The following is a 288358-nucleotide window of genomic DNA, read 5'->3' on the forward strand; positions in this document are numbered from 1 at the left end:
AGTTCTGTCATAATATGATTATTCCGCATGGAATTCGATCTGACTTCGATCCGAATATCTTTAGAAACAAATTTTCAACTTATTTTTGTAGGTGATATATGGCATCATGCGGGTTGCTTGTAAGCGACGAGCATACTCTCTTACACAATTGCGTTTAGAAACTATCTAATGTGATATAGAGTTTATGGTTTACTCTCTAATATAGGATGTCATATCAAAAGATATTTTCTGTCATCTCTAGTCCAAAATCATCGATATTTCATGGAATGTTTGTAAGTTTGATCGGTAAGTAATATAAACAATGATATTCACTGTTTTCAATTTCAGAAAATGAGGTGACATTTAATTTATAAAGTCCAACTTAACCTCGACTATTCGAAGAATGGTGTGGGTTGTTCTACACACCTGGATGTTGGTGGCAGTATAGTCAATGGCGTCACAGCTTGGTATAAGTTCTGCGTGCAAGTTTTTATCTCAGTAACCTTTGTATATTTTAAATTGAAACTTTTCACAAGACTTCCTAGTCACCAAACATGATGAAATAATGCAGTTAGACAACCCTTGGTCGAATTTATTCAAATTATGGCTATTTTTTTTTGTTATAAAACATGATTAAGTTTTGTGTGCAACTACCTATCAAGCTGTAACAGCTTAAGTACTGGACTGAAATTTCACAAAATGCTTCCCAATTATAATACCTTGTGCAATATCCAAGTTAGATAACTTTTGGTTGAATTTATTTCAACCTATGGTTCTTTGTCGACTTTAAAATTTAGTTGACTTTTGTACGCAATTTGTCTGCGTTCCTGAGAGGGTGATATGAAAAATAACCTCAGATTAGAGTTTGTTTAGTTCTGCCCATTGTTTTCTCGTTTAGGGCAAACCTATTATTTTAACTGGGGACCATACGCCGCTTTTTTTAAAATTACACGGTAGTGTCTCATTGAAGGTTCAATGAGCACCACCGTGTTGCTTTTTTTCTTCATATTTTGAATTCGTGCATGTTTAATGACAATTAAGATGGCTTCAGGAAGGTCTACTTTTCTGCGCAGGATATCTTTCTGTAATTGATACTACAGGTCTTCCACTAATAATAAAAAGGCATACTGACAGGATTGTTTCTTTATGCTCGAAATGCATGTAATGTACTTATTCAAGGAGGCTTGGATATATAAGAATAATAATAGATTTTCATGAACCATAAATTGAAGTTTTGTCATGGCCCCGTAATGACACATATGACTCATGAAATAACATTTGAAAGTACCAAATAATGAAATAAATATATGAGCCGCCTCTTTTATACTAACATCAATTGGTGATAAATGATATTTTTTTACTCATAGCAAATATTAAATACCGTATATATATGCATATTCTTACTAGAGATATCAATGATTTTATTAAATTTAATTATTTTTAATGGAGGTACGCAGGTGAGATTTCTGATCAAATTTCACTCCGTTTTCATTTTATAACATAAAAACATATTCGAACATTGCACACATGAAGCCGGAAATAAATGCAGGAGGATGCAGTTTAGCGTAAAGTAAGGGAAATGGTGAAGGCAACTTCAGCTGGTTGAATTCATCAGTTCATTATGGTCTGTTTCATTTGCTTGACTTTTATCTAGTTCTGTCGTCTCCACATTGATCTATTTCTCTAAAGAATTTGCATCAGCTTTATTGGTTAAGGAAGGATAGACAAAAATGCTATCACTTGTAATAGCTATATCTGGCCGCAGCATGCATGCTGAAATTTACTCTCTGATTCATTAGATTTCGCGGTGGGGGGGGGTGTTATGCAACCATGTAAAGATGTTTTTTCTGTCTAATTTCCAGTCCTATTGCGATCTGAATATAAGGCAATTTTTCCTATCTAAACGACGCATGTAACCGGAGTGCTAATTGACTGGTTTAGCATTAAAAGGCCAAGTAAAAGATCTGGCTAGAAGTTGCATACATTTTCAATATTTACCTCTACTTTAGTCTTTTTCCGTACACTTTGGTTAGCATTATACATCTCTTGCAAGAAGACGAAAGTATGTTTTCAAATCGAAACACATTCCTATGTGAGGCTATACGGTGTACTTTTCTGGATTAAGGCTTGAAGCTGACTAAAATAATCAACAAGCCTACGGGTATTGCGCAGTTTGCCCAACGGAGAAGGATTTTATTAATAATGAATCTTTTGACACGTAACTAAGTGGTGGCACTTTCTGACTATGGGACCAGCGGTTGTGAGTTCGATACCACTCATCTAGCTTAAAAATTACTAACATTTGCATGAGAGTCCCATGTACAGATGATTTCTACCTGGCAGGCTAAGGCACCGGAGTGATAGGGGTGGGGTTGGGGGAGTGGGGCGGGCTTATTGCGTTTGTGCGTCGTAACTTTGTATTTTGCACTATTCTTCCACTCACATAACTAGCAGTCTTTTGGGTGAGTCGCCCAAATTGGTTACCGATGGCGGCGTCTGCAATTTTCACTGTTTGCCTTGTTTTCGGTGCTTCCGAGGGATCTACTTTTCAGATTTTATTTACTTCACAACAGCGGGTGTTAAGTGCTGTGTGGCGGCCGTAAAAAGTCGCCCCGACTTCATCTCAGTGTTGTTTTATTTTCTGGTCCTTCGGGATCATTGATTTCAACTCATTTAGATTTGAAGATTGAATACTGCTTAAGCCGGTGCTAGGGGGCGTGGGCAGTGTTGCATTTTCCATTACTGCTCATGAACAGACTCAATCAAACCGAGTCTGCAATTTTCACTGTTTGCCTTGTTTTCGGTGCTTCCGAGGGATCTACCTTTTCGATTTTATTCAGATAAGCTTACGAACAAACGGAACTAACTAAACTTCTTTAAAAAAGTCAATCTGCACAGTTCATTTAAATGTTACAATATAGCTAACTATTTTTCTAAACAATTACTTTTTCTACAGCTTTGCATCACAATGACGGAAACTCGGGAGATGGTTGTGTATTTGTATGTGTGTGTTGGGAGCGGGCGGGGTTGAGATTGCAACATCTTTCATTGCTTCAACTAGCGCCGACCTTACTTTAAAAATGATATTCCTGTTAAAACTATGAGTTTTTTCCTGTTTGAAACAAGTTTAAAATCATGTATCTTTTTACAGGTTCTCACAGGTGGAAAAGGAACTAGCTGCATTTTAAAGATTTCATGTTAGACCATTAGTTTCAGTTACAACTATCCCTTTCTAAAATATTGATACAAAATAAGGTACGTTATTTTTATCAAAATGAGTCATAAGACTAAAAAAGCATCCTGAAAGTTTAATATGCAAAACACACTGTTACATTTGTGATAATGACAGTTCTGTTATGACTGAAGTAATTGATACACCATTTAACGTCTGTCCTATGACAGATTAAAACACATCGAACGTTTTTGAAATACTAAAAAATATGTTTCCCCCTCTTTAATAACCTTAAAATACGTATCATAAATTATTTCTAATGCATTTTGCAAAAATATCCCGATACAGTAAAGGTGGACCAAACAGGTAGTTTCTCTTCAGATATCAAAATGTATCAAAGTTTATTATTGGCTGTAAGTGTCAGGATACTGGTTATATGACCCAGGGAAGTGCCTACGCCTTTAGTATCTTGAACAATGAAATGGGTCCTATCCCTAAGGTGACTATGTCTTAGACTAGCTGACAAACGAAATAGAATGTCCTTTGTTAAAACGTACAGCTGGTGAGACCAAATATCTCAAATATAGAATTTTCCTCTGGCTACCTTGCCTAAATGATTCGTGTACCAATGATTCGTAAATGATTTCTTATTATGTGCTAGACAATTTCAGGGATCAGGCAAATCACTAATGTTTCAAACTAACAATTTTCAATCAGCTCAAACTCCTATAGGCTGGAGACTCTATACTTGACTGGTCTTTTTGTTGAAGTTCCCGTCAGACAATGTCCTTGAATCAACAACATACGAGTCCTATCGCATAGATGCTCGGCCTCTGTCTTCTCAACTCTGTATGACTGCCCTGACTCCTGGATATTCAGCGCCTATATGCTATCACATATAGCATTCAACTTCCATATAGGTATATCCCCGATGCCTTGGCTGTACTTCGCCAATAATGCTGAACCGTCTATAAGCTGGAACTCTCCTACTATCTCAGTAGATTACCAAACTCTGGGTCTCTGTCTCAGCTTCCCGATGCTCAGCCTATATATGCTATCGTATATAGCATTCAACTACCCTTAAGGTAAAACTTCTATGCGCTGGCCCTATAGCTCGAAACTTTGTTGAAATTCTGCAATTCTTCTTTAGTCTACAAGCTTCTAATATTTTTCTTTTTAATAACTTATCCGCCCTGACAGTGTAGTTGCAATAACTTCCTTATCAAGATACTGGGATAAATTATTAGTTGAATCCTCGATGTGTCTTCTTCAACCGCTGGATACCGAATGAGCTCTCTGTCATCCATCTACCTATTTATACCCCAGCAGACGTGCTATTTTTAGAACTTGTTTCTGATTGGTCCAAATTTAAACATAACGTTTTACAACCAGTACTTGCTCTATCAAATATATGGTTCCCTTTCACTTTTGTATATGACATAAAGTGCGTAGCTGGGACCCAGCCATCCACACAATGAACCCAAATCAGCCATAAATGACCCAAATTCTATTATTAACAGCAATTCAACAATAATTATAGCAATGACAACATGAAAAGGGGGTCAAGCACTATCTGTGCTTAATGTGTTACGTTATCAATATATCAAACATACAAATTATTCTAATAGTTAGGACTGACGTATAATCGACAGTTATGTCTTTGTAAATGTTCAAGTTGTTTTCGGTCATACAACCATTATGATGAAGTCAAATACTCATGAATACTAGGCGCTTGTTTGACCGAATGGATAAGTCGCTGACTAAGACATTTGTCTGTCATCGCCGTGGTTTTAAATCACAGCTTAGGATGTAGAATTTTAGCATTGCATTTCGTATCTAGTTCGCTTCTGGAAAAACTATGGTTCTTAATAAATGATTTTGTTAATTAAAAAGATAGCAGAGTAGTTTCGTAGGAAGGTATACATCTGTGATTTATAACAATGTTCAATTGCAGCATATTAGAGTAGTTTTCTTCATGGACAATTAAACCACCGTACTAGTTTCACTTAATTAAGCATTGTCTGCTTTTCTCTAAACTGGTATGTCCAATTCAAGGGATTCGAAGCCGCCTAATCCAAGCTGATTAATAATAGAAAACATGGAGAGAACATAATACAGCACAGCAAAACTTAGATTACCATCAGAATATAATCTGTTATAATATCTCTTTTCAACTGTAACTGTAAATGCATCTTTTATAGGAATACAAATTTAACTTCACCCTCAGTTGTATTCGAAGTGTTACACAATAACATAGTAATGGACTTTCACTATGATCAATAAATCCTTTATGGGTGCTGTGATTTGTTATCGGTGTTCAGAATTTATGAAAGCAAATGTCAGCGGTTGAGCAAATAGACCGTTGAAGAATAATCGAGTTTGTCTGGAGCAGTGTTGTTGTCGATAAAAAATAATAAGGAAGGACAATATGATTTGTTATTTTTCTGCAATGTATAATTCAAAGGGATACACAAGTGGAATAGGTGATGAAAAAATAAAGTCCTTTAATGATCGTGAAATCGATGTTTCTTTTATTTCACTGACGCGTTTAATTAAAACAGATATAATTTCTTAGTCTGATGACATCGGTGCAATATTTCATTATTTTACGTACTCGTGGTCATATTTTACTGTCTTTATTTCCTGAATTTCATTTTTAGTATAGATAAGGTTAGAAAATTTAGGGATTTCACATATAGTTTTAGACTGAGGAATTTAGTATAGGTAAATCATGGATCTATGTCCTGAAAAACATCCTGAGAATCCCTTTAAGTACCACTTGTGTTTTACACTATATTGTAGGTTTGAGGGTTGAAATTATGTTTACAAAATCTTGAATATGTTAATTATAACATTTTAAATACTATATCAAAAGCTATACTGCCTAGAAGAAATGTATATCAGAAAAAGCTCCAAGAAAGACGTTTTCAATAATTTTAATACTTCTGTATAATCTTGAATTAACTAAGGACTGTTTACAAGTTGGACTGAGAATGCAGTAACCAACTTAATAAAGCAAACTGAAGACGTATAAAAAGAATATTTGTTTAATTTACATGTTTAGCAATAATTGCATAATTATTATCTCATTCAAAAGAAACAGAACAATATACTAAACTCTAATTTAGCATTTCAGATACTAGTTTTATCCTATTATAATGTAACCATAAGAGGAATGAATTGTGATATCGGTGTACCATGCATTCTTCATCTTGCATGTTATACATATACATGTCATGTCTGTGCAGTCGTTAATAAAGCCTTTGCATGTTGAAGTCACATTCATTGTAAGTAATTTGCGATTACTGATAGCTTAAAGACAGACATTAGCAGAGGATGCAATTTATCATACTAGTTCAGTCATGATCATTTTCTGCATTTAACACTCAAAGTGAATTGCCTAGACAGATAGTTGGGCACGACTTCTTACAAACAGAAACAACAAAGTGATATTCAAAGGGCAACCGGCTTTGATTTCTGTAAGTGCTACATTGAAAACAAATCAGCTTTGTCTACTTATTCCCTGTCACTGCCTCAGCAAAGTAGCTCCTTTGACTGCAACTAAAGTATTACGCATCATGTTTTTCGCCGCTGTAAACAGGCAACATGAGCTACACAGCTTTTGTTCGACAAACTAGGTATCCAGTAACAGATACTTACCTAGGCTTATTTTACCTCCTGGTACAACCCTTTAAAATGCCAGGAAAAGTTAGCGACAAGTGCCATTTTTTCAGGTCTTTGGCATGTCGCGCCTAAGGATCGATCCCCCGGCCTACCGCTTTCAACGTGGACATCCTTCCATTGAGCCATTGAGGAGGATGCAGCTTAACGTGTTCCTTTTTTAGTATTTTGTTTTCCTGAATACTGTGTATTGAGGATTACACATACTACCCTTTTTACGTACTACATGTCTATGAAAATATACAAAACTTCAGACAAAATATTCTGTAATTGGATTCCAAATGTTTAAAGAAATAAAGTAATCATAACATTTTTATCTACTGGTTCAACTTTGACACATCCAGCCATAAATGTGTCTTTACACGGCAAATATTTGATATGTTTGGATCATTGTGTTCTATAGGGCGTTGTTGCACCTCAAAATTGTGGCAACGCATTTTGGTAGTCACTACCAAAATGCGTTATACTCAACGCAATTTCGTAGTTTACAAAAGTGTAGTACCAAAATGCGTTGGATATGTACACATCAGACGTAAACCGGTTTTCATATTATTAATAATCTCATGATTTACAAAAAGAATATTTTGTGACGAATAGACAATGTTATTTCAAAGAGTCATGATGGAAGGAATAAACAATGTTATTTCAAAGAGAGTCATGATGGAACTTAGTTGCTCATACGACCTTGATCTTTTGACCTTGAAAATATAGCGGCCCTAGATTCAGCCAAGCAGGACCATTCGAACACACGTGAGAGAAGTCAATGCAACTCTAACTTTGACATACATGAGAGATATTGAAGGAAATTTGCTCAACTGTTTACAACCATTATTTGATGCGTCGATCGCATGACCCTGGGACAGGTTTGTCGAGTAAATATCAGGCATTCGTATTTTTGTATAACGGACATAACTTTCTCGTACATTCACCTGGTGCTGGAAAACAATTTCTTACACCCTGGGAAGTAGGATTGCCGTTGGGCTGAATGCACAAATGTGTGCTCCTAAATTGTTACATCTGTTTTAAAGTTGAGGTTCAGTGGCATATTTTATTAAGTGTATGTCCATTACTCGACTTAATGTTGGTATCTTGGAAACATGAGCCTTATTATTATAACTGAATATTCAGGATAAATACTTTATGCGACTTGGATCGAGAACCATATATCACATTAGGACCTCCAAAGAGTTTTTAGCTCAACTATTTCATTTTTTCCAAAGAGAAGAGCCTTTCGGTGGCGTCGGTGCCAGTGTCCAAGTTGTGTACCAATATACGTTACATTCCATGATCATTAACACATCATAATTATGTACCCTTGCAACGCATTTTGTCGCTACCAAAGCTCGGCCGAATTTGCCAAAATGCGTTGCTACCATTTTGAGGTGTAACAGGGAGTAACGGGCGTTTTACGCATTTCATTTAACTCAGTTAAACCGAGTACGCCACAAGAAATTTTTGTCGCTTAAAATTGTTCACTCTAGGCAAAATTACCGGCAAGAGCCATCATATTAATGATCAGTCACAGAAAGTTATTTTTATTGGTACGTATTTGCTTTGTGGACATCATCAAAAATAATATAGAAGAAAGCAATGGTGAAGAAACCATTACAGTATCTATTATAGATTGCAATTCAAGTTCATGTTTTAATCAAATTAATGTAACATAACGTCAAAATTCGTAATTGAAAGAATATTAAGATTTATTTTCAAATACATTTGTCGCGTGGTTTGTAAATCTTTTTATTGTAGTGGTTAAGTTTTTTACGCAAACCTTTATTCATCGAAGTAATTATTTATATTATAAAACCCGTGTTAACAAAAGCACAGTAGGTGTTATCTTGATGTATTTCTTAATCCTTTTCTCTGATCATGACATTTTCATTGCCCTATTATTGTTCGCGAACTTTAGTAATGAATTAAATTAAAGTGCAGGGACATACCATTTTTAACTATCAATATATAATTCGGATTTTTCAGTTCAGTTATCCCCAGCAAATGAGCCGCACCATGAGAAAACCAACATAGTGCATTTGCGACCAGCATGGATCCAGACCCGCCTGCGCATCAGTATCCATGTTGTTCGCTAACGGTTTCTCTAACTGCAATATGCTTTGAAAGTGAGCAGTATGGATCCTGACCAGATGCGCAGGCTGGTCTGGATCCATGCTTGTCGCAAATGCACTATGTTGGTTTTCCCGTGGTGCGGCTCATTAATCTGTTTTATTGTTTGAATCTTATCAATGTTTAGCTTGACAGAATGATATATGGAGGTGAATTATGCCATTAAACTAATGGTATTTTCCTTTATCAAGGGAAGTTGTTCTCTTCATGTTTGGAAAATGCTATATTTTTGTAGGTATTCGAAAAACGTATGTGTCATTTGGATCAGCCCGGAAAATGGTTTTATGTCAACAGGATGGCTGACACATTTGTCATTCCTCCCTCCAAACAATAGAATTAGGTTTGAAAATTGCCTGTAACTTGGTTCGGCCTGAAGTTACAAAACCACTCAATTACTTTCCAGAAGGTCGGTCGTGTTTAGTGAATGACTTTCCGTGCAAGACAGTTTTGATGTTTCTTTTCAATGCATCTAACATATGATTTGCGGAATTCTTTTATTTGATTTTTGCTCGTATACGTAGCATTAAGCTCGACACTTTTCAGAGTAACCCGTTACGACACATGTATAAATCAATTCATATTGATAATAAACTGTGTTTTGAAATAATGTTGATCACTGAATCAATCTGCTAAATGACTTTGTACAGATTTTCCGAGGACATGCACATCGATAGTTCCTAAGAAGAAATAAATAGTGCAACACCCAGCTGACTTAAGCGGAATTCTATTATCATATATAAGATGCATTAAATTGTCTCAAGGATCCCGAATAAATCGAAGTTAGAACCACTTGTCCCTCACCGATGTCGGTTCGAGCCTCACACAGGCGTTGAATTCTTCTGAGAGAAAGCCATCCAGTTGGCTTTCGGAAGGTCGATGGTTCTACCTAGGTTCCTGTGCGTGATGAAATCATGCACGGTGAGGCACCTGGGGACTTCTTCTACCATGAAACTTTGGAAGTCACCTTTGTTGGTGTGACGTTACAAACTAAAAGGAAAAATAATAAACTATAAGTTGACAAACCAGAGGGAAGAAATACGGCTATGTCAGTGCAGTTCATGTCAATACCATGTTAGATACTTTATATATATTAAGACGTGATTATCAAATATATAAAAAGTTTCATTTTTCTTGGGTTTAGATAAGTTTATACTAACAAAATATTAGCTCGATTACGAAGATATATTTAAGCTCACTTTTCAAGCTTATTTGAACCACTCTCGAATCCACTTCTTGGAATAACCAGTACTGGTGAAATATGAAAAATTTGTTAGAACTCCAGCAAGTAGTTGCTGAGAAAAATTGAGAGTGAAGCTTCCTATTAAGATTCGTTGAATATCAGAAGAAGTGTCTAAGGAACACTTCCCAATGCCCCAAGTAAGGCTCGAAATCACATAAGTTTGAGGTCAGCAACTTTGACCACTCAGCCACGGAGGCCCCCTTTTAAGAGTATAATGCTTGATTAAGTAGACCATATATTGCATTTTGTAGGAGAAAACCCACCAGGACACCAGGATAACAAATTAATGAATTCTGTTACACTCGCGTCGTAAATAGCATCTTCAGCTTCCATCACTCCCCCTGTAGCTGTAATTATGGATAAATTACAAATTTGATAAGTCGATATATTAACATGGTGAGCTGCCGCCAGTTTGAGATAATTCAACGTGTTTCAGTCAAACTGAAATGGGTTTTTACAATGATCGATGGACCTTTTCTTGGTTCTCAAATTAATCATCAATGTTCACAATTTATGAAAGCTAATGTCAGCGAAGGAACAAATATTCCGTATCATCTGAATTGAGTTGATCATTTGGCTGCCTATAATGAAATACAGTTAAAACGAATATGGGTTTGAATTTCGCGATTATTGAATACAAATTTTTAAATATGGGATTAAATATGGGATTGGGATTTAATATGGGATTAATATTAATTCCATAATTATTAGCTTCTAAGATGTTTTTTTTTATATTTCTTAGACTTAGAGAATGTTTTAAATTTTTAGGGACAATAAAGTAATTCCATCGCATCTGAACTCCAAACAATGATTTTATTCAACGACAAATCACTGGATGAGATATTTTATTTCGATTCTAACACGTTACCAAGGATTTTAAGTATATCCTTGACGACATCCATCAAATATTTGCCTGTTTTTTTTTGTGGGGGGGGGGGAGTTGTTGGTTTCTTTCCCAACGCGCCGCAATGCCGTTTGACGCTATGGCGTAATAATTGTGACGTTAGGACAGTGAATTGTTGTAAAATAACTTCTTTGTTTATAGGAAAATGAATCAAAACAAAGAAAAATATCAAACAGGGAGTGCCTCGCACCAAAAGCGCAGCCTCCTCAAAACGAACCCCCCTTCAAGTCGTATTAGAACATGCAACGCTCTTGTATGTTGTTTGTTGTCACGACGGTGACACGCGGTGAACACCAATGATTTATATTACACAGAACTTTAAATCAGTTTGGTACAATATAATTAAAACAATGTTGTTATCGCATTGATTTTATGAGTTAAGTGATAACTAGAGTACTAACTAACCAAAGTTACAACGCTCATCAAGTATTGCCCTTTCAGTCTTAATAATATAGATCTACATACTTAAGGCTTTTCTATGTTACTCTGTTTATCTCGATTCAATTTAAACAGAAAAAACACGACAGGATAGGATAAATCCTTAATATAGTATGAATGTTACTAAGCAAGTTAATAGGGTCTAAAATGACTGGAGTAAATTGTAAAGGTTGTAATTGTACGACTTGTACGACAAACAGATCGGTGTAGAACACACATTTGCAAGGGCTTCAGTGATTGACATGTTATGCATACTGCTTTTTGCGTGACATCAATTTCTCCGAAATGAAAACGTGCGAGTTTAAGATCTGAAATAAGGTTTGAACTAAATATTATTTAATAATAATAATAATAATCACTAAAAACACCACATTTATACGTTTAAGTATGACTTTTAAAAAACCCATACACTCCTGAACCATGAATTAACTGTATGAAATACCTAAAATGAAATGGATGCAAGTAGCAGCTATTTTGTACAAATATTAATTACTGATAAAGAAGATGACACTTCAACTTCTCAAAGATCTAAAAAATTTGCTTGCTCTCAATAATCGTGTCTAGACTTCTATTACCGTGACGAGTAACTGTTTTGTTGAATTTATTCGTCTGCTAGTGTTAATTGTACTTCTTTATGATTGTTTCCCTTATTTTGCATTTCATTACCAGTTCTTTTAGCACGAATTAGACATAATGCAATAGGATGCCTTTTGGACTCACAAACGCACCAGCAACGTTCCAGAGATTGATGGAGAGGTGTATGGGGGATCTTAACCTCAGAGATTGCCTCATATACTTGGATGACATAATCATCTTTTCATCCACGTTCGAACAACATCTAGATAGACTAGATGCGGTCTTTTCACGCCTCGCTGAACATAACCTGAAACTAAAAGGTAGTAAATGTGAATTCCTGAAAACTCAAGTTACTTACCTTGGACATGTTGTCTCAGAGGAAGGAATCCAAGCAGATCCGGATAAAATAGCAGCAGTGAAGTCTTGGCCAGTTCCTAAATCAACAAAAGAAGTCAGACAATTCCTTGGCTTTACAGGCTATTATAGGAGATTCATCAAAGGATATGCCTCCATTGTAAGACCTCTAAATGACCTACTTATAGGTTTCACAACAAACAAGAAACAGAAGATTTCAAAGAAAAAGGTACCATTCACTTGGAAAGAAGAACAACAACAAGCATTTACCACGATTATTGAAAAGTTGACTCATCCTCCCATACTTGCGTATGCAAACTACCAACTTCCGTTCATTGTGCATACAGATGCTTCATCAACAGGTCTTGGGGCGGTGTTATACCAACGACAAGGTGGTTCTGAAAGAGTCGTAGCTTACGCAAGCAGAAGCCTTAAACAATCAGAGAGACATTATCCAGCACACAAACTAGAATTTCTGGCACTAAAATGGGCCATCACAGAGAAATTCAATGATTACCTCTACGGAAACAAGTTTGTTGTTCTGACAGACAATAATCCTCTGACATACGTGCAAACAACCGCAAAGCTTGATGCAACAGGACATCGTTGGTTGGCTGCTCTGTCCGGTTACGATTACACAATCAGCTACAGGAGTGGTAAACAGAACGCCGACGCAGATGGCTTATCAAGACAGTTTGAACAAAACAAACACGAATACAACACAACTATAGACAAAGAAGTAATAAAAGCACTTACCTTTTCTGCAACTGTTGACATCCAGAAGGCACCATTAAGCTATAGTTTAGTAAATCCAGAAAAATTACCTGATGTCGAATCGTCTCCGTCGGATGATATCCCCAATCATGTGATAGAGTCAGAATCTCTTTGCTCGAAGAACTGGAGAAAAGCACAACATGACGATGCTACAATATCCCAAATTCTTACTCACCTAAAGGAAGGAACAAGACCATCCGCTAAGCGGACTTGCTCAACAGATTCTGCAGTGACTAAATACCTCAAGGAATGGGACAAGCTAGAGATTAGAGACAACGTCTTGTATCGTCGTGGTGTCTTGAAAAACCAAGAGTACCTCCAACTAGTTCTACCGAAGGACCTACGGGAAGAAATTTTCCTTACTCTTCACGACGACTTGGGTCATCAAGGGCGTGACAGAACTACTTACCTATTCAGACAACGTTTCTTTTGGCCCGGTATGGATGCTTGGATCCAGGAAAAAGTACAACAGTGCGCTAGATGCATCAGACGAAAGACTTTCCCAAACGTTGCTTCACTTGTGAACATCAGATCATCGGCACCCATGGAAATATTGTGCGTCGACTTTCTCAGTCTAGAAAGGTCAAAGGGTGGGTTTGAAAATATCTTGGTAGTTACCGACCACTTCACCAGGTATGCTCAAGCCTATCCCACCAAGAACCAGACTGCAAAGACCACCGCCAGAGTGTTATTTGAGCAATTCATTGTACATTATGGATTTCCGGCTCGTATTCATAGCGACCAAGGAGCAAACTTTGAGTCGGTACTTATTAAAGATCTCTGCAACCTAGCTGGCATCTCCAAGAGTCATACTACTCCTTACCACCCGATCGGTAACGGAAAAGTTGAAAGGTTCAACTCTACACTTCTAAAGATGCTAGGGACATTGGAAAACAATGAAAAATCTGACTGGAAGTCCTACGTAGCTCCTCTAGTTCATGCATACAATGTGACCATCCACGACAGTACTGGATATTCTCCATATTACCTAATGTTTGGTCGTCATCCAAAACTAGCAGTCGATGCATTTCTAGGACTTCCTAGCAATGAATCTGATAGCAAAGACCAACATGAATACGTCCGAAAACTCAGGGAACGCCTCTCCAATGCATATAAGAGAGCAGAAGAAACAGCACGACATACAGCAGAGACCAACAAAAGGCGATACGATACTCGTGCTAAAGCCTCAACTATTGTACCAGGTGATCTAGTTTTGGTGCGAAACGTTTCTCTCCGAGGAAAATGCAAATTAGCGGACAAGTGGGAAGATACTCCATACGTGGTTATTGAGCAACCGAATCCGGATATACCAGTCTTTGTAGTACGAAAAGATTCACCTAAGGCAAAAAAGACAAGGACGCTACACAGAAACCTGCTTCTACCACTAAGCAAGAAAGTTCAAAATACTAACCTGGAAAATGAAAATCAAAGTACTCAGATTGGAAACAATAATACTTACCTGGAAGATACTTCCACAGATCTTCAAGTAGAGGTCAGTGCAGATACTTACCAGATAAATCATCGCCAGCAAAAGACATTCCTACTCCACCGGAAGACAAATCAAATAAATCAGTACCGAAATACATTATCCCAGCTAGAAGAGGTACATGCAGTGATCAATATCCAAACAGAAGAAATTCATATAGTGAGAGCGTACTGGATAGACAACGTAGTGATGACAGTTTTGCAATAGATACGTCTTCTGAACAGACATACGGACGACCGATTCGCACGCGAATTACTCCACGATGGCAACAATCTAAGGATTGGATTTTTTACTAGTGACAGACAGTGTACATAGAGAAATATTTTAATAAAAGTGATCATAAACATTGAAATAACAGTAAACAGAGTGTATGTGGATTGAGCTGAAAGTTTTATTTGAATGAATATGTTCATGTTGACAGTATAGTGATATATTGTGATCTCGAGGTCTGATGGAGATATGAATTATGGATTACGTCCGCATATCAAATAAAATACACACATAAACCTCACACATATCAAAATATTCTAAATGATATACACATTTTCATTTATTTATTCACCACATAATATCATGTATTCTTATTTATGTATCATGTGTAATGTATTTTGATACTTCACGTGATGTTACTTTAGAAAACATTGTTTCATAGTCGTTTTATTTTACATTTATACAAAATGGTTTGCTTCATTTTGCATGTTAAATGTCGGGACGCCATTTTCGAAGCAGGGGAGTATGTCGTAGGGTAAATAGTGGTACCTATAAATCCTTAATGTTTTAGTTGTTTTATTTCATTTTCCCCGTTAATGTCCTGTCTGGTGTTCCGTACTTTTACCAAATCCTCCAATATTTATATATAGTATAAGGGAAGTAAATCATCGCCTCCTTTACTAATCTTACTAATATTTATGCATGTGTACTTATTCCAACCAATCACGATCTGGTCACTCATAAATGGTCAATGTTTTGAAAACGTTTATTTGTTGATACTGTGCAAATAAAACCAAATATCTTCGGATATATTCTACATATATTCAGGTAATTAGCATTTATGTACTTTGTAATCATATTTCTTGATATAACTGAAATTCTGTATTGATATTTCATGTATTTAATGAATTATTACGAGTTATAAATTACTGTGTTTAGAGCGGTCAGTTACGCGCCACCACACCTATTGTAATGCTCGTTTGTTTACCTTTTTGACAGCTGTCATCTGTCAAATGATGTTTGTTATTTCTTGTTTATATTTACTATCTGTTGTTTTATATTTTCAGAGTACATCTATGATAGTAATGAAATCATATTGAACATTATTATTAAACCCATGATTGAACATTAAAAATTCTTTGTCATCCGACCCACCCCCTCATACAGCCATGTAGCCAAGTCATCTACAACTATAACATACTTGAGCTAGTTGGGAGCAAAAAGAAGGGTGACATATGTATTAAGATCAATTTTTTTGCAACATTTAATTTGTAATGTTGAATTTGAAAGATATTCACGCAAAACAGTTTAAATGATTAATTGCTTATACGCATGAGGCTACCCCAAATTACTGTAAGTACTTGCACGCAGAAGACTACCCAGTTTATAGAAAGATTTATCAAAGTGGGATTTAAGATGATGAATGTTGCCTAATTATAGCAAGTAATGAGATCACTAGAAGAATACTTTTTGACATCAAATAGGTTATTAAAAAAAAAAAAAACATTTCGGGGAGTTCATATAGTTATACCGTGTTCACACTAGCAGAACGGTTTTATTTTTATTAGGCACTAATTGGCTATAATTGGTATTTGACATTCAAAACCCATCAAAATATAATCTAGTTTGCGTCCACACTATGCAAAGAAATGTGGTTTAAATATATACATGCAATGTTGGAAGTTAACGAATATCTTGCAATAAGCAAAAAAGGTTACAAAGAATTGAGGCTAACAGAAACAAGAACGGGTCATCAATATTTAAACTTCTGTGTTCATCTAAGAATTTCTGTTCATTTCATCTATTGTCCATTTTGAGCGTCAGCATGACTCTATATCGCAATTTAATGTTTTTGTTTCAACAACAGTCCAATTACTTTTGCCAGCCACAGCATCAATTGTTTGATACAAAAGAGAAACACATGGTATTCTTCCTCCAAAAGGTAAGATCTGTGGATTTGGGATTGTAAAACCAGTCATAACCCACATTTGCGTTCACATTTGTAAAATAATGTAGCATTACTTTTTAATGTAGTATTAAAACCACCTCCCGAGGTAGTTTTAATGCTACATTACAGAAACGACTTGACCTTTACAACATTCACGTTTAACACCACATTTAGTGTGGACGCAAACGAGTTTAAAAAAAACCCCAAGTTAATGTAGGATTAAAAACGTAGTCTGAACACGGTATTAGAGTGATATTACAAAAATCGTCAGATAATTCTACAAGCAAATCACTTTGCATGTTTATTGCGTGACACCATACGTTATTTTTTTTATCGAGACCCAAGCTTCAAAATCAACATATATTACGGTACTTAATATAATGTAGTGTTTACAAAGTTCTCAGTGTTGTTTAATTTTCTGGTCCTTTTGGGAAATGGAGTCCATTTAATATGGATGTATACTACTATTCCGCTTAAACCGGTGCTAGGGGTGAGAGTGTTACACATTTCATTACCACCCTTAACAAGACTCTATCAAACCAAGTTCTTTTGCTTGGTTGCATTCTACGCTTCTTCTTTTAGATTTTATTTACTATCGAAACAGCTGTCTTAAAATGCCATACGACGGATGCAAAAAGTCCCCCCCCCCCCCATACTTTGACTCGGTGTTCTTATTACTTCCGGTCCTTTGGGATCAAGACGCCTATTCAATTTATATGTATAATAGATTTTCGCTAAAGCTGGTGGTAGGGTCTTAAGAGTCTGTCACGTTTTGAAAGCTTCGGTGACATTTTGATTTAACAACATATTCACTAGTAAGCTTAGAAGCAAAGTGCTATTGCCTGTGTATTAGGATTATGCTTTATGGCTAGGGTGCTCACCTATGACATTTATCTTGAAGGACAGTGCTGTATCATTATGCTTAATGTTTGTTTAAGATTTCTTGGAATCCCTTGAAATTACCAATAGTTATAACTGATTGTTCTGGACGGATATACTAAGCAGTTAACATATAGACGGGCTTTGTTATTTCTCTGTGCATCCAATTTGGATCATGACATATATGATTCTTTACATAATATTCTTTATTAACTGCATGAAAGACTACATACTATATTTATGATATCATGACTTGACTAATGATACTGATGTGTGTTCGACTGATATTTTGACAAAATGAGGGTTGATCCAGAAATACGTAGATTTTCATCATAATTCCCAAACGAGAAAAGATACTAGAATAAAAACCTCACTTCTAAAATATGCAAACTTTATTTCATTTATTTACAAATTCTAAAGCGTGTACACCAGATATTGACAACGCTATTAAAACCATAAATTGGTAAGGTTTTGAAATACACTGAAAGTGTTGTAATGACGTTGTAATTTCTGTCATGTTATGTTATGTTTTAAACGAATTTTGATATCTTATTTTCTAAAGTTTTGATAAGCAATGTACAAACTTATGTGTTGTTTTATAATTTCTGTAGAGACGAGCTGCGTATAATGTGGAAATTCCGTATGTATTACATATTGACATAACCATTCAGTGAACTAACTTGCACAAACGTTCCCTAGCAGATATATATATCTATATATGTCAATTTGAATTCCAGTGTATGTACACGTGTTTTTGGTTGCCCCACCTCAGCGTTTGCTTGTTACAAGAAAATGTAATTTGACAGAACTGCTAAATTCTATTCGCAGGCAGAGAATACATAATATGTGAAAGTAGACACTGCTCAATTTTCAGTGTGGTATATTTCTATATAGAATTTTATGGAAAAAAAGGCCATGTAAATCTGGATCACCCCTTGAACATACTTATATGACGATTAGAAACGTTTGCGTTGGCTGGCAGCTTTTAAGTTTAGCCTTACTGTTTAGTCATTCCTCAATATATATTGATATCTGTAATTCAATATTTTCCTATAGACATTTTGTTCAAAATTAAACCTAATATAAAGGTAATGTATTTAAAAGTGTTGTTAGATAAAAGAAGTACTCGACAAGTACGTGTGTATATCTTAGTAATCGGGTTTAATGAAACGGTAAAGTAACTTGAGTAAAGTATGCCACATATTGTTTTTTTTTTTCTTTAATAGTGTGTTTACGTAACATTTTCATGTAATGCAGTTCACATAATCATAAATTAATTCGTATTATGTTTAAAATAATAAGCAAATACTGTTCATGTTGCGTGACTTTACAGAGGGTCAATTTACCCCACCCATCTAGCCTTGCCTTTATTCAATAATAATGTAAACAATATTTGTATTACATGTAAAACCAATACAACATGAATCAGATTGGACTCTAAACAGTTTTGGTAATACTTGGTTGCTAAATTGTCTAGAAAAAGAAGATTAAATGTGTTGATAAGAGAAAACAATGACATTTTTCTGCCCATTTAACCACTAAAAAGTCACATTTTTTATATAAAAATGATATTTCCGGCAAAAACCTTATTTGGGTATGAAGTCGAATGCATTAGTAATATTAATAAATGCTAAAACAAGAAATAACCTCACTTTACATATTCTAGCACACTCTATAAAAATTGTGCAATTGTAGCCATGTGGCGGCCATCTTAAATTTTGGCCGCCATATTGGTTTTGAGGTTTGGGTCTCGATCAAAAATTAAAGATAAGGTGTCAAACTATAATCATGCAAAGCTTTATGCTTGAAGAATTATCTGAACGATTTGGAGCTCTAAGCATTCTAACTAATATTCTTATATATGGCTGTACCTTCGAATGACAGTCTAACACTTAATAAAATTAACTTCTATTGTCAAAAAAGAAAGAAAATCTATTTTTATACGTGCACGCATGTTTTGAAATATGCGCGCACGCAAAGCAGATTTTCGACCTAGGTGGCACACTAGCCCACAGATACAATATATATATATTAATCTTATTGGGTTAGTGGACTTGCTGTGGCATGTGCGTATTCGTTTGTACTGCTAGGCACTTTGCCATAATTGGTCTGGTACATTGTGGCAGTGATTTAGTTCGTATAAAGTCTCTCTACTATGTAATAATTTATAATGCGAACTTGTCCTAGCGGATATCACGTATGGTCAAGTCGACTTATATCCCTTAATGCAAACTATCTCTATATATTCAATGTATTCTCGAGATCCAGTTAACTTTCAGAGACAGAAAATATAGCTTCTCTGGTCCTAATCAGTTAAAAAGACTAAAATGTCACTACTGATTTGTGAGACATGAAAACAGAGATTTGAGTATATATATGTAAATGTTGAACCAGTACGAATATGTAGTACAATTCGGGCTCGTATATAAAGCAGCATCGAAACTAGTCTTATTAGGTTAGTGGACTTGCTGTGGCATAAGCGTATTCGTGTGTACTGCTAGGCGCTTTGCCGTAATTGGTCTGGTACATTGTGGCGGTGATTTAGTTCGTATAAATTCTCTCTACTATATTATATTTTTTGTCGTCACCCACCCTCAGTTTAATTTTCAGTGTAACTCATGAAAGTAGTAATGGGTTTTTACCATGGGCTATTAAATCTTTTATGGGTCCTGTTATTAATTATCGGTGTTCACAACTTATTAAAGCAAGTGTCAGCCGCTGAGCAATTAGTGAAGATTTATTGAATTTGTCTGAAGCAGTGTAATTGTCGATAAAAGCTTTTAAAAGAAATGATTAAAATATGTCACACTCCTGAAAAGTTTCTCAATTTATTTCAAAATGCTCGGTAATTGAACTTCGATGAATGTATGTGTGTTACACTATTGCGAACGTCTGGGATTAGAAATCAGCTATTATGACAAACTGAAAAATACAACAAAACACTTCAAGAAAAATGTATTGACATTTTACCCCTTCAGTATCAATGTATACTTTTTATTAGATAAAAACAGTGTATGTGCACTTGAATAAAAATGCTCAGGTCCAATTGATGTTAAAAAGGACGTATGGAGATGATCGGCACGTCTGACATTTAGTTTTATGCTAATCAATCGAAACTTATTGTGCTGTTGTAACGAAATATTGCATATGCCATTTCACAGGTGCAGCGAAGCCGAAACGATACAAAACCTAAGAAAATAGAAAGAATTACGACCAATGAGCCAATTTTGGAGTTCCGTCGAAACGGAAACCGAAAAGTAACAGAAACCGAATCAATAACATGTGCGAAGTGAACTCTTGTTTCGGTCCGGAATAAAAGAAAATAGGCCACGTTATTCTACAAAGTCGATTGTGTCTTTGCTAATGCATTAAATCGTCCACGATTGTCATATGCAATTCCATAACAAACTTGTGAATCCTCGGCATTCGTTTCGTGTACTCGTTTCATGCATTCACAAATTTTACCTAGAAATTTGAACCAATTTTCAGCTTAAATGTACATAAGAGAATTTTGCTTAAGCCAGTTCTAGGGGACGTGAAGTTGTTTTGCCCATCTTAGTAAGTACCTCTCATACACAGACTCGATCAAATTTTGTATGCTATTACTTTGCCTGATTGCATTACAGACTCCTAAAGGAGCTTTGTATAGATATTATTAACAATCACAAGAACAATCTTTAAGTGCCAGATGCCGGCTGTAAAAAGGCTGTCCGTACTTGGAGTTACTATAAAAGAATTGCGCGTAGGCCGGTAATATGAATAGTGGGAGGTGTCGCACCTTTCAGCAATTCTAATGTACAGTTTATTACTTCGAAATGATCTATTTATAGAATTTATTGTTATGCATATACAGCACACTTGTTTGTATTTGACTCATTCACTGTAATGTAATCTTCCTTTCCAGAGGCATTAGCAGATCAGAGGATGCAGTTAAAGTTCTATTTCAATCATTATTATGTTCTGCTTTTAGCGAAACACTTTAAGTCGGTTTATGACCTAGACAGACACCATGATACAAAATGAATAGCATCTGCATCAATTTGTCAGATTAATTCAGTCTAGTTTGCAATCGCTGTAATTTTAAATTGTGTACTAGAATGTTTATAGAGTATCCATTTGTCTCAGTATAATATCAAAGTACTGGTATCTTTCACATATTGTATTTGCTGGAGATCAGAACATACAAGTGGAAACTCCACATGTTGCCCAAAACAACAAAAAGGAAAATGGCGCAGCCCGGGGTTTGATTGAAACTTTTAATTTACCATGTTATAACTTTATCGTTGTTTTGTCACCTTAAATGCCTGACTGAAAGGTCATATACTGCATTTGTTTCGGTAGATCGAACCAGGAGGTCAATACTTTCATCCGTTGAAAACAACTTAAAATGTTCCTGTTTAGTAATTTATGATAACTTATAATGTTACATTGTCGTCAAAATAGCATAGCAACTGCAGCTAAGCTGACTCCATCTGTTGCTATAATCATTATTAAATCACATTCGAATTTGATCCGCCAGGATATGACGTGGTGAGCTGTCTGTTGTTTAAAGGAAACGCGAATAATTCAATGTCATTCGGTGTAACAATGGGTTCTTGCAAAGAATTATGGATCTTGTCGCGGCTCTGTGATTAATCATCAGTTTTCACAATTTATGATTCAGATGTCAGTGAGTGGAGGAATAAATATCCCGTTACAGCAGAACGATCAGAAGCTTGCTGAATCCAGAAATACATTTGAGAGAATCTGGGTTGGAATTCTTCATATAGTAAGGAAAAACAATAATTGCTCAGTCACTGCTAAAAGAAAGCACCCTAATATTTGCAAATCACTGACACAAAACAATAATTATAAAATAGAAAAAGTGGAAACTCCACGACAAAAACGAAAATGGTGCAGGCTCGGTTTGATTGAGCCTGTTCATGGACGGTAGTGGAAATGGATGCTAATTATAAAGTCCTTTGGTGTGTTCGTTGTGCTTTTTTTCTTAAATGACCAGAATAGACTAGAGGTATATATGCATTATATAAAAACGGTCACTATGTTAAAGTTCATACCATAATACTGTTTAAACAATTATAATAATGCACTGTACCTATACACTATATCGGTGCCTTCATGATCGTGTAGGTATTTATATGCATATGAATCTTTATGAAAGTGTACTTTGCAAAACAATCTCTGTTATTTACAATTAACATGTTTCAATTTCCCTGCTTTGAAACAATTAAGATATCAATTTTAGTTCACTGATATAATTCAGTATTCACTGAAAAGCATAGAATAAAGTCCGCCTGCTTAGCTCAATAGGGAGAAAGCAGATTCACACAGCGCGGGGTTGTGAGTTCGATCCCGGCGTATGCTCACCGTGACAACTGACTACGGACATTGTGTCTGAAAACATTCGTTCTCCACATCTGACATTCGTTCTCCACATCTGATTCATGTGAGGAAGTTGGCAGTTACTTGCGGAGAATAGGTTTGTACTGGTACAGAATCCAGGAACACAGGTTAAGTTAACAGCCCGCCGGTTTATAACTGAAATACATTTGAAAAAACGGCGCTAAAACCAGAACAAACAAAAAAAACCCATACAATCAAAGTATTTTTAATTCTGATAGATAATTTGCAACATCGCGTTTTGATCTTTACCATGTTCTGACTAAATCCATTTATCATGAACGTACTTTTTATGATTTAGTTTTCAAGCAAATTGCACTTTAAGTGCCTGTCCTGATTAAATTACTGTATGTTTAAATCAAAATGTTTTATTAGGTTTACTTGTCATTTTTTAAGTTTGTTGTCGCAAGTGTCATGTAACTATTTATTTTGTTGCGTTAAAGTCATAAATCCAAACTTAAACGCATCGTAGTAGTTATTTATATTTTGTTTACAAAAGCACATCGGGTGTTATCTCAGTGTATTTGTTAAACTTCTACTCTGATCTAACATTTTCATTGCATACTTTAATTACCATGTTGTCGTTTGCAAATAGTGTTTTTTTTTCGTTATGCTAGGACTTATCTTTTTACCTACCAATAAAATTGTCTGGATTCATAGTTTTCTTTTTTTTAAGTTAATTTATCTCCGGCAAATGTATGTTATTGTCAGAATCATATCAGTTTATTAAGTTCACAATTTATGCGGATGAATTCTATAATTCTACAAATGGAATTTCATTCATTATGGAATGTGTTCCCTTCTTCAGAAGGAAATGCTCTAATTTCGTTGGCGTATTCGGGCGTCAGGTAAATCATTTTTACCCGTTCTTGAAAATAGGTTACATCTTTATGATGTATTAAAAAGGTAGCTCATGTGTCCCTACTTCTTTCAAACACATTGTTGCTGCTTTAAAAGAGCAGGGAATAGTAAATTAGCAAATTCCACAAAATTGCGTTGACACCAGTGCGAATAAAAACAAAACAAAAATCATATAATAAAAGAAGTTTGATAAATGTCATGCAAGAGTAGGTCAAATATATTACATATATATAGCTCTACTTCGTATGGAATTTTCAGCCTGTCAATTGAGTTGTTTGTATGATTAACACGAGTACAATTGTCGTTTCAGAACACTAAAATTTCCGTTTCCGTCGTATTCCGTGTCCGAAGCATAACTCAATAACTGTTCAATATATGGCATATAGGTAGGTGGCGGTAAGACGATGTACAGTGCGTATCAAATCGGTAGGTGAAAGGTCAAGGTCACAAATGAAGCTCAGAATAATGTTTTGCTCTTCGTTTTTTTTTTGCGTGTCCAGCATAACGCAATAACCAATCAATGTATTTACCTCAATCTTGGCATATAGATAAGTGCCGATAAGTGGATGTCCAGGTCGATAGGTCAAAGATCAAGGTTTTGGAAATGTCAAATCTGTCAGCATTTCTTGTGTCAAGGGCATAACTAATTAACTATATTTGTTATTGACTTCATACTTTGCATATACATGTAGGTAGATAACAATGAGACAATGTGCAAAGCAGATTAACTTGGTTGGTAGGTAAACGGCCAATCTGTCCAAAACTGTTCAAGATATTAACTTTAAACTTTGAATATAGGTGGGTGGTGATAACACGATTTGAGAAGTGCTATGAATATTACCTAACCCTGTTCCCCACTCTCAACCCCACATGCATTAATCCGCCCACTCCCCCTTAAACCCCCTCCCCCCCTCATACGTTTATTTATTTTTTTTTTTTTTATTTCTCGACAATGAGAGTGTTTTCCTTTTTAAATAAATTAATAAAATAATTAAGAGAATTGTGCAAACGTTTGTTTGCCTGAGTGACATTCATTTTATTTAATATTCGTTTTCTGATAGTTTAATGAAAGTCTTTAGCAGTAAAGGTATGTCAATTGGCTAGGTATTACTTACTGACAAGAACGACGTGTTTTAATAGGGTATTAAATTGACGTGAGAACCGGACTCCAATAATTTGCGCATTAAGAAAAGCCTATCTGTAAGCACCAGATTTTCAGGCTTTTGGATTTTGCTTAGCCTTATTACTGCCCGTTGCTGTCAAATGTCTCAAGAATAATGTGCAACCCATCTATTGCACGTCATGCTGTGACCACTGTATAGTTTACAAATCCTTTTAACATGGAGGATGCAGTTTCAATATATTTCATTACCTGTCGTGAATATATTCAGTCAAACCTATCATACCAACTGAGTTTTTGTTTCTTCAATACATCTTTGATATTTTAGTAAATAAGATGTAGATTGTGGGTTCTAAATTGACACACTCCACAACAAATTAATGTGTTAATCCAAAATGTTTTTCTAGGTAAATTTAGTTGCATATTGGTATAAACGCTTAAAACATATGGTAAGCGCTATGTGTCGCGTGAATTGTAGCTGTTTGTCTCTCAACATTTAAATTGTAAAGTCTAGTTTTAACACAAACCTTTTTTTTTATTCATGGTATATTCTGATATAAAAGCAGATCCAGTGTCATGTCTTTCATAATCCATTATTTTCCTGATTTTGACATTTTCATTGCAATGTAATTTGTAATGTTATACTTTCCTTTATTCTTCTCCCCTTTAATGACGCATCTACTTAAAGAACAAGTGCATATACATGGTTAGCTACCAATCCATTTTCTGGAGTCGTAAAGTCCTTTATAGTTATTTATATCTTTTATCATCAGAATCATATACGTTGTTAAGCTTAGCAGAGAGTCATAACAGGGTGAATTACGCAATTCAACTAATGGGATTTCCTTTGTTATGGGAAGTTGTCATTTCATTTGAGAAATTATCTGACCCTCTTGTGTACTTAACAAGGCGTCAGGGCAACAATGTGGTTTCAACGCATTTATGTTGTGTCTACAAGGCAGTTGGCTCGTTGCCACTCTTCACTACCCACACGGTATTGTTGGTTTGAAACTTAAAGTATCTAGCTGGCATATTTCCAACCGCGCCCGCCACATGTGTGATATATATCTTCCTTACATCCAGTCGTGGCCAGTACTGCAAGAGTACCGATTTAAGTAAATCACCTAGCACTGAACACTGGTCATGATGAACTACGATTGGCAATCAAGCCCGGATCGATTGCGTTTTGTTCCAACCTCCTTGTCAATCCACGGTCTTTTCAGAGGTGTATCTACACATCGAGGGCTTAGAGCGAAACTGGTCTATCTGCTTCTATTTCTATATACAGATAGACCAGTTTCGCTCTAAGCCCTCGACATATGTTTTTCCTTCGTTGTAAATATTATTGTAAAACTTGAAAATGTTTCTACTTTTCTGTGGTAATTTTTCATATGTTTGAAAAGTTTTAAGTACTGTTGCTTTTATTATCTAAAGTAGTAACTGAATTAAGAATAGCATCAGTATTCAAAGTTCTATAACAGCCAGGTAAATAAAAGCACTTAAAAAGCCTCGTGTTTTACACACAGTCATTTACCAATTTATATTTTCCATTTTCAGTATCTCTTTTCATCAAATATATGTATTGATGTGGTTGGATAAATATTCATTTTCGGGTTCCCTACTTTCCAGATCTATTAATCAAATATTGAGTTTTCTCTTGAGAAATCAAAGTTGTTATCAAAATGTTGAGTTATGAAGAAAGATGCAGTTTTAGCGCAAACAAAACATAAAGAAAACTGAAAGATATTTATAATGCGACAAAATTATCTAACGTTTGCAAAAGAAATGATTAATAAACTTACCCTTCAATCCCTCGAACAATAGAAACAATGAAATCAAAATTCTATTCTAAAACGTCTGAACATACTTTTAGCTCGACTTTTCGAAGAAAAAGTAGAGCTATTGCACACGCCCCGGCGACGGCGTCGGCGTCACCGTTGGTTAAAGTTTTTGATAAAGTCAAATATCTCTGTTACTATCAAAGCTATTGACTTGAAACTTAAAATATTTATTTACTATTACAGTCTGCACCAGGAGAAACAATCCCCATAACTCTGATTTGAATTTTGACATAGTTATGTCCCTTTTTAACTTAGATTTCTTTTGGTTAAAGATTTTGATAAGTTCAAAATCTCTGTTACTATCAAACCTTTTGACTTAAAACTTACAATATTATTTACTATCAAAGGCTACACCAGAAGAACAATCCCCATAACTCTGATTTGAATTTTGACAAAGGTTTTGCCCACTTTTAACTTAGAATATTTTTCGGTTAAAGTTTTATATAACGTCCAATATCTCTGTTACTTTCAAAGCTATCGACTTGAAAAACTTAGAATATTTATTTACTATCAAAGGCTACACCAGAAGAAACAATCCCGATAACTCTGATTATGTTAAGCCCCTTTTACTGGCAAAGCTCTAGCACTTAGAAAAGTCGAGCGTGCTGTCTTACGGACAGCTCTTGTTCGTCTTTTTATTAATACGTTTGTTACTATTGAATCATTTTGACAGTTAGAAATAGGTGACAGTATAATGACAAGTTGGTGTTCAACCTATTTCGTCAAGCATGCCAAGCAGAGAATATCAAGATCACCAGTTCATTTTTCTTAATAAACGGCTCGTTATCACACCTAGTATAGTAATACGAACAGATATGAAATCCATGTAATATATATTTTCTAAAAGATGTGAAAGATTAGCAGTGTTTATTAACATATAGTACACAGGATGATATAGGAAAAATAAAACTAAGAGCAATAACAAACTAGGATAAAATCGCAATACATTCTGTTACACGGGAGTCGTAAATAGCATCTGCAACATCCACTCAATTTTCTCTACCTACAGATATTGATAAATCACATACAAAGTTGGTAAGTCGACATATTACATGGTTAGCTGTCACAAGGAAACTTAATTAAGTGTGTTTCAATAAAACTTAATGGCCTTTTACACAAATCGATAGATAATTTCTGTCTTGGTTCTGAAATAAACCATCAGTGTTTACATTTTATGAAAGCATATGTCATTGGTGGAACAAATCTTACGTTTCAGCAGTAATGTGAAATGATCTGAAGTTTAATGCATCTAGGCTTGCATTTAAAAAGGCAAACGATGTCTTGAAATTCTTAAGAAAATACTTCTAAAAAGTTCCTCTTAAAACGTTAAAAAACAAAGAAAAATATCAAACAGGAGTAGTTATATATATGGGGTAGCGAGCTCAATTTTGACCCCCCTGACCCCTTGACCCTATTCTAAAAAATCCAATGCCGGACAATTTAAAACCAAAAAATAAACAACTTTTCATAGTACTTTATGAAAACCTATAGTAAAATATGATTAAAGATAATTTTAAACACTTCCACCAAATATTTGCCAAAATCCTGCCAAGTGGCAGCAATGTGGCAGTCGCTGCCAACTTGACAAACTTTTGGCAGAACGTTGGCAAACACAAATTCAACCAATCAAAAGTCTGCCATTTTTCTGCCAAGTGGCAGCAATGTGACAATGTCTGCCAACTTGGCAAACTTTTGGCAAAACTTTGGCAGATTATATTTATTAATAAAATGTAAGGTGGGTCTACGACCCCCGGAGGCAAAGCCTCTGGTCTTTGATTTTATTTTGAATTAATAACTACATTATTAGTCTTTAAATAATTTTAAATACATTTGATATAGATGAGTTTACAAAATAAAATATATTGTTTGAAAGAAAGAAGATTTACTGATAATATAAATCCTCATTATGTTACAACAAAAAACGGGAGAAAAATGATAAGGGCTACTTGTTCATCTTGTGGAAAAATGAAATCAAAGTTTGTTAAAAGTACAGGGGGTAATTTAGATATTCACAAAGCAATGTTACCTTTATTACCTAAGAAAGGTTTAACACTTCCAGGATATAATTATTGTGGGCCAGGAAATCCCCTAGATAATGGACCCCCTGTCAATGAACTGGATGCAGTATGTATGGACCATGATTTTTGCTATGACTCAAGACTAAGTAAAAGTGAATGTGATAAAAAAATGCTTTCCAATTTAAATAAAACTAAATCAAAAACATTTGGAGAAAAGATTGCAAAACATTTAGTTGTGAAACCTATAATTAAAACAAAATACAAACTTGGGTTGGGACAAAAATCAAAAAACGGGAAAAGGGGGTAGAGTATACCCCCGAAATCACTGCAGAGCCGGTAACTCTGAGCTACCGCTGGAGCGATGAATTAGCAGAAGAATTACACAAACCAATAAAAGAAAATTTAGGAAACGAAGAGTGATAGTTAATGATATTGATGATACTTGGTCAGCTGATTTAGTTGACATGCAAGCTTTTTAAAAATATAATAAGGAGAAAAAGTACTTGTTAACCGTATTGATATATTTAGTAAATATGCTTGGGTTATTCCATTAAAGAATAAAACTGGAGAATCTGTTACTGAAGCATTTGAAAAAATTAATTCTGAAGATAGAATTCAGGGACAAAAGTCCCCGAAGACTGCAAGGATTCCACAAAATTATGGGTAGATGAAGGAAAAGAATTTTATAATAAAAAGTTTGAATCATTTTTGAATAAAAATAAGATTAATATGTAACCTACATTTAATGAAGGAAAGGCTGTAGTAATAGAAAGATTTAAATAGAAGTTTAAAAAGAATATGTGGAAATATTTTACAGCAAATAATACTTATACTTATTTAAATAATTTGTAGGTATGGTTGATAAATATAACAAAACAAAACATTCTAGTATAAAAATGAGACCAACCGAAGCTAGTAAAAACTTAAATAAATGGTACTGTTTACTTTAATTTATATGGTGATTTAAGATACCAAAGAGCAAAGCAAAATTTAAAATTGGTGATCGAGTTCGTTTAAGCAAACTAAAAAGACATTTTGAAAAAGGATATACACCAAACTGGACAGAGGAAAATATTTATAATTTATAAAATTAATAATACAAATCCCAGAACATACACTATTAAAGATTTAAATGATGAAATAATTCAAGGTTCATTTTATGAACAAGAACTTTTACCTACTACACAAGAAGTTTTTAGAATAGAAAAAGTTATTAGACGAGACTATAAGAAAAACAAGCTTTAGTAAAATGGAAAGGTTACAATGAAAAATTTAATAGTTGGGTACCATTTAGCGATCTTGAACAAATTTAATTTAGAAAATATATTATATAAATGAGCAATAAAAATCTAATTTCTAATAATAATGGAATAGAAACAATAGATCAATTAATTATTCACTTAACTAAACTAGCTGCTGCTTACAGAAAAAGTTATAAATTTTGTGGGAGAGTAAGTACTGGATTATATATTACAGCAGGTGTTTTTGGTTGTTCAGCTGCATTAGTACTTGTTCCAGCTATTCCTATATTTGTAGCAGTTGCTGGCGCTGTTCCATCAGTAATTACCTATTTACTAACAGACTAAAACTTGACCCGACAAGAAATTTTTTTAAAATCACATCATCATAAAATAAAACAACTTATAACAAAAGCACGGATTGGAAAAGTAATAAAGAAGATCCAAATAAAGTTATTCAGGATATTTTTACAATACTATTAGAAATGCAGAAAGAAAAAAATTATTCAACACCTCTTGAAATGCATATGAAGGAATTTAAACTTAACGGATATAAAAGTAAAAAAGAAGAAGAGTTGTATTAAAGATTATTAAAGATTTTTTCTATAAGTATTTTATATAAATGAGAAAAAATATATCAGTTGAAGGTAATATTGCATCGGGAAAAAAAGTACGTTTTTAGATATTATTAAAGAATATAATCCTAATTTTAATATAATTCCAGAACCAATTCACGAATGGCAAAATGTTATGGATCCAAGCGGAAATTCATATAATCTTTTTGAACTTGCTGCTCAAGAACCTTCTAAATATTTATTTCCTTTTCAGCTAACAACTTTAAATAGTCATATAAAAATGTTATCTTCTGCTAAACAGTTTGATGGTGTTTCTGTCCTTGAACGTTGTTATTTAACTAACAGTAACGTTTTTACAAAACAACATAAAAAAAACGGTGATATAAATCACCCCGCTTTGGCAGTATACAATCTTTTCTAACTGATCATATTATAAAACCATATGGAAAAAACCCAATTGATGGATTTGTTTATGTTAAAACCGACCCAGAAATATGTTTTAAAAGACTTCAAAAAAGAAACAGAACGGAAGAAAACAAAGTTGGTTTAGATTATTTAGAAAAACTACACAAATTACACGAAGAATGGTTAAACAGAATGTTTCAAGAAGGTATTAAAATTTAACAGTTGATAACAATTTAGAAAAAATGACTTTAAAATCTTATTCAAAAGATATAGATAATATAAACAAATTTCTCAAATTAATTTTAATTTCATTAGGTGCGTTTTTAAAGATTTTTTTCTATAAGTATATTATATATAGATGGTTAATAGAAAGGTAGATAGAATGATTATACCAAAATTATCTAGCACTTTAGGAGAAATAATGAATCCAGACAAAAATTCATATAAGAAAGTTCTTAAAAGAAGAAATGTTATTAAATCGGTTAAATCAAATAGTTAGCGATGATATAAAAATCATATCATGATAAATTACAAAATGTTATAGATCCTTATCTTTTAAAAATAATTTATTTGAATGGAACTGCGGTTGTCTATTAACTGAAGAAGAAAATGCTGAAAGATTATGTGATTGTCCCAGACCAAATAATATTCGAAACAATCCTAAAAAAGTTATTGCAACCGATTGTGACACTAATGAAGGAAAAACATATAAAAGCACTTATGCAACATCCAAAGACCTTAATATTAATTCAGGGTTTAAACAATGTGCTGCAAAGGAAAAACCAAGTTAAAAGTGGAATATCAAAAACCAGCGGAAAAAGATATAAATTTAAATATTTTAATTCTTCTTAAAGATAATTTAAAACTTTATTTATTTTATTATTTTTTAATCCTTTTTTCCTTAGTGATTTTTTTTTCTAAATATAATATATAGATGGAAATCGAGAGATCTTCAAAACAATATTATAAGAAATTTGAAATTAAATTACATATAGACAAGATCCAAAGAATCAATTATATTTAACTATAAACGACTCTTATGAAATACTTAAATCTGAACTTTAAAAACTTTAAAAGGTATAAAAATAAATGTTGTTTTAAAAATAACTTTTGCAAAAATGGATAAAACTGATACAATATATAAATCAGCTTATTTTCAATCAAAAGGCTTTAGAAATTATTATCACAAACAAAATAAAAAAAACTTTACATCAAGCTTTTGATGAAATAATAAATAGAATTGGTAATTGGATTTCTGAAGGAAGTGGCTGGAGAATAGAGTCAGTTGATGCTCATTATATAAATAGATATAAGTATAATCCATTGGCTGCTTCAAGTTATTTAGAATTACCAAAACCATTAACAAAATTCAATGAAAGGATTAATAAATATAAAGAATGATGATAATGAATGTTTTAGATGGTGTCATTTAGCTTATAAATTTCCTGTAACAAAAAATTCTGAAAGAGTTTCAAATTATAAAAAAACATATAAACGATCTTGATTATACTGGAATTAAATTTCCTGTTACATTAAATAAAAATACCTAAAATAGAAGTTTTAAATGAAATATCATTTAATATATTTGGTTATGAAGAACCTACGGGAATTTATCCATTGTACATATCAAAATATCAATATGAAGAACACTGTGACATGTTGCTAATTACTAATGATAAAATAAATGATAAAATAAATGATAAAATAACTGATGATGACTGTAAACCCTCAAGAACTGTAGTCCAACATTATGTTTGGATAAAAGACTTTAATAGATTAATGTTTCAAAAAACCAACATAAAGAAAAAAACATTTTTGTAAATCATTTTCTACAGAATTTTCACAAGAAAGAATATTAAATGAACATATTCCAAATTGTTTAGCTATTAATGGTATCCAAGGCGTAAAAATGCCAAAAGAGGGAAGTAAAGTACAATTTAAAAATTATCATAAAGGTTTAGCAGTACCTTTTGTAATTTATGCTGATTTTGAATCAATAACTAAAAAAGTTTTAACTGCTTTACCATCAACTGAATCTTCATTTACTGAACCAATCAAAATCATATAGATTGTGGTTACGGTTATAAAGTTGTTTGTTGTTATGACGATAAATATACTAAACCAACCCAGATTTATAGAGGTCCTAATGCAGTTTATAAGTTTATTGAAAAAATGCTTGAGGAAGAGGAATATTGTAAAGAAATATTTAAAGAACATTTTAACAAAGAACTAAGAATGTCTAAAAATGATTCAACCGAATTTAAAAAACAAAAGTTTTGTCATATCTGTGAAAAAGAATATATAGAAGATTCAACCAAAGTAAGAGATCACTGTCATATAACAGGAAAATTCAGAGGAAGTGCTCACTCAGAATGTAATATTAATTTTAAACTAACACATAAAATTCCTGTTATTTTTCATAATTTAAGAGGTTATGACGGTCATTTTATTATGCAACAAATAGGGAAATTTAAAAAAGAAATTAATGTTATTCCTAACAATATGGAAAGATATATGGCATTTATGATTTCTGACTTGGTCTTTATTGATTCATTCCAATTTATGTCTCAATCATTGGATAACTTAGTAAAAAATATTCCAGAATTTAAATACTTATCTCAAGAATTTGATTGTGAAAACATTAATTTATTAAAGACAAAAGGTGTTTATCCATATGATTACATGGATTCATTTAAAAAATTTAAAGAAACAAAATTACCTTCTAAAGAAGAGTTTTATTCAATTTTAAATGAAACTAATATTTCTGATAATGAATACGAACATGCTAAAAATATTTGGAAAAAATTTAAAATAAAAACACTGGGAGAATATCATGATCTATATTTAAAAACTGACGTATTACTTTTAGCTGATGTATTCGAAAATTTTAGAAAATTATGTTTGGAGTACTACAAAATAGATCCTTGTCATTATTTTAGTAGGTCCTGGGTTAGCTTGGGATGCAATGTTAAAATGACTGGAATAAGTTAGATTTAATAACTGATATTGATATGTATCTTTTTTATTGAAAGGGACTGAGAGGAGGAATAAGTTATATTTCAAACAGATACAGTAAAGCAAACAATAAATATATGAAGGATTATAATTCAAAAGAAAAGCAGATACATTATGTACCTCGACGCCAATAACCTTTACGGTTGGGCTATGTGTCAACCTTTACCCTCTGGAAACTTTAAATTTATATCCGAAAAACAATTTAAGAAATTAATTGCAAAAGGTAAAACTAACTTTATAGTTGAATGTGATCTTGAATATCCAAAAGAATTACATAAAACCCACAACGATTATCCTTTAGCTCCTGAAAAAATTAAAATACCAGATCAATGGCTTTCTGATTATAGTAAAAATATTAAAACAAAATTTGAAATAGGAAAAAGTAATGTAAAGAAGTTGGTTCCAACTTTAATGAAAAAACAAAATTATGTAGTTCATTATAAAAATCTTGAACTATATACACAATTAGGGTTAAAAGTAACAAAAATACATAAAATATTAATTTGACGAAAGTCCTTGGTTAAAAAAGTATATTGATTTTAATACTCAAAAAAGATCTAAAGCAAAAAATTCATTTGAAAAGGACTTTTTTAAGTTAATGAACAATTCTGTATTCGGTAAGACGATGGAGAATTTACGCAAGAGGGTTAATATTAAATTAACTCATGATGAAAATATTTTATTAAAATACATAGCCAAACCTTCATTTGTTAGTTCAACGATGTTTAACTCTAACCTTTTTGGTATTCATAGAATAAAAGAAAGTTTGTTATTAAACAGACCTTGTTATGTTGGAATGTGCATTCTAGATTTATCAAAATATTTAATGTATGATTTTCATTATAATTATATAAGGAAAAGTACGAGGATAATTGTAAATTATTGTTTACTGACACTGATTCATTATGTTATGAAATAAAAACCAAAGATGCATATAAAGACTTTTATAAGGACAAAGATTTATTTGATAATAGTGATTACGATAGTAATTCAAAGTTTTATTTTGATTACAACAAAAAAGTAATTGGAAAGTTTAAAGACGAAGCCGCAGGTATTCCAATCGTTGAATTTGTTGGATTAAGAAGTAACATGTATTCATATTTATTAGAAAATGAAGTTAACATTAAAAAATGTAAAGGAATTAAAAAACTTGTTGTTAAGAAAACAATAGTTCATAAAAATTATAAAGCTACTTTGTTTAATTCAACCCAAAGTAATCACACCTTTAAAGTTATTCGTTCTAATAAACACAATCTTTCCAGTTATGTTATAAATAAAACATCTTTAAATCATTTTATGATGATAAAAGATATATTCTTGATAAGGGTATTGATACATTAGCTTATTCTTAAATTAATTAAAGTTTTTATTAAAGTTTTATTAAAGTTTTTATTAAATTATAGAACCATAAATTGTTAACTGAATATTTTTAACGTTTAAAGAATTAATATAAATAACATCATTTATTTTAAATTTATTAGCATAATTAATAGAAATAGATTCATTTTTCTGTTATTTTTACATCGTAACTTTGAAGAATTACATTTTCTTTATTTTTAATTGTAATTTAGCTTCTCCTTTATCTAATTTAATTGCATCAACAAAAATAATTAAGATGCAATTAAATTAATTGTTACATTATTACCTTTTGAACTAACCAGGACTAGCATTTACAGTTTTTTCCATTGAAATAAACCACCATCAGTATCTTGAGTATAACATGTTAAAAACAATGGAGGTTTTTTTATTAAATTTCCTTTCTATTTGTTTTTCTATTTTATTTACTTTTTCATTTATATTATTGAATATTCCCATTATATTAATTATTCCAGTTAAATTTCAGTGAAATAAAATGTCCTTTTTTATTAAAATAATTTATAATAGTTTGTTCATTTACTCTTTGATTATTAATTTTTAGTATTTTATACAATAAATCATACAACGGTACTTTATCTTGTAACATTTTAATGAAAAATAAACAATAATATCCGCAAAGCATACTTGTTTTGTCTTGATATTGAACATTGTTGTATTTTACATTTGGTATATACTTAATTACTTCTTTTGGTGGAGGAAGTCCAAATGGATCGAAATACATGTTATTTACATAACAAACCCAATGTGTTCCAGGACCAATAGAGTCGTCCAAATTTATAATTCCACATTCAACCTTTTCTTTTAATTTTAATAAATTATTTCTACTAAATACACCCCTAAAGTTTTTAATTTTTAATTGTTTTACCCATTGTTCTATTTCAAAGTTAAAATATTGGTTTGTTTATAAATTTTAATATTTTTTTAATATAGGAATTCGTCTGTAAGGTCTCCGTTGAGAAACATCTGTAATCCTTTCCCACTTAACAAAGATGTAATCAAAGGTTTTTCCTAGACTAGCAGCCAACATACCCAAAAACCCACCGTCTTGTTTTTGTTTTTGTGTTAATTTAATCACTCCAGATCCTACTAGTTGCTTTCTTTGATTAGGTGTAAGATATGGCGATATCATATTTCTCTTATCATTAGCTACTGAAAATAATACCATTTCCAAGTATTTACTAACACCAGTACTGGCTAGCCCAGACAAAGCGCCAATGCCTGAGGGGCTAATATTTTTTGGAGCTATTTTTGCTGCCATTGGAAGAATTGTTTTTCCTAACAAACCAGCCAAAGCTCCTAAAAATCCACCATTTTGACCTTGACTGGACATTTGTTTCTTTGAAATTGTAATTTCTAATCCCTTCTTATTTGCAACAGCTTTTTTAATTTGATTAATTTGTGTTTTTGTTAAAAGTAAAGGGAAGTTTCCACGTAATTGTTCATGTTTTAATCTAAAAGTATGTGGAATTTTGTTGTTGTAGGCTCGGGCTAAATTTTTCTTTTGTCCATCTGTAAGGTTAATTTTATATTCAATATAATCCGATGACATTATATATTTAAAATTTATTTTATTTAAACAATAACAAGTTCATTTCCAATAGTATTTATTTCAACTGTTTCCTCATACAATACAATTGCATAAACACGGATATGTGCTGCCGGCCGAACATTTAATTTAGCTGTTAATGTAATGTGTTTAGGATCTTCTGTTATTGCTTCCTTTTTATATTCCAAGTTAAAATGAACAAATCCAAACAAACTTTGAAAATTAAATCTATTTAAGAGACTTCCAGTAGTTTTGTTATTTTGTTTATAATAATAATTAATTACATCGTCATATATTCTTGATATACTTGTGTATTCTGTTTCTGGATAAAAAACACCATTACCAACTTCAAGACGACAAGAGCTCAAAATACAAGTATTATCATCTGCTGCATCAACTTTAAATGTATCTAATAAATGTGGATTCTGTCTTTGTGCATTACTTTTTTCAGGTCGTTGTAAATAAACAAATACATGTTGTGGTTTTGTTATACCAGCTGTTATTCTAAAAGTTATGTCCGTCTGTCGTGTATCAGTTGATTGTGTTATCATTTCCCTAATGTATGACATCTTGCTTTTTTAAATCTTTCAGTAGCAATTAGTTCAAACCCAAATTCATTAAAAATCAAACGTGGAACCCATAGAATTAATTTTGTTACAATTACTCTACCAGGATCAGCAGCATTAGCTCTAAAAATTAATTCATCATCATCTGTCAGCTGCAGTGTTATTTGAATTTGACTTGGAGGTAAAATATTAGTTTCTAAACCCTGAAAAAATGAATAATTATTTAATGGAATTTTAGCATTTACCTCAGCACCACCTTCGATTAATTCCTTTCTAAATTTAAAACCTGAATTATCAGCAACAGCAGCAGTATCAGTAGTATCTAAATAAATAAACTCATTTGTTCCAGTTGATTTTGCATAATCCTCAGATAGTTCAACTAAATTTTTTACATTTATTATTTTGTATAAATTATTACAATCATAAACAATTTTTCCATTTTGTTTAACCACTAACTGATCAATTAATGAAGCTGCATTATTAATTAGAGCAATTTGATCTCCATCAGCATAATTATTACCATTAGCAAGCTTATTTACTTTAAAACTTACTTCAAAATAACCATTAAACCAATCAAAATATGAACTTCTATCATTAATTGTAAAGTGATATCCGTTTTTTTGTTGCTTAACATTATTTCCCAGGACATATATTAAAGCTGTATCTAATTGAATAGGAGTTAATTCATATCTTTCACAATATTGTTTTGTTCTAAACATGTATATATTATATATTATTTTATTTTTTATTTTAGTTTTTATTTTATTTTTTATAAATTAATCTGTTAATACGTTTTTGTTGAGCTGAAGTTCCAGCACGAGCTAAAGTCCCAGATCCTGACAATAATCTATTTAATCTTATATTAATATTTTCCTCCTTATTATTTTTACTGTTATTCTTTTCTTGTAATTCCTTAGCAATTAAATTACCAACTGCCGGAGCAGGTTTCTTTTTAAGTTTTTCAACAATTTTAGCTGCAGCTAAATTTCCAACTTCTGTTCCAACCTTTTTTGTTCCACTTTCAAGTGCTGCTTTTCCTGCTGTTTCCAAAGCTTTTTTTCCAGCTGTGCCAATTGAGGATTGAATTAATTTCGTTAAAGTGCCAAAGATACCTGTTCCGTGTATGATTTCTTCTCCTGTATGAGCATCAACATAAATAAATATTCCTTTATTTTTGTCATAAACTTTCTTGTACATTATATAAAACTAAAAGTTTTTAATTAAATTTCTTTTAAAATTAGTGTAAAACTTGTTTCAACCTCATTAAAATTAATTATTCTACCAAATACATCTGTAATATATATTCTAATTGAATTTATAATATATTTATTAATTTCAGAATATCCAACTCTTTGTGGTTCTTTTGTAAATGGATAAGCTCTTGTTAAATCTGCAGTACTTAAAGCATAAATAATATCACTGAAATTACCATCAACAAGTGAATTATCAATAAGATCACAATGAATATAAATTGTATCCACAGAGTTAGTTATATTTGGTGTTTTAGTTCCCCATTCAGTTTTGTCTAATTTTTTTTTCTCAAATCCAAGCAATGTATGAAAATTTGATATTTCCAAATCCAACTTAAAATTATCTGTAATTGAAATCAAAATCTTAAAACTACTTAAATCAAATTCCAAACTTATTGGAGCAATTTCTGATTTATCAAATTCATAATCATCATTACTTATTAATGTTTCCCTAATATAATTATTAATATCTGTGTAACTGTAAGAACCATTTGTAAATATAATATTTTTCCAATCCTTACCATTATGATAACGAATTCTTTTATTGTCATATTCATCACTAATATTATGCCAAGAGTAGGTCATAGTGTTAATACTATCCAAACCGACAACATAAGTTTTATTTTTATCTAAAATTAAAGAACGACTAAATCTGATTGTAAAATCACTCGGAGTATTTTTATTATCTTTAACTGTTTCAGAACTTAATACTATTTTTTGTTCCATTTATATAACTAAAAACTTTAATTAAAAAATAAAGTTTTAAAACTTTAATTAAAATCTAAATTCAAGAAAAATAATTTTTATATAACTTTTCATGTTGTTCTGGTAAAAGAGAATTCATTTTTAATAGTTCATCAATTATTCTAATACCTTCATTTTTTAGTTCTTCATTATTATTTCCAGCATCAATTGAACCACAAATTAAATCCAAGTCATTAACCAATTCTTTTGGATTACATGGACAAACGTCATAACCTTGTCCCCTAATTACTTTTTTAAATTTCATAGATCTTTTATTGATAGGTAATCCTGACTTTTCTGTTAATTCTTTAAATATTTTTATTGAATGAATTGAATGCTTTTTCTTATTGTTATATCTTTTATTAATTAAATCAATTAAATCATCATCTACTTTAGTGTTAATGACTTCTTTTCCAGTTATTCTATCCTTAGCAATTAACTTATTTTGGCCATAAAGTTTATTTAAGTTAATAATTAAATTACCGTATTGTCCATTTGGTAAAACTTTATATGGGTTATGATATCTTATTCCTTTTCCTGTATATTTTTTTGTTTCTAGAATATATTTGATTACGTTTCTGTATTTGTTATAATTATCCGACTTAACTATAATTGCTTCCTTTCGCTTCAGATCTAAACTTGTTTTGTTTTTCTTTCTAGTTATTGCACCAGATTCATAACCCAATTTTTTTATATCCTCTGATACATTTTCTATGATATCCTCTACTTCTTTTCTAGTCATTTTTTCATCAGGATTTTCAGATTTGCTGTGAAAATATTTAAACACTTCTTGCGGTGTATAATATTGTTTTTCATCTAAAAGATCTAAATCAATATTTTTATTAAAATTAACTGTAAATTCTTTTGGTCTTGCTCCCAATTCTTCTGATTCTTCAATTGTATCTTTAGTTGTATCATCAGTTGTTTCAGTTATTCCCATCTTTTTTCTTCCATAATCTTCTAATCTTTTAAATTCATCTTGAGAAACCCGTCCAACAGATTCATCTCCCCAATCTATTGGTGAAGCCGATTTTAAAGCTTGTTCTCTTTCATAATCTTCCAGTACTTTTTTAATTTCTTTTTCAGTAGGTTCTTTGTTTATTTCCCTGTATTTTTTATATTCCCCCGCCGCATCTTCAGGAGACCATGTAATTGACGGTTCTCGGAATAGTTGTGGTACACCCTGGTATGTTTGTATGTCTTTCATTTCATCACCTAGTAACGCTAATTGTTGTTTTATTCCAGGTAATGCTTTTAACTGACCTGATAATTGTTCTTTTTGACTTTCTATTTTTTCAGTAATTGGTTTATAAATTTCAGTATACATTTCCCGATTTGTAGCTTTTCTTATTTTTTCTCTCATTATTTCTTCTCTAAGATTTCTCATCTTTTGTCCGACTATTTTTTTTCTTATTATCATTTCATTAAGTTTTGATTGCATTTATATAATAATGTAAGATAATGTAAAATAATGTAAAATAATGTAAGATAATGTAAGATATTGTAAAATAATGTAATATTATATAAATGGAAATTCCAAATTATGATACAAAAAATGATAAATTCAATAACTTTAAACAATTTTATCCTTTTATGCCAGATTCATGTTTTAGAATGTTAATATGTGGATCTTCTGGATCTGGAAAAACAAATACATTAATGCATATACTTCGAAAACCTCTTATATATTATGATAAATTATACTTATATGCTAAAAACCTAGAACAATCTAAATATCAAGATTTAATTAACAACTTAAATGAAATTGCAAAAAAGATTAAATTAGATCCAAATGAAATACTTGAATATTCAGCTGATCCCGACCAAATTGAACCTTGTGAAAATCTTGAATCAGAAAAACAAAAAGTAGTAATATTTGATGATTTTGTATGTGAAGATAAAAAAGTTCAAAATGAAATAACAAAATACTTTATTCAAGGACGTCACAAAAACTGTTGTGTTATTTATTTAAGTCAGTCTTACTATAAAACACCAAAGGATATTCGGATTAACTGTTCACATTATATTTTATTTGAAAGTCCCGGTAAATGGAAAATAATAGGATTGTGATGAACAAAATATAGATCGTGATACTTTTGCTAATGCAACAAATCAAAATATGATTTCTTATATATTGACAACCAAGGAAGTTTTTAAGAAAAAACTTTACTGGTAATATATAATAATTATATAATGGGAGTTTTTAATGATGTAAAACAAATTAATCAACCTGACAGTATAAGTAAAGTTAAATTTGATATTGATTTAAGTGATTATGCTACTAAAAACAATTCAAAAAGCTTAAAAAGGAAACGGAATCGTATCTTCACAGAAATAAGGAACTTGATAACACAATGAACAGAGCATTAGATATTGGAGGTAATGAAATAATCAACCTAGGAAATCCAGATAAACCCAACGATGCAGTTTCAAGACGATTTATGTTTAAAAAAGTTCAAAGTGTAATAGATGACTATAATCTTGAAGATATCAAATCTATAAAACAAACACTAGAAGTAGAAGTAAAGAATATTGAAGAATTAACAAAAGATTTTAAAAAGAATTCATTATTAATTAATCAATTACAAGGTAAAATTGAAGAAGAAATGAAAGCTATGGTTGATTCTATTAAAGAACTTGAAGAGAAATCTGATTTGACAGATGACAACATAAAAGAAGTATTTCGAGTTAATTTAAACATTTTATTCACCCAAATTCAAGAATTAAAAGATAGTAGCATTAAACATGAAGAACTAAAAGACAAGATTATTGAAGCTGAGAAAAAGTTACAAAATATGTATCAGTTAGAAATCAGAACAGAAATAAATAAACTAAATACTGAAATGGCAAAAGGGAATCAAAATTTACTCGATACATTTTCAAATAAATTTGCAGAATATAAGCTGAATTGGAAAAAGGCCAGCTTCACAAAGAGGTGATGATCATGATACAGCATTAGATAACCTTAAAAAGAAATTAATTCTAAAATAGATGACTTTAAAAAACAAATTTGAAATTGATTAGTATTGTTGACAACCGTCACAATTTAAAATATGCAGAATTAAGTAAATATTACAAAAAAATTACAAGAAGATATTAATGAATTTAATGATCAAATTAAAAAAATAAACAAATGATTTGGACTCTGTAGTTGAAATATCAGCTAAACAAGAAGAAGCAATTAAGATAATTAATGATAAAATTAATGATAAAATTAAAAAATAATAAATGATTTGGACTCTGTAGTTAAAATATCGGATAAACAAGGAGAATCAATCACTGCTAATACCCAAGTAATTACTGCTAATACTAAAGCAATAACCGCTAATGTTGAAGAAATTACCACTAATACCCAAGAAATTATAAAAGTAAAAAATGTTTTCTTAAAACAAGAAACACAATTAGCTAGAACAAAGGTGTTGTTGACAATTTATCTGCTTCTGAAGTTGCCACAACAAACGAGTTGATGATTTAGCTGAAATAATTCTTAAACTTAAAAAGAAAGACAGGAAAATAGAAGAAAAACTAGAAAAAGTAAAACATGAAGTGTTTCTCTTTGAATACTATAATAAAAGTTTTTATGATTACGTAAAAATGAAAAAGTATTTTAACCGTCATGGTGCTTGGATATATTCAACATATGAAGATCTGGGCGGTCTGGGCTATTTAAATATATTTTAGTTAAGACCTGGAATTATCGTAGATTATAAAGATTTTATAAACACAAACCAAGAATATAAAATAGATGTACTAGATGTGACTTTGAAGGGTGTGTTTATAGCCAGAAAAACCGGAACTTATATAATAGATATTAAGATTTTATTAACGGGGCCCGGCCCATAGGTGGACCAGATAAACCGATTAAAAGCCAATATCACATTTTATATTAGGTGGTGGAATGATAGGTTTCGGGATGGTATTGATGATCTATTTTTTGGTAAATTTAGCAGTAAATAATAAATATTGCAGTGAGGCAGTGAGGACTTTGAACTGATCAGTTAATATCTATGTATATAAAAAAATTAAAATTTATTTAACACAAGGGACAATGTTTGACATCATCCTTATGACGATTCAACATCTACAGAAATAACATTTTCACTTATGAAGGATAGTTACATTAGATTCTACATATCGGATGAATCTATACCGGATGGACGTGCCGATATAAGCAAACTTTTGAATTAAAAGCTTAATTAAAAATTATTTAAAACTTCATTTAATTACTATGTGTACCCTAATAATATACTTACTAATTGAAAATAAGATCAAATAAGTTACATTTTATCAATAAAAATAATCTGCCAAAAGTTTTGCCAAAGTTTTGCCAAAAGTTTGCCAAGTTGGCAGACATTGTCACATTGCTGCCACTTGGCAGAAAAATGGCAGACTTTTGATTGGTTGAATTTGTGTTTGCCAACGTTCTGCCAAAAGTTTGTCAAGTTGGCAGCGACTGCCACATTGCTGCCACTTGGCAGGATTTTGGCAAATATTTGGTGGAAGTGTTTAAAATTATCTTTAATCATATTTTACTATAGGTTTTCATAAAGTATTATGAAAAGTTGTTTATTTTTTGGTTTTAAATTGTCCGGCATTGGATTTTTTAGAATAGGGTCAAGGGGTCAGGGGGGTCAAAATTGAGCTCGCTACCCCATATATATAACTACTAACAGGGAATGCCACGCACCAAAAACGTAGTCTCCTCAAAACGAAACCCCCAGCACGCAGACGCGTGCACCACACACACATACACACACACACACCCAAAGCCAACACACAAGGACAAAACGAACAACACACACGCACACAAAGCCAACACATAAGACGAAACGAACAAACAAAGGAACACAGTGGGGCACCGCCTTGGAACGGTCAGTGGCAAAAACACCACTGGGGAGCTTAAACCGGTTTATGGTGCACCTAACCTCACTCTTACCCCCACCATGTTCCGAGGACATGGGACAGTGTAAATAAAAGTAATCCCCTCCAGGTGAATCTCTTACACACGTAATGGAAACAAAAAGGCATGGCATGTAAAACACAAAAATGCTCGTGTATAAATATATAAAAAACAAACCTTAAGAACCAAAAACGTATGTACTCAATGCCTTTTCAGAAGACAGAGCAACAAGAGAAACACCCTTAAGGTCCCGACGAAACAGGCCAGAAGACAAATATCAAAAGAGTTCAGTCCTGGTAGGATTTAAAAACTGCTTATCATAGAGTCCTCCCCCTCTTCCGTCAGAAGCAATCAAAGAGGGAAGCGTAGTGTCCAACTGTAAACGGGCTGAACACTAAACATGGTATGTCTCAAACGTTGGGTCGTAAACCTCTTTTAATAAAACGTTTGATAATCTTTCCAAATACATTTGGAAAATTACCTTGACCCAAGATCTTACGAAGTTTGTAAACCACATCCCCCTAAAAACGGGTTTAGAAATACCTTCTCGCGAAGTGTCTTTAAATTACTATTGAATTTTAAAACTAAATCAGAATTACGACAATAAAATTTATCAAAATATTTACGCAATTTGTAATAGCGGTAGCCTTGCTGAAGAAGTTTACCTGTAATATATTGATTACGTTCATTGAAATGATTGACATGACTACACGCTCTGGCAAACCGAATTAATTGAGAAATATATACCCCATAAGATGTAGCCTGAGGTACATCCCCATCCAAGTGGGGAAAATTTACAATACTAAAATTAAAATCATCCCTCTTGTCATAAATTTTGGTATGTATAAAATTGTCATAAATAGAGAGATGTAAATCTAAAAATGAAACATCAGTATCCGAATTGTTAATTTTAATTAACTGAAGCTCCCTAGGATAAATGTATGTATTATATATGTATAATATAATGTATAAATAAAGCGGTGTCAGGCTTAATTCTGCACACACTTAAATGTATGAGTACTCACAGTTTAATTTCTAATCACTTAAATGTATGAGTATTCACAGTTTAATTTCTTCGTTTAAATATTGAGCCAAATCAAATACACATGATGACGAGTTTCTAGACATAAATCAATATCTAATGATAAAATATTTGGTCGAAGCCGAGCATGGACTTCTTTTTATCGATGCTAGGGTAGGCTAAGTTTTCCACTTTTCTCTATTCAATTGAACTGGGCATGTTATTACTTGGCTTAATTGTGCTCAGTATTTCCAAGGTATCTTCTTATTATTCTAACATATTTTTTAAAAATTTGTTCCCGTTTCCATTTGCTTAAGCGAAGCATTGATATCGAGCAAAACTGGTTTGGAAAGAAAATGCTTATTTCGTAGAGAGAAAGACCCAAAAAATGTATTTAAACAAACGTCGCATAAGCAAAAGCAAATTGAGGTGTGCATCTTTTCTCCTTATCGTTGGAATGTGAAGTGTATTTTTGTAATGAGTTCTATAATCTAAATGCATACCTTAGCCATATGACGGTGTTTATATTTGCGTTTATCAATGGATTGTAACACTGGCTTATAGCTCTTGGAATCAAACATTTGATGCATAATTGCTTATTTACAGGAGGCTTCATTAGCATGCCAATGATACATTTGATTCATTCATGACTTATTTCTAAATTCGATATATTAACATTTCGGTTTATTAAGAAGTTTTTCACGTCACCTGTACATAAAAAAACACTAATGAAAGGCGTGGGACATTGCTTCAGTTCTTCTACAGGTAACTGTAAAAGTACTCACGCTTTTCCGCATTTGCTTTTGGTTTGCGGAAAGCAAATATGCCGCCTATATAACCATCTCTCATAGAAATGCCAACGTTAGCGTTAATACAATCCACTTAATTTAATGAAATTAAGATAAACCAATGTATTTGTCAAAAACGATACTTGTTGGTACTATGCACATTTAAACAAACAACTAGAATTAGTTCAGAAACGACATTTGCTTCGGTTTCCACCATGGGAAAAAATGGACTAATGAAATATACACTTGTTACAAGCAGGCAAATTAAGCTCTACGGTATAAGTAAGATATACAAATGTTTTGATATTAATTGGTGGGCATTCTTCCAAGAACTCTATTATATGTAATACAGAAAGATTATATAAAAACAATCAAAGCATATTGTGCATTTCAACGGCACACGATGATGAGTTTTGTCTTCGAAGTAGACAAACATGACTCTGGCTTTAAGAATTTTATGTTTTTGCATATTAAGATACACACTGTATTACCGGCGCCAGTGATGACAGATCACTGCCTGGATGATAGATGCATAGACTAAAGCTTAGAAGTTCCTGTTTTAAATGCCCAAGTCGTTGTATATTCTAAACCAAATATTGAAAGCTCTATAATATATGAACATGCATTTTCGTATTACAGATTACTATAAAGAATAACAAATAAATGCTATTATTGCGTATCTGCCTTCGATCTGCATGAATGTGATGTAGACCACCTTATAGATTGCAATAATACATTCCAACTTAAATATAAGGATCTTTTTGGAACTGAATGAGGAATCATGACGACAGGGAGGTCTATATCTCCCATTAATTTACCCTCTTTATCTAGTTATTTTCTTTCCATCAACTCCAATATTAATGAACTTTGACTTCATAGACTCTGATATAGTTTCAACTGATTGACCCTTACACCTGGCATTACTGGATCTAACTCATCTTTTCACAAAGTTTTCAATATCGGAACAAAAGTTTTTAAGCATCTGATGAACATTCTTCTTTCCTTTGCAACAACCTGACCTGCATTGCGAGGTCCAAACATAAAACAAGAAACTTGCCATTGAACAAACGATAATCAACCTCACACAATCGTTTCGTCAGGTTTCTGAAATTGTTGATTTTGAACTGTATCGAGATAAAGAAAAAATGATATATATGCAACCTTATAAATATATTATTAAGCATGTGAAGTTTGAACCAGGTATTATGTCCTTTTTGTTTTATTTTATTTTTATTTTTTATTTATTTATTCATTTGGAAGGGGGATTCAATTAGCCATCAAAGGGAAATGACCCTTGACATTTAAAGGGCCTAAAATTTGTCCCGCTTGTTTCTGAAAAAACTACTTGAAACAGAGCCGTGAACCTTAAGAGTTGTATGGTAACTACATCGGTAGCCGTATGTTTGGATCTGTCCAATATGGCCTCTCCCGAGGAAACAAATGTCAAAAACATCAAGTAAGTTTTGATATTTTCTACGATTGAACACATATTTTTACATAAAGATTGATTACGTTTTCAGTTTTCATTCTAAAGTTCAAGTTATTCGATATAAAAACGACCAGATCATTCCAGTTTTAATTATACATGTATTAAGTGGTAAAAACTTGCAGATTATGGGAATCAAGCTTTTAAATGATGTTATCAAAACTCTTGTAATTGTATCATCAGAAAAATCAGTTAAGAAGAAAAAAAGAAAACATTTATTTTTTTTATTATATTGTATTTTTGCGAAAGAATACCATCGTAAGTCAATCACATGTATCAAGTGTGTAACGGTTTACAAGTAATTGAAAAGAAGTTAACGGTTTGGATTTAGTATATGCACCGGTTTGGACAGCAACTTCAATCACATTCCTGCTCGAAAAATCGGTATCAATGTTGACAAAACCAGATACAATCACATCTGTCTTCTTTATTTATTTCTGGCATATCACAGGTAACATGTTGTATAGATTGCATAAAATCTATGGAAAGAAATAAACTGAAGGTCATAAAAGTTAATATCTAAGCTAAAAGGAAGAACTGTGTATAAACGATTCAAAGTTAACACTGTACTTACTGTAATCATTTTTTTGTTACAGGTGCATAAAAATGTGTTATGTTTAATAACGAATTTATTTCCGGGAACACTTTCAAAATGAATCACTAGATGTCCTGATAGATAGGTAAAAACCAGTTTAAATAAAGCAGCCAAAATACGTTCGAGTATCAGGTTGGTTAGATATCCTAGTCGTTCGATTTTGAAAACCTGTGTTCCATCTACCATCTCGAGGGTGATTTTATTTAAATTAGGGTCACTGAACGCATCCTTTCGTCGACTTCGGCGTACTCTTTGTTGATTATTTGTAAGATGTTATATCAGTAATAACATGTGGGAATGTATTGAAACTAAGTTGTTCAATGTGATGATCACATGTTCCATAATTCTAGTTTGCTTTTTAACAAAGGTATAACCCTTTTCCCGATTTACTAAATTGATTTTGTACCATTTTTGTATGTACGCAACTATCTACCAATAGTTAGAATGAACTAACTGTGATATCTTACATGCATATTAAGGATCTGCAAGTCTGACTTTAACTTCATTCAAGAGTTGTACCGCTTCCTTGAGCTAACAAATACTTCTGTAGCTTTGGTATGTAAGCAGGTACCTCACATATCACTTTTAAGAATGAAATGAAACTTCAAACACTTGTTCACTCTGATTATCCGACATGCAGTGTACAGGCGCTATTTTGATATGACTTAGCAAGTTATAGTCAAGTTCATGTATGTAAGCAGGTATCTTATTTAGCATCAGAGGAGGAGGAAATTTCGACGACTGTTTTGCCAACATGCTTGGTCCTTATGTACTTGTTTATGTCACTGATTCATTCAGTTTGCTTTCTTAAGTGACATGGCATTTGAACAGTCGATCTTTATTGCCCCCTATTAAACTTGATATTTGCTGTTTTTCATCGAGATGTATATAAACAGTCGTGAAAGAGAATCATTTCCCTTTAAAAGCTCTGTTTTGAAAGACAGGAAACTAAGCTTTTAAGGGGGCCCTACTAATTAACAAACTATCATGCATAATTGACAATTTTATGTATTCTTGCACTCGCAGCCTATCTTACGTTGTACTGGGCCTGTGCGCTTGCATTTCCTACAAAGATGAATAGTACTGACTATTGCTTTTTGTGGCCATTCCTCTCCATATGGTGTTTTCATTGCTACGCTTGAGAAAAGAAATTATAACAAGAGGGCCCCGATGGCCCTAAGTCGCTCACCTGAGAACGCACACCATAACAGTATACACATGTCTGACCTAGTGATTTCGTGGAAACAAATATTCTGACCAATTTTCATTAAGATTGGACCAAAAATGTGGTCTCTTAAGTGTAAACAAGTATTTTTTTCAATTTGACCTAGTGACCTAGTTTTTGAGCCAAGATGACCTACATTCGAACTTGACCTAGATTTGATCAAGGCAATCATTCTGACTAAATTTCATCAACCTCAATTGAAAAATACAGCCTCTATCGCATACAAAACATTTTTCTCTGATTTGTCCTAGCGACCTAGTTTTTTATCCCAGATTACCCATATTCACATCTGACCTTAATTTCATCAAGGCTATCATTGTGACCAAATTTCATGAAGATCAATTGAAAAATACAGCTTCTATCGCATACACAAGGTTTTTCTTTGATTTGACCTTGTGACCTAGATTTTGACCCCAGATAAACCATTTTTGAACTTGGCCTAGATTTCATCAAGGCAATTAGTCTAACAAAATTTCATGAAGATCAATTGAAAAATACAGCCTCTATCGCATACACAAGGTTTTTCTTTGATTTAGCCTAGTGACCTAGTTTTTGACATCAGATGATCCATTTTCGAACTTGGCCTAGATTTCATCGAGGCCATCATTCTCATCATTCCCTGTAGATCAGTTGAAAAATACAGCCTCTATCGCATACATAAGTTAAATGTTGACAGACGACAGACTGACAGACAGACGACGGACGCCGGACATCTAGCGATCACAAAAACTCACTTGAGCATTGCTCAGGTGAGCTAAAAAGGGAAATATATCCAATAGGAGAAAAACACGAACGCCTACAGCAGTGTATATATAGATGTGTACATTAGTAAACTATACTCAGAATATATAGACATACTATAACGTATATTTAACGGAGAACAAAGAAAGAAACAAACGTCTGGGCGTCGCCTTTGAACTGTCATTAAATCCACCACTGGGGTATAAACCTGTTAGAACACTCTGAAAGGTGATAAGGTGTTAGCCCTGTATAGCAAACACTATATATTAAACCTGACGCTTAACGTATTTGCCTTCCACGAGGATGTTCATTTGGGCAAGTGCTTAAGCAAATATTATTTGTGAAGTGTGCGTCAGTGTGTAGCGAATTGAAACAATCTTCAGCATGCATTGACCATTTGCTCAGTTTTAACATTTTTCTGGTCATCAGCAAGGTTATGTGTATACTCATTAAAAAAAAATCTTGAAAAGAATGTTTTCAAAATTATTAGCAGTAACATCAGTTTGATTAAATACACTAGAAAAATAGCATTCATATTGATCAGCATATGAGTAAATTTCTTTAAATTAAACATCCCTATCTTATAACCATATACATTTAAAATAATATAAAATAAATGCTTGAAGGCCATGCTTGGATTGCCGGAAGACCTATTTGAACATGTACCATGGTAAAATATGAAAACGTTACTTAGAAACAAACATTATTATGCCCCCCTTCGAAGAAAGAGGGGTATATTGTTTTGCAGATGTCGGTTGGTCGGTCTGTCAGTCGGTCGGTCGGTCGGAATGTAGACCAATCCGTTTCCGGATGATAACTCAAGAACGCTTGGGCCTAGGATCATGACAGTTGATAGGGAGGTTGGTCATTGCCAGCAGATGACCCCTATTGATTTTGAGGTCTGTATGTCAAAGGTCAAGGTCACAGTGACCCTGAATAGTAAAACGGTTTCCGGATGATAACTCAAAAACACTTGGGCCTAGGATCATGAAAGTTGATAGAGAGGTTGTTCATCACCAGCAGATGACCTCTATTGATTTTTAGATCAGTATGTTTAAGGTCAAGGTCACAGTGACCCTGAACAGTTAAACTGTTTCCGCATGATAACTCAAGAACGCTTAGGCCTAGGGTTATGAAAGTCGATAGAGAGGTTGGTCATGACCAGCAGATGATTCCTATTGATGTTGAGGTCATTAGGTCAAAGGTCAAGGTCACATTGGCAACGAACAGTTAAACGGTTTCTGATCTTCTTGTCCAAAACCATAGGGCGTAGGGCTTTGATATTTGGTATGTAGCAAAATCTAGTAGTCCCCTACCAAGGTTGTTCAGATTATTTCCCTGGTGTCAAATATGGCCCCACCCCAGGGGTCACATGGTTTATATAGACTTATATAGGAAAAAACTTTGAAAAACCTCTTGTCCAAAACCACAGGGCCTACGGCTTTGATATTTTGTATATGACATCATCTAGTGGTCCTCTACTAAGATTGTTCAAATTATTCCCCGAGGGTCAAATATGGCTCCGCCCTGGGGGTCACATGGTTTACATAGACTTATATAGGGAAAGACTTTGAAAATCTTCTTGTCCAAACCACAAAGACTATGGCTTTGATATTTTGTAATGTAGCACCATCTAGTGGTTCTCTACCAAGTTTGTTCAAATTATCTCTCTAGGGTCAAATATGACCTCGCCCCAGGGGTCACATGGTTGATATAGACTTATATAGGGAAAAACTTAGAATCATCATGTCCATAACTTACATCATTCAAATTTGAACCAAATGTATAGTTTTGAGTGGCAAGATGAACCTTGACATGAGTTGACCTTGATCTTGACCTAGTGACCTACTTTCGCATTTTTGAAGGTACAGGCTTCAAATTTGGACCACATGCATAGTTTTTTGTTTCAAAATAAAATTTGACTTTGATTTTGCCCTAGTGACCTACTTTGACATTTCTGAAGGTACAGGCTTCAAATTTGGACCACTTGCATAGTTTTGTGTTCCGATATAGAATTTGACCTTGATTTTGTCCTAGTGACCTACTTTACATTTCTAAGCTACAGCCCTTTAAATTTGGACCACTGCATAGTTTTATGTACCGAAAGAATTTGACTCTTGGATTGACCTAGTGACCTACTTTCACATTTCTGAAGCTACAGGCTTCAAATTTGGACCGCATGCACATTTTTGTGTTCTGAATTGAAATTTGACATTGATTTTTACCTATTATCTACTTTCACATTTCTCAAGCTACAGCCTCCAAATTTGAAGCTCTACATAGTTCTGTCTACCGAAATGAACGTTGACCTTGAAATTGATCTAGTACCTACTTTCACATTTCTCAAGCCACAGCTTTCAAATTTGGACCACATACACATTGTTTTGTACCGAAATGAAATTTGACCTTGATTTTTACCTTGAGCTAGTGTTGGAATTTGGAACATTCAAAAATGGCTCAGTGGATGGCGCCAAGATCACTATGTAATCTCTTGTTAATAAGTTAAATAAGTTAACAAGTTAAAGGTAAAGGTTAGATTAAACCAGAATGGTAGAACTTTTGCTTACAGTGAGCATATAATTTCTGTTCCTTGTGCAATTACTGAATGCATCAAGGTGGGGTATTTCGTGTTCGACGAGCTCTTGTTTTAAAATTAGCAGTTAAACCGCAAACATCCAAAGAGATTAAGTCATCCAAACCGGTGTACACTTGATATCCAAACTGTTACATTCATGTTTTCACGACATTATACGTTTCGTGTCCTTTTGAATTTTAGGTGCTTTGTACATATCACAGTTTATGCATACTTACACTAGAAAGTACCATATAATATATTTACATCCAGTTAGTCAAACTAGTTTGATTTTATAGATAATAAAAATGAATTGTTGAAACGTCTGACGCGAAATTGAACAATTGCTATGAGTTTATAAGATGTATTTATGATAAATACGATTCCGACCTCCATGTCAGTCCGGCGATTACTTATTTGGACATTACCAGTGTTACTGAACAGAGTTTGTTAACAAAACGTAGCAAGACGTATTAAATATCTTTAAGAACTTACATAATGTTCCATTGCTTTTTGCTTTGAGTAGCCATATTGGACAAATCAAAACACGGGTACCATTGTAGTTACCATGCAGTGTTTACAGTCGACAGGAAATTGCCCTGTTTATTGACTGTACGGTGTTGAGCTGATGAACCTTGAATTGTATTAGTGTTAGTCGTTTCATTCAGTCTTTATCCGCTAGCTAACTGTTTCTAATGATTCCGTGTACAAACAAGACTATAGTATTCAAGCATTATACAAATGCATAACACAATTCATTTCTCATTTAGAATGACCTCTATAGAAGACTCTTCTGCATGAAACTTCCTAAGATATCTAAATATCGACAATAATTGGTCCACGGAAAGGCAGACATTTCCCATGTTAACATTATATATTTATTAAGAGCCCCAGGAAACGGAACAAATTAATTTAAAGTAGTTACAAAGACTATGGCTAACTTAAACAGGTCTACATGTATTACATTCATTATTTCGTAGATGTTCTTGTATACTTAAAGTCGGTGTAGATGGGTTAATGAACTGAACCTAAACGAATTGTGCTTACATTTTACACGTACTATAAGGGTACGGATTTTGGATAAGGTTTAAAGTTCTGAGATTGATGACATTTAATACAAAAACTATCATGGATTGGTATTCATTGATGTAAGGATCGTCATTTTGACACTATTGTAACTGAATGATATAAACTTTGTCCTTTATTTACTAACCGCACAGCATTCTTCAACATCCTGTTTACTATACCTAAATATGTGTTGACCATACTGTTGATTCTAAGTTCACCACGATTCCACGTTTTACAATATGTTTGAGCTCCAGAAAACAATGGTTTCAAAAGCAAAACAGATATTGTTATAGGTAATGTACATAATTTAAAGTAATGTGTATAAGTTAGATAATACATAAAAGTGTGTTACCGGCTGGTATCATCATGCGCGGGGGAATCTCAGGGAACGTAATTTGGGTAGCAAACGAGCCTCGTAGAGGTGGGGGAGGCGCTAACGAGGTCATGAACCCTGGAGAAATACGGAATGTAAACAAACCCCACGTGGCTAATTTTATCAACAAACGTTTCATGTATCGATGAAATTAACACCTATAGCCTATTGTAAAGCTTTGCCAGAAACGTAATTTGAATTTTTAAACTGAATAGAATATCATAATCATTTTTGCAGTTATATTTTTATGTTATTTAAAAAATCAAGTTTTAAATCAAGATGTAGAGAACTAAAGTACAGAAATATAGTAATAAATTATTTCAAATAGCTTATCATTTTCAATACCTTATCACAGCAACACTTGCTAATTTGTGTGTATTGTTCTACATCCCAGACAGAGAAAACTGTGAGCGATACCTGTGTGCAACGGAATTCAAAGCACGGCTAACCGTGGCGATACCAGAATTTAGAAAGCTCAAAACTTCAAAGGAAAATGCCGCAGTCATGCAATAAAGAATTGAAAATGATAAGCTATTTGCAGTAATTTACTACTGTATGTCTGTAGTTTAGTTCTCTACATCTTGATTTAAAACTTTATTTTTTAAATAACATAACAAATATAACTGCAAAATTGATTATGATATTCTATTCAGTTTAAAAATTTAAAATTACGTTTCTGGCAAAGCTTTACAATATGCTCTAGGTGTTAATTCCATTGATACATGAAACCTTCTGCTTATCAGGTTTGTTGATAAAATTAGCCATGTGGGAATTGTTTACATTCTCTATTTCTCCAGGGTTCATATGACCTCGTTAGCGCCTCCCGGCAAATTCAAATTCAAATTTTTGACAGTTTAAATTATTTTTTGAAACTCTACTTCACAATTTTTTGTTTTAAAAAATGATTACACATATTGAAAGAAAATGTTTTAATGTGTATTTATGCAATTTTTTATTACTTTTTATTCAGCAGTTTATTTGAATTTTGAAAAAGGGCTCTCTGATGTAAAGCATGCATAATTTACCCAGCGCCATCTTCTGGCTGGGAATTTATTCAAACTCCTACGCTCAATGAGCGAAGCGGCAAAGGAGATCACTGCGTAGGAGTTTTGGATTTATTATGAAATGTTTCTAAGGGAGTCTCAAGAGGGGAAATATTTTTTAATAATTTAAATTTAAGATATTTAAAAATGTCTTAATTTTACTGTTTTTAATCATGCAATAAATAAGTTAGACAATACACACGCGTGTGTTACCGGCAAGTATCATCATGCTTGGGAGAATCTCAGGGAACGCAATTTGATAGCAAACTCGCCTCTACGAAGCTCGTTTGCTACCCAAATTACGTTCCCTGAGATGCGCATGATGATACCAGCAGGTAACACACTTGTATGTATTATCTAACTTATACATGTTTGTTCTATTTATCATATACTGTTGACAGTCACTGTGGCTGACAGTGATCTATCTGCATTCGAATGAGGTATTTTTTTTCAAACAAAGTAGATGACAGAAAGACTCTAGAGAATTACTATAGACACCAGACAACAGCAGCAGGTGTTTGTTAGATATTAAGCTAGATACAGTTACTTTAATTGTAAAACACATTCAAAATATCATTGACAATAGAATAAAAGTGATCTTTGAACATAAATTTAGCCGCATTTTGAACGCGGGTATGAACCAGAACTTGTGTATATAAATCAAGTTGGATTTTATATTTACATTTGTTATTACAAGGTTAGACATTTTATTTGTAAATATTTACAAGAGTAAATAAATATTTCAACACACAAAATTAAATTAGATACAAAGTTAAAATCACACTAAGCGTACAGATGCTAAACATCTAGTACAGAAAACAACGGTCTACTATGGAGGTTAAATATACAGATAAAGCCAAATACTGAGAAATTTCTACTTAATCATATTTTGTTTTCATTATAGAAGAGGCACAAAGTTTGTTTTTTTTGTTGGGTTTAAGGTCGCACTGACTCAATTGTAGGTCATATGGTGACATTCCAGCTTTGATAGAGGAACATGAAAAATAATTAGTTGTCTATTAAGCCTAGCTTTAAAACAAAACTTTTCTAAAGAAAACTAAAATGTTTTTGCGGACAGAGGTTGTCGTTCTAGAGGAGTTTAATTACTAAAACATTATCTGAAATGAATTGTACGTAGTTGTTTATTGGTAATGTACCATTCATGTATTTAAGATGGAATGCATAAATAATCAAACATATCTTGATTTCTTTGTTTAGCCTGTTTGTTCATGGAAGAAATTTATAACGTGTTAACAAAATAAATTTTGTAATGATGTAACTACGCAAGTATAAATTTAATCTGCCAGTCCGCTTGGGAGAGTTACATGGATCTCCTGGTCGGGAGTTTGAACCCTGGGCGGGGTGTACGCTCTTCACGGGACCACCGGTTTGTACTGCTACAGAATCCAGGAACACTGTTTAGATTAACTGCCCTCCATTACCTAAATGAAATACTGTTGAAAACGGCGTTAAACCCAAAAGAAACAAATATAAATTTAACCTTAATGGACAGTGCAAAATTTTATATCTGTCTGACGTACAATAGAAAATGTGGAAACTCCACAGGTCGCTCAAAACGACAAAAAACGAAAATGTTGCAGGCTCGGTTTGATTGAGCTGTTCACAAGACATGACTGAAATTATGATAAATTACGTGTAGCTTTTCATTTTATTTGCTACAAAAGCACATATGTGCTACCTAAATAAGTTTTCTTTGATGCAATACGTGGTTAATTAATACGTAGGTGTATTTTGAGGACGTATTTCAATTTGTTTGTTATAACCTGTTCTTTGATACATAGTTATAAGCGGTTTAATGTTTGTTGCATCCTATATATTAATTACTTGACTTTATCTTAAGCGATTAATTATATCCAGTAGTACTTTTCTACCGTCACCCATTCAATATGTGGTGACTCATTTTCTAGGAATAACAGAAAATATATCATTCTTTCATATCATTATAATATGATGCAGACGCTTGTCTCTTTCAAAAAAAGCTCGTAACTCATAAATTTGAGATCCACTGAAACGGCCGTGACGAAAATATCAATAGATCAACCAGATAGTATTCATTCTGCCAGCCGAAATGAGTTGTACCACATAATGAGATGTAGTTTGCTGAGATAATAATTATATGTCGTCATCCATTGCTGGCATAGAAACACGCGTTCATCTTGCATGCATAGAAAGATGAGAAATATCATCATGAATTGAACATCTTTATTCTTCTCAACAGTAACTGTTATTAAAGTTCCATAAGGCTTTAAATTTTACGTAAAAACAGATGAAACAGCTGTCCAAATAGATGTTATGCATAATTACATAGTTAGGAAAGCGCTACTTTTAACACTGCACATGAACCTTTACAGCAAGAGTCATAAAGGGAGGTAATAAGAACAATATTCAATAGTATTTTCTACGCTGTTCATCAATATTCAAATCTGTGACAAATATTGGAGAAAACATTTATCGGCAATAGAATTTAACAAGAAATAGATATATTTTATGTTCATAACAGAACGTGTGGCAGACTTACTTTAAACAAAGGCATCATGAGCCTTTAAATATTCTAATATGCTTGTCTCTGTTAAACACTCTTACGCTAGAATGACGTCACGTTAACGTGCGGTGACGTCAAAGTTTTTGTTGCGACCTAGAAAGAGCGCTTCTATATTATATCTAGTGTTTGATATTAAGGACATAGTAGAATCGAAATAAGTTATAGCACAAGCATGCTTTAACACTATTCATACACTCGGGTGGTAATACGTCGTTCAAATAATGAAAAGAGCTGCTATCAGCACGTATGTAAACTAACTCGATTAAAAAGGAAAATTACACTGCTTCCATTTCCCTAAATGATCGGAAATACATGTAATAATCACACCGAAAGTACAGAGCTATACATACGGCTGTCATAGCATCGAAAAACGTTTTCTTTTAAATATATATTCTTATATTTCATCGTTGTTTATGTCACTACAACAACTATTTTTCAAAGCGGTAGATCATGACTAGAAAAGGTTTAATTTTTTTATACTGGACAAGAAACTTATTTTTGTAAAGATTTTAAGAAAAAGTATTGAATTACACAGACACAGAAAATTACTTGTTATAAGCACAAACACCTCATCTAAGTTAACGATTTTGACTATATCATTCCGCAAGACAGTGGCTTGCCGTGTGCCTAAAGCGAATGTAACCGGATGATTTTTTATAACTGAACTTCGCACGGACAACTTCATTTTATTATAAAATGTGTACACATTTAACCGCATTAATCTCCGCCACTACCCAATCATTGGTAATGTTTCAATGTATTCCGTTATTTATTTTGATATCATTGCTTCTGTATAATCTGCATACACTTTTCAATGTAGCTTTTTGTTTGTACATTCGGTCTTGTCTGTATATGAACAACTTACATCTAACAAAGCAGAAGTTTGAGACAACTGTAATATTTTGAATAATGTATTCTTGAATCATCTTAATACATTGGTTAATACATATTTGAACCAAGACATTACAAAAACTGTGTTTGTGTGAGTTTTAGAGGACAGACTACAATCAACTGCTTGCACCAAGACATTGTTTACAAATGCCTCAATAAAAAGGCGCCATATCTCTGAAAAATTGAGAACCGAAACACTTGTTTATCTCAGGCGCTGGAAAATGTTTAATATATCAGTAATTCAATCGTTTGAGAACCTGTACTCAGACTAGTTCTATACAGAAATACTACCATAGGTTATTACCAAATGTACTAAATACCTAAATATGTTGTGTTTAATAACGTGACCTGTGGAGTTTCCATTTTTTTTCTATTTTGATAGCTGTTAAGAAAAAAACAAAATTTGTGGTAATTGCTCTTCAGACCTGTGAAAAATATTAAAGAAAGGAAAGGTAGAGACTATGAAATGGTCTTAAACACAATTAATTTGCAGCTATTGATATACAAATTGAATGTTTTATTGTTTTTGTGTGATTAGTAATCAGACATGACTAATTAAAAAGATTGAAAATCACAACTTATTAAGTCTAAATATTATTATTACAGAACACATACCAATGCTCCTACGTTATGCAGAATCGCCTGCGAGATGTTTTCAAAACGCTGAACACGCTGAAATCAGATTACCTAACGAATTTTATAAAGCAATGGCCTTTAACAAATAAGGATAGCATTGCAATGAATATATTACCTCACTGGCGGCGAGAATATCACATGCAGTTCCTATACTTCTGCTGTTGCTGTAATTATCAATAAATCTTTTACTGGAATACAAATTTGATAAGTCAATACATCCTAAGCCGTGTCGCAACCACTTTGCAGCAAAATGAGATAATTAAATGTTTCCCTATAAATCTTGGCCTGGGCTTTACAACCATCGATATATCTTTCTTGGTTATGCAATCTGCTGTTAATGTTTAGAATGTATGAAAGCAAGTGTTTGAAACTCAAGAAATATATTGAATTAATTTTGAACCAGGTATAATTAAAGACAGAACGTTTTAAAATAAGAAGTTTTAACGAACTACGGCTTTATTTCTCTTTATATATATGACAAACCATGAACCTTTTTCTTTCATTTTGGTTTGAAAAACTGTATGAACAAACTAGCCAGTCCTCCTCTAATAGCGGTTACTAGGACAATGACGACTGAGCTTTCGCAGCGTCACAAAGACGGTTCTCTGTTGTGTAGGAAGCAGATATCTCGGCAAAATCAACAGGCTTTTGCATTTCTTAACATATCAAAAATATAAGGAGGCCAGTCACAAAATGTGCCGCTGAATCTAAATCACATTGCTGATTGTTTCTTTATTAAAATAAGACATCTCATCGGGGTTTTTTTTACACTTTTCGTTTGTTGTACTTTAAGTTTGAACTCTTTTTGCTGAAATTGTCCGACAAATTTATGTAATGACACTTGCATGCTTAGAAGTGCTTTCAACGAACTCATCAATTTAAGTAAAATCACACCGTTCCTAATGTTGCAACACATGCACTGACTGAAGTACAGAACTGGAGTTGTTTCAGATTTTAATTTCTCTCTAAATACCCTAAAACATTATGTATGTATTTACACTACATATTGATAGTTTGAAATGAGGTGTACTTAGGTCCGCTGTAAACCGGGTTTAAAAGCTGCATTACTCTATAACGGAGTATCCTACATTTATTGGAATTACCGAATGTCATACCCGGTGGTTTATAAATATATGTTAAGGCAAGTGTCAGTCAAAGACGTTCCACTATTAAACTCTGCAGTGACAAAATCCACTGTTGTTTAAATGCTATCAATAATTTAGAACATACGTGGTAGGATGTTAGTTAAGATGACGAATTTAAATATAGCATCAATTATTTACAATCTCTAAAGTGTCCTCACACTTTGAAATTTGTGAGCTGTCAAAATCCGACCATGTTACACAAAGCGTATCGATAACATTCAAGAAATATCATAGGTATTTTACAACTTTGTAATAATGAGTCTGTAACCAAAACGCAAAGTGATTATTAGACATTAGTTAGTTTTGCTTAAGGACAAAAGTACGACCATAAAGTGGCCTATGAGGCCTCAATTTTCTACATAGTAACGCTGTAGTACAAAGGGCTTACATTGTTGTTGTACTTCCAAAGTTAGTCTATGTTCAGACCCTATGTTTTGTTCACAGGAGATAACTCCTGAGGCTATTCAAATTTTGTATAATTATGTCCCTTTTCTTCTCAAAACAAAGGTAATCAGAGCCAAGACTGATGAAGTCAGAATAAATAACAGAATTATTTTTTTCTAAAAAAAATGATTATCTAGTCGGTAGTCAGACTATTCCAAAGACAGTAAATGATAAACAGGTACCACGTTTACGCATTATCATAACTACATTAAGTTATATTTTTACCGCATTTGAAATTGATAAGAGTTACCGAGAGATGTTTTGTTTTTCTAATGTTTGATTTCAATACGAGGGATTTTGGCCTACGTGTAAAAAAACGTAATAGCATCTTTCTGTGTCATCAAAATCAGTAGGAGTTTTTTTATGCGTAAGCGTTTTTCGCTCCTTTACGCCACCGATTCGCTTCGTTCGTGTTTTTCTTTTTTTGTAACCATTCAGTTTGCTTTTAGAAGATTGGCCGGTTTTAATGAATGACTTTCTTTGCACGAAAAGTGTGTAAAAGAAGGTGTAACTATATATATGTTTTCCTTCGTTGAAACAAATTCTTGTAAAACTTGAAAATGTCTCTACTTTTGTGTGGTAATTGTTTAATAAACTTTAAGAGCTATTACATTTTAAGTACTGCGTATTTTATTATTTGAAGTAGTAAACGAAGTAAGAATAGCACCGCATTCAAACTACTAGAGGATCCAGGTAAGCACTTAAAAAGCCACATGTTTTACGCAAGAGTCATTTACTGATTTATATTTTGATTTATTCCATTTTACATCAAATATATGTATTTTATGTATCTATTATCCAAGAAAATATCTATTCAAAAACCTTTCAAACATAAAAACAAATATTCTATCTGATGGTGTGGTGTGGATAAAAGTTCATTATCGGTTCCCTGCTTTCCGGATATATTAATCAAATATTAAGTTTTCTCTTGAGAAATCAAAGTTGTTCAAAATGTTGCGTTATAAAGAAAGATGCAGTTTTTGTGCAAATATAAAGAAAGTTAAGAATTTATTTTCAGTGATAAAGTATAATATAATGAATAGATGATGGATAAATTTACTCTCTAACACGTGGTTGTTTCAAACCCTCGAAAGATGGAAGACATTGAATCATAATTGTAAATTTAAATACTTAAACGGTTGACACACAATTTCTTTCTTTGATAATACGACTGTTACTTTTGAATCATTTTCATAATTAGACGTATATCCAAATTTATGAAATAATATAATGACCACAATGAAAAGTCAAGCACGTCAAGCGGAGAATATCAAAATGACCAGTTATACTCCGGTCACAAGAACGCTATGAGCTTCGTACGAGTAGGTTTTCAGTCGAATTTTGGCAAACTCATACGGCATCCGTACGGACAGCGTTCACTTTTGTGAACCCGTAGAGGACTCGGAGACTCAGTGAAAATATTACACTGAGCTCCCGAGTCCTCTGTGAACTCGTAGATATTTTCGAAGTCGGGAGCAGCTCACAAGAGCCCCGTCCGGGAACCGCACGGGCCCCGGAAGAGCTCGTACGGGCATCGCACGATGTCCGTGCGGATTTGGAAAACTGCGATGCTTGCCGATGCTCGCACGGTCAACGTACACTTCATTGCAACAAATGTTAAGACTTGAAATCCGTTGCAATATTTAACCTGTCCATAGTTCTACAATGTTCGCATCAAGATAGAAATTTCTATTTACAATTCATTAGTCCAGTTTCTTTTATTTGGCCTTAAGGATAAACGTGCGTTTCTTTCAGTATATCCGCCATTTTGAAAAATGTTTCTTCGAATATTTCTTTCTAACAAAATTGGGTAAAAAGGGGTCGGTAACTTTAAATATCTATGACAGTACATCAGGTTTGGTTCTGATATTTTTATGACTGACATATATACTGATAAACTACAACCGAAATAAAAGTTTTCAATGTAACACTTAATTTTTTTTCTGGAAATATAAATTTAAACAAAAAGAACTAAAAATATAAAAATTCACCAGTGTTTAAACATTTTTACGAAATAAATCTCTTTAGATGGACGGTGATCCTAACTGTTTTCCATTTTAAAGCATTTGTGCGTGTCATTAAAGCTGCAAAATATTTTTAAAATCTTAACGTCAGATTTTTTTTTGTAGATTTAAATACGTTTATTCCATTGAAAATAAAGTGGGTGGGGTTATTATGTCAGCCTGTAAAAATAATGAGATTTGTAAGGGACATTTATGCTTAAAAACTGATATCACCTTGTATTCTTAGTAACTGGTAAGACCTGAAATCCCTATAATATTTAGTGGGATCTGTTTTATAAAGTACCCCCATTTTTTCAAGTATACAAAAATTCAGAAATGATTAAACAGTGGGTGAAGAAAATGCCCTATAAAATTAAAGCGAGCTCAGTGACCTGTGCTTTTTCTTTTCGTATTTGTCTTAGGAACTAAATTAAATGTTCTTAAAGCTCACAGAGTATGAAAAAAATTCTTAATGTTAAAAAGACGATTCTACATCCTTAAGATCAATTTTAAGTCTTTTTATGTCTTTAGGGGGATATGGTGCCACTCTGGAGTCTTTTTTCCGGGATTTCCTATATACCATAGGGCTGCACACAAAAGTCTGTTTAGATGTAAATCTAGTTATGGTATAGTGACGAAACATCACATATCAAGTGAAATTATTGTATTTACTTTCACTATTGATTTTGTTTTGAAAGAAAAAAAGCGTTTATTTTCGTATAAACAGCATTGGCGAAACGTCATCAAGAACGGTTCTTTCCGCGAGATTGTACGTGCAATTTGATGTCATTTACGAAACACATGAACAAAATGACGTCGCGAAATTGTTAAAAAGAACATAAAATTATAGCTTAAACTAATCTTTCTGATGGTAAAAATCAAAATTGGATCGACACAACTGTAAGATTTTTCAATTGATTTATGGATATTTTTAATTCAGGAACTGCAGTTTCACTGGAAGGCTAATTATAATTGAACGAGGGCGGTTGATTTTGCCTGTTCTATTAAGATGTTGGAAAGATCAATATCCTCGCATGTGAAGTTTGCGCCGAGACTTAGTTATCTTGTGGAGGGATTAGCCAGTAAAGAGTTATGACCCTAGATTTTGTGCTTAAAGGGCCTATAATTTGCCTCGCTCGTATCTGACTTAAAAGGGTTCTTACATAGCATATTAAAAGGCTTGAGATTCCATTTTGCCAGACAGGATTTATGGTTCTCGACATGATAAAAAAAACATGCATAATGGCTTTAAAAGTGTGTGCATTTGAATTTGTGCAATTTGGGTTTTGTTTTGGATATATCCCTCCTACTCCTCCAACTCAACTCAGAAAAAAAATACTTTTGCAGTTTCTTTTATCGTGTTTTTTTTTTTTTGTTTTTGTTTTTTCTTTTTTTTTTTTTTTTTTTTTTGATTATGTTTTGCACATTTTCATATACAGTATCCTGGAAATTGCTCTGTGTTTATTGATTGTACTGTGTTGAGCTGATGAACCCTGAATTCTTCAGCAGCTTTGCTCCGTAATGTTAGGACGAAACGCGTTTACATATTTCGGTCTTTAGGTCGGGAGGCTGACTTTTGGGATCATACAAGAGATGAACTCAATAACAAATGCATAGCACAATTCATTTATCATCTTGAATGAAAACAAGAGCAGACTCGTCTGCATAAAACTTCCTGAAATATCTAAATATCGACCATTATTCGTCCGTGGAAAGACACACGTTCCCAATGTTAACATTATATATTTGTTAAGCGCCTTAGGAAACACAGCAAATTAATTTGGAATAGTTGGAGAGACTATGCCAAACTAAAACAGGTCTGCATGTATTACAGTCCTTATTTCGTAGATGCTCTTTTATTATACTTAAAAGTCAGTGTAGACGGTCTAATGAAATGGACCTACATGATGCTTTTCGATAAATAGTTATATGCTAAAATTTTACAAGTACTGTAAGGGTAAGGTTTAAAGTTTTAAGGTTACTTGATAGTTTCTGATATATGTGTATTTATTAATGTGAAGAACGATTTAAATACTCTCGTAACAAAGATAATTATACTGAAAGATAAGAAAAATATAAACTTTGACGTGTATTTACTAACCGCACCGCATCTTGACCATACTGTTTATTATACGTTCATCCCGATTCCACGTTGTTCTGCATAGATTTTGCAATATGCTTAAAGCTCCAGAAAGCGATATTTTCAAAAGCAAAATATATATTGTTATATTTGATTTACAGAATTTAAAGCAATGTCTTTTCGGTTTATTCGGGATGTTCTTGTACTCAGAATGAATGTTTGTTCTATTTTTTTATATATTGTAGATTATCACGTCAGAGATTTGTCCAGTGGAACGCAACTGCATTCGATTTCAAACTAAATAGATGGTAGACAAACTCTAAAGATTTACTATAGACATCAGACACAGCCGCGAGTGTTTGTTTGATAAACTAAGGAAATAATCCTAAGACATTTACATCAGCTGTTTACTGTGGTTACAACAAAGTGCAAGATATCAATGGAATTAAAATAATTTCTGAACTTTGTAACTGAAAAATGTGCTTGAGGAGATATGGACCAGAACTTATATAAATAAAATTGGATTTTATATTAACATTAGCCTGAACAAGGTACGACCTTTTTTTTTTGAAATATTAACAAGAATGTTTATAAAATTATAAATAAATATTTCAACAGACAAATTTAAATAAGATATAAAGTTAAAATCACACTAAACGTACTCACGATAACAATTTTAGTAAATATAGCGATGGTCCAATATGGAGGTTAAATATACAAGTAAAACCAAATACTGAGAAAGTTTGTGCTAAGTTTTATTTTGTGTTCGTTATAGTAGAGACGTACCAAATCATTCTATTAATGTTGAAGTTAAAAGCGATGAAGCGTTTACATAAATTGCTTACATACAGATAAAAAACTTTCATTGATGACGTTTACAGTTAATGACTGTATTTTAATATTTTGAAAGGACTACAGTATACTCTAAAATTGTCAAAAATGTTATCACATTTTATTAATTGGCATGTTATTAAGGTTAGCCTTAGGATTTATATAAAACTTAAATATTCCAAAACATATTACAAATACTTAGTTGTCATTTTAGCCTTTAAGCCTCGCATTAAAACAAAACTTTTCTAAAGTGAAAAGACTGAAAAGACTAAAATGTTTTGGTAGTCAGAGGTTGTAGGTCTGGAGATGGTTATTTACTAAAAGCCTTATTTGAAACGGAAATAAAATACTTCCTTCTGTAAGAAGATGTTTATTGGTAATGTACCTCGTATTTGATGACACTCATTTTTGGCTCACCTGTCACGTAGTGACGGGGTGAGCTTTTGTGATCGCATTTTGTCCGTCGTCCGTCCGTTCACAATTTCTTGTGAACACGATAGAGACCACATTTTGCAATCAATTTTAATCAAACTTGCACACAACTTGAATTGGCATAATATCTCGGTTCCTTTCGAAAACTAGCCAGATCCCATCCTGGGTTCCAGAGTTATGGCCCCTTAAATGTCCAAATTTTGCTATTTTGGCTTGGGAACACGATAGAGACCACATTTTGCAATTGATTTTAATTAAACTTGCAGACAACTTGTACTGGCATAATATCTCGGTTCCGTTCGAAAACTGACCAGATCCCATGATGGGTTCTAGAGTTTTGGCCCCCTTAAAGGGCCAAAATGTGCTATTTTTGGCCTGTGAACATGATAGAGACCACATTTTGCAACCAACTTTATTCAAAATTGCACACAACTTGTATTGGTATAATATCTCAGTTCCTTTCGAAAACTAGCCAGATCCCATCATCGGTGCTAGAGTTATGGCCCCTTGATGGACAAAATTTGCTATTTTGGCTTTTGCAGCCATATAGAGACTTCATTTATGGTTTGATTTGATACAAAATAGATTTAGCAACAATAAATCTTGGATTCCATGATGAATCTGTCAGATCCAATAGGTTCCGGAGTTACGGCCCCTGTTGATCCCTGAAAGAGCCAAAATTTATTAATTTTTACATTATGAGCGCGATAGAAGTGACATTTTAAATTTAATTTTAACCACACTTACATACAACTTAAGACACAATAAGATTTCGGTTCCTTCCGAAACCCGGTTAAATTCCATTATGGATTCATGGGTTATAGAGTAACTGCCCTTAAAAGGGGCAAAATATTCTACTTTGGCCCTTTTAACCATTTAGAGGTTTCATTTATGCTTTGATTTGATACAAATTTGCACAGAATGATTATCTGGATGATCTCTAGGCCTGGATCATGTCGGGTCAAAAACTAGGCCATCAGGACAAATCAAAGGAAAAGCTTGTTTACATTCTTTAGGCCACATTTATGACCTTATCTTGATAATTCCTAGGTTAACCCTGACCTACTTTCTTATTTTTAAAGCTACAGCAAAGATATTTGGACCACCTGTATACTTTTTTAACAGATTTCAGTAGTTATCTTGAATAATCTTTACCATGACCTACTCACCTAGTTTTTTTGTTTCTTAAGCATTAGCAAAGAAATTTGTTGGAGCAAGCAACTAAGCTCAGGTGAGCGATAAAGGACCATCATGGCTCTCTTGATTTAGTTTTGATATACTTTTTAGATGGAATAAATGCAAACATATTTCGATTTCTTTGTTGAGATTGTTCGTTCATGCAGGAAATTTATAACGTGTTTAAAAACTCAAACTCAAATGAAAAATCTGTATTGATGTAACTATGTAACTATAAATTTAACCTGCCCGCTCGCTTGACTCAATAGGGAGAGTGAAGAACACTACTTAGGTTAACTGCCCGCCGTTACGTAACTGAAATACTGTCAGAAACGGCTCTTAACCTTACAAACAAACGTAAATTTAACCTTAATGGACAGTGCATATTTTACATCTGTCTGACGTACAAAATATGACTGAAATTTTGATAAATTACGTGTACATATTATGTGTTATCTAAATATGTTTTGCTTGCTTTACAGAAAAAATAATAATGAAGGATTCTTTGATGCAGTGTGTGGTCAATACGTAGGTGTATTTCGAGAACGTATATAAATTTGTTTTCACTACCTGTTTTTTATACATAATAATAAGCGGCTTGGTGTTTGCTGCAACCTGTATGATAATTACTTGACTTTTTCCTATGTGTTCAATGCTGTCCAGTATAATATTATTTTATCATCGCCCATTCAGCATATGGTGACATTTTGATGATTCATGTTCTAGGAATAACAGAGAATATATCATTTGTCATGTTCGTATTGTATGATACAGCCGCCTGTCTCCTTCCAAAGGGCTCATAACTCATAAGTTTGAGATCCGCTGAAACGACCGTGATGAAAATGTCAGCATATTTAAACGAAGATAATATGCATTCTACTAGCCGGAATGAAGGAAAATTATATTTTAATCTATATCACATGATGAATTGTAGTATGCTGAGATAATAATTCTACGCTGTCATGCATTGCTGACACATAAACAGTTGTTTATCTTGCATGAATAAAAAAATTAGAAATGCCATCATAAGTCGAATATCTTTATTCTTGAGACTCATTGAAAGTAATTGTTGTTAAATGATGATGACGTGACAATATAATTTGCAATTGCTACGCTAGAAGGCAATTTAGAACAGCAGCTATTAGCACACCTGTAAACAGGAACATTGCATTACCTCCATTTCCCTAAATAATCAGAAATACATATAATAATCACACTGAAAGTACAGAGCGGTCATTACGATTGCTTTTTGATTCCATGTGAAATATGTATTGATTATTCTTATACGGGGAGTGTTGTTCTATGCAAATGTAATATGTCACTAAACCAGGAAGTTTTTTTACAGCACAATAAATTGTGACAAGCTTAAGTTTAAGTTATTGATGCTGGACAAGAAACTCATTTTTGTAAAGTTTTAATGGGAAGGGATTTAATAATATATATATTTATTTGCTGTATGCATGATTTTTGTTGCAAATGCTCAAACGCTTAAATTAGTTATCATTTACGTATGTTTTCGATGGACATGTTGGAGAAATAAACGCTTAATTAGGTTTGCTCATTTTTTTACACAAATGTTTTATTTAAATTAACAAACTGAACTATATTCACACTCCGTAAGACAGTGGCCTTATAACGAAACTTCACGCGGGTATCTTCCTTTCACTATAAATTGTGTCCACATTAAACGACATTAAAGACCGTTGTGGATTATCTGCCACTACCCAATCATAGGTAATGTCCACATGTGGCCGATTCTTTGTATGCTACTTTAAGGCAGTAACTGTGTTTGTGTGTGTTTTAGAGGACGACTACAATCAACTGCTTGCAACAAGACGGTGTTTACAAATACCTCTATGAAAAGGCTCCATATCTCTGAAAAACTTAGAACCGTTACACTTGTTTATCGCTGGCGCTAGAAAAACTTTAATATATCAGTAAATATATCGTACGAAAACCTGTGCTTTGACTAGTATACTGATTTTATAACCAGTGTATTCGGCTACTCTTTTAAATACCTGAATGTGTTGTGTTTAATAAAGCGACTGGATGGCTGATCAGGAAAACACAAAGTTTCCGGTTATAGTTCTTCAGATCTGTGAACAACATTAAAGCAAGAAACAACTACTGACATGTTGATGATTTATCTGAATAGAATAATTGTCAACTCTCAATTTCAACACCTATTAATTAAGTCTGAATATCAGTAAAACAGAACACAAACGAACACGCGGAAATGATCATATGCTAGAAGCGGAATCGTTCGTTTAATGCATCCTGCGAGATGTTTCAAAACACTGCAAAAGTTATACAAAGCAATTGCCTTTAACAAATTAAGATAGCATTGCAATGAATATATTACCTCACTGGCGGCCAGATTATCCCATGCAGTTCCTACTCTCCTGTTGTTGCTGTAATTATCAATAAATCTTTTACAGGGATACAAATTTGATAAGTCAATACATCCTAAGCTGTGTTACAACCACTTTGCGGCAAAATGAGATAATTAAATGTTTCCCTATAAATCATGGTCTGGGCTTTACAACAATCGATACATCTTTCGTGGTTATGCAATCTGCTGTTAGTATTCAGAAAGTATGAAAGCAAGTGTTGTAAGCTCAATAGACAGTAGATAAAAGCTTTATTGAATTCATAGCTGTAAAAAAGAAGTTTTAACGATGTTTGGTTGTCTTGATGTTCTATATTTCGTTATATTTCGTTTCTCCTTCATTTATAAATATTTTATTTTGATTTGATTTATGCGGCTTTGAAAACTATTGAAACAAAACTCTAATTCCGATAGCTAGAAAAACGACGGCTGTGTTTTCGTTGCGTCACAACGCTGGTTCTCTTTTTCGTTTGAAGCACGTGCCTCACCGAAACCAACAGGTTTTTGCATTTCTTTACCATTTATACTAAAGCTTCACACTGCAACAGAATAATCAGCTGGCAAGGAAGCAAGTCACAAAATGTATCGCTGAATCTTAATCACATTGCCGATTGTTTCTTATAGAAATTCATAAAATTAAACATGACATTGGTTTTTACACTATGAGTTTTTTTCTACTTTTATGTTGGGACTGCGTTGCTCAGATTGTCCGACAAAATTATGTAATGGCACATAAATGCTTACAACGAACTCACCAAGTTAGTTAACATAACACTGCTCCTAATTTTGCAACACATGCACTGACTGAAGTACAGCGCTGGGGTTGTTTCAGAATTAATTTCTCTCTACAAACACTAAAACATTATGTATGCACCTTTCACACTACCTTTTGATGGCTTGAAAATGCATTTGCAATAGGGTTGTACTAAGGCCGCTGTAAACCTGGTTTAAATGCTACATGCTTCTATAACGAAGTATGCTACATGTATTGGAATGACCGAATGTCAAATCCGGTGGTCTAGTGATTACATGTCATGGCAAGTGTCAGTCAAAGACGTTCCACTAGTGGACTCTGCAGTTACAAAATTCACTGTTGTTTTAATGTTATCAGTAAATCAGAAAATGCGTGGTAGACTGTTAGGGTGTTAGTTCGGATGATCAGTTTGAATATAGCATCAATTATTTGCAATCCCTAAAGGACTCTCACACTTCGAAGATGGTCTGACTATCAAAAATGACCATTATACACAAAGCGTATTTATAACATTCAAGAAATAGTCTAGGTATTTTACAACTTTGTAATAATGAGTCTGTAAGGCAAAATGCAAAGTGGATATCAGACATTGAACTTAAAATGCAAAGGACAAAGTATTGCCAGCCGCTTAATGTCCGCCTTTTTATTAAAAAAGGATGGACAGACATATTGTGCCATTTGGCCATTTTTATCAGGCCTCAATTCGCTGCATGATAACGCTCTAACACATAAGGTTTCAGATCGTTCAGCACGACATTTATGTTGTGTTATTGGTACTGTTTAATTTTTCAGCTTGAACATTTCGGCCTGGGTGATTCCCATACTCCCGCTTTAAAAGCTTTAGGTATTGTTTAATCACCCCCTTGGATATGGTACCTGCTTCTTAATTTTGTCTTTTGGCAGTTTCTGTGATATGCAGGCTCCGTAACCACAGATCCCCTCTCTAAATTCCAGTTGTTTAGTTCTGCCCATGGTTTTTTCCTTTAGGGCGCAGCCATTATTTTATCTTGGGACCATACGCCGCTTTTCATGGTATTGAACTCTGTACATCATTGAAGGTTGCATGTGAACCGCCGTATGAATACATCTGCGGATCCCGGATGTCTCTAAATTACCTTTTGGTACTTACAACATGTGTAAATGTTGAGTTCTGCTCAACCTGGGGCTAGAGGGCGTGGACGGTAGCTTGCACTTCCACTACCGTCCATGAACAGGCTCAATCAAACCGAGCCTGCAACCTGTGGTTTTCCACTTTTTTTTTATTTTACATTGCTGTTGCACTTCTAAAGGCCGTAAAGCAGGAATAGATACCACATTTTCCATATTCCCATACTTTTATATAATTATCTTAACTTACATTTTTACCGCATTTGACCTTGATGAGCTTTAGCGAGAGATGTTTTTTTTTTCAAATGATCAATTTCAATAAGAGGGATTTTGTCCCACCTGTTAATTACAGAAGATACATCTTTCTGCTTCATCAAAATGAGGAAGCATTTTTCCTTTTAAATGGCACAAAGGCATGCAGAACAAACCTTATTTGGGAATTTGTCTTTGAGCGAACTGAATATTTCAGAGCGTCGGTCTAATAAGTTAAAGAAGCATAATATGTATGTCATTATAACATTTATCTGTAGAAAATGATGAGATCTGATTCCAATTACTTACAAAGTCCCTTATAATAATAATCCAATTCACAGGCTTTGCTGTTTTGAAGTGTCTTCTCTTTCTGATATAGTACGGTCCTAAAGTGTAATTAAAGTCTGCATTTGAACAAGAGGCGTTGGAAAGTCTGACATTTTGTATTTTTACGCACCGTAATGGGACAGTATTAGCTCTTTAGCAACGTTTCCTTATCCAGCCTCGTATTTTTAAATGTTGTTTTACCAAAGGTAAAACAAATATATTTGTTGTTTTTTTTTGTAACAAACGAGTGATATATTTTAGAATGGCTTGTTCGCGGGTGGTGGAGGTTATTCCGATTTCTCGGAGTTAATCTGTGAAAGGTCTCATTTCAATAGGAACATCAACAAACTGCTTGTAAATGCAATTAATAATGGATTTGAATGTTTATTTAGATACTCTAAAGGATTTTGAAGCATTAATTTAAGTTATATTGTTAACAATCTCTAATTTAGATATTGACACAAAGAGCAATATACAACGCAAAGCAGAAACAAAAAATTGTAATTAATTATCTTAGTTTTGGATTTTTGTTTCGACCTCGTGTACCGTTTATGTAAAGACGCAAATGAAATATCAATGCTAAAATTGTTTGTAGACCGCTTTGTTGACGTATGGATAAATTGAATGAATTATGAATGATAAATAAAATATTGTTGTGACTAAGTAGTCACGGGTTTTATAAGCTGACGACAGAAACGTGTAAAGTCGTCAAAGTGTTCATTAAATTCAAAGAGTAAAATTGCAGTGTCTAGCGCGGTATAAACGGGAGTAGCATGTCGAATATGTTCGAGAGAGTATGAAGTGAATGTCTCTTCGTTTTTTTTATTTCAAACTTCTAGAGAAAGTACGCATTTGTACCTAAATGCAGGCACCAAAATGGTTTTCATTAGCAAAGAGCGTGATATTAAAAAATTAAACATGCAAAATTCAGGCAAGATCCACTCTGTGTGAAATGTAATTAAAGTGAAGAGAGAAAAATGTTTTAATCCAGTTTAGGGGCACGCGATCATGTTTTTTTTTTTCTTTCAACTACCATGCAATAAATATTTCTTTGTGACATAAATCTTAATAATGACACTTTTGATGATTGTACTGTAAATCCATCACTTCATCTCATCAAGTTAATACTTTATTCCAGTTGAATACTAACGTGACAATTTTCTCATATTGTTTAAAGCTAATATATGATGCATATGGCTTTAACAGTTTTGCGCATATTTCCAAAGTGTCTTTGGAAGGTTAATACCAATTATTTTAAGACATGCGTGATGCTGTGCTCTTTTACAGTGGGAAGCAAAGCTCTGCTGATTGTGTCTGACTGTTCAGGAAGTTCTTCAAGGTAACTCTTTTGAAACATGTTTTGAGTAAAGAGTGACGATTTGCGCTTAATGACCCGGTTTAAGCTTCCCGTTAGTGTTTCGGATCTGGCCGTTCCAAGGTGTTCCTTAATGTGCTTGTTTTATTCTTGTCGGCTGGTTCTATTTTGTTTTCGTTTTTATATAAAGGTCAGTCGTATACAAATTTATTCATACGCCGCAGTGGGATTTAGTTTGGGTTAGAATTGCAAGGTGGCTATGCACAAAGTTGTCATTTTCGATTGGATTGATTACTATATTTTTGCTGTGATGTTCAGACAATTGCCTATGTCAAACGCCAGTCGTGGTTAAAGTGTTTGTATTCATGTTTATAAATGTGTTTCAATTACTAAGTAAGACAAGTATAATAAATATTTGACCATTCTGGGTACATATGTTACATATTGTCGAGAATTTGTTTTATCTATTCTGAATGATCTCTAATTCTACTTCCGCTTCTTAAGACTTTTTAAACATCACACAAATACATAAGACACACGCATACAGTTATCATTTTGAATGACAGCTAACCTCCTGAACTATAGTAAACATTAACAAGATTTATTCTGCGGAAAACAAACATTCCCATGCTAACATTTTGTGTTAATTCAGCCCTCTAGGAAACGCAGATTAGTGGCTGAGAACAAGTTTACGTATTTTGTGTTGTTAGATTTTCATAATTCAATTATTAAACGCCCCAGGAAGCCCAGCTGTATTAATTCAGATTATTTAGTCTAAGACTAACAAGCCTTCCTAATCTTTAGATCAAAATTGAGATGTTTTCCTTTACCACGTTCTTTAATATGTCTTACTCTTTTACATTTTGTGCTCCTAAGGTTAATACTGTATCATTTTTAGTGTTTTTATATTGCAATACATGTAATATATTAACAATATTGTTGTAAGCGATTAAAGTAACAAAGTAACACTGCACGTTTGTAACACCGGAAGCGGTGTCTGATTAACACAGAACTTGGACTCTACGTACAGAAAACGCATGCAAGTATTGTGTTAAATGAAAAGGTAGCAGTAATGCTATAATTTGAAAGTTAAAATATGATAATAAAAGCTTCGTCAGAAATGACTTCAAATAATATCATAAAATTAGAATCGAACTTGTGATGTACAGCATTTTTCTGATTTGTAAAAGACTAAACGTCACGCCGACACAATTTTATGTTACATATTGACTTTGATGTTCTCGGAAGTGACAGACAGACATCACTAAATAATGCACAGGAACCTATGCATTTTATTTGACCATATAATAAAGAATTTACAGCTTACAAACGTTTCATTAAAATCTACATAGTAGGAGTTATCCTGTCCGAAAACGTGTCAATTGTCCCATAGCCTCACACAATGAAAACCTTCTCAATATCCATTTTTTAACTATCAAGCACACAATCCTGTCATAGATTCTCGGGTCAAATCAGCTTCTGCACTGACTTCAATGTTACGGAAACGCGTCCTACAGAATTGTGTGAAAAGAAGCCATGGATGGACTTAGCACTGTAATACCTTTGATTTGATTAATTCTAATTTTATGACTTATAACTTCTTACTTTATGACTTCAAACCTACTTCCTTACATATAATAAAGCTGGACGTTAAGAGAAAGAAAGTTGGAAGTTAGAAGGCAAAAGTAATGAGCATTGAACTTAGAAGCAATGATGTTGGAATTGTATTTTCAGTAGCCTAAGGAACTTTACCGCACGCGTGTTGTGTATCTGTATTAAAACTTAGTAAATTTGATCAATGGATCGCAGATAAACCCCATACGTTTGCTTTAGACAACGGATTTAAAAGCAAGTGGTTGATAAAATAGATATATCTATGAAACAAACAAAACAATTGTTGGTCAGTCATTGTGTTATTGGGGCAAATATACTGTCTGATAGCAAAGGAATAATAGTGAGTTCTAGCTTATACTATCTACCATTGTTGTTTTAATTGAATATGTGCTTAAAGAGACAGGAAGCGGATAAATGAAACTTGTGTATATGTATAAAATTGGATTATATGTCAAGGTAAGACCCTTTATCAATAATATTTACAACGGTTATTTGGCAATGATAAAATAAATTATCGCATAGTGCGGCAATTTTCCTTTGATCTTTGCAGCATGTTATACATAGTAACACACATTATTACTACAAAACTGTGCTGATATCTTACAAAACTGTTGCGATATATATCAACACGGAAATCTCTATGGAGTTTCATAAGAAAAAAAGTGTTCCGATATATATCAGCACAGTAAAACTGTTCCGATATATATCGGAACACTTTTACTCTATTGAGGTCCTATCAAGGGAGTATAATTTTTTCCTTTCTAAGAAAAGATGATTTTAGCTCCAATTTACAGTTCACAGAGAAAGAATTGTCACAAACACCTACATTTATAAAGTAAAAGAATAAATAAACTAGAATATTTCAAAAACTTGATAGTTATTGCCGAATTCAGAAATACATGAAATATATGAAATTCTGAGATTTCTCAAATGTTTCTTTTTCTTTGATTTTTTTTACAAACAAAACAACAAGTTTTACAATATGTCTGGCCAATGAAATGCAAAGATTTAAAACCAATGCAGAAATTTGTTGGGTACTTTTATCTGGGGAACACATTTTCTAAAACAGAAGTTTTAGTGTTTCAGTCAGCGAGGCGCAGAAAGGGAATCAAAATAGTAAAAATAATAAACAAATTTAAATGAAAATAATATATAATTTTTAATGATAAACTATGCGATAAAACAGTTATAATATGTAATGCTCGTGTGTTACGAGGATATATCAGAGCTAGGGGTACATCTCGTTATTTTTCTCTTCACATATCTGTCTCGGCCTACCGGCCTCGACGATATGTGCAGAGAAAAATACCCTCGATGTACCCCTAGCTCTGATATATCCTCGTAACACACTCTCACACATACTATAACTATTACATAGTAAACAAGAGTATGTGGAGAACGTTCCATTATTGTCCAAATTCAAAACGATTAAGCAATAAAAAATTCCGTACTTGCTACTTAACTGTTCCTGCATGATGTTTAAAGATATTGATTGTAAAGACGTATTTAGGACATCTTCACAACACGAAACGTTCTTACGGTAGACAGAATTTCTCCAGACCATAAGGCGTTTGATGAAAACGAAAGTTTCATAGACTTTAAACCTTACATATTTGGTTGTGTTTTTTTTTCTTAAACATATCATTAAGATGTGATTAGAACATAATCGTCCTTTTAAAATAAAATGAGTATGCTTCAACATCTTCAGAACGAAATCTATTGAATATAGATTCAACAGCAATTATAGAAACAATTTCCCTATCCCCAAATACAGATTGTAATAATTATTAGACCGTTGGATAAATACAAAAGTTCATGTTTGATTGTTACCTCAAGTTGAACTAGGTTCAAGTAGACAATTATTCGACAGCAAGGCAACAATGAGTTTAGGCGACATGTAAAAGTTTTGCTTAATTAATGTTTTTTGTTCTCTTATGGCAAACTACAATTGTTGTAAGATAATGTAACAGTGACGTTAAACACTTGTTTCGTGTTGATAGACATGAAAACAACAGTAATATGATATCAAATATTGTATAATAATTCATCTAGACTGCAAAAGTAATAGTTTTTTACATATTTCTTGCTATCAGAATTAAAAGAGTGACATTTCGATAAGAAACGGAATACACCGCCTGTGTTATTACAATTGCTTGCAGAACGTGCGATTCCTTTCAGAATTCTAGGTGCCTATCAACTTTCCAGTTTCAGTACAAAAGAGGTGGTTTCTAGTTCTGAATTGTATTAGAGTTACAAATGCCGGTTTATTATATTCAGTTGAATAGCTTCTAGGTTAATGTTTTCTTTAAGAAATGCATAATTGCTACATTTACCAGAATTATTAAGAGATATGAGCCAGTTTTACAATTTTTGAACTAAAAGAATTTGTTTCATATTGAGTTTTATAGTTTTAATTTGTGTATAGTTTTGACATAACCATATACCATTCCTTCTTGCTCCATCAAGTAGACACTTTATTTTATTTTACGAATTTTGATCGATATGATAGTTTAGTTTAAACATATTTTATTGCTTATAATACATGTATATATATAGTTACAGCACATATCGATATTAAAAATCAGTTGAATTATAGCAATAGGGTTGGTCCACAAGTTCTGCCAACATTAGTAAACGGCCCTTCCCTTGAAAATTAACTATTACATAAAATTAATTACTTTTACGAAATAAACAATTATAGCATGTATTACAAAAAGATGAAAGAAAAGACCAAAGTATGACTGAAACTGAAGAAAAAAAGAATGATAAATGTAGCTAGTTGAATGTTAGATATGATGTTATATTGCTATTATTTCCTAATGGATCTGTTTCCCGGAAGCTAAGAAATCGAAATGATATATCTTATCATCTTGTAAAAGTGCATGCCCATCTGCATATTTTATTTTTTTATCGAGTTCATTTACGTTAAAGCCATTCAATATAGTATCAATCTAACGAAGTTCTTGCATAATCAATCATAGAAGCCATTTTTCTTATTCTTTATTTTTCTTTAACCTTCTGTTAAATATCAATGATTTGCCGTTGTTTCAATTTTAATTGATTCATAATTTTGATTACTCTTTATCCTGTGATTTCTGGTTCATATTAATGCTGAAATGTTCCGGACTAAAGGGTTGATTACATCATCATCAAGTTCAGTAACAACATAAGTAAAATCTCCATAACACAGAGTAAAATCTAAAATGTAAAATTTCAGCAGTTTTAGCATTGAGATCTCCAAACATGTAGAGGAAGGAATGCTTATTACAAATAAAAATATCTGAAATTTCATTTTGAGACATTTCGTGTAAGTCATTGTTATCAAACCATGACTGCATAGTGTCACATAGATTTCGCCAAACAGTAAATATCCACCAAGATCGATGAACTTCTTACTTCATAGTTTTAGCCTAGTTAAAGAACATTCAAATCTATGTTTCACGGGAATTACACTCATTGACATTTCCCCTAACAATCAACGTAAAATGTGCATTTTGTAATGTGTCACTCAAGGCACCGTCAGTGTAATTTTTAATGAATAAACACAGTTTTCGTCCTTCCAATTTTATATTCATGCATAGTTTGGCTATATTGGTCAATTTGTTGATCTTTAGGCGATTGAGCTTTGGGTTCGCTACTCGACGGGCCAGGATATTTTTTATTAAGAAAAAAGAATGTTTCTAATCAGGAAATTCATTACACAACATATATTCTTCTTTACTATCAGTTTGGCCGAGTTCCCAATATCCATATTGCGCGGCGGGTTTTTTATACTTTATTTCTTTGTATTTGGCCAAATGCTACATCTGGCCATGGTAATGTGTGTTTATTGTTAGGTCAGCTCTACCCTTCAGTTAAAATGCAGACGGTAGGATGTTTTCAACGTCATTGTTATCCTTAAAAAAGACTATATAAACTGGTCGAGATTTATCACGCCTCGGACCTCCTAATCAATGCGCAAGTTGAATTTAAATACCTCTAGGTTAAACTTTTAGGTTATCACGCGAAAACTTCAATGGTCATACAGTTTTCCGATACATATACTTCTTTGATAAATTGCTTCTTCAACTTTGGGTCTCGGCATCATTATTACGATGCGTTTTTATCCGCTGTTTATTTGTTTTGCGTGTTCATGTAGAATAGACTGTACATGCATTTCACACATGTGTATTCAAGCTTTTTCTGTGAGTTTGCATTTCAAACAAAGTGACGAATTTATGTTGATAGGTGCTTGAATTCATATTTGATAAAATTGTTACTTTTGTCAGTTTTAACATGGTCAAAAGTATCAAAGGACCTACCTGTTTAGCCTCTACACCTTTTCCCACCTTCTTTTCAGCCAATAAGCAGCCATATTCACTATCAGTGCTTCGTTATCACAACCGCTGCACTTTTTACCTCATGATCTTGATAGACCTCAGTCAAAATATCCGATTTACGCCAAATTTATTGTTTCTTTGTCCATTTCAATGAGTATAATACCAACTGTCTCTTATATAAAACTGATTTTACGTTTGAACGTTATTCAAAAAAGTCTCTTGAGTTGGAAAAAAATAACGAAAAAGCTGCAGAGCGAGGAAAAGCAGCTCTACACAATGTCAAGTGTCAAAACTGAGTTCTCTTGAATGTTTGTATATGTTATAAAACCTATGTTTTGAGCAAATTTGTTTACACATAAACTTTGTGAAAATACTTGATTTCCTGAACAAGATATTATGTTCATGAAGTTCCTTAAAATCTGTATTTAAACAACACGCATGAGCACTATCTATATGCGTTTATGGTATAATTTAAAGTAGATGACTCGTAAAGACATTCTTCAGTTTCCGAGTGATAACACATTCTCGTTAGACAAAACATAAGTAAAACTCAAAGCGCAAATAGCTTTCCGAAAAAAGAAGAATGTCGACATCTCATACGAAGAAGAAATAAGACGTAACTGGCTTCTTGTTATTACAGGTCGGCACCCTTCAATTTATCGTATGTTAGCCTTATCAGTCTTCACATTAAAGAGTGGTCTAAAAAGAGATTCAACGAACATGTTGGATACACCAAATTGATAGAGGAGATTTTCATGGATTTCTTTTGAGAAAGCCAGATAGAAGTCAAAGAACATTTTTATATGTATCAGTGCTTATAAAACAATATTTTTGATTTAAGGTTTAGGAGTATATCCCCAAATACAGAAATATTTTATAAACGAACAACATCGTTACCAATATTTTACCTGACCATTACATGTTCTGTCGTATTGTCCTGTACTTAAAATATTCTGAAAAAGTTGTCCACCTTTGAAAATGAATGGCATTTGTAAAGAAATAGAAATAAACAATTGCTGAAAACTGTGTTCCACCTAGTTATGTGAAATTTCAACACTCGCACGCAATTGCAAATGCATCAAAACGAACATGTGTAACAGTTCTTTGAAAATGTGTAACAGTTCTTTGAAAATGGTGAGTTTTTATAGGCGTTTGATTGTCCAGAAGTGGGGCCCCTTTAGGCAGTCCTTTTCCGGAATTCAGTGTTTATATCAGTATACTGACACTTTGTTTTGTAGAGTAATATACACGCTATCATTACAAAAACTACAAAACAAGTGTCAGTATACTGATATAAACATTGAATTCCGGAAAAGGACTACCTAAAGGGGTCCCACCTTTGGACAGTCAAACGCCTTTAAAAACTTACCATTTTCAAAAGAACTGTTACACATGTTTGTTTTGATGCAATTGCAATAGCGTGCGAGTGTTGAAATTTGGCATAACTAGGTGGAACACAGTTTTCAGCAATTGTTTATTTTTATTTCTTTACAAATTGCATTCATTTTCAAAGGAGGACAACTTTTTCAGAATATTTTAAGTACGGGATAGTACGGCAGAACATGTACTGGTCAAGTAAAATATTGGTAACGACGTTGTTCGTTTATCAAAAATTTCTGTTTGGTGATAGTTTTCCTGCCAGATTGAAAGAAAATTTGATTTTTTTCTATGGAGTCCCAGATACGGGATGGAGATAACCAAACACCTTACATGAATCGTAACCGTCTTTTAGGATCTATGACATACCTATATATAGATTCATATTTAGAGGGCGTATATCATACAACCATTGGCTCCAACTAGCGGAGTACAAAAGATATTAAACTATAAAACATACCGACAAATAAAATTCGTCTCAAAAGCGGACAAAACATCGCTGGAAAATTGATTTGCTTTATACGCTATAGCTTAAAGTAAACAGTAGCACCAATTTCTACATAAATTGTTAGTTATCTAAAGCTGATCTCTTACTGAAAATTTATGTTTTGGCAGAGATATTAACTTCAACATGAAAATCCATTAACTAGTTTATAGGCAACATGTTTATAACATTATTAATTTGTTTACGTAATCATACTTCTACAAAATGGCAATATAACAGGTTGCCTCTTGCAAGTGTTCTAGTCAATACAACACATCAACATGTTCGAGTTGAACTGCAATTTGTTAATATGATATGCCGCCATTACCCTATGTATAACTATGAAAATGATGCTTATGTTGTTTACATGATGTAAACCTAAGTTGGAAAATAAAGTTTGAGTGTTTTGAATAAATAGTAGGCATCTTCAGAAACAAAACAAGTTACGAGATCAAGATCCAGACTTGAGAACCAAATAAATTTCACAGGTAGAGGTTTGCCTTCTATGGGGGCAAGGGACAGTAGATTTGAAAATTCCAAAAATCTGCGTTGATACCAGTGCGAAAAAAAAAATCATACAAAATCCAAATTTTGAGAATTGAACATACTTAGCACTGCATTATGAGATATTTTTAGCCTTCCGATTCCGTTGTTTCTGTTATAAAAACGAGTAAAACGCCGGTTACAGGACACTAAATTTTCAGGCAAAAATGGCCCAAAATGCACATCTTGTGCGACCTGTACCGTTTTATCTGCAAATGACTGACCTAAAACACATGTATATTTTTAAAGCACGTGACCAGACGAAAATAATGGTGGGAAGAAAAGTGTCTAATGACCGTCTACTTTTCCGCAAATTTGAGTTGAATCTGGATGGATGGATGAATGACCGTTTCCATTTCATCTGAATTCCGTTACCTCAGGTAAGATTTTAGACCCGGCCGTCTACACGGAGTTAGGAAAATAGATTCAAGCACATATTCATTTTACACAATAACTACTCGTACGCAGGAATCGTCAGTTCTATAAACATCATAAATAACCAGTTGAATTTAATGCCTTTAAAGTGCATCTGTCTATTTTATTTAAAAACGTACCCTGGCCAAATACGTAACTGGCCCTTGCCACTTTAATTCTCCATTGTAATCATATAAGACAATATTTTCGAAATGAAGGAAATAGTAATTTGTATGAAATTATTTAGATCACACCATTGTCAGATCGTAGTGTTTTAAAACATGCAAACTGTACATTTTGCACTCAAACATTGAGAAAAGTGAACAGAAATAAATTATTCGACTCTCTGCGGAGATGACCTAAAGTACCATTATGAAAAAACAATAATCATTATTCGATCCGATTCGTAAATGAATTAGCAGAACGCGTGTTAGTTTATCTTTAATTCATTTATTGATACTTTCAAGAACGCCCTGTCAGTGATAAGATCTTGCAAGAATTAATCTTATGAATTGTGTGTATCCCTAAGGACAAACGTGTGTATTGTTCTATTCAGACACGGTAGTAACAATTATTTTAGGTTATACCTGTCATATAAGTCATCACAAATTCGCCGCTTATTGAATACTGGATGACTGAAAATCATAACTAGGTGATATTGAGCGTATTACGCGGGGAATTTAGACAATATTTAGACTGGCCATGTAACATACAAAACAGAAACGCACTTTTCCATCCGGGCTATCCATGACATGAAAGCAGCAGAGTAGTCTGCCCTTGGTATACTATGCAAACACTGATGCACTGCTCTAGTAAGGGCCCTTCTGGAATTTTAGTGAGAGAAGAGCGGAAATACGTATTTTTGTAGGTTATTTAATTTCCTCTGCAAATGTTTTTTTTATTCCCATTGCTTTATGTTTTTTTCATTCTATTACTTCATTACTTCCGAAGTTGTTCTTTGCTTGGAATATGCTTGAATAAGAAACATTTTTTTTTTTTTTTTCTTTTTGAGTGACGAGATTATTTTTTCTAACAATGGCATCATTTGTATTGTTACGACCATTACTCGTTTAATTCGATGATTTAGGTTTTAATCTTACTATTAAAAGATTGAACTCATTATGTGAGGAAAACATTCAATTTGGTTCTGAAAGCCCAGTTGCCATTACCACTTGGCAGTTTATGCAATTATGCTTGAATACATTTCTAGCTTTTACCAAAGGTTGCTTGCGTTGAGTTAGGTAATTTCATTTATTTATTTAATTAAAGATATTATGCATTTCATTTCTGTCTTATTCATTGCCCAATAGGGTAGAATTGGTTTTACCTCCCTTCAAAGAAATCAACAACATTAAACCACATTTGTGACAACAACATTCCAAGAGAAGTAACTAATTGTTCAGGTATGTTTTAAAATATAATTGTGTTAATGAAACATTATATTGTAATATATATATACTAAAATATAATGTTCCATTTACACAATTATATTTGGGCAATTAGTTATATTTCTACTAAAATATAATGTTCCATTTACACAATCATATTTTAAAAACTGTCTGAACAATTAGTTACTTTTCTTGGAATGTTGTCACAAATGTTATTTAATGTTTACTTGTTGACGGATATTTGAAGCAACCCATTGTCTGTATATTTCTATTCGTAGCTGGCCTACTTTGCGGTACGTGACTCTGGCTGTGTTAGCTGTACTCGATGCTTTCATGGAGTCTACTCTTAGCTTCAATATTTTGATTGTTTTGTTGTGTGTTAAATATCTTTATGATTTGCCAAGTAGTCTTAATGTGGTTTCGAATAATCTGATATAGCGTTGACACATATCCTTTCTTGGAATATACACATGATCAGACAAACATAAATTTAAAATGAAATTGTAGGATAACACTCGGAGTAACTGAATGCCAACAAGAACATTTTTTTATTGTTTATAACCGCAACCTGGAATATATTTGCATTCATAAAATTAGTTTAATGAACATGTTGCCATACTGCTGAAATCAGATGTCGTAAAGAAATACATAAAGCAATTGCCTCCATCAAAATGTTTTAACTAACTAGGATTATAGAGAAACGAATACATTAACACACTGGCGGCCAGAATATTATCTGCAGATTCTACGCTACCACAATAGCTGTAATTATTAATAAATCTTTTTAAGGAATACTAGTTTGATTAGTCAATACTTTACATGCTGTGATGTAACCACTCTGCAGCAGAAGGAAATAAATCATGTCGGGGTAGGGCGCTAAAACAATTGATGAATATTTTCTAGCCTCTGCAATCAATTCTCAATTTTTGCACTATATTATCATGTAATAAATGTCTTTTAGTGATATGAAACTTAATAATGGCATTTTTGATGATTTAACTGTAAATTCACCACCTCATCTCATTAATTACTTTAATCAAGTTGAAAATTAACAAGACAATTTTCTCACAGAGTTAAAATCTACAGAGGTTTTCATTGTCCCACTTCATTTACCTTATTTTTGTAACTTGTCTTGGAGTAAAAAAGGCAGAAGGGCGTATAATGTGTCAAGCTATTTTTATATGTCAAAATCTGTGTTACAAAAGGCTTTGATCTTCCGAAGTATGAGCAAAGTCTAATTTCTATATATCTATATATATACATAGCAGTTAGCGGGTACATGTATATATACTGTTTTCAGTATATGTGAATTGGAAGAATTTATTGTGCGTATGGCTTTTACAGTTTTGCGCATATTTTAAGGTGTTTTGGGAAGATTTTTAAAAGTTGCATATCTGAACTACTTAAAGCGACATCGCATTATCATAAAATCAGAATCAAACTCGTGATTTCCATCGTAAGACTAAGCGTCACAACGACACACTTTTAGGTCACATCTTGTCTGTTTCATGGTTCTCTTAAGTGACGTTGTAAAATCTGCATTTGAGGAAATTTCCTATTTGAAAAACAAATGACTTTCCCATGGCCTCACATAATGAAAACTTACTCGATAGTCAGTTCAGGAACTTACCAAGCGGATTATCCTATCATAGATATGAACTGAAATTTCTAAGATCAAATCAAATGCTGCATCAATTCCAACGTTACAGCACTGTATCATTCAGAATGTTATGAAGAAACGACTGGATGGACTTCTTACTGCACTACTTCTGACTTGATTAATTCTAACTTCATTACTTCTTACTTCTGACTGCATGACTTCCAACTTCCAAATTACTTCCTTATATATGATAAAGCTTGAAACTAAGAGTAAAGATGTTGGAAGATAGAAGTGAAGTAATGAAGTTGAAGGGTAGAAGTAATGAAAGTTTAAGCTAGAAGAAATGACGTTAGAAGTAAAGAAGTGGAAAGTCAGAGACGCCGTATAGTAAAGAATAAGAAAGTTAGAAGTCAGAGGTTATTAAAGTTAGAAGTCCCCTCCACGATGAAAATGTATCTCTGTTCAAAGATTTTGTATTTTCACTAGCTTATGGAACTATACCGCACGCGTGTTGTATATCTGTATTCAAACTGAGTATATTTAATGCACGGATCGCAGATAAACCCCATAGATTTGCTATAGACAACGAACATACAAGCGAGAGGTTGATAAGAAAATTAAACTAAATTATCATTGTACAGCCTTTGTGTTATTGTGGCTGATTAATTGTCTGATATCAAAGGAATAATAGTGATTTCTAAATTATACTTCCTATTATTGCTGTTAAAATTAAACAGCTTGAGGAGATAGAGACCGGATAAATGAAACTTGTGTATATATATTATAATAGTGGATTTTATAACAGCATAAATTAAACAAGGTAAGACCCTTTATCAGTAATATTTACAACAATCTCTTTTCAAAGGTAAAATAAATATTTCAACAGTATAGAGTAAAATAATCAAAAGAATCAACTTGCGATAAAAATCAAGTAACTAGAGAGAAGGTTAAATAAACAGAAATAAACCAGTCAGTCAGACTGTTATTCCTAAATCGCGGTTTTGTATTATTTGGTGCCGTGATGACATATAGTATACAAGCGTTTGTGGATAACGTTCCACTGTGTCGAAATTTAAAACGATTAAACTTGTAAAAATGTCGTACCTACCACTTAACTGTTCATGTGTGATTTTGAACGTTATTAATAGTAAAGCGGTATTTCAAAAGGACAAAAGTACTTGCTACAATTACTATTTCTCAACACGACACGGCAGACGGTATAATATGTACGGACTATCTTATTACGGTAGACAGAATTTCTTTAGACCAATAGGATTTTTTTTGAAAACGAAAGTTTCATAGAAATACAGTCTTACACGTTTTGTTGTGTATTTCATAAAAACATATAATCTTGAAATATATCACTGGGATGTGATACGAACATAGTCTTCTTTTCAAAATAATACATGTATGCTGCAACATCTCCAGAACGAATACCACTGGGAACAGATTCAACAGCAATAGAAACAATTCCTCTCTCCCAACATACAGACTTTAAAATATATAAAACCGTTTGGTAGGACTAGTTTCAAGTAGACAATTATTTGACAGCAAGGCAGAAGGAGTTTAAACGACATGTAAAATCTTGCTTAATAATTTTCTGTTCAGTGACGTTAAAAATTTGTTTCGTGTTATTCGACATGCAAACAACAGCTTTAAGATACTCAAAACAAATATTGTATCATAATTCATCTTCCCGAATTGATATTGGTCTGCGGAATATAATACTCTTTTACATATTTATTTCTATGGACATTTCGTTAAGAAATGGCATACACCGCCTGTGTTATTACAATTGCTTGCAGATTATAAGTACCTGTCCACTTTCCAGTTTCAGTACAATAGTGGTGATTTCCAGTAAAGTTATAAATTCCTGTTTATTAAATTCAATCAGATAGCTTCTATGTTAATACGTCTTTAAGAAATGCATAACTGCTAACAGATGTGTGCAAGTTTTACAAATTTTGAATTAAAATAATTTGTTTTATAGTTAGTTTTGAAGTTTTAATCTGTGTATAGTTTTTATATAACCAAAATCATTCCTCCCTGCCTTAGCAAGTAAAGACTTTCTTTTATTTTAACTAATCCGTTTGAATCGAAATGATATATATTTTTTATATTCAAGAAGTGCACGTCTATCTGCGTATATTATTTTATCTAGTTCAAATAACGTTAAAGTCATTCAGTATAGTAACTATCTAACGACGTTATTGCATAACCAATCATAGAAGACATTTTTCTTATTCTTAATATTTTCTAAATCATCTGTTGAATGTCAATAATTTGTTGCTTATTTAAACATTAATCGATTCATAACATTGATTCCTCCTTTTCTTATCCTGTGATGTCAGGTTGATGATTTTATGTTTATATCATAATGTTTCATTAATGCTTTTTGGTCTGAATATTGTATTGCGTCATCATAAAGGTCAGCATTTCCGCTAAAATTTCTTCGCAGACAGTAGAATGTAACATTTCAGCGATATGAGGCATTAAGATCTCCAGACATGTATAGAAAGGAATATTTATTACATATCTGACATTTCATTTTCAATCATTTCTTATCCATAATTATTACAAAAACATGACTGCATTGTTGCACACATATTTTGCCAAACAGTAAATATTCGTCCTATTCGGTGAGCTGTTTGTTTCACTACCGTATGAAATATGCAGTTTTTGACGAACGCACCAATGTCAACGAATTTTCTTTGCATTTGTTTTTTGTGCTTGATTTACATATGCCATCCATGAAAATAACATCATTCCAGTCAAGTTTAGACACCAGTTAAAAGGAATAATTATACTGTAGTAATTTTAAGTGTAAAAAAAATATGTAAAATACGAACTCATTTTAAACCACATTCATTAATGTTACCTACTTAAAGAATTACCATATTGATTTTTACGGAAATTACTCTTACTTCTTATTTTCGAGGCATCTCCCCTCTGACATCCAAGATAATATGTATATACGATGATTAGTCACTACATGACGTCTTCTGTGTGTTTCTTTTTAAAGAGGAAACATCTTTTTGTCTTTCCGTTTTTCACATTCATGCATGCATACTTTGGCTGTACTGGTCAATGTGTTCCTCACATTGCTCTTCAGACGATTGAGCCTTGGATTCGAACCTGTTATACTCCTTTCTGAGAGTTTATGACAGTTTATGAGTTTTCGTGCCTTGATGTAAAAAAAACAACAGTTTCATATAAGGAAATTCATCACACCCACATGTTCTTCTCTGCTATCAGTGTGGCCAAGTTACCAATATCCAAATTGCGCGGGGGACTTTTATACTTCATGTCTTTCTATTTTGGCAAGATGCGATATCTGGCTTGGGTAATCTCTTTTTGTTGCTACGACACTTGAGTCGTTTAGTTTAAATGCAGACGGTAGGATGTTTTCAACGTCCTTTTGATCCCGCAAAAAGACTGTAACTGGTCTAGATTGATCACGTCTCGGGGCTCCTAATTCATTCGCACCTTGAATGAAAATCCCTCTTGTGTAAACTTTTAGGTTATCATGCAAAAACTACAATGGTCGTGCAGTTTTCCGATAAATATACATCTGGGTTCAATTGTTCCTTCAGCTGTGGGTCTTGGCATCAATATACATACTCTTTGAGTTTTCATCCGCTGTTTTGTGTGTGTGTGTTTTTCATGTAGAATAGACTGCACATTTTTGTGAGTTTACAATTCAAACAAAGTGAGGAGTGTAACTTTCATTGCTTGGATTTCTGTTTTATTAAAATGTTAGTTTTGTCAGTTTTAACATGGTGAAAAGTATAAAATGTTTAAACTGTTATGCGGTCTTTGCCTTATCTACCTTGTTTATCAGCCAAAAACTACCAACATTCACCATCAGTGTCCGCGTCATCAAAACCGCCGCAGTTTTACCGCATTATCTCGATAGACCTCATTTGAAATGTTTCGTTTCTTTCCCCATTTCAGTGAGCCGGCACTTATAAAACTGGTTCTATGTTGAAAGTTATTCAGTAAGTTTCTTGAACGAAACATCTACAGAGCGAATATATACAAAGCAGCTTTACTCTGTATCACGTGTCAAAATTGAGTTCACTTGAATGTTTGTTTATGTTATAAAACATACCATTTGTTTACATATACACCGTGTGAACAAATTTGATTCCCAAGTAAGCTCTTGGAAGTGATATTATGGTCTTGAAGCTGCTTAAAGTATGTATTTGAACAGTGCGTGTGAGCACAATCTGCATGCATTACTATCATGTACTTTTAAGCAGACTACCCATAAAAGACACTCCTCAGTTTCCGAGTGATTACGTATTTTCATTCAGGCATTTTTGCTTTCTTTGGACATAAATATAACTCAACGCATACATGGCTTTCCGATAAAGAAACGAGAATGTCACAATCTCATAAGGAGAAAATGTAATTTACCGCTTGTCACTGCAGGTAAACTACTTTTATTTTATCATTCGTTTACGTTATTGATCCTTACATTACAGTGTGGTCTAATAGGGTGTCAACGAACATGTTGGATTCACCAAATCCTTAAGGTTGATTTCGTTTAAGAGATCCAGATAGAGTAGAACAAGCTTTATGTATCAATGTTTTTACCTTTACAGACATCTGTAGATTTTTATCCCAATTTGAAAGAAAAATTGATTTTTTGTTCATAATTAAAACAAAAACCAATTTGGAGATTAGTGATGGAGATGACTTAACACCGTTCATGAGCCGTAATCATCTTTTGGGATCTATAACAGGCTTTAGTACGGATTCACATTTAGAGGTAGTATATTACTCAGCCATGGGGTGCAGCTTAAACAGTACGAAGGTCATCAAACTATAAAGTATACCGGCAAAGAAGTGGTCTCTAAAGTGAGTGGACAAAACCATCGGAAAATATTGATTTGCTATATACGCTATAGCTATTTGGTCATAGCACACAAAATGTATGTGTTAAAGAACTCTTGTAGTAAGTAGTAAAAGATAAAATGTAAGGGCAGATTTCCCGGAAGCACAGATCACTGTCACACCCTATATAGCTCCCTTTGCATATAGCTCCTCGGGGCACCTTTTCGTATATAGCTAATGCGGAGCTATATTCTCCGTATATAGCTCCCTTGTTAAAACTGGAGCTATAAACGGAACACCTGTAGCTTTGTTCCGTATATGGCTCCTCGGTTTTTCTATGCAACATGAACCACGTGGCTTATTTAGGACATTTCGTTATGTCGCGTTTTTAAAGACCAGATAGTGTCAAAATAGTTCACACATGATGCCTTAATTCTTATGCAAGGGTCATAACTAGTACTAAGCCAATATTTGCCAGTCAACATTTCTGGACAGTTTTGGGCAACTACCTTATTCCGTCAAGTTCGAATAAAAAATTAAAAATCTTCAGGTACACCTACTCAATGTTTGTTCCAAATTTGATTATTCTGACACATAGTACAGAAGGTGCGTGCCTGTCACAGTATGGTCGAGTATGTATTTGGACTACAGGTTCATAACTGCTACACCAGATACAAAAACCCATGTTTCTAACTGGTCTAATTATATCCGTTTTCGGGACTATGTACCTAGGAAAGGCTCGACAAAATCAAATTCATAAATCCCCACCTGTCTCCCAAGTGGTGTGGGAAATCGCATATCCAAAAACACTCTGCTAAAGAAAATCATGTTTTGTATTACCCGAACACTACTGTTATAGTATTTTAATTTTTCCATGTAAAGGGAGTCGGGTTTGTACATGCTTTGCGTTCGTATACAGCTCCTCTGTCCCAAGGAGCTATATACGAAAACGTGTTCCGAATACAGCTCCCCGGGGAGTTAAATCCGAAGGGAGCTATATAGGTTGTGACAGAGCACCCAAAACACAGACATAGAGTCATGCATCTCAAAGTAGGCCCACAATATGAAAAAGCTGTAACGGAAAAATATTGTAGACGGGTTGCTTCAAAAATCCAGCAATAAGTACATTATAAATATATTCCAATTTTTACATAAATAATTGGGTTTATAAAGCTGAATTGTTATTGACAGTAACATACTAAATTCAGCAATCAAATCCCCTAAATAGTTTATAGACAGCATGTTTATAACATTATTAATTTGTTTAGTACTTAATCGTAGTTCTACAAGATGTCAGTATAACAGTCTGCCTCTCGCAAAGTCTACGTGTAAGAGTATTTTAAATATATAGTAGACATCTTCGAAAACAAAACAAATTACGAGATTGAATGATCCAGATTTGAGAATAAGAGAGATTCGACTACAGTTATCCGTCCCATTCATATAAGACAGTATTTTGCGAAAACAAACAAAAAGTAACTACTATGAAAATATATAGATTACGCCAGTTTTAGATCGTAGTGTTTTCAAACATGCAAACTGCACATTTTGCGCTCAAACATTGAGAAAAATGAACAGAAAATGAATGGTTCGACTCCCTGTGGAGATGACCCTGACTCAGGAGATCTGATATTCAAGCAGGACAGTACCATGATTAATAATAATAATAATAATCTTTCTTCGATCCGATTCGTAAATGAATTAGCAGAACGCGTGTTAGTTTATCTTTAATTCATTTATTGATATTTCCAAGAACGCCTTGTCAGTGATAAGATCTTGCAAGAATTAATCTTATAAATTTGTGTGTATCACGAAGGAGAAACATGTTTATTGTTCTATTCAGACACGGTAGTAACAATTATTTTAGGTTATACCTGTCATGAGTCATCATAAATTCGTATTTGATGACTGAAAATCATAACCAGGTGATATTGAGCGTATTACGCGGGGAGTTTAGACAATTTTTAGACTGGCCATATAACATACAAAACAGAAACGCACTTTTCCATCCGGGCTATCCATGACATGAAAGCAGCAGAGTAGTCTGTCCTTGGTACACTATGCAGACACTGATGCACTGCTCTAGTTAGGGGAGTGAAGGGCGGAAATACGTATTTTCGTAGCTTATTTAATTTCCTCTGTAAATGTTTTTATTCCCTTTCCTTTATGTTTTGTTCATTCTATTACTTCATTACTTCCGAAGTTGTTCTTTGCTTGGAATGTGCTTGAATAAAAAACATTTCTTTTTTTTTTCTTTTTGAGTGTTGAGATTATTTATTTTTCTAACAATGACATCATTTGTATTGTTACGACCATTACTCATTTAATTCGATGATTTAAGTTTTAATCTTACTATTAAAAGATTGCTTCCGAGGGATCTACTTTTCCGATTTTATTTACTATTAAAAGATTGAACTCATTATTTGAGGAAAACATTCAGTTTGGTTCTGGAAGCCCAGTTGCCATTACCACTTGGCAGTTTATGCCTGCAATTATGCTTGAATACATTTCTAGCTATTTACCACAGGTTGCATGAGTGAAGTAATTTCGCACTTAAAGATATTGTGCATATCATTTCTGTCTTATTCATTGCCCAATAAAATAGAATTGGTTTTACCTCCCTTCAAAAAAAAAAATCAACAACATTAAACCACATTTGTGACAACAACTTTCAAAGAGAAGTAATTAATTGTTCAGGTATGTTTTAAAATATAATTGTGTAAGTGGAACATTATATTTTAGTATAGTTCAGGTCTGTTTTAAAACATAATTGTGTTAATAGACGATTATATTTTAGTATATATATATATATATGACGGATATTTGAAGCAACCCATCGTCTGAATATTTTTATTTGTGGTCGGCCTACTTTGCGATACGTGACTCTGACTGTGTTAGCTGTACTCGATGCTTTGGTGGAGTCTACTCTTAGCTTCAATATTTTGATTGTTTCGTTGTGTGTTAAATACCTTTATGATTTGCCAAGTAGTCTTAATGTGATTTCGAATAATCTGATATAGCGCTGACACATATCCTTTCTTGGAATATACACATAATCATAAAAATGGAATTGTAGGATAACACACGGAAATAACTGAATGCCAACAAGAACATTTTTTTATCGTTTATAACCGCAACCTGGAATATATTTGCATTCATAAAATTAGTTTAATAACATGTTGCCATACTGCTGAAATCAGATGGCGTAACGGAATACATAAAGCAATTGCCTCCATCATAAAATCTTTAACTAACTATGATTATAGAGAAACGAATACATTAACATACTGGCGGCCAGAGTATTATCTGCAGATTCTACGCTACCGCAATAGCTGTAATTATTAATAAATATTTCAGAGGAATACAAATTTGATAAGTCAATACTTTACATGCTGTGATGTAACCACTCTGTAGCAGAAGGAAATAAATCATGTCGGGGTAGGGCGTTTAAAACAATTGATGAATATTTTCTAGCCTCTTCAATCAGTTCTCAATTTATATTATCATACAATAAATGTCTTTTAGTGATATGAATCTTAATAATGGCATTTTTGATGATTTAACTGTAAATTCACCACCTCATCTCATTATATACTTTAATCATGTTGAAAATTAACAAAATAATTTTCTCACAGAGTTAAAATCTACCGAGGTTAACATTGTCCCACTTCTTTTGCTGTATTTTATGTAACTTGTCTTGAATTAAAAAAGACAGAAGGGCGTATAATTTGTCAAGCTATGTTTATATGTCAAAATCTGGCTTTTTTATCTTTCGAAGTTTGAGCAAAGTATAATTTCTATATATATACGTAGCAATCAGCAGGTTTATAGACTGTTTTCAGTATATGTAAACTGGAAGAATATATTGTGCCTATGGCTTTTACAGTTGCGCATATTTTCAGTGTTTTTTGGGAAGATTTTTAAAAGTTGCATTAAAAAGTTATAACCCAACTACTTGAGAACACATCGCATGTTTAATGGTCAGTCCTTTTACAGTTGGACGCAACGCTATCCGCATTGATTGTGTCCAACTATATAGGGAGAGAACTGCATGATAGGAAGCTCTTCAAGTTAGCTTTAATACTTGTTTTCGGGCCTGTTATAGTTTCTCTACTTGCGAGTTTGGTTCTCTTTGTTTTCTCTTATTTAACTGTATACGTGCATTGTTCAGGTTTTCATATTATGTTCTTAGTTAACATTAGCTCGAAATTCACCACGCTGGGATATTTTTCATTCACACTGGTACACCTGTGAAACATGGTTGAAATAAAGCCGGTTTTAATCACCGGTGTTGCCCCTTGTGCTTGTTCTGTTCTTATCGACTTGTTTTACTTTGGAGTTTTTATGTGTTTGTCAATCGTATATAAATTTATTCAATAGCCGCAATGGGATATATTTTTCGTTTTAAAATTGGATTAGCCTTTCAATGTGTCTATTCACAAAGCGGCCGTTTTCGATAGGATTGTTTACTACATTTTTGCTCTGATGTTCAGATAATGCCTCCTTCAAAAGCATGTTTTTAAAGTGTTTGTATTCATGTTTCTAAATGTGTAAATGTTTTTGGTACATGTGTTACAAATTGTTAAGAAGTTCATATCCATTCTGAAAGATCTCTACTTCTACTTTCGCTACCTACCTAAAGCCTTAAGACTTATTAAACATCACAAAAATACATAAGGCACACGCACACAGACATAATTTTAAATGACAGCTATCCTCGAGAAGTGTAGTAAATATTGACAAGATTTATTCTGCGGAAAACAAACATTCCCAAGCTAACAGGCGTCCCAGGAAGCGCAGCAAAATTGCTGAGAACAGGGTTACCTGTGTAACAAAAAACCTGTTTATATGTCAGCTCAATCACTAGTCTGACAAGTTTTAATCGAACGGATTTTTCATGGGCAAATTTAGTGTAGTGACAGGTACATTCGTAGAGGATAGATCGTTTACAAAAATTCTCTCCCACCCTCTCCAGATTCACATTACCTTAACTTTGTTGTTTTAACACATTTCTGCCGTCAAGTTTAATATATTTCAGGGTCACAATGGTTTACCATGCCGTAGGACCCTGCTACTGGCAAATTTACTGCTGCACCAAACATGTCACGCCGCTTTCGTAATCTACGGTATACAATACTTTTCCATTGGAGAACAAACTCTTTGCATTGTGTGTGTATAAACTCAAGTTTGCTTGTATGCTGCTATTGGAACATTTAATCATCATTGAACAATACGGTTGAATAGAACCAGCTTGATTTTTTAAACTATTCATTTATAAACATTTCGAATGGTACGACGTTTGCATAATAGGTGTATGTGTATATAAACTTAATTTTATTAGTGTCGTGACTTAAATGGCGCTTAAAAATTGGCAAACTTTATTCGAGGTACAGTAAAGAAAGTCTTTTATATCAAATGGTTTGGCTTAAGTCAATTCTAATTTCATTTTAATTTCGTCCCTGTTGTGATTGTGAGCAATATTTCATGATTCACAAAATATTTGATTGTTGTATACTACGGCAGTATCAAAAATAAAAGTTCACTTGTCTAGGTTGACCTTCTCGTATCTGCAACCTCGCGCTCGGTAGGTCATCTCTTATTATTAGTGTTATTGGGCGGGCGCCCTTTAACCATTAGAGGGGGCCTTGACCATGTGGTCGGCCATCCACCGGGTCCACGGATCGACTGTGTCTTATATAAATAGGGTTGTTCAACTTACCGGCCATACGATTATTAGTGATCAGTCGAAAGTTGCATTTAGTATATGTAGGTCCGTACATATTGTATAATTTGTGGATCACTTTGCTACAAACCTCTTACACTTGGGTTATGTTGAAACAGACATGTAAATGCCCCCTGTTTTTAGCTCACCTGAGCAGGTGAGTTTTTGTGATCGCTCGATGTCCGGTCTCTTTGTCGTCTGTCAACATTTAGCATGTGTATACGATAGAGGCTGTATTTTTCAACTGATCCTCATGAAATTTTGTCAGAATGATTGCCTTGATGAATTCTAGGATAAATTCGAAAATGGGCCATCTGAGATCAAAAACTAGGTCACTGAGTCAAATAAAAAACACCTTGTGTATGCGATAGAAGCTGTATTTTTGTTAATTGATCTTCATGAATTTTAGTCAGAATGATTGCTTTGATGAAATCTAGGTCAAATTTGAATAAAGGTCATCTTGGGTCAAAAACTAGGTCACTAGGTCATATCAAAGAAAAAGCTTGTGTATGCAATAGGGACTGCATTTTACACCGAATATTCATGAAATTTGATCAAAATGTTTGTCTGGATGAAATCTAGGTCAATTTCGAATGTAGGTCATCTGGTATCAAAAACTAGGTTACCCAGTCAAATTAAAGAAAAAACCTTGTGTACGCAAATAGGGGCTGCATTTTACACTGGATAATCATAAAATATGGTCAGAATAATTACCTTGATGAAATCTAGGTCGAGGTCAAATACGGGTTATCTGGGTTCAAAAACTAGGTCACTACTTCAAATCAAAGTAAAACCTTGTGTATGCGATAGAGGCTGTATTTTTCAACTGATCTTCATGAAACTTTGTCAGAATGATTGCCCTGATAAAATCTATGTCAAGTTTGAAAATGGGTCATCTGAGGTTAAAACCTAGGTCACTAGGTCAAATCAAGGAAAAACCTTGTGTATGCAATAGGGACTGATTTTTACACTGGATTTTCATAAAGTTTAGTCAGAATAATAGCCTTGATAAAATCTAGGTCAGTTTCGAAAATGGGTCACCTGGGGTCAAAAAATGGGTCACTAGGTCAAATCAAAGATAATACTTGTTTACACTCAAGATTTTTGCTCCAATTTTAATGAAAATTGGTCAGAATATTTGTTTCCATGAAATCACTAGGTCAAACATGTTTACACTGTTATGGTGTGTTTCTCAGGTGAGCGACCTAGGGACCTTGGTCCTCTTGTCTTATGTTTCCAGTCTTTTGGTTAGCTCAGTCAATCGCTTGGATGGATTATATTATTTATTGTAGCATAGTTTGCTATTACCCTTCCCTCGCACTTGGTGCGAGCTTGATGCACGTTTTATTGTGTTCCTATATTACAGTAAAACATATCAATATTTCATTTTGTTTTGTGCGTTGGTTTTCCAAAAACTTTCTAAACTTACACCGGATCCTATTTTGATCTAAGTGTTATGTTTCATTTCGTATTAACTTAACTTAGTAAGAATATTGTTTGTTGAAATATCATCTCCTATCATAGAGATCTCTGAGAGCATGTTCGCCTCGTTTCTCATTAGTGAGATTTACTAGAACCTACAATATCTTATTAGGTCTAGTATAGTCTGCGCTTATTTTCATAGTTTTCTACACTTTCGTGCTGCTATGTTGCTTCCATTCATCTTTAATATTTTCTCATCATTTTTCTATATACCATGTTATATATTTACAATATGCCATAATTTTCATTTAGAATTTATAATAAATAAAATCTGGAAAGTAGATCCCTCGGAAGCACCGAGGTCACGGCCTTATCCCACATAATCTTGTTTAGTTGTTGGTTATATTACTTGGTAATTTACCCTTGTCTTCAAAAGTGATGAGCTCCCTTAACCAACTTCACTACTAAAACATGCTTGAGATATCGAATATCATAGGAACATATTTTCGCTCCTTCCCATTAACAAATGCAGCCAGACCCACACTGTATACAACCTCTTAATACCGGCTTACAAAAGTCACACTTTACCTATCTTTAAAGACCAGCTTTTCACAAAGACCAGCATTTTCAGTCACCAAGGGAGGTTTTTACACTCGGGTTTGACTGTATATATATAAATATTCTAGCACCCACCATTAATTAATTTATCTGATTTAGACTATTTACAATGTATGTCTACATACTGTGGATATGGTATGATCTGCACAACATTATTTCATACCAGCCTTCCTGAATTGGTATGTTTTCACTTACCACGTTCTTTAATATTTGTTACTCATATATAGTTTCTGTAAAAAGGTAAAAAGTAAATACTGCATCATTTTATTGTTTTGATAATGCAGTCCAAATAAAACATTCTGGATAACACAGAATCACACACGGAACCTATATACGGAAAACTGTACCACAATTAAATTAAAAGTCTTGTGCGAAATGATAAAACAGAAGTGATACTATATTTCTAGAGTTGAAATATAATACCAAAAGCTGTGTGCGTCAGAAATTTTTTCAAGTAATATGATAATAAAATCAGCATCAAATTCGTGATTTCCATCACTTGTTCTGCTTTGTAAGGCTAAACGTCACAACGACACACCTTTAGGCCACATGTTGTCTTTTATGATTTTCATGGTTAACAAATGTCACAAAATAATGCACAGGGGCCTTTGCATTATATTTGACTATATGATGAAAAATTGACAACTTACAAACGTTTGTAAAATCTGCATTTTAGGGAATTTCCTATTTGAAAAATATGTCTTCAAATATGGTTACTTTCCCATGGCCTCACATAATGAAAACTTGCTCGAAAGTCAGTCCAGAAACTTACCAAGCAGATTACGCTATCATTGATATGAACTGAATTTTCTATAAGATCAAATCAAATAAACATTACAGCTCTGTGTCATTCAGAATTTTATGAAGAAACCACTGGAGGGACTTCTTACTGCACTACTCCAGACTTGATTAGTTCTAACTTCGTGACTTCTTACATCTGACTGTATGACTTCCAACTTCCAACTTACTTCCATATATATGGTCAAGCATGAAGTTAAGAGTAAGGATATTGGAAGTTAGAAGGGCAGTAATTGGTAGATGGTAAAAGGGTAGAAGAAATGGAAGTTGCGTAGAAGAAATGAAAGTTTAAGTTAGAAGAAATTACGTACATGTGCTAAATAAAGAAGTGGAAAATCAGACGTCGTGAATTAAAGAATAAGAATGTTGGAAGTCAGAGGTTATTGAAGTTAGAATTCCCCTCAGGGGGCTTCCCTAACTTTGCATCCAAGGTAAGAACGTATCTCTGTTCAAAGATTTTGTATTTTCAGTAGCCTATGGAACTTTACCGCACGCGAGTGTTGTATCTGTATTCAAACTGAGTATATTTAATGCACGGATCACAGATACATCCAAGAGATTTGCTATAGACAACGAACATACAAGCGAGTGGTTGATAATATAAATATATCTGTGAATTAAACTAAACAATCCTTAGACAACCCTTTAGTTATTGTGGCTAATATATTGTCTGATATCAAAGGAATAATAGTAATTGTGATTTCTAGATTATACTATTTATTATTGCTGTTTGAATTGAACGTGTGCTTGAGGAGATAGAGACCGGATAAATGAAACTTGTGTATATATATATATTATAATAGTGGATTTTATAATAACATAAATTAAACAAGGTTAGACCCTTTATCAATAATATTTACAACAATCTCTTTTCAAGGATAAAATAAATATTTCAACAGTCTAGATTGAAATAATCAAAAGAATCAACTTGCGATAAAAGCAAGTAAATACAGAGAAAGTCAAAATACAGAGTTTAAATAAACGGAAATAAACCAGTCAGTCAGACGGTTAGTTCTAAATCACGGTTTTGTATTAAAGGGATAGGTGTCGTGATAACATATAGTATATAAGCGTTTGTGGATAACGTTCCATTATGTCAAAATTTAAAACGATCAAGCTTGTAAAAATGTCGTACCTGATACTTAACTGTTCATGTGTGATTTTGAACGTTATTGATAGTAAAGCGGTATTTCAAAAGGACAAAAGTCCTTGCTACAATTACTGTTTCTCAACACGACACGGTAGACGGTATAATATGTACGGACTATCTTATTACGGTAGACAGAATTTCTTCAGACCAATAGTATTTTTATGAGAACGAAAGTTTCATAGAAATACAATCGTACACGTTTTGTTGTGAATTTCATAAAAACATATAATCTTGAAATATACTTCTGGGATGTGATACGAACGTAGTCTTCTTTTCAAAATAATACAAGTATGCTACAACATCTCCAGAACGAATACCATTGGAAACAGATTAAGCAGCAATAGAAACAATTCCCCTATCCAGAAATAAAGAATCTAAAATATATAAAACCGTTTGATAGGTACAAAAGTTTATGGTAGGTTGTTACCTCAGCTCGGACTAGTTTCAGGTAGACAATTATTCGACAGCAGCAAGAAAGAGTTTAAACGACATGTAAAATATTGCTTAATAAATGTTGCTTTTTCTCTTAAGTGAAAATATTTTTGATTTATTAGACATGCAAACAACAGCTTTAAGATACTCAAAACAAATATTGTATCATAATTCATCTTCCCGAATAAATTGGTCTGCGGGATGTAATACCCTTTTACATATATCTTGCTATGGACATTTCGGTAAGAAACGGCATACAGCGCCTGTGTTATTACAATTGCTTGCAGAACGTGCGCTTCCTTTCAGAGTATAAGTACCTGTCCACTTTCAAGTTTCAGTACAATAATGGCGATGTCCAGTTCTGAATTTTATTAAAGTTATAAATTTCTGTTTATTAGATTCAATCAAATAGCTTCTAGGTTAATATGTCTTTAAGAAATGCATAACTGCTAACAGATTGTGCCAGTTATACAAATTTTGAATGGAAAGAAATTGTTTTATTGTTAGTTTTGAAGTTTAATTTGTGTATAGCTTTTATATAACCAAAATTATTCCTTCCTGCCTCAGCAGGTAGAGACTTTCTTTTATCTTCTCCGTTTGAATCGAAATGATATATCTTTATCATATTCAAGAAGTGCATGTCCATCTGCGTATATTATTTTTATCCAGTTCAAATAACGTTAAAGTCATTCATTATAGTAACCATCTAACGAAGTTAACCAATGATAAAAGTCATTTTTCTTATTCTTTATCTTTTCTAAATCATCTGTTAAATATCAATAAATATCAAGAATATTTATTACGCATACCTGAGATTTCATTTTCAATCTTTTCGTATCCATAATTATTACAAAAACATGACTGCATTGGGGCATACGTATTTTGCCAAACAGTAAATATTCGTTCTATTCGGTGAGCTGTTTGTTTTACTACCGTTAAATGAAATATGCAGTTTTAGACAAACGCACCAATGCCAACGAATTTTCTTTGCATTTGTTTTGCTTGAGTTACATATGCCATCAATGAAAATAACATCATTCCAGTCATGTTTAGGTACCAATTAAAAGAAATATAATGTAGTCATTTTTTAGTGTAACAAATTCCGTTGTAAAATATTAACTAATTTTAAAGCCACATTCATTAAGGTTACCTACTTAAAGAACTATCATGTTGATTTTATGGAAATTACTCCTACTTCTAATTTTCGATGCATCTCCCCTCTAACATCCAAAATGATATGTATATACGGTGATTTGTAACTACATGACGTCTTCTGTGTGTTTCTTTTTTTCCGTTTTTCGTATTCATGCATGCATACTTTGGCTACACTGATCAATGTGTTCATCACATTGCTCTTCAGACAATTGAGCCTTGGATTCGAACGTGGTGTGCTCCTTTCTGTGATTTTTTGACAGCGTATGAATTTTCGTGCCTGGAGTTTTTTTGGTTTTTTTTAAGTGTTTCGTATCAAGAAATTCATCACACAGCATGTTCGTCTTTGCTGTCAGTGTGGCTGAGTTACCATTATACAAATTGCGCGGAGGACTTTTATACTTCATGTCTTTGTATTTTGGCCAAATGCGATATCTGGCTTGGGTAATCTCATTTTATTGCTAGGTCACTTGTGTCGTTCAGTTAAATGCAGACGGTTTTCAACGTCATTTTTATCCCCCAAAAAGACTGTAACTGGTCTAGATCGATCACGTCTCGCAGCTCCTAATTCATGCGCATCTTGAATGAAAATACCTCTTGGGTAAACATTTAGGTTACCATGCAAAAACTACAATGATCATGCAGTTTTCCGATAAATTACTGCGGGTTAAATTGTTCCTTCAACTGTGGGTCTTGGCATCAATATACATACTCTTTGAGTTTTTATCCGATGTTTTTCTTTCTTTTCTTTTTTTTTTTGGGGGGGGGGGGGGGGGCGGGGAGTTCATGTAGAATAGACTGCACATTTTTTTTGAGTTTACAATTCAAACAAAGTGACGAGTGTAACTTTCATTGCTTGAATTTATATTTTATTAAAATGTTAGTTTTGTCAGTTTTAACATGGCCAAAAGTATCAAATGTCTCAACTGTTATGTCATATATGCCTTATTTATCTTGTTTATCAGCCAAAAACTACCCACATTCACCATCGGTGTCCACGTCATCACAACCGCTGCATTTTTACCTCATGATCTCGATAGTCCTCAGTTGAAAGTTCTATTTTCTACGCCACATTTTTCGTTTCTTTTCTCATTTCAATGAGCCGGCACTTATAAAATAAAACTGATTCTGCGTTAAAAGTTATTCTCTTAGTTTGTCTCTTGAACAAAATATCTACAGAGTGAGGCTATATACCAAGCAGCTCTACTCCATGTCGTGTCAAAATTGAGTTCACTTGAATATTTCTTTATGTTATAAAACATATGTATGGAGAGCAAATTTGTTTACATATAAACCGTGTGAAAATATTTGATTCCTTAGTTATCTATTGGAAGTAATATTATGATCTTGAAGCTTCTTAAAGTATGTATTTGAACAGTGCGTGTGAGCACAATCTGCGTGCATTACTATCATGTACTTTCAAAATACATTATCCATAAAGACACTCCTCAGTTTCCGAGTGATTACGTATTTTCATTAGGCATGTCTGCTTTCTTCGGACATAAATAGAACTCAACGCACATATGGCTTTCCGTTAAAAAAAAAACAACGAGAATGTCGAAATCCCATACGGAGAATACTTCGATATTTGTCGCTTGTCACTGCAGGTCAACTACCTTTATGTTATTTTATCATTCGTTTACGATATTGATCCCTATATTACAGTGTGGTCTAATAGAGTGTCAATTTACCAAATCATTATGGTGTAAGTGTGTGCGTGTGTGTTCGGGTTTAACGTCTTTTTCAACAATTTTTCAGGCATATAAACGACGGTGTCTACTTGTAGCAGTGAGCACAATGCCCAACTTTATAGTGCTGCCTCACTGGAATATCACGCCGTAGACACGTGGCATGATACCCCACCCAGTCGCATTATACTGACACCGGGCTGACCAGTCCTAGCACTATCACCTTAATGCTGAGCGCCAAGCGAGGAAGCTGCTAGTACCATTTTTTACGTCTTTGGTATGACGAGATCCAGATAGAAGTAGAACAAGCTTTATGTATCAATGTTTCGACCTTTACAGACATCTGTAGCTTTTAATCCCATTTTGAAAAAAAAAACAATTTGGAGATTGGGGATTGAGATAATTAACACCGTGCATGAATCGCAACCATCTTTTGGGATCTATAACAGACTTTAGTACACATTCAGATTTAGAGGGAGTATATTACTCAGCCGTGGGATTCAACTTGAACAGTACATAGGCCATCGAACTATTAAGTATACCGACAACCATCGCCAAAATATTGATTTGCTATATGCGCTATAGCTATTTGGTCATAACACACAAAATGTATGTGTTAAAGAACTCTTGTAGTAAACGGTAACACCGGTTTCTACATACATTATTGGTTTTAAAAACCTGAACTCTTTTTGACAGTTTCACTTTTTGCAAACGTATTAAATTCAGCACGCAAATCCATTAAATAGGTTATAGACAACATGGTTATAACATTATTAATTTCTTTACGTGATCACATTCTACAAAATGTCAGTATAACAATCTGACTCTTGCAAAGTCTACATGTAAAAGTATTTAAGTTAATAGTAGACGTCTTCGAAGACAAAACAAATTACGAGATTAGATGATCCAAACTTGAAAATTAGGGAGATTCGCCTATAAGTTATCCGTTGTATTTATAGTATAAGACAGAACAAACAAATAGTAACTACTAAGAAAATATATATATTACACCATTTTTAGATTGTAGTGTTTCAAAACATGCAATCTGCGCATTTTGCGCTCAAACACTGAGAAAAGTGAAAAGAAAATAAATGCTTCGATTCTCTGCTTCACGAGAAATGATATTCAAGCAGGATAGTACCATGATGAAAATAATAATAATATTTTTTCTTCGATCCGACTCGTAAATGTATTAGCAGAACGCGTGTTAGTTTATCTTTAATTCATTTATTGATATTTTCAAGAACGCCTTGTCAGTGATAAGATCTTGCAAGAATAAATCTTATGAATTGTGTGTGTCACTAATGGGAGAAACATGTGTATTGTTCTATTCAGACACGGTAGTAACAATTATTTTAGGTAACCTGTCATATGAGTCATCACAAAATCGCCGCATATTGAATACTGGATGACTGAAAATCATAACCAGGTGATAATTATGCAGGGAATTCAGACAGTTCTAACTGTCCATATAACATACGAAACATAAACGCACTTTTCCGTCCGGGCTTTCCATGAACTAAAAGCAGCAAAATAGTCTGTCCTTGGTATATTATGCAAACACTGAAAGGGCCCTTCTGGAATTTTAGTGAGTGAAGAACGGAAATATGTATTTTCTTGTAGATTATTTGATTTCCTCTGCACATGTTTTTTTTTTATTCCCTTTGCTTTTTGTTTTGTTCATTCTGTTGCTTTTGAAGTAAAAACAAACTGTTGTTCTTGGAATGTGCTAGAATAAGACATTTTTATTTGTGTGCCGGGATTGTTTATTTTTAACATATCCAAGAACTAGAATACAAAGTTAGAGCATCGTTTCGAAATTTTCAAAAGATTGAACGCATTTCTCGGAGTAGTCTGGCTACCGACTAGGTAATCTTTTTGTTTAGAAAAAATAATTCTATTATATATTCTGACTTCATCAGTCTTGGCTCTGAGTATGTTTTGAGAAGAAAAGGGAACAAAACATAGGGTCTGAACACAGGCTATTCTCGGAGATATATGTATGCCTTGGCTTATAGTGCGCACTGGGTTGTAGTTTATTGTCTTAACTGCAAAATGAATTAGATTTTAAGTTTCTTTAATGCCATTGGTGATATTTTGATTGGTGAAAACATTATGTGTAAGACATGTAAAACAAGAGCTGCTGATGACATGCGGGTAACATGTTCATATCTATTACAAAGTCGCATGGGGATCCGTGTTTAGAGTATAGTAACGCTAGAAAATACCGTTCCTTTATAATTTATTGAGTACCATTTAAGATAGAAATTCCGTTAATAGTACTTCCTAGGCAGGAGTGAAAAACACAATGAGAGTTCAATATTTAGATTTTAACAATGACATTTTAATAATGTACGCATTTAGCTAATACCTACAGACAGAAAGTTTGTGGATTTCAAGAAACATATCCTTTATGGTAGGTATACATATTCGGAATAACATTACATCATAATATTAATAGGTTAACACATGAAAATGAATGAATGCCAAAAAAAAGCAGTTTTTCTTATGATGCATAGCCACAACCTGGAGTATATTTACAACCATAAAATTAGTTTAATGAAAATGCTGTCATCCCGCTGAAATCAAATGTCTTAAAGAAATACATAAAGCAATTACCTCCATCATAAAATCTTTAACTAACTAGGATAACAGCGTAATAAATACATTAACGCACTGGCGGCCAGAAAATTATCTGCAGATTCTACGCTACCACAAAAGCCTTAATTATTAAAAAATCTTTTAGAGAAATACAAATTTGACAAGTCAATACTTTACTTGCTGTGATGTAACCACTCTACGGCAGAAGGAAATAAATCATGTCGGGGTAGGGCGCTAAAACAATTGATGGATATTTCTGTGGATCTGCAATCAGTTCTTAGTTCTTGCAATCTGACTAAAGTACATCTTCTATTACGCTACGCATAGGATCTGCCTCGTTCTGACAACCCTTCCGCTAGCCAATCAAAAGTTAAGTTACAACATTCTTAAAAAGCCTTGGTATTTATTATCAACAATTTTTATGTCGAAAGACGTCAGATAGCCGGTTAGCTCAGTCGGTAGCGTACTTGCTCTGAAAGCGAGAGGTCCCGGGTTGAGCCCTGGATTAACTGCAATTTTTTCTTACTCTTTGACATTCGAACAAGTTGCCTGATTGGTTCAAACAAAAATAGATTTGCGAAAATAAAAATAGCAATCTTGGAAATCAAAAATATACAGAAGACGAATGTGAATGGGTCGTTCTCAGATCTTCGTTTAGAAGATCAAGTACTTTAGTCAGATTGTAGTTCTTGCACTTTATGTAAAGGTTGCCATCAGCTGCAAGTGTTCAAACGAGGTTGAATGTAGAGTTAAATTTGAAATTTATGAAAAGAAAGTAGTACGAAAACGTGTCTTTCGTCCACAAATTACGATTGCCAGAACAGCGAATGTTGTTAGCTCGTCGCAGCGCTACACTATCGTGTACCAAGGATTAAGCACTCGTCAAAGAAAACATGCACATACATTCTTAGCATAGTAGCAATGCTACTACACTAAAGCTGTGCATTGCAATCATCGAAAATACCTCTGAATCTACTTAACATTACTGATAGTTTTTATGAATAAGAGTGAGCGATGATATGATCATTTCTTTTCATTTTTCCTAAACTTGTCTGTTATGCAGTAATAAGGAGTGTGGAATAATTGCAAAACGACACTCTTAGCTGATCTTTACACGTGACAGAAAGTGTTTGCAAAAACACATCCGAAAACATAATCGAGTGTCTTGTAAATTTACGTGATTTAGATCGATCATATTAATTCAGGCAAATATTTTGATCGTACTCAATTGCTGTGTTCATAGTGAAAACATAACACAAGAGCATAGAAATAGGTTTGAATTTAGGTCAGAGTGAAGCAGGTCATAGGGCCTCTGATTGGTTGAAAAACGGAATTCTGCCGTGTATATTTCGATGTAAAATGGTCTCCCATTGGTCTAATAGGTGTTGAACGTGTTTGAAAATTATCTTATTTCATAAGTCAAAATTCTAATCCATGATTTCTGGGAAACATTATTTGGAATGATGCATTTTGGGTGATAGTTATGCATGTTTTACCGTGGAGCAATTTCATGAAAAATAATAAAAAAGAACGTCACTGCCAAATTCAAAGAGAAATATGTGTCTGAAAGTGATGGTCTTGCTGTTTTATGATAGGCCTTGGATAGTTCTTCCATCTTGGGTAGGTGGTATTAAAAGTTTAAATGTTAGGACAGGCCCATAACAAGAAACATTACAATGTTGGTCTATGGGAAATGAGTTGATTAACTTTGACCTGAAATACCAACCTCTCTGTTATTGCAATTTTTTTTGTGATCAAGTTATAGTTATATTCATAGTATTTATTATAAGCAGATCCTATTGAAGCATAGAAAGCATCTTAAGCAGAATATCATCAAAGTTGTTTTTTTTTTCTTGAGAGGCAATGAAATGTATTAAAAACGCCTCACACCCCTAGCACAATTTACAACGGAACTCTTTCATTCATATACATTGAAGTAACCGCAGGATTCCAGAGGTCTAGAACATGTCAAAACCTTTTTGTTTAACCTTTAGTCTGCTGTCGACAGGTGATTTTGCCTTTGCGACCAGTGCAGACCAAGATCAGCCTGCACATCCGTAAATTTTCAGTCAAGACACCTAAAATTGAATGACGCGCCAATCCATTTTATAAATTTAGCAGGATAAATGCTAAATCTTTATTGCGATTTCCTTTGGGCGAAATATTTTACTACAATATTTTACGACATTGGTCAAACATCTTATTTTGGTTGTTTATATGTCATGAAACATCTGTTATCTAATTTCATTGTTTATACGAGCCGTGTGTTAAAGAAGGTATGTGTCACTATGTGGTATGCTATGGTCTTTAAGCTGCATTTATAATTTAAATGAGCCTGTTGGGTAATACACTAGTAGTTACATTACGCAGTCTTTGCATAATTGATTGCTAGTGTCTTGTTTAATCGGGAAGCAGCAAACACATTCCACATGCAAAGCATTAATTTTTTAGAAGCAGAAAAAAAAATGTTTTTATCAAGTTTTATTTACTGTATGTTTCCTGATTTGGGTTGCTCTCTCATTAAATGGTACGAAGTAAATAAGGGTAAAATAAAATACGGAATCTGTGCAACCAAATGAAAGAAATTTGTCAGAACGACCAGTTTTGCATGGTGTTTGTTTGCACAAGGTGTAAGCTTGTCTTATTTCGACAGTTAACATAAAAAGACATGTAGATATCTTTAAGGGTATGAAATGTCTCTGTGACTTTCCTAACGGCGAAACGTATTCCATTGCCTGTCAAGACGTCTTAATTAACTAAAACTAGCCTAAAACATATTCATTGTTGTCGTACTGGGTTCAACATTTTCTGTTTTAAATATTTGTTAAAAGGGAGAGACTATCACTCTTACACAAACGGGAGAGTTATATCCTTCCGGTGACAAATTTCAATGTTTTTTCTCCTAAATGATAACACGTAAACGTTCCTGAAATATTTACGATGCTCACATAAGAGCAGGCGATAAAATGTTCTAAATGGCCAAGAGCCATGATTAAAACCAATGAATTAAACGTAAAATTCGGGCGAGTTCCTTGTTGTGTGAAATATAATTACAGCGAAGAGAGGAAAAAGTTATGATGCATTTTAGGAACACGCAGTCTAAAGTTTTTTTCTCATCAATCTGACATGAAAATATTTCTAAAATCGTTTTAACAATAGAAAGTTCAATAATTGTAGTTATGAGGAATTTTCTGTAAATCCAACAACTCTTCAGTAGAAGTTCTATTTTATTTACGGGATATTTTATGGAACTATTCTCAGGTTTTTATGATCTTTCGGTATAAATAAAAAGAAGAGGTAAAATTTCTCTTGTATTAAGAAAGGTTTAACGTTGTTTTATCTCGACAGAAAGTCATAGTTCTACGTAGGCCTAAATATATACTTACCCCGGTCTTCAGGTCTGTTAATATTTATCGAATGTTCAGCAAAAAAAAAATGAGGACACGGCAAATGAGCAATTTAAGTATGAATGATAGTATATGATTGCATAAATTTGCCATTGTCTACAGGTTTTCTGGCTACATATTTGTTATGAGGTTAATAGTATGCACATGTGCTTAAACTGTACATTTGTATCGCTTTTAAGACACTCTCGTCCACATTTGCGGTTTATAATATCTTTCTTTACGATAGAAACATCGACATACTTTTTAATTTTTTTACAATCTGATTTGGATGTTTCATTTAGTTTAACTGATATCTGCAGTTGCTTACTGAGTTTCAGCTACATTTCTAATCATTTCTTACCATAAATCTTATAATGAATTGATAAATACACGACCAAAGTATAATAATTATCTACAGTCATCTTTACACAGGAAACGAGGATCACACTATTAACATATTCGAAGTTGCTGAGACTAAGAATACCTGTGTTAGAAAGAGGTATACATGTTACAATTTCTAACGTTGCTATTTTGATTTAAAACTAGTGTCGATTTAATTAAATGAATTACCTTCAAAATCGCTGAGACAAAACAACCCTACTTTTGAAATAGGTATTGATTGTTCAATTGAGTGGTTAAGGATTTAAGATGGATTGCCCCACACTGGCAGAAGGTTTGAACCCTCGTTTTGAGCGTAGAATTTTTCATCTGAGAAGACAACCAGCTGGCTTTCAGATGGTAGTTGTTTCTACTCGGGTACCCGTCCATGTCAGAAACAATTCCAGGAGATACACCTAGTGTCTTCCTCCATCTTCAATAGCAGGATGGCGACATATGGCCTAAATTGTTTCGAAGGGAATCTGAACCTGACAAAAAAAAATAATGCAAAACGGAGATTTTAGACGAAGTTTCATGTATTTCGTTTCATCAGTACATCATGGATATTTTCTACATGTATTCAAACTTAATGTATGTAATCCATTAACTGCGTAAACCTCTACCTCGTCTTCAAGAGATTTCTTATAAACTTTAATATATATATATTCGAACGAGGTATATTAACCCTTAATCTGCTAACTTTCTATAATGAACTTGTCCATCTTTCAGTTTGGATAGTACCATTAACTTTTAAAGAGGGTGCTTACCAAAAAGATATTAACTGAATGGCGAACAGTGCAGATCTTGAACGGATGTGTGTGCAGGCTGATCATGATCTACACCGCTCGCAAAGGCAGAATCAATTGTGTCCAGCATGATAAGGGTTAAGTAAATATATAATTCTAGTAATTGGGTATAATAATGGTTTCAGAAATACATACCTATAGTTCGGTTGTTTTTTTTTTCTTTTTGAATTTCAATAGGAACCGAATTCGTGAAATTAAATGTATAGACAAAAAATGATTGAGACCTTTTATCTGTGTTATTGACTAGAACGGCTATAAAAATTAAAAGTAAATACTTCAACAAATTACCTGTGATAAAGTCCACAGCGGAAGAATATTAACAAATAAAACCAAATACTCAGAGAGTTTGTCTTTAATATTGGTTTTGTATTCAAAGATTAAATTTCATGATAACATGGGAATATAGTGTGCAAACGTTTTATACTGATATCAGAAAATTAACTTTATATTGCAGAGGCGCGGATACTCGTAAAATTTATATGAAAATATTAAACACTTCTTGAAATAAAACAATAGTTAATTACCGGGACGTATTAATCTTTTTATCGAACGATCTTTTGATTGCTTTTATTATAAACAGCTGATATATGTTGCAATTCATATGATAACTGGTTTTAAAATGATGCGTTCAGTAATTATTTTAGTCAGCATTCAGCGATTACCCACGCAAACTACTCTCGTATCAGTATAGAATAATACGCAACATGCGTTCTCCTTCTAAACACTTCGATACAAAAACTTTACAAGGTCTTGTGGCTAAGTGACTGCTGAAATTGTCAAAAGATAGAGTGGAAATAACATGGAATGCGTTACGCCAAAATGTTTAAAATCCGAATCAGTGGCAGATTATATGCCACACAAAATCTTTGCGTTACATAATTAATTGCGTTTTTGTTAGCATACAACTTACAAGCGGCTAGACCTGTATCAAAGACATTGTCTCGTGAGACTTTCTTTTCCTTTTTGTCTCAGAAACAGAAGCCAGTCGTTTAAAACATTTATGTTTTAAAAGCATGAACTTATTGTAACACATGAAATGGTATGTATGAAATGATGATTAGTATGGTAAAGTCATTTCTTTAAAATTTCATTTTTTATGCATATTTTCTTATTGAATAGTTAAGAATTTGGTCCAGTGATATTGGATGACTGAAGTGCTCATAACTTTTATTTAAACATATGTCTACATATACTAAATTGCAAGTGGAATATAAAAACTCGTTGTATGATATATCAAAATGGTGTAGTATTTGTATAAAGTCTCTTGTAACTCTTACTAGAGTGGCCATTTACATTATATTTTATGTGCAATATTTTATATGTTTATGTAAATTGATACATGTAAATGGATGAAACTCAAATAAAATAAAATAAAATGTATATATATACATATATCAACCATGTTACAATATTGTATGAACTGTTGTTGCTATTTTGTATACGGGTTTGAATAAATGAACATGAAGTGCCGATAATGCTAGACACAACATTGAAAAGACATACTGTTAACTTTGCCAGTTGTTTTAGAAAAGATTTTTAAAAAGGTTAAACGAAAATGATTGAATTGCATTTTGATTCACAAAACTCTGTACCAGGTGTTACATTTCATCTCTAATTACCGAGATCCAGGTATAACTTATGAATTATTCTAATCGAAATGTATCCAGTGTATTTTGTTACACCTAGAACAAGTGTAATCGAAAATGTGTCGCATGCTGAATAATATCTAAATAATTATTACATTTATTTGAAACACGAATGAACATCTGGGTATTTACACAATAAATGTAATTTTTGAAAACAATGAAATCATTTGCAGAAGCCAAGATTTACATCTTGATTCTAACAAGCATTTTATAACGTTTATAGTTACTATGTATGCTAAGTACTTAATTTCTTTATGACGCAAAAAGTAATTAAAATAATTAGAGTATACGCAGACATTGTAGGAGTATTATATAGCATAGCAATAGGCAGCACACGAACATGAATGAATGCCAAAAAGGAGCTTTCCTAGTCATTCATAACTGTATCTTGGGATATATTTACTAACATAATATTATTTTATTGAAAGTGTTGTCATTCCGCTTAAGTCATATGTCGTAAAGAAATACATAAAACAATTTGCCTTCATCATAAATGCTTAAACTAACTAGGGTAACAACGCAATGAATACAGTATCACACTGGCGGCCAAACTCTTCGCCACTCCTCCAATAGTTGCAAATATTGATATATCTTTTAGAGGAATACAGATTTAATAAATCGATTCTATCTTTACTGTGTTGAAACCACTTTACGGCAAATGAGTTAAATCAATGTGCCCCTGTAAATCTGAGGCGGAGTTTTATAAGAATTGATGGATCTTTCCTTGGTCCTGAAAGTAAATCTCAGAATTTGCAATTTATAAAAACAAATTAAGTAGCCGAACAAATATTGCATTCAAGTTATTAGATGAAAGCAGGTGATGAAAAAGAAAAAAAAAAGTCTTAACACTTTTGCAATAATTTTATCTTTCTTTTTTCTTTGCTTGTCAAGCCCACTTTACTGGACAATGAAAGCCTGTACGATCAGAATTTGTTTGAGGATCTTTTTCAATATGGACAAATTTAAATAAAATACAAACGTAAGAGGATAGCACCGGCTTGAGCAAAATTTTATTATGAGCGCACCCAGGGTCTGGACAAATGTCGCCATACGACATACACCGTGTCGGTGTGACATTAAGCCGACAAAAATGTCTTTTGCACGAGATATGTTTCCTGAATTTCTTCAACATATGCAGAGATATTCCCTGTAGAACTATGTCGAGATATATCTGCATTCCAATTATTTTTTAAAGTATGCATAGCATTAATTTCCAGACATTTACCGAGGACAATACAACGAACACAGCCGAAAGTTGGTGATGCTTAATTATTTATACTTGAGCCGTGCCATGAGAAAACCAACATAGTGGGTTTGCGACCAGCATGGATCCAGACCAGCCTGCGCATCCGCGCAGTCTGGTCAGGGTCCATGCTGTTCGCTTTCAAAGCCTATAGCAATTAGAGAAACCGCAGGCTGGTCTGGATTTATGCTGGTCGCAAACCTACTATGTCGGTTTTCCCATGGCGCGGCTCACTTGTATTCGAACGATTGTGCATATGTGATCAAATAGAGAAACATTCCTGAGACACCAGTTTTCTTATTGTCACCGTGGTAAAGATTATCAAAGGAAACATAATGATTTCTACATGTTATTGGCTACAGGTTTCATTCAAGTGAGATTTTTTGAGAAGACGTATACTGAATTGGTATAGATAAAACTGGACTTCATATTTACATTAATTATAACGAGGTCAGCCCTATTATTTGTAATGTTTACGAAACGCCGATAAAAATGAAAAGCAAGTACTTCAACAGATTAAATTAAATTAAATAAAAATTGAATTTGTGATGAAAATCAATATAATACAACTGAAATGTTTACAGAGGTTAGATAAACAAAATAAAACCGTATAAGAGATACTTTATCCTTAATCTTGGTTTTGTATTAAAGGATTAGATTCCGTGATAACATGAGAACATATTAAACAAACGTATATGTACGTTCTATTTAGTCCACGTAAACAGTGATTATTCGCAAACATAATTTCTTATTTGTTACTGTAACTCTTCCTGTAAAATGAATAAACAGACTGATAGGAATACCATAAAGTTTGTCCTACAGTTACCATTCATACTATCACAACTCGTAAAATAAACGTTATATTAAGGTAGCGCGAAAATTTTGTAACGTCCATATCAATTTATTTCCAATCATCCGACATTTATGATGACTCATATTCAATGAATAACAGAAAATATAATCATCTTACAATCATATCAAAATACTTGCAAGGTCCTGTCGCTGAAACGACCGTGTCGAAAATGTCAATAGATCAACTGAAGATAACGGACCGAAGGCAGTCTGAATCATTCTGTAACATAATAAATAATGGTATGTTTGCATCCTGACACACTCCAATGGGTGGATGATAAAGAACTGAATGCATACTGATAAATGTGTTTATCATGTTTATAGGCAAAAGCCAGTAAGTATATTTTCAATAATTTCCAGAAAACAGTTCTAAGAAAATTAATGTAGTGATTGCATATATTCGCGTTCTTGCAATTCAAGAAAGGTGTTTTGGTTTGATGAAATATTGTGAGAGCATTTATCTTTTTTTATTTCCGCTTTTGTTGAAGTTTTCTTATTGAAACATTCAGGGGTTTTGTTCAATCACATTGGGGTAGATGAAATTCTTATAGATTCCATTGAAACATGTATCCGGTAAGTGCTGATTTATGAGTTCTGCTAAACCTGGTGCTAAAGGTATTGAAGAGTAGCCTACATTTCCAATTTCGTCCGCAATCAGGCTTAATCAAACCGAGACTGCAACGTTTTCATTTTTTACAAGTGGAGTTTCCACTTTTACTATTTTATTATCACTGCAGCCTTGTTTGTGGCGTGTGGCGGTAGTAAAAAATTCGCTGAATATTAAATCAGAGCTGTTATATTTCGAATCCTTTAGGCTCGCACAGAACGACATTTTTGTTATGTTAGTGGTACTTCTTTGTGGATCTGAAGTTTCCAATAGCCTGCTTTCATAGTTTCACCATTTGATAACTATGGTGTTTGCATTTTAATTTTGTCCTTTGACAGTTTCTATTATATGTAGGCTCCATTAGATTGGATCCCAACTCTAAATTCTAGTTTGTTTAGTTCTGCCCATATTTTTCCCGTTCAGATCTATCCCATTCTTTTATCTGGAGACCATTTGCCGCTTTTTATGAAAGCATTCTTGTGTATCATTTAACGTTCCACCTACACGTCGTATAAACACATCTGCGGATGTTTCTAAATTGTATTTTCTTACTTGTAACATATGCAACTGTTGAGTTCTGGTAAACCAACGGATTCATGAAAGTAAGGATGTGTGCCCAGTTTGTACGGTTCAAAAACCCAGTGTTGTTTCTGCTACGTAAAAGTCAAAGCTTCTTTCTCACTGTGTGTTCTTAATGTGCTTTGTTTGTTCGTTTTGTCGTCATGTGTTGGCTTTGTGTGTGCGTGCGTCTGCGTGCTGTGGGTTTCGTTTCGGGTAGGCTGCGTTTTTGGTACATGGCATTCCCTGTTTGATATTTGTCTTTGATTTTTTTTACCCCGTTGCCTATTATATATACTTTCTCTATGTACATTGTTGTGCATATGTAAGTCGTGGTACACACCCATACAAGGCTTTTATATTTATGGGCTTAGTTTCTATAACAGGGTTCCCTTTTCAGATTTGTATTCATGTTTGAATATGACTGACCTACTTCGACATAGAAGTTCTCTTGATTTATTGTCTTGTTCATCTCGTAGTGCCCTAAAAGTTCATGCTCTTGTTATTTTTGCAAGTTATGGAGCTCATTGAAAATTATCTAATTTGCATTATCTTGCCTGTCTAGTTGAAAATAGAATGATTTGCGCCATCTAATTATTCTTTAAAACATTGGAAGTTAAGATTTAGATTTAGACTCTAAAGACCCATTTGCAACATGTGCAACTATTTAATTATCGAATGAATTTTATGACAAACATACTTATCCCTTTAATCATATGCACTTACTGAATAAGAATATTAATAAGCAAAAGTATGGAAGCTTAAAATAGGCACTAGGGTATTACCTTTTTATCATCTACATCTAGACGGTGCAAGTCGTGATGCAGTCAGAAGACGCAGTAATTCGTACGGTATCAATCTGGTATCGAATCCTAGCTTCCGTACAAAACAACAGGTAACACGGGAAGATAGGTGGAATCGTTCATTAATGCTAAGTACATGTAAGGATACAGTTACTGACGTAAAAAAGAGTTGTCATACCGTTCAGCTTTTGTAACGATTGCCTTTATAGTATAGAACCGTTACTATTAAAACAGCGCAAGGAATAAACAAACTCGCAAGAGGCTGAAATATTTTTTCCTCCTTCTTCTCTCCCTGATAGCTGTAATTATCAATAAAATCTTTTAGAGGAAAACAGATTCAATTATTCATTCGATAAGTTACAAGTTGAGTGAAAACCACTTTTCGAGAAAAGGAGATAATTTAATGTCTCCCTAAAAAATTGGTGTCGGTTTTTAAGTTTTATACATCAATTAATGTATCTTTTCCTGGTAAAACAATTAATTTTGAGGTTTTATAATTGATGAAGGTAAATGGCATTATCTGAACAAATATTACATTCAAGTTATCTGAAACTGAAAGTTCTTATAAAGAGAAAACAGTATGAATTAAGCATGCCTTTTATTCCTTAAAACCATCTTTACTGCCTTATGGATAAGATAACTCGTAAGGACAATATTTACATTCGCCCTATTCTTTTTCATTAAAAATTATGACGTTCATTTTGTATGAACTGCATAAAGGAAAGGCGCCAAAGTTACAATAACACTGCTTAGTGATAACGGGCCGCTGTTTTAACGACTTCCCCTTATAGGCACTGATAACGTTCCTTGGATGACGTTGAAGTTGTTCCGTCTGGTGAGCAGAATGACATGGAAGCTAATTTTAATTTCAAATGCAACAAAAGTGTGCAATTTAAAATATTACCTTGTTTACAAATGGAAAGAACATATAATAATTTTAATATAAAAATGATTTTTTGGAGTACATGCGAAATGAACGAATAATACGACACGAAAGGAACTTTTCTTTAAAATCATTTTAAAAGCAGCCGACAAATTTACAGTAAAAGGAGATAATGCCTCCAAGAGACCTTTGTGGAGTCAGTCAAGGACATTTGTGTTACATACTGGACAAGAGACCTTTGTGGAGTCAGTCAAGGACATTTGTGTTACATACTGGACAAGAGACCTTTGTGGAGTCAGTCAAGGACATTTGTGTTACATACTTGGACAAGAGACCTTTGGGAGTCAGTCAAGACATTTGTGTTACTATCTTGGAAAGAGACTTTGTGAGTCAGTCAGACATTGTGTTACATAGGACAAGAGACCTTTGTGGAGTCAGTCAAGGACATTTGTGTTACATACTGGACAAGAGACCTTTGTGGAGTCAGTCAAGGACATTTGTGTTACATACTGGACAAGAGACCTTTGTGGAGTCAGTCAAGGACATTTGTGTTACATATTGGACAAGAGACTAAGAAGGACGTATTGTTTTACTGTTTATAGCTGTGGTAGCCCCATGTGTACAGTCGAGTGGAACCACTTGAGTGATTTCGCGAAGAATTCTTACAAAGAGTATCCGTACCAAGTTTTCTTCAATTTTTATTGGACGGTTTTAAAGCAGATGTCATTTGATGAAACATTTACTATGATTTTAACTGCTATGAAGGCACAATGATCCTTAATTTGTACTGTAAACAATTAAATAAAGACTTAAGCAGACAATCGATGGATAAAACAAATACAATAACTCTCTATCTTTTAAACACACATTGTAAAAGAGGCAGTTGATGGCATGGACTGCTTACTGAAGGGCACAGAGGTCTACATTATAAGTCATTGGAACGAATTGTTAGCGGGAGAGATTTTCATAAACTGTCCCACCTGTTGAAATAGCGGGAGGAATGTGTCCACTTCGTCATAATCTGTGGAAGGGTTATTTTTCTGGCATGAGATTGTCCGGATCCAACTTTAAATAACATACACTACAGACATTGTAAAATCTTAATCTGTCTTGTTGTTAAAACTTTCCTTCGAAACATATTGAAACAAAAAGTTTAGGCAAAACAATTTGAGAAGTCTGGAATGCTTATGTACGTCATTATGAAATATTGCTGGTGAAAAATTTGTTATCAGATTTCAAATGTTTATATAAATCGTTTGATAAATTTACATATTGGAATCATTTTCTTTATCTGATATGTTAAGGTCTTGAAGCGACCTAAAGGCTGCTTTGAAAACGTGAAAAGAAGGTGTGGAGAAACCTGACGTTATTTACTTACTGGCATCGTAATAACACACTATTATCTCTTTAATTACCACAAACGTTTACTTTGTCGACCTTATATATTTACTGAAGTTGTCTAACCAAAGGTTAAAGGAACATGGGAACATGTTTGATGCTATTGGCATCAGACGGTCGATACATAATTGCTTGTTTATGAATGATTCGGATTTCTGAGATTTTCTTTGAATGGATCTTAAGAAGTTAGTATTTCTATAAGAATATCAACAAAAGTATCCCTAATGCAGATAGTTAAACGGATGCTCAAAAGGCCTTTGATTAAAAATGTTATTGTTGTCCGATCTCGATCTCTTTTACTGGCACAGATGCAGTGGAAAAGCAGAAACTGTGTAATCAAATTAAAGATTTTTTATTTCAGAAACTGCTTTGCAAGAAAACGGTACATGTGTTTTGCCATGAGCATGATTTAAGACAAATTAAACATGCAAAATTTAGGCGAAAACGTCGCTGTGTGAAGTGCATTTTAAGAGCACGCGATTTAGTGTTTTTCTGTTTCCCTCTTAACTTATGTTAATTGAAAATCTCTTATCCGTTCTGTTTTAATTAGTAGTTCAGTGATTTAAACGATAGAAAACTTAATACTGAAATTTGAAATGAAACTACAGTAAATGGTTTCACCTCTTTAAATGACTGATGGAATTGATTTATATTATAATATATATATATATATCTCTTTCCACTCTCTCTCCCTCTCTCTCTCTCTCTCTCTCTCGTTCTCTCTCTCTATCCTATGGTATTTTAGGATTGGATAAATGACTTTATCCACTTCCCTTTGTTGTATTCAAATGATGTTTGGTATAAAAATAAACATAGTGATGTATATTTGCTTGAAGTATTTTTGGTATTATTATTCATATTTCGAAAGGTTCGTTACTCTCAAGTAATCAAAATACCACACAAGTTGTTCTCCTAGTTTGATATTCTATGTAGGAAATACATTTATATTTGAACATTTTATTGTAAAATACGTATTTCACAGTTCTGCTGTACACAGTTCTGCTGTACTAAGTGCAATATATTGACATGTTTAGTTAAAACACATATTTACAATTATTCTTACCTACCTTTGCAGTGTTATGATAAAAGTTAATAAGTGCCACAAAAGGTGGTATTCTACTTTTCTTGTATGATGTTACTAATCTTTGCCACGGTCTAAGTAAAGATAATTAGAGATTCATGGTCCGATTTAACGATTTGACATATGTTTTTGCGACTGCCCGTACAGTCATATTGCGACTACCAGAACGCGATTCATTTCAACGAAAAGCTCCTTCTGTTCCATTTCTTTAATTTAGTAAAATAGAATAAAGAAAATGACCCTATTTCTTGAACAGGTATCCGAGTCTTTAAAGTTTGGTAAATCTTTACAGATGTTAGTGTACAATATTGTTTTGGTCAATAGTCTGTTTGGAGATAACATCATCATTGTACAAGCACGAAAGTTGTTGCAAGATGCAGCAAAAGGAAGCTCCGCGCCAAACAAAGCAGTGCACGTAGTACTGATAGAACAGGAGAGGATATGAGCCGTGCCATGACAAAACCAACATAGTGGGTGTGCGACCAGCATGGATCCAGACCAGCCTGCGCATCCGCGCAGTCTGGTCAGGCTCCATGCTGTTCGCTTTTAAAGCGTATTGGAATTGGAGAAACTGTTAGCGAACAGCATGGATCCTGACCAGACTGCGCGGATGCGCAGGCTGGTCTGGATCCATGCTGGTCGCATACCCACTATGTTGGTTTTCTCATGGCATGGCTCATATAGCGATACTGGTGGCTTTGTTGTAGACTACGTAGCTGTTCATCCGAAATGACTGAGTTTCAAACTTAGCTCAGATGTTATCAAGACCAATATTCTGATAAATTTCTACTCTATATGATGCTTACAAGTTAAATGATGAGGAAGAACTAAGATGTACAATGAATAAAACACAAGAAACATCTTTGCCACGTAGGTGAGCAGAATGACCGGGAGTAGTTTAAAAGGAACAAGAAAATTATAACCCCCAGTGTTATATGTTGACGATTACGTTGGTGTAGTGTGTTATGAGGGTATTGTTGTTATTGTTGTTTTCTTCACCTCCTACTTAGGAAAACAGCTTATGAATACACAGCAATGAACATTGACTAAACAGTTCACTACTATAAACACCTTTACCACTATATACAGTCATATACTGATCAAATGGTATTTTGGAAGGACAAACAGTCAATGTCGTGCAATCAGCCACCTCTCAAGAAAGACCATTGTTCTGATATTGCTAAAGGTCAGCCTGCAAAAACCCTACATTGAGATAATACCTTCACGCATACCAGAGGTCTACCATGGTTCCCCGGAGAAACGTTTGAGTGTAAGTATGCATATCAAACATTAAACACATAAATAACTTAAAAACGAATAAAATAATCAAAGTTTAAAACTAAAAATATAAGACACTGTTTATGGATGTTTGTTCCAGACGTACGTACTGTGTTTGGTGTTGATTACCGAAAGAAGAATGGGCATAGCCGTGCTTGCAGTAAGATGACGGAGCCTTAAGGAGTTGCAGAGTAAGTTACAAATTTAATACATAGTAACAACGACATTTTAACAACACGATACATAACATATAACAATCCTTACCAAATGCATAACAACTCTGCACAAGAAATTTGGTTGTTCTGGAGGGATTATCATATAATTGAAACGGTCTAATTGGAACAATTATCTGCCTTTATATTGAAGTTTCTGTTATGCAGAAGTGTTGCGTAACAGAGGTTAGAGTATTAGACTCATTTAGCCTTCTGAGTGACTAGATATTGTGGGGTTTTTTTTCGTGGATTTTTCCCTTAATTAAATAAGTATAGACATTAAAACAAACAGACACACTTCATCTTGATCATTATATATTAATTAATCGCCTCCGGCATCGTCAGATAAATTGATTTAGTCTAGTTTCCCGAAATATGCATGGAGCACTTCCGTTAAACATGTAAACAGGCTACACAGTAATAAATGAACTGAATGAGTGTAGTCGGAGTTTTTATATATTTAATCTGATGATATAACGGTTGTGTTTTTATACTTTTTATTTTATCAACTGGTAAATTGTATGCGTTTAGCCTACTTGTTTCTCGAATTTAACGCCTTTTCTTAAAAGAAGTAGCTTGATTCTTTAACCTGTGTATGCATTTACCATAAAACCCATCCCGACAGACTTTTGTGAATTTAGGTTTAGAGGATAATTAAAGCTTCTTAATACGCAGGTTTTAGAACGTCCGTTACAAAGCTTTACGGCGGCTTAGTCGTTTTAATAGTTAATTGGTCAATATTATTGTGCCCCTAAGATTAAATTTAAGTCATTAGGGTCTAGATAGTGCACTTCTGCTGCTCGTATATACCAATTTGAAAGGTCATAGTGCATGCGCACAGAAAGTTTGAAATTCAGTCATCAGGAGTAACGAATTATTTTTGTAATTTTAAGAATGAACATGTATTGCCAGACGCGGTCCCTGGATGAAACATTAAATATTAAGTGACACTTCTAGAAAAAAAGACGTGGCACATCTTTGCCAACAAGTCGTCCAAAAATATTTTCTGGTCCTTCGGGATCATTGATTTCAACTCATTTAGATTTGAAGATTGAATACTGCTTAAGCCGGTGCTAGTGGGCGTGGGCAGTGTTGCTTTTTCCATTACTGCCCATGAACAGACTCAATCAAACCGAGTCTGCAATTTTCACTAATTGCCTTGTTCTCGGTGCTTCCGAGGGATCTACTTTCCAGATTTTATTTTAAACTTTTCTATATAGCATTTAGATTTCGGAAGAATCAAACATTACTATCTTTAGATTCCTCTTCAGTGATATAGCGCAGCCGCCTGTTACATTTAAAGAACAAAGACTCATCAGAAATAACATGGTTTTCCCATATCTGATTGCATGTTTTTTCATACAGCTTCCATGAGCTTGCCCTTTGTTTGTTGATTTGGTCTCTGTTGAGCTGATGAACCTTACATTTTTATAATTTTGCGCCCTAGTTGTAGAAAAAAATACAGTTTGCCTGAATAACGTAGTAGGTTGTTTTCGAAACGTTTTCGGAATTCCGCCAATACTATTTGCAACGTAACCCATTTTTTTTTGACAAATGTATGGGGATTCATTTAAACAAATATTATATCTGAGCAGCTAATTTACTACCCTTTGCATACTTTTATAAATTGTTTGTTTCCAAAATTTTAAGCAGTATACGCTCCAATTTGTCGGCTATTTCAGTTGGTACAGTGAAGATTTTTTCAAGCCTAAGTGCATGCCTTTGTTAGTTATTGTAACGCTAAAACAGCACACTACAAACATAAGAGTTCAGTTATAAGTTGAACATTTTGCATTTACATTTAGATCAATTATGTGGATTCAAATCATGTTACATCTTCACAAGATACAAACTGTAGTTATGTATGGGTTAGAGAAAAAGAAAGACTTTATTAGCATAAAAAATGTTTCGGCAGACGGTGAGGGAGGCGTTCAATTCGGATGACTGATGGATGTAGATGGACATAGCTGAAACAAGGCTTAATCATTTTCCAGATCAGTGACAGTACTTGCACGTAAACCATTATTGTGCTGTTGTTTTTTTACTTCAGCCTAGTTCATGGTTTTGTAGACTTGCCAGATATACATTTCGAAGATTGTGCAATAATCTTGCGGTATTAAAACATCTGTATTTCTTGGGTGTTTAATGCATATCACCGGCGAAATAAGTCAAGGATTACACATACCTGATTAATTGTTACCCTGACTGTCAATTATTTGTAGAGTGTTTGTGCCAAAATCTACAGTGGCTTAGAACAATAGTACAAATATGTCTCAGAAAAAAAGAAGATATATTTTATTTATTTCCTTTTCACATAACATACTAACTTAACTTCAGAAAATTTCATTTCTCTATGACATCATTACTGTCGAAATGTTACAAAGGAATGCTTTCCTTATAAACAAGCGAATAGTTAGACATGCTAAAGGGAGCGTAGTTTTTATGTATGTTAGAGAATTTAACAACTGACACATTCTGAAAAAGATATTCATAAAAAGGTAGGTGAAATCTTGCTTAATAAATAATCCCTACATGCTGAATGAAATTTTGCTTGAATTTATTTTCTCTACAGGTTTGTTTCCCGTCAGCTATTGCTTTGGTTTCTTTTATGTTTACAATTTACTGTTATTGTTTGTTCTGCTTCCATTGCGTCATTCTGTTAGTGTATAATTTTTTATCCTGTCACTTGCAGTATTTTCGACCCGATATCAGGGTGCCGTATATCTTTCTTGATATACCGTCAGTTGATCATGTGACCAGTGATATACGGTCAGTTGATCATGTGACCTTATGATCGATATTGTTGTCATAAGAAATTTTGCAACGAAACCATCATCATTGTGTTGGAAATGTCCGGACTAAGAAAATGAGTGGTCAAATAATGAGTTTTTATTCAAAAACGAAGAAGTTATTGCGATTTTGCCGGTAATCACGTCATTATATTAGTGACGTCATTACGAATATGACGTCATTAAAGCGGTTGTCGCACACTTATTTTTGTAAAATAAATTGCCAAATATCGGAAAATGAAGTAATGACAAGATAAATAGAATAATAGGTTAGTGCCTAAGATGGAAAAAGTTTATCTGGCTCGGCTCCGGACGTTATCAGGTTCGCCTCCGGCTCACCCGATAACCTCCTCCACCTCGCCAGATAAACTTTCTCATCTACGGCACTAACCTATTATTCTCTATATAAAAAGATATCATAACCTTAAAATAAATATGCCGAAGTATGAAGACCTAAAGCTTATCCAAACGCTTGTTTTCCAACAATTCAATCAGAAGTACAACTACGGCAGCTGTTTTTATAGTATGACTTTTGTAATTTAAGGCATGACACGTTTGATTTTATCATAAATGTGCATGTACATTATGCCAAACAGTAAAAGCATAATTAAACATAGAAATAAAGTCTACGAGCCTGCATCTACAAAACACATAGAAAGTAGAAACACATTTCTCAAACAACTGAAAGTAGGTAGATGATTTCACTGTTCCGGATTATGACATACAATTAATTAAGGCAAAGACAAAGTTGTTTACTTTTTTGCCTGAAACACATTCCTTTGTATAACTGCTGCTAGCAAATATCGCACGTATCATACGCCTATCATGTATACACGTTCAGTGCTCGTATGATAAGTTCGCGGATAATGTGTACCATATTTTGTGGTCCCTTACCAAAAATATTTCGTTCACCCTGACCTAAAACATTGAGTGGTCTCTTGCCTAAAACATTTAGTTCTCCCTGTCCTAAAACATTAGGTGGTCTCTTACCTAAAACATTTAGTTCCCCCTGACCTAAACATTGAGCGGTCTCTTGCCTAAAATTATTTAGTTCTCCCTGACCTAAACATTAAGTGGCCTCTTACCAAAAAAGATTTAGTTCCCCCTGACCTAAAACATTTAGGTTACAGTGAGGAGGTTTGAGCTTGTATCTTACCTTTCGTTACTCTTTTTTTTTTCTTGTAATTTTTATATTAAGTTTTATGCAAGTATTTATGTTCGTGGCAATTAATTTAAGAAGTTTCAGTTTCCCTGTTTGTACCTGATTTTTTTTATACTGACAGTGAAGTAATCCATTTTCTTCAAGTTCATCATCAGGTCTGAAATTATTGTTTTCAATACATAATGCAATTAAGACATGAAAGCAAAATTACCACCATGCACCATTATCTTTGTTTAAGTAGCAGTTGGTAATTTCCTGGTAATTCATAAAATAAAAGAATGTTAATACATTTATGAATAGCTTTCCTTTGTTTCATGTTTTGCAATAATTTCCGGAATCGAGAATTCTGATACGTATCAACCGTATTATGTAATTATGAATTCGGATATCTTCTACAATAGATGTAATCATTCAAACTTAGCTCAGAAAATATGGGTTATAAATGCTGTTAAATGCCGAGAAACATCCTGAAAATCCCAGCACGCCGTGCAATAATTATCTTAATGGCCATAAAGTTATAATGGTATAACCACGGTAGATTGACATAGAATCATTACATCGTGAATGTTAAATGTCACGTTGCTTTTCTGTCATAAGATCGCTCGCGCTTATTTTTAACCGCCCGTATATACCGGAAAGAAAAGCACGAATTCGCGTGTTCGGTCCTGGAGACGAGTGATCAGACATCTGAATAGATTCTTTAAAAGAATAATTTGTGTGAGAATAAGTTTATATTAGGAGGGAAGCTCTTATATATGAAGTTACAGTTTCGGTGATATTGAAAATATATTGTGTTAAATCCAGCCAAGCAAAAAGACAAAACGTGAAGTATCATTGTTAATAATATAAGATATTTTCATTACATGTATTTAAAAAAAACGTTCACCTATCTTGAATTCTGTATAATTTATGTAGTCTACTTGGTAAGATAAAAATATCGAAAATACCTCGGGGAGATATTGGACAATTTATATTATAACCTAATGTTTTTATAATCATGTACATGTAATTATAACAAGTATGAAAGGATACCACACTATTTACTGGGCTATCGAAGATTTAAGACCTTAATTTATTACAAAACGTCGTTGAAATATGTGACTTCAATGCAAGTTGAAAACAAAACTAACAAGTTATAATAGCAATCCAAAAACTCATTTTTAGGTTAATACAAGTTGACTTAATTGCCTCGTAATGGTAGAATAAGGTATATATATATTGGGCGCTGCTTGTCCGAAACATGGGGGTCCTCGGATATGCTCGTTATTATTGTTTTCTCTTCTACGAAAACGTATGTATTTGCAGATAGGCGAACAGTGACCATTGATAAATTTTCGTCCAAAGTTACATTTTACATGTTCTTGAAACCCTGACTTTAACAATAAACGAACTGAAACTTTCCGTGGACCTCAAGAAAGATGTGTGAACTAGTAGAAACCCTGTCACTTAGAAGCATTCAGATAACACACTCATGTATATAAATGCAGATGAATGTTCTAAAACAGTTGCAATTTAATAACATTCTTCGTCAAAGTACTGTCTGGTATGCGAAAATGATTCAATAGCAGCGGCCGATATCGCATAATTATCATAAAACCTGTTACAATAACTCAGCTTATAGAAAACCTAGCTATGCATAATCCAGGTTTAAAGGTTAAACTTAGGGGCCTCCGTGTCCAAGAAGTTAAGGTCGCTGACTTCGAATCACTTGCCCCTTACCGATGTAGGTTCGAGCATCACTTGTAGCGTTGAATTCTTCGTGTTAAGAAGCTATCCAGTTGGTGGTTCGCCCGTGATAAAATAATGCACGGAGGGGCACCTTGGGTCTTCAGTCACCATGAACGCTGGAAAGTCGCCATATGACCTATAATTGTGTCGGTTCAACGTTAGCTCAACCAAACCAAAACAAACATGGTTTACCTAAATGTAAACAGTGTTTTCTTTTGGTTGGCTGGCAACATTGGTCAGATGACAATTCATCGTATGATTTATCAAAAATATGCATGGAGCTCGTTGCCATAATGGAAAATAATAAGTATTTTTATTTTTAAACAGTTTGAGTTTAAGGTCTTTCATTGATTTGTTAGATCATTTATCATGAATGTAGATATCTCAGTTTGTTCTGAACATTGTAACGGAACTAAAGCATATCTTAATGTTGTGTTCTGATAAAAGTAGATTTTGTTGTTGGATATATCTGATTATATGTCTGATGTACTGTTTTAAAATATATTTTTGTAAACAGATGATTTTTCATTAGTTGGGCTTGTAGGTTAGGTCTATCTTTGATAAGAAGTGTGTTTATTTAAGATTATGTATACTCATAACCTTCTCTTCCAAAAGCATGTCTGTCAGTTTAAGTTTTTAAGATAAATAAGTTGCAATGTAAGAAGCTTCCTTGTTTCGTTTACATGCCACAAGACACCGGAACAATACTGTTAACTCGAGGTAAAAGGGTAATCTTGATCTTTCATATTGATTAGAGATGCATTTCTTGTGATTCTGTGCTTCCGGGAAATATACCCTTACCTTTTATCTTTTAACTTAGTTATTTGATTTGTTGATTTTTTCTAAATCCGCATATTTAATTCAGGCTGTTGATTATAAATATCAGTGTAGTGTAAAGGATGTGTAAATAGAATTATTTATTGCAATTTTATGTACATTGTACAGACATGCGTATCTTCATACACATTTTGATAACAAATTTCTTCTCAACATGAAAACGTTTTTTTTTGTCAATCTTTATATCATACATAGTCTTAACTGATTTCCTTCCATATGAATCACTTCACACAACATACAGGTCTAGTTTGCATGTTATATGTAAAGAAGAAAGGTATTGGGTAGAATTTGGGCAGAGAGGTGCTGAGTCTTACTTCGGTTATCGAATACAAAGAGAATTCATAATACTAGATCTGTTTCAGTTATTACGATTATGGCATAATCGTTTATTGTGTGTGCGCATTATACAAGCTAGATCTGAATGTTTTGTTTTGTAGACAAGCCAGTTATACATTTAGCAGAGACCACCTCGGTAGCCTAGTGGTAGAGCGTCCGCTTCGAGTGCGGGAGGTCGTGGGTTCGATCCCCGGCCACGTCATATCAAAGACGTAAAAAATGGTACTAGTAGCTTCCTCGCTTGGCGCTCAGCATTAAGAGGATAGTGCTAGGACTGGTCAGCCCGGTGTCAGTATAATGTGACTGGGTGGGGTATCATGCCACGTGTCTACGGCGTGATATTCCTGTGAGGCAGCACTATAAAGTTGGGCATTGTGCTCACTGCTACAAGTAGACACGTCGTTTATATGACTGAAAAAAATGTTGAAAAAGATTAAACCCGAACACACACACACACATTTAGAAGATTATGCGATGATCTTGCGGTATTGAAACATCAATATTTCTTGATCTTTTAATGCACAACACCGGCAAAGTAAGTTATAGATTACACATAACCTGGTGAATTGTTATCGCTACTGTCAGTTACTGGTCGAGTCATAACAATGGTTGTAGATAAAATTTACTCATGTATTTTGGAAGCATTCATCAAATCTTTAGCACAAAATATTGACATGCTGTTAGTACATCAGTAATACGCTAAGTGTTAAACCGCGTTTCTCCCTCATTTTATGTTGGATAAAATAAATACATATTTGGTCTTTATTTTGTTTAATCCCTAACGTATCTTAAGATCGATGAATTTGAAATTCAAATCACCTCTAATCATGTCCATGTTATACTGGCTTATGATTTCTAAATTGATTTCCATATTCAAACAAAAGATTCAAATATGAGCCGTGCCATGGGAAAACCAACATAGTGGGTGTGCGACCAGCATGGATCCAGACCTGCCTGCGCATCCGCGCAGTCTGGTCAGGCTCCATGCTGTTCGCTAACAGTTTCTCCAATTCCAATAGGCTTTAAAAGCGAACAGCATGGAGCCTGACCAGACTGCGCGGATGCGCAGGCTGGTCTGGATCCATGCTGGTCGCATACCCACTATGTTGGTTTTCTCATGGCACGGCTCAATTATAATCATCGGATGTAATAACAGTCGTCGAATAAGGCATCATTACCATGTTAGAAGTATACAAATGTCAAAAAGGAACGGTAGTTAAATACGAAAGGGGATAATATTATCCCATGAGGGAAAAATCAGTTTTCGTATTGATTAAGCAGGGAATTTCATTATCTAACAAGAGTTTGAACTTGTTAGATCTGCGGAACTTTAAGTGCTCTATAAGTTTACTTCATATAAATCAAAGCCTTGAGATGTCTGGTGGTTGCGGGTTTTGCTAGAGTTATTTTCATTTTAAATGCCAATCTATAAATATACATGTATAAGAAACAAATACTAATATGCCTCGATCTAAGATAAACTCTGCCTGACCTTACATGAACATCTTGAAGTCAGTGATGTAACCATGGGCTGGAATACCTAATCATTGACAGATCTTATATAATCTAAATGGCCAGTGTGAATGGATAGAGGATGAATAAGAAGTGCTTTATTATTGATAATTCATCCGCATTGTTCATGAATGGGACTACTTTGTGTAGCACATGAACAAATTCCTTTGGATGTGATTTGAAATCAAATAAAGATGCTACATGATTGTCAAAAATACACTTAACGTTGGTAGCGGGATAAACCCGCAACCAAAAAAAAAAAAACATGATAATTATAAAAAAAAAGCATTCCGGTCGTATATCACAACCATCTTGTTTTCGTATTTTTATAGAATTTTACCCTCGTCGTGTCTAATATTAAGATAACTGTTTGCATGAGTTATATAATGATACATTGGAGTACGAAAGAAAAATGCTCTTCTTAATGATACATTCAAATAGTTAATAAGTTATGTTCTCATTGCGATCAACTGTAAACTGTTTCGGCGGTATTTATTAAGACAAAATTGCATATCATATACGATACCTGAGAATAACTGCAAGAGTATTCTCCAAACTGTGGAAAATATTTTATTATAAGACCAAATGTCTGTCAAGTGGCATATATGTTTTTGACAAATTTAGGATAATATTCCATTATTTATGAAAAAGGTCAGTAATGAGATCGCAAAATGTTTCAGTACAACAGGAAGAGATACCAAGTGAATAGATCCTATTTTCTGACTCTCATGTGCATTTTTGTGCTTTAATCACACATCATTACTGGAAAGATGTACTGGTATTGTGCGGGGGAATGAAACTTTTTATGAACGTTTATATTTAAATTTAACAGCGGAAAGCTGCGTAAATCTAAACGAAAAAAAACTTCTTTCAGCTCTTTAAATAGCATCAATCTAGGACTATTGTTACATTTGTAACACTAATCCGCCATGTCACATTCACGCACATGACTTGATTTTAACAGATTTTAATAAAAAACGCATTGAAGTTGAGAGCACTTTTTGCGACTACGGTTCTGTTGGAAAGTATACGGACATGGTTTCTTTCAGTGCAGGTACTAGAAGAGAATAAGAAATATTTCTAGCGATTTTGATGCTAATGTCGTTGAATAATTTCTTTACATATTTTCTGTATATTCAGAGATGCATTCCTTCTTGTAATGAAAATAAAAGGCGTAATATCACATTTTCAGAACATCTGAATTAGAAAAACACGTTTTGTGCAATTATGACTTGTGCCAGTTTGCAGTAAACATATTGACGCGTCTAACATGAGATCGTTCTTTTATTTTCAAAACAATCATTTCATTAGCTACTTAAAGCATTAAGACACAATACACATCAGCATACAAAATGCATAAACATGAATGCATGCAAAATGTTCAAGTAACTCATTAGTGCACCAGGATAGAATTCCGATCCCGCTCAATGCAATACTACACATAGAAGATAATTATACGACTACAAATTATTGCTGTTAGTATTAACGTTACATTTTCATGCTATAACAATAATTATCATTATTATTGACGTTATGCAAATTACACTGCTGATGGTTTTATGTGACATGTGTAATTGTCTCGATGTTTTTAGCTTTCTAAGAATAATTTCTGATGGTTTGAAACACTTTTATTATTCTAAAAGAAAGATTCTGACATGCCTCCATTTGACTGCTAGTTAAACAAAGAAGAAAGTTTAAGCCTGTATATTCTGCAACAAACAACGTTGGACGCACGGACCGGTATGAGAGCATTGTGACATCAATTATGACGTCAACTTGCCGCTTGACGTCCAGTTCATTACTACTAAGATCAATGAAGCCCATCATAATTTTCATTGAAATATTTAAATGAACATGTAAGAATGAAAACAATCAATGCCTCCTTGTGGTTTAACGTCTAATTTACCTCGGTTCATATTTCAGATGTTTGGATGTTTAACCATTTGGGCTAACGCCCTCGTGGTTCAATCATCTGAACTCTGAACCATTCCACTCGAAGGCCTTGATTATTCATTAAATTAACGAAAACCATATAACCATAATTCTCAATAACATTTTCAGACATTTTTGTAGCCGGGAGACAAATCAAATCAGATTACCAAACGAAATGAATCTTAGTATTTCCTTGTGATACCACACCTAGGCCGTTGCTAATCATCAAGCAAATATTACGTTTTGTCACCTCCGTAACTGCAATAATGCGTTAAATATAACAACACGTACACATCAAACGGACGATAATCTTTAAGGAATGCTTAAATTAGAGCAATGTTAAAATATTCAAATATGAAAGGGAAAAAGTGTTAACAGTTGACACATATTAAACAGACCGATACACCGGATGGGATTATAAACCCGTCAGATGCATAAAATAGCATCGTATACATGCTAAAAGCAAATTGTCTTTTTTCAATTAACTGTCTGATCTAAGACGAATAAAGTAATTTTTTTATGTTTTCCGGTGAATTATAGAGTTTTCTCAGTGAAATAAAAGTGATAATCCACAGTTTTGAAACAGTAGATTATCATTTTTATTTTTCACTGTTTTTGCCGAACTAGTTCCGGTCCTCCGCCGCGATTGAAGTCAAATTGTTTACCGAGCGTTATGTATACCGGGGACCATAATGACGATGATGTCGTTAAAATGACGTCATTTGTGTTGTGCTTTCTGCTGACCTTTCCCGCAATTTTCGACGTTTTATAAATTACGCAACATAAGTAGAGTTTTACACATGAAATAAAAAGAAAATTTGTTTGTGTCAGTGAAATATCAATTTTATTTCACTCGTGAGCACCAAAAAAAGTCATTTTCACTCCTGCCTTCGCCACTCGTGAAAATATCAGTTTTTGATGCTCACTTGTGAAATAAATTTGGTATTTCACTGAAACAAACAAATATCCTCTATGAAATAAGCTTTTGTTGTTTGTTGTTTTTTTTTACATAAAACACCCAAAACATATGTGCTCAGTTTATATCTTTTCTGTCTTTTTGTGTGTGTGTGTGTGTGTGTGTGTGTGTGTGTGTGTGTGTGTGTTTTATTTATTTAATCCTGCATTTTGAGAGTGCATGATTTTATTGTTAAACTTTTATGTGACGACAAATTGAATAATATGACTGTTTAAGAGACGATAATTTGCAAGATCATTCAAAGCGTTTGCTTTCTTACTTCTCGTTCAGTAAAAGATGACTTGTTGACTCTTTTTCCATTGAAGCACCTATTAATATACCGATTTACGTGTAAATAATTCTGTCGGAAGGGCGTTATCCAGAATAGATTGTTCTGAGATTAATTAATGGTTACGTTTAGGTAATCAGCATTAATAAAATGAATAGCACACTTGATAGGGTACCGCGATATATGACATTTTTGTGTCGATTCGCCGTAAAATCGAGATCACTAAGAAAACAGAGGTGAAGGCTGAAACTTTAATTTCCGACGGGTGGGAGTGCTTTCCTTTCAGAACATAGATCACAAATACAGTATTTTATTGCTTTATTATATAAAATGTACGCGATTATTATGCAACAGCAAAGTCGCAATTAAATATAGAGACATAGTCTGCAAGCTTGTAAAAGTAGAAACACATTTCTCAAACAACTGACAGTAGGTGGATCATTATGCTGTTCCGGATTATGACATACAATTAATTAAGGCAGAGAAAAAGTAATTTATTTTGTTACCTGAAACACATTCCTTTGCATATATCTGATGCTTAAACAATTTTGGTAGGGCAAATTGGTATAATCACATGGGCCACTCCATAACAACCTGTATTACTAAACAATCAAAATGAAATAAGAAATTATTCATTAGAAAGATTATTTCGTTTTTCAAAGAAGTTATATTCAATATTTGAAAAGTTACAATGCTTACCAAACGCGTTTAGAGACGTGGCGTCAGGAATGTCGTGAAAGCATTTTGACGTCGGTGTTCATGTGTATTTTATGTCATTTATGGATAAATGTAAATCTGACAATCATTTGGCATAATAGATTTGAACATTTAGACACTGTTGCAAAACATTAACTAAAGAACTTAGCTTTTTAGTTTTGGTTTCATCAATAACATTCTGTTTTCACAGGGTGCAAGCTTTAATTGGCCGTCAGGACGATGGAAATAATGTATTGTTGTAAAATGACTTAAAATATGCCTTTTCTACGATGACTGCAAAGTGCCAGAAAAACAGTGAATTTCCAGACTTTAGAAACAAATCATTTATAATTCACTTATGTCACTAAAACAGGCTTTCTCGTGGAACAACTCGTATATGTAAACGAAGAAGGTCACGGACATTGTCTGTATTATTTCTAAGTATACATTTGTGTTTGCAGCGGCGGATGCAAACCCTGCCGTCTAACATCAGTCAGGCATGTTGCCCGAGAGGTCGTGCTTTGTCTGAGTTGACAGCATTTGATGCGTACGGAAGTTTTCTTTTACAACTTTCTCTGCTGTTTGTTTTCTGGTATAACAAAATGTTTAATGCAAGTATTTGCGATCATACTATGGAGACAGTTCGATTCCCTGTTATTGTTGTCAAGGATGATAAAGTACTCCATTTTCTTCGGCGCATCCTCGCCCAATACTTTTATATTATGTACAACAAACAAATTAATTTTAATTTTTTACAATGTAAGTTTTGATGTTGCTGTTTACAGTAAATATTTTAACCAAGTCCTAAGAGCAAAATTAACGCTATGCGCCGTAATCTTTTGTTTTAATAGCAATAGGTAATTTCCTGTAATCAGTACAATAAAATATTGAAGAAAAAAACCGGACAATCTTGGCACGGCGTGCAATAACTAATCCAATAGCCGTAAAGTTTTAATTGTTTATATTATGTGCAACAAAAGCGATAATTTTAATGCCACAAAACCGTGGTGGTTACTCGTTATGTCATGAAATCAGTTTAGCTTCTTCTACAACAGTAAGAAGTAGACGGGTACATGTTCTCCTTGGTGATTTTACAGATGTTTGAGCGTCTGCGTGGGTTCTGCTAAGGAATTCGTTCATCTGGGTAAAACTTTATACTGGTACGAAACTCTGAAACATTGATGTGTTTAACTGAACTGTAGAAATTAGGATGGAAAAAAAGATGTTTCAGCTCAACCTAGCATTAAAAATAACATTAATTTTGCGGTATTCTTAAACATACCGAGATAAAACTTTAGTTTAGATTAAAACTAATCCGATCAATATATAATTTGATTAATGCAATCAATGTAAAGTAAAACTTAGGTCACGTTAACATTAAGAAAACAATGATATAATACGATCGAAAGTATTTAGAGATATTGGGTTAACGGTGTTGAAGTACGTTACAAAAATAAATCAAAGAAATTTGAAATAAAGAAATGCTTTTTCAACAAATTGTATAGATCCTAATAAGATCTGCAGAGCATCACATTAGGCAGGGCGATTGTTGCTTAATCAACTGGTCAACTAAGAAACAAAGTATTTTTCATTCTATGAAATATTATGTAGATATAACATTTGATTCTGTGCATTAAATATCCACATTCCAGTAGCCGTTTTGATAGATAGTATATTTGCTTTCATGTGTAAATATCTGATGATACGTCTTTTTATATGTTTGTACCTTAATGAAACAGCTGATTTCATCATGCGTGCGCTTTTTAAAACCCACATGTAAATGTACGGTTTAGCAGACATACCAGTTATAATTTTTTAAGAATAATGCAGTACATTGGTACATTGGTGGTCTTAAAGCATTAGTATTTGTTGAGCGTTTAATGTATCTCACTTGTAAAACAGGTGAACAATTACATATATCTGATTAATCGCTATCCGACTGTCAATTATTTGTCGAGTTTTGTGCCAAATCTTAAGTGCTTGAAATGAATAATGAAAAAAAAATGTCTCGGATAAATTTATTCTAAGATCAAACATATTTTAGTGTCTTTCGACATAACTTCCTGCTCTTCCTATGATTTAAAAGTATAAAGTTGTTGTCCCAAATATAGTCATACAAACCTTGGCATAGCCATATGTTTAAAACGAGTATAAGAAAAACGAAACTTAGTAAAACTAGATAATAATTATGTTTGCATAATAACGAACTAGAATTCAAGATAATTGATACATCTATTTCGAAACAATTCATTTCCAGTAACGGGCTTTTTATAAAATCGCGTCGGGAATTTCAAACATGATTGAAAGTACCAAAGAATATCAAAGTCGATTTTCAATTCTGATAGATACTGCGTTAAATTTGGTTTAGATCCAAGTTTCTGCTGTACACCAAATTCAATTATTATTTGACCTCTTTCATTCTTCAACTCGCAACATATCTATGAATTTAAAATTCAAATCACCTCTAATCATATTATACCGGTTAACGATATCTTGATTTTTATAATCCTAGTCTGAAAATAAACTTAATGATTCAAACACAATCGAGTATAATAACAAAAGCTGAATTAAGGTATTTCCATATTAGAAATTTATGAATGACAAAAGAAAAACAAGATACATGAGGAATACCATTGAAATTTTATCAAATACTTAGATTTGCGGCTGCAAGTATTGCTAATAATATTAATAATAATAATAAGGAGGAGAAGAAGAAAATTACAATACAATTTTTAATTATTATTATTATTATTACTATTATTATTGTTGTTATTATTATTATTATCATGCAAAATGAACTGCGGAAATGTGGTACTGATAATTGCCCTTTTAATCTTTCTGATGGATCAAAGAATATCAATTATCTTACTTTAATAAAATAGACAAATAACGAAAGATATCTTAACAAAAACGATAACAGTTCCGCTCACTTTTAACGCCGATAGACAATGCAAATGAAGATATCAAATAAATGTTACTCTGCTTTGTAATGCCACACCTAAATCGCCGCCAATCAGCAAATAAACATTGGTTTGTCACCTCCATAACGACAAGAAGCATTATCTGTAACAATATACAGTCAGACATTACACGAACGTTAATCCTTTATGAATACTTAAAAACTAATAAGTAAAGTATTTCTTTAAAAGCGATGGAAATGAATTTACTAAATATTTACGCATTGCAAAAAACTTATCAAAACATCGGAAAGGATTGCGAACTTGCTAAATAAATACGGTAATATCGCCTTTATGCAGAAAGGAAACAAATTGGCATGAAAATATTTGTCTCTATACAATTGTCGTCTTTAAGGGTTGTTTTTTTTTCGGACGGATAAATCAAAAGATCGATTTTTTTTTCACTTAACATACAAGCATGAAAGCAGGAAAAGGTAATGTTTAACTGGAAAGCGATGCGATGATGGATAAAACGGTTTAATGTGCATTCACATAGTTTTTACACTTTTATTACATAGCATATCAAAACCGAAATTTAATCACACATTTACAGTGTGTGTTATCTTACATCTTCAAAACACACAAACTAGGAACATGTTTCGGATTAAGACACAAATAATTAATGTTAAAGACAAAAACGATTACTTTTTTTGGTCTGGGAAGTTGTTGATAGTCCATGCTTTGTGCATGAAATATATCGAGCGTCTCTGCATTACACACACCTCTAAATTTTCGAGCTTATAGTAGTTTGTAGTTTATTTTCAGAGAATGCCAGAATGTTCCTACGTTTAAAGAGTAGTAAGAAAATCTTTCTTTAAGTTTACAGACCCTATTCGGAAATAATTAGTTATTTTCATTAGGGAAAACTTGAATATAGCTCAACACGTACATGCGTTTTCATCGAAATCGCACACGGAGAATATAGATTTTTTGTCATTTGTCATTAGGGGTCCACTACAGTAAATATGGAAGAAAACATTTGATAAAAAGGTAAATATTGTGAAAAAATATATATATAAAACACCGAAAGATATTAAAAACTTTCTAACTAATTGAAGTATTTTCATCAACATGCTGTAAGCAAATTGCCCCGGAAAAATTATCTCTATAGCCACGTTTTCTTTAAGGAGTTATGGAGGATTAAGAAATAAGGAACCTGAAATTAATATAGTTGACGCGTGATTTTATCCTACTGTAAAAACTGCAGAATTCGCCGGGATACGCAACAATCCTTGGAATTCTACAGATATTATATTACACGAAAAAAAACACTGTCCTGCAAAATACACCAATGACAAGTATATAGAATTTATTGGAAAGTGATATAACCGGAAACGTATGTACTTTTTATTGTTTTATAGAAATAAGTTATAGTTATTGTCGGTTCTGTTTTCTTTCTATTTGTGTATTTTGTGAGAGTATGATTTTATTTATATGTTCATCATAACATTTATGTCAAGAGAAAAGATAATATAATTTAAGAGAGAATTACTTGCAGTAACATACCAAAAGGCTTGCATTGCCAACAATTCCAACAAAAACTCGAAAATCATATTACTGTTGAAGGCTGCTATTTTTATAATAGTTTTGAAAGCACAACCTTTCTATTATTTCACATACAACACCTGCTTTTATCAAACGAATGCTAATCTTTGATGAATGCTTAAATGTTTCCACGTTTAAAGAGCATTGTCAAAATCTTCCCAGGTAGTTGTGACATGACTGTAAATCTTCCATGAATGTTAATAGCAATAATTAAATCTTGCTTTACATGTGGTAGAGTATAAATTTAATAACAATTCATACTTTATTAGAAAACGCATTACAACACCGGATAAGATTATAAACTTGCTGTGTAATAAAGTCACATCGTCTACATGCTGAAAGCAAATTAATATAGAAATATCTTCTTTGAAAAGACATGTTTTATCGGAAAAATAAATTAGGAAACTAAAACTGATATATTTGTTGAAACACATGAAACAAGTATAACAAACAGAAACGTAACTATATGATTTTAAATGTCTGCTCTGTTTTTCTGGGGGGGGGGGGGTTATTGCTGTATTTTGGAGTGTATGAGTTTATTATTCAATATCCAATATCATAACTTTTATGTGAAGAAATATTAGATAATATGTCTAAAGGAGAATAACATATAAAAACATTTTAAAAGATTGCTTTTGGTAATTGGGTTACAAAATTGCTGAATGTTGCATTTTATATGCCCGTCTTGGAAATGCGGGACGTATTATATGATGGCACATGCCTCTGTCCGTCCGTCATGTTTCGTGTCCGGAGCATAATTTTCTATGGTATTTACTCCAAATATTTACGCATTGCAAAAAACTTATCAAAACATCGGAAAGGATTGCGAACTTGCTAAATAAATACGGTAATATCGCCTTTATGCAGAAAGGAAACAAATTGGCATGAAAATATTTGTCTCTATACAATTGTCGTCTTTAAGGGTTGTTTTTTTTTCGGACGGATAAATCAAAAGATCGATTTTTTTTTCACTTAACATACAAGCATGAAAGCAGGAAAAGGTAATGTTTAACTGGAAAGCGATGCGATGATGGATAAAACGGTTTAATGTGCATTCACATAGTTTTTACACTTTTATTACATAGCATATCAAAACCGAAATTTAATCACACATTTACAGTGTGTGTTATCTTACATCTTCAAAACACACAAACTAGGAACATGTTTCGGATTAAGACACAAATAATTAATGTTAAAGACAAAAACGATTACTTTTTTTGGTCTGGGAAGTTGTTGATAGTCCATGCTTTGTGCATGAAATATATCGAGCGTCTCTGCATTACACACACCTCTAAATTTTCGAGCGAAAAGAGTTGAAAATTGTAAGACCGGATGCATAGACTATTTTACTGTCTAGTAAACATTCTTTTGTATAACTGATGCTAGCAAATATCGCTGTTATTGATGTAATGATGTTCAGAGACAATGCATTCGATGTTTTCCAAAATTACGGTGCGGATCTCGACGTATGAGTTTTTCTCTAACCTTTCATTACTGTTATTGTCTTGTACGATGAGTTTTGGCAAGTATTGGGGTAAAAAAAAGCAGAAAATTATTGAAAGTGTTTAATTACCCCTCTTTATCTGATTCCCTTTCGCTAACAGTTAAGTAATCTGTTTCAATTTACAGGATTTCTTTATATTATGTGCAACAAAAAAATCAATTATGATTATTACAAAAGTTCTGAAATTATTGTTTTTAGTAAATAATTCACTTAAGACATCAAAGGAAAATTACCGCTATGCACCGTACTCTTTTGTTTATATCGGTTAGTAATTTCCTGGTGATTCGTAAAATAGAAATAATGTTAATACATTTATGAACAGCTTTCCCATGTTTCATGTTTTATAATAAGAATGTAATTATATGAAACACATACCTAGCGTTAATATGAAATAACAGCACAAAAATACTGAGACTTTCTGTGTTTCACTTGCACTCGTGTTGAGTTAAAATATACGCGATACGTTTTGCACGTGTGCGTTAATGTCGTTCACCTTTCTCACTTATCCCTAAAATTTTGTCCCAAAGTTTCAAAGTTTATTTCTTAAATCCAGAAGGTCATTAGACCCATGTGGCACAGATTAGCAACGCCATACAACTGGTTATGAATTTTTGAAATAAGATACATAATGATACCTACAAAAACTAACATGTCTATCGCAGAATATATTAATACTTTGCAGTAATATAACGTAAACATCTTAAATGATAATGTAGGTAGATGTATACATGTAATTAGGATAAACAACTGTTTAGGCTACAAGCTAAAACGTTTTAAGATTTTCACATGTATACAAGATAAAGTTTTTGCCTTTCAAATACGTTCAAATAATATATAGTAAGACTGTGAGTTGTGCAAAACTTTCAACACCGCCATGTTTTGGCGTCATGTTCTGGCTCACTCAAGTCAGATTTATGTTTTTTTTTTTGCTATCCTCGTGTTATGCGCAAATTATTATTTTCGCTAACCAGCTCAAGTGTTTGCAAAACAAATTTAACTTGATATATAATATATCATTCTGAAGTACTGAGCTATATCCATGCAAAGCATCGATGAAATATGTTATATTTCAACAGCAGTAAAATGAAGCAGTATAAACGAAAATTCTCTTTTAAAACTAAAGACAAAATCTAGATCTAAATATATTATTTAGAGCATTACCGCAAGTATTTCATTGTACAATTCAATCTGCTACGAAGAAATGTCGTTTATCAGTCTCCTTTAGCGAATTTTCTACATGCAACTTCCCGCTGATAGAACTAGTATTTAACAGAAATAGGCATTCTTCATTATGTATTTACTTTCGTTCCAAACAAAAATTATGTAGACCTACGATATCCAAAATATGCACGGAATTACGCTGCCATTATGGAACTGCATATAAATATATTTTTACTGTTTTAGAATTACTCTATGTTCAGGTCTTTCATTTTATTTATTTTGCAGATAAAACAATTTGTTCTGTGTATTCCGTTTACATTGATGTTTGGATAAAAGAAGAATTTCTTTTATCTGAATCATGAAGTTTCGTATTTGTGATGAAACGTTTTTGTTCCTTTTATATTATTTGGTAAAATAGCTAGTATTCGATCAGCTAGCTGGTGTGTTTGTATGTTAGGTTTAACGCCGTTTTACAACAGTACAAAAGGTTGTATATGCTTAAGGTTATTCATAGTCGCCACCCCCTCGTCCTTAAAAGCATCCGTTTAGGATTTGACCGTAATGTCCGTTACTGAATATGAAGCTTTCTAGATTCAATTGCATGCCACAAGACTCACTATGAATGCCATTAGATTTAATGGGCTGAATGTTTGACCTTTGTTTGAATTGAATAGCATCTTGTTTCGAGCCACAGACCACATCCTTGCAGTTCCGTAATGCCTATTTTATCATGATGCAAAGGAATAATGCTGTTGTCCATAAGGAATGAATGTGTTATAGCACGGAAAGGTACTTTAAGAATACGAAATTAACAAGAAATTTCCGAAACATTCCTTCATTATTATATGATTATTATCATTATCATCATTTTATCATCATCATCATCATCATCATCATTATAGATATTATGCAAATTACACTGCTGGTATTCAGTATCGACTTCTTTTCTGAGTTTTAAATAATTAAAGTAGATGTAGTTTTTTTCTATTATCTTGAAATAAAAAGATATTGCGAAGCATCTAACTAGAAACGTTATGATACCGTTTCTAACATCTTTATACACGGGGGACAAATCAAATCAGATTATCAAACTAAATAAATCTTGATTAAAATGCAAAATTTATAAGCGAAACCTTTAAACTTCGAGAACAAACTCTTAAAATCTGACTACTTATTAGTTTAATTGCTGAATGCACTTCCGTAGAAACAATATAAACATTTTGAAAATACAGCTGAATTGTGCAAGTCGGCAGCTCTCATTTACACACGGAAACATCTGAGACCTGAGGCATACGCTGATACTTTGAGACAACATCAGAAAGGACGTTAAGAACGATTTAATGAGGTTCGAAAAATCTTCATATACGTATGGTTATCTACGGACCCCTATGGGAGTTGTGTTATTTCCGCGTGAGAATGATTTCTTTATTGATAAAAAGCAAACTTGTCATCCTCAACCTCAGGTATGTTTAATAATTTAAGAAGAAGCACAGCACATACTCCCCTGCGCGTGAACTATGGACAATGTGACTTCATTTTCAAGTTTACTCTGTTGTGAATTTTCATTTGCATTACTTCAGGGAAAAGGAAAGGCTGAAGTTATGTACATACATATACCTTGAGAGGAGGTATGAAAGAACTAATGATATTTTATTGAAATATGATATTGCTTGTATGTATCGCATATGATACGTACCATAAAGATTGCCAATAAACGAAACTAACCACACCTGGACTGCCGTTTTGTCACTGTAACAACACGTAGTTTATTTTCAGAGAATGCCAGAATGTTCCTACGTTTAAAGAGTAGTAAGAAAATCTTTCTTTAAGTTTACAGACCCTATTCGGAAATAATTAGTTATTTTCATTAGGGAAAACTTGAATATAGCTCAACACGTACATGCGTTTTCATCGAAATCGCACACGGAGAATATAGATTTTTTGTCATTTGTCATTAGGGGTCCACTACAGTAAATATGGAAGAAAACATTTGATAAAAAGGTAAATATTGTGAAAAAATATATATATAAAACACCGAAAGATATTAAAAACTTTCTAACTAATTGAAGTATTTTCATCAACATGCTGTAAGCAAATTGCCCCGGAAAAATTATCTCTATAGCCACGTTTTCTTTAAGGAGTTATGGAGGATTAAGAAATAAGGAACCTGAAATTAATATAGTTGACGCGTGATTTTATCCTACTGTAAAAACTGCAGAATTCGCCGGGATACGCAACAATCCTTGGAATTCTACAGATATTATATTACACGAAAAAAAAACACTGTCCTGCAAAATACACCAATGACAAGTATATAGAATTTATTGGAAAGTGATATAACCGGAAACGTATGTACTTTTTATTGTTTTATAGAAATAAGTTATAGTTATTGTCGGTTCTGTTTTCTTTCTATTTGTGTATTTTGTGAGAGTATGATTTTATTTATATGTTCATCATAACATTTATGTCAAGAGAAAAGATAATATAATTTAAGAGAGAATTACTTGCAGTAACATACCAAAAGGCTTGCATTGCCAACAATTCCAACAAAAACTCGAAAATCATATTACTGTTGAAGGCTGCTATTTTTATAATAGTTTTGAAAGCACAACCTTTCTATTATTTCACATACAACACCTGCTTTTATCAAACGAATGCTAATCTTTGATGAATGCTTAAATGTTTCCACGTTTAAAGAGCATTGTCAAAATCTTCCCAGGTAGTTGTGACATGACTGTAAATCTTCCATGAATGTTAATAGCAATAATTAAATCTTGCTTTACATGTGGTAGAGATAAATTTAATAACAATTCATACTTTATTAGAAAACGCATTACAACACCGGATAAGATTATAAACTTGCTGTGTAATAAAGTCACATCGTCTACATGCTGAAAGCAAATTAATATAGAAATATCTTCTTTGAAAAGACATGTTTTATCGGAAAAATAAATTAGGAAACTAAAACTGATATATTTGTTGAAACACATGAAACAAGTATAACAAACAGAAACGTAACTATATGATTTTAAATGTCTGCTCTGTTTTTCTGGGGGGGGGGGGGGGGGGGGTTATTGCTGTATTTTGGAGTGTATGAGTTTATTATTCAATATCCAATATCATAACTTTTATGTGAAGAAATATTAGATAATATGTCTAAAGGAGAATAACATATAAAAACATTTTAAAAGATTGCTTTTGGTAATTGGGTTACAAAATTGCTGAATGTTGCATTTTATATGCCCGTCTTGGAAATGCGGGACGTATTATATGATGGCACATGCCTCTGTCCGTCCGTCATGTTTCGTGTCCGGAGCATAATTTTCTATGGTATTTACTCCAAACTTTACATATAGAATGGAGGCGACGAGACAGTGTTCAGAGCGCTTAAACGGGTTTGTAGGTCACAGTTCAGTGTCACAAAATAAGCTCAAAGGTCATTGCTGCATCTTATATGCCAAGTTTTGAACGCATTATGTGAAAGCACGTGAGTATATTCGTCTGTTTGTCTATCTGTCCGTCATATTTTGTGCGCGAAGCATAACTTAATAACCATTCAAGGTATTGGTCTAATGTCAAATTTTCCCCGTAGCTTAAGAATTGTTCACGGTATTGACTTGAAACTTGGAATATAGGTAGGTAGTGATGAGGAGATGTGCAGATTACTCCACCACTCCCACTCCCTAACATTATCCCCAACCACCACACCCACCCGCCCATCCTAAAAGAAATTCCTCCTCCTTTTCTGGTTTACAGCTTCTGCCATTGCTTAGCGGAGCTCCAGTTTTTTGGGGTCACAGGTTTTCTCTTTGAAAGAAGTTTCTATTTTTTTCCCATGAAGAACATGCGTTTGTACCAACTTGTCTGTATATTACGCTGCCGGGGGGGGGGGGGGGGTCATCCACAATAGACAGAGTCTTTTGTATACTTTTGGGATAAATTAATCGTTACGTGTAGGTAATCAGCTGAAATGTTTTCATATAAATAGCGACATGGGGAAGACGGTTGAAATTTGAATTTCCTGCGGACATGAGTGCAATCGATTCTGAATATAGAAGATGAATATTATATATATTTTTTTGGTGGTGGGGTTGTGGTGGTTAACGCCGTTTTTCAACAGTATTTTAGTTATTTAACGGCGGACAGTAACCTAACCAGTGTTCCTGGAATTGTACCAGTACAAACCTGTTCTCCACAAGTAACTACCAACTTCTCCACATGAATCAGAGGTGGAATACGAATGATTTTAGACACAATGTCTTTTATCAAGTTGTCACAAAGAACATACGCCTACCTCGGGGATCGAATTCGCGATCCGCAGGCCTGCGTTCTCCCTATTGACATATAAAATGTACATACATGTAGTCACAAAAAAAGAACATAAAACATGGCTAACATTGAGACATACTTTGTGAACTTGTTTCTGCAAAAAAGACTCACAAAATAGGACCACATTTCTCGAGCAACTGCAAGTAGGTAAATAATTATGTTGCTATGGATTATGACATACAATTAATACGGAAAAGACAAAATTGTTTACTTTGTTGCCTGAAACACATTCCTTTGTATAAGTGATGCTAGCACATATCCCACGTATTATACGTCTGTCTTGTACACACGTTCTTTGTTAGTACGATCAATTAATACAATTAAAGCAAAGAAGGCCGCGGACACTGCCAATATCATTTCCAAGTGTATATGTATGTAGGCTTTCTCTGAGTTGTTATTGTAGAAGATGTCCCGATTTCTTTCAGACAGTCTGTTTGTTTTTTTTGTTTTTTTTTTTTTGTTGGGGGCGAGGGGTGGTAGGGGGAGTGTGTGGAGGTATTTGTATACCGAAGGGTTTGAATAAGAAAAAGCAAATGTTTAATTGCAAGTAGTTCCATTGCACTCTTTATCTGTTTTTTTTCTCTACCCATTTTTCCAAGAGTCATCTTCATTCCAGTTTCCAACAAAAACTCTATTATAATTAGTACAACATCATTTCTAAAATGATTGTTTTCAGTAAATAATGCACTTTAGACATCAAAGGAGAAATACCCCGATGCACCGTAATTGTTTTCGTAATTTACTGGTAATTCATAAAATAAAAGAATGTTAATACATTTATGAATAGCTTTCCCTTGTTTCATGTTTTGTAATAATTTCCGAAATTGCCAGTTATGATATGCATCAACTGTATTATGTAATCATGAATTCAGATAGCTTCTACAAACAGATATAATCATTCCAAATTAGCTCAAAAATATGGGAATAAATGCTTTTAAATGCTGTGAAACATCCGGAAAATCTCAGCACGGCGTGCAATAATTAACTAAATGGCCGTATAGTTATGATGGTGGATTGACATTGAATAATAGCGTCGTTAATTGCTTATGCCATGTTGTTTCCCAATATATCATTTCATTTCAACATCTTCTTATAATTTTCTTTACGCCATGTTAGTAAGACGAGCGTGGCGGTCGTGTGTACCATCTCAGAATGGAACGACTGTTCTTCGAGATAATTTTACAGATCTAGGAATTAACATCTGAGACCATTGTTCCTTAACGTCTTATACACGTGTAGAAATTGCTTTCAGGCATACAAGTTATTATTACTAGTAGTAGGAAATCCAGAAACATTGTTTACTTTAACTAGACGTCTGCAGGTAATATAATGTTGGAAGTGGGACTTTACAAAACTAAACCAAAAGTAATATCTCTGCTGTCTGGGATGTTTTCATTATACAAAGTCATGCCTAGATTAGATTCAAATTGGGAATAACCTTTAGCCTGCTGGTGGCAAGTGATTTAGCCTTTGCGACCAATGAAGACCAAGATCAGTCTGCACTTCTGTTCAGGCTGATCATGGACTGCACTGTTCGCTATTCAGTTAGTAAGTTTTCAATGAACACCCCTTTGAATAATTAGTAGTACTGTCCAAATTAGATGATGGACCATTCCATTTTAGAAATTTAGCAGGGTAAAGGTTAAAGAATAATCCGTGTTAATCAAAACTGTTCTAAAATGCCGCGTCATATTTGCATATTTGATTGATATATCAGTGATGACCAATATTCTATTCTTTTCTTTTCTTTTTTCTTTTCTTTTCTGTTTGCATTTCGGTTCAAGTCATTTTGCAGTATTGTTTTATTTTTATTTTTTCAGACACTCTCAGTTAATGTTTAAACATTCATAACATTCTTTTTCTCATTTCGATTCTGCGTATTCTTTTTAAATGTCTTCAAACACATCAAATCGATCTTAAATCTGGACCTGTTTTTATAGAGGCACGTCTGTATATTTATTTGACCCGGACCTATACACGCCTTCTTCCCGCCCATATAACCACTAAAAAGTTTATTACAGAAAACTACTTTAAAAATGACCAAACACATCGGCAATGAAATTTACTATTCCGCATTCAAGATAAGTAAAGTAGCCCTCAGGAAAGCTTCATCCAAAAGGCTCATCCCGTAGTTTTTCTATTGTCATTAGTGTGTTGTTGAAACGATAAATGTCTACAAAGGTGTTTACAATACCCACTCGAGGCTACAGTTACACTGGATTTGTCTACTGTTATGGACCAGACCGCCTTTTGTCCGTTTAAAAAGGGTGTTATAAATTAATTTTATCGCTAAAAGCTAATTTACAACTAAATCAGCTACCGTTTTTTTCTACTGATGACAACAGTAGAGTAAAATGACCCCAATAGAACGACTTTGAAGTCATTTATGTTTTGTCTGTATGTATGGATAAAAACCGTGTTACTAACCCGGATATTACAAGTTTGATTCCCACTCCGAAAGGTAAATAGATTTTGTACGCGCACATTCTGTATTGTGTGAGGTTGCTTCAGACAGGGTATGTTTATAGACTAACAAACTATGGACTGTTCTTAGACTTAACCCGTTTTCAAATCCGTTCGAAGCCAACGCCAGTGCGCAAACGCGTAGCAGTACTTAATAAGATAGATGCAGAAAACAAATAATGTAGAATTTTTTTCTTTAAGATTCATTTTCATCGAGTTATTTGGCTATCGTAAAGCGCAACAGATAAAAACTTGTAGAATATCGATCTTCGTCATTTCTATTTGTATTTAATTTTCTTTCGTAGTGCGGCATCTGACAGTCCTTTATCTATTTCACGCAACTGTTATGTCTCCTCTTTGTTTGACGTAATTTTGCGATGAAATAACAAAAATGTTTCATGTCTTCTATGGGCCACCGTAGTTTAGAAGTAATAGGAAAGCGGCTGTGAATACAGTTATAATCTGCTTGTAATTATTTTTTAATCTCGGAAAATCAGCGTAAATTTATTACTAGGCATGTCTTCTTTTTTTTCTGCCTTTTGTAACGAAAGAATCTTGGAATTGCATATATTCTACATCTATAGGTATTTGATCCAATTCTTGCCAATCTTGTATTGTTGTGCATTTTTTACGATATCTATAGACACAGTTAATCAGAGGAAATGCCAGTGCGAGAGTCTGAGAGTAGTATTCGTGGATCTTATAATCTTATCACTAAGACGCCATCAGATATCCCGGAATTGAATATAAGCCTGTTCCCGTGCAATTCCAAATGTCTTCAATCCGCTGCAACCTTTGAATATCCAGTATTCTGGAATAACGATTTTGCTACAGTTTCACCAATTCACAGACTTCCGAGATCGAATACGCTGAATTAATATGGTCCGCGGTTGCCCGCTTGATCAACATATCTTATTCCCAGTGTTACGAGTGTTTATTGTTTATGTTACTGACAGTGTGTTAATTTTTTATGTTTGTTGGGTATCTGAGTTTCAACGTAGCATCAACTGCTGCTTTTTTTTACTGTTAAAGCTTCACTATTTCTAGTATTGGCGGACTGAGCCTATTTCAATTTATAAAAAAGCAATATTCATTATGGTGGTGTATTGACCTTTCTGGCTTTGTCAATACTGATACGGCTTGATAATAAAGTTAATCAATTATATTAAGTGGACACCAAGATATTTCCTTTCTGTTTATCTTTCTCATACTTTATCAGGTTAATGACGTGTTTTCCTCATTTTTCGGTACATTAAGAAAATCCATCATGACTACACAGTACGATTAAAACCTTACTGGTAGACAACGATCCTTCTAGCTTGTTGTTTTGATATAATAACAGCGTAAAACCTCTATTAATCCTATTAAGAATATTACTCAATGTCAAATTGATAAAGAATAAGTAAGAGATAATAGTGTTTATCGAGAGCCCGCTACTTTTGTCAAAAAATCTGCTAAAAGTACCTCTACGACCACTTGTACGGTATTATGCGGTGACATATTGATTACAGAGTACAAATTCTCGTCCAAGTATTTTCCTTAATGACACTTGAGTGCTATTGAAGACAGGTTTTTTATGATATTTTATGACAACAAATATTTATTTTTGTCAACTTAATGTAATAATGTTTCATTATGCTATGAGAAAATTAAGCTTTAAAGTAGTGACGAAGATAAAAGTGGAGTATCTCTTATAATTTTATTATGGCAAAATTAGATCTTTTTAGATTTAATGTAGTCAAATACATAATGTTTATTTTTTCTTTTAATGCCTTTTCTCTTATTCTACTAAGTGCCATATATTATTAAAAAGTGGGTAATATAATAAACGTGCCCTGTTTTTTGTGTTGTTTTTTTCTTAATAAGATTCGGTAAAAAGTATAGCTACAGTTTTTTGTACATAAGTGACTTCACCTCACTAATCCATTTCACGATACATCTTATTTTGACCTGAAGTCGTAAATAATTTATTAAATTATTGAAACGTACATACGCTATGTATTATAATTATAAATCTCGAGGTATTTTGCATTAGTGTGAACAACCATGAAAATTTCATCTGCAATGTATAGTGTGTTTTTGCGATGCATTTTTTTTTATTGAAACTTCTTTCACCTCAGCTCAGATTTTTTTGCCTAAGAAGCTTTCATTTATTTGTTGAAAAACTGAATTTTTAAGTTAACAACTGGCATTTTGATTAATTAGTTGAGCCCTTGTCTCGCCCGCATTGATAATTTCAGTTTAACTAACTTCAGTTCTAAATGAAATGTTCTGCTTACATATCAAATAAGAAATTGATTCTGAAAATAAGCTCATTTTAAACTGAACTAGAAATTTAGAAGTTAAACTTTAAAAAAAAAGATATAGCTTAAGACTTCTGATGTATTGAATCGACAGAGAAAATGATTATTTTTTAGCCCGTAATTGAATTTTTCTTCTTAACGTTAATTAAACGTAACTTAAATGCTTTGTTCAATTATAAAAGTTATAAATCCAAATGTTTTCAATTTGTAGTGTTTTAAACGGTAATCATATTTGTGTCAGTAAGTGATGAAGTTATTACATGATTATTACATTATGGCCCGTATAGCCTCTTTTCTTTTTAATAAGAATTAAATGAAAATAACTTAATGAAAAAGCCAGAACAAAAAAGTATTAATTCAGGCTATAACAGTTATCTGCTTGGTTAACAGAATGAACGCGCGGTAATATTATCGATGTTATTTCTACTCCGATACTCTTGTATGCCTATTCAACGCTAATATATTTAACTCCCCGTCGCTGTATACAAAGCATTCGGTTAGCTTTGATACAGGGGAAAAGATGTATTTGGATTTTTTTCTCATTATATGATACGGGGCTATATTACTGCAATTCCCAACATTGTGTGACGGAACTACCATTGATATGTTTATAATAATTTAAAGTGGAAAAAGAATACCTAACTGATTTATTTTGAATTAACGGCTACAATAGCTTGAATACAAATTAACCGCAAATAGCTCTGGATTAAAACGAATTAAAGTCGGTAAAAAATTAAGATTGTGTTAAAGGCTGAATTTCTCCGGGGCGACGCTGAATTACTTAAAATTTCGTGACATGTGCAAAAGGGATATCTTATTAATTCAAACGAAGAGCTAATTTATTGTGAATTCCATGCGGCGTTTGAAGTGATTTTGGATTAACTTTTAAAAGCATACGGAATTCCTGGCGGGTAACAATTTTATCTTAAATATTTGTTTTTGCTCTCTTATTAAGTAATATACACAATATGATGGAAGCCACTGGGTGCCTATATAAAATCTCCCACCCTTGTTATCAATGATAGATTGCTTTGAAATTTATTTTTGAATTACAAACTGCCTATCCCTGTTTACTCGTGGTTAAAAACGCTAATAATGCATTAAGAACGGAAGAAAAATGCGGAAGCAATGCAAAGGAATGAGAAAGTAAATACAACTTTAGTTTTTAGTTTTGATCAGTGCTTTTTTTCTTACGGGTAAGAATTTTCACTCTATTTCAAACTCGCCGATCTTGAACTACATTTTTTCTTTTGTGTTTCCGTTTGTAAAGATATTGTATTTTGTATAATTTGGCAATCAGTTGAAAATATTTCGCAATAAAAGTAGTAATGGTACATTTAAGCACCAGAAGAAATTCGAACACTTTAAAGTTTAATGGTTTCAAACTATTAATGCCTAAGTGTATAAAGATGAAAAACACGGAGCGGTTCGCTTTCATTACCCATTTTCGCATTTTAGAAGAAAGAAAGGTAAAGAAAATCCACCTGATTTATTATTTGAAAAGATACAAATAGGTTTTTCAAAATCATGAATGTATTTAAGTAGTTCCAGTAATAGACTGTTCGAATAAAATATAATAGTTTTTTTATATATATTTTAATTGCCATCCTTTCATCTGCAGGTAATTATTTTCGGTGCTGATCTGCTTCGCAGGACTATAAAATTATATTACCCAGAACACTTGCCAGAGTTAAATTGAGAAACAATAGACCTGGTATTTATACGACTTTTCTCATAATTCTGAAATTGAGTGTTTTCTTCTTCTTTTTTTTTCAAGTACCTATACCTGAGCAGCGCTTCCCTGTATTGCGGGGGATCCTCGTATTTTGGCTTAAGCAGATTGTTTTATAGTTATACATATTGTCAATTTTATGCCCATTGGGCAACTGATTTGGCATATCTAGATAATCTATCTCAAATAAACAGTGGCACCCTGACAGTTTTCCCAGGTTTTTTTCTCATTTTCAGCAATTTTCATTAGATCATTTTTTCTAGCAATTGCTACTCTGTTGTGCTGGCACGTTGATACCTGGGGTTTGAACTAATATATAGCCATTCCTTGCTGTAAAATTTAATACAGAATAAATATTATGGTGCTTGAAGATATTTTAATATATAAGAAAAGACTTTGAAATACATACATTTAATAATAAGTTGAAGAAAATCGAAATAAATAAGGTTTTCTTAAAATAGCTTTTTATTGTTTTTAAATGGCTGTCTGAAATATATAAAATGATGAAAAGTTGTCAAATAATGAATGAATGAATGAACGAACAACGAACGACCGAAGAATGAATGCATGTATGAATGAAAGAACGAATGAACGAAACAAAAAGAAATGAACGAACGAACAAACAAACGAAACAAAAAGAATAGATGACTTTATAAAGATCAAACTATTATAACGAAATTATTCATTCAATTAATCAATCTATCTATCATTCTATCAGTCTGTCATTCAGTCATTCAAATGATAATAATATAAATGATAATAAAAATAATAATTATCAAAATAAATAATGATGATTATGAATTAGAATTAAGATGATGATAATAACGACAGCTGTTAAATAAATAGTATGGTTATGAAAAAAAATAACAGTGTAGTCAAGCTCAAGTTTTGATATGCTGTAACATAATCAGCACACGCAACATTGTAAAACATTTGTGATTTATAAATGCAGCCATTTAATATTTTCTGCTTGTATTTTAATGGAACTCTTCATAATCCCTTGAAATGAAGAAAGTAAGTATAAAATGGTAATCGTTAGAACGTATATTTAAGTTACCGACGTTTTTATTTGAGAATATTTTAAAACAATTTGTAAATTTATTTTCCCCGTTTTTTTGTTTGTTTTTTTTTTGTACTGGAATACATTTCAAGAATAACAGGTAAACATAGGAAAAATTGGGCGATGCACCATTTTTCGGCCGATGCATCATTTTCGGAAGGAGAAATAATTTGCAGGCATTACAATTCTTTCGCTTTATTCATAACTTTCCATTTATAATCGAAACAGTGTATGATATAATTTCATAAAATATGTCTTAACAAATATTTTTTGAAAATTACGAGCTATTGTACGTTTTTTCCATGTCGAGGTTCAATTATCTTGAATCCTGATCTTCAGACACAAAGGAGCGTTGGCGAAACTAAAAACAGTAAATTAGCCCTTATCATGCTGGACACGAGTGATTCTGCCTTTGTGGCCAGTGTAGATCATGATCCGCCTGCACATCCGTGCAGTCTGATCATGATCTGCATTGTTCGCCATTCAGTCAGTATCGTTTTTGGTAAGCACTCCTATTAGTCGCTAATGGTACTGTCCAAATTGAAAGATGAACAAGTTCATTATAGAAATTTAGCAGAGTAAGGGTTAGTGTAACAGAATGATTACAGCAGCGCAAGGTTCAAGACCGGTTATATCAATTACGGTTATACACGAAATACATTATCCATAATTACAGAGCTAATATAACTAATTCCGACATGTACGAAAGACAATATTTTACAGCAGGCAAGATTAACAAGTCAAGCAGCAAATTTAAACACGCACGTGCGCGCGCGACGCGTACGGTTACTGAAAAAAAGGGCTAAACATACTGTCTCCAGTGCCAGTCATTGGTCAATTTCAAAATTGCGCCTGGAACCAGCCAATCAGATGCAGTGGTTTAGAAACTAATCGTAGGTCCTTGTACTAAGACTGTATCCTCGCATTTTGAACATTTGTTATCATTATGAAAACTATATACTTGTTTAAACTTGGATGAAGTGTCTTGTCTGTAAAATTGCGCGGATGAACACACCACAAAAATGCAAATCTATTCATTTCTGCTCTGTTATTAATACTTAATTGTGAATATAACTCATGCTTGTAATTTCCATTGTTATGACGTAATTTCTTCTTTGAATTATTAAATGTATGCGTTTGTCACGGTTATGATGATACAAGTCAGGATTCATTGACTCATAGTACATAATGTCACAAGTGTAATCAAATGCCTTCGAAGTTATTTTGTCTTCATTTTATCTGTACTTACAGATATATTCCCTTTACTTTATCCAGAAAAAAGTATTGCAAAGTGAAATGATCTGCAAGTTTTAATGGTTACGCTGAGTTATTCATTGGTTGTTGAAAGTAGGTCTTATTTGTTGGAAATGTAGGAACTATTTCTGAATTTTCAAAAGATGTAATACCCTAGGGTGAGATTTAGAAACATCGCAATGATTGCGTTATTGATATCGTTTAAATGTTTATAGACAGTTTAACGCAACGGAGACGGTGAATTGATCGATTCGCACTCGTCTAAAAGCTTAAAATATTCTTCCTTTTGTTTACAAAATGACATGCGCAATAAATCACTTTCATTGATTGTCTGCGATTAAATCTTCGATTTTATGGTTGTTGTCAATTCACCACAGTAAGTGGATGCTTCCGTAGACCTTTTTTTCCATTTATAGCAGCAAGTCACTTAATGAACCTCTAGTTTAAAAAAAAAATGATACAGTTGTTTCAGACTTAACGCACTTCAGCCTTGTCACTTTGGCCCAAACTAATGCTGAAAGTTTCAAGAAATCGGAATTTTCCAGAAAAGAAAAATCGTTTATATCGGTGATTGTAAAGGGTTTCTTCTTTAAATCCCTTCATATGTCTTAACATTTACTTAGTTTTAATATATCTTTTATATCCTAATTTTTTAGTCGACTAAAAAAACTGTTTTACTCAAGCCGCCAGTGAAGTAAATCTTATTTACTTTCAACTTTAGATTTTCGCACATGGTGGAGAGGGATTTGGAACTATCGACCGCCTAACCACGTTAATTTAAAGTAATATACAATGTTTTAATCTCCGTTTGGATCGAATTCAACACATAAGATTTCGGAAATTAAAAGTACAATGTTTGTAAACAGTTTTTATAGATAATAAAATCTAAACACAGTTGATAAAATTAAATAAATATCAAAATGTATACATGTATTCAGCACGTGTAGCGCTGAAGTGTCTAAAGACAAACTTAATCGCGTTCGGGTTTCTAACTCACTTTTTGAACAGTTCAGCCAGTAACAGCGATCTGAAAATAGTGTATGATCTCAGTTTATAGCAATACTTATCTGGTGAACAATAATGTAAAGTCCGTCCATGAAGAATTTTAGTCATCCCAAAACGGTTCTGTATCAGTTAAATCGTTTATGTTTCTCACGAAAAAAATTAACATTAGAATACCAAATTAGTATATTCATATGATACCGGTATTCTGACAATGAATAACCATAAAAATTGTATTTCCTCCGTTGAAATATTCCAGACTTTACCAAATTATTGCATTAGCAATATGAAGTCATGTCGTAATTTCATATATTGAATAGAATGTACAGATCTTACATTAATGCTTCTGACATGCTGGTAAAGTTTCCGAGTAAGACAGACTGTCATTTGAAATTAAAATTAAGTTTAGCCGATTGGATATCGTGACTGTCCCTGCAGCAAACACAGATCATTCTTTTTTTACAGTTAACTGACGTAAACATTGACCAGAATTTCATTTTAATTTTCATTTCTGCTTATCATTTTGTCTGGTTCATGGTGATCTATGCAAACGATGCCGCCAAAGTTGCTCCGACTTTTACAATAAATTGTGTCATTTCGGAGAGACATTGTCTGGCTAGTTGTCTGAGAAACAAATGTAAATATTTGGTTAATACAATACACGAGAGAATCTTGGGACAATGATTTAATTGCATGTCTACTCAGATAACGTTTGTGTTTTATTTCGGCCAGACCCGTATCGTTTGCATGGGTCAATACAAAGCTAAAGTAGATTCACTAACTTATAGCATCAAACAAGCATTTAAATGATTTTTTTATTCTATGTTTTAGATTGCTTATTGGGTTGACAGGTTCTTCATCAGCTGACTCAGTGTTTATCTTGACAAAAAGAGTCAGTTGGTATACACTTGCTTTAATCAACCAGGTTTTGAATTCACCATTACAATTTGGCAAACGCGTGCTTTATGACAGACTGTTGGTGCAAACATGTGCAGTGCTGCTCCTGCCAATTCATAAGTTACCAATTTCTTGGTGCTTCAATTCTCCAGGTACTGCTAATCAACAGTTTTCACTTACTAGGCATGACGAAGATTTGTTGCCCTGTCCTCCGAAGACCCTACGTGCGATGCGTTATCTAACAGTACTAAACATTACGTTGCATACTTCATCATTAGCTATTCTACAATGTAAAACATGTACCGATGAGTTACAAACTGGTTAAAAAAGCAAAATTGACGATGAGATTTTACAGATGTAAAAGTACGATGAAAACAAGTTCCCGTATCTTATGTTCCATATGTAGTCGTCACCCTAAAGTCATTGCACCGAATTAACGACCTAAAAGTTGAGTGACTAGCATATTAACAAATTGTAAAGTTTGTAGTATAGGCCGAAGCAGTGATGTACATTTGCATTATGCAAAACAAGAACACATTTTTGCAAGAGGTTAACATTCCAGTTGCATGTTTAATTTTCGAATTAGTTTGTAGATGAATACAATTAATACGTTGCCTTAAGCGTGAGGTTTGGAAAACCATTTGCATTCTTCACATACTTTAATAGATGGAAGCTCTTGCCCAATATTTTGTTGTTCCAAGGAAAGATACAGAGCGCTTTGCTAAAACGATATAGCTCATTTTTGTTATAATACGAAAAAGCGGGTATAGTTACGAACAAAAAGACAGCATTCAGTCTGGACTTTGACATTAATTCCAAGATACTGCGAATCAACTCGCCTACAATAAATGTAAGAACGTATAAGTGACAGAAACTCGATACACTGCACAATATCACAAACCGCAATATGTGGTCTGTTTAATTTTCTACAATGTGACATATCCGTTTTGGATGATTGACTAGAGAGTTGATATTGTGGAATCTTTTCAAGAATATCAAAATTACTTTAATTTCAAGAAAGATGTTCATGTTAGAATTTGAGACAGGCTGGGGAAATCTTCGCAGATTACTTTGCGAAGGTTATATTAAGATCATAGACGTACGTCACAAAATAATTTCAATTAGAATTGAACACCCTGAGATCAGATTTGTATCATTATTTAGACATATTTTTCAGCAAATCATTAAACAAGACCTAATAAAGTTTTTGTAATGTAGTTCTGTTGATTAACCGGAAGGGACCGCTTAACGTCATTGATCCGGAAAACTTAGAATAATGCCTGGTAACCGTTATAAGGGTAGCATAAGTTTTACCAGGAATCAATTATGTTATGCGTGTTAAATGTTTCAGAGTCAGAAATGTCAGGACTTTATATAAAATCTGGCGAATTGTGTGAAAAATTAAGCATATGGACCTTTATATTTTATTTAGCCGTAAGTTTCATTGAAATCTAATTTTTTTAAACTTTTTCTTAACGCGAAATTATTATCAAACGGCAGCTTCCCCATAGAAGACCATTGTACAAATTAACCAAATGACCAATATTCCACAACAAGAAAAAAGCAGAAAAAAAACAAGCACACGACCATACGAAATTCCTTTGGATAAAAAGTATGCTAGCGTAGGGAAGACCGGCCGGCTGTTCTTAGGAGGCCGTCCTTGTCTGAACGTATTACCACAAGTTATTGTTAACTGACGAAAATAGACGGAGGGTTGTTACATAATTAAAACAAACATTTTCGTAGGTATAAAAATGCACCATACAGTTGCGAGGCACACATATCAAGAGAAAGCGGTTATGACAACCTACAATTTATATCAGCTATTAGAATTGGCCCTTTCCTAAGAGTAATAACACTGACTGAAAACATATGCAGTCAGTCTTTAAGTGACCTCCAACTTGGTAGAATAAAGGTGCCAGCAATGCATAGTAGATGGACATTTATTTTGTTTACAGGGACGCATTTACATTGAGAATTATTGCTTGCGGGTGAGCTACATTTCGATCATGTCGGCTGAAGGTGCTTCCTTGTCATTCATTATTCATAACAGAGCCAAATATTCCTTCTGTTTAACTGTATTACCGTCAGATTCTCTGAGATTAACCCTTAGCCTGCTAGCGGCAAGTGATTTTGCCTTTGCGACCAGTGCAGACCAAGATCAGCCTGCACATCCGTGCAGTCTGATCATGGTCTGCACTGTTCGCTATTCAGTCAGTAAATTTTCAGTGAAAACCCCTTTGAGTAATAAGTGGTACTGTCCAAATTGAAAGATGGACCAGTCCATTATAGAAATATAGCAGGTTAAGGGTTAAGTAAGAATATACAACTTTATCATTAATTGGTAAATTTTGGTATAATGCTTGATTTTTACTATTGGTATTACAAAGAAATCTGCTGTGCTGGGCACGACTTATTCTTCCTTTGTGACCAGTGTAGATCATGATCAGCCTGCACATCCGTGCAGTCGGATCAAGATCTGCACTGTTCACCAATCAGTCAGTAGCTTTTTTGTAAACACCCCTTTTAACAGTTAATGGTACTGTCCAAATTGAAAGATGGACAAGTTCATTATAGAAATACAGCAGGTTAAGGGTTTAGGCGCTCCTTTCCTTATTGCATGGCATTCGCATCTAGCACATTCTTGCTAGGTGTGCCATTTTATTACATATTTATTCCTAGGTAAATGTATATAGCAAGGAAAATGGTACCGCTTTATTTCTTGTTTGCATGTCACAGGTCAGCTTATAATGTTCCATTGCCATTCATTATTCATACGTGTATACCTTCTTTGTCATTATTCCATAGATCAGTTTTTAGATTAGACGGAAGTATCATTTATATCTAACCGTTGACGATTGGTTGTGGTTGGTACGCCATAATGGCATGATATGCTTGTTCTGAACAAAAATACTTTTTTATTATTATTGATTTATTTTATTATTGTTTCTTCTGTTCAAAGGGAGTGGCACTCACACCGAGAAGAGGATTATCTTTGAATATTGTTTTGTTGTTTTAGGAGCTTTTAAAATCAGAAGTTCAAACAGTTCAATTTACAGTTTTCTCTTTAACATGGTAGCTCACAGAACTGACAAACGGGCTGGGTTTTTGGCATTATTTGTAAAACCTTTTACTAAACCAGAACAAATATTGTAGCAGAACAGTTTCCGATACTCTTAAAAGTAGTACAACCCATGTCCGGAGAGACAAATGTCAACGAAGAAAAATAATTATACCTGGAAATATTTTATGAAAAGCACCAATGGCTCCGTGTTAATTAGAGTTTATTAGATTCTCCAACCTTCGTAAACTTTATGACATTAGAATACGAAACAATGGGTATTCAAAATGTAATGTTTTACGACTTGCTCATGTTGACAATGATAACTTCTCTTTTTCATATACCGTTTCGGTTTGATTTAACCAACTAAGCCGCTGATGTTATTCCATATCTTACAATTAATATAGACATTGTCTCAATACTATAGAAATGGTTAATACAATCACTGAGAAAAGTTAATTGCATGTCTACTCAGATAAAACTTCGTGTTTTATTTCGGACAGGCACGGGTCGATACATAGACATGAATTCGGCTAGTGTTGATTTAATTAGCCATCAGCCTCCTGTCTAATGTTTTCAACCAAATGAAGACGTGTAATATACGCTTTATACGCGACATAACGTAATGTCCTTAATCAGCCATCACAGCGCGATTAATGAAAGACTTGTATATATTCTTATATTCTGTAAATTACGTTAGGTCTATAAACCATAGTATTCTGCATCAAAATTTAAAAGTAATACATTATTGGGCTGAACATTATAAAAGTACACAATGACATAATTACAATGGAAAGAGATTTGATTTTCAAGCACTTGATGTCTCATTTATATTAAGAATGTGCGTCCGGGTTAAGCGTCTTTTCCAACAATTTCTTGTTCAGTCAGATAATGTGCATAACAAAAGCTTCCTTCGTAAAAGGACGCATTTGTACATGTACCGTCTTTATTTATTAAGTAAAACTGATAATTTATGTCATTTATATATTTTTATCTTAATTACAACAACTGAACAATGCTGTTATCGCAATAATAACGTTCTTTCACAAAAGCAATATAAAGTAAGATTATTTTGCAACTGAGATTATAAAAGACCACCAGTTATAACACACGATGTAGTGAGTGGTAGGTTTTAACAGTCCGTTAAATATGTTAGGTAACCTTAGCTTTTCGAACCATATCTTAGTCCGATTTGGAGAAACCAGAAGAACCCGTCTTTAGAAGGGAACGTGTAGCGAGGACTGGAGCTTCTTCGGATCCGCTATGTGTACATTTAAGATGAATGGCCGCCAGGTTAACCATTGCGGTCTGCTATCCTTTCCATTTCATATAGAGCCCAAACAAAATCAGTTTTGTATGATACAAAGCCGGAAGAAAATTTATCAAAAGGCAAAATATGTTAAGCACAAAAAGATATATAAGTGAAGTGCGTAAATGACAAGTACAATATCAAATAGCAAGAATTGGTTTGATGTGGCTTATCAGTTTTGGGATGATTGACTAGAAAGCTGATGTTTTGGAGCTTTTTAGGAATATCTGAAGTATGTTAATTGCAAGAAAGATGCTCAATGTAGAATTTGAGTAAACATGGAAATTTTTTTGCAAATTACTTTTCAGAGGTTATTCTAAGATCATGCACATTCGTCTCGAGAACTACAAGAATTTCTGGCGTTTTTCTGTACACTTGTATCGCAAAAATGCATTTGAATGTTGCAGAAAGTATTTATCCTATGTTAAGTGACCAGATATCTGCACTTAAATCAGTTGCACCTCGCCCCCTTGACCTGTAAGGAATGAAGAATTATCTCTTGGACGGAAGTAAAGCTAACTCGAAGGAAGTCGGCGGTCTACCGTGCCAGTAAACATGTCCGTAGGTTCCTTCTAATCAAAAATTGGAATCACATAAGTCAAAGTATTTTACTCGATCGCGGGATGAGACCCTTTTTTCTTTCAGCCATATCGGTTACCGGGTTATAAGGTATTAGAATTGGCTATTCCTTACAGAATTGATAAAGTTTCAAAGTGGCACCTTTCGTAGTAAATCATCTGAGCCGTGCCATGAGAAAACCAACATAGTGGGTTTGCGACCGGATGCGCAGGCTGGTCTGGATCCATGCTGGTCGCAAACCCACTATGTTGGTTTTCTCATGGTGCGGCTCATCTAACAGCAATTGCATAATCGACATTTGTTTTGTTAATTATTTAAAGACCGTAATAACGTCTCATTTAAACAATTGAAAAAATACCCAGGATAATTTTCCTGATGTACCATGCATAATGAAATATGCAGAATACGTAACGGTGTTAAGGTGATGAAATGTCTGTACTATGCGAAGCGTGACTAACGCTGATGGAGCTCGTATTTCAGACAACACTAGAGAAGAATATATGGAATATCGTTTTATTACCCCCCATAAAAGTTAAACAATTTGACAATTGTTTCCAATAATAAAATGTTCATGTTATTTTTACGTTACAAAACGTTAAGGCAGGTGCCGACGACAATATTTAAAACGTTAAGGTGATACGAAGTGCCGAACGATAAATCGCAGCCTGTCCAGTGTAATCGGTGTCTCTCTCTCTATGATGTTCGATTTTGTCGCTTTATAGACTTGCTGTAAACAGCTTGAAAGAATGAAATAATTGCCATGTATGTGTGGCATTTTTAAGAATTTAGAGCATACACGATACTATATAGTTTGTGGGTGTGCTACGTTTGTCTTTAATTGTGTGGAACATGCTGGCTGAAGGTGACTTGTAAGTCATTATTCATAACGGTGCCAAGCGTTCCAAGTAATCCTTCTCTTTTACTATCTTACCTTTAGTGAGATTCTTAGGTTAGATAACAATATATCACATATTATTTGATGCGGTATTATTTATTGGTAATTGCGGTAAAAATAATTGGATTCATACTGTTGATATTGAAAATAAATCTTTTATGATTAATGACATGAGTTCATAAATATCTGTTTCATTGAAGGGAATGAAAATGAAAAACGTACGCTTTTTTCCGTTCTTAACTTTTTAGTTCATTGGGTACACATTATCAGTATCATTCTTAGCTTAGAGACGTGCTATTTTATTCTATAGTTATTCTAGGGCTAGATTTTTACTTACTTGCGTGGACCCAGTCAGCTTCTGGTGTCCAGATGTCATTAGTTTATTTATCACAGTATATTCAATACGCTACTGTACTCACCTTTGGTAGTGCAATATCAGTTATAGCCAACCGTTGAGAAACCTGTGTATACATTCCAAATCCATTTTTTTTCAATTGAAAATCGCCCTACATTTTATGCAGTACCGGGACAAGTCCGGATAAAAAAGTCAAAATCACAGACGATATGAATAATTCAATGTTTAGAAGAGCATCGGCGGGGTCTGGACAGACACGATTGCTGCTGAGTTTGTACCTCGTTGATCAAAATTCACGGATTTCTGTAATAGAATTAGGACACTCAATTTTTTAATTAACGTTAGTTATCAATAAAACGTTTCACAACAATTTTTGCATGATCTGCACATATAACGGTTGACAGATGTAAGATGCGAACAAACAGTGAGCAAGTATTTGTCTGTACAAAATATCTACAACCAGTAGCATTAACTGTTAAACTGGAGTACTAGAGAATTGTGTCATTTCTCGTAACATCGTCTGTCTATTCTGTCTTGGAAATGAATATTAACCCTTAGCCTGCTAAATTTCTAAAATGGACTGGTCCATCATTCAATTTGGGCAATACCATTTATTATTCAAAGGGGTGTTCACTGAAAATTTACTGACTGAATAGCGAACAGTGCAGACCATGATCAGACTGCACGGATCTTGGTCTGCACTGGTCGCAAAGGCAGATACAATTGCCGCCAGCAGGCTAACGGTGAATGTAACGACTGTCAATGATTTATTTGGGTATCTTCTGTGATTAGGTTTTATGTTCTATTGCATACAGCTTCGATTGTGTCTCATTAATTTTCATGGATTTATATATCGATGTTTGGCAATTAATGCTATTAGTCATACTTTTATGAAAATGACACTCATCTACGTACAATCAATATCTTTATAGATCAAAGATTACTCGTAACACCTACATTGTAACACGCACAGACGCACGCACACAAGCACGCACGGACTTGTTTTCTACTCTTTTTGCAATTAAAGACCGTTCAACTGATTTGCAACCAAAATGCACCTGGTTTTAATGGTGATCAATGTTAAACACATGATTAGGTAACGCCAGGACCTTATTAGCTAATTAATAAGATACCCGCCAGTCCCATTTGGGTAAAAGCTTTAGAAAAAAACTATAGAACGGGAGCATAGCATGACCGCAACCAACAGTAAACATACTTAGTGTAATTACGTATAACTTAAGTATCACAAATGTGCTGCAAATTGGCCTTGTCAAAATAATGCTTCACACTTCTTAGTGCAGCAGTTCCCCAGACATTGTGTTCTGCTGATTATTATCAATGTCCACTAATAAGATATAACGAAGATTTGTCACAGGGCCTCACCGTAAAAATTCTGGTATCTCTCTTATCTCAATTAACGATTTGAGAGAAATAGCTAAATCTTACCAAATGATCAATTATAAAATTGCGAAATGTCCTAGCATCCTACATATTAAATCATTTAAAGTTAACTCTGATATAATATTCGTCCCAACTTTTAATGTTTTTTTTTTTTGGCATATAAATGAATCAAGTTAATACTTTGATGGAAAATCATAAGCTTAAATCTAAAATCTGATGAAAATATTGTGCTTTCTTAAAATCGAAGAGAGCAGAATTGTACACCAGTCTCGACGTTTCCATGCTTTGACGTTTTGGAAAGGGTGAGTGTTGATAATGTGTATAAGCTAAATTATGTAATTGATATACAGTACAACCTCTTCAGAGCGGCCCTCTCATAAGCAAAAACCTCTTTATAACAACATCCTCAAAATTTCCCTAAGCTGAAATATACTATCAAATTTACCTCTTCAGAACAACAACCTCTACATAACAGTCAACATTTGTATCTCCCGAAGGGTGTTGCTCTACAGAGGTTGCACTGTAATTTAAAAATAAATATGCTTAAACTAAGTGAAATGACAAGCAATGACACAAAGTTTGAACCATTTCAGCAATCAAGTACATTTATTATTAGCCTGCTTTCACAAAAAAAGTTTTCTTTAATATTTTTCAGACATCAGTGATAAAAAACAAAACTATGACGAAAAGAGAAATTCCAGCATTTTATGTCCCAACGAGAGCAAGTGTGTACTCGTATATCATTTTGCACGAGAGTACAGTCACGTGTTGTTCTTTCTTTAGTCGTAGCATTTGAGCCAAAAAATTGCTAAACTAATTTTCTATACATTGAGGGGCGTTGTAAACGTTGCAGGTACTTTAACCAAAATCGCAAATTCAAAAAGTATGTTTACGTTTTACCAATTAATATTAATCGCAGCTTAATTGTACTGAAATTCCGAATGCGTTTGATAATTGGTTAAATATACAGACTGTTTTGTCGATATATATAGCTTTTTAAATCCACCATAGCAATACCTCTATCATAAAAAAGCAGTGATCTGCTATACTGAAACACAAACATTTCAAAAGAAGGCAAATTCCCAAATGGATGTTAAATCTTCAAGTTAGTCCGTAAGTGAACAAAATTAATACTTTTGCTTAAACAGGAATAAATAGTTAATGATGTCTGGAACATTTGTTAGCTTCAAGATCTTGTACAAAACGCTTTTAAAAGAGCTCTGTGTTCGAAGATACCAAGCATAACAATTTCGCAATAATAGACATTTAGCAGAAACTGTGATTTGTATAGTCTATGTTCAGGGGTAGTTAATATCTCATATCTCAACTCTGTAGGACGTTGAGAAAGAGATATATAATAAAGAAACAACCAGTCTGGAATTTGACATTTACCCTTGTCTGGAATATCTTTTAACACAACTTCTTTTCATTAAACGGAAGCACATACGAATGACAGAAACCCATGTTGATATCACTGCAGGAGGGGTTCTGTTTATTTTACAAGTTTACTATATTAAGTATCGACGATTGACTAGACATTTTATGCTTGGGCGTTCCTGGGAAAATAATATGACACCAGATTAATTAATCTTCGGACAATTAATAGAGCTTTATAATAAAGTATCACGATAGCTCAACTTTCTATAATACTCTGTGTCATTCCATGTGAACATTTTTTTTATATATATATATATTTTTTTTTTTTGCTACTAAGTACAATTTTAGCTAAAATTGTTAACGACAGATTTTCCACAGTAACATTAAAAATCGTAAAAGTGTGTGTTAAAAGCCTTTCCTGATCAAACTTTGCCTGACATATTAATACCATATAGCTATGGCGTTTAAATCGGCTCATATATATACTAGCAGTCACACTACTTGTTAAAAATCTATGATATCAGATGAATGTTTTTACAAACATCCAACTAAAAGATTTTTCTAAAAATAAGTGATAATGTTGATATTCGTAGATTGTTTTTATTACCAAACGTTCAAACATTATCTCTTACACCAAGATGTGATCCCGAGATGATAATGCTATCAAAATCATTCAGCAAAACGTCTACATGTCTATAGCTCTTCGGAATTGCTAGGATAAATGTACTACCTTGAAAATTTCTCCTCCTGACACTTGCATAGTTTTAAAAAAGCAATGTTCTTTCTTGAATACATTATTGGAAATCAAGTGAAGTAAGCGTAAGTTACTAGATGGGCCTATACCTCGGAAATTTATCCAAAATTACTTTTGTATTAAATTGTATATAACATGAAATATTACATGCATGCCTGATGCAATGCGTAACAGATGTATACAATACTTTGGTTTACAGCGGCATGTTTGCCTTGTTTAGCGACCTAGCTATGCATTTAGCTATTGTGTGTAAATACGCTTGTTGGTTTACTTGACTGAACTAAATTTTTATTGTTATTTTCTAAATGTCTTATTGTGCACAATAGGCACACAATTAGAATTATATATTTCATCATGTTTTGAGTGGTTAGTGGGTGTGTCTCCTCACATGTGGGGAGATATATTGATTTTGTCTTGAATTTTGTCTTGTCCGTCCGTCAGTCTGTCAGTCCATCTGCCACACAAAAAATTCCGGACTACTCCACTGAAACTACTGATGGGATTTCAACCAAACTTTATAGGAATGTCTAGTACCATGGCCAGTTTTGCAATTTGTTAGCAATTCGGGTTGAAATGGATTTTGAAGAAGTTATTATTACTTAAAGGTCTGGTTTTTCCTAATCTATTTTAGAATAGTTTAGATTGCATCATTAAATTGAGATAATATAATTACAAAAACGTATTAGAATTATTGTTGGTTAACCATATCTAGTGAATTGTGAATCAAATTATAAATACAAACATAAGAATAGAAAGAAAAGAAACTGTAGGAAAATCTATAAGATGAAGGAATCTTTCACTCCGTGTAAGTAATATAATATATCTCTTTTATAAAACTGGCTAATTTTGTATAATGGTCGGCGTTTCCCTGTTAAATGAAAAAATAAAAAAAAACCAAGAAAAAAGACTGGGTTGTCAATGTCAGTGTAACATCATACTTAATATTTTAGTCTCTGCGGAGCCGTCACGGGGGACATATTGCTTTAAAAACTGCTTTGTTTGACTTTGCTGATTGGTAGTGGTGGGTTGCATATAATTTCTTACATAAAGCTTATTCATGTTCCTTTCTATTTTCCAGAATAATAATGGTTTGATATTGGTCCTCATATCAATTCACCTTTCTGTTTAAATGAAGCGGTAAGGGGAGGCATGTGCTTTCACACACAAAAAAAAAACAGTCTGAAGTTTTATTCAGTTGAAGACAGTTTTTACGATGACTTTGAGGCTATATATCAATGTTTCCTTGTAACTCTCTTATTTACGTGGCTCATGTCGGCTTACGGTGTTCCATTTGTCATTCATTATTCATGACAGTGCCAAGTAATCTATCTCATTTACTGACTTACCATCGCTTTCTCGTGGATTTGGTGTGATGCAAAATTATTTAGAGGTAACCTTGATAAAATGTATGATAAAATTCTGCATTTTTGTGGCTACCTGCTCTGTCTGTTTCTGTGGAGGAAAGAAAAATTTAAATCGTAGGGGGAAAAGTGCCCGACCCAATATGCTGCTCATGTTTCTTCCAGAGTTTCAATTTGTATTGAACGGAACATTCTCATCACTAACACTTTCCAATCTCAGTTTGTGATCATCTGTAAAGAGACACAGACGAGCCAGAATATTTTTTGAGATTGGTCACGTGACGATTTTGTAAAATAAATGTTATTTTTTTCACACGTTTGGTAGCTGGTTTCTTTTCCCGAGATATTTCTAAGTAGCTGTCTAGCACTTTGATAAAATTTGTGTGTGAACGGCCTTCCGTATGATCAAAAGGTATGTACAGAGTCTCAGACTGATACAAAATATGAGAAGTAAAGTAAATTCTTCAGCATGTATGTCGGAAGTGTCTAGGCAACAATAATCGGATGAAGTTCAGTTATGTCAGTCCCATTTGCTATGACCAATATACGATGTAATCTGTCACATTTATGAAGTGTAACTGTGCAATACTCGAATAAAGCCACGTATTTTCTTCCGCGGTAACTCATTAAGCATAAACAGGCATAACGATTCTGCGGGATCTTGTAATATATTTGCGCATATGATTATGGTGACTAATTTTATGCCCTTTTGTCACAAAATAGCAAATATGATGTTCACAAATTCAAATAAACACTGCACATTAACTTATGAGCCAAATGATCCATTTGTTACCCTGTCCGTTTCAAAAAAATAATCTTTAAAATCATTGAGCAAATAACAAATTTATTGCGCTGTGCATTTCATGAATTGCACAGGCTTACCAAGCTTGCGTAACATCTTGCGAAAGACAAAATATAGTTCCAGAACATACTGCTAGTATTTAATTGAGTCGGGTACCTCTGAAAGCATTGGAATGTCTCTTATCAAAGAGTTTACCACATCGATGAAATTGAATTATGACAGCTTTATTTTAAATGACCCGAATAAGATATGTGCAGTACGTTAATTCTTCCGAGAGACTTCAAGGATGAATCCTAACTACATTCCGGGCACTTGTCGGCGAACACATGTAACCTGTTTATAACAACGCTTCTACGACTTTGTGTTTGAAAATACGGACTTCTCTTCAATTTTAGAGAAATATATTGGGCTTAAATACGTGTATAATGTCAATCAAAGTTTTACTAGGCATCGATTGAATGTCCATTTCATCATTTCATCTATTGTAACAAAATCTCTGTTCTTTTGGGGAAAAAAACTAAAAACAAACTGAAACTGGTAGACTATACTACCAGTACATCAATCATTAGCCGACTCTTAGGCCTTTTAGACCTTTGATTTTGTTTATTTGGTCTTGTGGTACACCGTGCATTAAAACTTTACATGGATTGTCCGAAGGGTTAAAGATTGGAATTTAATTCAGACGTCAACCAGACACGAACTATTTTTTGGTTACAAGAACAACCATATACTTCAAAAAAAGTTGCTTTAATAGTAATATTTAAAGTTTTATTGATTTGTTCTGTATATTGTTTTGTTGTAAGTACGTGTAAATATATAATGATGGTTCTACTAATCTGTTTCATATTATCTTGTTGATTTGTGTGTTTGTTGCAATCTGGTATATCGTTCAGTGTCATTTCGACTTTTCCAGTGAATCGTGTCATTTATCGTAGACATTGCTTCGTTGTTATGACTTGGAAATGAATGTAAATGTTTGGTTAATACAACACTCGAGGGAAAATTACGACAGTCAATGGTCTATTTGCATGTCTCCTGAGACAAGACTTTATGCATGTCTACCAAGAAATACGTTTTACCAACAGCTTTTGTAATGGATTGATGTAGAAGTGTAACTCGATTTTTATAAACAGCATTACAAACACTAGCCTGCTATTAAAGAAACACATTCAGACAGCTAAAACCCCGTAAGGCAGTATAAAAATGATGTTTATTCAACTTTCCGAATGAAATAAAAATCGAAATAAAATCATTTGTCGATAGAAATTTATTTTCCCTACAAGGAATCTTACAGTAAACGAAATCTAACCTGCAAAATGCTCAACATTTCTTTTAATGTTAAAAATGAACCGTTTTACTTTCAATAGTGAAGAAGGGATTTGCCATATGACATTCTGTACAATAAGAAGGTTTCTTTTAAGTCAAAGTATCAAACTAGAAACAGTGCGCATGGAAAAATAGCCACACGTAATTAATTGGTTATACTAGGGCTTCCATCGCTGATTGGAAAATTACCTTATTAGTCTCTTTCTATTAAAAGAAGAGTTCAGTATGGACCCAGTCGATCTAAATGGTTCTAATATTAATGAACATACTTGTGTTATGGCGTAATTTATGACAGAAATGTGATGCAACCATGTGCTTCATTGTTCTTGACAAACTTGGGTTATAAATATCTTAGTGCAACAATTCCCTTGGCATTTTTAGTTTTCTAATGAATATCGTCAATGTTAACTAATTAGGTATGACGAAGCTTTCCTGCAATATGTCCTAGGTACATTACTCATCCGGCGTGTGGGTTAAAAATTGTGAAAGATTTACATGTAATGAAATTAGATGAGACACGTGTAACAGTCATAAGCTGAATACTTGCATGCATGTTCATACTGATAATTTATACACAGTCACCTGTCCAACATATTAATGTTCTTCATCAAATTATTTTAAAATCTTTGTCATTTGTTACTAGGATGGAAATAATTATATTAATATTCAATGATTTAGGTAAAAGCAGTTTACTTATTATCGAACAGAGCAATAATTTACCACGGACATCTGCAGTCCATACTTAAAACACAGGATAGAGTTGTTTTAATCAAGGTTCTTATCAGCATAAAAATGGTGATTAAATTAGTTTATTAAACAATGTTTTGAAGCAATGATAGAAATTTCAGGAACGGTTTATCAAGTGCATTTGGTTGATAATTACATTAATTGCAACACTTCGCTCAATAAAAACAAATAACTTTGAGATTTACCAGAAGGCAGAAATGAAAAAACTACGATGAAATGAGAAATTCCGGCATTTCATATCCCGAAGCGAGTATAACTCTGTGTAAAACAACGTGTGTGTACTCGTCTTTATTTTTACATGATGTAATTTCTTAGTCGCTTAAATTGTTGTTAACGCTGCAAAGTGGAACATTGTGCTCACTGCCAGTATTTTACATGACTGAAAAAATATTTTGAAAAAGACTCTTAACCAGAACATACATAGTATTTAAATAAAACATTTATTTTCAAAATAGTAAAGGTAGAGTAAGGCAATTAAATAAAGACACCGAATAATTGTTATGACATCTTTTATAGCTCGTTGTATGCAAAATCCAATCACGTGTATATTGTAAATAATTACGTTTAAAAAATCAGTTGGTTTCCAGATCTTTTATTATTAAACATATCATTTGTGGTTTACAAAAGGGACTGGTTCTCAAGAAAATACAGTTACCAGAAACTGTGATTTGAAAGTCTTATATTCAAAGATATTTATTTTGTCATAATATTTCGTCTCTGTACGAAATTAGAAAGATACATAGAATGAGGAAACAACCAGACTGACTTTTGACACTTACCCTTATGTTTTAGACGTTTAAGTAGAATATGTTGTAACATAACTTATTTATATCAAAATGAAAAACGCATAAACGACAGAAAAACCTGAATCAATGTCTCTTAGAGAGAGGTCTGGTTATTTTACAAGTGTGAAATAATTAAGTGGCTGATGATTCACTAGAAATGCTCACCAGACATATTAAGATCAGTTGAATTTATTGGGAAGTCAACGAACTTCCTGTAGAGATGGTTATACTGAGCTTCAGTCGACACCAGGTGGCCTTTCCCAAGAAAACACATTCGCTACGGGCTACCAAGTGCAATTTCATTTCCCCTATTTTGTAGATTGTTCTAGACAGAGCTTGAAAAACAAAGTAGTGTTCAATTCAAACCATTAATTCATCTGCGCACGATTTATGCGCAACATTTGGAGCGCAGTATTATTCCGCGAAAGAACAAGTGCGTACTCCTCAATGCAAAACTAATAATCCAATTCTTACATAGTCTAAACTTAGTATCATTATAAAAATAATACTTATTTAATTTGTAGCAGGAGTAAAATAATAAATATAACCGTTAATGACGTTTTAAATTAAAATGACGTCACGCGTCCGATATGAAATTTGCACGTCAGTAAGAAAAGGTGTTGACCTCTCTGGTTCAACTTTATGTGCATAGAGATTACAAGTACGTGTGTAACATGTAAAACTACAAGTTGTCTGTTGATATTCCACAATTTAATGACCAATTTTTGGTTGACTTATTATTACAATATTGCTGTTCCAATATTATGTAAAACCAATGTAAACTAGCGATTATAATACTTTTCAGCATATCTGAAGTAATATAGCAACAAAAAAAATATTCTAACAATTATTATAATGCCAAAATTCTGGAATTTTGTTTAGTTGTCTTTGATAAAGCCATTAGATCCTGCAGCAATCATGACGTCATTTGTTAGTATAACATGTGTCGTTGGAAATGATTGTCACCGCGACATTTGTATTCTTGTAAATTAAAAGGGTCGTTACTTGATCGAGTGATATAGATTGAATGATGTAAACCTAAAATAGACTTCTATATAATTCATGTGTTCTAGCATGATGCGATACATAACAAACATACACAATAATTTAGTTTACTGCGGCATGCCTGCGTCGGGAATTGTAGCTTGTAGCTTTGGTGTTATTATTCTTACTTATATGGATCATCTCGGCTTAAGGTGTTTATTTTCATTCATTATTTATAACAGTGCCAAGTATTCTTCACTGTCTTATCTTCGGCTTTTCGTAGATTTGTAAAAAAAATCGTACAGAGGTAACCATGGTAGAAAACGTGATAAAAATGCTGAATTCTTGTGGTTGATATATTGAAACATACCTGCCTGCGTTTCGTATACTTCTGTGGAGGAAAGGAAACTATTTGTTGGAGAAAATTGCTCTTGTTGTGTCAGTTTATAGGGAAGGGTCTACTTCATCGGTTACACTTTCTCACCTCGTTTTGTGGTTGTCTTTACGATGCTTGGTTACGTTTTGAGACTGCTAAATAACTTTGAAATTTTCGTTGTGGTTATTTGAGGTCTTTTGTCAAAATGTTGCTTGTATCTTTTCCAGATGTTTCTAAGTTTCTTAATATGTTTTGGTAGACGATGTGTTCAAACGGCTATAAGTATTGGTAATACGTTTAAATGAGAATGGGTACTTGCTAATCATGGTCGCGAGTCATGTTTAAATTCATATCATTATAGAGAATATGAAAAGTAAAGTAAACTGACACTAAATTATTTTGAAATTCTGTCTCTTGTTTCATTGTATTTTAGAGCATGTCAAATCATTCACAGATCTTTGGAATGCAGAATACGTTTCATATACACTAGTTGTTGTGAAAATGAATAAAACATATCAGTTGTCAACAAAATTCATACCACAATTAGAAACATGTGGCCAGTAAGGAAATATATTTACTATAAAGAGAAAACGTATTCTTAAACACTTAATATTATTGCTGCTTTCTTTGTGATATGCCATTTATTTGTTACAGCATGCACTTGATAGAGCACATGTTTTAGTATAAAAGTTGGAACCCCTATGTGTCTTTCCTTATTTACATAATGACCGTAACTCGTCATGTTACTGGTATTATGTGTCTGGTGTATTATTTAATGTCATTCCAACCTTCACAATGAATTGTATCATTTCTGGTAGAAATTGTATTGTTAAGTGTCTTGGAAATGAATGTAAATGTTTAGTTAATAGAATACACTTGAGAACGTTTGGACAGCCAATGGTTACATTGCGTGTCTGTTGAGCTCGTTTACAGAACGCTTCTGTTGTGTCATTTTTGTTGTGTCATTTAATTTTTCAGACCGATGTGTAGATTTAGGCTGGTTAAATTGCAGTGGTAACCTAATATTAAACAGTAACACTTTGACTGCTAAAACAAGAAGTATATGGGTTTGACCTTTGACTCAATAATAGTAGGTATTCGGGATCAACATGTATACCTGTAAGCAAATATGTCTTTTTATCAAAGTCTTGTAATAAACAAAACAAAATACAATGTACATGCAATGGGAACTAACAAGAAAAGTTTAAAGCGAAACGTTTCTTTTTTTTTTAGCGTTAAAATATCCTTTCATTCGAGAAAAAAAAATCCACAGAAACAAAACATAAAAAGCACTTAATGAGTAAGCATTGGAGAAGCATCGATCACTGATTGGATATTCATCTTCTTTGTTCCTTTCAAGTAAAAGCTTATTATAGAATAAATGTTCGATACAAACCCAATCGGAATGAATGGTGTTAACGAACGTATTGCAATATTGCGATCACGTGTTATTTATGACAGAACGATGGTGCAAACATGTGCTGCATTAATCTTGCCAAAGTAATGTTATAAATATTTCGGTGAAATTTCCTGGATATTCGTACTGAGTATTCTAGTCCTATTGATATTGTCACTGTTCACTAATTTGATATGATGGTATGTTACAGTAAGAGATATTGTTTTAGAAATGTATAAGATGTATAATATTATGCTATGACAGCTAGTATAACTACATGTATGGCGTCCGCAAAGTGACTGTAGTTTGGGAGCAATGCAATCAAACGAACACCTACATTTGCTATCAGATGTTTGAACTATAACTAGGAAAATCTCTTTACAATACTGTCTTTCCACCTTATATACACAGTCATCATAAGACATGTTATTTATTCGAATTTTGAACGTTATTCAACACGATATTAGAAAATGTAGTTAATACGTTGATTAGAAATAATAATCAGGCAAAAGAAATATTTCATTAGAGTAGATTATTTTAGGATTTAACATCGGTTTCCACTATTCCGTATTTAGAAGATTCACTGAGCTTAGTTCAAATAAATGATTATAACTTTCAAAGCACCTGAGGTAAAGTAAGGGTATTATGACAGACAATGACACAAATTAAATTACATGGAATTGTTATTAACATTAATTGCATTTTAAACAAAACCATCTACAATATGTATTCGAAGCTTGAGATGCAAAACTGTAATGGAAAGAAACTTTATAGTGTTTTATATCCCAATACGCGTTTTTTTTTTTTTTTTTTGTTTTTTTTTGTGCGTTACATGTGTAATCTAGATACAGCAAATACATAAAACTGGATTGGTTATACTGCCCTTTCTATAATTGCTCATCAGATGGGCCTCCGCGGCCCAGTTGTTAAGGGCGCCGACTTTGAATCACTGGACCCTCACCGATGTGTGTTCGAACCTCACTTTGGGCGTAAATTTCTTTATGTGAGGAAACCATCAAGCCGGCACACCACATGTCATTTGTTCTACTCAGGTACCCGCCGGTGATGACACAATGATCGGAGGAACACAATCATGAAAAGCTGGATACTTGCCCGTATGACTTGTAATTATGTAGGTGTGACGTTATGCCCAACAGAAACAAAGATAACTGCACTTCATATCTTAAATTTATGAAAAGTTTGAGATGAAGCGTTAAGGCCGTTTGAGACACATTTCACATTTGGAAAAGTTTTCTTAGCTAAGCTGTGTGAAATTCTCAAAGATATTGATAACTCATTCTGTTATATATCTCCTTATATAAATCACTGTTCAATAGGTTGAAATTTAGTATATGACAGGATTATTTACAACATACGTGTACTAGACTAATAAGTAAAGAAAGAGAAACTGTGAAAATTAGTTTTGGATGTTATTTAGACCACTTTAAACGGCTGTTGACTCTAGTGGTGGTTAAACCGACCCACATCTATTGTATGTCTCGGTTTTACCGTAAACAACCAGAGAGACAGACACTTTAGCATTTTTAACAGGAGGCAAATATCCAAATGTATGTTAATCTTCGAATTAGTCTGTAAGCGAGTAAAATTAATTCTTCTCCTTAAACAGGAATAAATAATTAATGAAGTCTAGAGAATCAGTTAATTTCAAGATCTTTTAGAAAATGTATCATTTAAAGGCCCATTACTAAGGGAGTTTGGGTTGGCAATTTTTTTCATAGCCATTGCATAGACTTCTGCAAGACACTAAATAATGAAGATTGGCAGGTCAAAATTTACAGGTCTTTGGAACTCAAAGAAATGTATGTGTATTATGTTGAAATTTCAATGAATCGACAGAATGGCCCCCAGGTCTTTTTAACTTTCTTCATACTTCATAGAAAAATAATTGTACATATACTGCGATTTATTTCGAATTTCTACATACCAACTTTCATTTTCCAATAAAATGAAATAGTTTCTGTGCTTTTTAAAAGAAATTAAAATGTTCACTTTCCTTAGTATTGGACCTTTAACAGCGATTTTATTTTCAGAGGTGTTCTCATGTCTCAGCACAGTTTGACTTTGCAATATAGCTGATGTTATAATATATATGAGCCGCACTCTGAGAAAACCAACATAGTGCATTTGCGACCAGCATGGATCCAGGCTGGTCTGGATCCATGCTGGTCGCAAATGCACTATATTGGTTTTCTCATGGTGCGGCCCAATTATTATAAGGAAACAACCAGTCTGGAATTTGCCACTTATTCTAATACATAACTAAAAGTTATTGTAACGCAACTTATTTTCATTAAAGGGATGAACATATATTCAATATCGCTGCAAGAACGCGTGTTTATTTTATAAGTGTGATATAATAAGCTTATGATCACAAATCAGAAATCCGATGTTCCGAACGCTCCTAGACAGTTCTACATCATAAGAGACAGATTAAAGGCAAACAAGAAAAGGGATCAAGTTTCAATTACATCCACGGAAACCTTATGTCATTCCAGGAGCAATTTTCGCACTGGGCTTCCGAGTTTCTCATTGTTTTAATTAAAATTAGGAAAGTCTTGAACAGACGCTGGTGTAAACCAGTTCATAATTCTTCTACAGAAATGACGTTAAATGTACATATTTAATAATTCATTATTGGAAAATTTAATTATATATGTTATATTTGTTTTCAGTTTTGCTGAATGAAGTCTAGCGTGTTAATACCACACATGATATAATGTTTCTCTTTTAAATTAGTCTATACTAGCAACCCATGACTTTTTGAAAACCTACTATATCTTAACTAATGTTTGTTCAACTATCAGACCTAAAGATATTCTAAAAATAAAAGTGTCAGTTTTGTTGCCAAAAGTTCAAACATTACCTCTGGTAGCAGGTTTTAATCTACGGATGATAATGCGATCAAATAGTTTAGCAATACATCTAAATCTATTCGGAATTACCTTGATAATTGTTGTCTCAAGCGAGACTCTTGTATACAATTTATATGTAAATTACACGATTTGTCCTTTATAATACAATCCAAATGTATATCCTAAATTCCAACTGGAAGTTTCTTAGTTTCTTCAAAAATAGGTTGCGAGTGTTCCGTTGCAATGCTTAATTTATAACTATAGATCATGTCGAATGAAGGCGTTCAGTCATTTAATATTTATGACAGTGTCGCTTTTTCTGTCTTGTTTGCTCACTCACTTGGGTTTCTCGTGTGGTGTAACCGTTACTAAAGGTTCACTCTACTAAATACCAGCAACAACAACTCTGTTCTGTATGATAACTACTATTTAATATTGTACTAAGTTCTAAGATAATATATACATCAATGTCTTTCTTCATAATTCACTAACATAGTTCACTAACATTTCCTCAGTTATTAACAGAACTTCTATTCTTCGACATAATTACTTCAACGTTAATTGCCTCAGTTCTAATCTAACTAATTCATTTTGCGAGTATCGAACATACGCATCTAACCTAACTGAGTACCAGAATGATACTGAAGTTTTGTCTCAAAACTTCTGCTTATGAAAGAAATGATTCGTGACTTGAGTCATGCGGCGTGATCAAAAGCCCGGGTGTTTATAATTACCCTGTCATTTATCCAGTTAGTCAGTTGTCAAAACAATTAGTAATTTTGAAACATGCATTGCTGGACAATGCATTAACTGGGCGATATAATGTAACCTGTCATTTAATGCACATGACTAATTTCTAGACCGTAAGGCTAAGTGTGAAAAGGAATGCGAAATATATTCTTAAAATACATGACTTATTATTGACCGAAAAGCTATCTGAAAAGAATGCCTAAGAAGTATTTGATATAATGGATTCTTTAAACCATTATATCACACTCGTAGATTAGATAAGATAAAGTACTTTTTACAGATAACCTTGGTAAAATACATGTCGTTGATCAAAGTGCTGATTACCTGTGTTGGATTTAGTAAAAGTACCTCTTTCGCGCATGCGTCAATGTAGAAAATTCTAGGATAAAAAGCATATCTTATGACGTTCTTGTTGATTTTATATTCACGGGCTAATGTGCATTCAGAGGTTTTTATGCTAGAATCACATCAAGAAAACATTAAAATTTTATTTAAAAAAAACCATGTTTATATGAATTTGCTCATCTTACTTGTTATCCTAAATGTGTAGTAGAAAACCCGACGTCGTGTATTGCGAAAAGGTTCTTCCATTGGTTGTAGGATCCAGCTTTAAAATAACTGTTTAGGCGGTAATGAGGCTCTGTCGAGTTACTGCATAAATAGTTACCCTAGGGTCGGATATTCTTACATGCACATACAGCCAGTGATAGAGTTTTTGTTGCATGCCATATTCGAAAAAAAAGTAGAATAAAACAAATAAACAACTAAATGGATGCCGAATGTAGTCGTTATATACAACTCTTTTGAAACATACACACGCAGTACTTTCGTACATTAAACCTATATAAGTATTTCATTATTTACAGACTCAAGATCTAAGTATGGTTAAGTTGTTAAGAAGTGGCAACATCTGTAGGGATTATCCTTTCTTAGCTGTATCGTAAAATAGACGCATTATATCTAATAATGGTGTTATTATATTATAATAATATTCTAGTAAATCTGTTCAATATAATATTTTTGTTATATTTGATAATTTGAAAATTTCTTGAGTAAAGTGCGCAGATATCACTTATGTCTGTCTTATTTGTTTACCGATCATTTCAACATTTAATTGCCTTGATGTTTAAAAAATGTTGCTGATTTTTTCTTAAGATGATTCTTTGGAAGTATAAATTGCCACCCTCCTTACGAGGAAAAAGCGCCACCCTGAGAATACATCAGTCATATGCTGTCAAAAATCAGTGCTTAGGTTGATGTAAAATCTTACTTAAGGCAAGGAATGTGGATACGAGATTAAAGGCATTTCAAACTGATTTAATTCTATCAGATAAATTAAAATAATAAATTAGATAACATTTCGTGCTTACAAGTTGAGCATTAAACATATTGCAAAATGTATAAAAACTAACGAAAATTTAAGATAAGCGTATTAAACGCCAGACAAATGTTAAAACCTTCAGACAATTCTGAATATATTTAAAGATTTCTTTTATAGTTTCAACAGTCTGACTATCAAGACACATAGTTAAAAGTTAAGCATCCTATCTTTATTGTTGCCTATTAAAAAAAGCGTTAGCAGATGGATTTTCTTATAAATACACGAGTATTAGAAACGCATATTTAAGTATACACAGGGCATATTGCTGAATGATCTCAATACACCATCTTTCTAAAATCAGGTACCTGCTGTTAAAGATAATAACTTTACTTTTTGGCAATCAAGAATAAAACAGTTTAAGAGAATTGACAACTCGTTTATTTTTAAAATATAGTTTTCCTCGATGGTGGTAAAAGATGGGAATTCAAATATTAAAGATTTACAAATGCAATAAGTGATGCAATAATTAGTAACCGTTTACTTCATAACGAAAAAGAAAATCAGGAGCTTGCAGCCTACTCGGTTATCTGTGTGCGTGTGTGTTTGTTCCGGTTTAACGTCTTTTTCAACAATTTTTCAGTCATATAAACGACGGTGTCTACTTGTGGTAGTGAGCACAATGCCCAACTTTATAGTGCTGCCTCACTGGAATATCACGCCGTAGACACGTGGCATGATACCCCACCCAGTCACATTATACTGACACCGGGCAGACCAGTCCTAGCACTATCCCCTTAATGCTGAGCGCCAAGCGAAGAAGCTGCTAGTACCATTTTTTACGTCTTTGATATGACGCGGCTGGGGATCGAACCCACGACCTCCCGCACTCGAAGCGGACGCTCTACCACTAGGCTACTGAGGCAGTTATCTGAATAGAAAGTTCACAGGGTTACAGTCAATAATAAGTAAGTCCAGTCCCCGGCCAAGGTTGAGTGTATTCCATAATGTGCCGGCGGAAGAGGATATTTTTTAATGCAAGGTCCCCAGCCACACCAACAGCTCCACTCTTTCATAATGAGACATTATCTCCTTCTTGTACACAACAAGGTTGCGCTCGTGAAAAATCCTCTGTTGCCAACACTGGTAAGTATGTGTATATATTTTAAACAGAAACACTACTCTGGAAGGTGTTAATCCAAGCATTCTACACATGTAAAGGTCTTTAACTTTTAGGACTTTTCTGTCAAACTTGGGTTCAAGGATAATCTTTAACAGATGATGGATTAGTGACTAGCTTTCACCATCTCCACATGTTGTCACCCAAGGCAAAAATGTAAAAATATAATTTATATATGCCTAGAGATCGCCTAGCTTTTTCACAATTTGTGCCACCACTGTTAAATGTTTATTTGCAAAGCAGTTCTGGATTCAATATTAAAAACGATACCTGCACAACTAGGCGTTAAATTGTTTTAATATGTTTTATATAATTCCATAATTTCTAGGCAAAATTGGTATGAGCTGTTTTTAGCATTCATAGGGAGTTTACCGTTAAAGTAGTTTCAGTAAATATTACAAAAACAACGTTGAATACAGTTAATTGAACAAATGTTTGAAAATGTAAGGATGGAATATTCAAAGTTATTTGATAGGGGGAAATGAGGAATGACTGAGCAGACAACTGGTAGGTACATGTGATGTTGCTTGACAAGTCGCCAGTATCATTGATATTTAAGGATATTTTAGTATCAAGTGCTTTTAAAAGTAGAAATAAAATCTCTGTTTTAATTAGTTTTAATTATGTGTTTATTTTTGTCCAGTGTTTGACCTTATATTTGATATTTTTTACGAGAATTTAGACATTGGAGTGAAACATTCGTTACCTGTTTAAAGTGGATTTAGTGAAGACTGTTTGTTATTTACTTAACTGATATTTCACCTGGTGCTTATTTACCTTGTCCATTTCAAATTACCGCAACTATCCCAATGGAGTTAAAGTCTTATTCGTAAGCGAATTGTTACATTCTGACATACTGCAATATGTAACTTTATCATTTCTTTAAGCTGATGTTATTGTGGGTTGAAAAAATACATTAGTCAGAATACCACCTGTTCATGATTCTACATACAAGCTTCTTCCCGCCAGTAAGAGATATATGTTCATTTTCATGTTGAGTAAAGAATTTAGAAATATATTGTTGAAAGAAGTAGTTCAGTACTTTTAAGCAGTCTGAAGAGGGTTTATTTCTTGAGTAAAGTGCGCAGATATCACTTATGTCTGTCTTATTTGTTTACCGATCATTTCAACATTTAATTGCCTTGATGTTTAAAAAATGTTGCTGATTTTTCTTATTGAAATAAATAACTTGAATGTAGCGGTTTCATATCTACGTTTGAAAAAACTCCAATCTTTATGATTTGATAGATAATGTTTTCTTTGATTTCCGCGCTCAGCTTGTATGATCATAAGAGTTTTACTTAAACCAAGATTCTATTGATGTTAATGATTGCATACTTTGTGAATATAAATACAAAAACATGTACATTCAATTCTGCCTTTTACTTTGATGTTCGTGTTTCAGTACAACGACCTGAAATTTAGACTAAAATTGCTACAGTGCTAGTATGCTGCATTAAAATCGGGTATGATGATTCATTTAAGGACAGGTTGATATGTGCAAGGCTGTGAGAAAAACAGCCCAGTCTGATATTAATGCAAGAGTTTGCTTATACATCTCTGACGCGGCAGTGACTTCAATAAGTGGATAAAATAATGTATAGGTGGATAAAATAATGTATAGGCTGCTCACTTACGCTGCGAGGCCGCTAGGCTGCTAGACTGCTAACTTCACGCTTCTATGCCGCTAGGCTGCTAACTTCATGCACATTATATTTTGTTTGGCTGTACCTTCTTTGTCTTTAGACAGCTTAGAAAATGTTTGCATTACGCTCTGTCGTATTTCAGTTGGCACTGGGAGAGTAGCACATACTGTAATGAATGCACGTGCATCATACATTCTTGCCATAAACAAAGAGATGACAAATTAATTATCTGGCGCTCTGAAGTCTAGGTCTAGATTTAAGCTTTCCTACGTTGATGAATTTTGGTCTAGAACGTTTAAAATACACCTCTGTGAATCATGATAAAGCAAAGTTTCCTGTGTGGGTCAATGTAATTATTCATTTTTATTAAGGGTTCGAAAACCTTTGTATTCAAGCCCATTCAACCTTAGATTTTAGCTATTTTCAGTCATTTTCAGTTAATTTAATTCAAGCGTCGACTAATGTACGTAATTGTTTACTATTGATTTTAATTGAAAATTAACGCAAGGTTTGACATATTAGTCAGAAAAATGACATAAATCACAAAATTATTATGAATAAAATATTTTCTGTTTGAAATGCTCTAAAGGATAAAATAAATTTATTTATTAAGTACACAATGAATTGCCGGGAGGATAATGTTTCTAAAAGCATTGCTTGGTCTATATTTTTACATATTTTTGACATTGGTTGTAAACATAAATACGGCCTAAACAAACACCAAAATAAATACTGAGTTCAGGCAATCAATACACCAAGTTTACGAAAATAATACGTTTTATTACCGACTTCATTCAACGCATTCTATTTAATGCTGTCACCCGATCGTCTATTTTATCAGTATCATTTTCCAACTTTATAGTTGCTATTCTTTTCGGATCAATGTTGCCAAAAGAAACACATTTATTCTGAATGAGTTTGGCATGCCACGGTATGTTAATGTGCACTTAAGATAGTTAATAGTTTGCGAACATTAAATATTTTTGAAACCCTATATTTTAGTTGTGACCCGAGCTGCATTTCCACCTGTTCATACGACTAAATTTGTAGTATTTTGGCAGTAGTATTTGTGTATCACCATAATATAAAGTGACTATGCTACCGAATTTATCAACAGTGACGATTTATTGAAAATAATATTTTTTCTCCAGCATCTAAAAATATATTTTGGATTAATTTCAAAGTAGATATATGATATAAATACGTTGTTTTCATTCAATCGTTGTTTATTAACAGTGAAATTTAAGATTATAAAAAGGGAGCATTTTGTGTGACAAATCAAATTTTGAAGGGTAATAAGTGTAGGTACTTGCCTCAATCGGTGCCAATCTGACTAAAGTACTTGATCTTCTAAACGAAGATCTGAGAACGACCCATTCACATTCGTCTTCTGTATATTTTGGATTTCCAGTATTGCTATTTTTATTTTATCCAATCAGACGACTTGTTCGAATGTCAAAGAGTAAGAAAAATGTGCAGTCATTCCAGGGCTCGAACCCGGGACCCCTCGCTTACAAAGCAAGTGGCCTACCGACTGAGCTAACCGGCTATCTGATACAATATGACATAAAAATTGTAAATATCAAAAGTCAAGGCTACAGGTAGATTTGCAGGATGTTGTAAGTTAGGCTCTGATTGGCTAGCGAAAGGGTCGTCAGAACGAGGCAATGAATAGGTCGTTCTCAGATCCTATGCGTAGCGTAATAGGATATGTACTTTAGTCAGATTGCAATCGGTGCTACACCAGCTTCTAAAAACAGTGAAAATTGTATCATCACGACTAGAATTTGATTTTGGAATTGTTGAGACTTACATAGGCGGTTTCCGCATCTGGTTATTCTAAACAAATTAACTCATAACCAAGCTTTAGCAATTTAATGCAGAAGTAATTGATAAATGCCATTTATTTCTAGTAACTTTAGATTACAAATTATTCTTGAACAATCGAAAGTAACTCATTTCTGATTCATCTGAAGCAATTAGAATGTTTATTGGTTTGGTAAGTGTTGTAAGCGGATTCGAATTATTGTAATTCGAAACAAATTATTTCATATGTTGGCAATATTTACAAATGATAACGTAGTTTCCTAACAGTAACAATAATTATCAACAAAAAAAGAAAGAATGCAATTGCATGCAGCCTCGTTATATTATTGTTTGAAGTAGTGCAGATTCTAGCACTTCAAGAAATGAAATAAAAATACAAAGTTGGATATGTTAGGCAAGGTTGTCTTGCACGAAATGAGATTTCTAAAAGTCGAAGCTCAAATATGGTTTTCTTTTCCGACGATTTAAAGAAGTACGAGTATGGTGAATTTTGGGGTACAAACCCTCGTTAAGAGCCTTTTTAACATCGAATCGCGATTTATCGTTAGAACTACCAACAATGTAATCATAACCGAATGTTTTTGAAATTAGTATAAAAATGTGTTTTTGTTTGTTTGATTTAATGATTTAAAAGACAGGACTGATTTATTAAGACGTAACGTTCTGTTTGATCTCTGCGATTTATGTCGGTCTTTGCTGTAATAAGGTTTATGCGATTCTCTTTGATTCAATGATTGATTGATTACCAGATTAGCTCACTGGTTGTAAGATTATTGTGGCACACTTTTCTTGATTGAATGAATTATGCGACTTACATTTAATCTGATTTGTACAAGTATCTTGGGATTGATTTTCCGTTCTGTGCAGCGATCTGTTATATTTATCAGTGTAATAAATTCTAAAGACCAGTAAAGGTCAAGGTTAAATGAATTTGTTCCAGGAGTACATTGTTTGCCCTTTGCAGAGCCCAGGAACACTGGCTAGGTTAACTGCCCGCTGTACTGTTGAAAAACGGCGCTAAACCCAAAGCAAACAAACAAACTGTCCTGGGTGTGTATTCTTTACGGACAGGTTGGCCTATTAACAAATTCTTTTTCTTATTAATAACTTGTATTACATGTAAGCGAGAATAAAGTAAATTGTGCATTGGTATGGCCTCGGATTCATTCAATTATGTACCATATTTAAAGAGTTTCTAACCCTTTCGATAGATTTATTTTGAGATAGAATATGATATAAAAGCGTGTTACATATAAGAATGTCAAACTTTGACAAAAAAACTCTAGTCAATATATAATAATTATCGATATGTCGCTCTATCAACAGAAGTTTTATATGACATTAAAACTCATACAAAAAATGATCGACTTGGATCATTCGGAAACAAATGAACTACAATTACCATATTCTTCTAATAATCTGAAGGTAAGTGCGTTCGTCGTAATGCTTTGATGCTACCATTTGGCTCATAGTAGAAAACAAATTGTATTCTTTCCAGAGGTACTTAATTAACACATTTTAAGGTGTTACATATAGCCTATTACAGCAACAGTTCCGCCCTTTATCTTTTTGTTTGTGAAGTTTTTTATACTTCATCGTAACGAGTTATACGGTACTATGTGTAACTGCTACAGTTACGAATGATAAAGGAGACAATTCAAACCTGCTTGTTCATATTTTACATGAATTGAGACGAAAATATATTTATAATCATGTACGGTTAAATAATATATATCTGTTTGTACTTGTTTGCTATCTTGACGAGTTTAAATAAATCTTATCTAATCTTATCTTATCTTACATTCAGAAATCTGTAAAAACATGAAACTCTGTATCAGATATGAACAGCTGTGTGTAAGTGTGGTGTGGCTGCTGTTAAAAAAAACAGCCTCGTACTTTGACACATTCATTGTTCTCAGATTTTCTGATTCCTTGGGATCATGGAGCACATCCAGTTTTACAATGAAAGAAAACCACTTACGCCGGTACTAGAGGGCGTGAGTGGTGTTGCACATTTTATTACTTATCATGGACAGAATCAAACCGAGTCTGTTATCACTTTGTTTGGTTGCGTTCCAGGCTTCCAAAGGACTATGAGATTGTCGAAGTTGTTCTCTTCATTTCAAAAGTGTCTCGAACGGCTCACTACTTTCGCATAATTTACAGGGTAACTTTGCAAAACAATTGTTTTTGCTAGTAATTTTGTGACGCTTTATGTCGAAGGTTTGTAAAACATCTTTTATTTTATAGGATAAAATCGACTGCCTGAACAATTTCTGTACGAATCAAATTAAATCCTTGACGCATGAATGATTTTTCAAGGAAATAATCAGGATTGTCTGAGAAATAACCTCATTCTTGTCAGAAAATATAAATCACACACGCTCGCAGTTGGAACAATTAATTCACATCAGTTCTATTGTAACACCCATAATTAGAACATGGCTTTCAGCTTTTCATTTTCTATCAGCAAATTTTGAGGTTTTTGTCGCTGAACTGAGCAGCTTTATTGAAAATAGTTATCTTTGTGGGCTGCAACATCGGTTAAACAGTTTTTATTTTGCACATAATCATAATTAAACAAACATTGTTGAATTTATACGCGCCAAGTTATTTTTTTTTTTACATTAAAAGCGGAAGTTTAAACAAAGCTTTTATACACCAACAGATGTAGGTGTCGCCTTGATATAACATAAATAATGAAATAAATTGTTATATACTTCATTAGGGGACCATTCGAACGCGTTTGTTTCGAATCTTACTCGTCTGGCTTATTCTTCTGCAACATCGGTTAAACAGTTTTTATTTTGCACATAATCATAATTAAACAAACCTTGTTGAATTTATTTGCGCCAAGTTATTTTTTTTACATTAAAAGCGGAAGTTTAAACAAAGCTTTTATACACCAACAGATGTAGGTGTCGCCTTGATATAACATAAATAATGAAATAAATTGTTATATACTTCATTAGGGGACCATTCGAACGCGTTTGTTTCGAATCTTACTCGTCTGGCTTATTCTTTAATGTGAAGATGTCATCGAGTGTTGGTGGTTCTACCCAGTTGCACCGATATAGCTTTGATGTGGCACTTTGGGGTCTTGGAAATCGCTATTATGTCGATAAATCTTACAATAATACTATATATTTTATCAATACAGAATTAATAAATCATTTGAAATTCCTTTGTGTTCTACTTTTGGACTCATTTTTTCTACTTTTGGAATTTTCAAAAGTCTGATCACTACAATTAGAAATATATTTTTTATTTGATCTTACAATTATATTGGTGAATGTTTGTAGTTTTATACCGGCATGTTTGCATTATCATTGCTAAACACCACATTCAAGTGTAATCTATCACCATTAATTAATGCCCATTCCGGCGTCCGTAAATTATGTTCTATGTCGTTAAAACGCTACATATCGTTCCTTTGAAAATCAGTGTAAACACGCCTATGTGGCACATCCGGCCACATTTCATCACTTCATCTAACAGTTCTTTAGAAGTCTAATTTTCCTAAGATTCCTTTGTATTGTGTAATAGGCGTTGCACCTTGTACTGATTAGTAGCACCGGCTTGTTTTTTACCACTTCGAAAATGCCTTTTATTTCGCTTATTTCGTTGTTATGCTATTTGATTGGACGATGTAGTATATAGTTTGGCTATTCTAAAATAATACTGGTTACACATACATAATGGATCTGTTTCATAAAGCCCGCCCGCTTAGCTCAATAGGGACAGCGCAGATCTACGGATCTCGGGGTCGTGAGGTCGATCCCTGGGCGAGGCGTATGTTCTCCGTGACGATTTGATAAAAGACATGGTGTCTGAAATCATTCGTACTCCATCTTTGATGTGGGGAAGTTGGCAGTTACTTGCGGAGAACAGGTTTGTACTGGTACAAAATCCAGGAACACTGGTTAGGTTAACTGCCCGCCGTTACATAACTGAAATACTGTTGAAAAACGGCGTTAAACCCCAAAAAACAAACACAACATAACACAACACAGTTATTTAGCAAAAATCGGCAATAACTTGCCTTTGGTTAATGAACAGAAAATCGTTTCATTTTATAATGAAGATATTAGATAATTGAAGAGCCTCTTTGTCTTAGACTGCTTAAGGTAAGATCACTTAAAATGGTTTATGGTGTGTAAAAATATTGCTGCAAGCACACTTGAAAATTGTTATGATTAAGCAAGAATTAAAAGTGGAATGTTATACCTACTGTAACTGTCGAAAATAGTTTCATGCCAAATACTTTCCCATTAAATAGAAGATCAGTCAATAAATATTTCTATATTGCTGTTGAAAAGTGCTTACAAATAAGAATAGATTTTAGGTGAAATATTTTGTATAACTGGATATTCTCGCACAGCAAGGGTACCTTTCAGTTAACTGCACATCATTGTTGTTGTGATTATAGTACATCCAAAACAAGTTCCTTTCAAAATGTTTTTGTTGTTCTTTTGTTTTTGTCTGCAGGGGAAATTAATAAAAAAAGGAAAGATGTACAGACAGATATCTGAAAATAGTATATTCTAGACAGTTTGTTATTTATGACAGTATAAATGCCGTTTGTCAAGGCTTCATTTGATTAAAATATTCTCTTTTTTTATCAATAGAGTCTACTTCTGAATACCATTGCCTGTAAATGATATATGAAGTAACATTCTTACCAGATTTACTCTAACATTTGATAACGTCAAATGTATGTTAATGGACATTTATATAATTCGAGGGTTCAACGCAATAAGGGCGTATCTGTATAATAATTATATGTAGATACGCCCTTATTGCGTTGAACCCTCGAATTGTCCATACTTTTCTTCATACCTGTTCATTCTGAAGACATACCAGTGTTTTAAAATTAGAAAAGATCTATGAAGGTACTTTGGAAGCAACCCCCACTCTAAAAAAGCATATTAGCATCACACTAGCATTCGACTTCAACGGATTTTTTTTAACATAAACATAAGACTGGACTTCATGACTTCAAAGAATCAGGTCTTATTTTCAGACTGTGGATGAATACGCGAGTCCCTTTCGTTATTGTTTCTTCCTGATTCAAGCTTACTTTGGTGCAAACATTACAAAACTAATCCTGTATACCAAACATTAGGTACATTTAATTGATCTTCTAACATGTGGTATTCCTTCAGTGTATCAAAAAATATATATGCATTTTGTCTGTAAGTGGGCACATACCGCATGCAAAAGATGCTACATAAAATAAGCACCCACTGCTTTTATGCTGCAATATATTGGTAATTTATTGCCAGTTAAGCAATTAATAGATAAGTTTCTCGTAAACAAATACCTTTCCATGTTTTATGTTAGCACATTTGTCAACATTGATACATCAATTGCTAAAACCTTTTCCTGCCAGATCATCAATCACATCTTCACGTTGCGTACCAAGTGCAAAATGTGGTGCTGCCTAGATATAAATTCAGAGTAAATAACAAAGTATCCGTACTTGCAAGCATAATTCTGATGTTTTGCAATTATGCCATACGTTCATATATAATTATATTCTTTATACAGTGAAGAGTAAAGGGCTATAATAGAGAATAAAAATGTCAAACGTAGAGCAGTCTTTTGAATGCATCTATGAATCGTTTATTGTGGAGGACCAGTAGCCCAAGAAAAGATATAATCAAGATAATATTACGTAGATCATTACGTACCAATCTTTTACATGACCCCTTTCAAAGGTTTTCTTTTATTTGCTAAGGCTAACCTCCAGTATTCCTTGGCAACCATATATACTATATGTAGTTTCAGTTTTGTGATAAAGTGGGGGGAAAACATTTGTTGAAGAAACTTTAACGGGATGCTTGAAGACCGCCGTCTTGTATTTCTTTAATTTTTGTTATTGCATATGTAAGAGTTATTGAGCCACCAGGATCTTTTATTTTCAACATAGACCAGAACTGTCCGCTAGATAAAAAATTATATAACTCATCGTACTATTTATAATATCTAGCCCTGCCATGTTCTTCTTGCTTTTTGCATTGAAATCATCCTTTTCATTTTTCTATGGAATAGGAATACTTACACATTTTACTTTATGGGCCGAGTGGTTAAGGTCGACTTCAAATCACTTGCCCCAAACCCTCACCGCTGTTGGTCCGAAACCTCCCTTGCGGTGTAGAATGTTCCATGTAAAGAAGCATCTGGCTCGGTGGTTCTACCCAGGTTCAGCACATGATAAAATAATACCCGGAAGAGCACCTGGGAGTTTTCTCCACCATAAAAAAGCAGGAAAAGTTGCCATATGCCCTAAATTGCGTCGTTGCGACTAACCCCAACAAAGAACTAAACAAAACATTCTTTTTTTATAAGTGTATTCCATTTCAGTGTCACATAAAAATATACACAAGAGCTCAACTTCTTCGACAATAAAGTGTGGCTAGACAAGTGAGATTTTGGCACGTATTTCTCGATAAATAAAAACAGATTGAAAATTTTCAATTATCTAACTGATATTGCCTGTATTGATCGTGCCAAATAATCTATTGACTCATGTTTAGTTGCAGCTAGTGGTTATCATTATGAAAATTTCCAGTCAATATTGATAATATGATTTGTCCGTAAAATCAATCTTTAATCCATTTCTTAAAAAGAATAATGATGCAGATTTCGAACAGCATGAATATGCTTGTTGAGATACTTGTTACTATAGTTCTGTTTACATCATAACTCAATCTCGTTCTCTTTGAAAACAGGTGGTACAAAGCAGCATACGAACTTTTTGCCAAAAAGTTGTGCAGAATATTACTGCAAGTTTCGAAAATGATCGGGTATACTCAGTACTCTGATTTTACAGCAGATTGTGGACACTATATCCACACAATTCTTTCAGAAAGTGAACACAATCGTTTTTGCTGCAAATGGCACAAGCCCGACCTTGATTATTGCACTATGTTGCTGACGATCGTTGTCGACTTTTACATTATCTGATGAACTTAGCCCTGCGTGATCAAACTCAAATCTTGTTCTGTAGCTTGAGGCAGGGCTTCTTTCGTGATTTAATTAGATATTATACCGTCTAATATTTGCCTGCCGCTCAGGATCTACAGACAAGCAAATTGTTGGAAACATTTTACTATCTAAGAAGAAAAACAATTTAGATATTAATTAACCCAAGCTGCGTTTATGAATCATAAAATCAGCTATTTTGTAATAGAGCCAGTTGACACATTTTTTTTTTTTCAATTTGAAACATTTCAGTCCTAAAATAACGCTTAAAGAAATGCTTAAATGTGTGACTATCTTTATACTTTTTAAAGGTTTGTCTGCACAAACAATGTGACTTTGATGTTTATTATATGATGTGTGCAAACTTAAGAGTTTATTGTCCTTCTTTCAGGTAGATAAACAATACGTACGACGAAAAACTTCACTTCAAAGGAAAGAAGACCAGATGATATGAAATGAAGGAGTGAACACGATATTTCTTTTATCTTTCGTAAAACAAGAAATAATAAAATATTCATCTAAAACCCATAAATCATAGCACTAAATGGGAAATAGATTATTCGGTTCTATGAAGTGTACCAAAACAAAGTAATTAATCTGTGAGTAGCTTTAGTTACGAATTAATGGTATAAAGTCATAGTGGATATAAGATGGAATAGAAAATGTGCTGGAGGAATAGTAAAAGAAAAAGAGCACGTGGATAAATGGAACAATAACAAAGTCATGTGACAACAATGCTGACACGGACATTCGGATACTTGGTCACGTGGTATAACTTGTTGCCGCCCTTTGCGACCATATATTACATCTTATACATCATGCTTGGAGGTAAGTTAATTAACTGTCCTTCTAAAAGCAGTTTTACAAAGTTGTATTTTGCAGGTATGTTGAGTCTATTTTCTTATCCAGTGGAATTTAATCAATTAAGTTTACAGATGAAGTCTTGACATGTGTCCCTTTCATCAAAGCATTCGTACACTGAATATTTGATAATGGTCCCGAATCTGCATTGAATAACCTGGGACCAGGGGCGTGAAATAATATGTCAGCTCTTTTAGTAGTGTGCATATATGCTAATACATAGCAGTGCATTGAAAGAATTAATCTTTTCATTGCTCCGTTTTGACTATGTCTCAAACACAAGACTTATATTTTCCCAGTTTAATAAATTACATTTTATAAATGTTTTACAATTTCCATGAAAAAAGCCATAAGTCAGGCTCTTTCTTTGTTCAAGCAGGCCTTAAAACGAAGAGCCGTTTATTTTGTAACTTAGAATAAATAACCTTGTGAGAATACCATATATGTTTTATCCACATGTAAATTAGCATCGCGGGAGTCGCATTTTTGTTCGTTCTCGATTATGGTACAACACTAAAATATGGACGCTATTTGTCATAGTTGAATTTTATAACTGTTTTGTATTCAACTTGTATTCAACCTATTTAATTTTGAGGCAATAAAACATCGTTTTAGAATCACGCAAAGCAATACGCAAGATCTAATTTGAATACGTTTAGTTCAAGCTGTGATTTTGTGTGTTTCTTTTATGGTACAGACCACAGAAAATGCCAGCTTGTTTCAATGATTTGAAAAGTGTTTCAAAACAATATGCAACGTTAAAGCGTTAAATTATTTCGTCATTGTGTTTTCTTGTAAAATGTCAGTCACGCTTGACAGGAACTCGAATTTCTGTTTTTGATAAATGCACGATCTTGCAAAAACAGAAACAATGACGTAGATGTATCAACAATACAAATACATCACTGAAATGAAAAAAAGTTAGTTTTTCCCGTCGAAACGGATTGTATCGAGAAAGCCGTCATCAATAAAATGATTATGCATTAATAAACTCGACGAAAAATGATTGAAACACCGCAGAAATGTCGATATTCAGTTTGTTTGTACTTCCATTGAACAGAATTCCCTTTAATTTTGTTTAATTAGCCGGAAACATCAAAGAAAAATGTTATAAAATATGCTCATAATCTTGGGATCATGATGGTGGTTTTCTTTATGACATAAATAATGCATGAAATACATTGTAAGGAATATATACGAAATTGGAATTAGTACACCCTACATATTTCTAGCTGCCCTGTTCACGACAAGCCTAGAAAGAACCCACTTTTAGCAATGGGCAGACTCATGATAATGCCTTGACAGAGTATTTTTAACGTGGCTGTCTATATGTGGTGTAATCGTTTTTGCCTATAATAATTAATAATGCGCCTCAAAGTATTTATTGTTGTCTTAAATTAAACTTAACAAACATGTATAATTTTACACTTAGACATGAGGAAAATATATAGAATTACGATTAACATGTACCATGTCTTTAGGAACTAAAATCCTGAACATTTGACATAATATTCTAAATAACTGAACCGAAATTTTGACGTTTGAGCAAAAATCCATTTCGTAAGCCACTTAACAGATGTCGGTTTCTACAGTTCCGCATTAATTCAGTCCTTCTAAAAATATGTTTGGTATTTCCTTCCTTGCAGACGAGTTAGAAAGAATGTACGTCATCGCTCTTTGTTATAGAGGCATACGTAATAACGCTTTGTGTGTGCCGAGCTACGGATGATTACAGCTCATCCAGTTTAGTTGCACAACAAACACGCGTCTCGTAATTCACTAAGAAAGGCTGAACTGTACAACAAAATATATATGATTATGTTATCAAAATTCCAAGACATAGTCAATGTTTGGGGGACATTATATACTTACTCTTTGAGTGTACATTTACTTTGCAATAGCATGTTTTTTCTAAGTATTCAGTACCTGCTATTATAATTATGTCTCCTATCTAATGTGAAATCAGTTTGCTGTAGGACGTACAACTTGGCTCATTTACTACTGATAATTTGTTAATGACATTTCTAGGCTTCTTGGCAGTTTGTAAAAAGAAGTAAAATACGAGGTTGCACCTTATCGCACTTTTTCGCGTTTTTTTTTTATTCGAAAAATTATGTAACTTTGTGACATGGTAAAGTTACGCTCAAAAAGAAACAGATGTAGTGAGTTGATATGTTATAAAATGTCATGTTGAACATTTGAATCTCACCTGTGTTAGAAATTGAAAATTGAAAAAAGTCATGCGTTAATTATCAATGATTTTTCTTTATGTTTATTTTACTCTTCTGAATTTGGTCCCTACCTCTCTGCTTATTATGATGTAACTTTGAAACTGTTTGATACATATGTATTATCAAATTGAAGTTCTTAAACGAAATAAAAGTGTTTTGACTGGTTGATCTTGAAATTTGTTGAGATATATTTACTGTGAATAACTCAGATAATTGGCACTATCATCCTTTTCTGTGTTTGCTGTTAAAGGAATTGTGACAGAGCATGGATATTTGTTTAGAATTCAGCCATTAGGGTGCTCGAGGAGAAAGGATATCTTGTTTTTATTTGTTTTACAACATTGTTTGATTCAAATACATTTTAATTCAAAGTATCTTAAGCCCTGTGCATTTGCACATTTTTTAAAAGATCCATTTTATAATTAACTTTAAATGTGTGCATAATGATGTTTTTGATTTGAAATTATTTCAGTGCAGGAACAATAAATTGAATACATCTTTAAAGTATTATCTCTAATTCCTTTCTCATTCACTCGCATTTCATTATCAAACAAATTAACATTTTCGTTCAATCAAGTTACTTTTGCTGCAAAAATCACCCATTATGTTATTACGACATGAATAGCAAATACAAACAGAAATAGTATAAGTTTCCTGCATCATACTGTGAGCTAATTGTAGATCCACAGTAAATGATCAACTTGCGGAAAATTATAACTGCATTGCATGAGAAACAACAAATTCCGTGCATTTTTGTTGCAATGGCTTTCTTTTTATCTATCTACCAGATTTCTAGACTAAAGTGAGCATATTTGTGTTTCTTATTATCTAAGTTACTTGTAAATCTGGGTGATACCCATTTTTTTAGGAATTGAAATCGTTACCATGAAGGTTTCTTAAATCTTTTATTCTTATGATGATATCCAAAGTGGTGTCATTTAATTTAGCTTTTAACGAAAGTGTCAGTAAAATGCTATCTTGCAAAACTTTTCAGTATCCCGTTTTAGCCTATGTATATTCAGCCACAGGTATCACTAACTTGTGACCACGAGACAGAAAACGTACCTGCATAAGCAACTACATCTCTTTCAATCGTTTAAAATCGCTGCCTGTACATAATGGACATTTCCTGTGATGACTAGATTGTTCTTCTAAAACATGATACCTTTTTGACGTGAGACTAATTCCTGTATTATGCACTTACTGGAAGACTTGTCGGTCAATAGTCAAAATATTGCTCAAGGTTCAAAGGACCAAGGGTCAATAGTTTTCACTATTGACCCTGCAAGCCATTTAATAAGTGTTTTATAACATGACACAAAAAAAATAGATTTTCATATTGTGCTGAAAATTTAGTGTTAAACTTTAGACCGGTTAATAGCGCGAACTATGGACTGGTATTTTTTTTTATAAGGAATCATGTGATAATTAGATTGGTGTCAGTCAGTTATCCCTGATTTGAAATTTTCATTTGCATATAAGTGTATATATTTCTAGCTAGACATTATTCATTCATTTTTAATAAATGCACTTTAATCAAACCTTGGTTTTTAAGCTTTGTAATTATGTATAAGAGGTAGATACAGTTTAATAAAATATAAGTTCCTTATAATTGCTATATATTGAATATCTGTGTGCTGTCGTTTTAACTGGATTAATGTATAATGTACTTGAAGATATTTTAATGTTTGTACACAGTTAAGTTAAGGCTACGCTAAATACGATATATAAATATAATATACATATATACATAATTTAGATTACCGGCATTCGAAATTGCGTTCATCCTGCTAGGACTGTTAAATGAATTATTCTGTAGGTCATATCTGTAAATAACACCTGCTGAAAAAAGAGGTTTATCAAAGTCAGGAACCATGTTGAAAGTTACCCAGTTTAGCAGTATGTAGTCGTATGCATCGGCATTGTCCACAACTGTCGTAATAGTTGATTTCATGCTGTCATTTTCATATACATATTCCGTCACTGGTTTTAATAGCGAGCTGTTTTCTGAAAATTGCCTGTAAATATTAGAATTGTATTCTTACCAAAACAATAAAATTGCGTGTTAAATGTTGAACGCACTGACCCTAAAATAACGGATGAACTTCATGAATGCGATCCTGATCTAATTACTTGAAGTATGTCAGACATAAAAGGAAGTAGGTTTATAACACGACGTAAAGTGACTCGAGATGCTTTTCATCTCTTTGAAATAGTGGCGCATCGTGTCGTTTGTTTTTTATCTTATTTGATAAATAAATCATCCCGTATATTTCATCGCGCATGCAATCAGATCGTTTTTCTAATCGACTAGTGCGGGTTTAGTGAAAAGATACCCGTTAGCAGTAATCTGAATTCAAAACTTATAGAATAAGTAGTTAGAAAGAGAGCGACAAGGATTTACTGCAGGTGTATGTGTGCTCGAAGAAGAATTGAGTTTTACGGCAATACACATAGTGACGAATTTGAGACCTTCCGCCGGAAGCGAACGTGGATAGAGACTCGTTTCTCTTCAATGAAGAGGGGTTGTTCAGAATTAATTATGACTTAAAAATCCTATAAGAGGGGTTTTCAGTCAGTTGCAAAACTCATTCTTATAAAGATAAATTTTGGAATTTGTCATGATAACGCGTTGAGTAAAATATGACACCGCCATGTCATCAACTTCCCAATAAATTTGCAAAGTATGATGTTTGCTCTAAAAGGCATGACAACACAAAATTTAAACATTTAGACAGTAAATATATCGTTTGTCGCGAAATTTCATTTTCCGTTGCTCCTGAGTAGTGGATGGTTTCTTTGTAAAAATTGTTGTGAAAGTTGACTTCCTCGAGCTCGCTTATTTCATATTAATCTAAATTAAATCAATTTGCAGTGAGACGTACAAATTGTCTAATTTACTGCTGTCGGTTAAAAAACTGGCCACCCCATCGCACCTTTTCCTGTTTTTATATTAAAGAATTGATTTTGTTACTTTATAAATTTGCACACAAATAGAGAAAAAGATGTTTTAGATTAAATGCTCAACTTACAGGGTATTAAAAATGCATTTATGAAATTATATTTAAACTGAATTTTTAGTAACTTTTAAACTCAAAACGTAAATGTAAATGTTTAAAAATATCAAGTTCCTACACACTAAAAATGACGTCAGTTGTTTTATTAAAGACATGAACTGTTGATAGATGAGGTTCTGATCTGATCTGTAGAGCTTAAATAATTTATATCCCATCTGTTACGTCGTATCAGTAATGATTCTATCAGTACAACTTCTCTCGTCTGTTAGTGAGTTTTCTGTACTAAATTTAAAAATATAATGTATAATACATGTGAAAGGAAATATTAAACGAACTAGTATGTCTACAGTATCTTCGCGCTTTTAAAATATTGCCGCCAGGAAATTAGGCTAGAAAAATGTTTGTCTTTTTCAGAAAAGGCATATTCGGATGATTTTTGTTTATATTCGCTGCATTTTATGAAAACGTATATATATATAGATTGTTCTATTTTCATTCCAGATCGTTTTAGTGCAGATGGTTATAAATTGATTATAAATTGGCTACATCTTTTATATTTCACCCATAGTTCGTTCCCTCTCACTGGATAAGCTTGCCGCATTGAATTATGTTTTAGTCGTAAAGATGTTGTTAATGCACAATAAGCAAAATAAAACAGAAACTGTATCCCACTGAGTTTATTGTACAACTGAAAACACGTTCAATAAAAAATGCATAACCGCATTGCACGTGAAACAATAAATTCCGTGCATTTGTGTTGCAGTAGTTTATTTTTATCTATCTGTACTATTCCTTAATTGAATAAAGCATGTGTCTTTTTTCTTATTACATGTATTTATTGAACTTATATGTAAGTCTGCTTTTTTTCAAATTTGTTTGACAATAATGATTATGATATCAAACTGTTTAAAGTCACCGTTTTCCCCTGTCGTAATACTTTCTTAAATCTCTACATTCATTTTTCAAAGAAATTGCCTGTAAGTGGTGTTTCTTGTACGATTTATTTTTAAAAAAAAACAACATTTTTATCTATTGGTGAAAAGTGACCTCTTTATCAACGTAAATTAATTGTAAATATTTAGTCAGGAAATCTTGAAAATTATTTATATACTTGCAGAGCTGCTTTTCCTCTGTTTTAGACTTAGTATTACAGCTCACATGTGTAGGACCACATTCGTAACAGATCGCATTTGTAACAGGTGTTACAAATGCGATCGCATATGTAACAGGTGTTACAAATGAGATCGCATATGTAACAGAAATCAAGCACATTTGTAACAATTTTTGAGACAAATGTGATCGATGCTGATTTTTGATGTGACATCTCATCACATTTGTCACATGTCATTTTCAATCGGAAAAATGAACAAAAAAGTGCATTTTTACATCTGAAACACATTTGTAACATGCTTTACCTCACTTGTACGAAGTGACAAAGTGAGCTATTGTGATCATCCTTTGTACGTCGTCCGACCGTCCGTCCTTTCACATTTTTCTTGTGAATACGATAGAGACAACATTTATTATTTGATTTTAACAAAACTTGCACAAAACGTGTATATATCTATGATATCTCGGTTCCTTTCAAAAACCAGCCATACCACCTCATTCGTCTTGGAGTTATTGCCCCAGAGATGGCAATAATTACTGATTTTAGCCTTGTGAACGCGAAAGAGACCACAGTTCATTTTTACTAAACTTGCACACAGCTTATATATCTATAAGATCTCGGTTCCTTTCAAAAACAACCGTATTGCACCATTTTACTTGGAGTTACGGCCCCTGAATTGCCAAAAAATGCTGATTTTATCCTTGTCAACACAATGGAGATTACATTTATTATTTAATTTTATTAAACTTATAAAGGATCTCACTTCCTTAAAAAACAGCCATATCGCGCCATTTGTCTCGGAGTAATGGCTGAAATGGCAAAATTTCCTTATTTTAGTCTTGTGAACACAATAGAGACCATATCTGTTATTTCATTTCGACCAAACTTGTATAGAAATTATATATCTATAACATCTCGGTTCCTTGCGAAAACCAGCTATATAGCACCATTTGTCCTGGAGTTATGGCCCTTAAAATGACAACATTTGCTGACTTTAGCATTGGAAACATGACATAGATCACATTTATTATTTGGTTTTGACAAAACTTGCATTGAAATTATATATCATTAAGATCTTGCTTTTTTCCTCGAAGAGTAGCCACATCACGCCATTTGTCTTAGAGTTATGGCCCCTGAAATGGCAAAAATCGCAGATTTAACATGTATAGTGTAGCATTACTCATGTTAGCGACAGTGGACCATGACGACCCTCTTGTTGCTTAGAGGGATATTTCCATGTTAATATCTTGGTACTGGTTTGTTATCTGGCAATCAAACTTGAAAAGAATTCCGTTATCATGACTGGTGAGTTCATAGTAGCATGGTACTACATGTACATGTCACTTATAAATTTCCCATATCGGTTGTGGTTTGTAAAATTTCATTTTTACTGAATGCATGAATATATGAATATGTATGATTAAAGGGGAAGATGCACACCACATACAATCCCTGTTCAACTGTTATAGGTTGTATCGCTTCAACAACAAATAAAATGCACTAAAAACAAGATCAAGGCAGTTTTAACATAGAAAGTCTTGTAAAAGCTTGTTTTCGCAAAACACCGGGTATATATACATTTACTTTTAAATAGTGACTAGCTTGACTATTCGAAGACTGCTCATGGCTATTGTTCTGATCCTGATGTCGTCGGCGTGCGCGGGTTCGCTGCAAGATAGGTTTTTCGTTTTCGTTTTGTTTATCTTTGTCAATTCGCATTACTTTGAACATCAAAAAAAAAAAACTTATACTGACGACAATGGAAACATCAAATGAAATATGTCCTATTCAAAACCCCGACGTGAACTTTATTTGACTATATTTACTAAGAGAGTTTTGGTGTCTGCATTCGTGTGGAAATACTCTTATTTTGTATCTCTATAGGAGCGGCACAAGTAACTCCATCGGTGAGATAGGTGCAGTGGATAGTTTTGCAGATTACAAAACCGGCGGAGCCTGTTGAATTCCCAGTCAGGGCCGGAATTTCCAGAGATATTGTGTCTCTCATCCACCCAGTTAAGACTTTACGTGTATCGATGCGTTTTACCAGACCCGTAAACGATTGTATGAGTGTAAACTCGTATATGAGCCAGGGTATAATTTCAGTTGATATTAATGGGAGGAACTAACCATCGACTAGAGTGTCGAGGGATACGCGTTCGAGATCGGGTGATAACTACACGTATCTGTTGCGATTTTCGCATATCGGTGCTGTTTCAAGCTGGGAAGATTTTTGTTACTAACATAAAGATACTGTTGTACTGATTTTGATATTTTTGACATCATTATTATCATCATTATCATCATCATCATCATAATCATCATCATTATCTTGGACTGGTCCGTTGTAGGATCAATGGTAAAATTCACTGCCCTAAAATGTATTACCTAAATACTGTTGAAAACAGGCGCTCTGAATCCAACAAACATAATATTCATCAAAACCATTCTACAGGGTGCCAAAATTTGAGTCGTTTGCAATAATAGGTGTAATATGGTCACTACAGATTGTCAATAAATGGTGGTTATTTGTACCAAGGTATTTGGAAATCTGACTAATGCGAGTTATGATCCGGACACAGACGTATATAGTACAGCAAAATAACAAAACAAATCTAAGTTCAAAGCTGTGACCATGATCTTGGATATAGCAACATGGGTCATGATCGCAACAAACCTTCTATCCGTGCTGATCATTTGTACCAAATAATTTGAAAATCTGACAATGCATGGGGAAGTTATACCAAGGACAAACAAGAACCTACATATAACTGCACGAACGCACAAACTCCGCTATTTCATGGCGGGATTATAATAAACGAAGGCCTATTTCCTTACAAGCGAGCTCAGTGGGTGAGGATAATTAAAAGCTAAGGTGTATTTTCTTAAAATCTCATAGACATTAGTTCGCAGCATGCACAAGGTCGGGCACTCATAAACTTAAGGCTAACGACTACGTCCATGACAAATTGTATATAATTTGTCCCAGGACATAGCAACTTCCTGTCTGTCACCCAGCTTGAGACAGCTCTGGATAACGAAAGATAGCTACAAATGTATGTGCCACCGGATTCGAACCAGTGACCTGATCATTTCAGCTAGTCGAGGTAACAGTAGAAGTAGCTGAAGTTGTAATCATATTACAGTGGTAGTGGCAGTGGATGCAGAAATGATAATAAAAATTGAGCTAAGTCACGGGAAAATTGGCATTCGGGCATTTTGTGAATTTCCGGAAACTCTATATTAAGGCTGACCTGGCATTTATGCATCTGAATTAGGGTCAGAAAACTTCATATTCAGGTAAAATAAGCCTTCTTTGAAATAACAGCAAACGGTGTGGGCCATGATCATACTGCGCGGATGCACAGGCTGATCTATGCCCACACTGGTTGCAGAGCCTAGAAGATTCCCAAAAGCCCATTTTCTCATGATGCGGCTCAAATAATTTTATGAAGTTTTTGACGTCGACGACGACGCTAACTTGTGATGGTGCTTATGGCAGTCATTTAATGATGTTGCGATGACAACCAACTGATAGAACATTTGCAGTATAATACTCAACATGATACATATGTGCTTCTCATGTCAACCCCCATGTTGGACAAACACATTCGTAACACATTTTACCTGTTACGAATGCGATCGCATACGTACGAAATCAGTTACAAATGCGATCTGTTACAAATGTGGTCCTACAGCTCTTAGTGCAGTCTGATATAACATAGTGTTATGATAGCGGCGTTTTAAATGAGAATTTTCTGCTTTTACTGACAAATATTGTGACTTTTTTTAACTAAGGTGGATATTTTACAAATGCATCTAAAGTCTCATATTTCAGACATAGTACTAAGTCCTTTAACAGAACAGAACAGAACAGAACGTAGGTTTATTTTGACTTAAGCATATACAACTTACCCAGATTACAATATTACACACGCATGCAAATGGCAGATTTAGATTATTGGAAATGTATATGAATAATAGATGATATCTGAGAGGGTAGTATTACCCTAATATATAAACAAAGAAATAAGCTAACGTGCTACTTAAATTTGTCCTAAGAAATTGTTGCTTGTTGGGTATTTGTGCTCTAGGCAACATTTTCTTGTGCCTTTATTTGATACAGCGTCACCTATAAAACAGTGTGGAGCCATACACATTGGCAATGTCTACATTCTTCCATTTATTTTATTCCATGATTCAGCGCTCGTTATTATTTTCTACTTATACATTGTAACTCATGACGTTCACAATTAATTTATATTAATTAATAAGAAGAATAAACCAACATTTCAGTCAACAAACAAATCCCGCTCTAGTGGCGTGACATAAAATTATGAATCTCTGTTAATTGTTAATCCTTAACTCCCGCGTTGACTGTCAGCAAATCTGCTAATTAATTAATTCAGTATCAATCAGTTTTCTCCTTTGAATAATGATTTCATCATCCTTAATACGTTTGAACCTAACAATTTACATTTTACACCGTTTTCCCCTGTCATAAGAAGACAAAAGCTGTTATAAAAGTACAAAGTTGCCTGCTACAAATTCCATTCCATTGAATTTTATCAGCAACCAGCGGGAAAACAATCCCAAATCAGTTTTAGGTTTATCCAAACCATCTGGGTGTTTTTAGAGCTGATGGTGATAAAATACCGAATTGCTTTTCAAAATACTTTCCTGTGACAGCTATAGAGATTAGAGCTTCTGATTCGCTTCATTGTTTACAGGGAAGTCGTTACGTTCTCTTTCGGCTTTTCGTATACATTGTAGTTTGCTTTGTTTTATTCGGGTTTAAGACACACCGGCGTTTGGCGCTTTTGCGCCTTTAGGGGTTGCAAAAAGACACCAGCTATCCATCCATTCGGACATTAATTCAGACAACAGCAGGTACCTGAGCAGAACCACTGACCTACCTCAAGACAGCATGATGGCTTCCCCGCATCATGGCCAGAGAGTTTCAGCAAGCGATTCTGCATAGTAAGCGGTCTTAACCAGACGTTTAGTTTCAGCATATCTTCAAGGAACTATGGCTAAATTCACATGTATATGATTTAGTTAAATGAAATTTAACAAAAAGCAAAATGAGATAGTTAATAGTAGATACTTCAATATATTTGAAAAAAAAAGATCAGCTTCAAGCGCATTTTGGATGTTTTCAATAAGTAAAAGGCTCTTTAAACAGTTACAAAATGAAATATTCTCTTTCAATAGTCTTGACACAGGCTTTTGATATGAAAACTTCCGCTTACGCGATCATCAGACTTTTATATTAAAATTTAAGAAAAACTAAGCGAGCGTGTGAAGTCACTTTATAATATATAATGCAAACGGCGAGAGTAGTCTATAACGCATTGACCCAAAGATAACGGATGAACAACATTGAAACTATACCGGTGTGTTTTATTACTGTAAGTAAATCGACAATAAAAGGAAGTAGGTTTTAAACATGACTGCGGTTGCTTTTGATCTCTTGATATATAAGAGCATCAATGCTTCTTATCTTATTTAATAAATAAATCATCCGGCATATTTCTTTTGGCATGCAATCGGGCCGTAATTCTAATCGAGTAATGCGAGTAATAATACCCTTAAGTAGTAGTCAGAATAAAAATTACCATGTAAAAATCAAGCGCGTCAATTTACTCGTAATAGGTTTTGAAATGTATAATTTAACGTGATGATATGTTATATCGTTTTAATGTACTAGAAAGCACGTTAGAGGTAAACATTTAACCATAGGTGTTATTTTTATGCACGCTACCTTCGACTTAACTAAAAATTTCCGTCTATATTGATTTATGTCACGAGTGTCTATGACATGCTTTTAATATGAACAAAGCAACGCCCGAAAACGTGCAAGTACCGAATAAGGTATCAGTTTTAGGTTTGTGAAGTCTTTCGAACTATCTCACTGAAGCTCTTTTTCAATATTACTTAAATAATTTCAAATGACCGCAATTTACGAATTCTTAATAAATGCTTATTATGTTGTACGTAAACTCGGGTAATAAACTTTCTACCATTCTGTCCATATTATTAAGTATTTGGATGCACTTTCAGTTTTTATTTATTTTTTCAAATTTTAGATTATACTTCCAGCAGCTTTTTACCTTTTGAGTATTAATTTATCAAAGTCAATAGCACGTGACCTTCCGTCTCAGTTCTCACTCAGTTTACCGCCTAATTGAATCGTTACAAATGTGACACACGTATCTTGACAAACTTCTGTTGAAAAACTAATCAAAGCTCGAAAGTGATTTAAACACTCTAAACGAATTCAAGCATTTTCAATTTCCATATCATCATAGTATGCATCTAATTTTACTAAGATCGCCGCCTGATATTCTCAAATTTGATTGAAAGACTCGGCTCATTACGCTCGATTAAAGTCGGGCACATCAATCTAAACACTTTCTGGATATTCATCTTTTTATAATTAGTCGCCTTTAACATTTTCGTGTTATTTGACGATGGTGAATGATATCTAAATGAAATTGAATCAGCTCATTTCATTTGTCAATTTATTTTTATGACCGCAAGGGTTAGCTTCGCCTTACAGGCATTTATCTCATTTTTGGCACGCAAGATACTGCACGGGTCCTGTATTTTCGAAGTATGAACTTCTAATTTGCTAACAAAATTCTTTTAAAACGTAGGCAAAACGATAGTTTAGGCTTGCAGAATAAACAGATAGTATTTTGAAAATTTTACAAATATATTAGATCTAATGATGTTTGTATAAATCAAATTATGTTAAATAGAATCTATAAGATGAATTAATGAGCGTATGTGAAGTTACTTAAGGAGCGTTCAGAAAGACTGAACAGTGCACATATAGAAAACAATTAATTCCATCAACGCAATTATCGTTAAGTTAAACGTATTAATAGCACTTTCAATAATTAATTTAAAGGGAATGAAATGTTTTAACATCACCTATATCATTCAGTGGTAGTTATTATGTTTCTAAAACATAACCCTTAATGTGGTACTTTATTGCCAGCATTTTTACTCAGTTTAAAATTAGAATGCCAGTTAAAAAAGACGTTTATTGCTTATAAAATTCATGGAAGCTCGGAAATATACAGCTACTGCTAGTGCAAAATAGAAAAAGTGGAAACTCCACAGGTCGCTTAACACGACAAAAACGAAAAATGTTGCAGGCTCGGTTTGATTGAGCCTGTTCATGAACGGTAGTGGAAATGCATGCTACCGTCCACGCCCTCTAGGCCCAGGTTGAGCAGAACTCAACATTTACACATGCTACAAGTACAGAAATAATTTAGAGACATCCTCAGATGTGTTCATACGGCGGTGCACATGGAACCTTCAATGGTACGCTTGCATGTAATTCCATGAGAAGCGGCGTATGGTCCCCAAATGAAATAATTGGTTTGCCCTAAACGAGAAAACAATGAGCAGAACTAAACAAACTGGAATTTAGAAAAGGGATCTGAGGTTATGGAGCCTGCATATCACAGGAACTGCCAAAAGACAAAATTAAAAAGCAGGCACCATATCCATCGGGTGATTATATAATACCCAAAGCTATGAAAGCGGGAGTATTGGAACCACCCAGACCGAAATGTTCAAGCTGAGAAACTAAACAGTACCAATAAGTATAACATGATTTTGTAAATTTTCTCTCAAATTTCTCTTATAAAAACAAAAGAAGAGAACTAAATCGACAATTTAATAAATGAGTATTTACATGTACTTTTTCGGGAAAATTTCACTGCAGTGAATATATTTTCTGTATTTTCACTGCAGTTAGACATATGTTCTATATTTTCATTTAGTTTCTGGAACTATTTTAGTATTCTTGGGCAGTGAGTTTTGTCTATTTGAACAGGAAAATGTATGTGGATAATGTATAAGTAAACTACTTCAAGTCAAAATGTATAATTTACAAAGATGTCGTTAATACATGTGTTTATTTATTAGGACACCGTTTCACTTTTGATTTGAAACAAAATCTCCAGAAAAGTAAAACCATTACAGTAAACCGGAATTATCGGCAACTGCGAGTTGTACGAAAGTAGTACAACTACTTTTTCATATTTAATATCTTTGCAGATGTAGTGAAGGTAACATTTTCAAATTTTTTTTGTCGAAAATAAGACTAAATTTCGGCTGTATGGAAAATGTATTGTTGTTGTTGTCGCTTGTTCTAAATGTAAACATACGACGTTTTCAATCATTCGCGTATATAATAAACATGAAAATCAAGTTTTTATCATGAATAGGTTTTACTTTTCATCTCATGAGTATGAAAACATATTTTTTATACTTCACACATGTGTGTATATGCCACTAGTGAAATATTTCATTTTCATACCATTCGATGAAAATGAAAACCATATATATGAAAAAAACTTGAATATCATCTACATTTGACACTGAGAAATGATAGGTGAGTGAATATAGAGGTTAGATGTTGGTAAAAAGGCAAAATGAATGTTTATTTTCTCGATTATTCGAGACGTATTGCAGCGGCTTACTCTCTTCTGCAGAACATGTTTTGTTATTTATTAGAATACTCTTCAAAAGTCATATGTCAAGAAGGTTTTACTACTTGTCAATTCACAGTACCAACAGTTTTGAGATTTCTAAGGGATAAAAGCCGCTCAAAATGTGTGAACAAATCGTTTTAATTATTATAATGAAAATCAAGCATCAGTATCGCTGCATCATTTTGTAGCAGCAGTGCACTGGACTTGGCATATGATACAGACATCCTACGCTCACAGGTTCATGTACGACACTTTCAAAGACTTTGCCAAGGGTTACAATGTGTTTATCAAGAAACCTAAATGGCTTGATGGAGGTTGTTTTGGTTGTAACTGCCAGAAATGTTGTTTTATTGTTGTTGTTGTTTTTTTGTTTTTTTGGGGTGGGGTGGGGTGGGGTAACGTCACACTGACACAGTTATACAATACAATACAATACAATACAATACAATACAATACAAAGATTTTATAGGTCATATGGCGACATTCCAATTGTTGATAGTGGAGGAAGACCCGAGGTGTCTCTTCGTGCATGAGGTTAGAAATTGAACGAGGTCACATAACTCCGTATCATTTATCATTATTCCAGATCCTTTAAAGAGTTATTACCGCCATCTGGGAACTTTACAATTAATAATATAATATTTTTGTCCATACTTCTTAACTACAATAAATCGAAAGATTGTCTAAGTAAGAAAACTCGTCTTGTTTTAGAAATTACAGGATGTTGCATACATAAATCTGATTCATTTATTTGATTACGGGAATTTAATTGACTGGCATTCATAGGAACAGCTGGAAATCATTTCATCTGTTCATTTAATACCATTCACAATAAAACTGGCTATTATTTAGAACGTTTATTTCCTCCTCTGTATCCTTGTTAGCAGTTCCCAGATATCTACTTCTTAAATTTGAAGAATTCTGGATATAGGAAGAAGTTCTTGTACTAGATGCAAACGTTTTTCGTGTCCATCAGCAGGAAATTCTATATAATGACACTCAAAGGTTTGTTGCGAATAACAATTAATATGCCCGTAAGCTATGCGTGTAATTCCATCGTACTGGAATGACGTGTGTCTTTCTTGCCATTTTATATAAAATATACAGACTTGTGCTCTTTAACACTTTTAAACATTTCGTTGTAATGTTAATTAACTGCGGGCAGGTGACTTTGCAGTATGTCGGCAAAAAGCATTAGTTCCTATAGACGAATATATGCGTCTTTTTGAAAACTTTACATGTCTGGTTTCGTTTCTCTAGATGTACTGCAGTGAATTTACTTAATACTATATATAAGGTTAAATCTCCGAACTTGAGTGCCAGAAAGATAAATAGCTAATTGAACGCAAATTAACATGTACCTTTAATATATACATGAATAGTAAATTGCAATTGTCATGTCGTCAAAGTCTCAGTAATGTTATGTTTTGTTAAGCACCTAGGATCACATATTACCATAAAGGTTGAACATTACATAAATTGGTTCAAACATGTTTTGTTCCGTGTGGTGTTAAATGTGTATTCTATACTGAACTTCAAATGTTTTATTCATCTAAAGTTCCTCCCTAGTCGTTTGCACATAATTATCTTTTTGTTAATGCCGAAGCATCAACATTTCAGCGACGCCTTTACAACTATCTTTTCAAAAAGACAATATTTCACTTTAAGTATCTAATTTACTATTCCATTGTATTTTAACAATACAATTTCAGATTAACTTACTGCAATAATTATTTTCCCAAACCCACAGGCCATGATCAAAAGAATAAATAATACTACTATGTTGTATTTATTGCCTGCGTTTCTTTTAGGAGCCAATTCTGTATCGTAATACAGAACAATAATATATTTTCTGTACACTTGGGAGCTCACAGATAGATACAACTCTTATGTACGAGACGTATTTATTTCGTTTAGATTGCGCAGTACAGACTGTATTTTTGAGGCAGCACTTGATTATGGTGGTTTTCTATTAACATACACGTTCTAAATGACTGTCCAGGGGGATGTTTTGAATGGTTTCTTATTGAAACATTAATTTCAGTTATAAAGAACAGAAATTCAAACGAACGCCATTATGAACAATAGAACATGAGTTGTCCGAAAGGCTGACAGTATTTTGTTTTGACAATGGACCGACAAGTCACTCAGTAAGCGTTTTATTACAAGACATTTTTCCTTCTTCAAGTCTTGACTTAAGCAAAATTTAAAGTTGAACTATTGACCGGTGAATAGCACAAACTATGGACCGGCGATTTATATAAGGGATCATGTAATAATATTAACCGGAAGTATGAAACAGCTATATGATATGAAATCAATAATTGTTTTTTTTTAACAGTTGATACAGTCAAATATATTATACACAAATATATATATATATGAGTTTCTATAGGTAATATAGTATTATCACGAATCTATTGACGGACAAATTGTATTTGTAATTCAGAATGTAGTGATACGTGTATTAAGAGACATTTTCACTAAACCCATCTCTTACAGCTTTTTATTGTACAGTATCTGGGAGCTTCGACTGACAATCTTGCTGGTATATAAATGACATAAATATTTGATATGTATCTGTTCTACGTGCTCCAGAATATTATTTATACCACCTGCATTCAGTTATTAGACCGGAGATTGTACAAACAGATATGATAGAAATAAGATAATACAGTATGATGCGGTAATTGCCCGTATAACTGTATTACACGATGTATGTATATATAATATAAGATATAACTGCTGTATAGTGTCAGTATTAATGTTTTAGCAGCTACCAATGTACCAAAATGACTTATCAGTCAAATAGTGCACATTCCGGTCAACGCTGTAGATGCTTTTCACAAAGCACACATTATCTCCCTTGACCGCCATTTTGAGTATCATTCATTTACATGAAATCTGCTACAGAGTAAATAAGAGATTCTCAGGTAGTAAATAAAAATCACTTTTTGTGCTATTGCTGTATATGTATTTTCTATATTGTGACGGATTACGAAAAGTTTCCTTATACATTTACTATTTCTTTGCTGAAATGATAAACTGTCAGTAATCTTACAAGTTTGACCCAATTCTGGCAAGGGAGATAAGTATTATAAAAATAGGGAACTATCTATACATAAGTTTGTATTTATCAATGACTTATATGTTTATGATGATAATAACTTAATGTTGACATTTTTACTCCGTTTTGTTGATTGATTACCATTTAAGATTCCTAGCAAACATTATTATTTCTGCATAATTCAGAATTTCTTCATTAGTGTAAATTGCCTTTCGCCTATTCATTTTTCTCCGGGAAAACGATTATTTCATCATTTCCTATTTTCTGTAGAATCATATACTTATTATTTCATAAACCGTCAGAAAAAAAAGCCAAAGGAATAGGAACGTCACTGTACTATCGTGGTGTTAAACAATTGAAATATGACTTTATTCCATCAGCAATCAGTTAAGCACTACGGCTTATAATATCTTTTTGAATGTATAAATAAATCACGAGAATGTCCCTCAAATGTTGGCTTTTATTATAAAGCGATTTATATATATTATTATCACATGTGTTTTGAATATTTTGAGGTGTTTCAGGCATTCTTTTAGTCAGTTGACATCTTAAGTTTTTATGATGAATTAAGATACAATTGTTTTCACGAGAAAAGCTTTGCGTATACTTATATTTTGTAGACTTTGCCGCCAAATATCTTATTAATGTCAGTAAAGATACGACATGGAACAGTGAAAAGTGTTAATGGTGTACGTTTTATTTGTTTAGTTCCAGCACATACTAATATACGTCGACATAGATCATTCTGCACGTCTAAAACTGTATGCTACCGCGCATACTTTTAATGTACTTTGTCTGTTGTCTTGGTGAAAGAAATTCACGGCAGCTCAAAATCACGCTGCTGTGTGGTGTCTCAAAATGTAAACGTTGTTTGTCACGAAAAGGGCCTTAGGGCAACTGTTTTGTTTCCAAAGTTCAACCAAATCGATGTTAGGAGCATTCTAGTATTCTGCTACCACTCTGATTCAGGCAGGGGAAATACTAATGAATAATTTACCGAAATTCAGATTGCAAATATGTCTAAAGTTCAAAAACCTTTCACATTAACAAATAACAAAGCAAAGCTTTTGCCAGTTTCTGTAATGGTTTAAAATCTGCTAGATTTATTTCAGAAAATATATAATACAGAACTGTGAATATCCATCATTAAGGTTCAGTTTCAAGAAGATACAATTTTCAAATGAACTATGAAGGGAGATACAGAAAACTGGCATCACAATTATTTTGAAATAAACTGAAAGCACGTTGGGTGCGAACAAAATTTGCTGATCTCAATGAAGATACGATACTCTATTCAGATTAAAAATCCTTGTTTTGAAAAAATAAGTTATCGTATTTTCATTGAAATCAGCAAATTTTGTTCGTACCCTACGTGCTTTCAGTTTATTTCAAAATAATTGTGATGTACAAACTAAAGTCCGTGGCCATATAGTTTTCAGATCGCTGTGAGTTGTGTTTAAATATCTCTATATACTTTTCCTTCGCAGCAACGTGCGTTAACAACCCGATGTGCCGTTCACATACAGCCGCCGCTAAAAATGGACTGGTACTTGAATTTATTCTTCTAGGCACACTTCCTGTTTGCGAATTATATACACCACGCGCGATTCAGATCTCCAAGGAACACCAACACAAAATAAAGTCGGCTGCGTCAGCAATCAGCAGTCGCCAATAAAAGGGTTTATAAAGCAAATGAAGATAATACCTCTTTCAATTACTACATGAAGTAAAAAGAGCTTAATTTAGAGAAAACCTGAACTAGATATAAGTTCAGCTTTAGAGTCAAAATCAATTGTATGGTAACATATCTTGCGAAGTAACGTGTACACCGTAAACCATAATATTTTAACCTTTAGCATGCTAGATAAATTGTCGTCTGCTGGCAATGTCGTCTGCTAAAATTGTAAAGATCATTCAATTTGCTCCAAAATTGGAAGAAATATTGTCAGAGTAGCAAACAGCTTGGACCCTGATCAGACGTCGATTTAATCGGCGTCTGATCTGGTTCCAAGCTGTTTGCAAAGGCTGTTAAATTCGCCTGCAGCAGGCTAAAGGTTAATACTTTCTGATATTATTTATAACTATACACTGCTGAGAATGATGCCAGAAGCACTATGTGACTTACTGTACGGGCATATGTTACATCACAATGTGGTATTAACGCATTTTGGTGCCCGGTACTAAAATGCGGCGGTCGGGTTTTGGTCGTACCAGAATGCGTTGAAATGGCGAACCTTGTGTACATATTGGCACGTAATTTACTTGCTGCAGTTGGAGTCATTGTTGTCTGTCTTACTTCTTCGTCTATGTCTATTCAGACTGGATAGAATGTGTATGCAAAGAAACTACAGTTAGTTTCCATCTTTGTTAAATCGTATAAGCCTAGAAATTTACCTCTCGGCTTAACACGAAAAGTCGACAATAATAATAATAATAATAATAATAATCATAATAATAATAATAATGATGATGATAATGATGATTTTATATGGTTGGAGAGACTTTGATTCGTGTTTGTTAGGCGAATAGTCGGTTTATTGCGTTGATGCGTTCCCGGGCGAAGTCAAAAATACACGGCAATTAGAGGACGCCAACACGACAAATTAAAATCCGCAGAGCGGTGTCATAATTTTGTACGTTCGTCTTGTCAACATGACAACCAAAATCCAGAATTTTGTATGTAGTTGACAGAAAATTTGTTGAAGAAATTGCGTTGAAACTCCCTAAAATGATACCTGTGTTTTAAAGATTTACCTTCATGAAAAACATATTTCTTTACCTAAGAATGCATTTTGGCAGTGCAGCTCCATAACGCCTACCAAAAACTCGGTTGAATTGTTGTACTCCATGCAACAACTCGTTCGAATTTCGGTACTCGGTACCCGAATGCGTTGGTGCCTCACGGCTTATCTTTGATTTTCTTACTCCTATTGCATTATATGTCATTATTCGCAGCAGTGTATAACATATTTTTACATTCCGTGAGATCCTTTGGCCCAAGAGAAAGTGAAAGTGATAACAAACATGTTAAATAAATGATGCACGGTAGTGTTATCTGCTTTATTGCAACAAAATTCTCCCCTTGTGTATAGCCTTGGTGTCCCTACCTACTTGTTATTCATTAGTTTTCGCAAGTTATTTCACACCCTATGATCATTTATTATGACGCGAATTAAAGAAGCTTGCATGAGGTTTACTTTTCTGCTAAAACTGCTATTGATCAGATATGTTGTTTTTTTGACAAATTGAGAACGTGTATGCTGGCTGCAAAGAATGTGCAAACAATCAGATATAATGTAATACTGAACTTGCAATACAATCTAATATAGGAAGATATTTAAATAGCGTAAAGAAAATATATCTGATTATTTTGAATTTAAGTAACTGTCCTCAGACAACTAACTTAAAATTACTTCAAAATGTTTGCATAATGTGATCTGATGGAAACTGACAACAATTAAGTGATGCGATGCGCGAATCATCTACGTTACTGACAATGTAAAAAAGGAAATTATTCTTCATTTTGAAATCAAAAAGAAAGATAAAAATGATTTTCCTGTCTGTAAGGCCAACTTTCTGCATGGAATTAAATGTCCAATTTAGGAAGAATATACTAGCAATGCCAGTAGGGAAGGTCACCGATACAGGTCATAACATTAATACTTCAATAACTACATGTAGGGAACACTTCGTTTATAATTATTTGTGAACAAATTGTTTATATCATATTGGTAAAAAGTGTGTTTAAAACAAGAATGATTCCAGTGTATTATGTGCTCTGTCAGTATGAGTAACTATAAATAATAAATAACTGTAGAAGATGTAAACAAGTTGTTTACGTCACAAAACAGACTGACTGCCTTTTATTGTTCATTGTCTTAAATGGCGTAAAATTAGTTCTCATAGTTCTCGTCCTGTAACATCTTTTTGTGTGTTTTTTTCTGTGTGTTTTCCTAGTTGTTTTAGTTTGTTTTTCGTATGATTTATACATCAAGGAACACTAAAATGGATGATTAAGTATCTTCTATGTTAATATTTGTATGATTGTTCTCACTGAAGTTACTGTCACATCTGTATTACCGTTGTTATATCTCATAGACAGTAATAAATTATAAGCGCTAGGACTAGTAGAACTTTGAAAAATAAATAACAACACGCTTATCGAATCAGAGGACATTGTAAAGGGATGTTTCCTGAAAGGCCAAATTGTATTTGGTATTGTTTTCTGTTGCCGAATCTTAGATACTTCCTCTGCATTATTTATATAATTCTCTGGGAAAAGATACGAAACATGTTCTAAAGTAAAAGTGACTGTAGAAAACACTCTTTTATATATATATAAAAATCGTATACCAGTAAAAGTATAAACAAACGACTAATCACCAATAGGAAAAGCTACGTTCCTAGAATGCAGCCCCATCTTCGATTTGTATTACCATAGCATAGTATGTGTAAATGTGCATAAGACATAACTATACTTGAAATACATAGTCATAATAAACACGGAAAACGAGGACATAACGGACAGATAAATGAACGCGATGGGTCAACGCCTTGGAATGTTCAATGACAGAACACCACTAGGGAATCGAAACTAGCAAGTTATGTTCAAAACATAAATCATTATCCTAAATATAAATAATTTCCCCACTTGAATCTTTTACACAGACATTTGTAACAAAAAAAAAAAAACTATAATAATACCCGACACACTTATAAGTCGTACGGCGACTTTCCAGTTTTGATGGCGGAGGAAGACCCTAGGTGCCCCTCCTTGCATTGTTTCATCACGTTCGGACACGTTGGTAGAACCACCCATCTTCTGTAAGCCAACTGGCTGGTTTCCTAAAACGAAGAATTCAACGCCCCGAGCGAGAACCCCGAACCCACATAGGTGAGGGGCAAGTGATTCGAAGTCTGTGACCTTAACCGCTTGGCCACAGTGGCCCCACCAAAAAAACAAAATTTGTAAAAGACACACTGTTCATGTAAATAGTTATTAACAGAAAAACTAGTTTACGATATAAGCATGTACTCGATGCCTTTGCAGAAGACAGTGTCACTGAGGGCTCGGCGGAATAGGTCAGAACGCAAATATCAAAGTAGCTCAGTTCCGGTGCTTATCATGAAATCTTTATCTATTTCTTGAGACACAAACGTAAATATGCAAGCAGGCTTTGTGAAATATTCGCGGTATCTCTTCACAGATGTATCTTGGTGTCCGAGATAATGTACGACAGTACACTGTGGTCTTTTGCCACTGATAAAGTCTGCCAATGTGACTTATACATTAGTACCGCTGATTAAAGGGCATCCCGTGCTATCTGGCTTTTATCAAACTGTGAATCTCTATATCGCAGATATTAAACAGCTTCTCTAAATGTATTCTCGCGGTTCCGGTGTGAAATGGGTGGGTCGTTTCATTACAGTTATCGCATCTTTAATCTTGTTAATTGATTTCAGATGTATGTTTTGTGTATTGTTTATAATAAATCATATGAAATGTAGATGTCATGGAAATACTGAGACAATTCGAATTGTTCTTGTAATAGCGTTTGCTGGTTCGTGCTTTTAACCTGTGAGATGACACATATTTTCTGCATTTATACATCTCGGGATTATCAATTCCAGTCGCAGAGAGTGTTGTCGTTGTTTGACGATTATATGTACGTATAAACATGTATATAAATATGATTGCAATAATTTACATCTTTACATACTTAGTTCTAATGTTCGTTGTGTCACATGACTAACCAATTGAATATCAGCTGTGTAGCGACAAATATAACTTTCTGAAGTGTATCGTCGCGCTGAAAAGTTCCTTTAAAGACCCACCACGACCTAGTGACCTACTTTTTTCACCCACAAAATCTTGAAAATCATTCTTATAATACAGGTAATATACAGCTATACCTCAATTCAGGCCCTTCCTAAATAAATCTGTTTTCAAAACTTCATCTGCAAACTTATTCAGTCCATGTCTTTTCAACATAGTTTTAAAAATATAGAGGAATAACTATCTTACACTGTAGAAAGAACATGTAATTGAAATTTTAACTAAATACACTGATTTATGTACATATCGCTACACTAATTCAATACCATGTTAAGACATCAAACAGATTGTCTTGGCCTTATATATGTCACTGTGAATTTATAACTAGATACTTGTTATTTCTCATTTTCTTCATGCAAAGCATGTATAATCATCACGGAAATACAAAAGAATGCAGTTATTTTGTGGTGCCTCTTTAAGTCGATATTTGTAACATTACTGAAATTAAGGAATAACATGTATATCATTTAAAGGGTGTAAATAAAATCAAAGGTCATATGGCGGTTTTCGAGCTATTGTTATTGGAGGAATACCTCAGGTGCTCCTCAAAACAGTTTTAAAGCACTAGCGGGCAAATGGGTAGACCGAACGACCTTCCTTAAGCAAGCAGGATGGCTTCCTCACATGAAAGAATTCTACCCCTCAAGTAAGGTTTTGATCTTACAGCGGCTAGTCATACACTTTCCCTGGATTAATAACTCAGAAGTGTGACATTTCCAAATATTTTTAGTTGTTTTTAGTTCGAGTATTCGAAGAATAAGGAGAGCTATCCTTCTCACCACGGCGTCGGCGTCGGCGTCCGTGTCGGCACCGGCGTCACACCTTGGTTAAGTTTTTCGTACCAGTCCACATTTTGACAAAACCTTCTGAAATATAGCTTTGAAACTTACAACACTTGTGTACCATAACCTTGTCCAGTTTTTGGCAAGAGCACATAACTCCGTCAATGATTTTGTCTGAATTATGAGCCCTTTTAACCTACAAATCTTGGTTTAGATTTTCGTACCATTTCATATTTTGTGTAAACTGTTTGGCATATGGCTTTGAAACTTTTATCACATGTTTATTATAACAGTCTTTTTCTTAGGCAAGAGTACATGATTTTGTCAACAAGTATTTTGACTGGATATGACCCTTTTTGGACTTGTAAGTTTATTCAGTTTTCGTACAACTTCACGTTCTGTCAAAACTATTTGACATCTTGCTTTGAAATAACATTGAACACTTGTTCATTGTCAAAATCTCAATCTGTTACCAAGGGTATGTAACTATGTCAAAGATATTTGGCTCAGTTTTGGCCCGTTTTGGACTTGGAAATTAGTCAACCCATATTTTGTCTAAACTGTTTGACATGTCTTTGAAACTTAGACCACTTGTTTACCATCATAATTTCTATAGGTAGGCAAGACTACATAAATAGGACAAAGATTTTGGCTTAGTTATGGCCCGGCCCTTTTTTGACATAGAAAATACTTAATATTTTGACCAAATACTAACATCAATTCTTCGAATAGTCGAGTGCACTGCCAAACGACAGCTCTTGTTTTTAACTGAACTAGAAACCAATCTTTTAGTTTACGTGCCACTGGTGGTTTATTAGTAATACCATGTAATGTGTAAATACTAGTAGATACTAATTCACATATGTCGTTGCACACTCGTACACAGCATATGTAACTTGAATTAGTAGTGTGATGTTCAGTTCCGTTCTGTTCTATTCAACAGTTACAAATGTTGTATGTTCTCCGACAATTCCTTATTCAAAGGCAATGCATGTTTAACTGGTTTACTGAAAAGATTGACATTAACGTCAATATTGTAAGAGATAAAATCTTGAAGACTGGAACTGCTCTTGACTAATCTGCTAAGTATGCTTTAATACAATACTTTACTTGAAATACAACACACACGTGTAGAGATTCTGTTTTTTATCAATGCAATCATCTTTACGAGCCGTTTTGAACCTGAAATTTAAGCTTCTTATAGAGAAATATTTCATTTTATTTTTGCCATCGTTTTTCTAATGCGCGCATTGCGTGAATACTGGAAAACTGATTGGATTGACTGATAATTTGATAACTATCAATTTGATAAAGAGATTATATACAAATTTTGGCGTGCTTTATTTGTATTTCAGAAAATTAAATTATACATTTTATAAAATAAGTACACGATTTTGAACTATATATAACTAAATGGTCCGAGAAAAATATAATTCAAACTTCCCTTGTGAAAATTTGACCGACCAAAACATCTTTTAAACGTTAGATCTAAAACAACTATTTAGGTTTAAGGAGGAAAAGGGAACCCTGTTGTACATTTTTTACTTTTTTAACAGCCCAAATGCCTTTTAAGGTGAATGGAACCATCAGGTAAATAAATGTGCAATAAGCAATATGTCTGTGGAGCATTAGGCCTATAACCTATAATCAGATCTAGGTGTAATAGTTAATTTATGTCATGACCATGCTTTTTAAAAAGATATATCACTATCATTAACTAAATTATACATAATATGATTCAGTCAAACATGTGACCATTCCTGAAGAAAAGTGTGAACACCTTTCAAAGACGGATAAAGGTCTATAACCTACTCCTAGCAATGTGAGCACAATCAGAACTATTTTCTTCTTATCATCTCAGTTCAGGATGATGTTTAAACATTTGTTGATAATAAATAATAATTTCTTTCGCAGCATCTGTTAAAAGGTGTGCGTGTTTATCTCATAAACTATCCAAATCTTTTAGCACATCATTCTGTGAATACGCTTTACATATATAATAACACTTGTAAATTGTTCTGTACAGATGTAAGTTCGTTTACACAGGACATCCGTCGGTTACATACCTAATTAAACACAGATCTTTCCGAGAAACCAAGATGGCAATAAACGTAATGATATTTTCAGTTGTTCTCTATAGTTCGTTTGAAATCAAACGTTGTGTAAAGTATAAATGCACGTATATTCATTTCATTTCATTACAAGTATTTTTCTTTTTTGCTATTAAATGCTGCATAACCTTCCATTATATTTAATTGGTTGTGGAAATTCAGAGTTTGATACATAAAAGATGATGTGCAAGGTAAATTGCTTTATAACGCTTAATACAAATGTTAATAAACTCATATTTGTTCTACCGAATAGGGGTTTGCTATGTTGTCGTATATATACATAGCCGCATTGTAGTCGATGTCATAACATTGCAAAACCCAGTTGTTTTGCAAACATCCGTATAATCGTTCGCTTGGCATAGATAAATTCCCACAAGTGTGTAGAAGCTCTCTTTGATTTATGTTTTGTAAACATGTTTGTCAATTCTCCCAGAAACGATACAAATAGCTAATTCAGACAAAATGGTAGTGTCGATAGCATGTAATTATAGTTTAGCCGGATAAATCCATTTTCTTTTCCGTCGGAATGTTTCAAGTATAGATATTTATCACAAATTGCTGGATAGGATTCGATGCTAAAGATTAGGTATGCTGATAGTTCGCAAATTTATGTGGAGTCATTTCTGCTAAATTGGTGTTGAATGTATTCCTGGGACCTCCGTGGCTCAGTGGTTATGGTCATTGACATCGAAACACACACTTTTCACCAGTGTAGTTTCGAAACCGTGCATTTGCTGTAGAATTCTTCCTGTGAGGAAGCCATCCAACTGGCTTGCAGGCAGTCGGTGGTACCACCTTAAGAAATAATGCCTTGAACGGCAACTGAGGTCTTTATCCACCATCATAAACTGGAAAAGGTCGCCGTATGTCTTAAATCGTGATGTTAAACCAAACAGAAACAAGGTAATGTAGTCCAACAGTTTTGCATATGCCGCGCAAGTGACTCGGGCGCCCTCGTGATTTAAAAGAAATATGTTTGTTTGGTGTGTTTGTTTTAAACTGCTTCTTTCAGGCTTCTGTAACAGTGCACTTGGGCAAAACCAGTTACCTTACAGAAAACGAGCTGAATGGCTTTTCCTCATAACAAAATATAACAATATTGAATTGTTTTGCTGTGCATGGTGAAAATTTGCGGTAACATTGGTTTTAAGTGTAATATAAACATTTCATTAGTGGAAAGAGATGTTTGACGTCTGCATTCCAAGGACGATCTTCCTTTGGCAACAGCCATTTAAGAGCATGACTTTCGTTTAAACAATTCTCTTTTTAATCACTTATAATGTGATGACAAGTCTAGCAATCTGCAAGAACATGGGTTTATGTTAAGTAACAGATGTGCACGGTCCGTGCTGTATCATTCTGAGAGAAAGACGTAAATTAATGTGTCGGTATCTCAACAAGTTTTCAATGTCTGAGATAACCTGTTTGTGTGTTCTAATTTTGTTCCACTTACTTATAGATTATCTGCTATGAAGAACGACTGTTATTGTCAAGAAAATGTATATCAATTTATCGCACACATCAACGTGTTCTTGTGTTGCATTATTTTTTCTGTATTATATTCCTCGGTATCGTCCATCTTCAATATTTGCCAAATGCATCATTATTAATATGGCACTAGTTTCCAAAAGTGAACTTCTCATATCAAAATGATCATATTGATGTAGCTTTATTAAAAGTTTTATAAGAGCTTTGTGTTAAAAGATATGGCAAAATCAGATATAGATGGTATGTGTATTAGGATTTGAGCTAGTCAGTACAATTCAGTAGAATATTAAACTCTAGTAAAGATTTAAATGAAGAACAGCTTAGAAAATCGTAGAATATTCATGCACACCTTTTTAACATTAATTGTCTAGTCTTTGATAACAATGGCAGCGAAAACAAGGTTGTATTTATAGACGTTTTTGGAATATATACACACGTGCTTGAAATGAAGATCTCTGTCAACACAATGATATATGAGGGTAGCATTATTTTTTTCTAGGTTGATTATATTTATTACTATCATACTTCATGAATGAAATGTTTTTTTTTATTTACGATGGTATTATAGACAAACGATTGGAAAGCGGTGTTCTCTAACCAAATTAAGAATCATTTACATATTCGTATGGTGCTGCCGTGATAAATTATAAAACATCGACAATTGTCGTCTATTTGTTGACAAAATTGCATGAGATTAAATGTTTCAAATTGCTGACGTATATTTCTAATGTGTGCCTTGTTCGCCTATTTGATGAAATGGTGGCATGTCAAAGATGTTATTTAGACTCAGTGTTTTCTCCACAGAAACAATCAGCTTTCAGAAAATAATGGAAAACTCCTACATACTAGTTGTTACAAATGGAGGAGATAACTAGCACCATATTCTTAGAGAATGTCACGATAGTTTTGTATGCGTGGGGCTACCTGATTTTTATCATAGCATCTATTAAAAAGGAAAAATAATCTTATTTACGACTGACAATAAAGAAGAGTAACTGCTTCGTCGTATCTGAGATGAAATCATTATATATCAGTTCTGACTAAATATATACAAGAAATAATTTGTGATCGTGTATATCGATGTCGTTACGTTACTGATGTAGCTGTACAGTTCATATTTGTTCAATACATTACAGCTTGGGTAAAACTGCATTTTCTTTTCTTTTCAAGAGCATCAGTTCATTCTACATCGACTCGAGGATGTTAAAAGTTTTCGTTCCAATTTTTATGAGAAGAAATGCATTTTTATAGTCTTTTTTATTTCATATAAGTAGAAAAGTGGGTATATTCTGAACAAGATTCTAGTAAACGTTGACGGACATTATGATATACATACATTTTTCCATATCAAGATAAAAATAAATAATGAAGTCGTCTGCATTTTTGTCTCAAAATACGTAGAGAGTACATTGCTGAAACAGATAAAAAAAATCCAACATGGTTATTATTGCAGCCTTTGTGATTGCGCATTTAAGATTTACACGCAGTTCCTCTAAACGTTTAACATGTGTATGTATCACGTGAAGGTCATTCAATATCTAGAAACTGAAATGTATGTGCACTGATTAATAAATGTTACGTTTTTTTGCAGTCGTCAACTGTATTTCTGCAAATAATGCACTAACGGTATTATATTATATCATAATTTTCATATCTAGGAAAAAAAGGTGCTAAGGAAAATCTGCAGTATATATTACATTATTAGAATAACGGGGAAAGTTCGAACCGCAGTTTCCCTCGAGGCTTTTCGCGAGATATTTGCGGATGTTGCAATATAGGCCGGGTGGGGTGGGGCGGTGAGGGGGGGGGGGTGAAAAAAAAGTTTGTCGGTTACATTAATGTAGCGTTTTTGACCAGATGTACTTATGATTTTGTTCCTATATTTTCAGTGATACACGGAACCATTACATACCGACTACCTGAATATTGTGACACACCCTCGAATGTGACTTGCTACAAGGGTGATAGGGCGATCCTTCAGTGTTGCGTAAAATATCTTGGGACAAAACAGGTAGTTGTATGTGTATAACAATTTTTAGAGTACCATTAGCGTCCTTCCCTTATGCATATAGCAAAACTATGTTTGGTTTGAGATTTTCACAATTACATTTTATTACAAATAGCCGCCGGTTTCTTTTTGCCACGCCGGTATTTGGCAAATTCAGCCCACATTTATACGCGCTTTACAAAAATGAAAATTGCCTTAAATTGTTACATTAACTCACCTATTTTAAAGTTAGTATGTTTTGATATAATATCATTACTAGTTTTTTGTAAATAAGTTCAAGAAAATTGCATTTGCATGGCAAGAAAATATTTTCATTTTTCTTAAAAAATGATTTGAACTATTTCCAAACGTATGTATAGGTAGAAATATGATGTTTCATATTAATTTCTTAGTTTTTTAATTTTGCCATGGCTATAGCTGAATTTTGCCATGGCAAAATTGCCATGGCCGAATCTTGCCATGGCCAAACCTTGCCATGGCAAAATTGCCATGGCAGAATCTTGCCATGGCAAAATTAAAAAACTAAGAAAAGCAAGCCATGACAATTTTTTTTTATATTTTTCTTAAAAAATGATTTTAACTATTTCCAAACGTATGTATAGGTAGAAATATGATGTTCCATATTAATTTCTTAGTTTTTTAATTTTGCCATGGCAAGATTCTGCCATGGCAATTTTGCCATGGCAAGGTTTGGCCAGGGCAAGATTCGGCCATGGCAATTTAAAATAATTTTGCCATGGCAAAAGACCGTTTTGCCATTTTCTCGTACTACAAAAACTTTACAAAAAACTAGTAATGATATTATATCAAAACATACTACTTTTAAAATAGGTGGGTTAATGTAACAATTTAAGGCAATTTTCATTTTTGTAAAGCGCGTATAAATATGGGCTGAATTTGCCAAATACCGGCGTGGCAAAAAGAAACCGGCGGCTATTTACAGCAAACCTTTTATCAGTATCAGTTAAAACTTTATTTTGTTTAATTTGTTTATGATAGCCATGGTCAGGGTCAAGTAACATGTTTAATTAAATAGTGATCCCAAACTTGACTATTTTTCTGAAATTGCAAGGTGATGTATTATATGGTCATTCTTTTTCAAAGAAATTTAATGCAATTAGCAAAAACAATTCACAAAGAAATTCTCTTTAGTTATAAAGGATGCAAAAAAACCGTAGAAATCTCATTCTGCGAAGAAGCCAGATCGTAAAAAGGCATATTAACCGCACGAGATATAATATCCTGAAACAAATAACAGCGGAGCAAACCTTTTATTTTAGTCTGATTTATGCTTTTCCGCATACAGAACTTCTGAAAGCCTCACTCGTTATCTTGAGGCCTAAATTGATTAAACGTCGTACGATAATGATTTAATGTGTATGGCAAATATATATGAGCAAAATACTGAATCATAGGTCCGCTTTATACAAACTTTAAGCCTTTTTATCAACCACTGGATACTATTTTTCATTTTAAAAGCTTGATTATTAGAATGAAGCACGTCGTTGTCCGCCTGAGCGGCTGACATCAAACTCATCGTTTCCGCTCAATTACTTTAGTTTGGATGGACCATTTGCAACCACAGTTGGTGTGTTAGTAGCTTTTATCAAGGCAAAATTTGTGATTGTATTTGGCTCAGTCGGATCCAGGCAATTTTTACTGAAAACAGAAAAAAAAAACGGTTTTCAATCAATATTTTTGTAAGGAATGAGATACCCGGTATAGTAGTGGAACTTGATTTGTAGATAGCTTAGGAAGAGTTGGAATTGCACTTAGGGCCATTGAGGTCAATGCCAGTGTTACTAAAATAGAAATAGGTTTCGGCTCAATATCCGTAGCTTGACCTGTTATTGAAAAAAAGGTTGGATATTGTTGTAAACTTCAGTTAGTCCGTAGAATTTGTACGGTTGCTAGAATTCCGTATATTTATATTCTACTCAGTGTGTCTGATCAAACTTTGAAAGTCTGGTTTCATGGCGCTGGCGCCTAGTAGTATTATATAGGGAATCTTAACGTAACATATCATTATATAACATGTTTACTTTTCGCAGTAATATGTATTCTCTGATAAAAAGCTCTTACCTCGAAGATACATAACATAAGATAAATATTATTTATGTTTTTAGTGTAGTAACTTTTTCAACAGATATCAATAACTGCTATAAGTTATCTTCATTGCATTCTTTGTAATACTTGCTAAGAATAATTTTCGAGCGTCGAAAATTCCCTACCCAATTATCTAGCATAGGAAATACTTTATAAGAACGCATATACTTTTCACAGAAAACTGTTACAACACCTTTCTTTAAGAATAACCGAGTTGGAGACACTAAATGCTTCTGGTGGAGATTATTTTGATATTGAATAGTGAAGTTAGTTTACAGTCATCGATACAAACCAGCTTTGGCATTAGTTGTAGCAACTCACGCATTCCAATATAACGTGTATTTATGAACAAACGATAGTGAAAATGGGGACTGAAACAATAACTCTATATATAGGTTTGAAATGTATTTGACAGATAAAGACGAAAGTAAACTAGATTTCTAATATTTCACAACTTACTTGTAACGATTTGTGTTTTTACAGCTATATAAATGGAAGCAAATAAACTCAAAGTAGCCTTGTAATGCATATTGATTTTGAATTACATCTCACAGGTAATCTGGAAGAAGGTTAACGAGAACTTTGCACTGACGTATGGAGAGATGGTGTTCGTAAGTGACCCAGATATCAGTATAGATCATCTACCTCATCGGGAAGAATGGAATCTCATTATAAGCAATGTACAAACCAGGCACGCCGGCCTTTACGAGTGTCAGATTAGTACAAAAGAAGATTTAAGAAAATATGTGCAGCTCAATGTTTTAGGTAGGTTTTATATTCTTTTACATTGATGTAGTATACATCTAACAGCTCATTTGACAACTGAACTTTGCTAAAAAGTCACCAGAATATTCCAAGAATCTTTTCATCTTTTGGAAAAGAAGTATCCGCATATCACACAGCGTTATGCAGATGTCTCCATGTGAAGAAAATGTCCGAATAGGTTTTGGAAGCATATAACGTAACTAAACCAAATAAAAGAAGACATAGTTTGTACATTTCTGTTTATTACCCGACATGACATATGCAAAACGAACTGGCTTTACCATTACAGTCTTGAAATAACATTTAACGGACTTGGTGATTCCAAAGCACAATTAATAATAACATTTTTCGTTACAGAAGTGTTAAACATTAACACTTAAACTGAATGAATAGCATAACACTTTCTAATTCGTTCTGTATTAGGTGTCAAAAGAGCATTTATTATGCAATGATTGAGCTGTTAAATATTTATAAATTTGTTTGAATAATATCGTCTTGAGAACACAATTTCGAATAGCAGTAAAACAGGTGTCTAGTTGTTATGTGGTGGATGGTGCGGTTTTGAAACCTTTTTATTGGTGTAAAATTTTTAATGTTATCCAGTGGCATACGGTAAGTCAAGGGTTTTACTGGGGTCTTCCCCCCGCAATCAGAAGCTATAAAATAGCAGTGTGACTTTACACTCGGCAACAGTACATGAAAAAACATAAAATAAAGGAAAAGATAAAGCAAAAAGATGGTTTATATACTATCTCGCACCACCGATAGCATTAAAGCTCTACACCTCGCCATCACTGATTGGTCTTACGTTATGGAATATTGTTTGGTAATTGTTTGTAATCTAAATATTCAAAGGAATATTCACGTGGTTAGCTATAATTACTCCGCAAAAGACAACTATTTTTTGTCTTGGTATTAATATATAGAGTTGCTATTAATATAAGGGGGTATTCTAAGCTAAGTATCTATTGGATATGTGCAGGACTTTCATTATAATCATAAGTTTACTTACATGTACCCTACTACATTAATTTTAGTAGTTGACAAACAAGTATTATTCCATTTTCAGATTAAACTGTGCTGCATTATCCTTAAAATAAGTGTAATAAGTTTTGTAAGAAGATCTTTGGAAGCACAGATAATTCAAACAAACAGAGTAGTAGCAGACTCCGTTTTAGTATGCTCATGATGGCTAATGAAACGGGTACGACAGTCCATTATAACGTCTTTAACAACGTTGATTTTTTTAAAAAGCTAATTGTCAATTTATTTCGAATTGCAGATGAACCTGCTCCAAGAAGAGATGGTATGTATTCGTTTGATGAAATCGATGATTTATATTTTATAAGCGTGTTAAATTCGTCTGTTTCTGGTCGCCTAACTGACGGCTTGTCGTGCCCATTTGTCGTTCACTTAAGACATTTTACATTTTACTTTAAACGCTAAGGTTAGTTTAATATTTTCCTCTGTTGGCCTGCTATTATATCAAATAACGTTCCTGTTTTGTTTACAGGCTAGTACTTTTCATTATAAGCTTTTAAAGATATGGCTTTGAAAACGGATAATTTTCTAGATCATTATGGCGAGGAGAAACAGACGTATTGAATATGTATTCATTGCGCCGCTTTAAATGCAAATTTCCCGAAACCTGCACCTTTTACAGACAGTTTGTACCCCCAGAATAGATTAGCATCAGCCATGAAATATATGTCTTTCTTGCATTATGTTTTAAAGAAATTCTATATCCAATTAACAATTCACGGAAAAGTATTGATATTTGTACATCATATTCAAATCAGATTTTACCACACAATTTATCGCAGTAGCTGTGCGGTTAAACCAGTTTTCAATGTGCATCTAGGATCCGCCACGACAACAGCCATGTTTCACAATGTCTTTTACTTGGAGGCGTGCTTCTGCAGTGCACGCCAATCACTTTATTCGCAAAGACATGTCGTTATATTTCGAGTTCATTTCACAGTCCCTGTTCTGTTCTTTTCAAATGACTGTATTCATTTTATGTATGCCTTTTTATCTGCCATTATTCTCATTATCACACCACTCACCTTGCTTCTACATTGTATCATGTCTTATGTTTTTCTTCTGTTACCACAATTCCATTTTTGCGAAGCCGATGTAGTATTACTGAAACGGAATAATTTTCTTTTCAGCAATTTCAATCGATGGTCCGCAGTTTGTTGATAAGGGTAAAAAGCTAGTGCTGACTTGTAACGCTACCGGACAAATGTTTCCGCCCGAAGATATAGACTGGTTTAAAGATGGACAAAAAATTAAACAGAACCAAAATAGAGGAATAAGTATCGCAAAGTTTAGAATTGCAAAGACAAAAATGTTACACAGTCAGATGGAAATTGATAAAGCCGATATGGATGATAAAGGTGTATACATCTGTAGAAGCTCAGATTTAGCCATCACAAGCACAAATGTTATAGTTTTAAATGGTGAGTTTTTGTAATACCAATCTATAACTACTGTTTCGCCAAATTCTTTTCCTTAGAGCAAACATTTTAATAGGTAAAAATTCATTTTCTGAGGTGAAAATGTTCCAAATGAAACGATTTGTTGGAAAAGAAAAAGGTACGGTGCTGCCTTCTGACACCGTGATGGGAAACTTGCTTAACACTGAAAACTATTATAATTCAATGTTTCATTTGCATTCATTATCTATTATACTGAAGGAGACACACTGACCACAAGATCCAGATTATATATATTATCGCTGGCGATCCGCATTTGGAATAATGTTTTAAAGGGGAGCGGTAGTCTAGTGGGTAAGGTGTCGGCCGCTCAATCCAGATGTCGTAGGTTCGGGCCCCAATGGGGGCATGGCCATGACTTCTCACATGACACTAGTACTGGTTTTTCCAGGAAGCAGAATCGGGAGTCGTTCCAATAAGCTTGAAGCTTATATCACAATCGAGCTAAAACAAATAAGTATAAATTATAAACTAATAATGTTTCACATGTGCTGAAGGTGGACAGCTGGTTGCCAGTGTATGTACACGTGCCACCGTTCTTGTTTGAAAGCCAGTCAATAACCTATAAACTGAGGTTTTCATTTAGACAAATGCTCAAAGAAAAATATACCGTTGCTTTTAGAACTTTTAAATTAAATCATTTGCTGGAAATATATTGTGTTAATAACTTATATTCGTAACAGTTTGTTCACATTATATATTGCATTTTTGTTGGAAATGGCGTATTAATAAAAGTGTACCAAAAGCTTGTAACATCTTACATTCTACTGTCTTAAACTGTGAAAATGAATTATTTTATACCATAAAACATTTGCTTTTTATAATTTTTTAACCATGGATGGGATAAAGCTTTGTAGTATATAACATTTTTGAAAGCTTACTTGTAAAGGCTTATTTGAATAAGTCACTTTAAGCCATTTGCATACGGAGAAATTGAAATAGTATTTTAGCAAGATTTAAGGGAATTTAACCAGCAAGGTTTTGTGGTATATGTACGATTTTTCAAATTCTTCAAATTATTCTTGCGAGTTTTTTAACAAAATACTATTTCGAATCATTTAAATAATTTCAATATTATTTTCAAGGAAAGAATGGACCGATAATAGGGCCACGATCTCCGGATGAAAAATATATTGAATCAACTTATTTAGGTATAGCTAGAATATGATTGTTGTATGAATATTTCGTTTCTTATTTTATAACCGACTTATTAAATTTCTTCCTTTGTTTCTTGCTGGTTAAATTCATATTTAGCATTACCTTTGTAATAGTGTGTGCTTTAATATTCATTATTAAAGATTTAACAATACTTTAAAGCACACATTCCACATTAAGAAAACGTTTGGACTTCGAGCTGTCTATTGTGGTGTTTGATAACAAATTTAACAAGTCGGTTTTTTACACTTGTAACTTTATAACCTGCTTAATGTTGTCACCTCTTCGAGTTTCCATTTATCATGTCAAGATCTAGAAGAAAGCTATGCCTTGATTTTTTTCACGAGACTTCAAATTTTCACAGGGTCTGCAAAGAGATCAAGGAAAAAGATTCCTCCAAAATTAGACGAAAATAAACATAATGTAATGAAATCTGGTAAGAGACATTCTATAAAAATCCTGCGTCAGTCGTTGTGCTTTCGTTAACATAACTTGTATTATTCTAATAGAAAGCAGACCTAATTTAGTATATTGTTAGGAGCGAATCTAGCGTGCCTTTTACTCCATTGTGTGTTGCGCGTATATTTCTTTAAACATATTGCTTTTTTAAAAAGTTTTCTTCATATATTGTGCGCATTTCATTTGTTGGCTTTCCTCTCATTGAATCGGATAGTGTATAACAGTTACAGGGCTAATCGAATTGCTTCGTAATTTTATATTGTGTATTTGTAAAACAGTCTAGTATACTCTTAATTTTTTTTCTGTTGTCAAGGCATTGTGCAGGATGCTCTTTACTCAAAACTAGCAAAATATATGCAATACAGTCAAATTTTAAACTGTATTGTATTTAAATTGAAAACATGTCTTCTACATGATTTCACTTGTGTAGAAAAGTAGAAAATGCAGAGGGACATTACTATAAAATATTCATCCAAAAACACAGTGGCAATTGATATAAATATATGAGCCGCGCCATGAGAAAACCAACACAGTGGCTTTGCGACCAGCATGGATCCAGATCGGTTCATATATATTTTAGCATGCCGGGCAGGAGGTTTTAATTTTCAGTGTTCGAAAATCTCGTCTAGGATGACTCTGAATTTGTCATTTTTTGATGTAATGAATATTTCATTCATTAATGAATTCGTAAAGTTTTGAATAACTTAAAGGAATTCATGCCCAAAAGAAAGTCAATGTTATTTGCTTCTTTTCTGTCTTTTTATTTGAAGAATACGGCATATATCACAGGTTGTAGATGTGCCTCTAAGTTAATTGTATGGTGATTTATTGGCCGAGTCACGTTTCCACCAAAGTAGTTAACTAAAAGCCGGATTAACGATAAGCAGTTTTATGTATCGAGTACACCTTTATCAAAAATATGCTTTCGCTGTCTGTTTGTTCATATCATAAATAGTAGTTTTCATTTTGAAGCCATCGACAGTCCTTCTGCAATTATGATCTAAAATGTCCTTTATACTTTGAGCGTTCCTGCCATTCTTTATATGTATTGTGGCACATATTATGTTTGCTTTCAAGTATTTTGCTCTACGTAAAACATTACTGTTCACTATCTGATCGCTTTGAATGTCGTTTGTGGATTTCAGCATAGCTTTCATCTAGTTCATAGACATTAATTTTTCAAATGAGTAGTTTTTTCAGCGTGTGAACCAGTTTGCTATGTAATATTCTACTAACCACTTACTAAGATAGGAGTATGTTTACTTTCTGCCAAATATCGTTCAGATGAAAGGTTCTAACTGTTATTAACACCGGTCAAGTTAGTCCTCGCTATTAGTAAAACCCTGATCAGCTTAGCCACTAGCCGATATGAAATGACCCATGTGTATATCTGATTTTGCTCAATTGCTATGCCAATATAAAACTAACATTTAATGTACGTTACATATTGTGGGCTGATTGCTTGCCATGACGTCGTTGACAATTCGTTTTGTGGATAATTAGTACTTTAATTCATTTTTTCTTACCAACAATTTAACTACTTCCGTAGAAGACTTCATAGAGATATTCTAGCTCGGGTGTCTTATGACAGCAAGATAACTAAGACTGTTGAAACTTAGCACCGTAATGGCATTTAAGGTTGTTATAAATGCATGCTTCCAGATTTATATCATTGTTTTTGAAACTAAAATCAATGTTGTATATTTAGTTTTGTGCAATATTTACTAATTGAAATATTACTCTTCATGTTATATACAAGTAGTTTTAAATGTATTTTGCTACATACATTCCATTTAAATAAAATTCATTTAGGAAGATAATTATCAACATTCCTGCTTGTTTTTGAAAAGAAATAATATTTTGGCATAACAGGAAGGATGCTTCTTTGACTCCAGTATCAGGTGTTTTTGTTCGTTTTATTGTTTTGATAAAGGGATTAGGTAGTCTACAAATGTTTGTGTGTGCGGCCGTCCGTATATTTGCATGCGTGTTCGGAAAACACGCGTTCTAAAACTTTGTAATACAAGTTGACATAATTATTTCCCATATCGAGATATTATGTCGGGTCCACAATTCAGACCACCTGCCGAAAGATTAAAACTTGATGTCATTATTTTTTCAGTTTGTTGTATCTGTATGTATGGATGAATATCCAGATAACTTGGCACACATTTTCATCACAAAAAGACGATGTTTCACTTGCAAGGCCCATAACCAAGCTTAAGGTCAATTTTGAAGATTTAAGGGCAGTTTTATTGCACGGTCTTTAACTTCTGTACGCGTGAATTGGTGTAACGCTTTCAGCGAAAGCATTCACCGTAATAAGACAAGACGTCAAGTGGCAGGCCAGCAACTCTAGATAAGATATCAAACTTGTTTACTTGCCCTGTCTTTTGCTTCTAAAAAGTTACTATATTTATAGGTATTCAAATATCTTGGTTTTAAATCTATAATATGATCCTTTAGAAACATTGAAAGCCACTAAGTGAAATAATAGCAGATGCGGTTTAATTGAGTCTAATGGAATATGCAACAACCCTCATATGTCCTACCATCTGCTTAAGCGGATTCTGAAAAGTGAATCGACTCCATGATCCTAAAGGACCGATAATAAAACATTCGCCATAATAAAGTGAAATGTTCCTTGACCAAGGCTTAGAATTCCATAACCTAACACCTCTCTGTAGCTTAGACAGCCCTGTCCTACGAATATATTTCTAGTTTATATTAAGATGTTTTTAGAAGAAAGCATATAAACTATTTCTCTAGTTTCTAGGTATTGTTTAATTGTACATACATGTAAATATTTCTTATAAATAAGTTACACTTTTCTTGATTAATTCAATGAATGTTTAACTATACCTTTTCTCTTTTACAGCAGAAACAAATCATATGAAGCGAGGTAAGTACATATCTTCTTTTAACTTAATTTTGACAATTAGTCAGATTATGGCTGCATGGAACAAATAGTGGGTTTGCGACACAGATCAGACACTGCCATCGCGCATTGTCAGTCCACTGTTCGTTTTAAAGCTAAAATTGGAATTGAAGGCTGTTACGAACATGCATGATTCTTACCAGACTTGCGCGGATGCGCAGGCTGGTCTGGATCCATGCTGGTCGCAAACCCACTATGTTGGTTTTCCTATGGCACGGCTCAATTATATATTTGGTTCCTTAACCAGTACTCATTTTAACTCACAAGGCTTGCTTTGTTAGCTGCAACCGTAATAGACTACTAATTAGTACATGTATGGTGTGATTGAGGTACTGTCCTTACTTCACCAGGTTTCACTAAAATAAGGTTTCAACATAAGGCTACGAGGACATTTATATTCTCTTTTTGAGATCCATATTGGGCCTTTGAGCTCTTACATATCGCTAACACATTTATAGTTTCTGTACTGATTATCGGTACAGATATGAAACCTACCATCCCTAGGTTCGACATTCACCTATCATATTTTAAAACTGTTTCACCTGCCCCTGTATATTCTCCATAGAAGCACAGTAAATTAAACCAACCTCCTTTTATGTCCCCAACCATTATTATTATTATATTTTGGGTTGGGTGGGGGGGGGGGGGGGGGGGGGCGGACATAGACTTGACCTTGTCCACCCGTCAAAATGTTCGAATATGTGTTTCAAAATCGATTTGAACCAGAACTTCGCAGGACTGTCATTCAGCATGGGAAGTTGTGCACCTGGTGTTTTAACTGGGATTGCACACAGTTACAAAGGATTATGAACAATTATTGAAATATTATTTAGCATATGAAGTTTTGAACTTGGGGTATTATTTGAGATTTCACTGAGTCCTGTCAGAGCTAATGCCCTCTACTTTATCCAATACGCATAAATGGAATGAAGGTTTAGGTCGCCTACATCTCAAAGAGTATTTGACTTTACGGCATTGTTGTATAATGTGTGAAATTGTGAACCTGGTGTTCTGTTTGGTATTTCACCCAGTGATTCCAGAGTTATGGTTCTTTACTTAGTGCAAAGTACACATTAAGTGTTTAAACGTTTGTGTTGCATATACATTTTTTATCTTAAAATATTCCATCTAGAGCCATGAAACTATGTAAGAATATTATTCAGCATGTGCGTTTGTGCACCTAAGTTTTCTTTTAAAACAATCTCATAGATTCATGAAACCATACGCAGAGACAGGAGGGGTGAAGGGATCATCCGTGTCCTATGGATGCACCTCAAGTTTTGCTTTCTTTCTATAATATATATTTAAAACATTTAAGTCATAGCTCAAAATTATCTGGATATTACATATTACATCTTTAATAAAAAAATGTATCCTCTACTCTAAAAACATATCGAGATCATGTGATAGGCTTCAGTCTGTCCCGTTCTTTAACATTTCATACAGCATGTTGCATAGCCAGAAAATATATAGCCTAACAGCATAGTTACTCAGTATTAATAAAATCTCCCAAAAAGTACATACTCTGCGAGTGGAGGTCTCTAGAGTAAATGCTTTATTTTTCTTTTGTAATACTCACATATCTTGTTATTTGCAAGCTATATTATCTACCCTTGTTACATCACTACTTTTGTCATAAAGCGTGCGTTCTGCCACAACATAATTTCATTGGACTGAATTCACAGTATTTCTCATTTCTCGATAGAAGTGCACGTACCATGTATAATCATTATACCTTTCCTTCACTTCACTGAACACATATATTATTATACTTTTACCATCCGCTTCACAAAGGTGGTGGAAATTTAAATGGTAAGCGTCCGTGCATGTCTGAAATTTAGAATTTATTTCTTTTTAAGCACTTAGACAATACAGCACGTCCAATCTTTCCATTTATATGCATTCCGTTTATTATACATAATGAATAAAACAGAGTTATAATAATGCTAAAAATACAATACTTACATATTTGAAAATTCTCTTTATTAGGACAGCATTCAGTCCCATGACGGTAATAATGTATTCAACTGTAATCAGTTAAACAATTCTTGTATTATCTAGTTTGGTTTTGAAAGCGTCATATTCACCAAAAATAGTGTCATTGTCTTAATACAGAATTCTCAGATATCTTAGAAAGCCCCTCTAACAAAGGTGCCAGAATAGTTGTATTTATACTCCGAACCAAATGAACATATTTGGCGAGTTGCTTATTAGTGGTGGAATCTTTAAGAATAATATTTGAAAGCACTCAACGCAACGAAGCAAACAAGCAGACTCGTTGTGATTGAGTCTGTTCATGAGAAGCAATGATATGTATAACACCTCTCGCGGCCCTAGTACTTCTAAGTTAGTTATGAATATAATACTAGTCCCGACAGGTCATTTAGTTACTTTCTATGCACTTAAAATATACTGCACTTTATAAGACTTGAATAACGCTTACTTTACTTAAAGCTTTCGCTGGTAGTTGTATTTTGGTTTGCTATTGTAATGAGTACGCTTTGTGTGCGTTTTCAAAAGATAATAATGCTAGTAATATTAGGCTAACCTTGGCTTTTGTTTCCAGCTCGTTTAATGTAATATAACCTTTGCCATTTTGCATGTAACTTTTTAACTTTTAAAATATTTTGTGTTAGTGAGATAGTCCAAAAAAGCATAAAGTTTTATGAGTATTATTCATGCATGTGTTTTTTTTTTTTGTTTTATTTTGTCTGCTATCTACTTTTTAAGAATAAGATTGTACGTTTAATATTAAGTGCAGTTACATGCATGTTCATGTCAAGCATTAGCAAAAAATGAAATATATTTGTAATAGAAAGTCGAAAAAGGTTGTCTAGCGGGAAGAAATATGTACTTACGTTATTTAAGATAATATTTTGTATATCTGTTATTTTATTTCAGCAAATCCAAACCACAGTGATACATCTGCGTCTACAAGCGCTGCTTGCAACCTTGCATTTCTTCTTCAAAATGGCAACACGTGTACAAACCTATTGACTATGTTGTGTTGTATGTTTGTGGCTCTACACATATGTAACAGAACTTAAATAAATATGCCTTTTGTGACAATGTTACTGTCACAGAGCTGAGAAACAGGTTTGACTGTATGATGCAATAACAAGTTACTATTATATAGTTACAAATTACTGAAACCGTCATACAGTTAAGTTTGTATGAGAATGTGTGACACCACAGACTAACCTCATAAGCTGAAACTGTGTATGAAGCAATTCAGTTCTGTGATGAATTAATAGATGGAAAGGGGTATACATGGTGTGAAGTTATAGAACAGTATCATTGATTAACTTACACTGCAATAATAAGTATACACATGTCTGAAGCTGCATGCTTAGTGCGTGTGAAACAGAAAACGGGTATGACGCTCCGCTTGCAGATTGGAGGGATCAATATTCTATGGATCCTAACGTTTATCATGTGTGCATTTCACACTTACATTAAATAGTCTTATGGAGATGACAATGATATTACGACTATTTGGATAGTTATTAATTTGACATGTTTTGAAAAATGTTTAATTTAGACATTCATGTGATTATGACCTACATTAGTGTACAACTATACCATTGACCGACGCATTCAAAATTAAAGCAGGTCGTGGAATGTGAATTCAATTAGTGTAAAATAGTCTGTGTTTGTAATTCGATAAAGTGTTGGCAGAAGCTTCTGCCTAGCCAATGGTAATCTGTCACTACTCTAAGGTTTGTTATAGGACAATAACCTCTCCGGTCTGTAAGATTTTAGTAATATTTCACACATCGTTAACCATTAGTCATAATGATTCTGTGAATTGTAAGGACTATTGACAGTTGGTTTACAAGTTGATTCATTTTTCTCCGTATATTTCACGAAGTATGATGATCATATTATGAAATTTATGAATTATTTGTTAGGACAAACCAATAATACAGATATTTGTTTCTGTTTAACTCAGTAAGAAAAGTTTATAGGGACATACGATTTGTCAGACTGGAAACTATTATTTGTTAAAAGTATTTGCTGATCAGGCTTCCATCATTTTATCATAGAAAATAATATTTCAGTAAGAAATAACGTGCACTTGTAATATCCCTAAAGGTATATCCTTACCACTTTGTAAATGATAAGTTGCATAGATGTATTGAAACTTTCAAGGGATACAGTTGGACATTGTAGCTATTTTAGGATTTTTTTTTATACTTTTAATTAAGCCCGCCCGCTTAGCTGTAGTGAGAGCGTTGGTCTACGGATCACGGGGTTGCAAGTTCGATCCTCGGACTGGGCGTATGTTCTCCGTGACGATTTGATTAAAGACATTGTGTCTGAAATAATTCGTCCTCCACCTCTGATAATTCGTGTGGGGAAGTTGGTATTACTTGCGGAGAACAGGTTTGTACTGGTACAGAATCCAGGAACACTGGTTAGGTAAACTGCCCGCCGTTACATGACTGAAATGCTGTTGAAAAACGGTGTGAAACCCAAAACAAACAAACAAAACATTAAGCCTTATTTACAATGTTAATCCGATGGCAGATGTGATACTTCGAAACAAGCGATATATTCTTATTTTAAAACGCATTGATTCTATAATTCATCGGTCCTAATCAAAATGGGTATGCCAGTCAGTTACCCGTACATTACCTTGTGATTCAGTTAGGTTCATATGGGTCATTTATAAGACAGCATATAACATTATTATACTATTTTACACCATGATTGAAATACTTCCTGAGTGTATTCTTATGGCAGTAGTTAAAACTATAACCGCTTCGTCAGAACAATATTTATTGAGCTCTCGTCATAAGGTCACTAATATATTCCGCTGGCTGGTTTTGGCATTCCATGAGTGTCTATTTTGATAAAAACATTGACTCAAATTACGAAGCTAGTGTGTCCTACAATATAATATTGTGTATATTTTATAAAACTTTCAAGATGAAAACCCATCCCTTATAGCATTCCAAATTTTGTATCATAGAACACGTTTATGTCTAACATTTGTTAAAATAGTTTTGTTAAATAATTATAGTCAAAGTACTTATTTTCCTTTTACTAATTCTCCACAAAATAATGTTTGTATATGTTTGGATTATTTTTTATAGTTGAGACAGGCGTATAAAAAAAAGAAATTTGTTTTACGAAGTGATAATTGAACGAAGGTTGTTATAAACTGATTTCAAAGTAGAAGTTCTTAATGTAATGTCGATGCTAGCGCACGCGTTTGCTGTTCGGACTTTTTTTCACTGAAAGACTCAGTATACACCTTATTGGGTCAAATGTGCAAATAATTTAAGATTGATAGATATCAGAGTCGGAAATGTACAGTTTGTCCACAAAAAGCAAAATATTTAGCCCTACTAGAAAGATTTTAAGCCCTTGTACATTTCATATAATTGAAACCCGTATTACTGGACATTCGTAGAATGAAGACGCATAAAGGTAGTTCTGCACGTCTGGATAAAAAAAATTCTGCAATATCCTTTCCGCAGCCTTAACGTACTAAAACGTATTCGCGTCTGATGGCCCTTTCACGCTTCCGTAGAAACAACATTTATTACACGAAACTTATTTTGAAAATATTTCTGAAATGTCTAGGTCTGCAACTCTCAAATACAGTTATATCTTACATCTGAGGCATATACTGACACTCTCAGACAACATCAAAAATGACATTTTGAGCGATTTGATGAAGTTCCAAAATTATCGATGTACCCTTGGTCCGTTACGGACCCCTGTGGGATTTCTGTTTATCCAGAGCTCAAATATTTTTTTATAGATTAAAAGCTGACATGCTGTACTAAAGCCCAGGTAATTTCAATTCGTAATAAAGTGCTGAAAATTGGCTCCCCAATAGCAAAAAATAAAAAAACAGAAGTCCACGCGCATACATTTAGACGGGGTGACGCCTGCGCGTGACCCCTGACTATCTACGAATCAAAATGCGGCTTTCGTTTTCAAGTTTAGCATTTCTACTTTCATTTTATTTACTTCCGGAAATAGCTGAAGGTCGAGTGACGTCATTTTCTGTGTTTTCAAAAACATACATGTGCCTGGCGAGATTGCATAAATATGTGCTGGCCGTCCTAATGATATAGAATTAATTTGATAAACTCTGATTTTTCAGAATATACTAAGAAAGTTCTGAAAATAAAACAATAAGGTCAAGTACTTAACTTTTTGCTAGACTTATTTATAAAATTTGGACCTCGGGAACGTTTTCATAATGGTAGTCTTCGGGAAAATCACAATGTTGATATCATTTTCGCGAATATAATTGTTTCTACAATGTAGATTTTAATGAAAATTGTCACAGTCATAAATAAACATATTAAGTACAATATGGTGAAGTAAAATGTATAGGGCCATGTGCTTGTTTTTGAGAATTTGCCCATGAGAGAGAGACCCGCACATTTCAAACTAATTTTAAGACTTTATTTTGGAATTCCTTAAAATGTCAGAAGTTCATATATCATATTTTATCTTAAGAAGGACAGTAACATTGTATTTTTAAAACATTTACTCACGAGTTGCCATTAGTTAATAAAATATAATTCATTTCCGTATGCCGAGTCCAGACTTTATACCATGTTATCCGGATAAATGACGTCACGCCATTACTTCCGGGTTATCAAACGTGCAGGACTGCCTTAATTTATAATTGTGAACTTCTGTTTAATCAATACAATTCATGGAGGCTATGACACAGGGTAATGAAAATAAAGAAACGTTGCAGTGAGTAGATCGCCGTTCAAAACAACATGCGTATGGATTATTCTTATATATATTCGTAGTGTTTCTCTGGAAGGGACGTATGGTTTGCCGCCCGTCCGTCAGCCAATAGCACAGGGTGGGATCTTGAGATAACGTTAAAAGTACATTTTTATGACATTTTGTACATGGATAAATCACTAGGCCAAGAATATACATGTCATTTCACTTTGTTGCTATGGCAGAAATATGGTTGATTGGCATCAGAAAGTCAAAAATATGACAAAAAGTAGCAGATTTGGATACAGCAATAAATGTTTCCCCAAGAAACGTTATACATGGACAGATAGCAATATGTTAATTATGCGTGTTTTTCTATTTTGTTGCTATAATTTTAAATGTGGTTGGTATGACAACAAATAATTAAAAACTATGACAAAAAGTGATTTTTCAGTAATTTAAAAGATACAATTTTTATAGTTTATTTTGAAAAATCTTGATAAATTTCATAGATGATAATATGGATATCATGCATGTCATTTTACGTTGTTTCTTTATGTCAACAGATATTTCAAAATGTGATAGAAATGTCCATTCTGCAATAACTTAAAAAAAATCTTAACTGAATTAAACTTTAAATTAACACAATCTGCTGAATATGCACATTATTTTATTTTCCATCTGTTCGCCCATATGTCTGTAATTCTGTGAGTCACAAAGATGAATGAATTTACAAGAGCTTTTCATGAAACCTGACATGTTGTTGAATATACAGATTATTTGGTTTTGACTTTGTATCAGTACATTTGTCCGTCTGTCTGTCCATCCGTCAGCCTCAAAAGATAGATTGTTAACATTCAGAGTACAAAAATGTTTAACAGGTGAATTGGCTTGTAGATGGTAGGTTAGTTGTGCAGCATGCGGGTACTTTAGTTAAGTTTCAGTCTAAAAAATATGGCTCTCATCGCAGCAGATATGACCGGTAGAAGACTTTTATTGCCTGGCAAAAGTCTTGACGAAGGTTTGCCCATACATTTAGTTTGCTATCATAAGACTTACTTTACGGCCAGTAAAACTAACAAAGAAATAATTAGGTTCTCAGGATCATTTGTCTATTTCAGAATTTACTCGAGTTTTGCAAATATATTTAAATGTTATGTCTAAGGCAACATACCAATATTTCACTCGAGCGTGTTTAGAGTATTTATTTGAAAGATAACGTTGAAAATCTAAAATGTTTTGATCTAAAGTTCTTAGAAGAAATATCTTAAGATTTGTGAAAATGTCTTATTTTAAGGTTCTTGAGAATTAATGGTTATTAACTTTAAACAGCGTAATATACAGATGTTCAGTGTGACAATCTCAATAAACTATGTACATACAGGATTTTTATTTGATTTGTAAGCATAAATATTTTCCTAGCATTGTTAATTCACAACATCATTATTGAAGTTTACAAATGTATCATTTTACAAACTGATATCGTAGTAAGAATAAAATGAATATATCGACATGATTATTGTTCTTCAAATGAATGTGTGTGTGTCTTCGAAGTTTTCATTTTAAATCACAGTGATATTAATAATTTGCATAGCATATCCATTCAATAAGAATTTCAATTGTAATTATATAATACAACATTTCATATATAATAAAATACAAAAACAATGTTGACAATTCGTCGGTGAAGATATGAAGATACCTGAATACCACTGCTTAAACTATACTTTCCAACTTCATTACTCATCATAGTTATTTATGTGTTTATGTTTTAGTTTTCCGTTAATTTTACAGACTATGTTCATATATATGTATATTTTGACATCCTATGTAAATTCGAAGTCGTTGATTTTATTAAAAAATATCTCGATGCAGTCATGTTGCGTTGTTATATGTCCTTCTAACTTATTACTCTTGAAGAACGGGCATGTGATTCTTGGTCCTGTGTAAAAGATCTATCATAAATGATTATTTGTACCTTTACATACTGTTTAGTTCTAGGCACCAAAGGTACTGAATTGAACTTGCCTAAAAGGGAAAATTAATCATAGACTTTAGAAATAATAAGGACTCCATTTTTTTCAAAATGGGCTTGGAAAATGATAGAGTCTGACCCTAAACCGGCCTCATAGGTCATAGAACTAAGATTGTGAAAAAGTTGATTCTGTAGGTGTTTCAATTTTATGTTCATTTATCTCCTTTATTTTTAAATAAAACACCGCATTCAATATTTCTATGTATTGTCAACACGTAAAAATGCTGTATTCCGGTCGTAGTATCTACTGGAAAATATCGCATGATTTGCATGCAAATTTAATTTTACGAGTAATCCTCTAATATTTGATTACTCGAATTTGGCGTTCGTATGACATTGACTTTTTTCTCAAAAACGACTTTAAACAATTTCAACCTTGTATTCGTTAATTTTAAAATGGTTTCAGTTTCTAAGTACCTATCACGAGACGAAGAGAAAATATGATATAAAAATCGTCGGCAGATATTTAAACGACGTTGTAAAACATTTCGAGCATTATAAACAGTAATGCAATGGACACAATTCAGAGATGATTCCTCTATCAAAAATATTCACGTACTAAAGCTTGTCTGCAAGACCTGCAACTGTTACTTATAACTGAAAACTTCAAACCAGTTTTAATTTCTAAAAGAAGACAACTCTTAGATAAATCACCGAGTTTGTCATTAGCACGATGGTTTGGAAATCCTGCAGCAATTTAATCATCTTTTGCGATACCTGTTTGTTCATGTGCTTTCCTAAGCCACTGTTTGTTGTTTATCCATATTTGAGGTTCGAAATGATATACCAATGTCTCATCCCCATTTAGAAGTTGAAACCTCCGTTTATCCGCTTTTTTGTAGATTGTTAGAAATACTTTTCACCCGTGCAGCCTTTTGACGTTTTGCTCTATGGTCAAAAGAATGAATACCTACCTTACCAACACCTTTGGTAATGTCAAGTGTTTAATCAGAATTTTATGAACAGTGTGCGATGAAATGCCCACTGATGCAGCTATCTTGGGAACTGTTTAACTCTAGTCATCTGCTACAATGGCTGCTTCCGCAGCAATATTATGAGAAGATGCTGACGTTTTAGGTCACACTACACGCGGTAGATCTTGAAATCCAGATTTTCCCTCTTTTATATCTTTACCCACCTATAAACAGTGGCTTTGTATGGGGAAGAACCGTTGTAAACACTTTTAAACTCTTGCAGAATCTGGTTGTTACATTTAAAGAACAACGCATCTTTGTGTCTGTCTTAATTTCCTTCCTACTTGGAGCCTTCACTCTTAGGATAAAATAACAAACATGTATACGATTGTGATTGTTCAAACGTTTGTAACTCAGCTATAACAAAATTAGTTGTGTTGAAAATATTCAGTGTACATGGCAATTGAAACCCCTAGAAATCCATGCAAAAAGTATTTTCTTTAATATACAACAGACATTGGGCTAGAATACACTTTTTAAAAGTCTGTTAAAATCAGATGCTTTATTAAATTATGAACATTGAAAGAATAATATTAAATGCCTCCAGCCTAAGCAGTATTATGTTTTGATGGTAGAAGAAGACTCCAGGTGCCCCTCCGTGTATTATTTCATCACGGGCAGGTACCTGGGTTGAACCACCGACCTTCTGTAAGCCAGCTGGATGGCTTCCTCACATGAAATATTCTACGCCCAACATTGCCCCTGGCTCGAATTCACATCGGTGAGGGGCAAGTGATTCAGTGACATTAACCACTTGGCAACGGAGGCCCCTAGAAACAATGTATCACGGTAAATTGTCTCATGTAAAGTACGGACCAGTAATGGCATTCGACAATTTACGTGATATAACGTAATTTATCCTACATGTAAATACATAATTACATACAACATATACTTATGTTTTGACTTCTTGACCTTAATGCTAAAGTCTACATTTATCACATTTATTCCAACGGTGGAAGTCATCTAAAACGCACTGACCGTTATGTATTGGATGAACTACTTTGAAAAAAAAGACTGCTATATCGTATTACCGTATATATGCCTATCATGAAAGGAAATCGTTTTATAACATGACATAAAGTGTAATTTTCTTGATATACAACAGCTTCTTTTGCCTATTATCTCATCTAATAAATACATTATCCGGATATTTCTTCCCGCATGCATGCCTATTATCTCATCTAATAAATACATTATCCGGATATTTCTTCCCGCATGCATGCCTATTATCTCATCTAATAAATACATTATCCGGATATTTCTTCCCGCATGCATGCCTATTATCTCATCTAATAAATACATTATCCGGATATTTCTTCCCGCATGCATGCCTATTATCTCATCTAATAAATACATTATCCGGATATTTCTTCCCGCATGCATGCCTATTATCTCATCTAATAAATACATTATTCGGATATTTCTTCCCGCATGCAATTTAGTCGTATTAAAAACGAGAAGTAGTCGTATTAAAAACGGGTAGTGTTGGTAATAATACCCTTGGGTAGTAGTCAGTATACAAATTATGTTTTACGTGATGATATGCTATATCTTATCAAACATACTATTAAGATAGGTCGGAGGAAACATTTTATTTGCGAGTTATTACTTTTGCAAAGAACGAGGAGTGTTCGAAAAGTATTGTGTATTGTGGTGACACGCCATTTCCACGAGGAATTTCATGTCAATGTTTATACAGCTGATTACCTCTATTCAATATCTACACAATGGTATATACATGTATCCATTCAATAACCGTTTTAACAATAACGAATAACAAATACAGTGTAACTTCCGAAAACCGAACGACCTCCGGACCGGCCTAAAAATTCGGATTTTGGAAGTTTCCGGAATTTAGAAGTTTGAAAGTTTGTAGGCAAATGGGACGTGGTGCACGACAGTTATGTTTTCTTACACGTAGGAAGAAGGAGATTATTATACTTTTTAATTTTATAAACACACTAGCTATCTGCGAGAATGGAAAACACTTGTTGAATTGCTGATTACTTCCTTACTTTTGCATAAAATGGTCATTGTGATTATATAGCGTGTCAAAATAAACGCGTGCCGCTAATAGATAAACAAAAGATCTAATATGTTGACATCAATATCTGATTATCAGGTGAAACTTTAAATCCAGCTAATATTTTGCTGTTCGGTTTTCGGAAGACAATTTTAGTGTTAGAATATAAACGGTGCTTCAAAAATCGTCCGGTTTTCAGAATTCGGAAGTTCCGGTTTTTAAAAGTTAAAAATATATAGAAATAAGAACAGAGAAAACGGGACCTTGAGTTTCGTGCGGTTTTCAAAGGTTTCCGTTTTTCAGAAGGTCCGGTTTTCGGAAGTTACACTGAATAAATTTGGTCATATATAAAAGTTCGCAGTAAACACGGCTGTTCTTTGAAAGAGCTTGTTGCCGAAATAACCCGTGTTTATGGGTCTAGTAAAGTGTCTTATGAGACGGTTTCCAGGTGGTCGTGGTGTAGAGTCTGTTGAAAATGCCCCCAAAATAAGGTAGGCCAAAGAGAGTAACGTGTGACCAAAATGTTTTGAAAATAATAGATTTTTTTTCAAAAAGATGCTCGATATACTGTACGCGATATTGCACGCATTGTTAGCATTTCACTGTCAACAGTTCATTTAATTTTTAAGAAAATCTTGAAAGTTAGAAAGATTTCTGCTAGGTGGGTATCGCATCTTTTGACTGCTACGTGTTAAAACTGCAAAAAGATTTCTAAAAATGTTCCCAAAATATGACAAAAAGGTTTTTGCAAATGTTGTTACAGGTGATGAAACCTGGGTGCATTATTTTGAACCTGTCAGAAAGGTTGGGAACAAAATATGGGCCACAAATCATGGCAAAAGGCCAATAATTGCAAAACACACTTTGAGTGCAAAGAAAGTTTTGTATGCCATATTCTTCCCCAGCGAAGGTAGTACAAATTCCAGTACAAAAGGGTAGAAGTGTAACTGGTAGGTACTGCCGTGACGGTATCTTGAAAAAGATATTAAAGAAGTACTACAAGAAACGTCGCCCAGTCACAGGTTTCAAACATGTTCGGCTGTTGCATGACAATGCTCCAGCGCACACCTCTAGTACAGTAACGCGATTGAAGTCGGAGAGAGTTATTGTGCTACCACATCCACCTTATTCTCCAGATCTGGTGCCATGCGACTTCTTTCTCTTTCCGAAACTGAAAAACTTCCTTCCTGGTCGTAGATATTGATCGCGACCAGCTCTCGGTTCTGCTGTCGGTCAGTACCTCAATAGTGTACCAAAATCAGCCTACCGTGACGCTTTCCGGAAATGGATCCATAGACTAAAATTATGCATTTCTCACCACGGGGAATATTTTGAGGGTATGAAATGACAACATGCACGTTTCCATCAGTTTTCAAGGTTTCAGACCACAGTACACAAAACTTTTCGAACACTCCTCGTAACATAGACAGTGCACAATATTTTCTTATTCGGCAACAGTTTTTCTGTTTTCTTTGACCTGTTTTGTGTTGCAAAAGCTTTCAATGAATTGTGAACACATGACTGTAATACACTTTTAAAGGGAAATTATGCATGCTACTTATAAATCCGCCATTTAAGTTAGTGTTTTCTTGATATATAGTAAATTTCATGCCATTCTTCATAATAATTAAATGAATCATAGTCAAGTGGTTCGGTGTGATTCCAGTTTTATTTTCTGTTTTTATTTCTCTGTATTTTGCTGAAATAAAATGATACTTTATGGGCTAATTCATTTTAGACATCACATGAATGCTAACATATGTTGCAACAGTCGGAAAAAACACACAGTAAGTGTGGTACCCATACAAATCGCATTGCTATTTGTTTTAGTAAATGATTGATGTTCTACATCATTCAGGACGTAAGACATAACAACAGGCGGCACTCACAAGAAGTCAGAATATTTGACCAATGAAAACAAATGTAATTCCACCCTTCACCAAATGATTATGTTAACGAAATTACGGCTGTCAAATACGCAGATATTAATTTTACGGACACACAACACTTTTGTAGCTTTTAAAGGTGGTCATTCACTTTACAACATTTTTTTTGACATTATTCACTTTTCCTTTATTCTATTTCAGATTAATTTCAGGGCTAGAGAGACCAATTACACAGAGTTAGATTCCTATCAAAACGTACGTTGAATTGCTTTAATAAAGCATTGTTATTACCTCCTTATCTGACTAGGTTTTAAAAAAAAATATTGTATGTACTTTTTAGTTGATGCTAAATAGGGTATCTCAACTAATATGAATAAAAATGTAGGCTTCTAAACGGATGTCATTCATTTTCAATCAATGACTGGCTATGCAACTAATATAGGCAAGGGTACACATGTAGGTGATAATGACTTAACAAACCTGCATAGACTAATGAAGACTAATGAATTTCGGCAAAATACATAACTGTTAATGCAACTCGTTGATATAATAAAGTACTTCTTATTTAATATTTGTCAAATTTATACCTTTTTCATGGTTGGACAACCAGGATTGGAAATTCATTTTAAAAAATACCTCCAGAAAAAACAGATAGCGTTTATTTAATCATGTATCGAAAATAACTAGTTGTAAATGATCATTTGTAAAAGTTTTGAACAATTACAAAACTTGCCAAAATTCTGATTAACCACCTGTTACAATGTATCAAGCAAATGTATGAACTGTATTTATAGTGTTTTAACGCGAACGTAAGCCTCCTTACAGCATTTTTTTTTATTTATTTGTAGCAACTTTAAACAACCCTATTAATGAAAATCGGTTTTGAAGTAATGCGTAATTATCCAACAAAGCATAACCTCCCGTCTTAGTTACAAGTGGGCAATTTTCTTTACAAAAGTCTATTGACCAAATAACTGAAGCATGAAAATGATTTACAACCTCCAAAAAAGAATTCAATTTTTTCTTCAATTTCGATAACATCACGGTACGCATCATTTTAATAGCATCACCACCTGATAGTTCTTAAATTTATTTTGTGTATTCGGCTCATTACGCTCAATTAAACTCGAACACATCAGTCTAAATGAATCTTAATATAATATCTTATTTTACCCGCCGTGAACCATGACGTGTCAATGTCACTGGTGAATGATATCGAAGGGAAATTCTATCAGCGAATTTCATTCTACAGTTAATTGTATTTGCTGCTACCAGAAACCAGTTTTTAAATGCGGGTGTGTCCCACATTTTAACGATACGGTAGAGGGCATTTACTTTGTAAAGTCTGATTTTATTTCACAGCGAATGTAGAGGAAAACAGCCGGCGACGGTAAGGTCAAAACTTTCCGTAGGTAACAACATAAATGGCAACTGATTATTGACAAAAGTATGTAAAAATAGACTTCAGGAAATAATGCATCGAATGCACGTGGTGCTTTCGCGTATAAACACGTGGTGCTTTCACGTCTATTTAGACAATTACGTTTTTACAATGTGCGTGATCGCGCATGTGTTTATCAGGAACATAAAAAGATAAAAGTGTACCTTACTCAGAGAAATCAGCACTTATACTCACACGTACAGTTTAATGATATCACCCTCTCTGAGACTATAACATGGTTTAGACCGTCGACATTGCATGGGGGAGACTCTTTCTGTTATACGTGATAGAAATGAAGTTTGGTATCTGCACGAGGTGACATACCCGACAAAAGATTCGTTACATCGTCTAGTGGTGCATGCATACATCTTGTTCCTTTAGTTCATTAAAGGAGTTTCACGAGAACAGCTAGAAATCATTGTACTCATTTTGAGTTAATAAATGAAAACGTTTGGTTCAGTATCTGTACATTTGTTGATCTTTCAAATATTTAACAAGACTTTTTCATCTGAAATTATACGATATTGAAAATATGCTTACCAAAGACTTTAACGAAAAATACTCCTAAACTTATATAGAACTTTAAACGTTTTAAACAAAGAATAGTTTTGTTTCAATTGCAGTATTCGTGTATTTATGCTAAAGGTACGAGCGTATAAGGGAAATTCGGAACATACATTTCGGGAATGTCCATATAAAATATAGAGAAACCTGAATTTAAGTATATTGTTAAATGTAAATGCCCCAAAATATTCACCATTAACATAAACGTACGTTTACATCCCGGGCTATCCATGACCTGAATGCCTGAAAGTCTGGAAATGCAGCGACGCCCACCAAGCGTTTTCTAGTATTGGAAAGAGAAAACAGTTACAGGGACTTAGGTCGGGCGAATACCGATGTGTGGGAATTGCTTAACCTGCTGCTACTTTAAATACTACTGTACAATATTGCTTTTGTATTGTCATTAATAAGGCAGATCTCTCGTAGACAAGTTTCTAGGGCACGTTTAACGCAGTGTTTTCTGATTTTAGAATCATGTCCCTCTAAAACTTTCCAGCAATAGATCTGCTGGTGCACTTTGTATTTGCACAATAGGGCCCTTGGAATTGACGACATTTGCGCAACTTTGAGTTCTTTTTGCGATAACTGGCCCTTCTTGTCCTTTCCTAAGCCACTGTTTCAGGTTCGGGATGATACACCCATGGCTCATCCCCTGTGAGAAGTTCATTTAACCTCTTTTAATCTGCATTTTAAATATAAGGTTTTTGCATCGGTGCACCCTTTTAGCTTTTTACTCTTTGGTTAAAAGATGGGGTATCTGCTTTGCACATACTTCGATAATTTAAAGTGTTTTGTCAGAATCTCATGAACAGTCCCCAATGAATGCCCACTAATGCAGCTATTTGTGAAGTCTATCGCTACAGTGGCTGCTACAGCATCAATATTATTTGAAGATACTGACGTTTTAGGCACCCCTACACGCAATAGATCTTGGACTGTAAATTCTCCTTTACCCGCCAATAAACAGTGGCCTTTGATGGGGAAGAATCGCAGTAAACAGTTTAAATTCGTGTAGACTCTGCTTGATTGGTATAGTCAGAGAACAACTCATTTTATGTAGTACATAATTTCATAAGTTCATACCTTGAGCCTCCATGTTTACGATAAAATAACACCAGTCATATGAGTGTGATCTATTTAAACGTTCGTAACTCAGCTATAACACACCTACTGTGTTGTATATTTCAATTTGCATGGATTTGAATGAATCCCCCTAGAACTTTATGAAAAAAATATCTTTTGTATCTGTAATAGATTTTGCGGAAGCGCGTTAGTCTCAAAACTCCTCGTAGATCTTCAACGTAGATTTCGATCAAAAACTAGAATATAATAAGAAAATTTGGCTAAAGAAAACGACAGGATCGTGTACTTTTTTTTTGCTACATTGATATGCAAGGGGTCTTACATTGCGAGTCTAAGGGGAAATTACAATTCAAAAGACATTTTTCGAACAGTAATTTTTCTATATTATAGAATTTTAATGTAAGTTTTTACAGCGGTTAATCATTATATTGTTGTTTATATGGTCACATACAATTTATAGATACGTGTGCTTATTTTGAGATGCAGAGTTGAAGGCATTGCTTGGACTCATTTCACGTGTCCACATTTTTGTTATTATCTTTTATCACTGTAAAGATGGCAACGTAATGATGATACGTAGGGTTATTACCTTTTCGTATGCCGAGTTCAGATGTTGATCAGTATTATCCGGGAGGATGACGTTACGCTATGATATTGTTTGTGGTTTGAATGAAGGTCATGGTAGATCTGATGTATCAATTCTCTACATACTGGAGGAACTACGAATACAGTTTAAACGTTTTGAAATACAATGCACCGTACTGTTAGTGTAAATGGCACGTAAGTCCAACACTCGCACGTACGTGTTAAAGATTTTGCCTTCTATGAGACTATGGCATGGTTGACACCGTTCACCGTTTTGATCATAAATGTACGAAAAGCACGATGGAGACTCGTTTTTGTTATACGTTTGATATTTGTACCAGGCGAAATATATGACAAAAGATTAGTTATGGTTGATCAAAAGATTGCAAGTTAGTTTAGAACTTAAGTTGGTTTAGAAATTAAGGGATCTTGCATTCATACATCTAGATCCTTTAGTACAGTACAGCAGTGCCGTTGACTGACATTCATTAGAACAGCTAGAAAACAATTGCAAACGTTTTTAGTTAAAACGTTTACAAGAATGACATTTTCAACATTTAGTTCAGTATCTGTAGATATGTTAATATTTCAAAGAGTTATACAGTTATAATTAGAAAATTATATCCATTATTGACACAGGTGCAGTCAATTGTCGATATTTAAAAAAAATAATTCGGGAGTGGATGCCCTGTTTTCATACTGTTCTCTTTTCGACTAGCATATGTTTCTTTAGCAACAATCATGCCTCATCCAATAATTAATTCGAGCTTCCAACCTAAATGTTGTCTCTTAATTTTGAGCGTTTTATTACTTTTAAATATTACTTTGAAACGGGCAGAGATACACGGTTAAACGTTATTAATTCAGTTCGCATGCGCTCTGTTTTACATAAAACTATCTTCGCTAATAAATGAAAAAAAAATCATTTGAAGCATTCAATATATATTGTAATAAAGAGATAATTCGGAAACACGTTTTTGGTATAAGTATAACCAAAAGTCCCTTTCAAGGTTTCAGTTCAAGCTCTGTGAAGAAACTAACTGCGTTAGAGAATGTGCAATATTGACATGGGATTTCTTTTTACATTACAAACAGAACTAAAAACTGTAAGCAGAACAAAAGTAGTACATAAACACCTTTAATTGTTATGTGATTGATCAATGAAACTGAATTTATGAATGGGTCACATTACCAGTGGGAGTATTTTGTTACCAATTTATTCCGTTGTGAATTATATTGTTGTAATAGATTAAGAGTTATTACATTTATTTGGAAGACATGATGACAATTATATTGCAAACTCAGTAAGGAATAATACTTTAGATTTATATGAAGTATCACTTGTCGAAAAAATGATATATAAGGCTATCTGGTATTTTGTTTTCGTTAAAACAATTTTCTTGAGGAACCTCTGTGACCAAGCGGTTATATTCGCTGGCTATGAAGCACTTGCCCCTCAACGATTTTCAAAATCTCTGGTAGAGGGCAGAATCCTTCTAGTGAGCAAGCCATCCAGGTAATGGAAAATCGGTGGTTATACCTCCTGCACGCCCATGCTGGAAGAGTACACTGGTTCTTCCGCCACCATTCAAAGCTGCAAAACTTACGTTGTGTTGGTTCAACTTTAAACTGTACAAAAATTCTCTTAATTTGTCAGAAAACGTTGTAATTGCATCTATTCGTTCCAATTGTTAAAAGGGTGCAATGTGACCCATCTTCCATATTGTTTCTAAAAGATGTTTTCCAATGGCTTTGCTAACTTTTAATATACTTGCCATTACTATAAATATTTCTCCTGATTTATGGATATTTGTATGTATATTAACATTCATCTTTTTATGTATAAAAAAATCGAACATTGGATTTTACAATTTGCATTGGAGTCATTGCCTTAAAATGACCTAATTTAAAAATGATTAATAATGATAACCGTTTATAACAGAGTAACAGTCTATTTGTAGATTGATTACGCAAATTATATAAAAGCATCTATTTCTGTTCCGCGATGTGCTTAATATTTGTTATGGGGGTATTTATGAATCAAACTGCCAGTGTTTTATTTATCTTCCGTTCCTCTCATAATCGTACATATTAATGCCAAAATATTATAATTTCATCGAGCTCTTTACAACGATTTTAGAAGACAATATTTCACTTTAATTTTCAAATTTACTATTTTCTGCAATATATATTCCCCTAAACCAAACAGACTATGATCAAAAGAACAACTAATACAACTCTATTGCACTTTTACTGCCTGCGTTTCTTTTAGGAAACCGTTCAGAACTGTAGTTTTGATCAATAAAATATTCCTTATGCGATAGGGATCCAAAAAGACAAAATATACCTCTTAATGAGACGGATTTATTTCGTTTAGATTGTATGGTTCAGACTGTAATTCTGAGGCAGCAACTGATTTCTAGTGGTTTTCTATTAATGTGGAAATGTTCTGACACCTACTAAGAGAATGTCTAGGGGTATTTTGAAGTATTTCTTTTCGAAACAAATTATCTGAAAAAGATATATGTATGAATAGATAAATGAAGACAATAAATGCCACAGATTATAAACGAACATAAATTGTGCTTCTTCATTTAAATTTTAGCCAACTTTAGCCAAGATAGATACTACATACTAGTAAATGGATGGTTCTATGTTTATCATCAACCGTCAAACGTTTACTTAAAATACCGTCCCTTTTAATCTACTTGACCGAATTACACATGGTCTGTAGTCTGTAGCACGGACCTGTCTCCAATTTGTTCCAATGGTCCAGCTTGACTGCATTTATAAATTATGTTTAGTCAACTACAGTTACCAGTTAATGCATGAATACGGAAACTGAAATGCTTGACTGAGTTACTTTATATTCAAACTTATCAAAGAAAAAAACAAACAAAAACAAAAACAAAACAAAAATCTTTTGCTTCAACTTATGTTGAAATGAAGGGAAATATACGAAAAGTTCAAATCTTCTATTATACAAAATGTAGTTAAATTCTTCGTTTATGCGTTGCCAATGACAAAAAAAGCATGCCAATTAATCATGCATATGCATAAAATAACAAAGAAAATTAAAGATAATAGAAATACGATTTAGGAGACCGATGCATGTTGTCAAATATTACGTACATAAAATTCTATCTTAAACTTAAATGTAAAACGCTTTGCCAAAACTACTTTCAGTAATTGCTCAGGCAATAGAAACCGCAGTTCATCGATCTGTCTATGGGAATAAAAGCGTACATTATAGCACATATTCTTAATTTCCATTATCTGTGTTTGGGTTTAACAAAGGCACGCGAACTAAAGTACACGTTACAGTGTTGTTGCCAAAATGTTGTTTTCAGCAAACATGGGGCTAGAGGGCGTGGACGGTAGCATGCATTTCCACTCCCGTCCATGAACAGGCTCAATCAAACCGAGCCTGCAACATTTTCGTTTTTGTTGTGTTGAGCGACCTGTGGAGTTTCCACTATTTCTATTTTATACATAGAAATGGCCCTATGCAACTAAATGGGTACAGCACCAAATTACTTAAAACAATTGGCCTGCTGGTTCTTTGTAAGAGCAATAAAGGGAAAAGTATACTTGCCTGCGATGCTACGTTTTCTCTTGCCAAATCAAGATGGTTTTCAATCACCAAAGGAACATTTCTTCCAATTTTCTTTCAATCTAACCACTTGTTTAGGAGAAGGCTGACGAAGACTTTTTATAGCTCACATGGCCATGTGTTCTGAAAAATCGAAATTATATAAACACTCTTGATACGTCTTGATACAATAATCATTTCTATAAAATTGTTTGAAACTGCACCAACTGTTGAAATGTTGTTTTGAGTTTGTTCTAATGTTTTTTTTCTGGCGAATTGGATTAAATTGGAATAGCTTTCGTTAAGGCCACCTTTAAGATATTTGTGTAAAATGATGTTCTTTCTTTAATCGGGAAGGCAGTTTCCTACATAAAGATATAAGGAAAAGTGAACCACTTTCTATGGCGGCCATGTTCTGTTGACAAATCTCATCATTTTTTGTCATTAGTGGTAAATTTGGGTGAAAAAATCTTAAAATCATGCCCACTAGCGGTCATGTTTTATGACGGACCGAAACTACCGGATCGCTTAAAATGAGAGAGTCACGTAAGGAAAGTTTCTATGAAATTCTGAAAATTGGAAGAGCGGCTTAGACGATGTCGTTTGACGGTTTTCCCTTTTATTTTCCTTAGCCATGATGTATCAGAATTATGTATACACTCTGTATAAATGGGCACTAAGAAGTATAGAGAAAAATGACAGCGTTCTCTGGTAGTCGTGCTTGGAATAATTTGAACAAAATTCATACAGTGTCACGCGAGGATTATATGTGTGAAAACTTTAAAACATTTGTCTAGCAGTTTTAAGACTATCTAGTATATACATATTAGGGGAAAGTGGCGCAGCTATTTTCTGACATTATTTCAAAATAAAATGCAAATTGTCATCATTCCATGAGACCGTGTGGCCCGAGAGAAGGTGAAAGTGATAACAAACATATTAAATGAATGATGCATAGTACTGTTACCGGGTTTATTACAACAAATCTTTCGCCTCTAGTATAGACTTGGCGTCTTAACATACTTGTTATTCATTAATTTTCGTAAGCTATTTCACATTCTGTGCTCGTTTGCAAGAAGCTTGCATCAGGTTTACGTCTCGTCTGGCCAAATGCGTATTTGACAAACCGGGAAAGAAAATACTGACTGCAAAGAAAAATGAGATTGATGAAATATTGGATTTCGTTGTTTCGATTACACAAAATGTACCAGTTCATATGAATTAAATTAACAGTAGTTGGATGACTGAAATTAAGTTATTGGAAATATAATTATATTTGCGCAATCTGGTCTGTTTAAACATAGACCTATTGACTGCTGACAAGGCAAATGTATACTGAATGCTTGAAAAATCGTTATAAAGCTCAATTCATCCAAGTTTTCACTTGCGTCCGTTCTTAAGTTTAACTTCGTCTTTCTATTATAATGGTGAAAGCGGTTACTCAAGAACATTCATTTTTTATTGTTTATAGTTTATTAGTATATTGTGTTGCTTTTGTCATAGGTAAGACAATCATTCTTCGATAATAACTTTTATTTAGTATACAACGCCGGTGTTATGGGGAAGATGTAAGGGCCGGGATGAACATGGTATTGTTGCTGTGGAAGTTTTGAAAGCTACTGGAAATTTTTCGTAATAATGATCTGTTAAGATAACCAAAACGGCAATTAATTGGGTGATGGTCTTCTTGAAATTATGGCCGACGTCATCTTTTCATCTTTAAGACAATAAACCGCTAAAAGCTTTTGGTTCATAAATTGCACACAAAACGCTAATTAAATACTAAACATCATTATAGATCATAATAAATATAATATTGATTAAATAATTCTGAGTAACACATAAGAAACAGTTTGCTTTCTGATGGTTGAAAGCAAATGCAGTCTATAGTTTGTATAAATATTTCTTAAACATTCCTCTGAAAATAAATACAAACATTCATTTGGTTGTGTAACTTGCAAATAATACATTTTATTTATGAAAATAAACTTTCAAACAGGAATTGTTTAAATATTGTACATTTAATTTATTACATACACGTGTTTAAATTCCGTTTCAATGACGAGTAGTTTTTATGTTATATCATAAGTGTGGTTTCAATTATGAAGTTCTTGCAACTTTGTTGGAATCAATATGTTATTTTAGTCAGTTAAAAGAACGGTTATTCATAGTGTAAATGAGCATATCATAAAATGGAGCATTAACATCTGAACATATACACACTCTATTCTGCTGTAAAACTCCTAGATATCTTATTACCTGTGAATATATGCCGATCACTTGACTGCAGTTTTCTTTTGTCTAGCCTATTTAATTGTTTTATTGTAACTTACTTTCAAAGGCCGTTTTTCTGTAGGAAATGAGCGAGTTTACTTGCTAGCAGTTATAAACATACTTCATAATCGTAACAACATACAAAAGAAGTTCATGCGCTGTAGAAAATATTGTCATTTATGAACATCGCGGATTATAATTAATGATAAAGTAGTCCGAACTGGCTACATTCAATCTTACCATTCAGATTAAGTAAGCGATGATAACCTCTTTCGCTGCATTGAGAGTATATAAGTTCAAGTCGTACAGAGTCAAATTGGATTTTTGTAAATTATTCATATTTGTTTCCAATTTAATGCTCTGTGCTCTTTAAATCATATTTTTGTAATATTTTCATATTTTGGCATTCGATTTATTACAAATATATCAGAGCTGTTAACAAAACAGAAACTTAAAGCGGACGGGTAGATACCACCTCTTGAGAAGGAACACTTAGAATTGGTAAGTCACACTTGACTGAGCAACTGACCTCAAAAGCTGTTGTCATTAGAAGCTGACCAATCAAACTCCGTGACCTTAGAAATAACCTCTGACGTTAAAATTTTTCTTCCCTCATTGAGGCGACTCTCTGGCTGAACGCGCCCCGCGGATTACATATTACTAAACCCGAGGATGGAAAAGTGGCGTTGTTGAAACATGCCAAACATCTTATTTGCCACAAAGGTTAACATACGTCGTTACCTCCGAATGCATGGTCAATATGTGAAAACAAACCCCATTGCGACCCTCTCATTGTGCGCAACAAATTCACGCATCGAAGCCCGGATGTCAAACTCCCGAGATTTAGGACAGATACTACTAAATTATAGCCATGAATTACTTGATCAATGACCAATAAGTTTGTTGTGTGCGTGGATGTAGACTGTTAACGCATCAAATCACTACATCAGGATGTTAAAAAAAAATCGAATATATGTCAATAAGGTAGAATGGTCTTGTCCTTGCGTCCAATCCTGGGGTTGCACACACTGATGACCATTTTAAATCAGACATTGTAACCAAACATTTACAAGATGATCATTATATATTTATATAGATGTGCCCTAGAAGGAACTTTTGCTATGCTTAAACTCGTTGTGAGGGTTGTTTTCATGTTCCATATCCCACATTTTCAATAATGCTTTAATTGAAACGTAGATGGTGCATAGATGGTACGTAGTTTGTGCGTTCTTTAGCCGAACTTGACATGAACTCTCGTTCTTCGGGCAGCGTAATACTCTGAAATTACATTTAACTTAGCAGAATCCATTTGTACAAACAAACGACATCCTACCTCTGACATTTTGTTTAGACAAGATAATTAGGCGAGCCGTCAAAACAAAGTACATAAAGAAAACATAGCTTAGGACAATAAGAATTGTTGTAATAGGTCATGTTATTGAACACCAATAATGAGTTAAATAAATGCAACGCATATGAAATAAAATCCTCTAGGCCACTCCAATTGATTAATAGTTCTTTGGAAAATATTTAAGATGATGAAACGAGGGAGCGGCATTTTATTTCATTCTTTTTTTTTTTTTTTTTTTTTTTTGAGAGGCTGGTATATTTTTCATGGAGCGAGCGGGATACATTTTTTTTATATTTTCATACTTCTGTTTGTTTATTTCTGGTTTAACACCATTTTTAAATAGTATTTCAGATATGTAACGGTGGACAGTTAAAACCAGCGTTCCTGGATTATGTACCGGTGTACAAACCTATTCTCCCTAAGTAACTGCCAACTTCCCAAAATGAATCATAGGTGGAGGACGAATGATTTCAGACACAATGTCTTTTATCAAATCGTCAAAGAAAACAAACGCCTCGCCCAGGGCTCGAACTAGTTAAATAAAATGTCATTTTTGTCAAATCTATGTAATCTTTACCTCTGGAATACAAACAGAGTTCGAACTGTCCATTTAACTAAAGCACTCAGCAATGAAATCGTAGGTTGAATATTTAGTTGCAATTATTCTTTCCTGACACATATTTTAATTTAAAACTTTATGTTACTTTAGCATACATTTTTCAATGAATCTCTAAACAGATAAACAGATTTCCAATTCTTATGTGTTTAAAATGATTATTTCCGTAAAATTATTATAACATTAACTACTGTTTCTACGGAACAATTTGTTCTCAAAGACTGCGAAAAGAGTGTAAAGTAGGGTAATACTATTCTGTTTTTCAAGTCTAAGTGAACTGTTTCAAAATGTAAAATATTGTGTTTTATTGTGTTTAAATTACATTAACTGATCATTTTGCTATAACCAATGAGCAGCACAATTTATTTTTCATTTTTCTTCTGGACATACAAGCGAGTTAATTTTAGTATTTTTTCAAGGATGAAATTTTTGATGAGGTCGCTCCGAAGAACTACAAATCAATTTGGCATGGCACTGGCGTGAATATCTCAGTGTGAGGGCCGAAATGCCCTTGACCCATCTAAAAATTATACAATATACTTGAATGCAACCATCTGTGTTAAACAGGATGCTTTGTTCTATCACTTTAGCATTTTTTATGGTCTCTTTGTACTATATTTATGCACTACTAATTGTGAAATACTTCTATTACTTTTTTACCATATTTCAGTCATATAAATTGCATGGACGCTTAATAGATCCACGTGGACGGCTGTCAATTTGATTATGATATTCAAAGAAATTCAGCCGGGGGGATAGAGGTTTATTTTTGTTTGTGAATACATTGAAGGAGCTGTAGCTTTGGGTAATAAACTGCTCATGTTACAAATGTAATAAAGCTTCGATGCATTTTAACTTTAAGGACGTTAAAATGCAACATGAAAAGTTGTTTAAATGAACAAAATCTGACCGAAGGCCATATTTTGATTAATCTTATTATAATAGCCATGTTTAGGTGCTGAATTCATTACGGATATTTGCTTTGTACAAAGACAGCGTTCAAATATATTACGATGTCAGTATAAAGTTAATTGTATTCACGTTAAACATGATTCCTGTGAATATGATTCTAATAAATGAGACGACGTTAATCGATGACACAATAGTTGAAACTTTCAAACACTCGTTCTATAATGACGCCTGCAACAATCCTTCCGAGCCAAGTACTAAAAGTATTAGGCATGCTTCACGCTTCGTAGAAACATTATTACCGAAATATTTTGAAATTTGAAATGCTAGTCTGCGCTCCAATCGTTATATCTAATCTGAGATTACTGACGATCTCAGACCAAATACATTGAGGATTGATGAGTTCCAATTATCAATGTACCTTGGTCGTACGGACCCTGTGGGATTTCTGTTTATCCAGAGCTCAAATATTTTTTCATAGATTAAAAGCTGACATGCTGTACTAAAGCCCAGGTAATTTCAATTCGTAATAAAGTGCTGAAAATTGGCTCCCCAATAGCAAAAAAAAAAAAAAAAAAAAAAAGAAGTCCACGCGCATACATTTAGACGGGGTGACCCCTGCGCGTGACCCCTGACTATCTACGAATCAAAATGCGGCTTTCGTTTTCAAGTTTAGCATTTCTACTTTCATTTTATTTACTTCCGGAAATAGCTGAAGGTCGAGTGACGTCATTTTCTGTGTTGTCAAAAACATACATATGCCTGGCGAGATTGCATAAAAATGTGCTGGCCGTCCTAAGGTTATGAGGACTTCCCATCTTTCCCGCGCTCAACAGTTCGGCAAACGTTAGGATTGTAGATAACCTGAATATCGCTCAACAGGTGAGCCATGTCAAAAGGTCAACTGTTAACCCCACAAATGCAGACGAAATTTCTCGACAGGTAAATCAGTCAGGTGAAACGGTAGCGAATGGACACTAGGACGACGGGGAGAGACGATCTTTAGCATTTGCATTGCTTAATATACAGTGCTTAATCTCAAAAAACATAAATAAACTGGAACATGGTGAATTAATAGATCTATTTAAAAACAACGACTTTATTTTCTTATGTGAAACTTAGTCTGACGATTTAATGGACATGTCTTATTCTGGTTTCAAATTATACAGCATTCATAGACATTTAAAAACGTTAAATACAAAGAGAAACTCAGGCGGAATATGTTGTTTTATAAAAGACATGTATACAAAATTTGTTACTGTATACAAGAGTGAAAGTGATGATATCCTCTGGTTAATTTTTTCTAAAGAATTGTTATGTACACAAACTGATTTATATGTATGCTTGTGTTATGTTGTTCCAGAAGGTAGCAGCCGGGAAAATGTCATAGAAATAGGTGTATATGATCGAATTTTAGCAGATATGGTGAAAATTTCTAACGAAACTGAAGGTGCTTGCACATTTCTTTTGTTAGGTGATTTAAACAGCAGAGTAGGTAGTTTAAACGATTTTGTTGAAAATGATGATTTTGATCAAAATGAATATATTCTTCCAGACGATTATATTTGTGATAAAAATGATTACCCCCGAATAACTCAAGATAAATGTATAAATAGAAATGGTATGATCCTTATAGATTTTTGTAAAGAAAGTGGTTTGCGAATTATGAATGGCCGGGTAGGCGATGACGCTGCCGTCGGTGATTATACATATGTCGGGCGTAACGGTCGCAGTGTCGTGGATTACGTCATTTGTAGTCAGACCATTATGGACAAAGTTGAATCATTTTAAGTACATGAACCAAATATACTGTCGGATCATTGCGCAATAACATTTAGTTTAAGTATTTTTGGATCGATAGAAGAAACTCCGGGGGCAGACAATTCTGATAGGATTAAATTTACGTACAGGTGGGATGGTAGTAAAGTAAATGAGTATAAGAATAAATTAAATGCAAATAAATTTAAATCATCAATTGATGTGTTAACTGGTGGTATGAATAATACGAACAGTACATCAGATATTGACAGTAATATATTACAGTTTTCTAATATTATGAACGGCGTTTGTTCACCATTATTTAGAAAAGAAACTAAAAATAATATACAGAAATCATCAGATAATTCCAATTATGTAGAACATAAACCCTGGTTTGACGACGAGTGTGCATTAAAGAGAGGACAGTTCTATTTTGATTTGAATAAGTTTAGATTAAATAAAACAGAGAGTAATCGAGTAAATCTTATTAAATCTAGATCAGAATATAAAAAAGTCATCAGACAGAAAAAATTTAATGATCGTAAACAAAATACAAATAAACTCATAGAAGCTAGAGTATCAAATGCAAAGTCATATTGGAAACTGTTAAAAGAGTGTACAAAAAGTCTTTCAAAACCAAACATTAGTATGGACAATTTTGCTGTATATTTTAAGTCAATTAATAATCCCGAAAATCATTTTTTCCAGGCAGATGAAGATATTTTGTACTTCAACGAGCGCTTTCTAGATGGGGAAATGCAGGTTATGTTCGCGGAGCTAGATTCGGAAATCACTATGTATGAAATACGCAAAGCTATCAAACAATTACGCCCAAATACAAGTGGAGGCCCGGACTTATTTCTGAATGAATTGTTCATACATGGGGCGGATGTTTTAATACATTATTTTCATAAATTATTTAATACCTGTTTGAACATTGGTTATTTTCCAGAAAAATGGTCTGAAGGGTTTATAATTCCAATTCCAAAAGGGGGTGACGAAAATGATCCTGCAAATTATAGAGGCATTACACTACTTAGCACTTTAGGAAAATTATTCACACGTATTTTAAATGAAAGGTTGAATTGCTGGGCTGAGAAATATTTTGTTTATATTGAGGCTCAAGCTGGTTTTCGAAAAGGGGTGGACACGATTGATAATATATTTATACTAAATTCTTTATTAAGTCTATGTATTAATAAGGGCGATAAACTTTTTTGCGCTTTTGTAGACTTCCAGAAGACATTTGATTTTGTTGTAAGGGATATCTTATGGTATAAACTAATTAAATACGGTGTGAGGGGAAATATATTGAAGGTTATAAAATCTATGTACAACAACGTTAAGTCAAAGATCAAGAGTTTTGACTCATTAAGCGAAAGTTTTGTATGTACATTAGGGGTCAGACAGGGTGAGAGCCTGTCCCCTTTCCTGTTTAGCATGTACCTTAATGATATTGAGGAAGTATTTTTATTAAAAGGCATTGAAGGTATTGACATCGGAACTATAAAGATTTGTTTACTTCTATACGCAGATGATATCGTTCTTTTTTCCAAAAGCGCGGAAGGGTTACAAAAGTCTTTAGATGTTTTAGCTGAGTATTGTGATAGATGGAAGTTAACAGTGAATGAAAAGAAAACAAGAATCATGGTTTTTAGAAAAGGGGGTAGACTTAGCAGAAATATAAGATTTAAATACAAGAATAAAGAATTGGAAATTGTAAGCAAATTTAAGTATTTAGGAGTGTTATTTAGTTCATACGGGTCATTTAATGAGACAGATAAGATGCTAGCAGGCCAAGCACTAAAAGCCATTTCTAAAATGAATAAATACTTATATAAATTTACAGACTTACAACCTAAGCATACTCTTGATCTTTTTGACAAACTCATATTACCAATACTTAATTATGCTTCTGAATAATGGGGATTCAACCAAGGGTCACAAGTTGAACACACTTAGGTTTTTGTAAAAGGTTACTTGGTGTTAAAGTCACAACCCAGAACTCTTTCATTTATGGAGATACGGGTAGAATGAATCTACAAAATGGCAGAAATTTAAACATTATAAAATACTGGTTGAAAATCTGTAACTCTAATGAAGACAAATATATTAAACAGGTCTATAATTGTTTAAAAAGTTGTGTCGAGTTAAATCCAGAGAAAATAAATTGGGTTTCACAGGTTAAACATATCTTATCAAGGTTAGGTTATTATGATGTCTGGCTTTCACAGGGAGTAGGGGATGTCAATATATTTCTGCGTCAGTTGAAACAACGTATTTAGGACATATACGTACAAGACTTAAGAACAAGTTTACTTGAATCGAGTAGAGCTATATTTTATAGAAATATATTTGACTTCAAATTTAATGAATATCTGAATATTGTAACTATAAAAAAATGTCGGTTTGCACTGTCTAGATTAAGACTAGCCTCTCATAGACTTGCAGTGGAAACAGGCAGATGGAGAAAACCAGAAAGTATCCCTTATGACGACCGTAAATGTACAAGGTGTAATGCACTCGAGGACGAATATCATTTCGTTATAGAATGCCAGGATTTCTTAAGCCTCCGAAAACAGTATTTTAGAAATTATTTCTGGCGCCATCCTAGCTTTTTTAAGTTTTTACAATTACTTAAAAGTGATAATATCACTGATGTACGTAATTTATCCACTTATATATACAAAGCTTTTGAAGTAAGAAATAATACAAATAGGGTCTAAAGGTATGTAGACGTACACTTGTGATATACGTATAGCTGTCGTCTTAATTTTCAGCTTTCTATTTTTGTACAATATAAATGCATATTAACATTAACCTATGTTAAAACAACTATTCCAAACACTATTTGATCTAATACATGCTGTCTCTCCCATTTAACAATTTATTTAGACAGTGAAACTTGTGTCAAATTTGTACTTTTTGTCATCTTGCCATACCATGTTTTAGATTATGAATTGTATAATTTATGATGCTATGCTCATGAATCTTGTCAGGTTTATTGCATAATAAAACTATTCTATTCTATTCTATTCATACACTTTACTGTATGCTTTGAAAATACTGAAAAAAATCTAATTTACATAAATAAAATGAACAGTTACTCTGTAGGACAGAAGGAATGTCTTACATTCTTGTTAAAGGCATGTCTGGATACCTCCTCACAAACATAGTTTTGACAATGTACTATTTGTATTGTTTGCACACGATTATTCGCAGGAAAAAAGCTAATCATGTTTTTTTTTTCTGTTCTTAATTGCACAACAGATTTACATTTCTTAATCTTCAAGACTCAACATTACAAAGTAGGTCGCGTGGATATATTCGCACAGAGTAGATAGAGTTAAAAATGAATGATCTGAAATTATGTCATAGCGTTGAAAAAATCAGTTATTCAACCGTTTCTTTAATGTTACGCTTGGCATGGATAAATTTCTAGTACTAGTAGTGGATTAGTGGTTTTGTTTGATACTTCGGCTTTGAACATGTTTGTCAATTCTCCCAGAAACCATAGTAATAGCTAAATCATACGACCTGGTAGTGTTGACACATAACACAAAATTATAGTGTAGCCGGATAAATCATTTCCCTATTACGTAGGCAAAATGTATGGCGGCAGACAATGCATATCTCACCAACTGGTAGGCAAATGTTATTGCTTAAGTGATATTTTATCCACAGATACCATACTGAGAGTCGCAAATGTAATAATCAAAATACGCAAGTTTAATGTAAGGCATGTGGAGTCATATAAATTTTTGATATGTCTTGTGATTTTAATAATTTTCAAATTTCTGTCCTACTGACAAGCGCGTCATTGTGATATGAGAGACAACAGGTTTTTTTTTCATGTTAGTACGGTCAAAGTCGTGAGCTTCCAGTTTCTTTAACGGTAGATCTCACCCAGACATTCTTTGAGATAAAGCTGGACAATTTTTGGAAAAACTCATTTCCGCAAAGTCAGCTTCCGAATATGATTCAAAATTACTGTCTCGAATATTCTTAGCGAAATTCGGAAGGTGATAAACATTTACATGGCTAGGAATAATAGAAGGCAGAAAGTACATCCTGTTAAGCCTTGTATTGTGTATCTCTTTATTATATTATTCAAGCATTAACACATGACAAATATTTTGACCTTAATCAAGTTATACAGGTAGTCGGCAATTTAATCACAGTGTCATGTTTGTGGTAATTTCTATTAATAATTGTGTGCATGTGTTTTCAAAAGTTTTGTTTTATACACTTGCTAGGACACTGTTTTCATCAGATTGTAAGTAGGCATTTATTCAGTTCAGATCTATTTTCGTTAGACTATTTTGATATGTCATGACTGATTACGAAATCACAACTTTTTGCAGTTTGAAAGACTCAAACATACCCATAATTTGATATAAAATTCGGTCTATGAAACACAGCTTAAATATGTGACAGATGGTTTTCACACCAGAGCCCAGTTCTGAATTTGGAAATATAACTATATCTCGTTCTTTCGCGCCCAAACATCGAACACAAAAATAATGGTTAAGGCTTGGGTGTATGATATATTTAAATCCAGATAGGACTCGAAATCCCTATTATGTAAAAACATAATAATCTCACTGTGTATGTACGACATCATAAACTTGTGTTTGCAACAACCTAAGACTTTACTTCTATATAAAAAGTCTGTCATAGCCACTGTCAAAGCTTATAAAATGGTTTTTTTCTTAAACAGTTATTGAAATAATGATGCATATTGCCTTTACACTTTTCTTCTTTGTGCCATCGTGCGGTAACTTTGTGTCGGTGTACATTGCTGTTCTTACCTTGCTCCGTGCAAAACGTGAATCATAGCTTCATAGCAGGGTTTCCAAGCTTTTCACGGGCCCAGGTGAGTAATTAATATCAATCTTTATTACATACCTATATACATTTTGTCAAGAATACGTAAGTACGAACATGCAGAAAAATCGGTATTGTACCTTTTGTATTGTATATTGCCGGACTATTTTCGTTTAATATTTATGACCTGATATAGTTCTATACACAGCGCACACAAAAACTACACTCATTTAAAATAACATCGATGAACAAATTTCGCTTAAAGACAAAACAACAAACAAAAAGGTGGGGGTATATGATAAAGGGGTCATTATAATTGTAGCTAGATCTGGGATTTTGTATTCGGCTCTCATGGATTTTGCCAGGTCGGATCACATTCGGCCTTTGTGCGCCTTTTGTGATGCTTCCTGACATTATCAACTCGAGCCGAATACAGCATCCCAGATCTAACTGTCATTACAACAACCATATTGTATTCATCACACATAAGCGGACAAACAGCGGCCTAATATGTCAAAGATCTAAAATTATGAGACAATCAAAGTAAATAATTAGACGACACTTAAAACATGATTTTGCTATCAATTATTTCAGGTAGCACAGATATATTACTTTTCTTTGCTTTGAAATACTAAGGATATGGTTTCTAATAATAGACGATGTTTAATAAGTAATCTATATTCTATAAAACAGCATGGAAACTGATAGTTTCCTGCATGTAAAGAGTGTTAAGGTAAAATCTCCAAATTACGATCGCATCGATCTAAATAGTTTTGAGGTGCTTATCATGTTGTAATTGACTCTTGAAACCATTTAGTTAATTATACGACGTCGAATGAAATTAAGATGAAATTTAATCAGGACTTTCATTATCTAGTAAATTTAAATTGGCTTCTGATGTGATAGTCGATTTAAAAGTGATAGTCGTTTACTTCTTCAACACAGGAAATACGCGATGCCGCCTTTACTGTCTGACACTAAATAGGGAAATTATGGTGGCTGATTAAGGACATTTCGTTTTGTAGCGGTTGCGTTTACGTGGCTTTTGTAGCAGATTTCGTTGTGTCGTTCTGGCACGAACGCTAACACTCCGTAACGAAATTCTGAAAGTTTTGTGTTCGTCTTGCCAACGCGCCAACACGACAAAACGAAACGAACAACGTGACATAACGAAACGCAGGACACAAAACGCAGAACACGAAACATTCTATTTCTCATTGGCGTGCGCGGCATTAAAAAAAGACTTTGTTTTGGTATGTTAGAGCGTACTCAAAAGCAAGAAAATAATGTTTCCATATATCATGTTGGTTTGCGCGCGGCCAAGCAGTGCATTCCGTTGTTTCGTCCTGTTTAACCATGAAACATTTGCATTAAAGAGTTTGAAAAGGAAGATGATGTCATGTACCACCACTACAGTTTAGGAGGACTCATTTTTAGATTATTCTTGTATTAGTCAATAATGGACAAACGTTTTTGTAAAATAGACTTAAAGTGACATTATGCACATCTTACTGCACATAGTGTGTTTTTGGCGAATGTTTTATAAAAGCAGTTTTAGGTTGCTGTGCATTTAAATGTGTTAAATTAACGACAATGCCGCGTAAGTATTTGAAGTTGATTCTTTAGAAATAAAGAAATCGGACTAATGAAATAATAGTTCTTTTCTTCAATCTTCTACGCAATTATCTCCATTACCTATAGGTAGAGATTTCTGAAATTGAAGGGAAGCAACTCCTGCGTGCAGTTAGGACTGTCCCAGTCAAAATAAGAAAAGTCATTTTTGGAATGTTATTATATCGTACTGGTAACAGGAAGAGTTTGGTATATTAGATTAAAAGCTATAATTTCCTCCACTCTTTTTACACACACATCTATTTCAGCTGGATGTTTACTTGAAAAAATAAATGCGTTTAATTCTACTTTAATAAAATGAAATAATGAACGCACGTGATATTTACCTGTCTACGAATATTGATAACGGTATATCAGATGTATCTTTGGAGTATTTACAAGGAATATTTACCAACGTTGACGTCTGTGACATCACGCAAAGTTAAAATTCCAATGACGTAACTATAAGTCTGTTAACATTTCAATAGCAAGAAATAGTCTACAGTAGGTGAAATACTTTACAATGACAAATATCCTTCGGTGGTGGTTATTTTGTTTTTTAACATAACACGTGAATGTGCTGTTTTGTAGCAGCCGTTTTGCTCTAAAAATACTCCGGTCTTTTTTGCAACAATTTTGAACTTCTTTGATGCGTTTTATACACGGATATGATGTAGTCACTCTCAGTTTAATAACTGTATGATAGTTACGAAAGATATCGAATTTTATTAAAATTACGACCAGATTTTAAAGAGTTCGTACTTGACTATTTCCCTGCATAACATTTCAGGACAACTTCAAGCAGTGTTACCGTATAACAGTTTTGTTTTTCCTTTCCTTTACATTTCAAAAGTATGCTTGCAGAAAAAGAGATCGTGCAAGTCAAGTTTGGTCCACTCGATATAGCTGTTCGTAAACTAAGTAGAATAATTTTAGGTAAGACACTGTTGCAATATTTTGAAATGACAGTGCATTGTTATCGAATTGCAAACGACACAGAAATCACTATATGCTCACAAATACAAGTAAAAGATACTGCCTTCTCTAAGAATCTAAGAATTTACGTTTTCATGTAAAAGCTCATGTTCTTTTAGTAACAGCCTGTTTGCTAGATGTAGAGCGACCGCTCCGAGTGCAGGAGGTCATTGGTTCGACCTCTAGCATCGTCATACCAAAGACGTGGGAAATGGAACTATTTCTTCAGATGGTACTAGAATTGGTAAGCCCGCTGTCAGTATAATATGATTGGGTGGAATATCATGTCACTTGTCAATATTGTTGTGAGGAAGCAGTTTAAAGTTGGGCATTGCGCTAACTGCTACAAGTAGACACCGTCGTTTATATGACTGATCATTTGTTGAAAAAGACGCTAAACCCAAATACACGCGAAAATGTTTTGGTTATAAATGGTAAGAGTGATGTAAGAAAACCGAACGATGGCACATACCTGTATATTTATCATTATTTCAGATTCTTGAAAAGATTACATTTATCCTGCCGTCTGTTTATAATACATTAAATGTGTTTTTTTTTCATATATATATTTATCCATTAACAATGAAAACTCACAATGTTTTAGAAATTACTGGAAGATGCATACATAAATGTGATGCATTTATTTGATTACGGGCGTTTCATTGACTGACATTCATTGGAACAGCTTGAGATTATTTCACCCTTTTTCACTTAGAATAATGGCTATTGTGTTGGACGTTTATTGCATTACCTGTAACTTAATTCCATATTTTTGAAAGATTTAATTTTTTCCCTCCGTCTAAATTTTAGCAAGTGATAATACGGTTATTGCTCTGGAAGTTTATATATTTACCTGTATCTTCTGATGTTTATTTTGGGGATATTCATATTTTTAGCGTTATTGGTGAATGTGGACTTATTGGCTTTTCTTTCTATTTGGTCAACAACAGGCTTTTCTTTTACTTTCCAAATCACACACCCACTAGACGAGCGAAGGCCATGTTAAATATTGACAAAATGTACGCTTGTAAAGTCATTCCGTCGTATTGAAAGGGAAAACATGCGTGATTTTTCCCTGGTTTTCGTGATTAAATATTTGTATGCCAATTTTGATTGGTTTTCACTTTTAATCATTACTTTAAAAACCTAAACTGAAAGTAGATAACTATGACCTGTAGACAAAAATACTTATGTAACCTTTTGGCCTGATAAATATATATCAAACAAGATTGTTGTTAATATCAATTGTAGTAGTTTTCATATACACACCAGACCAGTAGGCAAGAAAGCCTAGAGTAATCAATTATTTAAATAATTAAAATCCTTATATACTATCGAAGCATTAAATATATTATTTACAAAAAGCGGAAATTTTGAAAACTAGACACGTGTTTTGCAGTATGTTTTTACCCAAGACCACTTGAATAAAATATTTAATTAAAATTGTTTAAGGGTGAAGCATTAGCGAATTTACAGTATTTACATACTGTAGGAATTTTATTGACCGGGAGAACAACATTCTAAATTGTATACAAAGCAGACTGATATAAAACACACATTTAATTGTTGTGTTTTAAATTGAAAATACTTAATCAATGAAAGCGAACTTATGAATAGGCCACTTGATAGTTGGGCGTAACTTGTCACCAGCTTAGGGTTGACATCTAATTGTAAATTGTATTGAAAAATAAATTAAGATTTTTTACTGTAAGTCTGGAAACAAAAGCTATTGACAAATATATTACAGTTTCAGTTATGAACAATACTCTGGAATTTGTAGAATAAATCATTTGTCACAAAATGATATGCTACGCTTTCTTTGTGACATTTCTCTATACACAAAGGCTTTGTAACTATATATGTTCAATTCATTTTTTCAATGATGCAATCTGATACGTTTTTTATTTATTTTATTTTTATAGATGTGTCTCAATAAATTGGCTTACTTCACTATGGGTGTGATGAAATCGTTTCTTTAGTGTCGTCACAAGAAACAGTCCTTCTGATAAACATCTTATTGCATACCATTTATGTATACAGTATTTATCTTTAAAGTTACATTCCGTGGAATTACACACATTTATATAGAAGCAGAACCTTTGTTTAGGTATGTAATTAAATTTTATTGTTCTGTGGAAAGTAGCTTTAACGAATTATTATTATTGATAGCCATTCACGGTGAAGGTAGTGACTGAATTGATATTACGTAATTCGTAGAAAATTGTTCTGTTTCATTAGGTGCTTAATGTTTGTTGTTGATATCTATGAACAAAACTGAAAATGTTCTATTTATTTTGAGGTTTTTCCATATCTCATTTGCACAATTATAAATGTCGTAAACTCAGCATTACATCTATTGTCGTAGACTGAGAGACAAAATTGCACGTCAAGTAGCACATTTAATATTCGTCTGTATTTTAAAACGAGATTTACTGAACTTGAAGTGATATTTTTTTGTTTTACGTCAAACCGACACAATTGTAGGACATTCGTCACAGCTTTTCATAGATAATGAGGCAAGATCTCATGTTCTCTCAGGGTATTTTTTCATCAAGTAGAACCACCGGCCATCAGTAAGCCGGCCAGATGCCTCCTCACATGAAGAATTCTACACCCGAGGGAGGCTCGAAGTCACATCCGTTTGAAGTCAGCAACTTCAACATCTCGTCTAATCAGGCCCCCAATAGCTTATTTATCCTACCTTCATGCAAAATAAAGGCAAAAATCAAGGGGTCAGATAAATTTTGCTTTATCTGGTCAGTGACTTAATAAAGCTTGGCGGACTACTTTTTGGATTTTTGTTTTAAAACGACGCCATCTTGTTTTTGAGAATAACTGCTAAAAGACATATTTATGCAATTATTTTCATAAACGCGCTTTTATTAGGTATGTGAGACCATCACAAATGTATAGTGTATGCATACCGTACTTGCAATTACTACAAAAAGTTTTTATAACGGAAACGCTCGGAGAAACGGAAAGTGACTCATGTATAGTGTTTGTTCAGAATTTTAGCTTTCTACTCGTCAATCTAGGAATATATTGCATCAGTAATGGAGTGTTATTGAATAAAATCATCGAGGAAACGGTTTGCCTATTCGTTAGCGGCGATATGGCATGTATATAAGTCTCGTCAATCGTTTGCTTGGTGAGGATGGGCAATCCGACATTCAACTGAACTTCGGACAAAACTTCACTTGGCAGCAAATTAAAGTTATTCTTTAATGTTCAGCAGAACAGAGAAGTCAGACACAAAGCAGAACAAGGTTAGCCTTTGTTTTTCGGCTCTAATTTTATAATTTTTTTATTTTAAAGACCTGTTTGTGTAATGGTGGGGCGTATTAATTTCTGTGCAAGACAGACTCAGATCTAGTTGGTGGTAAATTTTGAATTTTAATTAAAGAATGATTTTAGATCAGAAGGTAGGATAAATAGAACATTAGGTTACTGTCTTATAAATTTTAATTTATTAAGTTCGTCTACGAAAAAATAAAAGTCTTGGCAGAGCCTCGACTTTTATATTTTCTCTTACTCACTTAATAAATTTAAATTTATAAGACAGTAACCTAATATTCTCTATTTATTTCTGTATTACGTCCTGAATGAGCTTTTAGTTTACTAGATGCTGATAAGTGGATGGACCGACCTGTGCCCATTGTCAATCGTTCTTTATCAATCGTCCATTCTTCCAACATGTGTACTAAGATACATTCTAATTGAGTCTGCTTTTCAGAATTACCTGCATCCCGAGATGTATTTTCCTAAAATTTATTCAAATGGTCCAGCTTTACTGTAAATTCTATTTAAAAACTGCAGTGAGAAGTATATGCAAAGTTATGAAACAAATGTCATAGTAAATACACAGTTTCATACGATGCTGCAAAACAAAATATATGTCAGTTCATAAGTAGTTTTTGTTTTGATATATAGTCAAGTATAATTGATATAAAAACAAGAGTGCCAAACTGTCACAATATATGCCCGTCACAGCAAATTACTTTTGACTATTACAATACTCTGCGTATTGAGCAGACTAGCTCCAAAAATATTCTGGCCCGGTTTGGTAAAAGTAAGATAAAAACTGCTCAAGAGCGGACATTGTCAATTTTCGCAATTTTGAGTAATTCATGAGCAATAACTTGAGGGCATCTGGGACAATCCAGATATATATTAAACCTGGCCGAGATATTATGCAAAACAACAACAACAACAAAAAAAAAACACAAACGGATTGACCAACTTTGGGGGAACATCGGATAAGAACTGTTGAAGTTAAAGAGAGGACACATTTTTTGTAGACGCTGATCGCCTTTCGCCGGCCGCTGGTAATCAAACACTACGTCTCGCTTCACGTGCGTATAAAAATCGAGTTAAGGACACGTCACAACTGAGATATTTTAGCATTTTTGTAATACTTAATTGGTATTAAATTTTGTTTCCAGTATATGTGCTTATTAGATAATCCTCACCACTATGTGAAAATAAGAGATGTGTTTTGTCTAATCACAACCCTGTGAATTGCCCTTATTAGTGCCAGATGATTGAAACAATAGGAATTCCTATGAGATTTTGATAGAAAAGACGGCAATTAGTTAACAGTATATTCTTTAATTGTTATAAGTCACGAATTGTTTGTTACTGTGTATAAATGCCTTTTGAAGAAAATCAAACTGGAAGGTAGAGATAAGGGCAAACTTTTTAAAAGGTCATGAGTCATCGTACACTTGTCAAATTTTGTCATTAGTTTTCACGATCTGTCAAAATTATCTTTATATCTCCATTATGCATATGTATTGTTTTTCAAGTATCTCGTTGGACGTTGTAGTCTTAACTTAATATACATTCCACATCAATATTTGTGCTTTAAATTGTTTTGTTGAGCTTACTTAAGTCACGTAAGAATTTTTACTTTTTTTTTGAATTTTGAAAGAAATTATTGTTCGCCAAACATTTGTGGGTTAGTTCCTTTAAACATCAAAGAAAAAACATTTATTTACAATTAAGTTCATGTTAGAAGTTTTCCGTACATTAACTTGTAGTAACATTTTTGCACCAAAGATCTTATAAATGACAGTGCCAATACATCATGTCACACTGAAGCGTGTTTATGTTATTACGTTTTGTCACAGTCTAGACTTATCTCTGTCGGTTTAGATCAGTCTACACGTATAAAACTGTACATGACAGCACACGCTGTTAATTGTCTTTGTCTGATGGTTTTAAAATCCTCGCTAACTGATGTACACGCTACAATGTCATTACTGAAAAAAATGTTTTCAGGTGCGGCGTTTTAGATAAAAATACCGGAGAGTTAGGACAACTGCTTAGTTTTGACATTTGAACCAAATTCATTTTGAGAGCGTTCTACTAATCTTCCACTGTTCTTAATTTTCAACAAAGAAAATACCTATGAAATGAAGTGATAGCATAAAAAGGTAAGAGTAAATTTCCCGGAAGAATAGAGCATCCCAAACCTGGAACAACTGATGGTGTCGGCCCGGTACAATTTCTCCTTCTTTGCTGTATAGTAAAACAAGCACTTTTGGACATGGATTGTGAATTTCACAACAAAATTGCAGCATTGACAGCTCTGTATTTCTGAAGAGTAATACTATCCCAGTCAATATATCACAGAAAAACACCACCATCAACGATGAATTTTTTTGCTACACATCAAAGTATCTAGTCCATGTTTAAATTTCCTACTGACATCTGTCATGGCCACCAGTCTGGTATAGTTTTTTAATCCTTCCGCACAGAAATGTAATCCTGAAAAACACACATAGAACAACTGTTAAAGACATCAGAAATTACAAAAAATGTACACAGTATCAATAAATACATTTGGAATATAACATGTCAAAGTAGGGATAGCGTTAAATTGGGAACTTCAAAATTTCAAAGAACTACTTTCTAGGATACAACGACCCGGAAGTACTTCTATACCGGGGTGACACCTAAATCTTATCAAATTTTTAATTTAGCCAAATTTTTCCCATAAAATCTTGTAACTTAGGGTTTTGCGAGAAAAGTTACACAAGACATTGTCATCGCAAAGAAAATTTTGTCCCGCAGAAACATTTCAAACATCAGACCTACTTTGCGGAGAAATTGGCTCGGAAACCGGAATTTTGAAGAAAAAAAGCACATTACAAAATTTGCCTGCCTTCAAGCAGTTACTGACATTTTAGGCTACAGTTCTGACTAAAGACATTAGGACCAGAGGGCAATGCACCGGTGGAACATGTAAATCGCTTACCGAAAACTAGCCGTCATTCTGCGGTGTTACACTGGGAATCAGAGCTTCTGCCCGCTCGACTTAATAGGTTGTTCTGGTTTATGGGTAGCTGCTGACCGGTTGTACGATTCTAAATTTCCTTCTGACATATGGAATTCATCGCCTGCAAATGACAAAAGAAAGATTGTGAACCGGTGTCGGCCTTTCTTGAGAAACAGCTGAGTGTGTGTGTATAGTTCTAAGTGTGATCAGGAACACCTATAGAAAAAAGTGACATAATATTCACAGATTGGTACCATCTATCATTTCTTTATCATTCTGATATCAACTGGTTCAGGAACTTTACAGGAAGTCTGTATTTAAAGCACTGCAACTGAATAATTTTCTACATATATGTTAGCTGAAACAGTGAAAAGAATACTAAAATAACTATTAACAGACAACCTCTTTCAGCACAGACAACAAAGTATCTGAAATGCACATTTAAAAGAATTGAAACACATAAATGCTATGAAAAAACAACATACAGAAAAACATGAATAAAAGTCCCAACAGGAAAAGTCCTATCTAAAGAATGAAGTAGAATGAATCGAGCAAAACTGAAATACGAATACCGTCAAGTTGTGTTTCCAGTCAGTACCAGGACAAATACATATTAAGGAAACTGCACGAGGCCGACCCAGGAAATCAGCCCCGTTAAATATTTTCTTAGTAACACAGACCTGCGTTGTAAACCTGAAAAGCAAATCAGAATAGAAGCATCCTATTCAAGGCAGAATGTATCTGACGACGGCCTGATGCGGGCTGAAGCTGAAAGCTCGGAATATTTTCTAAACTGAAAAAACAAATGAATAAATAAAATAATACACAAACAACAACAACAACAACTATTTTATCACACTGAAGCAACCTCCATGTAATTCCCTGTGTAATACAACCAATGTCCTGTCAGTGTAAAGAAAACTTGTTATACATTAATAATGCCGACAAATGCACTCGGCACACCGGTAAGCAATGTCCTTCAATGCCAAAATGCCGGTAGCACATTGGATGTGACTGAAATGAGAAAAATAATTATTTTGTGTAATATTAGTTATGCGTCTCAAACGCAAGGGAACGAACATTCACGCAATTTCTTCATATCATATATGAGACGCCTGCTGACTGGCTTTAACATCAGTGTAATAACACCGTGACCGGTTCGAGATCCAGGCCCGACAAGCAATCAGTCTCTCCGACTCCTGTTACGAAACCGACTATAGCCTCATTTATAAACCCATCCGGTCCAAAATGTTCAGCTTCCACACATACGACACTGTTCATCCACGGTCTACTGCGGCACTATGTAACATGTTCACATATATATACTGATAAATTTTTCGGAAAAGAGACGCTATGCGAAATAGAAATTTTTTTTTTAAAATTTAAGAAATTTAAATTTATATTTGTTTCTTAAAATTAAAGTGAAAAACTATGTGTCTTCTTTTTATATAGCCTTTTTAAGCTTCCTGCTTGTTCAGTGTCTTTGCACTATAATAGAAGACTGACAAATCAAGAGGAGACAACTATTACTCAAATTTCAAAGAAAATTCAACTACTGAATTTTTAAAATTTGAATAAAATTAAAATTTCACAAACCTTGGAAATATCCTTTTAGCCACTGATTTGTATTGTTATCAGCTACTAGTGTGTGACGTTTCATGACTGTAAACCCTATGGTTGCTGAGATATTCCACTTTCTGAATTTGCCATATAGGTGTCGGCCCGGTACAATTTCTCCTTCTTTGCTGTATAGTAAAACAAGCACGTTTGGACATGGATTGTGAATTTCACAACAAAATTGCAGCATTGACAGCTCTGTATTTCTGAAGAGTAATACTATCCCAGTCAATATATCACAGAAAAACACCACCATCAACGATGAACTTTTTTGCTACACATCAAAGTATCTAGTCCATGTTTAAATTTCCCACTGACATCTGTCATGGCCACCAGTCTGGTGTAGTTTTTAATCCTTCCGCACAGAAATATAATCCTGAAAAACACACATAAAACAACTGTTAAAGACATCAGAAATTACAAAAAATGTACACAGTATCAATAAATACATTTGGAATATAACATGTCAAAGTAGGGATAGCGTTAAATTGGGAACTTCAAAATTTCAAAGAACTACTTTCTAGGATACAACGACCCGGAAGTACTTCTATACCGGGGTGACACCTGATACGGGGACTGGAAAGCGGCATTTATCTTATCTTATGCTGTCGTCCAATCGAAGCGTATGCCGTAGGTTATTCTGCTATTACTCACACACTTACGCCTTACAGTTTACCTCGTCCTTTCAGTGAAAATCTGGGAAAGCATTTGTTGAATTTTTTATTGCAAACAAAAGTTCTGCCATGAAATTATTGCCTGCCTCTGTTTTTAAATGGAAAATATCTATATTAATGTTACTTTTCGCCATGTGAAAATGGCTAAATTTAGGCTTGTCTTACCCAGAGAGAAATATGTCGTTTTTTTAATGATATTTGCCTTGTTGATTCAGAGTATTTAGAACAATAAAACTAGGACATATTTTAATGAAAATAGCAAGTCGAAACTGTAAACTGTTGCCTGAAAATATTTGTTTATGATATTGCTTTGTTCTTCACCATTTAAATGCGTGTTAAACCTAGATGATTTTCTGCAGTTGTATCTAAAAGTTCGGAATACTAAATGTGAGTTCGTTGTCGGCCTTTAAAAAAAAATTACTGTTATTTTCATTTAAATACATTGTATTTTTCACACATCAGTTTTAAGATTAAATTATTAAACTTATTTTTGGAGTTTAAACAACAATTTCGTTTGAAACATTCTCTGCGTTGAAGAAGAATGTTTGTTTCTGTATGTAGAAATCTGACATTATAAACAATAATTATAATTATGTCTCTACAATTTTAAGAAAAGTGTCAGCTTTCTGGGGTTATTTTTTCCATTTTATTTATTCAAATCCAACAAAAATCGGTCCTTTGATAAAGGTTTGAAGTTACGTGGTAAAATATTTCTTCAGGGAAGTGAGCTCGAGTTAATTCATAATAATTAAGCATAACACCACATGCAGTCGCATGCTGTTTTTCCTTCGGACTACCTTTAGATCAATCTCTGATCATCTAATTATCGCCACTTAACATATGACTGGTAAACCCTTTGAACAAAAGTGTTATAGCTCCATGATTAACATGAAGTAATATGCTAATTACACGCTAATCGATAGTGGCGAACGCTAATGACTGGTCGATATTTACAGGTATGGACGACAGCATAATACAGATAAATGTATTGATTTATACGGAGTTTCTACTCCCCGTATTAGACCTTCCTGCCCAAACAAAGTGGAAAAGAGCCAAAAGACTTGCATATTAAAACACCTCAAAGTCAAATTTTAAAGCTGAATTCAGTACATGTACATTGAAAACATCAAAAATCTTCTAGTTTCACTTTGAATAGGGACATAATTGCTGAATCTGATATATATTCATCTGCAAGGTTCCTTAATTAGACAGTACGTTTCAAGAAACAATTTAAAGGGAGCAACAACACGCATAAAACAAGAAAGGGACTTAAAGAAAAGTATGATTCGAAATTAATATAACTATGTTTTGGAAGCTGTTAATGCAAGTTTCAAAGAAGCTGACTAGAACTTTACACCTAATTTCAAAGTTTATACATGTAACTACTAAAATATTGGGGTGCAATTAAAATGGAAGCCGTTCTGTTGCTTTCATTTTTTTTTTTTTTTTTTTTTTGCAGTTAGACTAAGAAGAATACATTTTTTAGGGCAAAATTGAGCAAAATAAAAGTGGTCTCAGACAAGGTGTAAAACAATATTTCTTACAAGTGTTCGGAGTTTACTTAGCTTGCCATCAATCTTCCTTCTGATATAACTGTCATTAAATCACAATTTTATTCTTCAATAAACCCGTGTTTCCTATTAGAAGGTGAAATTGAAAAATTAATAAGAGACATGTTTATAAACTGGACACGTTAGTAAAAAAACGGCTTTTCTGCAACACGATGTTCCCTCGTTAACGTTCAAACTTACTTGCATTTCATTATTTTTCGAAGTAATTGATCAACTATGTATTTTCAAAAATTAGAAAAGAAAAACTATCGACTGCAAAGAAGGACTGGAAGATGCTTTTGTAGAAAAGCACATATCCCTAAAGTATAGTTATAGGCAAGAAGTCAATAGTGGACAGGAGCCAAAGTCAAAGTTACCTTGATGGTTGGCTCAGCGACTGAAATACAATAGCAATAATCTAGGTCATCTATATGGAAAGTTTTTTTCAATGTTTATGTCCTGGGGTATGTCCATACTACTCAATTAGGCCAATCATCCTAGGAAGTGTTTCAAGGTTCTGATTTAAGTGCTTCTTATGTTGTTGATCGGAAACAATTTTCATGTCTCAGGCCATGTGAACTTGATCTTTGACTTACAAATCCTGACATATATAGGGATCATCTAATCTGCATGTTTAACCATCCTATGAAGTTTCAAAGTTCTAGGTCAAGCAGTTCTCAGGTTATGAATCGGAAACTTTTTTATTGTTTCAGGCCCTGTGAGCATGACATTTGACTTAATGACCCCAAAATCAATAGGTATCATTTGCCTGGCATGTCCAATAATCCTTTGAACTTTCAAGATTCTGATTCAAAAGGTTTTTAAGTTATTGATTTGGAAAGGTTTTCCATGTTCTGGCCCCTGTGACGTTGACCTTTAAGCAAGTGACCTCAAAATAACAAAATAAATAATCATTTACTCGGCATGTTGAATCATCTTGTGACGTTTAAGGTCCTGGGTCATGTTGTTCATAAGTAATGGATCATAATTGGTTTTCCATGTTCTGGCCCCTGTGACCTTGACCTTTGTAAAAGTGACCCCCTAGATCAATAGCGGTTATCTACTCTGTATGTCCATGCATCCTATGAAGTTTCAACTTTCTGAGTCAAGATGTTCTCAAGTTATTGATCGGAAAGTTTTCCATATTCATGCCCCTGTGACCTTGTCCTTCAACCGAGCGACCCCAAAATCTGTAGGGTCATCTACATGGCAAAACCATCTTTTTATGAAATGTCTACGTTCTAGGTAGAGTGGTTCTGAAGTTAGCGATCGGAAAGGGTTTTCCATGTTCTGGCCCCTGCGACCTTGACTTTTGTCGGAGTGACTCCAAATATCAATAGGAGTCTTCAAGTTCAATCATCCCGTGAAGTTTCAAGGTTCTGGATCAAGTGGTTCTCAAGTTATTGATCGGAAACGATTTTTTCATGTTCTTGCCCTTGTGAATTTGGCCATTCATCTACTGATCCCAAGATCAATAAGGGTCATCTACTCTGCATGTCCAATCATCCTATTAAGTATCAACGTTCTTAGTCAAGTGTTTTTCAAGATATTGATCGGTGACGGTTATCAATGTTCATGCCCTGTGACATTGACCTTTGATCGAGTTACCCTAAATTCAATAGGGGTGTTTTACTCTGCATGTCCAATCATCCTTTGAAGTTTCAACTTTCTGGGTCAAGTGGTTCAGGCCCTAAAACAATAGGGGTCATCTACTTCATAACCCTATGAAGTTTGAAGGTTCTGGGTCAAAACGTTCTCAAGTTATTGATCGGAAAAAGTTTTCCATGTTCTGGCCCTGTGACCTTGACCTTTAACCTACTGACCCCAAAATCAATACTCTGTAAGAAAAAAATTATTGTGACGTTTGAACGTTCTGGGTCAGGTGGTTCTCAAATTATGGATTATGTTCTTGCTCCTGTGACCTTGACGTTTGATCGAGTAACTTCAAATTCAGTAGGGGCAACTACTCTGCATGACCAATCATCCTTTGAAGTTTTAACATTCTGGGTCAAGTGGTTCTCAAGTTATTTATCAGATATTGTTTGCCATGTTCAGGTGAGTTAATAAAAGCTGTATTAGTGCTTGTTTGAAGTGGTATTTGCCTGGATTATCATTCTTATACGTAAAAACTGATTAGAAATATTCTAGGTAGCGTACGTGTTCTTTTATCTAGATGTATGTGCGCAAACAAATACAATGTATTTAGACTTTCCCAGCTAGAAAAAAAAACATTTCGGTATTTGTATGGGATGGGAAGCGACCCTTTATTGCAAGAGGAACCCTAAAAAGAGAAAAATGTAGCAGTGGATTAAATTTTTATTCAATAAAAGATTTCTTAAATGCGCTACAAATAAAAATGATGTATATTTGTTCTTTCAGAATAAAACAAAGCCATAAAAAATTAATAAGGTTAAACAATCTGTTAATGCAACGCAAGAACAAGGCTTTTAACTCTGACCAGAAGCATAGACGTATACCATTTCTTGAATATTTGCCAATTTTATTAAAATATTTCAAGGTTGTTTGACATGTGACTTAAAATATTTATTTTTAATATCTGCTTTGTTACAAGCAATACTAATATAAGGTGTATCAGTAATAACGCATGATAATGAATGTATTAATAAAAAAACAGAGTATAAGCGATCATCAACGCATACACACTTGTTCTTCTGCTGCAGAAATCCAACGTATTTTTGATGAAATATGATTAAACCACTAGAGGTAAAACACTGATGGTAAATGATGAAAATTTTCCAGTGATTTGGAAAATATTGAGGGACACAAGGTTGAGTTATTTGATCCTTGGCCTCTATGTGAGACCTGCGACTAAGTGACTTGAGTTATGTGCTGTACTCGTCTCCTTGGCTAGGTACGAATTGATGATTGTTTCATGAAAATCCACGGTTGATAAGATATGGAGCGGGCACAGAGTTAAGGTATTTGACAAATTGAAGTTTGACCTTGGCCTAGAACCTAAGAACGTGGGATGAGCAATTTGCACGTCTTCTTGGTAAAATACAAAATTAATGTTTTAAGAAACGTGTGGTTTAGACAACACGGAGCGAACACCAAATTGTTTTTTTCCCCTTTCACCTGCAAGTGACCTTGTCCTTGGACCCGACCTTGTGACCTGGAGTGTACACTGCGCAGGTCGTCTTGATGAGGTTAATATATTCGCCGTGACAGTTGTTTAGAAAAAAACAAAGTTTTTGTTAAATTATGTTTTACCAGTAATGTAATATTCTATGTATTGAAGCACGAAATCAATCTGTCATGAATTTCTTCAGTTATTGATACCATTTTTTAAATATGTCATAAACTTATCCAGTAACAGGCAGTGTGACTTACCCTTATGATCGCTGAAATTGATAGAGTAAATGCTGAATATGATATACTAGTACGTAGAAAGACTTAACATTGTCCCAAGAAAAAATCTAGAAAATGTCTTTAACAAGTTTAGAAGCACAGTGGTAGTGTCATACCAGAAACGTGAAAAATGGTACTGGTAGCTCCCTTGTTTGGCACTCAGTATTAAAGGGGTTGCACAAACGGTAAAATAAGCAAAGGTAAGAATCTGTTACAGATACCCAGTTTATCTTAGAAGAGCTTTCTACCTGGTAATGTTTGCTGATTATATGCGAAGTTAAAAAGAGTTTACCACAAACATTTACATTCTGTACATTTACACGTGTCTCACGTCAACAAGATATTTGGTTTTACTAGGGTATCTGTCCAGTCATCTACAAAATACAAAAAAAAAATACAAGTTGAAATTAGATTGAAAACAAAGCAGATATCAATAGGAGCTGCTGTTCGAGAATTCACATAATTGAGCTCAGATAATGCGCTATTTAAAAGCAACGGATGCTTAATTGGTTAAAAAGAAAATAAATGACATTGACTGCAATAGTGTAAAGGACAAAACATCAAGTCTGACGGTGTGGTGACTGAATTACTCTTGACTCATCTCAAGTTTTGCTTGAATACAATCTTTTGCTTAAAACATGAGGCGTACTTAAATAGGTTCGATTCTCTCTATTCATGTAGCATTTATGAAATTTTTAGCATCTGAAATTTCAGCTCCATATTGTGAAATATACTATTATTTTTCCACCAGATTACCAATGCATACAATTCACGGAATATTTAGATAAACGGGAACTGTCAATTTGATTCCGTAAAAATTCAGCCGTGCTTTATTTGTTAAGGGAAAGGTAAGGGTTTTGTTTGTAGATGATTTCAATGAACAATATCGCGTGTGCTCAGGCTACAAGCATGCTCCCCACAACAAAAAGTAACGATCTCAAAATGCAGCATATCTAGCCTTTTATATTAACAAAATCTGACTTAAAGCCTTACTTTAATGAATTAATTTTGATAGTTGCTTTAAGACAAAAAAGTGCGAGCGCATACTTTAAATTGGACAATGTTTCAATAATCCAGTCAAAACATAAAGGTGAGTTAATAAAAGCTATATTAGTTAAGTAATCATGTTTTTTAGGACTCCGTAGGTCAGATGTCAATGTCGATAGCAAACGGTTTCTGATGATTGCCTGAAGTCAGTAATAATTTCACATCAAAACATCAGGTATCCACTTATCTCCGACAGGCCTTCATCAAACAGATCTAGCACATATCATTTCAAGTGTCAAACACAAAACGCAAAGGTTTCAGATGGGATCGAAAATGAACACGGTTGAGGATCAAACAGGCTTTTAAGCACATATTTTTTGTTTTTAATAGCCCAAATGTCTATCTTAGAGTGACATGAGACAATATGAACCACATGATAAGTCGATCTTTAATCAAGACACTAATGTATGTGGGTTTCTTTTCTTTAGGTAGCAGTCCAAGCCGCAGTTGCAGAAGACTCAACAAAAGTTATCACGATTAAATCTCTTTGATCTGTTATTAAAAGTTGGCATTACAAGTCTGCATAATTGTGAATTTTATCTCGTCTATACAACACAAAAAGCGTTTGGAAAGATATACAAGTTGGCTGAGCCAAAGTGATATAATAATACGCATCTGAACGACAAACAATGGTTTTACTCAAGAGCAAATCAATAAATGAGATATATTATTTCGATTCTAACACGTAACCAAGGATTTATAAATACATCATTGACGACGTCCATCAAATATTTGCCTGTGTTTTGTTAGTTTCTTTTCCAACGCGCCGCTATGCCGTTTGACGCAATGGCGTAATAATTGTGACGTCAGAACAGTGAACTTTGTTAAATATTTTAGAATAATAATCCATAAACACAGAAGAAAACTAACTTTTTATCGTATATTTTACTGCCTTCCTCAGCGACGGCGTACTAATTTGCATCACGTGACGATGGAAGGTCACGTGACCGAAGGAGAGAGCTGTAAACCGGAGGTAACGCCAGCCCTTCGTCCCGATCGAGCGATGGTCGCATTTGCTTGATGCTGATAGCCTCTTTGACACGCCTTTTGATGTGATGATCCTCAGATGTTATGACCTGCGTGTTCTCTGGTTTGAAATGATGTTCAGTTTGTTGACAGTGTTCATATATGGCCAAGTTCGATCTAGCCATATGCTTTTTCATGCGAATGTCTAATGCTCTGCCAGTTTTGCCCACATAGTCCTGTTCATAATTTTCACATTTTGAGTAGTATATAACGCCACATTTTTTGTGGTTTTGTCTTTTACTTTGGTCAGTTAGGATCTGATGGAATTGTACGGGCGATGATACATGTTGACCCCATGTTTTTTTTCTTCGGTCATGTGACCTTCCATCGTCACGTGATGCAAATTAGTACGCCATCGCTGAGGAAGCAGTGAGAGATACTGCCGAAATATACGATAAAAAGTTTACTTAGTTTCTTCTGTGTTTATGGATTATTATTCTAAAATTGACAATCCAGAAGAAGAGATCAACATCTATAGTTGTTAATAAATAATACACAACTTTCAGCCTTCTTTGTTTAATAGGAAAATGAATCAAGTCGTGTAAGAATGAGTTATAATATACGCGCCCAGCTTCATAAGATTAGGGTTATTGTTCCAACAGTTCATTTAGAGGAAAAACGTGTTTGCTGTTTTTCCACTTGTCAACACTGACGCAGGAATATAAATTTCCAATGTAAAGTATGCAAGTAAAATTTACAAGAATACAAAATGGCTTGTAAACAAGTATAGATTTTTAATTGAGTTTAAATCAATGCAACTGATATTTGAGATGTTAAACAATGTTGAAAACTATAGTATAATCAGATGCATTGTGCATTTATGACTGTTAACGAAGTTATGATATTTAATGAACATACTAACTGCCCCTGGCATCCGAACATTGTTTTCTAATAATGATAGATAACTCTTACGTCCAGTTGAGGCCTATTAATATGTTTGTAAATGACCCACAATTACATCTCATCAAAGGCATTGAAAATACCTCATATTGAATTGACCTTAACTCAGCCATATGTGCTATTTATAAAGACATTGAACATGAAAATAAGACCAAAAAGTACTAACCTTCTTTCGACTAAGCTCCGAGCCGAAGGCATTATATGATATAGGAACTATTTTCAGTTCATGTCTGACACATATATTTTTATTAACTTTAAAGTGATATTTAAATAGTAAAGCAACTCTTATCTTTTAATTGGTTCTTTTTCAATTGACCCTTTGCTCTATTTAGTTTAAAAATATGCAACAAAATTTGTAAGTGAACAGTACTGACTCATACGCATCGGTATAACCTAAAATATTTAATCAAATTTTTTCATGCTTCACCTTTTTCGACTTATGTATATGCCCTTTTAACGTTAACTATTAATGAAGCTCTTCATACCGAATTAGTTAACACCCCCTCTACTGGCTTGTCATAACATTACGGGCATATTTAATGTATTAATTGTGACTATTAACCACCCGCGTTTGCTTTCCACAAATATGTTTGTTAATTAATTATTAATTAAGCTATTCACTGAATAACGATTGCATCATTCTTAATATTTTTGAACCTGACAATATACATTTTAACAAGTATGTTGCAAACAAGTGATAAACTGTTTCATAAAAGCTATATTTCAATGCACGCCAACGAACATAAAATACGGTGTTGGTCTGATTGATGTGAATGAATGTGTTAATCACAGTGTCTATATTTCTTCAGTACTATTGATTCCAACATTTAGCATAGTACTTGCTGACCTTCTGAATTTAAAGACACACCGACATTATGTAGGTCACATGGCGACATTCTGTCTAAACTGAAGCACCTCCAGACAATATAGGAGACACGAACGAGTACCTGGACATAACCATCTATACAAACAACAGAAGAGAGAGAGACAGCAAATGATTCTAAAATAAACATAAAGGATAATAATAATATTAGAATATTATAGCATTGTTCGATTGAATTTAATAATAACAAAGCAAGACAGTTTAAAGTTGATACTCGCTACAATTATTTACAAAAGATAAAATAAAATAACCAATGAATACTTCCTTGTTCTTCTAGTAAGTTTGTAGATATACTAGACATAAAGTTTAACTCCAAATACATTTTAATCTACACTAAAGTCATGTTATAATGAATATGTACAGTTGTAGTTGTCAAAATAATTAGTTCTCTTTCTCTCACATATTCTCAATTTTGTCTTTAGGCAGTTTCTGTGATATGCAGGCTCCATAACCACAGATCCCCTCTCTAAATTACAGTTTCTTTAGTTATACCCATTGTTCTCTCGTTTAGGGCAAAACCATTAGTTTTTGTATGGGGACCATACGCCACTTTTAATGGAATTTCACTCTGCATCATTGGAGGTTCCATGTGCAACGCCGTATAAATATATCTGCGGATGTCTCTAAATCATATTCTGGTACTTAATAACATGTGTAAATGTTGAGTTCCGATCAACCCGAGGCCAAAGGGCGAGGACGGTAGCTTGCATTTCCACTACCGTCCATGAACAGGCTCAATCAAACCGAGTCTGCAACATTTTCATTTATGTCGTGTAGATCGACCTGTGGTTTTCCATTTTTTTTCTTACCTCAAAATTCCTCCAATCCGCCTAGAGAACATGAAAATAACCCCTTTTATACAAAATATTGAGAGCTATCCACCAAATATGGAAAGCTATCTCATAAATTATAGCATTAGCCTTGCCAGCTAGGTAGTTTATACTATAGGGATCTATTAAGCTACATGTTGAAATACATACGACCCTAGCTGACCCCAGCATCCTGCAAAAAGCAGAGAGAGAGAGAGAAAATACCCCACATTTACAATCTTTATGAAATTATAACAGTACTATAAACACAAGTTTTATTAAAACGGCCTATGTCGGCAATAACACACTGTTATTTAAAAATATCGGATGGTGATCTATGTTTAAATTATAACAGTACTATAAACACAAGTTTTATTAAAACGGCCTATGTCGGCAATAATACACTGTTATTTAAAAATATCGGATGGTGATCTATGTTTAAAATGCACTGCTCTATCTTATAACTATAAACAATCGAAAATGAAAAGAAGTCATTTAAAGATAATTATGAACATAAGTGACACAACTTGACTGCAGTCTTTTACATTTATTTTATTTAATAAACAAATTTTCTGGCATATTTCTTGGCGCATGCAATAGGGTCGTGATTCTAAAAGAGTAGTACGAGTAATAATACCTTTACATTTCCATAAATCTTTATGTTAAAAAGAGATAAATCTGCTGTTCAAATGACAAATGTGAGAATCAAAAAGCACTCTTTTGATATTACATATAAACTTGTACAGTTATTAGCAATAAAGGGCGAAAGTCAAACAAATGATCAAACCTGTGTCAAATATACGGGAGAACGATCATTGAAAATAGGATTTATCAAGAAAAAAGTATATGTTATGCAAATATCACAATATCACAGCCACATTCTAAACAAAGTCATTATAAGCCTTTGGGCAGTAGTCAGAAAATTTGAAATTAGACATTCTTAAAAGGTCAATCATCATAAGAAGTGTCAAGGTTATGGGTTAAGTGGTTCTGAATTTATAGATCGGAAACAAGTTCATTCCTCAGCCCCCTGTGAGCTTGACCTTTGACCTACAAATCCTAACATCTATAGGGTCATCTACTCTGCATGTCAATACATCCTATGAATCGAAAACTGTTTTCATTTTTCAGGGCCCTGTGAGCTTGACCTTTGACTTAATGACCCCAAAATCATTAGGGATCATCTGCCTGGCATGTCCAATACTCTTTTGAAGTTTCAAGGATCTTAGTCAAGAGATTTTCAAGTTATTGATCAGAAACGGTTTTTATGTTCTGGCTCCTGTGACCATGACCAAGTAACCTCAAAATCAAGAAGAGTCATTTCCTCGGCATGTTCAATCATCCTGTGAAGTTTGATCATCTGACTGGCATGTCCAATTATTCTGGGTCAAGTGGTTCTCAAGCAATGGATCAGAATTGGTTTTCCATGTTCTTGCCCCTATGAAATTGACCTTTGAAAAAGTATCCCGCAAGATCAAACGAGGTAGTCTACTCTGCATGTCAAAGCATCCAATGAAGTTTCAGCTTACTGAATTAAGAGGTTCTCAAGTTATTGATCGAAAATTTTTCAATGTTCTTCCCTTGTGACTGAGCTTTAACCAATGACTCCACAATCTGTCGGGATCATCTTCTTGGCAAAAACGATCATTTAATAGCTTTTATATAGACATTTATGTCCACATTCTATGTAGATGAGTTCTGAAGTTATTGACTGGAAACGGTTTTCCATATTCTGGCCCATGCGACCTTGTCTTTTGACTGAGTGATCTCAAAATTAAGAGGGGTCTTCTACTACGCATGTCCAATCATCTCGTGAAGTTTCGGAAACGATTTATGCAACTTCACGAAACGATGTTTGCATGTCCTTGCCCCTTTCACCTTGGCCTTTGACCTACTTAACCCACGATCAATAGGGGGCATCTACTCTGCATGTCCGATTATCTCATTAAGTATCTAAGTATCAACCTTCTGGGTCAAGTGGTTCTCAAGTTATTGATAGGTGGTGGTTTTCCGTGTTCAGGCCCGCGTGACATTGACCTTTGATGGAATGACCCTAAAAATAATAGGGGCCATCTACTTCATAAGCCTATAACCCTATGAAATATTAAAGGTTCTAGATCAAACGTTATAGATTGGAAATGTTTCCCATGTTTCGTGTTCAGTGACCTTGACCTTAGATTTACTGACTACTAAAATAAATAGGGGTCATTAACTATGCAAGAGCAATCTGTCTATGAAGTTTCAACTTTCTGGATCAGGTGGTTCTCAAGTTATGGATCGGAAACGGTTTTCCGTGTTCTTGTCCCTGTGACCTCGACCTTTGATCGAGAAACTCCAAATTCAATACGGGTCATCTATACTGCGTGGGTAATCACCAAGCTATTGGTTAGGAACGGCATTCCATGTTCAGGTCCATTTGACCTTGACTTTTGATTGAGTGACTCCAAAAGCAATAGGGATTATCTACTTTACACGCCCTATCACCCGTTTTAGTTTGAAGGTTTAAGGTGAAATGTTTTCCGAGATTTTTATTGGAAATTAACTGCGACGAGTACCCAACAAGCGACGGACAGTACGGAATGAATAGAATATACCGTTACCTATTGTCCTCAGAATCCAACAAATGTTCTCTCGTTTGCTCGGACTGACGGACGGACGGACAGGGCAAAAACAATATGTCTCCCCCAGTGAGACATTATGAGCATAAAGTCAAAATTAATGAAATATAGAACTATATTTTTGTCATACAATACTTATCGGTTGATAAGAACTTAATAAAAAAGTAGCGCTTGATAACAGACACTATATTACTGCACATATGTGTTTTAACTATTTGATCTGTTTAAAGCTGTTAAAATCAAATGTAATTATATATTATCTAAAATTTTGCATACCTGATACAAACGATATTAAGCGTTATACAAGGGCGCGTTTCCCAGTGTCTCATATTTTAATAATTTCCAGTCATCAGTTTGGCATATTTATCATAAAGATTGTGAACTATGAACTTATGAAATCTGGTTCATATTTCACACATTGATAGTGGACATTGGGAGAGATAACCTTGCTTTATAATAATACTTTGTTCTTTTATTTATTTTATTATTATTATCAGGAATATAACTCAAATATAGACAAGGCATTTAGTTGTCATTTCATACAATGAAGGAGGACACTTAGAAGTACACCGTTTAAATGATTTCCATTTCCCTCTTTTTATTGGATTTTACGCGAAATACTGCCTCGGTGGATGGGGGCAGGTGTTGGGACAGGTGTGACTGCGGCAGACATGACCCCTTCTTTTGTGACTATGTCTTTGGAAACATCGTTAAAAAGATATGGTTACTGTCTCATTTTCTCTTTTTATTACTGATATGATATATTTACCAATCGGTTATCGAACTTGCGATTTATAACTTTCATTATTACATAAAATGGAACGACTGTCTTCTTTGAAGTATTGGCAACATAATCAAGTCGTTGTTTCTCTTAGACATGAACCCACTAAAATTTTTCAGTCTACTAGGCTTTTGAACAATAAACAAAAAAAATTACTGCCTTTTTTTGCGGGGGGGGGGGGGGAGGGGGTGGGGTGGTTGTGGAGGCGGGGGAGATTTAACATCAAACTGAGACACAGTTAAAGGTTATATGGCAAATTTCCAGATTTTTAATGGTAGAGGTAGACCCCTAGTACCCCTCCGTGCATTATTCCATCGCAAGCGGGAACCTGGGTTGACCTACTGACCTTCCATAAGCCTGCTTGCACATGAAGAATTTAACACCCCGAGCGGTGCTCGAACCCATGGTGAGACACCGAATATGTATTGTTGAGTAATGCCAAAGAAACCGTTGGGTTTATGACTGCTAACAGCTACTGCAGAATTTTTTTTCTGAAAACCAAATCTGAAACATACAGTTTTGTAATCTGTGAATAGTTTAAGTCCTTGGACATTTTATTCAAAAATCAAGTCATCGAGTCCGGAGGATTTAACTTATATTGTTAAACCATATGCATGATATATCTACACGTGTCTGTTCCTATTTGGTAGGATGCTTTAAAAGTAATTTGCTTTTCTAGAAAGTTTCCATATCTGAGTTTGATCAAAGTAAATACTTTTACTGAAAATCATATACAATTGATGTTTTTAGTGCTTGTTTGAAGTGGGAATTGCCTGGATTATCATTCTTATACGTAAACACTGATTAGGAGTATTCGAGATAGCGTGCGCGTTTTTAGCGAGATGTATGTGCGCATATAAGTATTTAGATATATAATTTTCATTTTTGTTTTTAATCTCCGCTTTGTTGCAAGCAATACTAGTTATATCAGTAATAACGCACTT

General features: G+C 33.7%; 1 protein-coding gene across 10 annotated transcripts; it reads left to right on the forward strand.

The window, feature by feature from the left end:
- Window positions 1-65681: 65681 nt before the first annotated feature.
- Window positions 65682-237334, forward strand: LOC123566115 (immunoglobulin superfamily DCC subclass member 3-like). Of its 10 annotated transcripts, none has more exons than XM_045359982.2 (10): window positions 65682-65843; window positions 190091-190527; window positions 220609-220733; window positions 223388-223598; window positions 224881-224904; window positions 225770-226060; window positions 227616-227687; window positions 230589-230612; window positions 232443-232460; window positions 233550-237334. In XM_045359982.2, exons 2-10 carry the CDS (start codon window positions 190434-190436, stop codon window positions 233693-233695), a joined length of 1005 nt encoding a protein of 334 aa, XP_045215917.2. In that variant the 5' UTR covers window positions 65682-65843; window positions 190091-190433; the 3' UTR covers window positions 233696-237334. The 10 variants fall into 10 exon arrangements, with proteins under 10 accessions (XP_045215917.2, XP_045215915.2, XP_045215914.2 ...); XM_045359980.2 differs by lacking the exon at window positions 65682-65843 and adding an exon at window positions 86178-86434; XM_045359979.2 differs by lacking the exon at window positions 65682-65843 and adding an exon at window positions 150104-150576.
- Window positions 237335-288358: the final 51024 nt, after the last annotated feature.

This window comes from Mercenaria mercenaria, chromosome 8 (genome assembly GCF_021730395.1).
Source record: "Mercenaria mercenaria strain notata chromosome 8, MADL_Memer_1, whole genome shotgun sequence".
NCBI lineage: Eukaryota > Metazoa > Mollusca > Bivalvia > Venerida > Veneridae > Mercenaria > Mercenaria mercenaria.

What these genes read in the sequence shown, in the direction of transcription:
- LOC123566115 (XM_045359982.2), top strand. Translation starts at nt 190,434, where the DNA reads ATGCTGACACGGACATTCGGATACTTGGTCACGTGGTATAACTTGTTG. An exon ending in CTTATACATCATGCTTGGAG is followed by an intron (nt 190,528 to 220,608) that starts GTAAGTTAATTA and finishes CTATATTTTCAG; the next exon opens with TGATACACGGAACCATTACA. An exon ending in AAATGTTATAGTTTTAAATG is followed by an intron (nt 226,061 to 227,615) that starts GTGAGTTTTTGT and finishes AAATTTTCACAG; the next exon opens with GGTCTGCAAAGAGATCAAGG.